Source organism: Hyperolius riggenbachi, chromosome 2, assembly GCF_040937935.1.
Source record: "Hyperolius riggenbachi isolate aHypRig1 chromosome 2, aHypRig1.pri, whole genome shotgun sequence".
Lineage (NCBI taxonomy): Eukaryota > Metazoa > Chordata > Amphibia > Anura > Hyperoliidae > Hyperolius > Hyperolius riggenbachi.
Window position 1 is genome coordinate 139978845 of NC_090647.1, and position 197574 is coordinate 140176418.

Genomic DNA, 197574 nt, shown 5'->3' on the forward strand with positions numbered 1-197574 from the left:
CGGACTGGAGCTCTCTGCCCTTTACCAATCCAGCCACAGGCCCATCCATCTGGCCCATCAAGACTCACTCTCATTTCATCAGTCCATAAAACCTTAGAAAAATCAGTCTTGAGATATTTCTTGGCCCAGTCTTGACGTTTCAGCTTGTGTGTCTTGTTCAGTGGTGGTAGTCTTTCAGCCTTTCTTACCTTGGCCATGTCTCTGAGTATTGCACACCTTGTGCTTTTGGGCACTCCAGTAATGTTGCAGCTCTAAAATATGGCCAAACTGGTGGCAAGTGGCATCTTGGCAGCTGCACGCTTGACTTTTCTCAGTTCATGGGCAGTTATTTTGCGCCTTGGTTTTTCCACACGCTTCTTGAGACCCTGTTGACTATTTTGAATGAAACACTTGATTGTTCGATGATCACGCTTCAGAAGCTTTGCAATTTTAAGAGTGCTGCATCCCTTTGCAAGATATCTCACTATTTTTGACTTTTCTGAGCCTGTCAAGTCCTTCTTTTGACCCATTTTGCCAAAGGAAAGGAAGTTGCCTAATAATTATGCACACCTGATATAGGGTGTTGATGTCATTAGACCACACCTGTTATATAATAGAAGCTTTTATGAATGTTTCCAAAAAATGTGTCTTTGTTCTCCAGACAAATAGGCGTTGAGCAAAAGTAACCTTTAAGTGAGGTTTATTGTATCAGATTATAAAAATACAAAGTCCATAGTACAATTCTTCTAAATAAAATAAAAATAGTTATCAAAGATTTCAAATAAAATAAGAATTAAATAACGTTTCTTTGTCTTGAAATGTCTGTAAAAGTATAAGGACTCAAGGGTGTGTGCATGAGTCCTCAGTCAATGAAAAGAATGTGCATCGAGTGTGAAACTCAACCCCCTCAAACTCATTTAAATAACAACTCAGTCACTGACGTCTCAGGTTCCAAGCTGCCTTATGATTGGTTAATTCAAATGATACTAACTCCTATCTGCTAACATATTTAAACTTATATACTAAACAAATTTACTTATTAATATTAAAAACTATCTACTCATTACTATACATATATATGTTCTCACATATAACTCACTATTCTAAAGATGCTATAATTGTTGTACAGATACAGTCCTGTTAAAATTCCTATATACCTCCTATTCAGTCGTTCAAAAGAGCATTTCACAAGCTGCTTTGTCCAGTCTTGGCTAAAGGAATTTCCCCTCCCCCCAACTCTCAATAATAGAAGCCAGATGGCTAGCTACCTCCTGGAGGGAAAGCTGGCTAATGTTTCAGCAAGGGGGATGGTGGCATGTACCAATCTCCACCAAGTAACTTTTTTTTTTCCAAATAAATTTTTATTGAAAGATTAAACAAAGATAGATAGACAGAGTAACTTGTCACAGGTATACTGTGTATAACATCGAATATTAGCTATGTCATTTAGTTAAGCTTGTGGTACATTTGTATAAATTATGATAGTCCAGAGTATTTGGTAGAGTTCAATTGTAGGTTGTTGCAAGAGAGTTATGCACTGGGTTGTCTGTATTGGTCTGTTCCGAATACTTCTGGACATAGGAGTCAGGATAATGGTGATAATGATGTAGTAATTCACTCAACACATAAGAGGAGTAGAGAATACATATCTTGTATGTACCTAAAGTAGCATAAAATTTGGTATACATCAGGACATGGTTATATTGAAGAACATATAGAAGTGAAGTGGACATAATAGGACATATAGATATATAGGAAGGAAAGAAGAGAAAGGAAAGAAAGAAAAGGGAGAATGGGGAGGGGGGGAGGAGGGGGAAGGGGACAGGAGGTGTAGGAAGTGTGTCTAATTCCCCAAGAAGAGCCTTTAGTGTTGTTTATAAAATTCCATCTCAAGGAATGCTGGGTGTAGAGAGAGAGCAGGGTCTCTGCGAAGAATAACCCCGGCTTTCTCTGAGTCTCTAAAATCCAACCATATAGCCCATTTAGCAACGAAAGATTCAGCATTATCTGAGGTCGGGGTAAAGAGGTCCTCCAAGCGCATAACTGCGTTTATCTCTTTGAATAGTTCTGCCATAGTAGGTACTAAGCTTGATTTCCAGTGCCGGGCGATTAGTAATCTCGCTGAGATAAGTAGAATAGGAGTTATTGATTTTTTGATACTGGAAGTTCTACCAGGAAGTAGAGATAAAAGAGCTGTTGAAGCTTTTAAGGGTAGAGATGCACAGTACAGTTGCTTGTGGACCTCAAACACTCCCACCCAGAATTCTTGTATCTTAGGGCATTCCCACCAAATGTGAATATAAGTTCCCGTGGATTGTAGACACCTCCAACATTGGTCTGAGCTGTCTTGATTAAATGTAGACACCTGCGATGGTACACGGTACCATCTGGCAAATATTTTGAAGTTTCTCTCTTGATAATTCAGAGATACTGAGGATTTGTGTGTTAATTCAAAGATTTTTTTCCCAGTCTTCCGCAGGAAGAACCTGTCCTAAGTCTCTATCCCAAGTGTCTGTTAACTTAAGAAGGTCTTTTTCACTGTTGGTGCACACTAATAATGAGTAGATTAGGGAGACCTTATGATTTAAGGAAGAGGTTGTGGCACACATTCGTTCAAATGGAGTTAAGTTTCTATGGATGTTGGTTTTATCTGTCAAGAATTTATAGAACCAGGAAAGCTGGGACCACATCAGCCAATTTACTGCAGGAGGGTTTTGGGGATTACCTATATTGTCCTTTGGTAGAAGCCTATTAGAGGTGATAATATGTCTCACTTGAGGCCAGAAGTCTCTGCCCCATCCCAGGATAGATGGTCGCTGAACCCCAATGGCCAGATTGGGGTTGTCGAGAAGCGGGGTCAGTGGGCTGTATAGAGTGGATAGTCTAAGACGTTCTGTAATATTACCCCATTTTCTTAAGACGATTTGGGCCCAGAAAGCAGTGTCAACAGGTCCTGGTTTCAGATCAGATGGTGTCCAGAGCAGTGCTCTGGGATCTAGTTTAGATGTGACTGTCTCCAGAATGACCCATTGCTTGCTATTTCTATCTTGGAACCAGTTGAGAACATGGGTTAGGAGGGAAGCATAGTAGTATGTTTTAATGTCAGGTAGACCCATGCCGCCTTCTGATTTGGGTCGTGTGAGGAGTTTGAATTTTGTCCTGTGCATTTTACAATGCCAGATAAAGTTTAAGATTATTGACTGTAGTTTTTTGAGGAAGGAGCAGGTTAACCCAATGGGAATGGCTTGTAGTGCATAGAGAATTTTAGGAAGGGTGTCCATTTTAATAATATTTATACGGCTGGACCAGGTGAGCTTAAGATTAGTCCAGTTATCCAATTCTTTTTGGATTTTGCTGAAGAGTGGTGGATAGTTGAGTTGAAATATTCTACTTGGATCATTGGGAATTGTAATTCCTAAATATTTAACATGGCTGGGCTGCCATCTAAAATTGAAGGAATTTTTAGGGAATTAATCACAGCTGTAGGGAGATTGATATTAAGTGCTTCAGTTTTAGTAATGTTAATTTTAAAATTGCTGACATCTCCGAATTTATTTAGGTCTGATAGGATATGTGGGAATGCTATGTGTGGATTAGAAATATATAGTAGTAGATCGTCTGCGAATAATGAAAGTTTGAAATGGTGTTCACCTATTTTTATCCCCTGTATTGAAGGGTTCTGCCTTAGTGCTATTGCTAGGTGTTCCATACAGATTACGTATAGTAATGGGGACAGTGGGCATCCCTGTCTGGTGCCGTTGGTGATTTTGAAGGCGTCCGACAGGGTCCCATTAACTCGAATTCTGGCATTAGGATTATGGTATAGTGACATTAGTTTATTCATGAAGGCTTCACCCAAGCCCAGTTGCCTAAGGGAGAGCTCCAAGAACAGCCAGTGGACCCTGTCGAACGCCTTCTCGGCATCCACAGACACAACACAAAGAGGTGAGTTGGATTTTCTAGCATAGTGTATCAGGGAGACTGTTTTCAGGGTGTTGTCTCTGGCCTCTCTTCCCGAGACAAAGCCCGCCTGTTCGGTATGTATGATCGAGGGAAGTAGAGGTTTGAGTCTTTCGGCTAACATTTTGGCAAAAAGTTTTAAGTCAATATTAATTAGAGAAATGGGCCTATAATTTATACAATAATTTGGGTCTTTTTCCGGTTTGGGAATGACAGTAATATGGGCCATAGTAGTTTGAGGCGTGAAAAAATGAGAGTCGTCAATCGAATTGAACGCTTGTAGCAGCATTGGCGATAACAAGTTAGAGAATTGTTTAAAGAACGCCCCGGAGAGACCATCAGGTCCAGGGCTTTTCCCTTTTTTGATGGATCTAGTTGTGATACAAGTCTGAAGAGTCTGTGTGAATGACTGGCTGTTAGGTAAGAAACACATTAGCAAGCTAGTCTGTAGGCAGATAGGACATATTTTGATCTTTTAGTAGTGATGCACCATTCTCCATAAGAAAACCATTGACAGAAGAACAAAAGGTTACTGCAAGTTATAAAAACATACGGCTGTGCGCTGTGTTCACGCGGTTATCACGAGGGATGAATCATACTTCCACGTTGTGGATAGGCTGAAGGACGAACCCACCCAGTCACAACAAGTACTGAGCATGCGTGGCACGTGATATGGTTATATAACATTGTGTTGCAATAAGCACGTAACCCTGAATTAACTGTTTCAGGGAATGCGCAACTTAACTAGAACTAGTTCTGTTTATGAAAATATTGACTATAAGTCATCCAACCATAGTGAAGCTCATGCCTGTGCATCCCCAGGATGCAATAGGGAAAATGGGTGGAGCTATGAGTATAAGAAAGAGAGATTTCCCTTGCTCTGATGGGACTCTCCACTACTGACGAGTTGTGTGATGTTGTGTATGCGCTGCCTCCTGACGATCGCTGGTCCCCCGATACGGAGTGATGATGCAATATCCGGTAATGTATTGATTCTTTACTCTATTACTTATCCATGATTCACTGCTATACCTGTAAATAATGTAAATAATTGAATAAATATCCTAATACAGTGTGAAGTTGTAAGCTATGTATTTACCTAGTCTGTGTGCTAGTGTGAGTCGAGTGTGAGGCCTTAGCAACGCCAAAAACATAGCATTACATAAATGGCGACGAGGATGACTTTTGACCTCTGAAATATATTGCCTATGATTCTGTGGGTCTCTGGGTGTAATTTTGCAAAATTTGGCATTTTGCCAGTTAGTGGGGCAATTAATCTAAATCTTTGTAAAATTGCCCCTGTATGGTATATTGACTTGATACTTGATATATATATATATCTTAGGACAGATTACAGGTGTGGGCAAAGTTTGGAGTCGATAGCTCCTCCCATTTAGTTTCAAGTCAAGATATCTTTTGAACTAAGCAAAATTTATCTGTGGGAAGTTCGACCATTGGTGTCTAGAAGTTGAGGGGCACCTCTGGTCAAAGCCACGCCCAGTTGGCAGTGTGCCAAAAGTAAGGCAATATGTTTAAGAAAAAGGCCAAATGCCTAAAAGAACCTGCGGAGATCCCCGGCTGGACCGAGTCTCCGTATAATATTATAGCAGTGGAATTAGCTAGCCATGGGTTGGCAGAATCATGGGATAAGCAGTTAAAAGAATCAGAACCGGTTGATTTAGTTCAAGTACTTGAAAAACTCCCTGCCAAGGTAGGTGATGCAGTTACCCTAGCTAGAAGGAGCTGGGTGTTGGCCTCTGCATATCGTGGTGTGCACAAGCGATTGCAGAAGGCGTTCCAGGATCAAGAAAAGGCGGAACAGGCTCAACTTGAGGTTGAGGGACGCTGCCTGATGCTGGAATATAGTGGTTCCCCGTTAAAGCGGGTGATGTTGTTGCTCTCTCTAGATGTAGATAAGACTCTAGGGGGGGTTCCCCGTTGAAGCGGGTGATGTTGTTGCTCTCTCTAGATGTAGATAAGACTCTAGGGGGGGTTCCCCGTTGAAGCGGGTGATGTTGTTGCTCTCTCTAGATGTAGATAAGACTCTAGAGGGGGGCCCTGTTAAGGCGGGGCATGATGTCGCTCTCAGGCGGCATAGTGGGATGTTGTTGACAGCTTATAGAAAGCTTCAACAAAGATTGTGTAGGTTGAAAGAATCAGAATCCCTCAATGTTGTTACTTTACTTGAGGGTATTCCTGTTGGAAAAAGGCTAGTCCTGTTAGAAAAAGGAACTAGAGTAGGATGACAGAGTGATAGTTGCACAAGTGTCATCACAGGCAGCTGCAGATAAATACCAACATGTAACAGAATCTGCAGCTGGTAAAATAAATGTACTGGAGGAAGTAGCTGGGGAAGAGGCTCCTGTGATGACACATTTTGGATTGTTATCAGTGGAGCAGGGAGCTTCTGTAAATAAAAGGAAGCCAAACTCTGCCACTGATCATTGCACAAGAAATAGGACAATGTGCATTGAACTGGAATTGGAAGTGTTTAGCACAAATGTATTTTGTTCCATTTGAAAAGATTAGGAATAGCTGGGAACTTTCTTTAGGTTGTTACTGCTGTTTTTGTCCCTCTTAAGGAAAACCCCATATTTTTAATGATAAAATATGGATGGGAAAAAGGGGCAGAGAGTAACCTGACAGTGAATCTCAGCTTTTACTACTACGGTTTTTAATACAGTCTGTGTCTTTGTTGGTAGATTTCGGAGTATAATCTTGGAGTGCTGTGTTTAAACTTGTAAAGCAAATTCCTTAAAGTGACAGTATCTGACTGCACTGGCAGAATTGAAATGGTAATATAATCTGGACAAGACAGGTGGGTTAACATTGTTGTTTCTAGTGAATGTTTTATATGGTGAATCCGTTATAGTGAGTCCTGATTAATCGTGTATTCATATGTCTGGTTTTTGTTTAATTGAATGCATAGAGGAATGTTTTTTAAAAAAATGCATTTGTGCACGGGAGGTGAGTTCTCCTAGGGAATGTGTGTGAGCCAGTGAGTGTTTGAGATGCTGCTCTCCTCAACTGGGGGTGCTTGGCAAGCATTATTTTTTTTCATTCAGGAGTACATGCTGTAAAAAAAAATATTGACCTTTAACTCTTACTTCATGGGATATGCGTCTTGTTTGATAAAATAAATGGTTAAAGAGGTGAGAAATAGTAAAGCAACTTTCCTGTGTGTGTGTGCGTTGTGTGTTTGGTGCAGCACTGTGCGTTGTGCTGGGTTTTGCTAGAACTTCCAAATCCCTGCAAATGCTCATTTTTTTTTTTTTTTTTATTTTTTTTTTTTTGGGTTACAGGGTTAAATGTGATTATGGTGTCACGGTGACATCTCTGCCAGCAATTTTTCCCCTGGTTTCTAGCTATAATTGTGCAGGAGTGAAATTGTTTACCTGTTGAGCTAAGAAAGCTAGATTAGATGAGACTGTGTGAAAGAAATAGAATGGTGAAGTCTATTATGGCAATGTAGAATGAAAATATTGCGTAATTAGACTGGAAAACCTTTTTATATAATATGCCTGTGTCTCTGCGTCTATTCAGAGTTTTGTTTTGTTTTTTTTAGCACTGCACATGTGCAGGGAGGGGCGCAGAAACACAGGGGAAAAGTTGAGGGAGGATAGGGCCAGAGGCGGCTAGCGTGTGCGCAACGGTGTATGAGGGCACGCGCGTGGCGGGTGCATGTGCACAGCGGGCACATGCATGCGCAGCGAAAGGCCTAGCTTGTTTTTTTTTTTAAACGGGCTAAGGTCATTAGTTACTAAATGAGATTTGTTTGTCTTGCAGAGAAATGTCTGGTTTCTCTAGGGTTGAATGTTGTACTGATTAGCTGAATGGCGTGAAGTGGCAGAATGTGTTGATGATGAAGTGTGAATTGAGTTGTTTCTAATGAATTGTATGAAGTTTGCTTTGAGACCTTACTGATATAGTGTATTATATGTTTAAGAATACCTCTGTTAAAGATGCTAGAATGTATGCATATGCTAGTTTAGAATAATACAAATAAACTGTGAAGATAACAGATTTTTGTTTATACCAGAAACTAGCTGGTGGGGTGGTTAAAGTAGAAACGATTTCTTATTGAAAAATGCATAAGGATGCGGTAGCTCCATATAGGGGAAAACCTGTATCAGCTGGGTTGGATTTGCATGCTTTAGAAGTTGTTATCATTAACCCCTCACAGGTTACAACCATTCCCACAGGTATAGGATGTAAAATACCTGACTAACATTATGGGCAAATAGCTACCCAATTCAGTTTTGCTCAGAAAGGAGCTATAGTAATAGGAGGAGTAATTGACTCCGACTATCAAGAATAAATTAAAGTGATCATGATTAACCTGGGAAATAGTGAGTTAATTATTGGAAGAGGAGAGAGGATGGGTTAAAGTTTTTAGGGGAGGACACTGTGTATACACAGGCCAAAGAGTTGTATAGCCCAGGTTCTCCTGAGGGCCCTTTTACACTTAATGCGCTGGTATGCATTAGTAGTAGTACGCATACAATTTTGTTGTTGTTTGTTTTTTCTTGTTTTTTGTTGTTGTTGTTTTTTCCCCAATGGCAATGCACTGTGAAAAGATTTCAATGTTTTTTCAGTGTATGGTGTGAAAGAGGCCATAGGGGGACACGGACGCTGGACTGTACATCAGTTGTTATTTTTTGATTACAGTTAACAGCAGCTGATTAAGTGTAAAGGGACCCTAATTCCTTTATTTGTAGAGAGGGAAGCCCATCAGTAAAGGGTGATGAATATTTTGGTTCTACTAATACAGTAAATGTTGGAGCTAAAATGTGGGTCAGAATCCCCAAGGACCGCCTCCTCCAGCAGATGTGATTGCAGTAAGCAAGGACCGAACTCTGCTGGTAATGAGGCCAGAACAGAAAAAGTGGGAATATATCCCACAGGAAAAATGTTATTTGCAAGAATAAGTCACACTTGTTTGGGTTTTTTTGCAGATTGATCTCCATGTCTATGGCATTGTCCTTGGAATCCTTGGTATCGTGTGGTTGGAAAGCTGTTGCGTTAATGCAAGGACTTCAGGTATTCGAGTAACCGATACAGGGGATCCACGGTGACTTTCGTGTGGGGAAATAAAACCAAGAGTTGTCTACAGAGAAACTTTACCGGTAATGCTAGGCAAGCATGTGACGTTCTCAATGTTACTTTCAATGGAACATGTCTCGGTGGGGCCTACTTTGATATTTGTGGATATGATGGATGCTAAAGTGGACCCTGGGCATATAAAGAGACTACCTTCCACTTGTGTAAAGGTGGGGCAACATGCCTAAAAGACTGTGATTCATGCTAAAATCACGTTTCCAGCTGCCATAAACTGTTCTAAACCACACCAAATACGGAGAGAGTGGTATGACACTTTGTTAGGAGGATATGGGACATTGACTGGAACTCTTAATAGTTTTGATATTGAAACATTAGCAAATAGATTGCATAACGTTGGAAGTAAAATAAATGATGTTTTAAAATTACAAGCTAAATGGATGCCAACTATATGGGCGCCATTTAAAATTACAAGCTAAAATAGATGATGATTTGCTTGGCTTAATTAACGCAAGTGCCTCTGTTATGTATGAAACAGATGTTAATATAACTAGAATTGTAAACTGGACTATCTGTTCCATGCAAACCTTACAACAGCAACAACAGAAAGAGTTATTTCAAACTATGTTGTTGACTGGAAATGAGGAGGTTTGGAGGACCGTGTTCAGTTCCATGATAAGAACTGATCACTGGATAGATATCAAAGCACCTAAAGTGATGTGCAATGATACATTTTGCATGGGACAATTGACACTTTACAATGTTACTAAAAGTAGTATAATGTGTAAGAATGTTATTTTGCCATTATTAATTGGGCCAGAAGGTGATCAGCACTTCTGGGTACCTACGTTTTATGGACAGGTTATTGATGACAGCAACAGAACAGATGATTTGACTTTTTGTGATAATACTTTAAACAGTAAAATATGTAAGTTACAGTCTACTGCATATGAACCTTGTTTGTTACAGAACACTGTAAACAAATGTGGGCGGACCATAATGCCTATAACATACCGCTGGATGGTGGAAATAACACCTCAAGTGGTATGTGTAGTGACAGATCGTCAGGTGGTCCCTAAAATGAGGGTGCCTTTTGCAGGATGTATACACAATATCACTGTATTCCAATGGGAAAATGAAACTTTTATGTTGATGCCTGATATAGCGTTAACTACAAAGGTTTCCTGGCAAGGCCAAGGTTTGGAAGTTCCCAATTGGAATCTAAACCTGACTAAACTAAAGCGGATTGTTGAAAAATCTAACGGAAGTGAAAAAGTGCTATTAAAAAGTTGAATAGAAGTATAATCGTACACCAGCTCAGTACTGCCGTGATTGCAAACAAAATTGTTAAAGTGGGCTCTGCCATAGCAGATGCCACCTCTCACCATTGGTGGGATGTATTTATGGGTTATTCGCCATCAGCAGAAACAATGATGAAGTGTATAGTTCATCCTATTTTTTGATTGTAATGATTGTTATAGTTATCCTATCCAGATGGAACTGGTATGTGGCATATGGGATCTGTTGTAAGAGGAAAAAAGTTGTCATGGTTTCATATGTTAATGGTCATCACTAAGGACCGAATGTGATACAAGTCTGAAGAGTCTGTGTGAATGACTGGCTGTTAGGTAAGAAACACATTAGCAAGCTAGTCTGTAGGCAGATAGGACATATTTTGATCTTTTAGTAGTGATGCACCATTCTCCATAAGAAAACCATTGGCAGAAGAACAAAAGGTTACTGCAAGTTATAAAAACATACGGCTGTGCGCTGTGTTCACGCGGTTATCACGAGGGATGAATCATACTTCCACGTTGTGGATAGGCTGAAGGACGAACCCACCCAGTCACAACAAGTACTGAGCATGCGTGGCACGTGATATGGTTATATAACATTGTGTTGCAATAAGCGCGTAACCCTGAATTAACTGTTTCAGGGAATGCGCAACTTAACTAGAACTAGTTCTGTTTATGAAAATATTGACTATAAGTCATCCAACCATAGTGAAGCTCATGCCTGTGCATCCCCAGGATGCAATAGGGAAAATGGGTGGAGCTATGAGTATAAGAAAGAGAGATTTCCCTTGCTCTGATGGGACTCTCCACTACTGACGAGTTGTGTGATGTTGTGTATGCGCTGCCTCCTGACGATCGCTGGTCCCCCGATACGGAGTGATGATGCAATATCCGGTAATGTATTGATTCTTTACTCTATTACTTATCCATGATTCACTGCTATACCTGTAAATAATGTAAATAATTGAATAAATATCCTAATACAGTGTGAAGTTGTAAGCTATGTATTTACCTAGTCTGTGTGCTAGTGTGAGTCGAGTGTGAGGCCTTAGCAACGCCAAAAACATAGCATTACACTAGTGCATGCCAGTAGTTCAATCTCTGTGAATGCTAGATCCAGCTCTTGGATGGCCTCAGGAGGTAATGTGGGTAAGGGAGTGGAATTGATATAAGAAGCTATTTTTTCCCTCAGCTTAGCTGGGTCTAAGTCATGGAATTTACCCTTAATATTATATAGGGAGGTGTAGTATGTATTGAATTCTTTGGCAATGTCTGATGATTTGAATTTGGTCTGGTTCTGTGCATTTTTAATGGAGAAAATGTTTGTGGAGGGAGAAATTGGGTGCAGGGATTTGGCCAGTAAGGTGCCACATTTACCCCCTCAATGGAAGAACATACTACGGGACTTTTCTCTGGCTATCAAAGTGGTTTGATCTATTAAGGATAAGAGGGTCTGTCTGGAGTTGGATAGTTTAAGGTCTATATCAGGTGAGTATCTATCTTTTAATTTACTCTCTAGGGCGTCCACCTCCAGGATTAGTTTGGAGATTTGCTCATTGCGATCCCTTTTAAGTCGAGAGCCATGAGAGATAAAGACCCCTCGCAGAACGCATTTTAGAGCTTCCCATTTAATGGCAGCTGAGGTTTCATCGTGAGCATGGTTGAGAGTGAAGTTTTCAATGTTTTTTTTGATATCTGCTGCACAGGTGGGGTCCCGGAGTAAGTTGTCATTTAATCTCCATTGGCTCTGGGCTCCCAGGGATTGATGTAGAGTGAATGAGCAGAAAATTGGGGCATGGTCTGACCATAATCTATTGCCTATGGATGCTTGGATGTCCCTGTCCAGGAGTTTTTGAGAAGTAAGAATATAGTCTATTCGGTGGTGTGTCTGATGGACAGGAGAGAAAAATGTATAGTCTCTGTTGTTTGGATGGAGGATTCTCCAGACGTCTACCAGACATCAGGACTGAAGTTTAGATTTAATTTTTGTAAGGGTAGTTTTGAGGAGGGATGTCCGTTGGGAAGAGGAATCAAGTAGTGGGTTGAAACATAAGTTAAAGTCCCCACCCCCCCCCCCCAGGATTATGCTGCCTTCTGCAAATTGTGTTAATTTAGAAAGGTATGAGAGTAAGGTATTGCCTTGATTTTGATTCGGGAGATATATGTGTGCCAGGGTGTACTTGGTGTCTAGAATCTGTACTACCATAAAGATATATCTTCCCTGTGTGTCTATTTGTGTCTTGAGGACGTTTAGGTTAATGTTTTTGTGGATTCCTATAGAAACTCCCTTAGACTTACCTGAAGCGTTTGGGCAGTGATACCATTTATTGTAATATCTAGATTTAAATAGGGGCACTTCCCCCTCTTTAAAATGAGTCTCTTGTAGGAATATGATGGAAGCTTTATGTTTATGGAGATGATAAAGGATCTGGGATCTTTTATTGGGGATATTAAATCCCTTGACGTTATAGGATGCTATGGAACATTTATCCATATTTTAAGATGTGGGTGAGCACGTATCGTATTGCATTCTTATCACAGGGCGTAATTGATATGGTTTTGCTGGGGGGTCCGCCACACCTCCTACAGGGAAGGAGCACATGGGGAGAGAACGGTACATGTGGGATAGAAGAGACAGGAAAGAAAGAAAACAGAACTAATAGTATAAACCTCAGGCCAGAGTAAAGCCTGAATAGAGAACCTGTAAGATTTGTCTCACATCCCGGATGAAACCATAGAATCGGTACCATCGGGATGAAGGATTTGGTGGGAGATGGAAGCCAAACACCGGTTCCGTCGGCTCCCAACAAGCCGGGACTCAATTGTATGAACTATAACACATCATGTTAAATACAGCGAACATATAATGGAAAACCTTTACCCATGGTCGTAGGGAATACTTGGGTTTACTAGCGCTAACTCAGCCTTTGACCCAAGCGAATCTAGCGGGGGTATCTGGGATATTATAACTCGCTAGGAGGGAGGGGGAGGGGAGTGGGAGGGGAAAAGGGGGGGAGCCAAGAAACCCCAGGACTTTAGGAGTTTAAGGTCAGGAATATTGTCTGGGGCAAAGCATGAACAGGTTATGAGATATTAGTGGGAGGGTCTTTTGGGATCCCATTTTTGTAATATTATAATGTTGTTGCCTTTCCGCGTTATTATGTAGTAAGGTTTCAGGATATACCCCTCCCCGCACCCCGTAAACCCACCCAAATGATCACTACAGTATAACAACTTTGTAGGTGTATAAAAGGAAGATAAAAACACTTTAACTGTATAAGGCAATATGCTATATTAGAGTTGTAAATGCATAACGAAAAACAGTAACACTTGACTAGAACAGGAATGAGATTGGCCTCAACAGAGTGCAACCAGGACCCACAGCGGTGGTACACTTAATAGGGTACACTCCCAGCCTTCAACTGGACAGCTGGATCGCCATCCACACAAGAGTGGGCTAGGTTAGCGTTTTCCCATGGCAAGGGGTGGTCACAAAGTCAAGTGGGTGCATCCGGAGTAGTGGAGTTATCTATCAATGTTGTTCCCAGGCCCGCCATCAGGGGGGGACAGCCAGCACTTCCGTGAGGGGCCCCATGCTCCCAGAGGGCCCGCCCGCCTCCCAGTGATGTCAACTATCCATATCTGTGGATTCTGTTTATGCACGCTCACAGAGCTGATTGCCGGGGACGGACGTGGTTGAGATTCAGTCCCGCCCCTCGGCTCAAACTGCCTGCAGCTACAGCCACTAGTAGTCTCAGAATGATCTTTGGGCATCCCACTCCCCTCCCTTTTTCGTTTCTATTGGCTGCAAAATCAGCCCTCTTCCTGTCACACTTCAGGCAGGCAGCCCACGTGGTGCGCAGCTCTGAGTCTCCTATGACTCAGAGGGGTCCTCTGACCAGAGGATGAGAGTTCAGGGAGGCAGCGAGCCCAGGAGGGGAAGAGAACAGCCAGACACCAGGTCAGATAACAATCTTACACAGGCTCAGTCTCGCTCCCTGCTGTGTGTGTAATCAGCTCCTGAGCCTGTGTATGGGATTTACTGTGCAGCAGGAGGAGTTGTACTTTCCGATCTCAGTGCTGTTTGTCAGGAATGGGGAACAATCAGTGGAGAGTGTTTGGGGAGAGAGCTGTCTGCCATGAACTGGACTTAAGGTGCCCATACACTCGTCAGATTGGCAGCAGATAGATAAGAAATGCATCTGATGATCTATCTGATGCGTTTTTAGAACATTTTTTACCAGGATAGAATTCCAATAGATTTCAGTTTGAAATCTATTGAAATTCGATCTGATGGCATTTTTTTGCCTTTAGATTTCCATTAAGGCCAATGCAAACTGATAAGCAATCTCATCAGATCGACCTAAATTTTCCACCCTGCAAGTTCGATGGAAATCCATTGAAATCCATCGAAATCGGCCGTCGATCGGTCGATTGGCCAACCGATTTGCAATCGATCGATCGGGATCGATCGGGATCGATCGGTCGGCCAGAAAATCGGCTGAGTGTATGGGCTGCTTTACTTTTGAGTGTCTCTCTTCATGGATGTGTTTCCCTGCATTCACTGTCCAATCTGTGAGACATGTCTGGTCTGCTGGGAGAAGCTGCTAAACACAGGACAGGAGGGGGAAGGGAGCCTTCTTATTGCTACAGATACTCTCTGAGCAGCCATGACCTGGGGTCAGCTTAGTTAGGCATCTCATCTCCTGCCACTTGTCTCTCTCCTTCATTTCTATTAACCCTAAAGGAACGTACCCACTATGTTTTTCCAGCGACCAGGATTTTTTTTGTTTCTGTGCATCGAGTGAGCATTTCTGACGAGGGTACATGTGTGTGATTAAACAAATGATGTTTTGTGGTACGGGTCGATTATGACCATCACAGCGGACTGAATCTTTAAAGGATACTGAGAGCTGAACTATTACATAAAAATGGGGGGAGCAGGCATGTATTATGATGCCCTCCTCCTGTCCACCACACCCACGCTTCTCCTCCATCCTCCTCCTATGCATGGTAAACCCTCTGCAGCTCTGCACAGGTCGCCAGAGTCAAGCGATAGTGCGGAGCCATGCGGCCAGGAGCGCCTGCACACTACCACCCGACTCCGGACTGAGCTGCAGCAGAGGATTTACAGTACGAAGGAGAGGGACAGAGGAGAATAGGGGGAGTGGTGGGCATGAGGATGGCATCTAATATATCCCTGCTTCCCCCCCCCCCCCCCCTTTTTATATAGTAGTTCAGCTCTGGTATCCTTTAAGATATCTAACGACTCCAGCACAAAGGGCCGCAATTGTATGTACTCTCATTCGGTCCCGTTGTGTGCCCTGGCATTTTCCCGCAGTAAGAAGATGGATCAAGGAATGCTCGTTCGTCAAGTCATGTTACCGTGGGTTTCCTGATCCATCTTCTGTAGAGTAAATAGCTTTACGTTTCCTTTAATTAGTGCCTGCTGAGATGACACCACGCAAGCTTATACACTTACCTGGGGCTTCCTCCAGCCCCCTGTAAGCCTCCCTCTGTGTTCTTCTGAGCCGCTCCGTTGTACCGCTGTCAGCTCCAGTAGTCGGATACTACAGCACATGCGTGGCCCTGGCCCTGCACCTGCTTGGTCACACTCCTGTGGCCAGCTGCGTACTGCATCTGCAAAGTTAGTTAAAACTACAAAGACGCAAACCGCTCTTGGCCACGAGAGCACAACCAAGAAGGTGCATGGTCAGGGCTGCACATGTGCAATAGTCCCTGGCTGGCTCAGTTGGGAGTTTTACCAGAGCTGACTGCAGGATATTGGACCAAACTAGATGGACACCAAGGGAGTATATGGTTTACAGGGGCCAGGAAGAAGCCCCAGGTATGTTAAAAAAACCACTTTTTTTTGGGCCAATTCAGTGGCACTTTAAGTACTACAGATTGTGTACAGAAACATAATCTGTATTAAAGTACCAATGAATTAGCACCAAAAAAGTGATTTTTTTTTTTTGATTTTTTTTTTTACTTACCTGGGGCTCCTTCCAGCTCCCTGTTGTCTGTCAGGCCACTCAATGTTCCCACGCCACTTGCTTGTGTCATAGCCTCCTCTGACAGTGCTGCGACTAGAGCTCTAGTTGCAGCTACTGGACATGCCCAGTCTTGGCGTCTGTGGGCCTTCTTGATTGTGCTCCCATCGCCAGGAACGCTCTTGCGTGTGCACACAGCACCATACAATTCTATTTTATCGAGTTTATTTGAGTTTATCTTGGCATTATTTGTTTGTAGGAGAGGTGCCTACAGCCAACTCTGGGCAGACCCACCACTTCTAAGTTCATCTACATTTGGTTCGGCGCACACAGGCAGGGGGGGGGGGCCCAGGCCTGCGGGCGCTTTCGGCTTAGTGTGGCCGCAGGCAAACTCCAAGGCGCCGTTCCGGCGCCTTGAAGGTGAGGCTTCCCACGCGTGCTCATAGCCATTGGGCCTCAAACCCAAAAAAACACCTGCAGCACCTGGGGTTCACAGCCGGTCTCCCATGCAGCTACTAACCAGGCCTGAAGCCACTTAGCTTCCGCGATCTGACGAGAGCGGGCGCTTTCAGCTTAGTGTGGCCGCAGGCAAACTCCAAGGCGCTGTTCCGGCGCCTTGAAGGTGAGGCTTCCCACGCGTGCTCATAGCCATTGGGCCTCAAACCCAAAAAAACGCCTGCAGCACCTGGGGTTCACAGCCGGTCTCCCATGCAGCTACTAACCAGGCCTGAAGCCACTTAGCTTCCGCGATCTGACGAGAGCGGGCGCTTTCGGCTTAGTGTGGCCGCAGGCAAACTCCAAGGCGCCGTTCCGGCGCCTTGAAGGTGAGGCTTCCCACGCGTGCTCATAGCCATTGGGCCTCAAACCCAAAAAAACACCTGCAGCACCTGGGGTTCACAGCCGGTCTCCCATGCAGCTACTAACCAGGCCTGAAGCCACTTAGCTTCCGCGATCTGACGAGAGCGGGCGCTTTCGGCTTAGTGTGGCCGCAGGCAAACTCCAAGGCGCTGTTCCGGCGCCTTGAAGGTGAGGCTTCCCACGCGTGCTCATAGCCATTGGGCCTCAAACCCAAAAAAAACGCCTGCAGCACCTGGGGGTTCACAGCCGGTCTCCCATGCAGCTACTAACCAGGCCTGAAGCCACTTAGCTTCCGCGATCTGACGAGAGCGGGCGCTTTCGGCTTAGTGTGGCCGCAGGCATACTCCAAGGCGCCGCTCCGGCGCCTTGAAGGTGAGGCTTCCCACGCGTGCTCATAGCCATTGGGCCTCAAACCCAAAAAAACGCCTGCAGCACCTGGGGTTCACAGCCGGTCTCCCATGCAGCTACTAACCAGGCCTGAAGCCACTTAGCTTCCGCGTTCTGACGAGAGCGGGCGCTTTCGGCTTAGTGTGGCCGCAGGCAAACTCCAAGGCGCCGTTCCGGCGCCTTGAAGGTGAGGCTTCCCACGCGTGCTCATAGCCATTGGGCCTCAAACCCAAAAAAACACCTGCAGCACCTGGGGTTCACAGCCGGTCTCCCATGCAGCTACTAACCAGGCCTGAAGCCACTTAGCTTCCGCGATCTGACGAGAGCGGGCGCTTTCGGCTTAGTGTGGCCGCAGGCAAACTCCAAGGCGCTGTTCCGGCGCCTTGAAGGTGAGGCTTCCCACGCGTGCTCATAGCCATTGGGCCTCAAACCCAAAAAAACGCCTGCAGCACCTGGGGGTTCACAGCCGGTCTCCCATGCAGCTACTAACCAGGCCTGAAGCCACTTAGCTTCCGCGATCTGACGAGAGCGGGCGCTTTCGGCTTAGTGTGGCCGCAGGCATACTCCAAGGCGCCGCTCCGGCGCCTTGAAGGTGAGGCTTCCCACGCGTGCTCATAGCCATTGGGCCTCAAACCCAAAAAAACGCCTGCAGCACCTGGGGTTCACAGCCGGTCTCCCATGCAGCTACTAACCAGGCCTGAAGCCACTTAGCTTCCGCGATCTGACGAGAGCGGGCGCTTTCGGCTTAGTGTGGCCGCAGGCAAACTCCAAGGCGCCGTTCTGGCGCCTTGAAGGTGAGGCTTCCCACGCGTGCTCATAGCCATTGGGCTTCAAACCCAAAAAAACGCCTGCAGCACCTGGGGTTCACAGCCGGTCTCCCATGCAGCTACTAACCAGGCCTGAAGCCACTTAGCTTCCGCGATCTGACGAGAGCGGGCGCTTTCGGCTTAGTGTGGCCGCAGGCAAACTCCAAGGCGCCGTTCCGGCGCCTTGAAGGTGAGGCTTCCCACGCGTGCTCATAGCCATTGGGCTTCAAACCCAAAAAAAACACCTGCAGCACCTGGGGTTCACAGCCGGTCTCCCATGCAGCTACTAACCAGGCCTGAAGCCACTTAGCTTCCGCGATCTGACGAGAGCGGGCGCTTTCGGCTTAGTGTGGCCGCAGGCAAACTCCAAGGCGCCGTTCCGGCGCCTTGAAGGTGAGGCTTCCCACGCGTGCTCATAGCCATTGGGCCTCAAACCCAAAAGAACGCCTGCAGCACCTGGGGTTCACAGCCGGTCTCCCATGCAGCTACTAACCAGGCCTGAAGCCACTTAGCTTCTGACGAGAGCGGGCGCTTTCGGCTTAGTGTGGCCACAGGCAAACTCCAAGGCGCTGTTCCGGCGCCTTGAAGGTGAGGCTTCCCACGCGTGCTCATAGCCATTGGGCCTCAAACCCAAAAAAAACGCCTGCAGCACCTGGGGTTCACAGCCGGTCTCCCATGCAGCTACTAACCAGGCCTGAAGCCACTTAGCTTCCGCGATCTGACGAGAGCGGGCGCTTTCGGCTTAGTGTGGCCGCAGGCAAACTCCAAGGCGCCGCTCCGGCGCCATGAAGGTGAGGCTTCCCACGCGTGCTCATAGCCATTGGGCCTCAAACCCAAAAAAACTCCTGCAGCACCTGGGGTTCACAGCCGGTCTCCCATGCAGCTACTAACCAGGCCTGAAGCCACTTAGCTTCCGCGATCTGACGAGAGCAGGCGCTTTCGGCTTAGTGTGTCCGCAGGCAAACTCCAAGGCGCCGCTCCGGCGCCTTGAAGGTGAGGCTTCCCACGCGTGCTCATAGCCATTGGGCCTCAAACCCAAAAAAACGCCTGCAGCACCTGGGGTTCACAGCCGGTCTCCCATGCAGCTACAAACCAGGCCTGAAGCCACTTAGCTTCCGTGATCTGACAAGAGCGGGCGCTTTCGGCTTAGTGTGGCCACAGGCAAACTCCAAGGCGCCGTTACGGCGCCTTGAAGGTGAGGCTTCCCACGCGTGCTCATAGCCATTTTGCCTCAAACCCAAAAAAACACCTGCAGCACCTGGGGTTCACAGCCGGTCTCCCATGCAGCTACTAACCAGGCCTGAAGCCACTTAGCTTCCGCGTTCTGACGAGAGCGGGCGCTTTCGGCTTAGTGTGGCCGCAGGCTAACTCCAAGGCGCCGTTCCGGCGCCTTGAAGGTGAGGCTTCCCACGCGTGCTCATAGCCATTGGGCCTCAAACCCAAAAAAAACGCCTGCAGCACCTGGGGTTCACAGCCGGTCTCCCATGCAGCTACTAACCAGGCCTGAAGCCACTTAGCTTCCGCCATCTGACGAGAGCGGGCGCTTTCGGCTCAGTGTGGCCGCAGGCAAACTCCAAGGCGCCGCTCCGGCGCCTTGAAGGTGAGGCTTCCCACGCGTGCTCATAGCCATTGGGCCTCAAACCCAAAAAAACACCTGCAGCACCTGGGGTTCACAGCCGGTCTCCCATGCAGCTACTAACCAGGCCTGAAGCCACTTAGCTTCCGCGATCTGACGAGAGCGGGCGCTTTCGGCTTAGTATGGCCGCAGGTAAACTCCAAGGCGCCGCTCCGGCGACTTGAAGGTGAGGCTTCCCACGCGTGCTCATAGCCATTGGGCCTCAAACCCAAAAAAACGCCTGCAGCACCTGGGGTTCACAGCCGGTCTCCCATGCAGCTGCCTCAAACCCAAAAAAACGCCTGCAGCACCTGGGGTTCACAGCCGGTCTCCCATGCAGCTACTAACCAGGCCTGAAGCCACTTAGCTTCCGCGATCTGACGAGAGCGGGCGCTTTCGGCTTAGTGTGGCCGCAGGCTAACTCCAAGGCGCCGTTCCGGCGCCTTGAAGGTGAGGCTTCCCACGCGTGCTCATAGCCATTGGGCCTCAAACCCAAAAAAACGCCAGCAGCACCTGGGGTTCACAGCCAGTCTCCCATGCAGCTACTAACCAGGCCTGAAGCCACTTAGCTTCCACGATCAGACGAGAGCTGGCGCTTTCGGCTTAGTGTGGCCACAGGCAAACTCCAAGGCGCCGCTCCGGCCCCTTGAAGGTGAGGCTTCCCACGCGTGCTCATAGCCATTGGGCCTCAAACCCAAAAAAATGCCTGCAGCACCTGGGGTTCACAGCCGGTCTCCCATGCAGCTACTAACCAGGCCTGAAGCCACTTAGCTTCCGCGATCTGACGAGAGCAGGCGCTTTCGGCTTAGTGTGGCCGCAGGCAAACTCCAAGGCGCCGTTCCGGCGCCTTGAAGGTGAGGCTTCCCACGCGTGCTCATAGCCATTGGGTCTCAAACCCAAAAAAACGCCTGCAGCACCTGCGGTTCACAGCCGGTCTCCCATGCAGCTACTAACCAGGCCTGAAGCCACTTAGCTTCCGCGATCTGACGAGAGCGGGCGCTTTCGGCTTAGTGTGGCCGCAGGCAAACTCCAAGGCGCCGTTCCGGCGCCTTGAAGGTGAGGCTTCCCACGCGTGCTCATAGCCATTGGGCCTCAAACCCAAAAAAACACCTGCAGCACCTGGGGTTCACAGCCGGTCTCCCATGCAGCTACTAACCAGGCCTGAAGCCACTTAGCTTCCGCAATCTGACGAGAGCGGGCGCTTTCGGCTTAGTGTGGCCGCAGGCAAGCTCCAAGGCGCCGTTCCGGCGCCTTGAAGGTGAGGCTTCCCACGCGTGCTCATAGCCATTGGGCCTCAAACCCAAAAAAACGCCTGCAGCACCTGGGGTTCACAGCCAGTCTCCCATGCAGCTACTAACCAGGCCTGAAGCCACTTAGCTTCCGCGATCTGACGAGAGCGGGCGCTTTCGGCTTAATGTGGCCGCAGGCAAACTCCAAGGTGCCGCTCCGGCGCCTTGAAGGTGAGGCTTCCCACGCGTGCTCACAGCCATTGGGCCTCAAACCCAAAAAAACGCCTGCAGCACCTGGGGTTCACAGCCGGTCTCCCATGCAGCTACTAACCAGGCCTGAAGCCACTTAGCTTCCGCGATCTGACGAGAGCGGGCGCTTTCGGCTTAGTGTGGCCGCAGGAAAACTCCAAGGCGCCGTTCCGGCGCCTTGAAGGTGAGGCTTCCCATGCGTGCTTATAGCCATTGGGTCTCAAACCCAAAAAAACGCCTGCAGCACCTGCGGTTCACAGCCGGTCTCCCATGCAGCTACTAACCAGGCCTGAAGCCACTTAGCTTCCGCGATCTGACGAGAGCGGGCGCTTTCGGCTTAGTGTGGCCGCAGGCAAACTCCAAGGCGCCGTTCCGGCGCCTTGAAGGTGAGGCTTCCCACGCGTGCTCATAGCCATTGGGCCTCAAACCCAAAAAAACACCTGCAGCACCTGGGGTTCACAGCCGGTCTCCCATGCAGCTACTAACCAGGCCTGAAGCCACTTAGCTTCCGCAATCTGACGAGAGCGGGCGCTTTCGGCTTAGTGTGGCAGCAGGCAAGCTCCAAGGCGCAGTTCCGGCGCCTTGAAGGTGAGGCTTCCCACGCGTGCTCATAGCCATTGGGCCTCAAACCCAAAAAAACGCCTGCAGCACCTGGGGTTCACAGCCAGTCTCCCATGCAGCTACTAACCAGGCCTGAAGCCACTTAGCTTCCGCGATCTGACGAGAGCGGGCGCTTTCGGCTTAGTGTGGCCGCAGGCAAACTCCAAGGTGCCGCTCCGGCGCCTTGAAGGTGAGGTTTCCCACGCGTGCTCACAGCCATTGGGCCTCAAACCCAAAAAAACGCCTGCAGCACCTGGGGTTCACAGCCGGTCTCCCATGCAGCTACTAACCAGGCCTGAAGCCACTTAGCTTCCGCGATCTGACGAGAGCGGGCGCTTTCGGCTTAGTGTGGCCGCAGGAAAACTCCAAGGCGCCGCTCCGGCGCCTTGAAGGTGAGGCTCCCCATGCGTGCTTATAGCCATTGGGCCTCAAACAAAAAAAAACGCCTGCAGCACCTGGGGTTCACAGCCGGTCTCCCATGCAGCTACTAACCAGGCCTGAAGCCACTTAGCTTCCACGATCTGACGAGAGCGGGCGCTTTCGGCTTAGTGTGGCCGCAGGCAAACTCCAAGGCGCCGGTCCGGCGCCTTGAAGGTGAGGCTTCCCACGCGTGCTCATAGCCATTGGGCCTCAAACCCAAAAAAACGCCTGCAGCACCTGGGGTTCACAGCCAGTCTCCCATGCAGCTACTAACCAGGCCTGAAGCCACTTAGCTTCCGCGATCTGACGAGAGCGGGCGCTTTTGGCTTAGTGTGGCCGCAGGCAAATTCCAATGCGCCGTTCCGGTGCCTTGAAGGTGAGGCTTCCCACGCGTGCTCATAGCCATTGGGCCTCAAACCCAACAAAACGCCTGCAGCACCTGGGGTTCACAGCCGGTCTCCCATGCAGCTACTAACCAGGCCTGAAGCCACTTAGCTTCCGCGATCTGACGAGAGCGGGCGCTTTCGGCTTAGTGTGGCCGCAGGTAAACTCCAAGGCGCCGCTCCGGCGCCTTGAAGGTGAGGCTTCCCACGCGTGCTCATAGCCATTGGGCCTCAAACCCAAAAAAACACCTGCAGCACCTGGGGTTCACAGCCGGTCTCCCATGCAGCTACTAACTAGGCCTGAAGCCACTTAGCTTCCGCGATCTGACGAGAGCGGGCGCTTTCGGCTTAGTGTGGCCGCAGGCAAACTCCAAGGCGCCGCTCCGGCGCCTTGAAGGTGAGGCTTCCCACGCGTGCTCATAGCCATTGGGCCTCAAACCCAAAAAAACACCTGCAGCACCTGGGGTTCACAGCCGGTCTCCCATGCAGCTACTAACCAGGCCTGAAACCACTTAGCTTCCGCGATCTGACGAGAGCGGGCGCTTTCGGCTTAGTGTGGCCGCAGGTAAACTCCAAGGCGCCGCTCCGGCGCCTTGAAGGTGAGGCTTCCCACGCGTGCTCACAGCCATTGGGCCTCAAACCCAAAAAAACACCTGCAGCACCTGGGGTTCACAGCCAGTCTCCCATGCAGCTACTAACCAGGCCTGAAGCCACTTAGCTTCCGCGATCTGACGAGAGCGGGCGCTTTCGGCTTAGTGTGGCCGCAGGTAAACTCCAAGGCGCCGCTCCGGCGCCTTGAAGGTGAGGCTTCCCACGCGTGCTCATAGCCATTGGGCCTCAAACCCAAAAAAACACCTGCAGCACCTGGGGTTCACAGCCGGTCTCCCATGCAGCTACTAACTAGGCCTGAAGCCACTTAGCTTCCGCGATCTGACGAGAGCGGGCGCTTTCGGCTTAGTGTGGCCGCAGGCAAACTCCAAGGCGCCGCTCCGGCGCCTTGAAGGTGAGGCTTCCCACGCGTGCTCATAGCCATTGGGCCTCAAACCCAAAAAAACACCTGCAGCACCTGGGGTTCACAGCCGGTCTCCCATGCAGCTACTAACCAGGCCTGAAACCACTTAACTTCCGCGATCTGACGAGAGCGGGCGCTTTCGGCTTAGTGTGGCCGCAGGCAAACTGCAAGGCGCCGCTCCGGCGCCTTGAAGGTGAGGCTTCCCACGCGTGCTCATAGCCATTGGGCCTCAAACCCAAAAAAACGCCTGCAGCACCTGGGGTTCACAGCCGGTCTCCCATGCAGCTACTAACCAGGCCTGAAGCCACTTAGCTTCCGCGATCTGACGAGAGCGGGCGCTTTCGGCTTAGTGTGGCCGCAGGCAAACTCCAAGGCGCCGCTCCGGCGCCTTGAAGGTGAGGCTTCCCACGCGTGCTCATAGCCATTGGGCCTCAAACCCAAAAAAACACCTGCAGCACCTGGGGTTCACAGCCGGTCTCCCATGCAGCTACTAACCAGGCCTGAAGCCACTTAGCTTCCGCGATCTGACGAGAGCGGGCGCTTTCGGCTTAGTGTGGCCGCAGACAAACTCCAAGGCGCCGTTCCGGCGCCTTGAAGGTGAGGCTTCCCACGCGTGCTCACAGCCATTGGGCCTCAAACCCAAAAAAACGCCTGCAGCACCTGGGGTTCACAGCCGGTCTCCCATGCAGCTACTAACTAGGCCTGAAGCCACTTAGCTTCCGCGATCTGACGAGAGCGGGCGCTTTCGGCTTAGTGTGGCCGCAGGTAAACTCCAAGGCGCCGCTCCGGCGCCTTGACGGTGAGGCTTCCCACGCGTGCTCATAGCCATTGGGCCTCAAACCCAAAAAAACACCTGCAGCACCTGGGGTTCACAGCCGGTCTCCCATGCAGCTACTAACTAGGCCTGAAGCCACTTAGCTTCCGCGATCTGACGAGAGCGGGCGCTTTCGGCTCAGTGTTGCCGCAGGCAAACTCCAAGGCGCCGCTCCGGCGCCTTGAAGGTGAGGCTTCCCACGCGTGCTCATAGCCATTGGGCCTCAAACCCAAAAAAACACCTGCAGCACCTGGGGTTCACAGCCGGTCTCCCATGCAGCTACTAACCAGGCCTGAAACCACTTAACTTCCGCGATCTGACGAGAGCGGGCGCTTTCGGCTTAGTGTGGCCGCAGGCAAACTGCAAGGCGCCGCTCCGGCGCCTTGAAGGTGAGGCTTCCCACGCGTGCTCATAGCCATTGGGCCTCAAACCCAAAAAAACGCCTGCAGCACCTGGGGTTCACAGCCGGTCTCCCATGCAGCTACTAACCAGGCCTGAAGCCACTTAGCTTCCGCGATCTGACGAGAACGGGCGCTTTCAGCTTAGGGTGGCCGCAGGCAAACTCCAAGGCGCCGCTCCGGCGCCTTGAAGGTGAGGCTTCCCACGCGTGCTCATAGCCATTGGGCCTCAAACCCAAAAAAACACCTGTAGCACCTGGGGTTCACAGCCGGTCTCCCATGCAGCTACTAACCAGGCCTGAAGCCACTTAGCTTCCGCGATCTGACGAGAGCGGGCGCTTTCGGCTTAGTGTGGCCGCAGGCAAACTGCAAGGCGCCGCTCCGGCGCCTTGAAGGTGAGGCTTCCCACGCGTGCTCATAGCCATTGGGCCTCAAACCCAAAAAAACGCCTGCAGCACCTGGGGTTCACAGCCGGTCTCCCATGCAGCTACTAACCAGGCCTGAAGCCACTTAGCTTCCGCGATCTGACGAGAGCGGACGCTTTCGGCTTAGTGTGGCCGCAGGTAAACTCCAAGGCGCCGCTCAGGCGCCTTGAAGGTGAGGCTTCCCACGCGTGCTCATAGCCATTGGGCCTCAAACCCAAAAAAACGCCTGCAGCACCTGGGGTTCACAGCCGGTCTCCCATGCAGCTACTAACCAGGCCTGAAGCCACTTAGCTTCCGCGATCTGACGAGAGCGGGCGCTTTCGGCTTAGTGTGGCCGCAGGCAAACTCCAAGGCGCCGTTCCGGCGCCTTGAAGGTGAGGCTTCCCACGCGTGCTCACAGCCATTGGGCCTCAAACCCAAAAAAACGCCTGCAGCACCTGGGGTTCACAGCCGGTCTCCCATGCAGCTACTAACCAGGCCTGAAGCCACTTAGCTTCCGCGATCTGACGAGAGCGGGCGCTTTCGGCTTAGTGTGGCCGCAGGCAAACTCCAAGGCGCCGTTCCGGCGCCTTGAAGGTGAGGCTTCCCACGCGTGCTCATAGCCATTGGGCCTCAAACCCAACAAAACGCCTGCAGCACCTGGGGTTCACAGCCGGTCTCCCATGCAGCTACTAACCAGGCCTGAAGCCACTTAGCTTCCGCGATCTGACGAAAGCGGGCGCTTTAGGCTTAGTGTGGCCGCAGGCAAACTCCAAGGCGCCGTTCCGGCGCCTTGAAGGTGAGGCTTCCCACGCGTGCTCATAGCCATTGGGCCTCAAACCCAACAAAACGCCTGCAGCACCTGGGGTTCACAGCCGGTCTCCCATGCAGCTACTAACCAGGCCTGAAGCCACTTAGCTTCCGCGATCTGACGAGAGCGGGCGCTTTCGGCTTAGTGTGGCCGCAGGTAAACTCCAAGTCGCCGCTCCGGCGCCTTGAAGGTGAGGCTTCCCACGCGTGCTCATAGCCATTGGGCCTCAAACCCAAAAAAACGCCTGCAGCACCTGGGGTTCACAGCCGGTCTCCCATGCAGCTACTAACCAGGCCTGAAGCCACTTAGCTTCCGCGATCTGACGAGAGCGGGCGCTTTCGGCTTAGTGTGGCCGCAGGCAAACTCCAAGGCGCCGCTCCGGCGCCTTGAAGGTGAGGCTTCCCACGCGTGCTCATAGCCATTGGGCCTCAAACCCAAAAAAACGCCTGCAGCACCTGGGGTTCACAGCCGGTCTCCCATGCAGCTACTAACCAGGCCTGAAGCCACTTAGCTTCCGCGATCTGACGAGAGCGGGCGCTTTCGGCTTAGTGTGGCCGCAGGCAAACTCCAAGGCGCCGTTCCGGCGCCTTGAAGGTGAGGCTTCCCACGCGTGCTCATAGCCATTGGGCCTCAAACCCAAAAAAAACGCCTGCAGCACCTGGGGTTCACAGCCGGTCTCCCGTGCAGCTACTAACCAGGCCTGAAGCCACTTAGCTTCCGCGATCTGACGAGAGCGGGCGCTTTCGGCTTAGTGTGGCCGCAGACAAACTACAAGGCGCCGTTCCGGCGCCTTGAAGGTGAGGCTTCCCACGCGTGCTCACAGCCATTGGGCCTCAAACCCAAAAAAACGCCTGCAGCACCTGGGGTTCACAGCCGGTCTCCCATGCAGCTACTAACCAGGCCTGAAGCCACTTAGCTTCCGCGATCTGACGAGAGCGGGCGCTTTCGACTTAGTGTGGCCGCAGGTAAACTCCAAGGCGCCGCTCCGGCGCCTTGAAGGTGAGGCTTCCCACGCGTGCTCATAGCCATTGGGCCTCAAACCCAAAAAAACACCTGCAGCACCTGGGGTTCACAGCCGGTCTCCCATGCAGCTACTAACTAGGCCTGAAGCCACTTAGCTTCCGCGATCTGACGAGAGCGGGCGCTTTCGGCTCAGTGTGGCCGCAGGCAAACTCCAAGGCGCCGCTCCGGCGCCTTGAAGGTGAGGCTTCCCACGCGTGCTCATAGCCATTGGGCCTCAAACCCAAAAAAACACCTGCAGCACCTGGGGTTCACAGCCGGTCTCCCATGCAGCTACTAACCAGGCCTGAAACCACTTAACTTCCGCGATCTGACGAGAGCGGGCGCTTTCGGCTTAGTGTGGCCGCAGGCAAACTGCAAGGCGCCGCTCCGGCGCCTTGAAGGTGAGGCTTCCCACGCGTGCTCATAGCCATTGGGCCTCAAACCCAAAAAAACGCCTGCAGCACCTGGGGTTCACAGCCGGTCTCCCATGCAGCTACTAACCAGGCCAGAAGCCACTTAGCTTCCGCGATCTGACGAGAACGGGCGCTTTCAGCTTAGGGTGGCCGCAGGCAAACTCCAAGGCGCCGCTCCGGCGCCTTGAAGGTGAGGCTTCCCACGCGTGCTCATAGCCATTGGGCCTCAAACCCAAAAAAACACCTGTAGCACCTGGGGTTCACAGCCGGTCTCCCATGCAGCTACTAACCAGGCCTGAAGCCACTTAGCTTCCGCGATCTGACGAGAGCGGGCGCTTTCGGCTTAGTGTGGCCGCAGGCAATCTCCAAGGCGCCGTTCCGGCGCCTTGAAGGTGAGGCTTCACATGCGTGCTCATAGCCATTGGGCCTCAAACCCAAAAAAACACCTGCAGCACCTGGGGTTCACAGCCGGTCTCCCATGCAGCTACTAACCAGGCCTGAAACCACTTAACTTCCGCGATCTGACGAGAGCGGGCGCTTTCGGCTTAGTGTGGCCGCAGGCAAACTGCAAGGCGCCGTTCCGGCGCCTTGAGGGTGAGGCTTCCCACGCGTGCTCATAGCCATTGGGCCTCAAACCCAAAAAAACGCCTGCAGCACCTGGGGTTCACAGCCGGTCTCCCATGCAGCTACTAACCAGGCCTGAAGCCACTTAGCTTCCGCGATCTGACGAGAGCGGGCGCTTTCGGCTTAGTGTGGCCGCAGGTAAACTCCAAGGCGCCGCTCAGGCGCCTTGAAGGTGAGGCTTCCCACGCGTGCTCATAGCCATTGGGCCTCAAACCCAAAAAAACACCTGCAGCACCTGGGGTTCACAGCCGGTCTCCCATGCAGCTACTAACCAGGCCTGAAGCCACTTAGCTTCCGCGATCTGACGAGAGCGGGCACTTTCGGCTTAGTGTGGCCGCAGGCAAACTCCAAGGCGCCGTTCCGGCGCCTTGAAGGTGAGGCTTCCCACGCGTGCTCACAGCCATTGGGCCTCAAACCCAAAAAAAACGCCTGCAGCACCTGGGGTTCACAGCCGGTCTCCCATGCAGCTACTAACCAGGCCTGAAGCCACTTAGCTTCCGCAATCTGACGAGAGCGGGCGCTTTCGGCTTAGTGTGGCCGCAGGCAAACTCCAAGGCGCCGTTCCGGCGCCTTGAAGGTGAGGCTTTCCACGCGTGCTCATAGCCATTGGGCCTCAAACCCAAAAAAACACCTGCAGCACCTGGGGTTCACAGCCGGTCTCCCATGCAGCTACTAACCAGGCCTGAAGCCACTTAGCTTCCACGATCTGACGAGAGCGGGCGCTTTCGGCTTAGTGTGGCCGCAGGCAAACTCCAAGGCGCCGCTCCGGCGCCTTGAAGGTGAGGCTTCCCACGCGTGCTCACAGCCATTGGGCCTCAAACCCAAAAAAACACCTGCAGCACCTGGGGTTCACAGCCGGTCTCCCATGCAGCTACTAACCAGGCCTGAAGCCACTTAGCTTCCGCGATCTGACGAGGGCGGGCGCTTTCGGCTTAGTATGGCCGCAGGCAAACTCCAAGGCGCCGCTCCGGCGCCTTGAAGGTGAGGCTTCCCACGCGTGCTCATAGCCATTGGGCCTCAAACCCAAAAAAACGCCTGTAGCACCTGGGGTTCACAGCCGGTCTCCCATGCAGCTACTAACCAGGCCTGAAGCCACTTAGCTTCCGCAATCTGACGAGAGCGGGCGCTTTCGGCTTAGTGTGGCCGCAGGCAAACTCCAAGGCGCCGTTCCGGGGCCTTGAAGGTGAGGCTTCCCACGCGTGCTCATAGCCATTGGGCCTCAAACCCAAAAAAACACCTGCAGCACCTGGGGTTCACAGCCGGTCTCCCATGCAGCTACTAACCAGGCCTGAAGCCACTTAGCTTCCGCGATCTGACGAGAGCGGGCGCTTTCGGCTTAGTGTGGCCGCAGGCAAACTCCGCGGCGCCGTTCCGGCGCCTTGAAGGTGAGGCTTCCCACGCGTGCTCATAGCCATTGGGCCTCAAACCCAAAAAAACACCTGCAGCACCTGGGGTTCACAGCCAGTCTCCCATGCAGCTACTAACCAGGCCTGAAGCCACTTAGCTTCCGCGATCTGACGAGAGCGGGCGCTTTCGGCTTAGTGTGGCCGCAGGCAAGCTCCAAGGCGCCGTTCCGGCGCCTTGAAGGTGAGGCTTCCCACGCGTGCTCATAGCCATTGGGCCTCAAACCCAAAAAAAACGCCTGCAGCACATGGGGTTCACAGCCGGTCTCCCATGCAGCTACTAACCAGGCCTGAAGCCACTTAGCTTCCGCGATCTGACGAGAGCGGGCGCTTTCGGCTTAGTGTGGCCGCAGGCAAACTCCAAGGCGCCGCTCCGGCGCCTTGAAGGTGAGGCTTCCCACGCGTGCTCATAGCCATTGGGCCTCAAACCCAAAAAAACGCCTGCAGCACATGGGGTTCACAGCCGGTCTCCCATGCAGCTACTAACCAGGCCTGAAGCCACTTAGCTTCCGCGATCTGACGAGAGCGGGCGCTTTCGGCTTAGTGTGGCCGCAGGCAAACTCCAAGGCGCCGTTCCGGCGCCTTGAAGGTGAGGCTTCCCACGCGTGCTCATAGCCATTGGGCCTCAAACCCAAAAAAAACGCCTGCAGCACATGGGGTTCACAGCCGGTCTCCCATGCAGCTACTAACCAGGCCTGAAGCCACTTAGCTTCCGCGATCTGACGAGAGCGGGCGCTTTCGGCTTAGTGTGGCCGCAGGCAAACTCCAAGGCGCCGCTCCGGCGCCTTGAAGGTGAGGCTTCCCACGCGTGCTCATAGCCATTGGGCCTCAAACCCAAAAAAACACCTGCAGCACCTGGGGTTCACAGCCGGTCTCCCATGCAGCTACTAACCAGGCCTGAAACCACTTAGCTTCCGCGATCAGACGAGAGAAGGCGCTTTCGGCTTAGTGTGGCCGCAGGCAAACTCCAAGGCGCCGTTCCGGCGCCTTGAAGGTGAGGCTTCCCTGGGCGTGCTCATAGCCATTGGGCCTCAAACCCAAAAAAACGCCTGCAGCACCTGGGGTTCACAGCCGGTCTCCCATGCAGCTACTAACCAGGCCTGAAGCCACTTAGCTTCCGCGATCTGACGAGAGCGGGCGCTTTCGGCTTAGTGTGGCCGCAGGCAAACTCCAAGGCGCCGTTCCGGCGCCTTGAAGGTGAGGCTTCCCACGCGTGCTCATAGCCATTGGGCCTCAAACCCAAAAAAACGCCTGCAGCACCTGGGGTTCACAGCCGGTCTCCCATGCAGCTACTAACCAGGCCTGAAGCCACTTAGCTTCCGCGATCTGACGAGAGCGGGTGCTTTCGGCTTTGTGTGGCCGCAGGGAAACTCCAAGGCGCCGTTCCGGCGCCTTGAAGGTGAGGCTTCCCACGCGTGCTCATAGCCACTGGGCCTCAAACCCAAAAAAACACCTGCAGCACCTGGGGTTCACAGCCGGTCTCCCACTCAGCTACTAATCAGGCCTGAAGCCACTTAGCTTCCGCGATCTGACGAGAGCGGGCGTTTTCGGCTTAGTGTGGCCGCAGGCAAACTCCAAGGCGCCGCTCCGGCGCCTTGAAGGTGAGGCTTCCCACGCGTGCTCATAGCCATTGGGCCTCAAACCCAAAAAAACACCTGCAGCACCTGGGGTTCACAGCCGGTCTCCCATGCAGCTACTAACCAGGCCTGAAGCCACTTAGCTTCCGCATTCTGACGAGAGCGGGCGCTTTCGGCTTAGTGTGGCCGCAGGCAAACTCCAAGGCGCCGCTCCGGCGCCTTGAAGGTGAGGCTTCCCACGCGTGCTCATAGCCATTGGGCCTCAAACCCAAAAAAACGCCTGCAGCACCTGGGGTTCACAGCCGGTCTCCCATGCAGCTACTAACCAGGCCTGAAGCCACTTAGCTTGCGCGATCTGATGAGAGCGGGCGCTTTCGGCTTAGTGTGGCCGCAGGCAAACTCCAAGGCGCCGTTCCGGCGCATTGAAGGTGAGGCTTCCCACGCGTGCTCATAGCCATTGGGCCTCAAACCCAAAAAAACACCAGCAGCACCTGGGGTTCACAGCCAGTCTCCCATGCAGCTACTAACCAGGCCTGAAGCCACTTAGCTTCCGCGATCTGACGAGAGCGGGCGCTTTCGGCTTAGTGTGGCCACAGGCAAACTCCAAGTCGCCGTTCCGGCGCCTTGAAGGTGAGGCTTCCCACGCGTGCTCATAGCCATTAGGCCTCAAACCCAAAAAAACGCCTGCAGCACCTGGGGTTCACAGCCGGTCTCCCATGCAGCTACTAACCAGGCCTGAAGCCACTTAGCTTCCGCGATCTGACGAGAGCGGGCACTTTCGGCTTAGTGTGGCCGCAGGCAAACTCCAAGGCGCCGCTCCGGCGCCTTGAAGGTGAGGCTTCCCACGCGTGCTCATAGCCATTGGGCCTCAAACCCAAATAAACGCCTGCAGCACCTGGGGTTCACAGCCGGTCTCCCATGCAGCTACTAACCAGGCCTGAAGCCACTTAGCTTCCGCGATCTGACGAGAGCGGGCACTTTCGGCTTAGTGTGGCCGCAGGCAAACTCCAAGGCGCCGTTCCGGCGCCTTGAAGGTGAGGCTTCCCACGCGTGCTCACAGCCATTGGGCCTCAAACCCAAAAAAACGCCTGCAGCACCTGGGGTTCACAGCCGGTCTCCCATGCAGCTACTAACCAGGCCTGAAGCCACTTAGCTTCCGCAATCTGACGAGAGCGGGCGCTTTCGGCTTAGTGTGGCCGCAGGTAAACTCCAAGGCGCCGCTCAGGCGCCTTGAAGGTGAGGCTTCCCACGCGTGCTCATAGCCATTGGGCCTCAAACCCAAAAAAACACCTGCAGCACCTGGGGTTCACAGCCGGTCTCTCATGCAGCTACTAACTAGGCCTGAAGCCACTTAGCTTCCGCGATCTAACGAGAACAGGCGCTTTCGGCTTAGTGTGGCTGCAGGCAAACTCCAAGGCGCCGTTCCGGCGCCTTGAAGGTGAGGCTTCCCACGCGTGCTCATAGCCATTGGGCCTCAAACCCAAAAAAACGCCTGCAGCACCTGGGGTTCACAGCCGGTCTCCCATGCAGCTACTAACCAGGCCTGAAGCCACTTAGCTTCCGCGATCTGACGAGAGCGGGCGCTTTCGGCTTAGTGTGGCCGCAGGCAAACTCCAAGGCGCCGTTCCGGCGCCTTGAAGGTGAGGCTTCCCACGCGTGCTCACAGCCATTGGGCCTCAAACCCAAAAAAACGCCTGCAGCACCTGGGGTTCACAGCCGGTCTCCCATGCAGCTACTAACCAGGCCTGAAGCCACTTAGCTTCCGCGATCTGACGAGAGCGGGCGCTTTCGGCTTAGTGTGGCCGCAGGCAAACTCCAAGGCGCCGCTCCGGCGCCTTGAAGGTGAGGCTTCCCACGCGTGCTCACAGCCATTGGGCCTCAAACCCAAAAAAACGCCTGCAGCACCTGGGGTTCACAGCCGGTCTCCCATGCAGCTACTAACCAGGCCTGAAGCCACTTAGCTTCCTCGATCTGACGAGAGCGGGCGCTTTCGGCTTAGTGTGGCAGCAGGTAAACTCCAAGGCGCCGTTCCGGCGCCTTGAAGGTGAGGCTTCCCACGCGTGCTCATAGCCATTGGGCCTCAAACCCAAAAAAACACCTGCAGCACCTGGGGTTCACAGCCGGTCTCCCATGCAGCTACTAACTAGGCCTGAAGCCACTTAGCTTCCGCGATCTGACGAGAGCGGGCGCTTTCGGCTTAGTGTGGCCGCAGGCAAACTCCAAGGCGCCGTTCCGGCGCCTTGAAGGTGAGGCTTCCCACGCGTGCTCATAGCCATTGGGCCTCAAACCCAAAAAAACACCTGCAGCACCTGGGGTTCACAGCCGGTCTCCCATGCAGCTACTAACCAGGCCTGAAGCCACTTAGCTTCCACGATCTGACGAGAGCGGGCGCTTTCGGCTTAGTGTGGCCGCAGGCAAGCTCCAAGGCACCGTTCCGGCGCCTTGAAGGTGAGGCTTTCCACGCGTGCTCATAGCCATTGGGCCTCAAACCCAAAAAAACACCTGCAGCACCTGGGGTTCACAGCCGGTCTCCCATGCAGCTACTAACCAGGCCTGAAGCCACTTAGCTTCCGCGATCTGACGAGAGCGGGCGCTTTCGGCTTAGTGTGGCCGCAGGCAAACTCCAAGGCGCCGCTCCGGCGCCTTGAAGGTGAGGCTTCCCACGCGTGCTCATAGCCATTGGGCCTCAAACCCAAAAAAACGCCTGCAGCACCTGGTCTTCACAGCCGGTCTCCCATGCAGCTACTAACCAGGCCTGAAGCCACTTAGCTTCCGCGATCTGACGAGAGCGGGCACTTTCGGCTTAGTGTGGCCGCAGGCAAACTCCAAGGCGCCGCTCCGGCGCCTTGAAGGTGAGGCTTCCCACGCGTGCTCATAGCCATTGGGCCTCAAACCCAAAAAAACGCCTGCAGCACCTGGGGTTCACAGCCGGTCTCCCATGCAGCTACTAACCAGGCCTGAAGCCACTTAGCTTCCGCGATCTGACGAGAGCAGGCACTTTCGGCTTAGTGTGGCCGCAGGCAAACTCCAAGGCGCCGTTCTGGCGCCTTGAAGGTGAGGCTTCCCACGCGTGCTCATAGCCATTGGGCCTCAAACCCAAAAAACCGCCTGCAGCACCTGGGGTTCACAGCCGGTCTCCCATGCAGCTACTAACCAGGCCTGAAGCCACTTAGCTTCCGCGATCTGACGAGAGCAGGCGCTTTCGGCTTAGTGTGGCCGCAGGCAAACTGCAAGGCGCCGCTCCGGCGCCTTGAAGGTGAGGCTTCCCACGCGTGCTCATAGCCATTGGGCCTCAAACCCAAAAAAACACCTGCAGCACCTGGGGTTCACAGCCGGTCTCCCATGCAGCTACTAACCAGGCCTGAAGCCACTTAGCTTCCGCGATCTGACGAGAGCGGGCGCTTTCGGCTTAGTGTGGCCGCAGGCAAACTCCAAGGCGCCGTTCCGGCGCCTTGAAGGTGAGGCTTCCCACGCGTGCTCATAGCCACTGGGCCTCAAACCCAAAAAAACACCTGCAGCACCTGGGGTTCACAGCCGGTCTCCCACTCAGCTACTAATCAGGCCTGAAGCCACTTAGCTTCCGCGATCTGACGAGAGCGGGCGTTTTCGGCTTAGTGTGGCCGCAGTCAAACTCCAAGGCGCCGCTCCGGCGCCTTGAAGGTGAGGCTTCCCACGCGTGCTCATAGCCATTGGGCCTCAAACCCAAAAAAACACCTGCAGCACCTGGGGTTCACAGCCGGTCTCCCATGCAGCTACTAACCAGGCCTGAAGCCACTTAGCTTCCGCATTCTGACGAGAGCGGGCGCTTTCGGCTTAGTGTGGCCGCAGGCAAACTCCAAGGCGCCGCTCCGGCGCCTTGAAGGTGAGGCTTCCCACGCGTGCTCATAGCCATTGGGCCTCAAACCCAAAAAAACGCCTGCAGCACCTGGGGTTCACAGCCGGTCTCCCATGCAGCTACTAACCAGGCCTGAAGCCACTTAGCTTGCGCGATCTGACGAGAGCGGGCGCTTTCGGCTTAGTGTGGCCGCAGGCAAACTCCAAGGCGCCGTTCCGGCGCATTGAAGGTGAGGCTTCCCACGCGTGCTCATAGCCATTGGGCCTCAAACCCAAAAAAACACCTGCAGCACCTGGGGTTCACAGCCAGTCTCCCATGCAGCTACTAACCAGGCCTGAAGCCACTTAGCTTCCGCGATCTGACGAGAGCGGGCGCTTTCGGCTTAGTGTGGCCACAGGCAAACTCCAAGGCGCCGTTCCGGCGCCTTGAAGGTGAGGCTTCCCACGCGTGCTCATAGCCATTGGGCCTCAAACCCAAAAAAACGCCTGCAGCACCTGGGGTTCACAGCCGGTCTCCCATGCAGCTACTAACCAGGCCTGAAGCCACTTAGCTTCCGCGATCTGACGAGAGCGGGCGTTTTCGGCTTAGTGTGGCCGCAGTCAAACTCCAAGGCGCCGCTCCGGCGCCTTGAAGGTGAGGCTTCCCACGCGTGCTCATAGCCATTGGGCCTCAAACCCAAAAAAACACCTGCAGCACCTGGGGTTCACAGCCGGTCTCCCATGCAGCTACTAACCAGGCCTGAAGCCACTTAGCTTCCGCATTCTGACGAGAGCGGGCGCTTTCGGCTTAGTGTGGCCGCAGGCAAACACCAAGGCGCCGCTCCGGCGCCTTGAAGGTGAGGCTTCCCACGCGTGCTCATAGCCATTGGGCCTCAAACCCAAAAAAACGCCTGCAGCACCTGGGGTTCACAGCCGGTCTCCCATGCAGCTACTAACCAGGCCTGAAGCCACTTAGCTTGCGCGATCTGACGAGAGCGGGCGCTTTCGGCTTAGTGTGGCCGCAGGCAAACTCCAAGGCGCCGTTCCGGCGCATTGAAGGTGAGGCTTCCCACGCGTGCTCATAGCCATTGGGCCTCAAACCCAAAAAAACACCTGCAGCACCTGGGGTTCACAGCCAGTCTCCCATGCAGCTACTAACCAGGCCTGAAGCCACTTAGCTTCCGCGATCTGACGAGAGCGGGCGCTTTCGGCTTAGTGTGGCCACAGGCAAACTCCAAGGCGCCGTTCCGGCGCCTTGAAGGTGAGGCTTCCCACGCGTGCTCATAGCCATTGGGCCTCAAACCCAAAAAAAACGCCTGCAGCACCTGGGGTTCACAGCCGGTCTCCCATGCAGCTACTAACCAGGCCTGAAGCCACTTAGCTTCCGCGATCTGACGAGAGCGGGCACTTTCGGCTTAGTGTGGCCGCAGGCAAACTCCAAGGCGCCGTTCCGGCGCCTTGAAGGTGAGGCTTCCGACGCGTGCTCATAGCCATTGGGCCTCAAACCCAAAAAAAACGCCTGCAGCACCTGGGGTTCACAGCCGGTCTCCCATGCAGCTACTAACCAGGCCTGAAGCCACTTAGCTTCCGCGATCTGACGAGAGCGGGCGCTTTCGGCTTAGTGTGGCCGCAGGCAAACTCCAAGGCGCCGCTCCGGCGCCTTGAAGGTGAGGCTTCTCACGCGTGCTCATAGCCATTGGGCCTCAAACCCAAAAATACCGCCTGCAGCACCTGGGGTTCACAGCCGGTCTCCCATGCAGCTACTAACCAGGCCTGAAGCCACTTAGCTTCCGCGATCTGACGAGAGCGGGCGCTTTCGGCTTAGTGTGGCCGCAGGCAAACTCCAAGGCGCCGTTCCGGCGCCTTGAAGGTGAGGCTTCCCACGCGTGCTCACAGCCATTGGGCCTCAAACCCAAAAAAACGCCTGCAGCACCTGGGGTTCACAGCCGGTCTCCCATGCAGCTACTAACCAGGCCTGAAGCCACTTAGCTTCCGCGATCTGACGAGAGCGGGCGCTTTCGGCTTAGTGTGGCCGCAGGTAAACTCCAAGGCGCCGCTCAGGCGCCTTGAAGGTGAGGCTTCCCACGCGTGCTCATAGCCATTGGGCCTCAAACCCAAAAAAACACCTGCAGCACCTGGGGTTCACAGCCGGTCTCTCATGCAGCTACTAACTAGGCCTGAAGCCACTTAGCTTCCGCGATCTAACGAGAACAGGCGCTTTCGGCTTAGTGTGGCCGCAGGCAAACTCCAAGGCGCCGTTCCGGCGCCTTGAAGGTGAGGCTTCCCACGCGTGCTCACAGCCATTGGGCCTCAAACCCAAAAAAAACGCCTGCAGCACCTGGGGTTCACAGCCGGTCTCCCATGCAGCTACTAACCAGGCCTGAAGCCACTTAGCTTCCTCGATCTGACGAGAGCGGGCGCTTTCGGCTTAGTGTGGCCGCAGGTAAACTCCAAGGCGCCGTTCCGGCGCCTTGAAGGTGAGGCTTCCCACGCGTGCTCATAGCCATTGGGCCTCAAACTCAAAAAAACACCTGCAGCACCTGGGGTTCACAGCCGGTCTCCCATGCAGCTACTAACTAGGCCTGAAGCCACTTAGCTTCCGCGATCTGACGAGAGCGGGCGCTTTCGGCTTAGTGTGGCCACAGGCAAACTCCAAGGCGCAGTTCCGGCGCCTTGAAGGTGAGGCTTCCCACGCGTGCTCATAGCCATTGGGCCTCAAACCCAAAAAAACACCTGCAGCACCTGGGGTTCACAGCCGGTCTCCCATGCAGCTACTAACCAGGCCTGAAGCCACTTAGCTTCCACGATCTGACGAGAGCGGGCGCTTTCGGCTTAGTGTGGCCGCAGGCAAGCTCCAAGGCACCGTTCCGGCGCCTTGAAGGTGAGGCTTTCCACGCGTGCTCATAGCCATTGGGCCTCAAACCCAAAAAAACACCTGCAGCACCTGGGGTTCACAGCCGGTCTCCCATGCAGCTACTAACCAGGCCTGAAGCCACTTAGCTTCCGCGATCTGACGAGAGCGGGCGCTTTCGGCTTAGTGTGGCCGCAGGCAAACTCCAAGGCGCCGCTCCGGCGCCTTGAAGGTGAGGCTTCCCACGCGTGCTCACAGCCATTGGGCCTCAAACCCAAAAAAACACCTGCAGCACCTGGGGTTCACAGCCGGTCTCCCATGCAGCTACTAACCAGGCCTGAAGCCACTTAGCTTCCGCGATCTGATGAGGGCGGGCGCTTTCGGCTTAGTATGGCCGCAGGCAAACTCCAAGGCGCCGCTCCGGCGCCTTGAAGGTGAGGCTTCCCACGCGTGCTCATAGCCATTGGGCCTCAAACCCAAAAAAACGCCTGTAGCACCTGGGGTTCACAGCCGGTCTCCCATGCAGCTACTAACCAGGCCTGAAGCCACTTAGCTTCCGCAATCTGACGAGAGCGGGCGCTTTCGGCTTAGTGTGGCCGCAGGCAAACTCCAAGGCGCCGTTCCGGGGCCTTGAAGGTGAGGCTTCCCACGCGTGCTCATAGCCATTGGGCCTCAAACCCAAAAATACACCTGCAGCACCTGGGGTTCACACACGGTCTCCCATGCAGCTACTAACCAGGCCTGAAGCCACTTAGCTTCCGCGATCTGACGAGAGCGGGCGCTTTCGGCTTAGTGTGGCCGCAGGCAAACTCCGAGGCGCCGCTCCGGCGCCTTGAAGGTGAGGCTTCCCACGCGTGCTCACAGCCATTGGGCCTCAAACCCAAAAAAACGCCTGCAGCACCTGGGGTTCACAGCCGGTCTCCCATGCAGCTACTAACCAGGCCTGAAGCCACTTAGCTTCCGCGATCTGACGAGAGCGGGCGCTTTCGGCTTAGTGTGGCCGCAGGCAAACTCCAAGGCGCCGCTCCGGCGCCTTGAAGGTGAGGCTTCCCACGCGTGCTCATAGCCATTGGGCCTCAAACCCAAAAAAACGCCTGTAGCACCTGGGGTTCACAGCCGGTCTCCCATGCAGCTACTAACCAGGCCTGAAGCCACTTAGCTTCCGCGATCTGACGAGAGCGGGCGCTTTCGGCTTAGTGTGGCCGCTGGCAAACTCCAAGGCGCCGTTCCGGCGCCTTGAAGGTGAGGCTTCCCACGCGTGCTCATAGCCATTGGGCCTCAAACCCAAAAATACACCTGCAGCACCTGGGGTTCACACACGGTCTCCCATGCAGCTACTAACCAGGCCTGAAGCCACTTAGCTTACGCGATCTGACGAGAGCGGGCGCTTTCGGCTTAGTGTGGCCGCAGGCAAACTCCGAGGCGCCGCTCCGGCGCCTTGAAGGTGAGGCTTCCCACGCGTGCTCACAGCCATTGGGCCTCAAACCCAAAAAAAACGCCTGCAGCACCTGGGGTTCACAGCCGGTCTCCCATGCAGCTACTAACCAGGCCTGAAGCCACTTAGCTTCCGCGATCTGACGAGAGCGGGCGCTTTCGGCTTAGTGTGGCCGCAGGCAAACTCCAAGGCGCCGCTCCAAGGCGCCGCTCCGGCGCCTTGAAGGTGAGGCTTCCCACGCGTGCTCATAGCCATTGGGCCTCAAACCCAAAAAAACGCCTGTAGCACCTGGGGTTCACAGCCGGTCTCCCATGCAGCTACTAACCAGGCCTGAAGCCACTTAGCTTCCGCGATCTGACGAGAGCGGGCGCTTTCGGCTTAGTGTGGCCGCTGGCAAACTCCAAGGCGCCGTTCCGGCGCCTTGAAGGTGAGGCTTCCCACGCGTGCTCATAGCCATTGGGCCTCAAACCCAAAAAAACACCTGCAGCACCTGGGGTTCACAGCCGGTCTCCCATGCAGCTACTAACCAGGCCTGAAGCCACTTAGCTTCCGCGATCTGACGAGAGTGGGCACTTTCGGCTTAGTGTGGCCGCAGGCAAACTTTAAGGCGCCGTTCCGGCGCCTTGAAGGTGAGGCTTCCCACGCGTGCTCATAGCCATTGGGCCTCAAACCCAAAAAAACACCTGCAGCACCTGGGGTTCACAGCCGGTCTCCCATGCAGCTACTAACCAGGCCTGAAACCACTTAGCTTCCGCGATCAGACGAGAGCAGGCGCTTTCGGCTTAGTGTGGCCGCAGACAAACTCCAAGGCGCCGTTCCGGCGCCTTGAAGGTGAGGCTTCCCTGGGCGTGCTCATAGCCATTGGGCCTCAAACCCAAAAAAAACGCCTGCAGCACCTGGGGTTCACAGCCGGTCTCCCATGCAGCTACTAACCAGGCCTGAAGCCACTTAGCTTCCGCGATCTGACGAGAGCGGGCGCTTTCGGCTTAGTGTGGCCGCAGGCAAACTCCAAGGCGCCGTTCCGGCGCCTTGAAGGTGAGGCTTCCCACGCGTGCTCATAGCCATTGGGCCTCAAACCCAAAAAAACGCCTGCAGCACCTGGGGTTCACAGCCGGTCTCCCATGCAGCTACTAACCAGGCCTGAAGCCACTTAGCTTCCGCGATCTGACGAGAGCAGGCGCTTTCGGCTTAGTGTGGCCACAGGCAAACTGCAAGGCGCCGCTACGGCGCCTTGAAGGTGAGGCTTCCCACGCGTGCTCATAGCCATTGGGCCTCAAACCCAAAAAAACACCTGCAGCACCTGGGGTTCACAGCCGGTCTCCCATGCAGCTACTAACCAGGCCTGAAGCCACTTAGCTTCCGCGATCTGACGAGAGCAAGCGCTTTCGGCTTAGTGTGGCCGCAGGCAAACTGCAAGGCGCCGCTCCGGCGCCTTGAAGGTGAGGCTTCCCACGCGTGCTCATAGCCATTGGGCCTCAAACCCAAAAAAACACCTGCAGCACCTGGGGTTCACAGCCGGTCTCCCATGCAGCTACTAACCAGGCCTGAAGCCACTTAGCTTCCGCGATCTGACGAGTGCGGGCGCTTTCGGCTTAGTGTGGCCGCAGGCAAACTCCAAGGCGCCGTTCCGGCGCCTTGAAGGTGAGGCTTCCCACGCGTGCTCATAGCCATTGGGCCTCAAACCCAAAAAAACACCTGCAGCACCTGGGGTTCACAGCCGGTCTCCCACTCAGCTACTAATCAGGCCTGAAGCCACTTAGCTTCCGCGATCTGACGAGAGCGGGTGCTTTCAGCTTTGTGTGGCCGCAGGCAAACTCCAAGGCGCCGCTCCGGCGCCTTGAAGGTGAGGCTTCCCACACGTGCTCATAGCCATTGGGCCTCAAACCCAAAAAAACACCTGCAGCACCTGGGGTTCACAGCCGGTCTCCCATGCAGCTACTAACCAGGCCTGAAGCCACTTAGCTTCCGCATTCTGACGAGAGCGGGCGCTTTCGGCTTAGTGTGGCCGCAGGAAAACTCCAAGGCGCCGTTCCGGCGTCTTGAAGGTGAGGCTTCCCACGCGTGCTCATAGCCATTGGGCCTCAAACCCAAAAAAACGCCTGCAGCACCTGGGGTTCACAGCCGGTCTCCCATGCAGCTACTAACCAGGCATGAAGCCACTTAGCTTGCGCGATCTGATGAGAGCGGGCGCTTTCGGCTTAGTGTGGCCGCAGGAAAACTCCAAGGCGCCGTTCCGGCGCATTGAAGGTGAGGCTTCCCACGCGTGCTCATAGCCATTGGGCCTCAAACCCAAAAAAACACCTGCAGCACCTGGGGTTCACAGCCAGTCTCCCATGCAGCTACTAACCAGGCCTGAAGCCACTTAGCTTCCGCGATCTGACGAGAGCGGGCGCTTTCGGCTTAGTGTGGCCGCAGGCAAACTCCAAGGCGCCGTTCCGGCGCCTTGAAGGTGAGGCATCCCACGCGTACTCATAGCCATTGGGCCTCAAACCCAAAAAAACACCTGCAGCACCTGGGGTTCACAGCCGGTCTCCCATGCAGCTACTAACCAGGCCTGAAGCCACTTAGCTTCCGCGATCTGACGAGAGCGGGCGCTTTCGGCTTAGTGTGGCCGCAGGCAAACTCTAAGGCACCGCTCCGGCGCCTTGAAGGTGAGGCTTCCCACGCGTGCTCATAGCCATTGGGCCTCAAACCCAAAAAAACACCTGCAGCACCTGGGGTTCACAGCCGGTCTCCCATGCAGCTACTAACCAGGCCTGAAGCCACTTAGCTTCCGCGATCTGACGAGAGCGGGCGCTTTCGGCTTAGTGTGGCCGCAGGCAAACTCCAAGGCGCCGTTCCGGCGCCTTGAAGGTGAGGCTTCCCACGCGTGCTCATAGCCATTGGGCCTCAAACCCCAAAAAACGCCTGCAGCACCTGGGGTTCACAGCCGGTCTCCCATGCAGCTACTAACCAGGCCTGAAGCCACTTAGCTTCCACGATCTGATGAGAGCGGGCGCTTTCGGCTTAGTGTGGCCGCTGGCAAACTTCAAGGCGCCGCTCCGGCGCCTTGAAGGTGAGGCTTCCCACGCGTGCTCATAGCCATTGGGCCTCAAACCCAAAAAAACGCCTGCAGCACCTGGGGTTCACAGCCGGTCTCCCATGCAGCTACTAACCAGGCCTGAAGCCACTTAGCTTCCGCGATCTGACAAGAGCGGGCGCTTTCGGCTTAGTGTGGCCGCAGGCAATTTCCAAGGCGCCGCTCCGGCGCCTTGAAGGTGAGGCTTCCCACGCGTGCTCATAGCCATTGGGCCTCAAGCCCAAAAAAACGCCTGCAGCACCTGGGGTTCACAGCCGGTCTCCCATGCAGCTACTAACCAGGCCTGAAGCCACTTAGCTTCCGCGATCTGTCGAGAGCGGGCGCTTTCGGCTTAGTGTGGCCACAGGCAAACTCCAAGGCGCCGTTCCGGCGCCTTGAAGGTGAGGCTTCCCACGCGTGCTCATAGCCATTGGGCCTCAAACCCAAAAATACGCCTGCAGCACCTGGGGTTCACAGCCGGTCTCCCATGCAGCTGCTAACCAGGCCTGAAGCCACTTAGCTTCCGCTATCTGACGAGAGCGGGCGCTTTCGGCTTAGTGTGGCCGCAGGCAAACTCCAAGGCGCCGTTACGGCGCCTTGAAGGTGAGGCTTCCCACGCGTGCTCATAGCCATTGGGCCTCAAACCCAAAAAAACGCCTGCAGCATCTGGGGTTCACAGCCAGTCTCCCATGCAGCTACTAACCAGGCCTGAAGCCACTTAGCTTCCGCGATCTGACGAGAGCGGGGGCTTTCGGCTTAGTGTGGCCTCAGGCAAACTCCAAAGCGCCGCTCCGGCGCCTTGAAGGTGAGGCTTCCCACGAGTGCTCATAGCCATTGGGCCTCAAACCCAAAAAAACGCCTGCAGCACCTGGGGTTCACAGCCAGTCTCCCATGCAGCTACTAACCAGGCCTGAAACCACTTAGCTTCCGCGATCTGACGAGAGAAGGAGCATTCGGCTTAGTGTGGCCGCAGGCAAACTCCAAGGCGCCGCTCCGGCGCCTTGAAGGTGAGGCTTCCCACGCGTGCTCATAGCCATTGGGCCTCAAACCCAAAAAAACGCCTGCAGCACCTGGGGTTCACAGCCGGTCTCCCATGCAGCTACTAACCAGGCCTGAAGCCACTTAGCTTCCGCGATCTGACGAGAGCGGGCGCTTTCGGCTTAGTGTGACCGCAGGCAAACTCCAAGGCGCCGTTTCGGCGCCTTGAAGGTGAGGCTTCCCACGCGTGCTCATAGCCATTGGGCCTCAAACCCAAAAAAACGCCTGCAGCACGTGGGGTTCACAGCCGGTCTCCCATGCAGCTACTAACCAGGCCTGAAGCCACTTAGCTTCCGCGATCTGACGAGAGCGGGCACTTTCGGCTTAGTGTGGCCGCAGGCAAACTCCAAGGCCCCGCTCCGGCGCCTTGAAGGTGAGGCTTCCCACGCGTGCTCATCGCCATTGGGCCTCAAACCCAAATAAACGCCTGCAGCACCTGGGGTTCACAGCCGGTCTCCCATGCAGCTACTAACCAGGCCTGAAGCCACTTAGCTTCCGCGATCTGACACGAGCGGGCGATTTCGGCTTAGTGTGGCCGCAGGCAAACTCCAAAGCGCCGTTCCGGCGCCTTGAAGGTGAGGCTTCCCACGCGTGCTCATAGCCATTGGACCTCAAACCCAAACAAATGCCTGCAGCACCTGGGGTTCACAGCCGGTCTCCCATGCAGCTACTAACCAGGCCTGAAGCCACTTAGCTTCCGCGATCTGACGAGAGCGGGCGCTTTCGGCTTAGTGTGTCCGCAGGCAAACTCAAAGGCGCCGCTCCGGCGCCTTGAAGGTGAGGCTTCCCACGCGTGCTCATAGCCATTGGGCCTCAAACCCAAAAAAACGCCTGCAGCACCTGGGGTTCACAGCCGGTCTCCCATGCAGCTACTAAACAGGCCTGAAGCCACTTAGCTTCCGCGATCTGACGAGAGCGGGCGCTTTCGGCTTAGTGTGGCCGCAGGAAAACTCCAAGGCGCCGTTCCGGCGCCTTGAAGGTGAGGCTTCCCACGCGTGCTCATAGCCATTGGGCCTCAAACCCAAAAAAACGCCTGCAGCACGTGGGGTTCACAGCCGGTCTCCCATGCAGTTACTAACCAGGCCTGAAGCCACTTAGCTTCCGCGATCTGACGAGAGCGGGCGCTTTCGGCTTAGTGTGGCCGCAGGCAAACTGCAAGGCGCCGTTCCGGCGCCTTGAAGGTGAGGCTTCCCACGCGTGCTCATAGCCATTGGGCCTCAAACCCAAAAAAACGCCTGCAGCACCTGGGGTTCACAGCCAGTCTCCCATGCAACTACTAACCAGGCCTGAAGCCACTTAGCTTCCGCGATCTGTCGAGAGCGGGCGCTTTCGGCTTAGTGTGGCCGCAGGCAAACTCCAAGGCGCCGCTCCGGCGCCTTGAAGGTGAGGCTTCCCACGCGTGCTCATAGCCATTGGGCCTCAAACCCAAAAAAACGCCTGCAGCACCTGGGGTTCACAGCCGGTCTCCCATGCAGCTACTAACCAGGCCTGAAGCCACTTAGCTTCCGCGATCTGACGAGAGCGGGCGCTTTCGGCTTAGTGTGGCCGCAGGCAAACTCCAAGGCGCCGTTCCGACGCCTTGAAGGTGAGGCTTCCCACGCGTGCTCATAGCCATTGGGCCTCAAACCCAAAAAAATGCCTGCAGCACCTGGGGTTCACAGCCGGTCTCCCATGCAGCTACTAACCAGGCCTGAAGCCACTTAGCTTCCGCGATCTGACGAGAGCAGGCGCTTTTGGCTTAGTGTGGCCGAAGGCAAACTCCAAGGCGCCGCTCCGGCGCCTTGAAGGTGAGGCTTCCCACGCGTGCTCATAGCCATTTGGCCTCAAACCCAAAAAAACACCTGCAGCACCTGGGGTTCACAGCCAGTCTCCCATGCAGCTACTAACCAGGCCTGAAGCCACTTAGCTTCCACGATCTGACGAGAGCGGGCGCTTTCAGCTTAGTGTGGCCACAGGCAAATTGCAAGGCGCCGTTCCGGCGCCTTGAAGGTGAGGCTTCCCACGCGTGCTCATAGCCATTGGGCCTCAAACCCAAAAAAACGCCTGCAGCACCTGGGGTTCACAGCCGGTCTCCCATGCAGCTACTAACCAGGCCTGAAGCCACTTAGCTTCCGCGATCTGACGAGAGCGGGCGCTTTCGGCTTAGTGTGGCCGCAGGCAAACTCCAAGGCGCCGCTCCGGCGCCTTGAAGGTGAGGCTTCCCACGCGTGCTCATAGCCATTGGGCCTCAAACCCAAAAAAACGCCTGCAGCACCTGGGGTTCACAGCCGGTCTCCCATGCAGCTACTAACCAGGCCTGAAGCCACTTAGCTTCCGCGATCTGACGAGAGCGGGCGCTTTCGGCTTAGTGTGGCCGCAGGCAAACTCCAAGGCGCCGCTCCGGCGCCTTGAAGGTGAGGCTGCCCACGCGTGCTCATAGCCATTGGGCCTCAAACCCAAAAAAACACCTGCAGCACCTGGGGTTCACAGCCAGTCTCCCATGCAGCTACTAACCAGGCCTGAAGCCACTTAGCTTCCGCGATCTGACGAGAGCGGGCGCTTTCGGCTTAGTGTGGCCGCAGGCAAACTCCAAGGCGCCGTTCCGGCGCCTTGAAGGTGAGGCTTCCCACGCGTGCTCATAGCCATTGGGCCTCAAACCCAAAAAAACACCTGCAGCACCTGGGGTTCACAGCTGGTCTCCCATGCAGCTACTAACCAGGCCTGAAGCCACTTAGCTTCCGCGATCTGACGAGAGCGGGCGCTTTCGGCTTAGTGTGGCCGCAGGGAAACTCCAAGGCGCCGCTCCAGCGCCTTGAAGGTGAGGCTTCCCACGCGTGCTCATAGCCATTGGGCCTCAAACCCAAAAAAACGCCTGCAGCACCTGGGGTTCACAGCCGGTCTCCCATGCAGCTACTAACCAGGCCTGAAGCCACTTAGCTTCCGCGATCTGACGAGAGCGGGCGCTTTCGGCTTAGTGTGGCCGCAGGCAAACTACAAGGCGCCGCTCCGGCGCCTTGAAGGTGAGGCTTACCACGCGTGCTCATAGCCATTGGGCCTCAAACCCAAAAAAACACCTGCAGCACCTGGGGTTCACAGCCGGTCTCCCATGCAGCTACTAACCAGGCCTGAAGCCACTTAGCTTCCACGATCTGACGAGAGCGGGCGCTTTCGGCTTAGTGTGGCCGCAGGAAAACTCCAAGTCGCCGTTCCGGCGCCTTGAAGGTGAGGCTTCCCACGAGTGCTCATAGCCATTGGGCCTCAAACCCAAAAAAACGCCTGCAGCACCTGGGGTTCACAGCCGGTCTCCCATGCAGCTACTAACCAGGCCTGAAGCCACTTAGCTTCCGCGATCTGACGAGAGCGGGCGCTTTTGGCTTAGTGTGGCCGCAGGCAAACTCCAAGGCGCCGCTCCGGCGCCTTGAAGGTGAGGCTTACCACGCGTGCTCATAGCCATTGGGCCTCAAACCCAAAAAAACACCTGCAGCACCTGGGGTTCACAGCCGGTCTCCCATGCAGCTACTAACCAGGCCTGAAGCCACTTAGCTTCCGCGATCCGACGAGAGCGGGCGCTTTCGGCTTAGTGTGGCCGCTTTCGGCTTAGTGTGGCCGCAGGCAACCTCCAAGTCGCCGTTCCGGCGCCTTGAAGGTGAGGCTTACCACGCGTGCTCATAGCCATTGGGCCTCAAACCCAAAAAAACGCCTGCAGCACCTGGGGTTCACAGCCGGTCTCCCATGCAGCTACTAACCAGGCCTGAAGCCACTTAGCTTCCACGATCTGACGAGAGTGGGCGCTTTCGGCTTAGTGTGGCCGCAGGCTAACTCCAAGGCGCCGTTCCGGCGCCTTGAAGGTGAGGCTTCCCACGCGTGCTCATAGCCATTGGGCCTCAAACCCAAAAAAACACCTGCAGCACCTGGGGTTCACAGCCAGTCTCCCATGCAGCTACTAACCAGGCCTGAAGCCACTTAGCTTCCGCAATCTGACGAGAGCGGGCGCTTTCGGCTTAGTGTGGCCGCAGGCAAACTCCAAGGCGCCGCTCCGGCGCCTTGAAGGTGAGGCTTCCCACGCGTGCTCATAGCCATTGGGCCTCAAACCCAAAAAAACGCCTGCAGCACCTGGGGTTCACAGCCGGTCTCCCATGCAGCTACTAACCAGGCCTGAAGCCACTTAGCTTCCGCGATCTGACGAGAGCGGGCGCTTTCGGCTTAGTGTGGCCGCAGGCAAACTCCAAGGCGCCGTTCCGGCGCCTTGAAGGTGAGGCTTCCCACGCGTGCTCATAGCCATTGGGTCTCAAACCCAAAAAAACGCCTGCAGCACCTGGGGTTCACAGCCGGTCTCCCATGCAGCTACTAACCAGGCCTGAAGCCACTTAGCTTCCGCGATCTGACGAGAGCGGGCGCTTTCGGCTTAGTGTGGCCGCAGGCAAACTCCAAGGCGCCGCTCCGACGTCTTGAAGGTGAGGCTTCCCACGCGTGCTCATAGCCATTGGGCCTCAAACCCAAAAAATCGCCTGCAGCACCTGGGGTTCACAGCCGGTCTCCCATGCAGCTACTAACCAGGCCTGAAGCCACTTAGCTTCCGCGATCTGACGAGAGCGGGCGCTTTCGGCTTAGTGTGGCCGCAGGCAAAGTCCAAGGCGCCATTCCGGCGCCTTGAAGGTGAGGCTTCCTACGCGTGCTCATAGCCATTGGGCCTCAAACCCAAAAAAACGCCTGCAGCACCTGGGGTTCACAGCCGGTCTCCCATGCAGCTACTAAACAGGCCTGAAGCCACTTAGCTTCCGCGATCTGACGAGAGCGGGCGCTTTCGGCTTAGTGTGGCCGCAGGCAAACTCCAAGGCGCCGTTCCGGCGCCTTGAAGGTGAGGCTTCCCACGCGTGCTCATAGCCATTGGGCCTCAAACCCAAAAAAACACCTGCAGCACCTGGGGTTCACAGCCGGTCTCCCATGCAGCTACTAACCAGGCCTGAAGCCACTTAGCTTCCGCGATCTGACGAGAGCGGGCGCATTTGGCTTAGTGTGGCCGCAGGCAAACTCCAAGGCGCCGCTCCGGCGCCTTGAAGGTGAGGCTTCCCACGCGTGCTCATAGCCATTGGGCCTCAAACCCAAAAAAACGCCTGCAGCACCTGGGGTTCACAGCCGGTCTCCCATGCAGCTACTAACCAGGCCTGAAGCCACTTAGCTTCCGCGATCTGACAAGAGCGGGCGCTTTCGGCTTAGTGTGGCCCCAGGCAAACTCCAAAGCGCCGCTCCGGCGCCTTGAAGGTGAGGCTGCCCACGCGTGCTCATAGCCATTGGGCCTCAAACCCAAAAAAACACCTGCAGCACCTGGGGTTCACAGCCAGTCTCCCATGCAGCTACTAACCAGGCCTGAAGCCACTTAGCTTCCGCGATCTGACGAGAGCGGGCGCTTTCGGCTTAGTGTGGCCGCAGGCAAACTCCAAGGCGCCGTTCCGGCGCCTTGAAGGTGAGGCTTCCCACGCGTGCTCATAGCCATTGGGCCTCAAACCCAAAAAAACACCTGCAGCACCTGGGGTTCACAGCTGGTCTCCCATGCAGCTACTAACCAGGCCTGAAGCCACTTAGCTTCCGCGATCTGACGAGAGCGGGCGCTTTCGGCTTAGTGTGGCCGCAGGGAAACTCCAAGGCGCCGCTCCAGCGCCTTGAAGGTGAGGCTTCCCACGCGTGCTCATAGCCATTGGGCCTCAAACCCAAAAAAACGCCTGCAGCACCTGGGGTTCACAGCCGGTCTCCCATGCAGCTACTAACCAGGCCTGAAGCCACTTAGCTTCCGCGATCTGACGAGAGCGGGCGCTTTCGGCTTAGTGTGGCCGCAGGCAAACTACAAGGCGCCGCTCCGGCGCCTTGAAGGTGAGGCTTACCACGCGTGCTCATAGCCATTGGGCCTCAAACCCAAAAAAACACCTGCAGCACCTGGGGTTCACAGCCGGTCTCCCATGCAGCTACTAACCAGGCCTGAAGCCACTTAGCTTCCACGATCTGACGAGAGCGGGCGCTTTCGGCTTAGTGTGGCCGCAGGAAAACTCCAAGTCGCCGTTCCGGCGCCTTGAAGGTGAGGCTTCCCACGAGTGCTCATAGCCATTGGGCCTCAAACCCAAAAAAACGCCTGCAGCACCTGGGGTTCACAGCCGGTCTCCCATGCAGCTACTAACCAGGCCTGAAGCCACTTAGCTTCCGCGATCTGACGAGAGCGGGCGCTTTTGGCTTAGTGTGGCCGCAGGCAAACTCCAAGGCGCCGCTCCGGCGCCTTGAAGGTGAGGCTTACCACGCGTGCTCATAGCCATTGGGCCTCAAACCCAAAAAAACACCTGCAGCACCTGGGGTTCACAGCCGGTCTCCCATGCAGCTACTAACCAGGCCTGAAGCCACTTAGCTTCCGCGATCCGACGAGAGCGGGCGCTTTCGGCTTAGTGTGGCCGCTTTCGGCTTAGTGTGGCCGCAGGCAACCTCCAAGTCGCCGTTCCGGCGCCTTGAAGGTGAGGCTTACCACGCGTGCTCATAGCCATTGGGCCTCAAACCCAAAAAAAACGCCTGCAGCACCTGGGGTTCACAGCCGGTCTCCCATGCAGCTACTAACCAGGCCTGAAGCCACTTAGCTTCCACGATCTGACGAGAGTGGGCGCTTTCGGCTTAGTGTGGCCGCAGGCTAACTCCAAGGCGCCGTTCCGGCGCCTTGAAGGTGAGGCTTCCCACGCGTGCTCATAGCCATTGGGCCTCAAACCCAAAAAAACACCTGCAGCACCTGGGGTTCACAGCCAGTCTCCCATGCAGCTACTAACCAGGCCTGAAGCCACTTAGCTTCCGCAATCTGACGAGAGCGGGCGCTTTCGGCTTAGTGTGGCCGCAGGCAAACTCCAAGGCGCCGCTCCGGCGCCTTGAAGGTGAGGCTTCCCACGCGTGCTCATAGCCATTGGGCCTCAAACCCAAAAAAACGCCTGCAGCACCTGGGGTTCACAGCCGGTCTCCCATGCAGCTACTAACCAGGCCTGAAGCCACTTAGCTTCCGCGATCTGACGAGAGCGGGCGCTTTCGGCTTAGTGTGGCCGCAGGCAAACTCCAAGGCGCCGTTCCGGCGCCTTGAAGGTGAGGCTTCCCACGCGTGCTCATAGCCATTGGGTCTCAAACCCAAAAAAACGCCTGCAGCACCTGGGGTTCACAGCCGGTCTCCCATGCAGCTACTAACCAGGCCTGAAGCCACTTAGCTTCCGCGATCTGACGAGAGCGGGCGCTTTCGGCTTAGTGTGGCCGCAGGCAAACTCCAAGGCGCCGCTCCGACGTCTTGAAGGTGAGGCTTCCCACGCGTGCTCATAGCCATTGGGCCTCAAACCCAAAAAATCGCCTGCAGCACCTGGGGTTCACAGCCGGTCTCCCATGCAGCTACTAACCAGGCCTGAAGCCACTTAGCTTCCGCGATCTGACGAGAGCGGGCGCTTTCGGCTTAGTGTGGCCGCAGGCAAAGTCCAAGGCGCCATTCCGGCGCCTTGAAGGTGAGGCTTCCTACGCGTGCTCATAGCCATTGGGCCTCAAACCCAAAAAAACGCCTGCAGCACCTGGGGTTCACAGCCGGTCTCCCATGCAGCTACTAAACAGGCCTGAAGCCACTTAGCTTCCGCGATCTGACGAGAGCGGGCGCTTTCGGCTTAGTGTGGCCGCAGGCAAACTCCAAGGCGCCGTTCCGGCGCCTTGAAGGTGAGGCTTCCCACGCGTGCTCATAGCCATTGGGCCTCAAACCCAAAAAAACACCTGCAGCACCTGGGGTTCACAGCCGGTCTCCCATGCAGCTACTAACCAGGCCTGAAGCCACTTAGCTTCCGCGATCTGACGAGAGCGGGCGCATTTGGCTTAGTGTGGCCGCAGGCAAACTCCAAGGCGCCGCTCCGGCGCCTTGAAGGTGAGGCTTCCCACGCGTGCTCATAGCCATTGGGCCTCAAACCCAAAAAAACGCCTGCAGCACCTGGGGTTCACAGCCGGTCTCCCATGCAGCTACTAACCAGGCCTGAAGCCACTTAGCTTCCGCGATCTGACAAGAGCGGGCGCTTTCGGCTTAGTGTGGCCCCAGGCAAACTCCAAAGCGCCGCTCCGGCGACTTGAAGGTGAGGCTTCCCACGCGTGCTCATAGCCATTGGGCCTCAAACCCAAAAAAACGCCTGCAGCACCTGGGGTTCACAGCCGGTTTCCCATGCAGCTACTAACCAGGCCTGAAGCCACTTAGCTTCCGCGATCTGACGAGAGCGGGCGCTTTCGGCTTAGTGTGGCCGCAGGCAAACTCTAATGCGCCGTTCCGGTGCCTTGAAGGTGAGGCTTCCCACGCGTGCTCATAGCCATTGGGCCTCAAACCCAAAAAAATGCCTGCAGCACCTGGGGTTCACAGCCGGTCTCCCATGCAGCTACTAACCAGGCCTGAAGCCACTTAGCTTCCGCGATCTGACGAGAGGGGGCACTTTCGGCTTAGTGTGGCCGCAGGCAAACTCCAAGGCGCCGCTCCGGCGCCTTGAAGGTGAGGCTTCCCACGCGTGCTCATAGTCATTGGGCCTCAAACCCAAACAAACGCCTGCAGCACCTGGGGTTCACAGCCGGTCTCCCATGCAGCTACTAACCAGGCCAGAAGCCACTTAGCTTTCGCGATCTGACGAGAGCGGGCGCTTTCGGCTTCGGGTGGCCGCAGGCAAACTCCTAGGCGCCGTTCCGGCGCCTTGAAGGTGAGGCTTCCCACGCGTGCTCATAGCCATTGGGCCTCAAACCCAAAAAAACACCTGCAGCACCTGGGGTTCACAGCCGGTCTCCCATGCAGCTACTAACAAGGCCTGAAGCCACTTAGCTTCCGCGATCTGACGAGAGCGGGCGCTTTCGGCTTAGTGTGGCCGCAGGCAAACTCCAAGGCGCCGCTCCGGCTCCTTGAAGGTGAGGCTTCCCACGTGTGATCATAGCCATTGGGCCTCAAACCCAAAAAAACGCCTGCAGCACCTGGGGTTCACAGCCGGTCTCCCATGCAGCTACTAACCAGGCCTGAAGCCACTTAGCTTCCGCGATCTGACGAGAGCGGGCGCTTTCAGCTTAGTGTGGCCGCAGGTAAACTCCAAGGCGCCGCTCCGACGCCTTGAAGGTGAGGCTTCCCACGCGTGCTCATAGCCATTGGGCCTCAAACCCAAAAAAACACCTGCAGCACCTGGGGTTCACAGCCGGTCTCCCATGCAGCTACTAACCAGGCCTGAAGCCACTTAGCTTCCGCGATCTGACGAGAGCGGGCGCTTTCGGCTTAGTGTGGCCGCAGGCAAACTCCAAGGCGCCGTTCCGGCGCCTTGAAGGTGAGGCTTCCCACGCGTGCTCATAGCCATTGGGTCTCAAACCCAAAAAAAACGCCTGCAGCACCTGGGGTTCACAGCCGGTCTCCCATGCAGCTACTAACCAGGCCTGAAGCCACTTAGCTTCCGCGATCTGACGAGAGCGGGCGCATTTGGCTTAGTGTGGCCGCAGGCAAATTCCAAGGCGCCGTTCCGGCGCCTTGAAGGTGAGGCTTCCCACGCGTGCTCATAGCCATTGGGCCTCAAACCCAAAAAAACGCCTGCAGCACCTGGGGTTCACAGCCGGTCTCCCATGCAGCTACTAACCAGGCCTGAAGCCACTTAGCTTCAGCGATCTGACGAAAGCGGGCGCTTTCGGCTTAGTGTGGCCGCAGGCAAACTCCAAGGCGCCGTTCCGGCGCCTTGAAGGTGAGGCTTCCCACGCGTGCTCATAGCCATTGGGCCTCAAACCCAAAAAAACACCTGCAGCACCTGGGGTTCACAGCCGGTCTCCCATGCAGCTACTAACCAAGCCTGAAGCCACTTAGCTTCAGCGATCTGACGAAAGCGGGTGCTTTCGGCTTAGTGTGGCCGCAGGCAAACTCCAAGCCGCCGTTCCGGCGCCTTGAAGGTGAGGCTTCCCACGCGTGCTCATAGCCATTGGGCCTCAAACCCAAAAAAACGCCTGCAGCACCTGGGGTTCACAGCCGGTCTCCCATGCAGCTACTAACCAGGCCTGAAGCCACTTAGCTTCCGCGATCTGACGAGAGCGGGCGCTTTCGGCTTAGTGTGGCCGCAGGCAAACTCCAAGGCGCCGCTCCGGCGCCTTGAAGGTGAGGCTTCCCACGCGTGCTCATAGCCATTGAGCCTCAAACACAAAAAAACACCTGCAGCACCTGGGGTTCACAGCCGGTCTCCCATGCAGCTACTAACCAGGCCTGAAGCCACTTAGCTTCCGCGATCTGACGAGAGCGGGCGCTTTCGGCTTAGTGTGGCCGCAGGCAAACTCCAAGGCGCCGTTCCGGCGCCTTGAAGGTGAGGCTTCCCACGCGTGCTCATAGCCATTGGGCCTCAAACCCAAAAAAACGCCTGCAGCACCTGGGGTTCACAGCCGGTCTCCCATGCAGCTACTAACCAGGCCTGAAGCCACTTAGCTTCCGCGATCTGACGAGAGCGGGCGCTTTCGGCTTAGTGTGGCCGCAGGCAAACTCCAAGGCGCCGTTACGGCGCCTTGAAGGTGAGGCTTCCCACGCGTGCTCATAGCCATTGGGCCTCAAACCCAAAAAAACACCTGCAGCACCTGGGGTTCACAGCCGGTCTCCCATGCAGCTACTAACCAGGCCTGAAGCCACTTAGCTTCCGCGATCTGACGAGAGCGGGCGCTTTCGGCTTAGTGTGGCCGCAGGCTAACTCCAAGGCGCCGTTCCGGCGCCTTGAAGGTGAGGCTTCCCACGCGTGCTCATAGCCATTGGGCCTCAAACCCAAAAAAACACCTGCAGCACCTGGGGTTCACAGCCAGTCTCCCATGCAGCTACTAACCAGGCCTGAAGCCACTTAGCTTCCGCGATCTGACGAGAGCGGGCGCTTTCGGCTTAGTGTGGCCACAGGCAAACTCCAAGGCGCCGTTCCGGCGCCTTGAAGGTGAGGCTTCCCATGCGTGCTCATAGCCATTGGGCCTCAAACCCAAAAAAACGCCTGCAGCATCTGGGGTTCACAGCCGGTCTCCCATGCAGCTACTAACCAGGCCTGAAGCCACTTAGCTTCCGCAATCTGACGAGAGCGGGCGCTTTCGGCTTAGTGTGGCCGCAGGCAAACTCCAAGGCGCCGCTCCGGCGCCTTGAAGGTGAGGCTTCCCACGCGTGCTCATAGCCATTGGGCCTCAAACCCAAAAAAACACCTGCAGCACATGGGGTTCACAGCCGGTCTCCCATGCAGCTACTAACCAGGCCTGAAGCCACTTAGCTTCCGCGATCTGACGAGAGCGGGCGCTTTCAGCTTAGTGTGGCCGCAGGAAAACTCCAAGGCGCCGTTCCGGCGCCTTGAAGGTGAGGCTTCCCACGCGTGCTCATAGCCATTGGGCCTCAAACCCAAAAAAACGCCTGCAGCACCTGGGGTTCACAGCCAGTCTCCCATGCAGCTACTAACCAGGCCTGAAGCCACTTAGCTTCCGTGATCTGACGAGAGCGGGCGCTTTCGGCTTAGTGTGGCCGCAGGCAAACTCCAAGGCGCCGCTCCGGCGCCTTGAAGGTGAGGCTTCCCACGCGTGCTCATAGCCATTGGGCCTCAAACCCAAAAAAACACCTGCAGCACCTGGGGTTCACAGCCGGTCTCCCATGCAGCTACTAACCAGGTCCTGAAGCCACTTAGCTTCCGCGATCTGACGAGAGCGGGCGCTTTCGGCTTAGTGTGGCCGCAGGCAAATTCCAAGGCGCCGTTCCGGCGCCTTGAAGGTGAGGCTTCCCACGCGTGCTCATAGCCATTGGGCCTCAAACCCAAAAAAACGCCTGCAGCACCTGGGGTTCACAGCCGGTCTCCCATGCAGCTACTAACCAGGCCTGAAGCCACTTAGCTTCAGCGATCTGACGAAAGCGGGCGCTTTCGGCTTAGTGTGGCCGCAGGCAAACTCCAAGGCGCCGTTCCGGCGCCTTGAAGGTGAGGCTTCCCACGCGTGCTCATAGCCATTGGGCCTCAAACCCAAAAAAACACCTGCAGCACCTGGGGTTCACAGCCGGTCTCCCATGCAGCTACTAACCAAGCCTGAAGCCACTTAGCTTCAGCGATCTGACGAAAGCGGGCGCTTTCGGCTTAGTGTGGCCGCAGGCAAACTCCAAGCCGCCGTTCCGGCGCCTTGAAGGTGAGGCTTCCCACGCGTGCTCATAGCCATTGGGCCTCAAACCCAAAAAAACGCCTGCAGCACCTGGGGTTCACAGCCGGTCTCCCATGCAGCTACTAACCAGGCCTGAAGCCACTTAGCTTCCGCGATCTGACGAGAGCGGGCGCTTTCGGCTTAGTGTGGCCGCAGGCAAACTCCAAGGCGCCGCTCCGGCGCCTTGAAGGTGAGGCTTCCCACGCGTGCTCATAGCCATTGAGCCTCAAACACAAAAAAACACCTGCAGCACCTGGGGTTCACAGCCGGTCTCCCATGCAGCTACTAACCAGGCCTGAAGCCACTTAGCTTCCGCGATCTGACGAGAGCGGGCGCTTTCGGCTTAGTGTGGCCGCAGGCAAACTCCAAGGCGCCGTTCCGGCGCCTTGAAGGTGAGGCTTCCCACGCGTGCTCATAGCCATTGGGCCTCAAACCCAAAAAAACACCTGCAGCACCTGGGGTTCACAGCCGGTCTCCCATGCAGCTACTAACCAGGCCTGAAGCCACTTAGCTTCCGCGATCTGACGAGAGCGGGCGCTTTCGGCTTAGTGTGGCCGCAGGCAAACTCCAAGGCGCCGTTACGGCGCCTTGAAGGTGAGGCTTCCCACGCGTGCTCATAGCCATTGGGCCTCAAACCCAAAAAAACGCCTGCAGCACCTGGGGTTCACAGCCAGTCTCCCATGCAGCTACTAACCAGGCCTGAAGCCACTTAGCTTCCGCGATCTGACGAGAGCGGGCGCTTTCGGCTTAGTGTGGCCACAGGAAAACTCCAAGGCGCCGCTCCGGCGCCTTGAAGGTGAGGCTTCCCACGCGTGCTCATAGCCATTGGGCCTCAAACCCAAAAAAATGGCTGCAGCACCTGGGGTTCACAGCCGGTCTCCCATGCAGCTACTAACCAGGCCTGAAGCCACTTAGCTTCTGCAATCTGACGAGAGCGGGCGCTTTCGGCTTAGTGTGGCCGCATGCAAACTCCAAGGCGCCGTTCCAGCGCCTTGAAGGTGAGGCTTCCCATGCGTGCTCATAGCCATTGGGCCTCAAACCCAAAAAAACGCCTGCAGCACCTGGGGTTCACAGCCGGTCTCCCATGCAGCTACTAACCAGGCCTGAAGCCACTTAGCTTCCGCGATCTGACGAGAGCGGGCGCTTTCGGCTTAGTGTGGCCGCAGGCAAACTCCAAGGCGCCGCTCCGGCGCCTTGAAGGTGAGGCTTCCCACGCGTGCTCATAGCCATTGGGCCTCAAACCCAAAAAAACGCCTGCAGCACATGGGGTTCACAGCCGGTCTCCCATGCAGCTACTAACCAGGCCTGAAGCCACTTAGCTTCCGCGATCTGACGAGAGCGGGCGCTTTCAGCTTAGTGTGGCCGCAGGCAAACTCCAAGGCGCCGTTCCGGCGCCTTGAAGGTGAGGCTTCCCACGCGTGCTCATAGCCATTGGGCCTCAAACCCAAAAAAACGCCTGCAGCACCTGGGGTTCACAGCCGGTCTCCCATGCAGCTACTAACCAGGCCTGAAGCCACTTAGCTTCCACGATCTGACGAGAGCGGGCGCTTTCAGCTTAGTGTGGCCGCAGGCTAACTCAAAGGCGCCGTTCCGGCGCCTTGAAGGTGAGGCTTCCCACGCGTGCTCATAGCCATTGGGCCTCAAACCCAAAAAAATGCCTGCAGCACCTGGGGTTCACAGCCGGTCTCCCATGCAGCTACTAACCAGGCCTGAAGCCACTTAGCTTCCGCGATCTGACGAGAGCGGGCGCTTTCGGCTTAGTGTGGCCGCAGGCAAACTCCAAGGTGCCGCTCCGGCGCCTTGAAGGTGAGGCTTCCCACGCGTGCTCACAGCCATTGGGCCTCAAACCCAAAAAAACGCCTGCAGCACCTGGGGTTCACAGCCGGTCTCCCATGCAGCTACTAACCAGGCCTGAAGCCACTTAGCTTCCGCGATCTGACGAGAGCGGGCGCTTTCGGCTTAGTGTGGCCGCAGGAAAACTCCAAGGCGCCGCTCCGGCGCCTTGAAGGTGAGGCTTCCCATGCGTGCTTATAGCCATTGGGCCTCAAACAAAAAAAAACGCCTGCAGCACCTGGGGTTCACAGCCGGTCTCCCATGCAGCTACTAACCAGGCCTGAAGCCACTTAGCTTCCGCGATCTGACGAGAGCGGGCGCTTTCGGCTTAGTGTGGCCGCAGGCAAACTCCAAGGCGCCGCTCCGGCGCCTTGAAGGTGAGGCTTCCCACGCGTGCTCATAGCCATTGGGCCTCAAACCCAAAAAAACGCCTGCAGCACCTGGGGTTCACAGCCGGTCTCCCATGCAGCTACTAACCAGGCCTGAAGCCACTTAGCTTCCGCGATCTGACGAGAGCGGGCGCTTTTGGCTTAGTGTGACCGCAGGCAAACTCCAATGCGCCGTTCCGGTGCCTTGAAGGTGAGGCTTCCCACGCGTGCTCATAGCCATTGGGCCTCAAACCCAAAAAAACACCTGCAGCACCTGGGGTGCACAGCCGGTCTCCCATGCAGCTACTAACCAGGCCTGAAACCACTTAACTTCCGCGATCTGACGAGAGCGGGCGCTTTCGGCTTAGTGTGGCTGCAGGCATACTGCAAGGCGCCGCTCCGGCGCCTTGAAGGTGAGGCTTCCCACGCGTGCTCATAGCCATTGGGCCTCAAACCCAACAAAACGCCTGCAGCACCTGGGGTTCACAGCCGGTCTCCCATGCAGCTACTAACCAGGCCTGAAGCCACTTAGCTTCCGCGATCTGACGAAAGCGGGCGCTTTAGGCTCAGTGTGGCCGCAGACAAACTCCAAGGCGCCGTTCCGGCGCCTTGAAGGTGAGGCTTCCCACGCGTGCTCACAGCCATTGGGCCTCAAACCCAAAAAAACGCCTGCAGCACCTGGGGTTCACAGCCGGTCTCCCATGCAGCTACTAACCAGGCCTGAAGCCACTTAGCTTCCGCGATCTGACGAGAGCGGGCGCTTTCGGCTTAGTGTGGCCGCAGGTAAACTCCAAGGCGCCGCTCCGGCGCCTTGAAGGTGAGGCTTCCCACGCGTGCTCATAGCCATTGGGCCTCAAACCCAAAAAAACACCTGCAGCACCTGGGGTTCACAGCCGGTCTCCCATGCAGCTACTAACTAGGCCTGAAGCCACTTAGCTTCCGCGATCTGACGAGAGCGGGCGCTTTCGGCTTAGTGTGGCCGCAGGCAAACTCCAAGGCGCCGCTCCGGCGCCTTGAAGGTGAGGCTTCCCACGCGTGCTCATAGCCATTGGGCCTCAAACCCAAAAAAACGCCTGCAGCACCTGGGGTTCACAGCCGGTCTCCCATGCAGCTACTAACCAGGCCTGAAGCCACTTAGCTTCCGCGATCTGACGAGAGCGGGCGCTTTCAGCTTAGTGTGGCCGCAGGCAAACTCCAAGGCGCCGTTCCGGCGCCTTGAAGGTGAGGCTTCCCACGCGTGCTCATAGCCATTGGGCCTCAAACCCAAAAAAACGCCTGCAGCACCTGGGGTTCACAGCCGGTCTCCCATGCAGCTACTAACCAGGCCTGAAGCCACTTAGCTTCCGCGCTCTGACGAGAGCGGGCGCTTTCGGCTTAGTGTGGCCGCAGGCAAACTCCAAGGCGCCGCTCCGGCGCCTTGAAGGTGAGGCTTCCCACGCGTGCTCATAGCCATTGGGCCTCAAACCCAAAAAAACGCCTGCAGCACCTGGGGTTCACAGCCGGTCTCCCATGCAGCTACTAACCAGGCCTGAAGCCACTTAGCTTCCGCGATCTGACGAGAGCGGGCGCTTTCGGCTTAGTGTGGCCGCAGGTAAACTCCAAGGCGCCGGAGGTGAGGCTTCCCACGCGTGCTCATAGCCATTGGGCCTCAAACCCAAAAAAACACCTGCAGCACCTGGGGTTCACAGCCGGTCTCCCATGCAGCTACTAACTAGGCCTGAAGCCACTTAGCTTCCGCGATCTGACGAGAGCGGGCGCTTTCGGCTCAGTGTGGCCGCAGGCAAACTCCAAGGCGCCGCTCCGGCGCCTTGAAGGTGAGGCTTCCCACGCGTGCTCATAGCCATTGGGCCTCAAACCCAAAAAAACACCTGCAGCACCTGGGGTTCACAGCCGGTCTCCCATGCAGCTACTAACCAGGCCTGAAGCCACTTAGCTTCCGCGATCTGACGAGAGCGGGCGCTTTCGGCTTAGTATGGCCGCAGGTAAACTCCAAGGCGCCGCTCCGGCGACTTGAAGGTGAGGCTTCCCACGCGTGCTCATAGCCATTGGGCCTCAAACCCAAAAAAACGCCTGCAGCACCTGGGGTTCACAGCCGGTCTCCCATGCAGCTGCCTCAAACCCAAAAAAACGCCTGCAGCACCTGGGGTTCACAGCCGGTCTCCCATGCAGCTACTAACCAGGCCTGAAGCCACTTAGCTTCCGCGATCTGACGAGAGCGGGCGCTTTCGGCTTAGTGTGGCCGCAGGCTAACTCCAAGGCGCCGTTCCGGCGCCTTGAAGGTGAGGCTTCCCACGCGTGCTCATAGCCATTGGGCCTCAAACCCAAAAAAACGCCAGCAGCACCTGGGGTTCACAGCCAGTCTCCCATGCAGCTACTAACCAGGCCTGAAGCCACTTAGCTTCCACGATCAGACGAGAGCTGGCGCTTTCGGCTTAGTGTGGCCACAGGCAAACTCCAAGGCGCCGCTCCGGCCCCTTGAAGGTGAGGCTTCCCACGCGTGCTCATAGCCATTGGGCCTCAAACCCAAAAAAATGCCTGCAGCACCTGGGGTTCACAGCCGGTCTCCCATGCAGCTACTAACCAGGCCTGAAGCCACTTAGCTTCCACGATCTGACGAGAGCAGGCGCTTTCGGCTTAGTGTGGCCGCAGGCAAACTCCAAGGCGCCGTTCCGGCGCCTTGAAGGTGAGGCTTCCCACGCGTGCTCATAGCCATTGGGTCTCAAACCCAAAAAAACGCCTGCAGCACCTGCGGTTCACAGCCGGTCTCCCATGCAGCTACTAACCAGGCCTGAAGCCACTTAGCTTCCGCGATCTGACGAGAGCGGGCGCTTTCGGCTTAGTGTGGCCGCAGGCAAACTCCAAGGCGCCGTTCCGGCGCCTTGAAGGTGAGGCTTCCCACGCGTGCTCATAGCCATTGGGCCTCAAACCCAAAAAAACACCTGCAGCACCTGGGGTTCACAGCCGGTCTCCCATGCAGCTACTAACCAGGCCTGAAGCCACTTAGCTTCCGCAATCTGACGAGAGCGGGCGCTTTCGGCTTAGTGTGGCCGCAGGCAAGCTCCAAGGCGCCGTTCCGGCGCCTTGAAGGTGAGGCTTCCCACGCGTGCTCATAGCCATTGGGCCTCAAACCCAAAAAAACGCCTGCAGCACCTGGGGTTCACAGCCAGTCTCCCATGCAGCTACTAACCAGGCCTGAAGCCACTTAGCTTCCGCGATCTGACGAGAGCGGGCGCTTTCGGCTTAGTGTGGCCGCAGGCAAACTCCAAGGTGCCGCTCCGGCGCCTTGAAGGTGAGGCTTCCCACGCGTGCTCACAGCCATTGGGCCTCAAACCCCAAAAAACGCCTGCAGCACCTGGGGTTCACAGCCGGTCTCCCATGCAGCTACTAACCAGGCCTGAAGCCACTTAGCTTCCGCGATCTGACGAGAGCGGGCGCTTTCGGCTTAGTGTGGCCGCAGGAAAACTCCAAGGCGCCGTTCCGGCGCCTTGAAGGTGAGGCTTCCCATGCGTGCTTATAGCCATTGGGTCTCAAACCCAAAAAAACGCCTGCAGCACCTGCGGTTCACAGCCGGTCTCCCATGCAGCTACTAACCAGGCCTGAAGCCACTTAGCTTCCGCGATCTGACGAGAGCGGGCGCTTTCGGCTTAGTGTGGCCGCAGGCAAACTCCAAGGCGCCGTTCCGGCGCCTTGAAGGTGAGGCTTCCCACGCGTGCTCATAGCCATTGGGCCTCAAACCCAAAAAAACACCTGCAGCACCTGGGGTTCACAGCCGGTCTCCCATGCAGCTACTAACCAGGCCTGAAGCCACTTAGCTTCCGCAATCTGACGAGAGCGGGCGCTTTCGGCTTAGTGTGGCAGCAGGCAAGCTCCAAGGCGCCGTTCCGGCGCCTTGAAGGTGAGGCTTCCCACGCGTGCTCACAGCCATTGGGCCTCAAACCCAAAAAAACGCCTGCAGCACCTGGGGTTCACAGCCAGTCTCCCATGCAGCTACTAACCAGGCCTGAAGCCACTTAGCTTCCGCGATCTGACGAGAGCGGGCGCTTTCGGCTTAGTGTGGCCGCAGGCAAACTCCAAGGTGCCGCTCCGGCGCCTTGAAGGTGAGGTTTCCCACGCGTGCTCACAGCCATTGGGCCTCAAACCCAAAAAAACGCCTGCAGCACCTGGGGTTCACAGCCGGTCTCCGATGCAGCTACTAACCAGGCCTGAAGCCACTTAGCTTCCGCGATCTGACGAGAGCGGGCGCTTTCGGCTTAGTGTGGCCGCAGGAAAACTCCAAGGCGCCGCTCCGGCGCCTTGAAGGTGAGGCTCCCCATGCGTGCTTATAGCCATTGGGCCTCAAACAAAAAAAAACACCTGCAGCACCTGGGGTTCACAGCCGGTCTCCCATGCAGCTACTAACCAGGCCTGAAGCCACTTAGCTTCCACGATCTGACGAGAGCGGGCGCTTTCGGCTTAGTGTGGCCGCAGGCAAACTCCAAGGCGCCGGTCCGGCGCCTTGAAGGTGAGGCTTCCCACGCGTGCTCATAGCCATTGGGCCTCAAACCCAAAAAAACACCTGCAGCACCTGGGGTTCACAGCCAGTCTCCCATGCAGCTACTAACCAGGCCTGAAGCCACTTAGCTTCCGCGATCTGACGAGAGCGGGCGCTTTTGGCTTAGTGTGGTCGCAGGCAAATTCCAATGCGCCGTTCCGGTGCCTTGAAGGTGAGGCTTCCCACGCGTGCTCATAGCCATTGGGCCTCAAACCCAAAAAAACACCTGCAGCACCTGGGGTTCACAGCCGGTCTCCCATGCAGCTACTAACCAGGCCTGAAACCACTTAACTTCCGCGATCTGACGAGAGCGGGCGCTTTCGGCTTAGTGTGGCTGCAGGCAAACTGCAAGGCGCCGCTCCGGCGCCTTGAAGGTGAGGCTTCCCACGCGTGCTCATAGCCATTGGGCCTCAAACCCAACAAAACGCCTGCAGCACCTGGGGTTCACAGCCGGTCTCCCATGCAGCTACTAACCAGGCCTGAAGCCACTTAGCTTCCGCGATCTGACGAAAGCGGGCGCTTTAGGCTTAGTGTGGCCGCAGGCAAACTCCAAGGCGCCGTTCCGGCGCCTTGAAGGTGAGGCTTCCCACGCGTGCTCATAGCCATTGGGCCTCAAACCCAACAAAACGCCTGCAGCACCTGGGGTTCACAGCCGGTCTCCCATGCAGCTACTAACCAGGCCTGAAGCCACTTAGCTTCCGCGATCTGACGAGAGCGGGCGCTTTCGGCTTAGTGTGGCCGCAGGAAAACTCCAAGGCGCCGTTCCGGCGCCTTGAAGGTGAGGCTTCCCACGCGTGCTCACAGCCATTGGGCCTCAAACCCAAAAAAACACCTGCAGCACCTGGGGTTCACAGCCAGTCTCCCATGCAGCTACTAACCAGGCCTGAAGCCACTTAGCTTCCGCGATCTGACGAGAGCGGGCGCTTTCGGCTTAGTGTGGCCGCAGGTAAACTCCAAGCCGCCGCTCCGGCGCCTTGAAGGTGAGGCTTCCCACGCGTGCTCATAGCCATTGGGCCTCAAACCCAAAAAAACACCTGCAGCACCTGGGGTTCACAGCCGGTCTCCCATGCAGCTACTAACTAGGCCTGAAGCCACTTAGCTTCCGCGATCTGACGAGAGCGGGCGCTTTCGGCTTAGTGTGGCCGCAGGCAAACTCCAAGGCGCCGCTCCGGCGCCTTGAAGGTGAGGCTTCCCACGCGTGCTCATAGCCATTGGGCCTCAAACCCAAAAAAACACCTGCAGCACCTGGGGTTCACAGCCGGTCTCCCATGCAGCTACTAACCAGGCCTGAAACCACTTAACTTCCGCGATCTGACGAGAGCGGGCGCTTTCGGCTTAGTGTGGCCGCAGGCAAACTGCAAGGCGCCGCTCCGGCGCCTTGAAGGTGAGGCTTCCCACGCGTGCTCATAGCCATTGGGCCTCAAACCCAAAAAAACGCCTGCAGCACCTGGGGTTCACAGCCGGTCTCCCATGCAGCTACTAACCAGGCCTGAAGCCACTTAGCTTCCGCAATCTGACGAGAGCGGGCGCTTTCGGCTTAGTGTGGCCGCAGGCAAACTCCAAGGCGCCGCTCCGGCGCCTTGAAGGTGAGGCTTCCCACGCGTGCTCATAGCCATTGGGCCTCAAACCCAAAAAAACACCTGCAGCACCTGGGGTTCACAGCCGGTCTCCCATGCAGCTACTAACCAGGCCTGAAGCCACTTAGCTTCCGCGATCTGACGAGAGCGGGCGCTTTCGGCTTAGTGTGGCCGCAGACAAACTCCAAGGCGCCGTTCCGGCGCCTTGAAGGTGAGGCTTCCCACGCGTGCTCACAGCCATTGGGCCTCAAACCCAAAAAAACGCCTGCAGCACCTGGGGTTCACAGCCGGTCTCCCATGCAGCTACTAACCAGGCCTGAAGCCACTTAGCTTCCGCGATCTGACGAGAGCGGGCGCTTTCGGCTTAGTGTGGCCGCAGGTAAACTCCAAGGCGCCGCTCCGGCGCCTTGAAGGTGAGGCTTCCCACGCGTGCTCATAGCCATTGGGCCTCAAACCCAAAAAAACACCTGCAGCACCTGGGGTTCACAGCCGGTCTCCCATGCAGCTACTAACTAGGCCTGAAGCCACTTAGCTTCCGCGATCTGACGAGAGCGGGCGCTTTCGGCTCAGTGTGGCCGCAGGCAAACTCCAAGGCGCCGCTCCGGCGCCTTGAAGGTGAGGCTTCCCACGCGTGCTCATAGCCATTGGGCCTCAAACCCAAAAAAACACCTGCAGCACCTGGGGTTCACAGCCGGTCTCCCATGCAGCTACTAACCAGGCCTGAAACCACTTAACTTCCGCGATCTGACGAGAGCGGGCGCTTTCGGCTTAGTGTGGCCGCAGGCAAACTGCAAGGCGCCGCTCCGGCGCCTTGAAGGTGAGGCTTCCCACGCGTGCTCATAGCCATTGGGCCTCAAACCCAAAAAAACGCCTGCAGCACCTGGGGTTCACAGCCGGTCTCCCATGCAGCTACTAACCAGGCCTGAAGCCACTTAGCTTCCGCAATCTGACGAGAGCGGGCGCTTTCGGCTTAGTGTGGCCGCAGACAAACTCCAAGGCGCCGTTCCGGCGCCTTGAAGGTGAGGCTTCCCACGCGTGCTCACAGCCATTGGGCCTCAAACCCAAAAAAACGCCTGCAGCACCTGGGGTTCACAGCCGGTCTCCCATGCAGCTACTAACCAGGCCTGAAGCCACTTAGCTTCCGCGATCTGACGAGAGCGGGCGCTTTCGGCTTAGTGTGGCCGCAGGTAAACTCCAAGGCGCCGCTCCGGCGCCTTGAAGGTGAGGCTTCCCACGCGTGCTCATAGCCATTGGGCCTCAAACCCAAAAAAACACCTGCAGCACCTGGGGTTCACAGCCGGTCTCCCATGCAGCTACTAACTAGGCCTGAAGCCACTTAGCTTCCGCAATCTGACGAGAGCGGGCGCTTTCGGCTCAGTGTTGCCGCAGGCAAACTCCAAGGCGCCGCTCCGGCGCCTTGAAGGTGAGGCTTCCCACGCGTGCTCATAGCCATTGGGCCTCAAACCCAAAAAAACACCTGCAGCACCTGGGGTTCACAGCCGGTCTCCCATGCAGCTACTAACCAGGCCTGAAACCACTTAACTTCCGCGATCTGACGAGAGCGGGCGCTTTCGGCTTAGTGTGGCCGCAGGCAAACTGCAAGGCGCCGCTCCGGCGCCTTGAAGGTGAGGCTTCCCACGCGTGCTCATAGCCATTGGGCCTCAAACCCAAAAAAACGCCTGCAGCACCTGGGGTTCACAGCCGGTCTCCCATGCAGCTACTAACCAGGCCTGAAGCCACTTAGCTTCCGCGATCTGACGAGAACGGGCGCTTTCAGCTTAGGGTGGCCGCAGGCAAACTCCAAGGCGCCGCTCCGGCGCCTTGAAGGTGAGGCTTCCCACGCGTGCTCATAGCCATTGGGCCTCAAACCCAAAAAAACACCTGTAGCACCTGGGGTTCACAGCCGGTCTCCCATGCAGCTACTAACCAGGCCTGAAGCCACTTAGCTTCCGCGATCTGACGAGAGCGGGCGCTTTCGGCTTAGTGTGGCCGCAGGCAATCTCCAAGGCGCCGTTCCGGCGCCTTGAAGGTGAGGCTTCACATGCGTGCTCATAGCCATTGGGCCTCAAACCCAAAAAAACACCTGCAGCACCTGGGGTTCACAGCCGGTCTCCCATGCAGCTACTAACCAGGCCTGAAACCACTTAACTTCCGCGATCTGACGAGAGCGGGCGCTTTCGGCTTAGTGTGGCCGCAGGCAAACTGCAAGGCGCCGCTCCGGCGCCTTGAAGGTGAGGCTTCCCACGCGTGCTCATAGCCATTGGGCCTCAAACCCAAAAAAACGCCTGCAGCACCTGGGGTTCACAGCCGGTCTCCCATGCAGCTACTAACCAGGCCTGAAGCCACTTAGCTTCCGCGATCTGACGAGAGCGGACGCTTTCGGCTTAGTGTGGCCGCAGGTAAACTCCAAGGCGCCGCTCAGGCGCCTTGAAGGTGAGGCTTCCCACGCGTGCTCATAGCCATTGGGCCTCAAACCCAAAAAAACACCTGCAGCACCTGGGGTTCACAGCCGGTCTCCCATGCAGCTACTAACCAGGCCTGAAACCACTTAACTTCCGCGATCTGACGAGAGCGGGCGCTTTCGGCTTAGTGTGGCCGCAGGCAAACTGCAAGGCGCCGCTCCGGCGCCTTGAAGGTGAGGCTTCCCACGCGTGCTCATAGCCATTGGGCCTCAAACCCAAAAAAACGCCTGCAGCACCTGGGGTTCACAGCCGGTCTCCCATGCAGCTACTAACCAGGCCTGAAGCCACTTAGCTTCCGCGATCTGACGAGAGCGGGCGCTTTCGGCTTAGTGTGGCCGCAGACAAACTCCAAGGCGCCGTTCCGGCGCCTTGAAGGTGAGGCTTCCCACGCGTGCTCACAGCCATTGGGCCTCAAACCCAAAAAAACGCCTGCAGCACCTGGGGTTCACAGCCGGTCTCCCATGCAGCTACTAACCAGGCCTGAAGCCACTTAGCTTCCGCGATCTGACGAGAGCGGGCGCTTTCGGCTTAGTGTGGCCGCAGGTAAACTCCAAGGCGCCGCTCCGGCGCCTTGAAGGTGAGGCTTCCCACGCGTGCTCATAGCCATTGGGCCTCAAACCCAAAAAAACACCTGCAGCACCTGGGGTTCACAGCCGGTCTCCCATGCAGCTACTAACTAGGCCTGAAGCCACTTAGCTTCCGCAATCTGACGAGAGCGGGCGCTTTCGGCTCAGTGTTGCCGCAGGCAAACTCCAAGGCGCCGCTCCGGCGCCTTGAAGGTGAGGCTTCCCACGCGTGCTCATAGCCATTGGGCCTCAAACCCAAAAAAACACCTGCAGCACCTGGGGTTCACAGCCGGTCTCCCATGCAGCTACTAACCAGGCCTGAAACCACTTAACTTCCGCGATCTGACGAGAGCGGGCGCTTTCGGCTTAGTGTGGCCGCAGGCAAACTCCAAGGCGCCGTTCCGGCGCCTTGAAGGTGAGGCTTCCCACGCGTGCTCACAGCCATTGGGCCTCAAACCCAAAAAAACGCCTGCAGCACTTGGGGTTCACAGCCGGTCTCCCATGCAGCTACTAACCAGGCCTGAAGCCACTTAGCTTCCGCGATCTGACGAGAGCGGGCGCTTTCGGCTTAGTGTGGCCGCAGGCAAACTCCAAGGCGCCGTTCCGGCGCCTTGAAGGTGAGGCTTCCCACGCGTGCTCATAGCCATTGGGCCTCAAACCCAACAAAACGCCTGCAGCACCTGGGGTTCACAGCCGGTCTCCCATGCAGCTACTAACCAGGCCTGAAGCCACTTAGCTTCCGCGATCTGACGAAAGCGGGCGCTTTAGGCTTAGTGTGGCCGCAGGCAAACTCCAAGGCGCCGTTCCGGCGCCTTGAAGGTGAGGCTTCCCACGCGTGCTCATAGCCATTGGGCCTCAAACCCAACAAAACGCCTGCAGCACCTGGGGTTCACAGCCGGTCTCCCATGCAGCTACTAACCAGGCCTGAAGCCACTTAGCTTCCGCGATCTGACGAGAGCGGGCGCTTTCGGCTTAGTGTGGCCGCAGGAAAACTCCAAGGCGCAGTTCCGGCGCCTTGAAGGTGAGGCTTCCCACGCGTGCTCACAGCCATTGGGCCTCAAACCCAAAAAAAACACCTGCAGCACCTGGGGTTCACAGCCAGTCTCCCATGCAGCTACTAACCAGGCCTGAAGCCACTTAGCTTCCGCGATCTGACGAGAGCGGGCGCTTTCGGCTTAGTGTGGCCGCAGGTAAACTCCAAGGCGCCGCTCCGGCGCCTTGAAGGTGAGGCTTCCCACGCGTGCTCATAGCCATTGGGCCTCAAACCCAAAAAAACACCTGCAGCACCTGGGGTTCACAGCCGGTCTCCCATGCAGCTACTAACTAGGCCTGAAGCCACTTAGCTTCCGCCATCTGACGAGAGCGGGCGCTTTCGGCTTAGTGTGGCCGCAGGCAAACTCCAAGGCGCCGCTCCGGCGCCTTGAAGGTGAGGCTTCCCACGCGTGCTCATAGCCATTGGGCCTCAAACCCAAAAAAACACCTGCAGCACCTGGGGTTCACAGCCGGTCTCCCATGCAGCTACTAACCAGGCCTGAAACCACTTAACTTCCACGATCTGACGAGAGCGGGCGCTTTCGGCTTAGTGTGGCCGCAGGCAAACTGCAAGGCGCCGCTCCGGCGCCTTGAAGGTGAGGCTTCCCACGCGTGCTCATAGCCATTGGGCCTCAAACCCAAAAAAACGCCTGCAGCACCTGGGGTTCACAGCCGGTCTCCCGTGCAGCTACTAACCAGGCCTGAAGCCACTTAGCTTCCGCGATCTGACGAGAGCGGGCGCTTTCGGCTTAGTGTGGCCGCAGACAAACTACAAGGCGCCGTTCCGGCGCCTTGAAGGTGAGGCTTCCCACGCGTGCTCACAGCCATTGGGCCTCAAACCCAAAAAAAACGCCTGCAGCACCTGGGGTTCACAGCCGGTCTCCCATGCAGCTACTAACCAGGCCTGAAGCCACTTAGCTTCCGCGATCTGACGAGAGCGGGCGCTTTCGACTTAGTGTGGCCGCAGGTAAACTCCAAGGCGCCGCTCCGGCGCCTTGAAGGTGAGGCTTCCCACGCGTGCTCATAGCCATTGGGCCTCAAACCCAAAAAAACACCTGCAGCACCTGGGGTTCACAGCCGGTCTCCCATGCAGCTACTAACTAGGCCTGAAGCCACTTAGCTTCCGCGATCTGACGAGAGCGGGCGCTTTCGGCTCAGTGTGGCCGCAGGCAAACTCCAAGGCGCCGCTCCGGCGCCTTGAAGGTGAGGCTTCCCACGCGTGCTCATAGCCATTGGGCCTCAAACCCAAAAAAACACCTGCAGCACCTGGGGTTCACAGCCGGTCTCCCATGCAGCTACTAACCAGGCCTGAAACCACTTAACTTCCGCGATCTGACGAGAGCGGGCGCTTTCGGCTTAGTGTGGCCGCAGGCAAACTGCAAGGCGCCGCTCCGGCGCCTTGAAGGTGAGGCTTCCCACGCGTGCTCATAGCCATTGGGCCTCAAACCCAAAAAAACGCCTGCAGCACCTGGGGTTCACAGCCGGTCTCCCATGCAGCTACTAACCAGGCCTGAAGCCACTTAGCTTCCGCGATCTGACGAGAACGGGCGCTTTCAGCTTAGGGTGGCCGCAGGCAAACTCCAAGGCGCCGCTCCGGCGCCTTGAAGGTGAGGCTTCCCACGCGTGCTCATAGCCATTGGGCCTCAAACCCAAAAAAACACCTGTAGCACCTGGGGTTCACAGCCGGTCTCCCATGCAGCTACTAACCAGGCCTGAAGCCACTTAGCTTCCGCGATCTGACAAGAGCGGGCGCTTTCGGCTTAGTGTGGCCGCAGGCAATCTCCAAGGCGCCGTTCCGGCGCCTTGAAGGTGAGGCTTCACATGCGTGCTCATAGCCATTGGGCCTCAAACCCAAAAAAACACCTGCAGCACCTGGGGTTCACAGCCGGTCTCCCATGCAGCTACTAACCAGGCCTGAAACCACTTAACTTCCGCGATCTGACGAGAGCGGGCGCTTTCGGCTTAGTGTGGCCGCAGGCAAACTGCAAGGCGCCGTTCCGGCGCCTTGAGGGTGAGGCTTCCCACGCGTGCTCATAGCCATTGGGCCTCAAACCCAAAAAAACGCCTGCAGCACCTGGGGTTCACAGACGGTCTCCCATGCAGCTACTAACCAGGCCTGAAGCCACTTAGCTTCCGCGATCTGACGAGAGCGGACGCTTTCGGCTTAGTGTGGCCGCAGGTAAACTCCAAGGCGCCGCTCAGGCGCCTTGAAGGTGAGGCTTCCCACGCGTGCTCATAGCCATTGGGCCTCAAACCCAAAAAAACACCTGCAGCACCTGGGGTTCACAGCCGGTCTCCCATGCAGCTACTAACCAGGCCTGAAGCCACTTAGCTTCCGCGATCTGACGAGAGCGGGCGCTTTCGGCTTAGTGTGGCCGCAGGCAAACTCCAAGGCGCCGTTCCGGCGCCTTGAAGGTGAGGCTTCCCACGCGTGCTCACAGCCATTGGGCCTCAAACCCAAAAAAACGCCTGCAGCACCTGGGGTTCACAGCCGGTCTCCCATGCAGCTACTAACCAGGCCTGAAGCCACTTAGCTTCCGCAATCTGACGAGAGCGGGCGCTTTCGGCTTAGTGTGGCCGCAGGCAAACTCCAAGGCGCCGTTCCGGCGCCTTGAAGGTGAGGCTTCCCACGCGTGCTCATAGCCATTGGGCCTCAAACCCAAAAAAACACCTGCAGCACCTGGGGTTCACAGCCGGTCTCCCATGCAGCTACTAACCAGGCCTGAAGCCACTTAGCTTCCGCAATCTGACGAGAGCGGGCGCTTTCGGCTTAGTGTGGCCGCAGGCAAGCTCCAAGGCACCGTTCCGGCGCCTTGAAGGTGAGGCTTTCCACGCGTGCTCATAGCCATTGGGCCTCAAACCCAAAAAAACACCTGCAGCACCTGGGGTTCACAGCCGGTCTCCCATGCAGCTACTAACCAGGCCTGAAGCCACTTAGCTTCCACGATCTGACGAGAGCGGGCGCTTTCGGCTTAGTGTGGCCGCAGGCAAACTCCAAGGCGCCGCTCCGGCGCCTTGAAGGTGAGGCTTCCCACGCGTGCTCACAGCCATTGGGCCTCAAACCCAAAAAAACACCTGCAGCACCTGGGGTTCACAGCCAGTCTCCCATGCAGCTACTAACCAGGCCTGAAGCCACTTAGCTTCCGCGATCTGACGAGGGCGGGCGCTTTCGGCTTAGTATGGCCGCAGGCAAACTCCAAGGCGCCGCTCCGGCGCCTTGAAGGTGAGGCTTCCCACGCGTGCTCATAGCCATTGGGCCTCAAACCCAAAAAAACACCTGTAGCACCTGGGGTTCACAGCCGGTCTCCCATGCAGCTACTAACCAGGCCTGAAGCCACTTAGCTTCCGCAATCTGACGAGAGCGGGCGCTTTCGGCTTAGTGTGGCCGCAGGCAAACTCCAAGGCGCCGTTCCGGGGCCTTGAAGGTGAGGCTTCCCACGCGTGCTCATAGCCATTGGGCCTCAAACCCAAAAAAACACCTGCAGCACCTGGGGTTCACAGCCGGTCTCCCATGCAGCTACTAACCAGGCCTGAAGCCACTTAGCTTCCGCGATCTGACGAGAGCGGGCGCTTTCGGCTTAGTGTGGCCGCAGGCAAACTCCGAGGCGCCGCTCCGGCGCCTTGAAGGTGAGGCTTCCCACGCGTGCTCACAGCCATTGGGCCTCAAACCCAAAAAAACGCCTGCAGCACCTGGGGTTCACAGCCGGTCTCCCATGCAGCTACTAACCAGGCCTGAAGCCACTTAGCTTCCGCGATCTGACGAGAGCGGGCGCTTTCGGCTTAGTGTGGCCGCAGGCAAACTCCAAGGCGCCGCTCCGGCGCCTTGAAGGTGAGGCTTCCCACGCGTGCTCATAGCCATTGGGCCTCAAACCCAAAAAAACGCCTGTAGCACCTGGGGTTCACAGCCGGTCTCCCATGCAGCTACTAACCAGGCCTGAAGCCACTTAGCTTCCGCGATCTGACGAGAGCGGGCGCTTTCGGCTTAGTGTGGCCGCAGGCAAACTCCAAGGCGCCGTTCCGGCGCCTTGAAGGTGAGGCTTCCCACGCGTGCTCATAGCCATTGGGCCTCAAACCCAAAAAAACACCTGCAGCACCTGGGGTTTACAGCCAGTCTCCCATGCAGCTACTAACCAGGCCTGAAGCCACTTAGCTTCCGCGATCTGACGAGAGCGGGCGCTTTCGGCTTAGTGTGGCCGCAGGCAAGCTCCAAGGCGCCGTTCCGGCGCCTTGAAGGTGAGGCTTCCCACGCGTGCTCATAGCCATTGGGCCTCAAACCCAAAAAAACGCCTGCAGCACATGGGGTTCACAGCCGGTCTCCCATGCAGCTACTAACCAGGCCTGAAGCCACTTAGCTTCCGCGATCTGACGAGAGCGGGCGCTTTCGGCTTAGTGTGGCCGCAGGCAAACTCCAAGGCGCCGCTCCGGCGCCTTGAAGGTGAGGCTTCCCACGCGTGCTCATAGCCATTGGGCCTCAAACCCAAAAAAACGCCTGCAGCACATGGGGTTCACAGCCGGTCTCCCATGCAGCTACTAACCAGACCTGAAGCCACTTAGCTTCCGCGATCTGACGAGAGCGGGCGCTTTCGGCTTAGTGTGGCCGCAGGCAAACTCCAAGGCGCCGTTCCGGCGCCTTGAAGGTGAGGCTTCCCACGCGTGCTCATAGCCATTGGGCCTCAAACCCAAAAAAACGCCTGCAGCACATGGGGTTCACAGCCGGTCTCCTATGCAGCTACTAACCAGGCCTGAAGCCACTTAGCTTCCGCGATCTGACGAGAGCGGGCGCTTTCGGCTTAGTGTGGCCGCAGGCAAACTCCAAGGCGCCGCTCCGGCGCCTTGAAGGTGAGGCTTCCCACGCGTGCTCATAGCCATTGGGCCTCAAACCCAAAAAAACACCTGCAGCACCTGGGGTTCACAGCCGGTCTCCCATGCAGCTACTAACCAGGCCTGAAACCACTTAGCTTCCGCGATCAGACGAGAGAAGGCGCTTTCGGCTTAGTGTGGCCGCAGGCAAACTCCAAGGCGCCGTTCCGGCGCCTTGAAGGTGAGGCTTCCCTGGGCGTGCTCATAGCCATTGGGCCTCAAACCCAAAAAAACGCCTGCAGCACCTGGGGTTCACAGCCGGTCTCCCATGCAGCTACTAACCAGGCCTGAAGCCACTTAGCTTCCGCGATCTGACGAGAGCGGGCACTTTCGGCTTAGTGTGGCCGCAGGCAAACTCCAAGGCGCCGTTCTGGCGCCTTGAAGGTGAGGTTTCCCACGCGTGCTCATAGCCATTGGGCCTCAAACCCAAAAAAACGCCTGCAGCACCTGGGGTTCACAGCCGGTCTCCCATGCAGCTACTAACCAGGCCTGAAGCCACTTAGCTTCCGCGATCTGACGAGAGCGGGCGCTTTCGGCTTAGTGTGGCCGCAGGCAAACTCCAAGGCGCCGTTCTGGCGCCTTGAAGGTGAGGTTTCCCACGCGTGCTCATAGCCATTGGGCCTCAAACCCAAAAAAACGCCTGCAGCACCTGGGGTTCACAGCCGGTCTCCCATGCAGCTACTAACCAGGCCTGAAGCCACTTAGCTTCCGCGATCTGACGAGAGCGGGCGCTTTCGGCTTAGTGTGGCCGCAGGCAAACTCCAAGGCGCCGTTCTGGCGCCTTGAAGGTGAGGCTTCCCACGCGTGCTCATAGCCATTGGGCCTCAAACCCAAAAAAACGCCTGCAGCACCTGGGGTTCACAGCCGGTCTCCCATGCAGCTACTAACCAGGCCTGAAGCCACTTAGCTTCCGCGATCTGACGAGAGCGGGTGCTTTCGGCTTAGTGTGGCCGCAGGCAAACTCCAAGGCGCCGTTCTGGCGCCTTGAAGGTGAGGCTTCCCACGCGTGCTCATAGCCACTGGGCCTCAAACCCAAAAAAAAACCTGCAGCACCTGGGGTTCACAGCCGGTCTCCCACTCAGCTACTAATCAGGCCTGAAGCCACTTAGCTTCCGCGATCTGACGAGAGCGGGCGTTTTCGGCTTAGTGTGGCCGCAGGCAAACTCCAAGGCGCCGCTCCGGCGCCTTGAAGGTGAGGCTTCCCACGCGTGCTCATAGCCATTGGGCCTCAAACCCAAAAAAACACCTGCAGCACCTGGGGTTCACAGCCGGTCTCCCATGCAGCTACTAACCAGGCCTGAAGCCACTTAGCTTCTGCATTCTGACGAGAGCGGGCGCTTTCGGCTTAGTGTGGCCGCAGGCAAACTCCAAGCCGCCGCTCCGGCGCCTTGAAGGTGAGGCTTCCCACGCGTGCTCATAGCCATTGGGCCTCAAACCCAAAAAAACGCCTGCAGCACCTGGGGTTCACAGCCGGTCTCCCATGCAGCTACTAACCAGGCCTGAAGCCACTTAGCTTGCGCGATCTGATGAGAGCGGGCGCTTTCGGCTTAGTGTGGCCGCAGGCAAACTCCAAGGCGCCGTTCCGGCGCATTGAAGGTGAGGCTTCCCACGCGTGCTCATAGCCATTGGGCCTCAAACCCAAAAAAACACCTGCAGCACCTGGGGTTCACAGCCAGTCTCCCATGCAGCTACTAACCAGGCCTGAAGCCACTTAGCTTCCGCGATCTGACGAGAGCGGGCGCTTTCGGCTTAGTGTGGCCACAAGCAAACTCCAAGTCGCCGTTCCGGCGCCTTGAAGGTGAGGCTTCCCACGCGTGCTCATAGCCATTGGGCCTCAAACCCAAAAAAACGCCTGCAGCACCTGGGGTTCACAGCCGGTCTCCCATGCAGCTACTAACCAGGCCTGAAGCCACTTAGCTTCCGCGATCTGACGAGAGCGGGCACTTTCGGCTTAGTGTGGCCGCAGGCAAACTCCAAGGCGCCGCTCCGGCGCCTTGAAGGTGAGGCTTCCCACGCGTGCTCATAGCCATTGGGCCTCAAACCCAAATAAACGCCTGCAGCACCTGGGGTTCACAGCCGGTCTCCCATGCAGCTACTAACCAGGCCTGAAGCCACTTAGCTTCCGCGATCTGACGAGAGCGGGCACTTTCGGCTTAGTGTGGCCGCAGGCAAACTCCAAGGCGCCGTTCCGGCGCCTTGAAGGTGAGGCTTCCCACGCGTGCTCACAGCCATTGGGCCTCAAACCCAAAAAAACGCCTGCAGCACCTGGGGTTCACAGCCGGTCTCCCATGCAGCTACTAACCAGGCCTGAAGCCACTTAGCTTCCGCAATCTGACGAGAGCGGGCGCTTTCGGCTTAGTGTGGCCGCAGGTAAACTCCAAGGCGCCGCTCAGGCGCCTTGAAGGTGAGGCTTCCCACGCGTGCTCATAGCCATTGGGCCTCAAACCCAAAAAAACACCTGCAGCACTTGGGGTTCACAGCCGGTCTCTCATGCAGCTACTAACTAGGCCTGAAGCCACTTAGCTTCCGCGATCTAACGAGAACAGGCGCTTTCGGCTTAGTGTGGCCGCAGGCAAACTCCAAGGCGCCGTTCCGGCGCCTTGAAGGTGAGGCTTCCCACGCGTGCTCATAGCCATTGGGCCTCAAACCCAAAAAAACGCCTGCAGCACCTGGGGTTCACAGCCGGTCTCCCATGCAGCTACTAACCAGGCCTGAAGCCACTTAGCTTCCGCGATCTGACGAGAGCGGGCGCTTTCGGCTTAGTGTGGCCGCAGGCAAACTCCAAGGCGCCGTTCCGGCGCCTTGAAGGTGAGGCTTCCCACGCGTGCTCACAGCCATTGGGCCTCAAACCCAAAAAAAACGCCTGCAGCACCTGGGGTTCACAGCCGGTCTCCCATGCAGCTACTGACCAGGCCTGAAGCCACTTAGCTTCCGCAATCTGACGAGAGCGGGCGCTTTCGGCTTAGTGTGGCCGCAGGCAAACTCCAAGGCGCCGTTCCGGCGCCTTGAAGGTGAGGCTTCCCACGCGTGCTCATAGCCATTGGGCCTCAAACCCAAAAAAACACCTGCAGCACCTGGGGTTCACAGCCGGTCTCCCATGCAGCTACTAACCAGGCCTGAAGCCACTTAGCTTCCACGATCTGACGAGAGCGGGCGCTTTCGGCTTAGTGTGGCCGCAGGCAAGCTCCAAGGCACCGTTCCGGCGCCTTGAAGGTGAGGCTTTCCACGCGTGCTCATAGCCATTGGGCCTCAAACCCAAAAAAACACCTGCAGCACCTGGGGTTCACAGCCGGTCTCCCATGCAGCTACTAACCAGGCCTGAAGCCACTTAGCTTCCGCGATCTGACGAGAGCGGGCGCTTTCGGCTTAGTGTGGCCGCAGGCAAACTCCAAGGCGCCGCTCCGGCGCCTTGAAGGTGAGGCTTCCCACGCGTGCTCATAGCCATTGGGCCTCAAACCCAAAAAAACGCCTGCAGCACCTGGTCTTCACAGCCGGTCTCCCATGCAGCTACTAACCAGGCCTGAAGCCACTTAGCTTCCGCGATCTGACGAGAGCGGGCACTTTCGGCTTAGTGTGGCCGCAGGCAAACTCCAAGGCGCCGCTCCGGCGCCTTGAAGGTGAGGCTTCCCACGCGTGCTCATAGCCATTGGGCCTCAAACCCAAAAAAACGCCTGCAGCACCTGGGGTTCACAGCCGGTCTCCCATGCAGCTACTAACCAGGCCTGAAGCCACTTAGCTTCCGCGATCTGACGAGAGCAGGCACTTTCGGCTTAGTGTGGCCGCAGCCAAACTCCAAGGCGCCGTTCCGGCGCCTTGAAGGTGAGGCTTCCCACGCGTGCTCATAGCCAATGGGCCTCAAACCCAAAAAAACGCCTGCAGCACCTGGGGTTCACAGCCGGTCTCCCATGCAGCTACTAATTAGGCCTGAAGCCACTTAGCTTCCGCGATCTGACGAGAGCGGGCGCTTTCGGCTTAGTGTGGCCGCAGGCAAACTCCAAGGCGCCGCTAGGGCGCCTTGAAGGTGAGGCTTCCCACGCGTGCTCATAGCCATTGGGCCTCAAACCCAAAAAAACGCCTGCAGCACCTGGGGTTCACAGCCGGTCTCCCATGCAGCTACTAACCAGGCCTGAAGCCACTTAGCTTCCGCGATCTGACGAGAGCGGGCGCTTTCGGCTTAGTGTGGCCGCAGGCAAACTCCAAGGCGCCGTTCTGGCGCCTTGAAGGTGAGGCTTCCCACGCGTGCTCATAGCCATTGGGCCTCAAACCCAAAAAAAACGCCTGCAGCACCTGGGGTTCACAGCCGGTCTCCCATGCAGCTACTAACCAGGCCTGAAGCCACTTAGCTTCCGCGATCTGACGAGAGCGGGTGCTTTCGGCTTAGTGTGGCCGCAGGCAAACTCCAAGGCGCCGTTCCGGCGCCTTGAAGGTGAGGCTTCCCACGCGTGCTCATAGCCATTGGGCCTCAAACCCAAAAAACCGCCTGCAGCACCTGGGGTTCACAGCCGGTCTCCCATGCAGCTACTAACCAGGCCTGAAGCCACTTAGCTTCCGCGATCTGACGAGAGCAGGCGCTTTCGGCTTAGTGTGGCCGCAGGCAAACTGCAAGGCGCCGCTCCGGCGCCTTGAAGGTGAGGCTTCCCACGCGTGCTCATAGCCATTGGGCCTCAAACCCAAAAAAACACCTGCAGCACCTGGGGTTCACAGCCGGTCTCCCATGCAGCTACTAACCAGGCCTGAAGCCACTTAGCTTCCGCGATCTGACGAGAGCGGGCGCTTTCGGCTTAGTGTGGCCGCAGGCAAACTCCAAGGCGCCGTTCCGGCGCCTTGAAGGTGAGGCTTCCCACGCGTGCTCATAGCCACTGGGCCTCAAACCCAAAAAAACACCTGCAGCACCTGGGGTTCACAGCCGGTCTCCCACTCAGCTACTAATCAGGCCTGAAGCCACTTAGCTTCCGCGATCTGACGAGAGCGGGCGTTTTCGGCTTAGTGTGGCCGCAGGCAAACTCCAAGGCGCCGCTCCGGCGCCTTGAAGGTGAGGCTTCCCACGCGTGCTCATAGCCATTGGGCCTCAAACCCAAAAAAACACCTGCAGCACCTGGGGTTCACAGCCGGTCTCCCATGCAGCTACTAACCAGGCCTGAAGCCACTTAGCTTCCGCATTCTGACGAGAGCGGGCGCTTTCGGCTTAGTGTGGCCGCAGGCAAACTCCAAGGCGCCGCTCCGGCGCCTTGAAGGTGAGGCTTCCCACGCGTGCTCATAGCCATTGGGCCTCAAACCCAAAAAAACGCCTGCAGCACCTGGGGTTCACAGCCGGTCTCCCATGCAGCTACTAACCAGGCCTGAAGCCACTTAGCTTGCGCGATCTGATGAGAGCGGGCGCTTTCGGCTTAGTGTGGCCGCAGGCAAACTCCAAGGCGCCGTTCCGGCGCATTGAAGGTGAGGCTTCCCACGCGTGCTCATAGCCATTGGGCCTCAAACCCAAAAAAACACCTGCAGCACCTGGGGTTCACAGCCAGTCTCCCATGCAGCTACTAACCAGGCCTGAAGCCACTTAGCTTCCGCGATCTGACGAGAGCGGGCGCTTTCGGCTTAGTGTGGCCACAGGCAAACTCCAAGGCGCCGTTCCGGCGCCTTGAAGGTGAGGCTTCCCACGCGTGCTCATAGCCATTGGGCCTCAAACCCAAAAAAACGCCTGCAGCACCTGGGGTTCACAGCCGGTCTCCCATGCAGCTACTAACCAGGCCTGAAGCCACTTAGCTTCCGCGATCTGACGAGAGCGGGCACTTTCGGCTTAGTGTGGCCGCAGGCAAACTCCAAGGCGCCGCTCCGGCGCCTTGAAGGTGAGGCTTCCCACGCGTGCTCATAGCCATTGGGCCTCAAACCCAAATAAACGCCTGCAGCACCTGGGGTTCACAGCCGGTCTCCCATGCAGCTACTAACCAGGCCTGAAGCCACTTAGCTTCCGCGATCTGACGAGAGCGGGCGCTTTCGGCTTAGTGTGGCCGCAGGCAAACTCCAAGGCGCCGTTCGGCGCCTTGAAGGTGAGGCTTCCCACGCGTGCTCATAGCCATTGGGCCTCAAACCCAAAAAAACGCCTGCAGCACCTGGGGTTCACAGCCGGTCTCCCATGGAGCTACTAACCAGGCCTGAAGCCACTTAGCTTCCGTGATCTGACGAGAGCGGGCGATTTCGGCTTAGTGTGGCCGCAGGTAAACTCCAAAGCGCCGCTCCGGCGCCTTGAAGGTGAGGCTTCCCACGCGTGCTCATAGCCATTGGGCCTCAAACCCAAAAAAACGCCTGCAGCACCTGGGGTTCACAGCCGGTCTCCCATGCAGCTACTAACCAGGCCTGAAGCCACTTAGCTTCCGCGATCTGACGAGAGCGGGCGCTTTCAGCTTAGTGTGGCCGCAGGCAAACTCCAAGGCGCCGTTCCGGCGCCTTGAAGGTGAGGCTTCCGACGCGTGCTCATAGCCATTGGGCCTCAAACCCAAAAAAACGCCTGCAGCACCTGGGGTTCACAGCCGGTCTCCCATGCAGCTACTAACCAGGCCTGAAGCCACTTAGCTTCCGCGATCTGACGAGAGCGGGCGCTTTCGGCTTAGTGTGGCCGCAGGCAAACTCAAAGGCGCCGCTCCGGCGCCTTGAAGGTGAGGCTTCTCACGCGTGCTCATAGCCATTGGGCCTCAAACCCAAAAATACCGCCTGCAGCACCTGGGGTTCACAGCCGGTCTCCCATGCAGCTACTAACCAGGCCTGAAGCCACTTAGCTTCCGCGATCTGACGAGAGCGGGCGCTTTCGGCTTAGTGTGGCCGCAGGCAAACTCCAAGGCGCCGTTCCGGCGCCTTGAAGGTGAGGCTTCCCACGCGTGCTCACAGCCATTGGGCCTCAAACCCAAAAAAACCCCTGCAGCACCTGGGGTTCACAGCCGGTCTCCCATGCAGCTACTAACCAGGCCTGAAGCCACTTAGCTTCCGCGATCTGACGAGAGCGGGCGCTTTCGGCTTAGTGTGGCCGCAGGTAAACTCCAAGGCGCCGCTCAGGCGCCTTGAAGGTGAGGCTTCCCACGCGTGCTCATAGCCATTGGGCCTCAAACCCAAAAAAACACCTGCAGCACCTGGGGTTCACAGCCGGTCTCTCATGCAGCTACTAACTAGGCCTGAAGCCACTTAGCTTCCGCGATTTAACGAGAACAGGCGCTTTCGGCTTAGTGTGGCCGCAGGCAAACTCCAAGGCGCCGTTCCGGCGCCTTGAAGGTGAGGCTTCCCACGCGTGCTCATAGCCATTGGGCCTCAAACCCAAAAAAACTCCTGCAGCACCTGGGGTTCACAGCCGGTCTCCCATGCAGCTACTAACCAGGCCTGAAGCCACTTAGCTTCCGCGATCTGACGAGAGCGGGCGCTTTCGGCTTAGTGTGGCCGCAGGCAAACTCCAAGGCGCCGTTCCGGCGCCTTGAAGGTGAGGCTTCCCACGCGTGCTCACAGCCATTGGGCCTCAAACCCAAAAAAACGCCTGCAGCACCTGGGGTTCACAGCCGGTCTCCCATGCAGCTACTAACCAGGCCTGAAGCCACTTAGCTTCCGCGATCTGACGAGAGCGGGCGCTTTCGGCTTAGTGTGGCCGCCGGCAAACTCCAAGGCGCCGCTCCGGCGCCTTGAAGGTGAGGCTTCCCACGCGTGCTCACAGCCATTGGGCCTCAAACCCAAAAAAACGCCTGCAGCACCTGGGGTTCACAGCCGGTCTCCCATGCAGCTACTAACCAGGCCTGAAGCCACTTAGCTTCCTCGATCTGACGAGAGCGGGCGCTTTCGGCTTAGTGTGGTCGCAGGTAAACTCCAAGGCGCCGTTCCGGCGCCTTGAAGGTGAGGCTTCCCACGCGTGCTCATAGCCATTGGGCCTCAAACCCAAAAAAACACCTGCAGCACCTGGGGTTCACAGCCGGTCTCCCATGCAGCTACTAACTAGGCCTGAAGCCACTTAGCTTCCGCGATCTGACGAGAGCGGGCGCTTTCGGCTTAGTGTGGCCGCAGGCAAACTCCAAGGCGCCGTTCCGGCGCCTTGAAGGTGAGGCTTCCCACGCGTGCTCATAGCCATTGGGCCTCAAACCCAAAAAAACACCTGCAGCACCTGGGGTTCACAGCCGGTCTCCCATGCAGCTACTAACCAGGCCTGAAGCCACTTAGCTTCCACGATCTGACGAGAGCGGGCGCTTTCGGCTTAGTGTGGCCTCAGGCAAGCTCCAAGGCACCGTTCCGGCGCCTTGAAGGTGAGGCTTTCCACGCGTGCTCATAGCCATAGGGCCTCAAACCCAAAAAAACACCTGCAGCACCTGGGGTTCACAGCCGGTCTCCCATGCAGCTACTAACCAGGCCTGAAGCCACTTAGCTTCCGCGATCTGACGAGAGCGGGCGCTTTCGGCTTAGTGTGGCCGCAGGCAAACTCCAAGGCGCCGCTCCGGCGCCTTGAAGGTGAGGCTTCCCACGCGTGCTCACAGCCATTGGGCCTCAAACCCAAAAAAACACCTGCAGCACCTGGGGTTCACAGCCGGTCTCCCATGCAGCTACTAACCAGGCCTGAAGCCACTTAGCTTCCGCGATCTGATGAGTGCGGGCGCTTTCGGCTTAGTATGGCCGCAGGCAAACTCCAAGGCGCCGCTCCGGCGCCTTGAAGGTGAGGCTTCCCACGCGTGCTCATAGCCATTGGGCCTCAAACCCAAAAAAACGCCTGTAGCACCTGGGGTTCACAGCCGGTCTCCCATGCAGCTACTAACCAGGCCTGAAGCCACTTAGCTTCCGCAATCTGACGAGAGCGGGCGCTTTCGGCTTAGTGTGGCCGCAGGCAAACTCCAAGGCGCCGTTCCGGGGCCTTGAAGGTGAGGCTTCCCACGCGTGCTCATAGCCATTGGGCCTCAAACCCAAAAATACACCTGCAGCACCTGGGGTTCACACACGGTCTCCCATGCAGCTACTAACCAGGCCTGAAGCCACTTAGCTTCCGCGATCTGACGAGAGCGGGCGCTTTCGGCTTAGTGTGGCCGCAGGCAAACTCCGAGGCGCCGCTCCGGCGCCTTGAAGGTGAGGCTTCCCACGCGTGCTCACAGCCATTGGGCCTCAAACCCAAAAAAACGCCTGCAGCACCTGGGGTTCACAGCCGGTCTCCCATGCAGCTACTAACCAGGCCTGAAGCCACTTAGCTTCCGCGATCTGACGAGAGCGGGCGCTTTCGGCTTAGTGTGGCCGCAGGCAAACTCCAAGGCGCCGCTCCGGCGCCTTGAAGGTGAGGCTTCCCACGCGTGCTCATAGCCATTGGGCCTCAAACCCAAAAAAACACCTGTAGCACCTGGGGTTCACAGCCGGTCTCCCATGCAGCTACTAACCAGGCCTGAAGCCACTTAGCTTCCGCGATCTGACGAGAGCGGGCGCTTTCGGCTTAGTGTGGCCGCAGGCAAACTCCAAGGCGCCGTTACGGCGCCTTGAAGGTGAGGCTTCCCACGCGTGCTCATAGCCATTGGGCCTCAAACCCAAAAAAACACCTGCAGCACCTGGGGTTCACAGCCGGTCTCCCATGCAGCTACTAACCAGGCCTGAAGCCACTTAGCTTCCGCGATCTGACGAGAGTGGGCGCTTTCGGCTTAGTGTGGCCGCAGGCAAGCTCCAAGGCGCCGTTCCGGCGCCTTGAAAGTGAGGCTTCCCACGCGTGCTCATAGCCATTGGGCCTCAAACCCAAAAAAACGCCTGCAGCACATGGGGTTCACAGCCGGTCTCCCATGCAGCTACTAACCAGGCCTGAAGCCACTTAGCTTCCGCGATCTGACGAGAGCGGGCGCTTTCGGCTTAGTGTGGCCGCAGGCAAACTCCAAGGCGCCGCTCCGGCGCCTTGAAGGTGAGGCTTCCCACGCGTGCTCATAGCCATTGGGCCTCAAACCCAAAAAAACTCCTGCAGCACCTGGGGTTCACAGCCAGTCTCCCATGCAGCTACTAACCAGGCCTGAAGCCACTTAGCTTCCGCGATCTGACGAGAGTGGGCGCTTTCGGCTTAGTGTGGCCGCAGGCAAACTCTAAGGCGCCGTTCCGGCGCCTTGAAGGTGAGGCTTCCCACGCGTGCTCATAGCCATTGGGCCTCAAACCCAAAAAAACGCCTGCAGCACCTGGGGTTCACAGCCGGTCTCCCATGCAGCTACTAACCAGGCCTGAAGCCACTTAGCTTCCGCGATCTGACGAGAGCGGGCACTTTCGGCTTAGTGTGGCCGCAGGCAAACTCCAAGGCGCCGCTCCGGCGCCTTGAAGGTGAGGCTTCCCACGCGTGCTCATAGCCATTGGGCCTCAAACCCAAAAAAACGCCTGCAGCACCTGGGGTTCACAGCCGGTCTCCCATGCAGCTACTAACCAGGCCTGAAGCCACTTAGCTTCCGCGATCTGACGAGAGCGGGCGCTTTCGACTTAGTGTGGCCACAGGCAAACTCCAAGGCGCCGCTCCGGCGCCTTGAAGGTGAGGCTTCCCACGCGTGCTCATAGCCATTGGGCCTCAAACCCAAAAAAACACCTGCAGCACCTGGGGTTCACAGCCGGTCTCCCATGCAGCTACTAACCAGGCCTGAAACCACTTAGCTTCCGCGATCAGACGAGAGCAGGCGCTTTCGGCTTAGTGTGGCCGCAGACAAACTCCAAGGCGCCGTTCCGGCGCCTTGAAGGTGAGGCTTCCCTGGGCGTGCTCATAGCCATTGGGCCTCAAACCCAAAAAAACGCCTGCAGCACCTGGGGTTCACAGCCGGTCTCCCATGCAGCTACTAACCAGGCCTGAAGCCACTTAGCTTCCGCGATCTGACGAGAGCGGGCGCTTTCGGCTTAGTGTGGCCGCAGGCAAACTCCAAGGCGCCGTTCCGGCGCCTTGAAGGTGAGGCTTCCCACGCGTGCTCATAGCCATTGGGCCTCAAACCCAAAAAAACGCCTGCAGCACCTGGGGTTCACAGCCGGTCTCCCATGCAGCTACTAACCAGGCCTGAAGCCACTTAGCTTCCGCGATCTGACGAGAGCAGGCGCTTTCGGCTTAGTGTGGCCACAGGCAAACTGCAAGGCGCCGCTCCGACACGCCTTGAAGGTGAGGCTTCCCACGCGTGCTCATAGCCATTGGGCCTCAAACCCAAAAAAACACCTGCAGCACCTGGGGTTCACAGCCGGTCTCCCATGCAGCTACTAACCAGGCCTGAAGCCACTTAGCTTCCGCGATCTGACGAGAGCAAGCGCTTTCGGCTTAGTGTGGCCGCAGGCAAACTGCAAGGCGCCGCTCCGGCGCCTTGAAGGTGAGGCTTCCCACGCGTGCTCATAGCCATTGGGCCTCAAACCCAAAAAAACACCTGCAGCACCTGGGGTTCACAGCCGGTCTCCCATGCAGCTACTAACCAGGCCTGAAGCCACTTAGCTTCCGCGATCTGACGAGTGCGGGCGCTTTCGGCTTAGTGTGGCCGCAGGTAAACTCCAAGGCGCCGTTCCGGCGCCTTGAAGGTGAGGCTTCCCACGCGTGCTCATAGCCATTGGGCCTCAAACCCAAAAAAACACCTGCAGCACCTGGGGTTCACAGCCGGTCTCCCACTCAGCTACTAATCAGGCCTGAAGCCACTTAGCTTCCGCGATCTGACGAGAGCGGGTGCTTTCAGCTTTGTGTGGCCGCAGGCAAACTCCAAGGCGCCGCTCCGGCGCCTTGAAGGTGAGGCTTCCCACACGTGCTCATAGCCATTGGGCCTCAAACCCAAAAAAACACCTGCAGCACCTGGGGTTCACAGCCGGTCTCCCATGCAGCTACTAACCAGGCCTGAAGCCACTTAGCGTCCGCATTCTGACGAGAGCGGGCGCTTTCGGCTTAGTGTGGCCGCAGGAAAACTCCAAGGCGCCGCTCCGGCGTCTTGAAGGTGAGGCTATCCCCCGCGTGCTCATAGCCATTGGGCCTCAAACCCAAAAAAACGCCTGCAGCACCTGGGGTTCACAGCCGGTCTCCCATGCAGCTACTAACCAGGCATGAAGCCACTTAGCTTGCGCGATCTGATGAGAGCGGGCGCTTTCGGCTTAGTGTGGCCGCAGGCAAACTCCAAGGCGCCGTTCCGGCGCATTGAAGGTGAGGCTTCCCACGCGTGCTCATAGCCATTGGGCCTCAAACCCAAAAAAACACCTGCAGCACCTGGGGTTCACAGCCAGTCTCCCATGCAGCTACTAACCAGGCCTGAAGCCACTTAGCTTCCGCGATCTGACGAGAGCGGGCGCTTTCGGCTTAGTGTGGCCGCAGGCAAACTCCAAGGCGCCGTTCCGGCGCCTTGAAGGTGAGGCATCCCACGCGTACTCATAGCCATTGGGCCTCAAACCCAAAAAAATGCCTGCAGCACCTGGGGTTCACAGCCGGTCTCCCATGCAGCTACTAACCAGGCCTGAAGCCACTTAGCTTCCGCGACCTGACGAGAGCGGGCGCTTTCGGCTTAGTGTGGCCACAGGCAAACTCCAAGGCGCCGTTCCGGCGCCTTGAAGGTGAGGCTTCCCACGCGTGCTCATAGCCATTGGGCCTCAAACCCAAAAAAACGCCTGCAGCACCTGGGGTTCACAGCCGGTCTCGAATGCAGCTACTAACCAGGCCTGAAGCCACTTAGCTTCCGCGATCTGACGAGAGCGGGCGCTTTCGTCTTAGTGTGGCCACAGGCAAACTCCAAGGCGCCGTTCCGGCGCCTTGAAGGTGAGGCTTCCCACGCGTGCTCATAGCCATTGGGCCTCAAACCCAAAAAAACACCTGCAGCACCTGGGGTTCACAGCCGGTCTCCCATGCAGCTACTAACCAGGCCTGAAGCCACTTAGCTTCCGTGATCTGACGAGAGCGGGCGCTTTCGGCTTAGTGTGGCCGCAGGCAAACTCTAAGGCACCGCTCCGGCGCCTTGAAGGTGAGGCTTCCCACGCGTGCTCATAGCCATTGGGCCTCAAACCCAAAAAAACACCTGCAGCACCTGGGGTTCACAGCCGGTCTCCCATGCAGCTACTAACCAGGCCTGAAGCCACTTAGCTTCCGCGATCTGACGAGAGCGGGCGCTTTCGGCTTAGTGTGGCCGCAGGCAAACTCCAAGGCGCCGTTCCGGCGCCTTGAAGGTGAGGCTTCCCACGCGTGCTCATAGCCATTGGGCCTCAAACCCCAAAAAACGCCTGCAGCACCTGGGGTTCACAGCCGGTCTCCCATGCAGCTACTAACCAGGCCTGAAGCCACTTAGCTTCCGCGATCTGACAAGAGCGGGCGCTTTCGGCTTAGTGTGGCCGCAGGCAATTTCCAAGGCGCCGCTCCGGCGCCTTGAAGGTGAGGCTTCCCACGCGTGCTCATAGCCATTGGGCCTCAAGCCCAAAAAAACGCCTGCAGCACCTGGGGTTCACAGCCGGTCTCCCATGCAGCTACTATCCAGGCCTGAAGCCACTTAGCTTCCACGATCTGTCGAGAGCGGGCGCTTTCGGCTTAGTGTGGCCACAGGCAAACTCCAAGGCGCCGTTCCGGCGCCTTGAAGGTGAGGCTTCCCACGCGTGCTCATAGCCATTGGGCCTCAAACCCAAAAATACGCCTGCAGCACCTGGGGTTCACAGCCGGTCTCCCATGCAGCTGCTAACCAGGCCTGAAGCCACTCAGCTTCCGCTATCTGACGAGAGCGGGCGCTTTCGGCTTAGTGTGGCCGCAGGCAAACTCCAAGGCGCCGTTACGGCGCCTTGAAGGTGAGGCTTCCCACGCGTGCTCATAGCCATTGGGCCTCAAACCCAAAAAAACGCCTGCAGCACCTGGGGTTCACAGCCGGTCTCCCATGCAGCTACTAACCAGGCCTGAAGCCACTTAGCTTCCGCGATCTGACGAGAGCGGGGGCTTTCGGCTTAGTGTGGCCTCAGGCAAACTCCAAAGCGCCGCTCCGGCGCCTTGAAGGTGAGGCTTCCCACGAGTGCTCATAGCCATTGGGCCTCAAACCCAAAAAAACGCCTGCAGCACCTGGGGTTCACAGCCAGTCTCCCATGCAGCTACTAACCAGGCCTGAAACCACTTAGCTTCCGCGATCTGACGAGAGCAGGCGCTTTCGGCTTAGTGTGGCCGCAGGCAAACTCTAAGGCGCCGTTCCGGCGCCTTGAAGGTGAGGCTTCCCACGCGTGCTCATAGCCATTGGGCCTCAAACCCAAAAAAACACCTGCAGCACCTGGGGTTCACAGCCGGTCTCCCATGCAGCTACTAACCAGGCCTGAAGCCACTTAGCTTCCGCGATCTGACGAGAGAAGGAGCATTCGGCTTAGTGTGGCCGCAGGCAAACTCCAAGGCGCCGCTCCGGCGCCTTGAAGGTGAGGCTTCCCACGCGTGCTCATAGCCATTGGGCCTCAAACCCAAAAAAACGCCTGCAGCACCTGGGGTTCACAGCCGGTCTCCCATGCAGCTACTAACCAGGCCTGAAGCCACTTAGCTTCCGCGATCTGACAAGAGCGGGCGCTTTCGGCTTAGTGTGACCGCAGGCAAACTCCAAGGCGCCGTTCCGGCGCCTTGAAGGTGAGGCTTCCCACGCGTGCTCATAGCCATTGGGCCTCAAACCCAAAAAAACGCCTGCAGCACGTGGGGTTCACAGCCGGTCTCCCATGCAGCTACTAACCAGGCCTGAAGCCACTTAGCTTCCGCGATCTGACGAGAGCGGGCACTTTCGGCTTAGTGTGGCCGCAGGCAAACTCCAATGCGCCGCTCCGGCGCCTTGAAGGTGAGGCTTCCCACGCGTGCTCATCGCCATTGGGCCTCAAACCCAAATAAACGCCTGCAGCACCTGGGGTTCACAGCCGGTCTCCCATGCAGCTACTAACCAGGCCTGAAGCCACTTAGCTTCCGCGATCTGACGAGAGCGGGCGCTTTCGGCTTAGTGTGTCCGCAGGCAAACTCAAAGGCGCCGCTCCGGCGCCTTGAAGGTGAGGCTTCCCACGCGTGCTCATAGCCATTGGGCCTCAAACCCAAAAAAACGCCTGCAGCACCTGGGGTTCACAGCCGGTCTCCCATGCAGCTACTAAACAGGCCTGAAGCCACTTAGCTTCCGCGATCTGACGAGAGCGGGCGCTTTCGGCTTAGTGTGGCCGCAGGAAAACTCCAAGGCGCCGTTCCGGCGCCTTGAAGGTGAGGCTTCCCACGCGTGCTCATAGCCATTGGGCCTCAAACCCAAAAAAACGCCTGCAGCACGTGGGGTTCACAGCCGGTCTCCCATGCAGTTACTAACCAGGCCTGAAGCCACTTAGCTTCCGCGATCTGACGAGAGCGGGCGCTTTCGGCTTAGTGTGACCGCAGGCAAACTCCAAGGCGCCGTTCCGGCGCCTTGAAGGTGAGGCTTCCCACGCGTGCTCATAGCCATTGGGCCTCAAACCCAAAAAAACGCCTGCAGCACCTGGGGTTCACAGCCGGTCTCCCATGCAGCTACTAACCAGGCCTGAAGCCACTTAGCTTCCGCGATCTGTCGAGAGCGGGCGCTTTCGGCTTAGTGTGGCCACAGGCAAACTCCAAGGCGCCGTTACGGCGCCTTGAAGGTGAGGCTTCCCACGCGTGCTCATAGCCATTGGGCCTCAAACCCAAAAATACGCCTGCAGCACCTGGGGTTCACAGCCGGTCTCCCATGCAGCTGCTAACCAGGCCTGAAGCCACTTAGCTTCCGCTATCTGACGAGAGCGGGCGCTTTCGGCTTAGTGTGGCCGCAGGGAAACTCCAAGGCGCCGTTACGGCGCCTTGAAGGTGAGGCTTCCCACGCGTGCTCATAGCCATTGGGCCTCAAACCCAAAAAAACGCCTGCAGCACCTGGGGTTCACAGCCAGTCTCCCATGCAGCTACTAACCAGGCCTGAAGCCACTTAGCTTCCGCGATCTGACGAGAGCGGGGGCTTTCGGCTTAGTGTGGCCTCAGGCAAACTGCAAGGCGCCGCTCCGGCGCCTTGAAGGTGAGGCTTCCCACGAGTGCTCATAGCCATTGGGCCTCAAACCCAAAAAAACGCCTGCAGCACCTGGGGTTCACAGCCAGTCTCCCATGCAGCTACTAACCAGGCCTGAAACCACTTAGCTTCCGCGATCTGACGAGAGCGGGCACTTTCGGCTTAGTGTGGCCGCAGGCAAACTCCAAGGCGCCGCTCCGGCGCCTTGAAGGTGAGGCTTCCCACGCGTGCTCAAAGCCATTGGGCCTCAAACCCAAAAAAACGCCTGCAGCACCTGGGGTTCACAGCCGGTCTCCCATGCAGCTACTAACCAGGCCTGAAGCCACTTAGCTTCCGCGATCTGACGAGAGCAGGCACTTTCGGCTTAGTGTGGCCGCAGCCAAACTCCAAGGCGCCGTTCTGGCGCCTTGAAGGTGAGGCTTCCCACGCGTGCTCATAGCCATTGGGCCTCAAACCCAAAAAAACGCCTGCAGCACCTGGGGTTCACAGCCGGTCTCCCATGCAGCTACTAACCAGGCCTGAAGCCACTTAGCTTCCGCGATCTGACGAGAGCGGGTGCTTTCGGCTTAGTGTGGCCGCAGGCAAACTCCAAAGCGCCGTTCTGGCGCCTTGAAGGTGAGGCTTCCCACGCGTGCTCATAGCCATTGGGCCTCAAACCCAAAAAAACGCCTGCAGCACCTGGGGTTCACAGCCGGTCTCCCATGCAGCTACTAACCAGGCCTGAAGCCACTTAGCTTCCGCGATCTGACGAGAGCGGGCGCTTTCGGCTTAGTGTGGCCGCAGGCAAACTCCAAGGCGCCGTTCTGGCGCCTTGAAGGTGAGGCTTCCCACGCGTGCTCATAGCCATTGGGCCTCAAACCCAAAAAAACGCCTGCAGCACCTGGGGTTCACAGCCGGTCTCCCATGCAGCTACTAACCAGGCCTGAAGCCACTTAGCTTCCGCGATCTGACGAGAGCGGGTGCTTTCGGCTTAGTGTGGCCGCAGGCAAACTCCAAGGCGCCGTTCCGGCGCCTTGAAGGTGAGGCTTCCCACGCGTGCTCATAGCCATTGGGCCTCAAACCCAAAAAACCGCCTGCAGCACCTGGGGTTCACAGCCGGTCTCCCATGCAGCTACTAACCAGGCCTGAAGCCACTTAGCTTCCACGATCTGACGAGAGCAGGCGCTTTCGGCTTAGTGTGGCCGCAGGCAAACTGCAAGGCGCCGCTCCGGCGCCTTGAAGGTGAGGCTTCCCACGCGTGCTCATAGCCATTGGGCCTCAAACCCAAAAAAACACCTGCAGCACCTGGGGTTCACAGCCGGTCTCCCATGCAGCTACTAACCAGGCCTGAAGCCACTTAGCTTCCGCGATCTGACGAGAGCGGGCGCTTTCGGCTTAGTGTGGCCGCAGGCAAACTCCAAGGCGCCGTTCCGGCGCCTTGAAGGTGAGGCTTCCCACGCGTGCTCATAGCCACTGGGCCTCAAACCCAAAAAAACACCTGCAGCACCTGGGGTTCACAGCCGGTCTCCCACTCAGCTACTAATCAGGCCTGAAGCCACTTAGCTTCCGCGATCTGACGAGAGCGGGCGTTTTCTGCTTAGTGTGGCCGCAGGCAAACTCCAAGGCGCCGCTCCGGCGCCTTGAAGGTGAGGCTTCCCACGCGTGCTCATAGCCATTGGGCCTCAAACCCAAAAAAACACCTGCAGCACCTGGGGTTCACAGCCGGTCTCCCATGCAGCTACTAACCAGGCCTGAAGCCACTTAGCTTCCGCATTCTGACGAGAGCGGGCGCTTTCGGCTTAGTGTGGCCGCAGGCAAACTACAAGGCGCCGCTCCGGCGCCTTGAAGGTGAGGCTTCCCACGCGTGCTCATAGCCATTGGGCCTCAAACCCAAAAAAACGCCTGCAGCACCTGGGGTTCACAGCCGGTCTCCCATGCAGCTACTAACCAGGCCTGAAGCCACTTAGCTTGCGCGATCTGATGAGAGCGGGCGCTTTCGGCTTAGTGTGGCCGCAGGCTAACTCCAAGGCGCCGTTCCGGCGCATTGAAGGTGAGGCTTCCCACGCGTGCTCATAGCCATTGGGCCTCAAACCCAAAAAAACACCTGCAGCACCTGGGGTTCACAGCCAGTCTCCCATGCAGCTACTAACCAGGCCTGAAGCCACTTAGCTTCCGCAATCTGACGAGAGCGGGCGCTTTCGGCTTAGTGTGGCCACAGGCAAACTCCAAGGCGCCGTTCCGGCGCCTTGAAGGTGAGGCTTCCCACGCGTGCTCATAGCCATTGGGCCTCAAACCCAAAAAAACGCCTGCAGCACCTGGGGTTCACAGCCGGTCTCCCATGCAGCTACTAACCAGGCCTGAAGCCACTTAGCTTCCGCGATCTGACGAGAGCGGGCACTTTCGACTTAGTGTGGCCGCAGGCAAACTCCAAGGCGCCGCTCCGGCGCCTTGAAGGTGAGGCTTCCCACGCGTGCTCATAGCCATTGGGCCTCAAACCCAAATAAACGCCTGCAGCACCTGGGGTTCACAGCCGGTCTCCCATGCAGCTACTAACCAGGCCTGAAGCCACTTAGCTTCCGCGATCTGACGAGAGCGGGCGCTTTCGGCTTAGTGTGGCCGCAGGCAAACTCCAAGGCGCCGTTCGGCGCCTTGAAGGTGAGGCTTCCCACGCGTGCTCATAGCCATTGGGCCTCAAACCCAAAAAAACGCCTGCAGCACCTGGGGTTCACAGCCGGTCTCCCATGGAGCTACTAACCAGGCCTGAAGCCACTTAGCTTCCGTGATCTGACGAGAGCGGGCGATTTCGGCTTAGTGTGGCCGCAGGTAAACTCCAAAGCGCCGCTCCGGCGCCTTGAAGGTGAGGCTTCCCACGCGTGCTCATAGCCATTGGGCCTCAAACCCAAAAAAACGCCTGCAGCACCTGGGGTTCACAGCCGGTCTCCCATGCAGCTACTAACCAGGCCTGAAGCCACTTAGCTTCCGCGATCTGACGAGAGCGGGCGCTTTCAGCTTAGTGTGGCCGCAGGCAAACTCCAAGGCGCCGTTCCGGCGCCTTGAAGGTGAGGCTTCCGACGCGTGCTCATAGCCATTGGGCCTCAAACCCAAAAAAAACGCCTGCAGCACCTGGGGTTCACAGCCGGTCTCCCATGCAGCTACTAACCAGGCCTGAAGCCACTTAGCTTCCGCGATCTGACGAGAGCGGGCGCTTTCGGCTTAGTGTGGCCGCAGGCAAACTCCAAGGCGCCGCTCCGGCGCCTTGAAGGTGAGGCTTCTCACGCGTGCTCATAGCCATTGGGCCTCAAACCCAAAAATACCGCCTGCAGCACCTGGGGTTCACAGCCGGTCTCCCATGCAGCTACTAACCAGGCCTGAAGCCACTTAGCTTCCGCGATCTGACGAGAGCGGGCGCTTTCGGCTTAGTGTGGCCGCAGGCAAACTCCAAGGCGCCGTTCCGGCGCCTTGAAGGTGAGGCTTCCCACGCGTGCTCACAGCCATTGGGCCTCAAACCCAAAAAAACACCTGCAGCACCTGGGGTTCACAGCCGGTCTCCCATGCAGCTACTAACCAGGCCTGAAGCCACTTAGCTTCCGCGATCTGACGAGAGCGGGCGCTTTCGGCTTAGTGTGGCCGCAGGTAAACTCCAAGGCGCCGCTCAGGCGCCTTGAAGGTGAGGCTTCCCACGCGTGCTCATAGCCATTGGGCCTCAAACCCAAAAAAACACCTGCAGCACCTGGGGTTCACAGCCGGTCTCTCATGCAGCTACTAACTAGGCCTGAAGCCACTTAGCTTCCGCGATCTAACGAGAACAGGCGCTTTCGGCTTAGTGTGGCCGCAGGCAAACTCCAAGGCGCCGTTCCGGCGCCTTGAAGGTGAGGCTTCCCACGCGTGCTCATAGCCATTGGGCCTCAAACCCAAAAAAACGCCTGCAGCACCTGGGGTTCACAGCCGGTCTCCCATGCAGCTACTAACCAGGCCTGAAGCCACTTAGCTTCCGCGATCTGACGAGAGCGGGCGCTTTCGGCTTAGTGTGGCCGCAGGCAAACTCCAAGGCGCCGTTCCGGCGCCTTGAAGGTGAGGCTTCCCACGCGTGCTCACAGCCATTGGGCCTCAAACCCAAAAAAACGCCTGCAGCACCTGGGGTTCACAGCAGGTCTCCCATGCAGCTACTAACCAGGCCTGAAGCCACTTAGCTTCCGCGATCTGACGAGAGCGGGCGCTTTCGGCTTAGTGTGGCCGCCGGCAAACTCCAAGGCGCCGCTCCGGCGCCTTGAAGGTGAGGCTTCCCACGCGTGCTCACAGCCATTGGGCCTCAAACCCAAAAAAACGCCTGCAGCACCTGGGGTTCACAGCCGGTCTCCCATGCAGCTACTAACCAGGCCTGAAGCCACTTAGCTTCCTCGATCTGACGAGAGCGGGCGCTTTCGGCTTAGTGTGGCCGCAGGTAAACTCCAAGGCGCCGTTCCGGCGCCTTGAAGGTGAGGCTTCCCACGCGTGCTCATAGCCATTGGGCCTCAAACCCAAAAAAACACCTGCAGCACCTGGGGTTCACAGCCGGTCTCCCATGCAGCTACTAACTAGGCCTGAAGCCACTTAGCTTCCGCGATCTGACGAGAGCGGGCGCTTTCGGCTTAGTGTGGCCGCAGGCAAACTCCAAGGCGCCGTTCCGGCGCCTTGAAGGTGAGGCTTCCCACGCGTGCTCATAGCCATTGGGCCTCAAACCCAAAAAAACACCTGCAGCACCTGGGGTTCACAGCCGGTCTCCCATGCAGCTACTAACCAGGCCTGAAGCCACTTAGCTTCCACGATCTGACGAGAGCGGGCGCTTTCGGCTTAGTGTGGCCGCAGGCAAGCTCCAAGGCACCGTTCCGGCGCCTTGAAGGTGAGGCTTCCCACGCGTGCTCACAGCCATTGGGCCTCAAACCCAAAAAAACACCTGCAGCACCTGGGGTTCACAGCCGGTCTCCCATGCAGCTACTAACCAGGCCTGAAGCCACTTAGCTTCCGCGATCTGACGAGAGCGGGCGCTTTCGGCTTAGTGTGGCCGCAGGTAAACTCCAAGGCGCCGCTCAGGCGCCTTGAAGGTGAGGCTTCCCACGCGTGCTCATAGCCATTGGGCCTCAAACCCAAAAAAACACCTGCAGCACCTGGGGTTCACAGCCGGTCTCTCATGCAGCTACTAACTAGGCCTGAAGCCACTTAGCTTCCGCGATCTAACGAGAACAGGCGCTTTAGGCTTAGTGTGGCCGCAGGCAAACTCCAAGGCGCCGTTCCGGCGCCTTGAAGGTGAGGCTTCCCACGCGTGCTCATAGCCATTGGGCCTCAAACCCAAAAAAACGCCTGCAGCACCTGGGGTTCACAGCCGGTCTCCCATGCAGCTACTAACCAGGCCTGAAGCCACTTAGCTTCCGCGATCTGACGAGAGCGGGCGCTTTCGGCTTAGTGTGGCCGCAGGCAAACTCCAAGGCGCCGTTCCGGCGCCTTGAAGGTGAGGCTTCCCACGCGTGCTCACAGCCATTGGGCCTCAAACCCAAAAAAACGCCTGCAGCACCTGGGGTTCACAGCCGGTCTCCCATGCAGCTACTAACCAGGCCTGAAGCCACTTAGCTTCCGCGATCTGACGAGAGCGGGCGCTTTCGGCTTAGTGTGGCCGCCGGCAAACTCCAAGGCGCCGCTCCGGCGCCTTGAAGGTGAGGCTTCCCACGCGTGCTCACAGCCATTGGGCCTCAAACCCAAAAAAACGCCTGCAGCACCTGGGGTTCACAGCCGGTCTCCCATGCAGCTACTAACCAGGCCTGAAGCCACTTAGCTTCCTCGATCTGACGAGAGCAAGCGCTTTCGGCTTAGTGTGGCCGCAGGTAAACTCCAAGGCGCCGTTCCGGCGCCTTGAAGGTGAGGCTTCCCACGCGTGCTCATAGCCATTGGGCCTCAAACCCAAAAAAACACCTGCAGCACCTGGGGTTCACAGCCGGTCTCCCATGCAGCTACTAACTAGGCCTGAAGCCACTTAGCTTCCGCGATCTGACGAGAGCGGGCGCTTTCGGCTTAGTGTGGCCGCAGGCAAACTCCAAGGCGCCGTTCCGGCGCCTTGAAGGTGAGGCTTCCCACGCGTGCTCATAGCCATTGGGCCTCAAACCCAAAAAAACACCTGCAGCACCTGGGGTTCACAGCCGGTCTCCCATGCAGCTACTAACCAGGCCTGAAGCCACTTAGCTTCCACGATCTGACGAGAGCGGGCGCTTTCGGCTTAGTGTGGCCGCAGGCAAGCTCCAAGGCACCGTTCCGGCGCCTTGAAGGTGAGGCTTTCCACGCGTGCTCATAGCCATTGGGCCTCAAACCCAAAAAAACACCTGCAGCACCTGGGGTTTACAGCCGGTCTCCCATGCAGCTACTAACCAGGCCTGAAGCCACTTAGCTTCCGCGATCTGACGAGAGCGGGCGCTTTCGGCTTAGTGTGGCCGCAGGCAAACTCCAAGGCGCCGCTCCGGCGCCTTGAAGGTGAGGCTTCCCACGCGTGCTCACAGCCATTGGGCCTCAAACCCAAAAAAACACCTGCAGCACCTGGGGTTCACAGCCGGTCTCCCATGCAGCTACTAACCAGGCCTGAAGCCACTTAGCTTCCGCGATCTGATGAGGGCGGGCGCTTTCGGCTTAGTATGGCCGCAGGCAAACTCCAAGGCGCCGCTCCGGCGCCTTGAAGGTGAGGCTTCCCACGCGTGCTCATAGCCATTGGGCCTCAAACCCAAAAAAACGCCTGTAGCACCTGGGGTTCACAGCCGGTCTCCCATGCAGCTACTAACCAGGCCTGAAGCCACTTAGCTTCCGCAATCTGACGAGAGCGGGCGCTTTCGGCTTAGTGTGGCCGCAGGCAAACTCCAAGGCGCCGTTCCGGGGCCTTGAAGGTGAGGCTTCCCACGCGTGCTCATAGCCATTGGGCCTCAAACCCAAAAATACACCTGCAGCACCTGGGGTTCACACACGGTCTCCCATGCAGCTACTAACCAGGCCTGAAGCCACTTAGCTTCCGCGATCTGACGAGAGCGGGCGCTTTCGGCTTAGTGTGGCCGCAGGCAAACTCCGAGGCGCCGCTCCGGCGCCTTGAAGGTGAGGCTTCCCACGCGTGCTCACAGCCATTGGGCCTCAAACCCAAAAAAACGCCTGCAGCACCTGGGGTTCACAGCCGGTCTCCCATGCAGCTACTAACCAGGCCTGAATCCACTTAGCTTCCGCGATCTGACGAGAGCGGGCGCTGTCGGCTTAGTGTGGCCGCAGGCAAACTCCAAGGCGCCGCTCCGGCGCCTTGAAGGTGAGGCTTCCCACGCGTGCTCATAGCCATTGGGCCTCAAACCCAAAAAAACGCCTGTAGCACCTGGGGTTCACAGCCGGTCTCCCATGCAGCTACTAACCAGGCCTGAAGCCACTTAGCTTCCGCGATCTGACGAGAGCGGGCGCTTTCGGCTTAGTGTGGCCGCAGGCAAACTCCAAGGCGCCGTTCCGGCGCCTTGAAGGTGAGGCTTCCCACGCGTGCTCATAGCCATTGGGCCTCAAACCCAAAAAAACACCTGCAGCACCTGGGGTTCACAGCCGGTCTCCCATGCAGCTACTAACCAGGCCTGAAGCCACTTAGCTTCCGCGATCTGACGAGAGTGGGCGCTTTCGGCTTAGTGTGGCCGCAGGCAAGCTCCAAGGCGCCGTTCCGGCGCCTTGAAAGTGAGGCTTCCCACGCGTGCTCATAGCCATTGGGCCTCAAACCCAAAAAAACGCCTGCAGCACATGGGGTTCACAGCAGGTCTCCCATGCAGCTACTAACCAGGCCTGAAGCCACTTAGCTTCCGCGATCTGACGAGAGCGGGCGCTTTCGGCTTAGTGTGGCCGCAGGCAAACTCCAAGGCGCCGCTCCGGCGCCTTGAAGGTGAGGCTTCCCACGCGTGCTCATAGCCATTGGGCCTCAAACCCAAAAAAACGCCTGCAGCACCTGGGGTTCACAGCCAGTCTCCCATGCAGCTACTAACCAGGCCTGAAGCCACTTAGCTTCCGCGATCTGACGAGAGTGGGCGCTTTCGGCTTAGTGTGGCCGCAGGCAAACTCTAAGGCGCCGTTCCGGCGCCTTGAAGGTGAGGCTTCCCACGCGTGCTCATAGCCATTGGGCCTCAAACCCAAAAAAAACGCCTGCAGCACCTGGGGTTCACAGCCGGTCTCCCATGCAGCTACTAACCAGGCCTGAAGCCACTTAGCTTCCGCGATCTGACGAGAGCGGGCACTTTCGGCTTAGTGTGGCCGCAGGCAAACTCCAAGGCGCCGCTCCGGCGCCTTGAAGGTGAGGCTTCCCACGCGTGCTCATAGCCATTGGGCCTCAAACCCAAAAAAACGCCTGCAGCACCTGGGGTTCACAGCCGGTCTCCCATGCAGCTACTAACCAGGCCTGAAGCCACTTAGCTTCCGCGATCTGACGAGAGCGGGCGCTTTCGACTTAGTGTGGCCACAGGCAAACTCCAAGGCGCCGCTCCGGCGCCTTGAAGGTGAGGCTTCCCACGCGTGCTCATAGCCATTGGGCCTCAAACCCAAAAAAACACCTGCAGCACCTGGGGTTCACAGCCGGTCTCCCATGCAGCTACTAACCAGGCCTGAAACCACTTAGCTTCCGCGATCAGACGAGAGCAGGCGCTTTCGGCTTAGTGTGGCCGCAGACAAACTCCAAGGCGCCGTTCCGGCGCCTTGAAGGTGAGGCTTCCCTGGGCGTGCTCATAGCCATTGGGCCTCAAACCCAAAAAAACGCCTGCAGCACCTGGGGTTCACAGCCGGTCTCCCATGCAGCTACTAACCAGGCCTGAAGCCACTTAGCTTCCGCGATCTGACGAGAGCGGGCGCTTTCGGCTTAGTGTAGCCGCAGGCAAACTCCAAGGCGCCGTTCCGGCGCCTTGAAGGTGAGGCTTCCCACGCGTGCTCATAGCCATTGGGCCTCAAACCCAAAAAAACGCCTGCAGCACCTGGGGTTCACAGCCGGTCTCCCATGCAGCTACTAACCAGGCCTGAAGCCACTTAGCTTCCGCGATCTGACGAGAGCAGGCGCTTTCGGCTTAGTGTGGCCACAGGCAAACTGCAAGGCGCCGCTCCGGCGCCTTGAAGGTGAGGCTTCCCACGCGTGCTCATAGCCATTGGGCCTCAAACCCAAAAAAACACCTGCAGCACCTGGGGTTCACAGCCGGTCTCCCATGCAGCTACTAACCAGGCCTGAAGCCACTTAGCTTCCGCGATCTGACGAGAGCAAGCGCTTTCGGCTTAGTGTGGCCGCAGGCAAACTGCAAGGCGCCGCTCCGGCGCCTTGAAGGTGAGGCTTCCCACGCGTGCTCATAGCCATTGGGCCTCAAACCCAAAAAAACACCTGCAGCACCTGGGGTTCACAGCCGGTCTCCCATGCAGCTACTAACCAGGCCTGAAGCCACTTAGCTTCCGCGATCTGACGAGTGCAGGCGCTTTCGGCTTAGTGTGGCCGCAGGCAAACTCCAAGGCGCCGTTCCGGCGCCTTGAAGGTGAGGCTTCCCACGCGTGCTCATAGCCATTGGGCCTCAAACCCAAAAAAACACCTGCAGCACCTGGGGTTCACAGCCGGTCTCCCACTCAGCTACTAATCAGGCCTGAAGCCACTTAGCTTCCGCGATCTGACGAGAGCGGGTGCTTTCAGCTTTGTGTGGCCGCAGGCAAACTCCAAGGCGCCGCTCCGGCGCCTTGAAGGTGAGGCTTCCCACACGTGCTCATAGCCATTGGGCCTCAAACCCAAAAAAACACCTGCAGCACCTGGGGTTCACAGCCGGTCTCCCATGCAGCTACTAACCAGGCCTGAAGCCACTTAGCTTCCGCATTCTGACGAGAGCGGGCGCTTTCGGCTTAGTGTGGCCGCAGGAAAACTCCAAGGCGCCGCTCCGGCGTCTTGAAGGTGAGGCTTCCCACGCGTGCTCATAGCCATTGGGCCTCAAACCCAAAAAAACGCCTGCAGCACCTGGGGTTCACAGCCGGTCTCCCATGCAGCTACTAACCAGGCATGAAGCCACTTAGCTTGCGCGATCTGATGAGAGCGGGCGCTTTCGGCTTAGTGTGGCCGCAGGCAAACTCCAAGGCGCCGTTCCGGCGCATTGAAGGTGAGGCTTCCCACGCGTGCTCATAGCCATTGGGCCTCAAACCCAAAAAAACACCTGCAGCACCTGGGGTTCACAGCCAGTCTCCCATGCAGCTACTAACCAGGCCTGAAGCCACTTAGCTTCCGCGATCTGACGAGAGCGGGCGCTTTCGGCTTAGTGTGGCCGCAGGCAAACTCCAAGGCGCCGTTCCGGCGCCTTGAAGGTGAGGCATCCCACGCGTACTCATAGCCATTGGGCCTCAAACCCAAAAAAATGCCTGCAGCACCTGGGGTTCACAGCCGGTCTCCCATGCAGCTACTAACCAGGCCTGAAGCCACTTAGCTTCCGCGACCTGACGAGAGCGGGCGCTTTCGGCTTAGTGTGGCCACAGGCAAACTCCAAGGCGCCGTTCCGGCGCCTTGAAGGTGAGGCTTCCCACGCGTGCTCATAGCCATTGGGCCTCAAACCCAAAAAAACGCCTGCAGCACCTGGGGTTCACAGCCGGTCTCGAATGCAGCTACTAACCAGGCCTGAAGCCACTTAGCTTCCGCGATCTGACGAGAGCGGGCGCTTTCGTCTTAGTGTGGCCACAGGCAAACTCCAAGGCGCCGTTCCGGCGCCTTGAAGGTGAGGCTTCCCACGCGTGCTCATAGCCATTGGGCCTCAAACCCAAAAAAACGCCTGCAGCACCTGGGGTTCACAGCCGGTCTCCCATGCAGCTACTAACCAGGCCTGAAGCCACTTAGCTTCCGTGATCTGACGAGAGCGGGCGCTTTCGGCTTAGTGTGGCCGCAGGCAAACTCTAAGGCACCGCTCCGGCGCCTTGAAGGTGAGGCTTCCCACGCGTGCTCATAGCCATTGGGCCTCAAACCCAAAAAAACACCTGCAGCACCTGGGGTTCACAGCCGGTCTCCCATGCAGCTACTAACCAGGCCTGAAGCCACTTAGCTTCCGCGATCTGACGAGAGCGGGCGCTTTCGGCTTAGTGTGGCCGCATGCAAACTCCAAGGCGCCGTTCCGGCGCCTTGAAGGTGAGGCTTCCCACGCGTGCTCATAGCCATTGGGCCTCAAACCCCAAAAAACGCCTGCAGCACCTGGGGTTCACAGCCGGTCTCCCATGCAGCTACTAACCAGGCCTGAAGCCACTTAGCTTCCACGATCTGATGAGAGCGGGCGCTTTCGGCTTAGTGTGGCCGCTGGCAAACTTCAAGGCGCCGCTCCGGCGCCTTGAAGGTGAGGCTTCCCACGCGTGCTCATAGCCATTGGGCCTCAAACCCAAAAAAACGCCTGCAGCACCTGGGGTTCACAGCCGGTCTCCCATGCAGCTACTAACCAGGCCTGAAGCCACTTAGCTTCCGCGATCTGACGAGAGCGGGCGCTTTCGGCTTAGTGTGGCCACAGGCAAACTCCAAGGCGCCGTTCCGGCGCCTTGAAGGTGAGGCTTCCCACGCGTGCTCATAGCCATTGGGCCTCAAGCCCAAAAAAACGCCTGCAGCACCTGGGGTTCACAGCCGGTCTCCCATGCAGCTACTAACCAGGCCTGAAGCCACTTAGCTTCCGCGATCTGTCGAGAGCGGGCGCTTTCGGCTTAGTGTGGCCACAGGCAAACTCCAAGGCGCCGTTCCGGCGCCTTGAAGGTGAGGCTTCCCACGCGTGCTCATAGCCATTGGGCCTCAAACCCAAAAATACGCCTGCAGCACCTGGGGTTCACAGCCGGTCTCCCATGCAGCTGCTAACCAGGCCTGAAGCCACTTAGCTTCCGCTATCTGACGAGAGCGGGCGCTTTCGGCTTAGTGTGGCCGCAAGCAAACTCCAAGGCGCCGTTACGGCGCCTTGAAGGTGAGGCTTCCCACGCGTGCTCATAGCCATTGGGCCTCAAACCCAAAAAAACGCCTGCAGCACCTGGGGTTCACAGCCAGTCTCCCATGCAGCTACTAACCAGGCCTGAAGCCACTTAGCTTCCGCGATCTGACGAGAGCGGGGGCTTTCGGCTTAGTGTGGCCTCAGGCAAACTCCAAAGCGCCGCTCCGGCGCCTTGAAGGTGAGGCTTCCCACGAGTGCTCATAGCCATTGGGCCTCAAACCCAAAAAAACGCCTGCAGCACCTGGGGTTCACAGCCAGTCTCCCATGCAGCTACTAACCAGGCCTGAAACCACTTAGCTTCCGCGATCTGACGAGAGCGGGCGCTTTCGGCTTAGTGTGGCCGCAGGCAAACTCTAAGGCGCCGTTCCGGCGCCTTGAAGGTGAGGCTTCCCACGCGTGCTCATAGCCATTGGGCCTCAAACCCAAAAAAACACCTGCAGCACCTGGGGTTCACAGCCGGTCTCCCATGCAGCTACTAACCAGGCCTGAAGCCACTTAGCTTCCGCGATCTGACGAGAGAAGGAGCATTCGGCTTAGTGTGGCCGCAGGCAAACTCCAAGGCGCCGCTCCGGCGCCTTGAAGGTGAGGCTTCCCACGCGTGCTCATAGCCATTGGGCCTCAAACCCAAAAAAACGCCTGCAGCACGTGGGGTTCACAGCCGGTCTCCCATGCAGCTACTAACCAGGCCTGAAGCCACTTAGCTTCCGCGATCTGACGAGAGCGGGCACTTTCGGCTTAGTGTGGCCGCAGGCAAACTCCAAGGCGCCGCTCCGGCGCCTTGAAGGTGAGGCTTCCCACGCGTGCTCATAGCCATTGGGTCTCAAACCCAAAAAAACGCCGGCAGCACCTGGGGTTCACAGCCGGTCTCCCATGCAGCTACTAACCAGGCCTGAAGCCACTTAGCTTCTGCGATCTGACAAGAGCGGGCGCTTTCGGCTTAGTGTGGCCGCAGGCAAACTCCAAGGCGCCGCTCCGGCGCCTTGAAGGTGAGGCTTCCCACGCGTGCTCATAGCCATTGGGCCTCAAACCCCAAAAAACGTCTGCAGCACCAGGAGTTCACAGCCGGTCTCCCATGCAGCTACTAACCAGGCCTGAAGCCACTTAGCTTCCGCAATCTGACGAGAGCGGGCGCTTTCGGCTTAGTGTGGCCGCAGGCAAACTCCAAGGCGCCGCTCCGGCGCCTTGAAGGTGAGGCTTCCCACGCGTGCTCATAGCCATTGGGCCTCAAACCCCAAAAAACACCTGCAGCACCTGGAGTTCACAGCCGGCCTCCCATGCAGCTACTAACCAGGCCTGTAGCCACTTAGCTTCCGCGATCTGACGAGAGCGGGCGCTTTCGGCTTTGTGTGGCCGCAGGCAAACCTCAAGGCGCCGCTCCGGCGCCTTGAAGGTGAGGCTTCCCACGCGTGCTCATAGCCATTGGGCCTCAAACCCAAAAAAACACCTGCAGCACCTGGGGTTCACAGCCGGTCTCCCATGCAGCTACTAACCAGGCCTGAAGCCACTTAGCTTCCGCGATCTGACGAGAGCAGGCGCATTCGGCTTAGTGTGGCCGCAGCCAAACTCCAAGTCGCCGTTCCGGCGCCTTGAAGGTGAGGCTTCCCACGCGTGCTCATAGCCATTGGGCCTCAAACCCCAAAAAACGCCTGCAGCACCTGGAGTTCACAGCCGGTCTCCCATGCAGCTACTAACCAGGCCTGAAGCCACTTAGCTTCCGCGATCTGACGAGAGCGGGCGCTTTCGGCTTAGTGTGGCCGCAGGCAAACTCCAAGGCGCCGCTCCGGCGCCTTGAAGGTGAGGCTTCCCACGCGTGCTCATAGCCATTGGGCCTCAAACCCCAAAAAACACCTGCAGCACCTGGAGTTCACAGCCGGTCTCCCATGCAGCTACTAACCAGGCCTGAAGCCACTTAGCTTCCGCGATCTGACGAGAGCGGGCGCTTTCGGCTTAGTGTGGCCGCAGGCAAACCCCAAGGCGCCGCTCCGGCGCCTTGAAGGTGAGGCTTCCCACGTGTGCTCATAGCCATTGGGCCTCAAACCCAAAAAAACACCTGCAGCACCTGGGGTTCACAGCCGGTCTCCCATGCAGCTACTAACCAGGCCTGAAGCCACTTAGCTTCCGCGATCTGACGAGAGCAGGCGCATTCGGCTTAGTGTGGCCGCAGCCAAACTCCAAGTCGCCGTTCCGGCGCCTTGAAGGTGAGGCTTCCCACGCGTGCTCATAGCCATTGGGCCTCAAACCCAAAAAAATGCCTGCAGCACCTGGGGTTTACAGCCGATCTCCCATGCAGCTACTAACCAGGCCTGAAGCCACTTAGCTTCCGCGATCTGACGAGAGCGGGCGCTTTCGGCTTAGTGTGGCCGCAGGCAAACTCCAAGGCGCCGCTCCGGCGCCTTGAAGGTGAGGCTTCCCACGCGTGCTCATAGCCATTGGGCCTCAAACCCAAACAAACGCCTGCAGCACCTGGGGTTCACAGCCGGTCTCCCATGCAGCTACTAACCAGGCCTGAAGCCACTTAGCTTCCGCGATCTGACGAGAGCGGGCGCTTTCGGCTTAGTGTGGCCGCAGGCAAACTCCAAGCCGCCGTTCCGGCGCCTTGAAGGTGAGGCTTCCCACGCGTGCTCATAGCCATTGGGCCTCAAACCCAAAAAAACACCTGCAGCACCTGGGGTTCACAGCCGGTCTCCCATGCTGCTACTAACCAGGCCTGAAGCCACTTAGCTTCCGCGATCTGACGAGAGCGGGCGCTTTCAGCTTAGTGTGGCCGCAGGCAAACTCCAAGGCGCCGCTCCGGCGCCTTGAAGGTGAGGCTTCCCACGCGTGCTCATAGCCATTGGGCCTTAACCCAAAAATACGCCTGCAGCACCTGGGGTTCACAGCCGGTCTCCCATGCAGCTACTAACCTGGCCTGAAGCCACTTAGCTTCTGTGATCTGACGAGAGCGGGCGCTTTCGGCTTAGTGTAGCCGCAGGCAAACTCCAAGGCGCCGCTCCGGCGCCTTGAAGGTGAGGCTTCCCACGCGTGCTCATAGCCATTGGGCCTCAAACCCAAAAAAACACCTGCAGCACCTGGGGTTCACAGCCGGTCTCCCATGCAGCTACTAACCAGGCCTGAAGCCACTTAACTTCCGCGATCTGACGAGAGCGGGCGCTTTCGGCTTAGTGTGGCCGCAGGCAAACTCCAAGGCGCCGTTTCGGCGCCTTGAAGGTGAAGCTTTCCATGCGTGCTCATAGCCATTGGGCCTCAAACCCAAAAAAATGCCTGCAGCACCTGGGGTTCACAGCCGGTCTCCCATGCAGCTACTAACCAGGCCTGAAGCCACTTAGCTTCCGCGATCTGACGAGAGCGGGCGCTTTCGGCTTAGTGTGGCCGCAGGCAAAATCCAAGGCGCCGCTCCGGCGCCTTGAAGGTGAGGCTTCCCACGCGTGCTCATAGCCATTGGGCCTCAAACCCAAAAAAACACCTGCAGCACCTGGGGTTCACAGCCGGTCTCCCATGCAGCTACTAACCAGGCCTGAAGCCACTTAGCTTCCGCGATCTGACGAGAGCGGGCGCTTTCGGCTTAGTGTGGCCGCAGGCAAACTCCAAGGCGCCGCTCCGGCGCCTTGAAGGTGAGGCTTCCCACGCGTGCTCATACCCATTGGGCCTCAAACCCAAAAAAACGCCTGCAGCACCTGGGGTTCACAGCCGGTCTCCCATGCAGCTACTAACCAGGCCTGAAGCCACTTAGCTTCCGCGATCTGACGAGAGCGGGCGCTTTCGGCTTAGTGTGGCCGCAGGAAAACTCCAAGGCGCCGCTCCGGCGCCTTGAAGGTGAGGCTTCCCACGCGTGCTCATAGCCATTGGGCCTCAAACCCAAAACAACACCTGCAGCACCTGGGGTTCACAGCCGGTTTCCCATGCAGCTACTAACCAGGCCTGAAGTCACTTAGCTTCCGCGATCTGATGAGAGCGGGCGCTTTCGGCTTAGTGTGGCCGCAGGCAAGCTCCAAGGCGCCGTTCTGGCGCCTTGAAGGTGAGGCTTCCCACGCGTGCTCATAGCCATTGAGCCTCAAACCCAAAAAAACGCCTGCAGCACCTGGGGTTCACAGCCGGTCTCCCATGCAGCTACTAACCAGGCAGGAAGCCACTTAGCTTCCGCAATCTGACGAGAGCAGGCGCTTTCGGCTTATTGTGGCCGCAGGCAATCTCCAATGCGCCGTTCCGGCGCCTTGAAGGTGAGGCTTCCCACGCGTGCTCATAGCCATTGGGCCTCAAACCCAAAAAAACACCTGCAGCACCAGAGGTTCACAGCCGGTCTCCCATGCAGCTACTAACCAGGTCTGAAGCCACTTAGCTTCCACGCTCTGACGAGAGCGGACGCTTTCGGCTTAGTGTGCCCGCAGGTAAACTCCAAGGCGCCGCTCCGACGCCTTGAAGGTGAGGCTTCCCACGCGTGCTCATAGCCATTGGGCCTCAAACCCAAAACAACACCTGCAGCACCTGGGGTTCACAGCCGGTTTCCCATGCAGCTACTAACCAGGCCTGAAGTCACTTAGCTTCCGCGATCTGATGAGAGCGGGCGCTTTCGGCTTAGTGTGGCCGCAGGCAAGCTCCAAGGCGCCGTTCTGGCGCCTTGAAGGTGAGGCTTCCCACGCGTGCTCATAGCCATTGAGCCTCAAACCCAAAAAAACGCCTGCAGCACCTGGGGTTCACAGCCGGTCTCCCATGCAGCTACTAACCAGGCAGGAAGCCACTTAGCTTCCGCAATCTGACGAGAGCAGGCGCTTTCGGCTTATTGTGGCCGCAGGCAATCTCCAATGCGCCGTTCCGGCGCCTTGAAGGTGAGGCTTCCCACGCGTGCTCATAGCCATTGGGCCTCAAACCCAAAAAAACACCTGCAGCACCAGAGGTTCACAGCCGGTCTCCCATGCAGCTACTAACCAGGTCTGAAGCCACTTAGCTTCCACGCTCTGACGAGAGCGGACGCTTTCGGCTTAGTGTGGCCGCAGGTAAACTCCAAGGCGCCGCTCCGACGCCTTGAAGGTGAGGCTTCCCACGCGTGCTCATAGCCATTGGGCCTCAAACCCAAAAAAACGCCTGCAGCACCTGGGGTTCACAGCCGGTCTCCCATGCAGCTACTAACCAGGCCTGAAGCCACTTAGCTTCCGCGATCTGACGAGAGCGGGCGCTTTCGGCTTAGTGTGGCCGCAGGTAAATTCCAAGGCGCCGCTCCGACTCCTTGAAGGTGAGGCTTCCCACGCATGCTCATAGCCATTGGGCCTCAAACCCAAAAAAACACCTGCAGCACCTGGGGTTCACAGCCGGTCTCCCATGCAGCTACTAACCAGGCCTGAAGCCACTTACCTTCCGCGATCTGACGAGAGCGGGCGCTTTCGGCTTAGTGTGGCCGCAGGTAAACTCCAAGGCGCCGCTCCGACGCCTTGAAGGTGAGGCTTCCCACGCGTGCTCATAGCCATTGGGCCTCAAACCCGAAAAAACACCTGCAGCACCTGGGGTTCACAGCCGGTCTCCCATGCAGCTACTAACCAGGCCTGAAGCCACTTAGCTTCCGCGATCTGACGAGAGCAGGCGCTTTCGGCTTAGTGTGGCCGCAGGCAAACTCCAAGGCGCCGCTCCGGCGCCTTGAAGGTGAGGCTTCCCACGCGTGCTCATAGCCATTGGGCCTCAAACCCAAAAAAACGCCTGCAGCACCTGGGGTTCACAGCCGGTCTCCCATGCAGCTACTAACCAGGCCTGAAGCCACTTAGCTTCCGCAATCTGACGAGCGCGGGCGCTTTCAGCTTATTGTGGCCGCAGGCAAACTCCAAGGCGCCGTTCCGGCGCCTTGAAGGTGAGGCTTCCCACGCGTGCTCATAGCCATTGGGCCTCAAACCCAAAAAAACACCTGCAGCACCAGAGGTTCACAGCCGGTCTCCCATGCAGCTACTAACCAGGCCTGATGCCACTTAGCTTCCACGCTTTGACGAGAGCGGACGCTTTCGGCTTAGTGTGGCCGCAGGCAAACTCCAAGGCGCCGCTCCGGCGCCTTGAAGGTGAGGCTTCCCACGCGTGCTCATAGCCATTGGGCCTCAAACCCAAAAAAACGCCTGCAGCACCTGGGGTTCACAGCCGGTCTCCCATGCAGCTACTAACCAGGCCTGAAGCCACTTAGCTTACGCAATCTGACGAGAGCAGGCGCTTTCCGCTTAGTGTGGCCACAGGCAAACTCCAAGGCGCCGTTCCGACGCCTTGAAGGTGAGGCTTCCCACGCGTGCTCATAGCCATTGGGCCTCAAACCCAAAAAAACGCCTGCAGCACCTGGGGTTCACAGCCGGTCTCCCATGCAGCTACTAACCAGGCCTGAAGCCACTTAGCTTCCGCGATCTGACGAGAGCGGGCGCTTTCGGCTTAGTGTGGCCGCAGGAAAACTCCAAGGCGCCGTTCCGGCGCCTTGAAGGTGAGGCTTCCCACGCGTGCTCATAGCCATTGGGCCTCAAACCCAAAAAAACACCTGCAGCACCTGGGGTTCACAGCCGGTCTCCCATGCAGCTACTAACCAGGCCTGAAGCCACTTAGCTTCCGCGATCTGACGAGAGCGGGCGCTTTCGGCTTAGTGTGGCCGCAAGCAAACTCCAAGGCGCCGCTCCGGCGCCTTGAAGGTGAGGCTTCCCACGCGTGCTCATAGCCATTGGGCCTCAAACCCCAAAAAATGCCTGCAGCACCTGGGGTTCACAGCCAGTCTCCCATGCAGCTACTAACCAGGCCTGAAGCCACTTAGCTTCAGCGATCTGACGAGAGCAGGCGCTTTCGGCTTAGTGTGGCCGCAGGCAAACTTCAAGGCGCCGCTCCGGCGCCTTGAAGGTGAGGCTTCCCACGCGTGCTCATAGCCATTGGGCCTCAAACCCAAAAAAACGCCTGCAGCACCTGGGGTTCACAGCCGGTCTCCCATGCAGCTACTAACCAGGCCTGAAGCCACTTAGCTTCAGCGATCTGACGAGAGCAGGCGCTTTCGGCTTAGTGTGGCCGCAGGCAAACTCCAAGGCGCCGCTCCGGCGCCTTGAAGGTGAGGCTTCCCACGCGTGCTCATAGCCATTGGGCCTCAAACCCAAAAAAACGCCTGCAGCACCTGGGGTTCACAGCCGGTCTCCCACGCAGCTACTAACCAGGCCTGAAGCCACTTAGCTTCCGCGATCTGACGAGAGCGGGCGCTTTCGGCTTAGTGTGGCCGCAGGCAAACTCCAAGGCGCCGTTCCGGCGCCTTGAAGGTGAGGCTTCCCACGCGTGCTCATAGCCATTGAGCCTCAAACCCAAAAAAACGCCTGCAGCACCTGGGGTTCACAGCCGGTCTCCCATGCAGCTACTAACCAGGCCTGAAGCCACTTACCTTCAGCGATCTGACGAGAGCGGGCGCTTTCGGCTTAGTGTGGCCGCAGGCAAACTCCAAGGCGCCGCTCCGGCGCCTTGAAGGTGAGGCTTCCCACGCGTGCTCATAGCCATTGGGCCTCAAACCCAAAAAAACGCCTGCAGCACCTGGGGTTCACAGCCGGTCTCCCATGCAGCTACTAACCAGGCCTGAAGCCACTTAGCTTCCAGGCTCTGACGAGAGCGGACGCTTTCGGCTTAGTGTGGCCGCAGGCAAACTCCAAGGCGCCGCTCCGGCGCCTTGAAGGTGAGGCTTCCCACGCGTGCTCATAGCCATTGGGCCTCAAACCCAAAAAAACGCCTGCAGCACCTCAGTTCTCAGCCGGTCTCCCATGCAGCTACTAACCAGGCCTGAAGCCACTTAGCTTCCGCGATCTGACGAGAGCGGGCGCTTTCGGCTTAGTGTGGCCGCAGGTAAACTCCAAGGCGCCGCTCCGACGCCTTGAAGGTGAGGCTTCCCACGCGTGCTCATAGCCATTGGGCCTCAAACCCAAAAAAACACCTGCAGCACCTGGGGTTCACAGCCGGTCTCCCATGCAGCTACTAACCAGGCCTGAAGCCACTTAGCTTCCGCGATCTGATGAGAGCAGGCGCTTTCGGCTTAGTGTGGCCGCAGGCAAACTCCAAGGCGCCGTTCCGACGCCTTGAAGGTGAGGCTTCCCACGCGTGCTCATAGCCATTGGGCCTCAAACCCAAAAAAACGCCTGCAGCACCTGGGGTTCACAGCCGGTCTCCCATGCAGCTACTAACCAGGCCTGAAGCCACTTAGCTTCCGCGATCTGACGAGAGCAGGCGCTTTCGGCTTAGTGTGGCCGCAGGCAAACTTCAAGGCGCCGCTCCGGCGCCTTGAAGGTGAGGCTTCCCACGCGTGCTCATAGCCATTGGGCCTCAAACCCAAAAAAACGCCTGCAGCACCTGGGGTTCACAGCCGGTCTCCCATGCAGCTACTAACCAGGCCTGAAGCCACTTAGCTTCAGCGATCTGACGAGAGCAGGCGCTTTCGGCTTAGTGTGGCCGCAGGCAAACTCCAAGGCGCCGCTCCGGCGCCTTGAAGGTGAGGCTTCCCACGCGTGCTCATAGCCATTGGGCCTCAAACCCAAAAAAACGCCTGCAGCACCTGGGGTTCACAGCCGGTCTCCCACGCAGCTACTAACCAGGCCTGAAGCCACTTAGCTTCCGCGATCTGACGAGAGCGGGCGCTTTCGGCTTAGTGTGGCCGCAGGCAAACTCCAAGGCGCCGTTCCGGCGCCTTGAAGGTGAGGCTTCCCACGCGTGCTCATAGCCATTGAGCCTCAAACCCAAAAAAACGCCTGCAGCACCTGGGGTTCACAGCCGGTCTCCCATGCAGCTACTAACCAGGCCTGAAGCCACTTACCTTCAGCGATCTGACGAGAGCGGGCGCTTTCGGCTTAGTGTGGCCGCAGGCAAACTCCAAGGCGCCGCTCCGGCGCCTTGAAGGTGAGGCTTCCCACGCGTGCTCATAGCCATTGGGCCTCAAACCCAAAAAAACGCCTGCAGCACCTGGGGTTCACAGCCGGTCTCCCATGCAGCTACTAACCAGGCCTGAAGCCACTTAGCTTCCAGGCTCTGACGAGAGCGGACGCTTTCGGCTTAGTGTGGCCGCAGGCAAACTCCAAGGCGCCGCTCCGGCGCCTTGAAGGTGAGGCTTCCCACGCGTGCTCATAGCCATTGGGCCTCAAACCCAAAAAAACGCCTGCAGCACCTCAGTTCTCAGCCGGTCTCCCATGCAGCTACTAACCAGGCCTGAAGCCACTTAGCTTCCGCGATCTGACGAGAGCGGGCGCTTTCGGCTTAGTGTGGCCGCAGGTAAACTCCAAGGCGCCGCTCCGACGCCTTGAAGGTGAGGCTTCCCACGCGTGCTCATAGCCATTGGGCCTCAAACCCAAAAAAACACCTGCAGCACCTGGGGTTCACAGCCGGTCTCCCATGCAGCTACTAACCAGGCCTGAAGCCACTTAGCTTCCGCGATCTGATGAGAGCAGGCGCTTTCGGCTTAGTGTGGCCGCAGGCAAACTCCAAGGCGCCGTTCCGACGCCTTGAAGGTGAGGCTTCCCACGCGTGCTCATAGCCATTGGGCCTCAAACCCAAAAAAACGCCTGCAGCACCTGGGGTTCACAGCCGGTCTCCCATGCAGCTACTAACCAGGCCTGAAGCCACTTAGCTTCCGCGATCTGACGAGAGCGGGCGCTTTCGGCTTCGTGTGGCCGCAGGCAAACTCCAAGCCGCCGTTCCGGCGCCTTGAAGGTGAGGCTTCCCACGCGTGCTCATAGCCATTGGGCCTCAAACCCAAAAAAACACCTGCAGCACCTGGGGTTCACAGCCGGTCTCCAATGCAGCTACTAAACAGGCCTGAAGCCACTTAGCTTCCGCGATCTGACGAGAGCGGGCGCTTTCGGCTTAGTGTGGCCGCAGGCAAACTCCAAGGCGCCGTTCCGGCGCCTTGAAGGTGAGGCTTCCCACGCGTGCTCATAGCCATTGGGCCTCAAACCCAAAAAAACACCTGCAGCACCTGGGGTTCACAGCCGGTCTCCCATGCAGCTACTAAGCAGGCCTGAAGCCACTTAGCTTCCGCGATCTGACGAGAGCGGGCGCTTTCGGCTTAGTGTGGCCGCAAGCAAACTCCAAGGCGCCGCTCCGGCGCCTTGAAGGTAAGGCTTCCCACGCGTGCTCATAGCCATTGGGCCTCAAACCCCAAAAAATGCCTGCAGCACCTGGGGTTCACAGCCGGTCTCCCATGCAGCTACTAACCAGGCCTGAAGCCACTTAGCTTCAGCGATCTGACGAGAGCAGGCGCTTTCAGCTTAGTGTGGCCGCAGGAAAACTTCAAGGCGCCGCTCCGGCGCCTTGAAGGTCAGGCTTCCCACGCGTGCTCATAGCCATTGGGCCTCAAACCCAAAAAAACGCCTGCAGCACCTGGGGTTCACAGCCGGTCTCCCATGCAGCTACTAACCAGGCCTGAAGCCACTTAGCTTCAGCGATCTGACGAAAGCAGGCGCTTTCGGCTTAGTGTGGCCGCAGGCAAACTCCAAGGCGCCGCTCCGGCGCCTTGAAGGTGAGGCTTCCCACGCGTGCTCATAGCCATTGGGCCTTAAACCCAAAAAATCGCCTGCAGCACCTGGGGTTCACAGCCGGTCTCCCATGCAGCTACTAACCAGGCCTGAAGCCACTTAGCTTCCGCGCTCTGACGAGAGCGGGCGCTTTCGGCTTAGTGTGGCCGCAGGTAAACTCCAAGGCGCCGCTCCGGCGCCTTGAAGGTGAGGCTTCCCACGCGTGCTCATAGCCATTGGGCCTTAACGCAAAAATACACCTGCAGCACCTGGGGTTCACAGCCGGTCTCCCATGCAGCTACTAACCTGGCCTGAAGCCACTTAGCTTCTGTGATCTGACGAGAGCGGGCGCTTTCGGCTTAGTGTGGCCGCAGGCAAACTCCAAGCCGCCGTTCCGGCGCCTTGAAGGTGAGGCTTCCCACGCGTGCTCATAGCCATTGGGCCTCAAACCCAAAAAAACACCTGCAGCACCTGGGGTTCACAGCCGGTCTCCCATGCAGCTACTAACCAGGCCTGAAGCCACTTAACTTCCGCGATCTGACGAGAGCGGGCGCTTTCGGCTTAGTGTGGCCGCAGGCAAACTCCAAGGCGCCGTTTCGGCGCCTTGAAGGTGAGGCTTCCCATGCGTGCTCATAGCCATTGGGCCTCAAACCCAAAAAAATGCCTGCAGCACCTGGGGTTCACAGCCGGTCTCCCATGCAGCTACTAACCAGACCTGAAGCCACTTAGCTTCCGCGATCTGACGAGAGCGGGCGCTTTCGGCTTAGTGTGGCCGCAGGCAAAATCCAAGGCGCCGCTCCGGCGCCTTGAAGGTGAGGCTTCCCACGCGTGCTCATAGCCATTGGGCCTCAAACCCAAAAAAACACCTGCAGCACCTGGGGTTCACAGCCGGTCTCCCATGCAGCTACTAACCAGGCCTGAAGCCACTTAGCTTCCGCGATCTGACGAGAGCGGGCGCTTTCGGCTTAGTGTGGCCGCAGGCAAACTCCAAGGCGCCGCTCCGGCGCCTTGAAGGTGAGGCTTCCCACGCGTGCTCATACCCATTGGGCCTCAAACCCAAAAAAACGCCTGCAGCTCCTGGGGTTCACAGCCGGTCTCCCATGCAGCTACTAACCAGGCCTGAAGCCACTTAGCTTCCGCGATCTGACGAGAGCGGGCGCTTTCGGCTTAGTGTGGCCGCAGGCAAACTCCATGGCGCCGCTCCGGCGCCTTGAAGGTGAGGCTTCCCACGCGTGCTCATAGCCATTGGGCCTCAAACCCAAAAAAACACCTGCAGCACCTGGGGTTCACAGCCGGTCTACCATGCAGCTACTAACCAGGCCTGAAGCCACTTAGCTTCCGCGATCTGACGAGAGCGGGCGCTTTCGGCTTAGTGTGGCCGCAGGCGAACTACAAGGCGCCGCTCCGGCGCCTTGAAGGTGAGGCTTCCCACGCGTGCTCATAGCCATTGGGCCTCAAACCCAAAAAAACGCCTGCAGCACCTGGGGTTCACAGCCGGTCTCCCATGCAGCTACTAACCAGGCCTGAAGCCACTTAGCTTCCGCGATCTGACGAGAGCGGGCGCTTTCGGCTTAGTGTGGCCGCAGGAAAACTCCAAAGCGCCGCTCCGGCGCCTTGAAGGTGAGGCTTCCCACGCGTGCTCATAGCCATTGGGCCTCAAACCCAAAAAAACGCCTGCAGCACCTGGGGTTCACAGCCAGTCTCCCATGCAGCTACTAACCAGGCCTGAAGCCACTTAGCTTCCGCGATCTGACGAGAGCGGGCGCTTTCGGCTTAGTGTGGCCGCAGGTAAACTCCAAGGCGCCGTTTCGGCGCCTTGAAGGTGAGGCTTCCCACGCGTGCTCATAGCCATTGGGCCTCAAACCCAAAAAAACACCTGCAGCACCTGGGGTTCACAGCCGGTCTCCCATGCAGCTACTAACCAGGCCTGAAGCCACTTAGCTTCCGCGAACTGACGAGAGCGGGCGCTTTCGGCTTAGTGTGGCCACAGGCAAACTCCAAGGCGCCGCTCCGGCGCCTTGAAGGTAAGGCTTCCCACGCGTGCTCATAGCCATTGGGCCTCAAACCCCAAAAAACGCCTGCAGCACCTGGGGTTCACAGCCGGTCTCCCATGCAGCTACTAACCAGGCCTGAAGCCACTTAGTTTCCGCGATCTGACGAGAGCGGGCGCTTTCGGCTTAGTGTGGCCGCAGGCAAACTCCAAGGCGCCACTCCGGCACCTTGAAGGTGAGGCTTCCCACGCGTGCTCATAGCCATTGGGCCTCAAACCCCAAAAAACACCTGCAGCACCTCGGGTTCACAGCCGGTCTCCCATGCAGCTACTAACCAGGCCTGAAGCCACTTAGCTTCCGCGATCTGACGAGAGCGGGCGCTTTCGGCTTAGTGTGGCCGCAGGCAAACTCTAAGGCGCCGTTCCGGCGCCTTGAAGGTGAGGCTTCCCACGCGTGCTCATAGCCATTGGGCCTCAAACCCAAAAAACGCCTGCAGCACCTGGGGTTCACAGCCGGTCTCCCATGCAGCTACTAACCAGACCTGAAGCCACTTAGCTTCCGCGATCTGACGAGAGCGGGCGCTTTCGGCTTAGTGTGGCAGCAGGCAAACTCCAAGGCGCCGCTCCGGCGCCTTGAAGGTGAGGCTTCCCACGCGTGCTCATAGCCATTGGGCCTCAAACCCAAAAAAACGCCTGCAGCACCTGGGGTTCACAGCCGGTCTCCCATGCAGCTACTAACCAGGCCTGAAGCCACTTAGTTTCCGCGATCTGACGAGAGCGGGCGCTTTAGGCTTAGCGTGGCCGCAGGCAAACTCCAAGGCGCCGCTCCGGCGCCTTGAAGGTGAGGCTTCCCACGCGTGCTCATAGCCATTGGGCCTCAAACCCCAAAAAACACCTGCAGCACCTCGGGTTCACAGCCGGTCTCCCATGCAGCTACTAACCAGGCCTGAAGCCACTTAGCTTCCGTGATCTGATGAGAGCGGGCGCTTTCGGCTTAGTGTGGCCGCAGGCAAACTCCAAGGCGCCGTTCCGGCGCCTTGAAGGTGAGGCTTCCCACGCGTGCTCATAGCCATTAAGCCTCAAACCCAAAAAAACGCCTGCAGCACCTGGGGTTCACAGCCGGTCTCCCATGCAGCTACTAACCAGGCCTGAAGCCACTTAGCTTCCGCGATCTGACGAGAGCGGGCGCTTTCGGCTTAGTGTGGCCGCAGGCAAACTCCAAGGCGCCGTTCCGGCGCCTTGAAGGTGAGGCTTCCCACGCGTGCTCATAGCCATTGGGCCTCAAACCCAAAAAAACGCCTGCAGCACCTGGGGTTCACAGCCGGTCTCCCATGCAGCTACTAACCAGGCCTGAAGCCACTTAGCTTCCGCGATCTGACGAGAGCAGGCGCTTTCGGCTTAGTGTGGCCGCAGCCAAACTACAAGGCGCCGTTCCGGCGCCTTGAAGGTGAGGCTTCCCACGCGTGCTCATAGCCATTGGGCCTCAAACCCAAAAAAACGCCTGCAGCACCTGGAGTTCACAGCCGGTCTCCCATGCAGCTACTAACCAGGCCTGAAGCCACTTAGCTTCCGCGATCTGACGAGAGCGGGCGCTTTCGGCTTAGTGTGGCCGCAGGCAAACTCCAAGGCGCCGCTCCGGCGCCTTGAAGGTGAGGCTTCCCACGCGTGCTCATAGCCATTGGGCCTCAAACCCAAAAAAACGCCTGCAGCACCTGGGGTTCACAGCCGGTCTCCCATGCAGCTACTAACCAGGCCTGAAGCCACTTAGCTTCCGCGATCTGACGAGAGCGGGCGCTTTTGGCTTAGTGTGGCCGCAGGCAAAACGCAAGGCGCCGCTCCGGCGCCTTGAAGGTGAGGCTTCCCACGCGTGCTCATAGCCATTGGGCCTCAAACCCAAAAAAACGCCTGCAGCACCTGGGGTTCACAGCCGGTCTCCCATGCAGCTACTAACCAGGCCTGAAGCCACTTAGCTTCCGCAATCTGACGAGAGCGGGCGCTTTCGGCTTAGTGTGGCCGCAGGCAGACTCCAAGGCGCCGCTCCGGCGCCTTGAAAGTGAGGCTTCCCACGCGTGCTCATAGCCATTGGGCCTCAAACCCAAAAAAATGCCTGCAGCACCTGGGGTTCACAGCCGGTCTCCCATGCAGCTACTAACCAGGCCTGAAGCCACTTAGCTTCTGCGATCTGACGAGAGCGGGCGCTTTCGGCTTAGTGTGGCCGCAGGCAAACACTAAGGCGCCGTTCCGGCGCCTTGAAGGTGAGGCTTCCCACGCGTGCTCATAGCCATTGGGCCTCAAACCCCAAAAAACACCTGCAGCACCTGGGGTTCACAGCCGGTCTCCCATGCAGCTACTAACCAGGCCTGAAGCCACTTAGCTTCCGCGATATGACGAAAGCGGGCGCTTTCGGCTTAGTGTGGCCGCAGGAAAACTCCAAGGCGCCGCTCCGGCGCCTTGAAGGTGAGGCTTCCCACGCGTGCTCATAGCCATTGGGCCTCAAACCCAAAAAAACGCCCGCAGCACCTGGGGTTCACAGCCGGTCTCCCATGCAGCTACTAACCAGGCCTGAAGCCACTTAGCTTCCGCGATCTGACGAGAGCGGGCGCTTTCGGCTTAGTGTGGCCGCAGGCAAACTCCAAGGCGCCGCTCCGGCGGCTTGAAGGTGAGGCTTCCCACGCGTGCTCATAGCCATTGGGCCTCAAACCCAAAAAAACGCCTGCAGCACCTGGGGTTCACAGCCGGTCTCCCATGCAGCTACTAACCAGGCCTGAAGCCACTTAGCTTCCGCAATCTGACGAGAGCGGGCGCTTTCGGCTTAGTGTGGCCGCAGGCAAACTCTAAGGCGCCGTTCCGGCGCCTTGAAGGTGAGGCTTCCCACGCGTGCTCATAGCCATTGGGCCTCAAACCCAAAAAAACGCCTGCAGCACCTGGGGTTCACAGCCGGTCTCCCATGCAGCTACTAACCAGGCCTGAAGCCACTTAGCTTCCGCGAACTGACGAGAGTGGGCGCTTTAGGCTTAGTGTGGCCGCAGGCAAACTCCAAGGCGCCGCTCCGGCGCCTTGAAGGTGAGGCTTCCCACGCGTGCTCATAGCCATTGGGCCTCAAACCCAAAAAAACGCCTGCAGCACCTGGGGTTCACAGCCGGTCTCCCATGCAGCTACTAACCAGGCCTGAAGCCACTTAGTTTCCGCGATCTGACGAGAGCGGGCGCTTTCGGCTTAGTGTGGCCGCAGGCAAACTCCAAGGCGCCGCTCCGGCGCCTTGAAGGTGAGGCTTCCCACGCGTGCTCATAGCCATTGGGCCTCAAACCCCAAAAAACACCTGCAGCACCTCGGGTTCACAGCCGGTCTCCCATGCAGCTACTAACCAGGCCTGAAGCCACTTAGCTTCCGTGATCTGATGAGAGCGGGCGCTTTCGGCTTAGTGTGGCCGCAGGCAAACTCCAAGGCGCCGTTCCGGCGCCTTGAAGGTGAGGCTTCCCACGCGTGCTCATAGCCATTGGGCCTCAAACCCAAAAAAACGCCTGCAGCACCTGGGGTTCACAGCCGGTCTCCCATGCAGCTACTAACCAGGCCTGAAGCCACTTAGCTTCCGCGATCTGACGAGAGCGGGCGCTTTCGGCTTAGTGTGGCCGCAGGCAAACTCCAAGGCGCCGCTTCGGCGCCTTGAAGGTGAGGCTTCTCACGCGTACTCATAGCCATTGGGCCTCAAACCCAAAAAAACGCCTGCAGCACCTGGGGTTCACATCCGGTCTCCCATGCAGCTACTAACCAGGCCTGAAGCCACTTAGTTTCCGCGATCTGACGAGAGCGGGCGCTTTCGGCTTAGCGTGGCCGCAGGCAAACTCCAAGGCGCCGCTCCGGCGCCTTGAAGGTGAGGCTTCCCACGCGTGCTCATAGCCATTGGGCCTCAAACCCCAAAAAACACCTGCAGCACCTCGGGTTCACAGCCGGTCTCCCATGCAGCTACTAACCAGGCCTGAAGCCACTTAGCTTCCGTGATCTGATGAGAGCGGGCGCTTTAGGCTTAGTGTGGCCGCAGGCAAACTCCAAGGCGCCGTTCCGGCGCCTTGAAGGTGAGGCTTCCCACGCGTGCTCATAGCCATTGGGCCTCAAACCCAAAAAAACGCCTGCAGCACCTGGGGTTCACAGCCGGTCTCCCATGCAGCTACTAACCAGGCCTGAAGTCACTTAGCTTCCGCGATCTGACGAGAGCGGGCGCTTTCGGCTTAGTGTGGCCGCAGGCAAACGCCAAGGCGCCGCTCCGGCGCCTTGAAGGTGAGGCTTCCCACGCGTGCTCATAGCCATTGGGCCTCAAACCCAAAAAAACACCTGCAGCACCTGGGGTTCACAGCCGGTATCCCATGCAGCAACTAACCAGGCCTGAAGCCACTTAGCTTCCGCGATCTGACGAGAACGGGCGCTTTCGGCTTAGTGTGGCCGCAGGCAAACTGCAAGGCGCCGCTCCGGCGCCTTGAAGGTGAGGCTTCCCACGCGTGCTCATAGCCATTGGGCCTCAAACCCAAAAAAACGCCTGCAGCACCTGGGGTTCACAGCCAGTCTCCCATGCAGCTACTAACCAGGCCTGAAGCCACTTAGCTTCCACGATCTGACGAGAGCGGGCGCTTTCGGCTTAGTGTGGCCGCAGGCAAAATCCAAGGCGTCGCTCCGGCGCCTTGAAGGTGAGGCTTCCCACGCGTGCTCATAGCCATTAACCCTCAAACCCAAAAAAACGCCTGCAGCACCTGGGGTTCACAGCCGGTCTCCCATGCAGCTACTAACCAGGCCTGAAGCCACTTAGCTTCCGCGATCTGACGAGAGCGGGCGCTTTCGGCTTAGTGTGGCCGCAGCCAAACTCCAAGGCGCCGTTCCGGCGCCTTGAAGGTGAGGCTTCCCACGCGTGCTCATAGCCATTGGGCCTCAAACCCAAAAAAACGCCTGCAGCACCTGGGGTTCACAGCCGGTCTCCCATGCAGCTACTAACCAGGCCTGAAGCCACTTAGCTTCCACGATATGACGAAAGCGGGCGCTTTCGGCTTAGTGTGGCCGCAGGAAAACTCCAAGGCGCCGCTCCGGCGCCTTGAAGGTGAGGCTTCCCACGCGTGCTCATAGCCATTGGGCCTCAAACCCAAAAAAACGCCCGCAGCACCTGGGGTTCACAGCCGGTCTCCCATGCAGCTACTAACCAGGCCTGAAGCCACTTAGCTTCCGCGATCTGACGAGAGCGGGCGCTTTCGGCTTAGTGTGGCCGCAGGCAAACTCCAAGGCGCCGCTCCGGCGGCTTGAAGGTGAGGCTTCCCACGCGTGCTCATAGCCATTGGGACTCAAACCCAAAAAAACGCCTGCAGCACCTGGGGTTCACAGCCGGTCTCCCATGCAGCTACTAACCAGGCCTGAAGCCACTTAGCTTCCGCGATCTGACGAGAGCGGGCGCTTTCGGCTTAGTGTGGCCGCAGGCAAACTCTAAGGCGCCGTTCCGGCGCCTTGAAGGTGAGGCTTCCCACGCGTGCTCATAGCCATTGGGCCTCAAACCCAAAAAAACGCCTGCAGCACCTGGGGTTCACAGCCGGTCTCCCATGCAGCTACTAACCAGGCCTGAAGCCACTTAGCTTCCGCGAACTGACGAGAGTGGGCGCTTTAGGCTTAGTGTGGCCGCAGGCAAACTCCAAGGCGCCGCTCCGGCGCCTTGAAGGTGAGGCTTCCCACGCGTGCTCATAGCCATTGGGCCTCAAACCCAAAAAAACGCCTGCAGCACCTGGGGTTCACAGCCGGTCTCCCATGCAGCTACTAACCAGGCCTGAAGCCACTTAGTTTCCGCGATCTGACGAGAGCGGGCGCTTTCGGCTTAGTGTGGCCGCAGGCAAACTCCAAGGCGCCGCTCCGGCGCCTTGAAGGTGAGGCTTCCCACGCGTGCTCATAGCCATTGGGCCTCAAACCCCAAAAAACACCTGCAGCACCTCGGGTTCACAGCCGGTCTCCCATGCAGCTACTAACCAGGCCTGAAGCCACTTAGCTTCCGTGATCTGATGAGAGCGGGCGCTTTAGGCTTAGTGTGGCCGCAGGCAAACTCCAAGGCGCCGTTCCGGCGCCTTGAAGGTGAGGCTTCCCACGCGTGCTCATAGCCATTGGGCCTCAAACCCAAAAAAACGCCTGCAGCACCTGGGGTTCACAGCCGGTCTCCCATGCAGCTACTAACCAGGCCTGAAGTCACTTAGCTTCCGCGATCTGACGAGAGCGGGCGCTTTCGGCTTAGTGCGGCCGCAGGCAAACGCCAAGGCGCCGCTCCGGCGCCTTGAAGGTGAGGCTTCCCACGCGTGCTCATAGCCATTGGGCCTCAAACCCAAAAAAACACCTGCAGCACCTGGGGTTCACAGCCGGTATCCCATGCAGCAACTAACCAGGCCTGAAGCCACTTAGCTTCCGCGATCTGACGAGAACGGGCGCTTTCGGCTTAGTGTGGCCGCAGGCAAACTGCAAGGCGCCGCTCCGGCGCCTTGAAGGTGAGGCTTCCCACGCGTGCTCATAGCCATTGGGCCTCAAACCCAAAAAAACGCCTGCAGCACCTGGGGTTCACAGCCAGTCTCCCATGCAGCTACTAACCAGGCCTGAAGCCACTTAGCTTCCACGATCTGACGAGAGCGGGCGCTTTCGGCTTAGTGTGGCCGCAGGCAAAATCCAAGGCGTCGCTCCGGCGCCTTGAAGGTGAGGCTTCCCACGCGTGCTCATAGCCATTAACCCTCAAACCCAAAAAAACGCCTGCAGCACCTGGGGTTCACAGCCGGTCTCCCATGCAGCTACTAACCAGGCCTGAAGCCACTTAGCTTCCGCGATCTGACGAGAGCGGGCGCTTTCGGCTTAGTGTGGCCGCAGCCAAACTCCAAGGCGCCGTTCCGGCGCCTTGAAGGTGAGGCTTCCCACGCGTGCTCATAGCCATTGGGCCTCAAACCCAAAAAAACGCCTGCAGCACCTGGGGTTCACAGCCGGTCTCCCATGCAGCTACTAACCAGGCCTGAAGCCACTTAGCTTCCGCGATCTGACGAGAGCGGGCGCTTTCGGCTTAGTGTAGCCGCAGGCAAACTCCATGGCGCCGCTCCGGCGCCTTGAAGGTGAGGCTTCCCACGCGTGCTCATAGCCATTGGGCCTCAAACCCAAAAAAACGCCTGCAGCACCTGGGGTTCACAGCCGGTCTCCCATGCAGCTACTAACCAGGCCTGAAGCCACTTAGCTTCCGCGATCTGACGAGAGCGGGCGCTTTCTGCTTAGTGTGGCCGCAGGCAAACTCCAAGGCGCCGTTCTGGCGTCTTGAAGGTGAGGCTTCCCACGCGTGCTCATAGCCATTGGGCCTCAAACCCAAAAAAACGCCTGCAGCACCTGGGGTTCACCGCCGGTCTCCCATGCAGCTACTAACCAGGCCTGAAGCCACTTAGCTTCCGCGATCTGACGAGAGCGGGCGCTTTTGGCTTAGTGTGGCCGCAGGCAAACTCCAAGGCGCCGCTCCGGCGCCTTGAAGGTGAGGCTTCCCACGCGTGCTCATAGCCATTGGGCCTCAAACCCAAAAAAACGCCTGCAGCACCTGGGGTTCACAGCCGGTCTCCCATGCAGCTACTAACCAGGCCTGAAGCCACTTAGCTTCCGCGATCTGATGAGAGCGGGCGCTTTCGGCTTAGTGTGGCCGCAGGCAAACTGCAAGGCGCCGCTCCGGCGCCTTGAAGGTGAGGCTTCCCACGCGTGCTCATAGCCATTGGGCCTCAAACCCAAAAAAACACCTGCAGCACCTGGGGTTCACAGCCGGTCTCCCATGCAGCTACTAACCAGGCCTGAAGCCACATAGCTTCCGCGATCTGACGAGAGCAGGCACTTTCGGCTTAGTGTGGCCGCAGGCAAACTCCTAGGCGCCGTTCCGGCGCCTTGAAGGTGAGGCTTCCCACGCGTGCTCATAGCCATTGGGCCTCAAACCCAAAAAAACGCCTGCAGCACCTGGGGTTCACAGCCGGTCTCCCATGCAGCTACTAACCAGGCCTGAAGCCACTTAGTTTCCGCGATCTGACGAGAGCGGGCGCTTTCGGCTTAGCGTGGCCGCAGGCAAACTCCAAGGCGCCGCTCCGGCGCCTTGAAGGTGAGGCTTCCCACGCGTGCTCATAGCCATTGGGCCTCAAACCCCAAAAAACACCTGCAGCACCTCGGGTTCACAGCCGGTCTCCCATGCAGCTACTAACCAGGCCTGAAGCCACTTAGCTTCCGTGATCTGATGAGAGCGGGCGCTTTAGGCTTAGTGTGGCCGCAGGCAAACTCCAAGGCGCCGTTCCGGCGCCTTGAAGGTGAGGCTTCCCACGCGTGCTCATAGCCATTGGGCCTCAAACCCAAAAAAACGCCTGCAGCACCTGGGGTTCACAGCCGGTCTCCCATGCAGCTACTAACCAGGCCTGAAGTCACTTAGCTTCCGCGATCTGACGAGAGCGGGCGCTTTCGGCTTAGTGTGGCCGCAGGCAAACGCCAAGGCGCCGCTCCGGCGCCTTGAAGGTGAGGCTTCCCACGCGTGCTCATAGCCATTGGGCCTCAAACCCAAAAAAACACCTGCAGCACCTGGGGTTCACAGCCGGTATCCCATGCAGCAACTAACCAGGCCTGAAGCCACTTAGCTTCCGCGATCTGACGAGAACGGGCGCTTTCGGCTTAGTGTGGCCGCAGGCAAACTGCAAGGCGCCGCTCCGGCGCCTTGAAGGTGAGGCTTCCCACGCGTGCTCATAGCCATTGGGCCTCAAACCCAAAAAAACGCCTGCAGCACCTGGGGTTCACAGCCAGTCTCCCATGCAGCTACTAACCAGGCCTGAAGCCACTTAGCTTCCACGATCTGACGAGAGCGGGCGCTTTCGGCTTAGTGTGGCCGCAGGCAAAATCCAAGGCGTCGCTCCGGCGCCTTGAAGGTGAGGCTTCCCACGCGTGCTCATAGCCATTAACCCTCAAACCCAAAAAAACGCCTGCAGCACCTGGGGTTCACAGCCGGTCTCCCATGCAGCTACTAACCAGGCCTGAAGCCACTTAGCTTCCGCGATCTGACGAGAGCGGGCGCTTTCGGCTTAGTGTGGCCGCAGCCAAACTCCAAGGCGCCGTTCCGGCGCCTTGAAGGTGAGGCTTCCCACGCGTGCTCATAGCCATTGGGCCTCAAACCCAAAAAAACGCCTGCAGCACCTGGGGTTCACAGCCGGTCTCCCATGCAGCTACTAACCAGGCCTGAAGCCACTTAGCTTCCGCGATCTGACGAGAGCGGGCGCTTTCTGCTTAGTGTGGCCGCAGGCAAACTCCAAGGCGCCGTTCTGGCGTCTTGAAGGTGAGGCTTCCCACGCGTGCTCATAGCCATTGGGCCTCAAACCCAAAAAAACGCCTGCAGCACCTGGGGTTCACCGCCGGTCTCCCATGCAGCTACTAACCAGGCCTGAAGCCACTTAGCTTCCGCGATCTGACGAGAGCGGGCGCTTTTGGCTTAGTGTGGCCGCAGGCAAACTCCAAGGCGCCGCTCCGGCGCCTTGAAGGTGAGGCTTCCCACGCGTGCTCATAGCCATTGGGCCTCAAACCCAAAAAAACGCCTGCAGCACCTGGGGTTCACAGCCGGTCTCCCATGCAGCTACTAACCAGGCCTGAAGCCACATAGCTTCCGCGATCTGACGAGAGCAGGCACTTTCGGCTTAGTGTGGCCGCAGGCAAACTCCTAGGCGCCGTTCCGGCGCCTTGAAGGTGAGGCTTCCCACGCGTGCTCATAGCCATTGGGCCTCAAACCCAAAAAAACGCCTGCAGCACCTGGGGTTCACAGCCGGTCTCCCATGCAGCTACTAACCAGGCCTGAAGCCACTTAGCTTCCGCGATCTGACGAGAGCGGGCGCTTTCGGCTTAGTGTGGCCGCAGGAAAACTCCAAAGCGCCGCTCCGGCGCCTTGAAGGTGAGGCTTCCCACGCATGCTCATAGCCATTGGGCCTCAAACCCAAAAAAAACGCCTGCAGCACCTGGGGTTCACAGCCGGTCTCCCATGCAGCTACTAACCAGGCCTGAAACCACTTAGCTTCCGCGATCTGACGAGAGCGGGCGCTTTCGGCTTAGTGTGGCCGCAGGCAAACTGCAAGGCGCCGCTCCGGCGCCTTGAAGGTGAGGCTTCACACGCGTGCTCATAGCCATTGGGCCTCAAACCCAAAAAAACGCCTGCAGCACCTGGGGTTCACAGCCGGTCTCCCATGCAGCTACTAACCAGGCCTGAAGCCACTTAGCTTCCGCGATCTGACGAGAGCGGGCACTTTCGGTTTAGTGTGGCCGCAGCGAAACTCCAAGGCGCCGTTCCGGCGCCTTGAAGGTGAGGCTTCCCACGCGTGCTCATAGCCATTGGGCCTCAAACCCAAAAAAACACCTGCAGCACCTGGGGTTCATAGCCAGTCTCCCATGCAGCTACTAACCAGGCCTGAAGCCACTTAGCTTCCGCGATCTGACGAGAGCGGGCGCTTTCGGCTTAGTGTGGCTGCAGGCAAACTCCATGGCGCCGTTCCGGCGCCTTGAAGGTGAGGCTTCCCACGCGTGCTCATAGCCATTGGGCCTCAAACCCAAAAAAACGCCTGCAGCACCTGGGGTTCACAGCCGGTCTCCCATGCAGCTACTAACCAGGCCTGAAGCCACTTAGCTTCCGCGATCTGACGAGAGCGGGCGCTTTCGGCTTAGTGTGGCCGCAGGCAAACTCCAAAGCGCCGCTCCGGCGCCTTGAAGGTGAGGCTTCCCACGCGTGCTCATAGCCATTGGGACTCAAACCCAAAAAAAACCTGCAGCACCTGGGGTTCACAGCCGGTCTCCCATGCAGCTACTAACCAGGCCTGAAGCCACTTAGCTTCCACGATCTAACGAGAGCGGGCGCTTTCGGCTTAGTGTGGCCGCAGGCAAACTCCAAGGCGCCGTTCCGGCGCCTTGAAGGTGAGGCTTCCCACGCGTGCTCATAGCCATTGGGCCTCAAACCCAAAAAAACACCTGCAGCACCTGGGGTTCACAGCCGGTCTCCCATTCAGCTACTAACCAGGCCTGAAGCCACTTAGCTTCCGTGATCTGACGAGAGCGGGCGCTTTCGGCTTAGTGTGGCCGCAGGCAAACTCCAAGGCGCCGCTCCGGCGCCTTGAAGGTGAGGCTTCCCACGCGTGCTCATAGCCATTGGGCCTCAAACCCAAAAAAACACCTGCAGCACCTGGGGTTCACAGCCGGTCTCCCATTCAGCTACTAACCAGGCCTGAAGCCACTTAGCTTCCGCGATCTGACGAGATCGGGCGCTTTCGGCTTAGTGTGGCCGCAGGCAAACTGCAAGGCGCCGCTTCGGCGCCTTGAAGGTGAGGCTTCCCACGCGTGCTCATAGCCATTGGGCCTCAAACCCAAAAAAACGCCTGCAGCACCTGGGGTTCACAGCCGGTCTCCCATGCAGCTACTAACCAGGCCTGAAGCCACTTAGCTTCCGCGAACTGACGAGAGCGGGCGCTTTCGGCTTAGTGTGGCCGCAGACAAACTCCAAGGCGCCGCTCCGGCGCCTTGAAGGTGAGGCTTCCCACGCGTGCTCATAGCCATTGGGCCTCAAACCCAAAAAAACGCCTGCAGTACCTGGGGTTCACAGCCGGTGTCCCATGCAGCTACTAACCAGGCCTGAAGCCACTTAGCTTGCGCGATCTGATGAGAGCGGGCGCCTTCGGCTTAGTGTGGCCGCAGGCAAACTCCAAGGCGCCGTTCCGGCGCCTTGAAGGTGAGGCTTCCCACGCGTGCTCATAGCCATTGGGCCTCAAACCCAAAAAAACGCCTGCAGCACCTGGGGTTCACAGCCGGTCTCCCATGCAGCTACTAACCAGGCCTGAAGCCACTTAGCTTCCGCGATCTGACGAGAGCGGGCGCTTTCGGCTTAGTGTAGCCGCAGGCAAACTCCATGGCGCCGCTCCGGCGCCTTGAAGGTGAGGCTTCCCACGCGTGCTCATAGCCATTGGGCCTCAAACCCAAAAAAAACGCCTGCAGCACCTGGGGTTCACAGCCGGTCTCCCATGCAGCTACTAACCAGGCCTGAAGCCACTTAGCTTCCGCGATCTGACGAGAGCGGGCGCTTTCGGCTTAGTGTGGCCGCAGGCAAACTCCAAGGCGCCGTTCTGGCGCCTTGAAGGTGAGGCTTCCCACGCGTGCTCATAGCCATTGGGCCTCAAACCCAAAAAAACACCTGCAGCACCTGGGGTTCACAGCCGGTCTCCCATGCAGCTACTAACCAGGCCTGAAGCCACTTAGCTTCCGCGATCTGACGAGAGCGGGCGCTTTCGGCTTAGTGTGGCCGCAGGCAAACTCCAAAGCGCCGCTCCGGCGCCTTGAAGGTGAGGCTTCCCACGCATGCTCATAGCCATTGGGCCTCAAACCCAAAAAAACACCTGCAGCACCTGGGGTTCACAGCCGGTCTCCCATGCAGCTACTAACCAGGCCTGAAACCACTTAGCTTCCGCGATCTGACGAGAGCGGGCGCTTTCGGCTTAGTGTGGCCGCAGGCAAACTCTAAGGCGCCGCTCCGGCGCCTTGAAGGTGAGGCTTCCCACGCGTGCTCATAGCCATTGGGCCTCAAACCCAAAAAAACGCCTGCAGCACCTGGGGTTCACAGCCGGTCTCCCATGCAGCTACTAACCAGGCCTGAAGCCACTTAGCTTCCGCGATCTGACGAGAGCGGGCGCTTTCGGCTTAGTGTGGCCGCAGACAAACTCCAAGGCGCCGCTCCGGCGCCTTGAAAGTGAGGCTTCCCACGCGTGCTCATAGCCATTGGGCCTCAAACCCAAAAAAACGCCTGCAGCACCTGGGGTTCACAGCCGATCTCCCATGCAGCTACTAACCAGGCCTGAAGCCACTTAGCTTCCGCGATCTGACGAGAGCGGGCGCTTTCGGCTTAGTGTGGCCGCAGGCAAACTCCAAAGCGCCGCTCCGGCGCCTTGAAGGTGAGGCTTCCCACGCATGCTCATAGCCATTGGGCCTCAAACCCAAAAAAACACCTGCAGCACCTGGGGTTCACAGCCGGTCTCCCATGCAGCTACTAACCAGGCCTGAAACCACTTAGCTTCCGCGATCTGACGAGAGCGGGCGCTTTCGGCTTAGTGTGGCCGCAGGCAAACTCTAAGGCGCCGCTCCGGCGCCTTGAAGGTGAGGCTTCACACGCGTGCTCATAGCCATTGGGCCTCAAACCCAAAAAACCGCCTGCAGCACCTGGGGTTCACAGCCGGTCTCCCATTCAGCTACTAACCAGGCCTGAAGCCACTTAGCTTCCGTGATCTGACGAGAGCGGGCGCTTTCGGCTTAGTGTGGCCGCAGGCAAACTCCAAGGCGCCGTTCCGGCGCCTTGAAGGTGAGGCTTCCCACGCGTGCTCATAGCCATTGGGCCTCAAACCCAAAAAAATCGCCTGCAGCACCTGGGGTTCACAGCCGGTATCCCTTGCAGCTACTAACCAGGCCTGAAGCCACTTAGCTTCCGCGATCTAACGAGAGCGGGCGCTTTCGGCTTAGTGTGGCCGCAGGCAAACTCCAAGGCGCTGTTCCGGCGCCTTGAAGGTGAGGCTTCCCACGCGTGCTCATAGCCATTGGGCCTCAAACCCAAAAAAACACCTGCAGCACCTGGGGTTCACAGCCGGTCTCCCATTCAGCTACTAACCAGGCCTGAAGCCACTTAGCTTCCGCGATCTGACGAGTGCGGGCGCTTTCGGCTTAGTGTGGCCGCAGGCAAACTCCAAGGCGCCGCTTCGGCGCCTTGAAGGTAAGGCTTCCCACGCGTGCTCATAGCCATTGGGCCTCAAACCCAAAAAAACGCCTGCAGCACCTGGGGTTCACAGCCGGTCTCCCATGCAGCTACTAACCAGGCCTGAAGCCACTTAGCTTCCGCGATCTGACGAGAGCGGGCGCTTTCGGCTTAGTGTGGCCGCAGACAAACTCCAAGGCGCCGCTCCGGCGCCTTGAAGGTGAGGCTTCCCACGCGTGCTCATAGCCATTGGGCCTCAAACCCAAAAAAACGCCTGCAGTACCTGGGGTTCACAGCCGGTGTCCCATGCAGCTACTAACCAGGCCTGAAGCCACTTAGCTTGCGCGATCTGATGAGAGCGGGCGCCTTCGGCTTAGTGTGGCCGCAGGCAAACTCCAAGGCGCCGTTCCGGCGCCTTGAAGGTGAGGCTTCCCACACGTGCTCATAGCCATTGGGCCTCAAACCCAAAAAAACACCTGCAGCACCTGGGGTTCACAGCCGGTCTCCCATGCCGCTACTAACCAGGCCTGAAGCCACTTAGCTTCCGCTATCTGACGAAAGCGGGCGCTTTCGGCTTAGTGTGGCCGCAGGCAAACTCCAAGGCGCCGTTCCGGCGCCTTGAAGGTGAGGCTTCCCACGCGTGCTCATAGCCATTGGGCCTCAAACCCAAAAAAACGCCTGCAGCACCTGGGGTTCACAGCCGGTCTCCCATGCAGCTACTAACCAGGCCTGAAGCCACTTAGCTTCCGCGATCTGACGAGAGCGGGCGCTTTCGGCTTAGTGTGGCCGCAGGCAAACTCCAAAGCGCCGCTCCGGCGCCTTGAAGGTGAGGCTTCCCACGCGTGCTCATAGCCATTGGGCCTCAAACCCAAAAAAACGCCTGCAGCACCTGGGGTTCACAGCCGGTCTCCCATGCAGCTACTAACCAGGCCTGAAGCCACTTAGCTTCCGCGATCTGACGCTTTCGGCTTAGTGTAGCCGCAGGCAAACTTCATGGCGCCGCTCCGGCGCCTTGAAGGTGAGGCTTCCCACGCGTGCTCATAGCCATTGGGCCTCAAACCCAAAAAAACGCCTGCAGCACCTGGGGTTCACAGCCGGTCTCCCATGCAGCTACTAACCAGGCCTGAAGCCACTTAGCTTCCGCGATCTGACGAGAGCGGGCGCTTTCGGCTTAGTGTGGCCGCAGGCAAACTCCAAGTCGCCGTTTCGGCGCCTTGAAGGTGAGGCTTCCCACGCGTGCTCATAGCCATTGGGCCTCAAACCCAAAAAAACGCCTGCAGCACCTGGAGTTCACAGCCAGTCTCCCATGCAGCAACTAACCAGGCCTGAAGCCACTTAGCTTCCGCGATCTGACGAGAGCAGGCGCTTTCGGCTTAGTGTGGCCGCAGGCAAACTCCAAAGCGCCGCTCCGGCGCCTTGAAGGTGAGGCTTCCCACGCGTGCTCATAGCCATTGGGCCTCAAACCCAAAAAAACGCCTGCAGCACCTGGGGTTCACAGCCGGTCTCCCATGCAGCTACTAACCAGGCCTGAAGCCACTTAGCTTCCGCGATCTGACGAGAGCGGGCGCTTTCGGCTTAGTGTAGCCGCAGGCAAACTCCATGGCGCCGCTCCGGCGCCTTGAAGGTGAGGCTTCCCACGCGTGCTCATAGCCATTGGGCCTCAAACCCAAATAAACGCCTGCAGCACCTGGAGTTCACAGCCGGTCTCCCATGCAGCTACTAACCAGGCCTGAAGCCACTTAGCTTCCACGATCTGATAAGAGGGGGCGCTTTCGGCTTAGTGTGGCCGCAGGCAAACTCTAAGGCGCCGTTCCGGCGCCTTGATGGTGAGGCTTCCCACGCGTGCTCATAGCCATTGGGCCTCAAACCCAAAAAACGCCTGCAGCACCTGGGGTTCACAGCCAGTCTCCCATGCAGCTACTAACCAGGCCTGAAGCCACTTAGCTTCCGCGATCTGACGAGAGCGGGCGCTTTCGGCTTAGTGTGGCCGCAGGCAAACTCCAAAGCGCCGTTCCGGCGCCTTGAAGGTGAGGCTTCCCACGCGTGCGCATAGCCATTGGGCCTCAAACCCAAAAAAACGCCTGCAGCACCTGGGGTTCACAGCCGGTCTCCCATGCAGCTACTAACCAGGCCTGAAACCACTTAGCTTCCGCGATCTGACGAGAGAGGGCACTTTCGGCTTAGTGTGGCCGCAGGCAAACTCTAAGGCGCCGTTCCGGCGCCTTGAAGGTGAGGCTTCCCACGCGTGCTCATAGCCATTGGGCCTCAAACCCAAAAAAACGCCTGCAGCACCTGGGGTTCACAGCCGGTCTCCCATACAGCTACTAACCAGACCTGAAGCCACTTAGCTTCCGCGATCTGACGAGAGCGGGCGCTTTCGGCTTAGTGTGGCCGCAGGCAAACACCAAGGCGCCGCTCCGGCGCCTTGAAGGTGAGGCTTCCCACGCGTGCTCATAGCCATTGGGCCTCAAACCCAAAAAAACGCCTGCAGCACCTGGGGTTCACAGCCGGTCTCCCATGCAGCTACTAACCAGGCCTGAAGCCACTTAGCTTCCGCGATCTGACGAGAGCGGGCGCTTTCGGCTTAGTGTGGCCGCAGGCAAATTCCAAGGCGCCGCTCCGGCGCCTTGAAGGTGAGGCTTCCCACGCGTGCTCATAGCCATTGGGCCTCAAACCCCAAAAAACGCCTGCTGCACCTGGGGTTCACAGCCGGTCTTCCATGCAGCTACTAACCAGGCCTGAAGCCACTTAGCTTCCGTGATCTGACGAGCGCGGGCGCTTTCAGCTTAGTGTGGCCGCAGGCAAACTCCAAGGCGCCGTTCCGGCGCCTTGAAGGTGAGGCTTCCCACGCGTGCTCATAGCCATTGGGCCTCAAACCCAAAAAAACGCCTGCAGCACCTGGGGTTCACAGCCGGTCTCCAATGCAGCTACTAACCAGGCCTGAAGCCACTTAGCTTCCGCGATCTGACGAGAGCGGGCGCTTTCGGCTTAGTGTGGCCGCAGGCAAACTCCAAGGTGCCGCTCCGGCGCCTTGAAGGTGAGGCTTCCCACGCGTGCTCATAGCCATTGGGCCTCAAACCCAAAAAAACACCTGCAGCACCTGGGGTTCACAGCCGGTCTCCCATGCAGCAACTAACCAGGCCTGAAGCCACTTAGCTTCCGCGATCTGACGAGAGCGGGCGCTTTCGGCTTAGTGTGGCCGCAGGTAAACTACAAGGCGCCGCTCCGGCGCCTTGAAGGTGAGGCTTCCCACGCGTGCTCATAGCCATTGGGCCTCAAACCCAAAAAAACACCTGCAGCACCTGGGGTTCACAGCCAGTCTCCCATGCAGCTACTAACCAGGCCTGAAGCCACTTAGCTTCCGCGATCTGACGAGAGCGGGCGCTTTCGGCTTAGTGTGGCCGCAGGTAAACTCCAAGGCGCCGTTTCGGCGCCTTGAAGGTGAGGCTTCCCACGCGTGCTCATAGCCATTGGGCCTCAAACCCAAAAAAACGCCTGCAGCACCTGGGGTTCACAGCCGGTCTCCCATGCAGCTACTAACCAGGCCTGAAGCCACTTAGCTTCCGCGATCTGACGAGAGCGGGCGCTTTCGGCTTAGTGTGGCCGCAGGAAAACTCCAAGGCGCCGCTCCGGCGCCTTGAAGGTGAGGCTTCCCACGCGTGCTCATAGCCATTGGGCCTCAAACCCAAAAAAACGCCTGCAGCACCTGGGGTTCACAGCCGGTCTCCCATGCAGCTACTAACCAGGCCTGAAGCCACTTAGCTTCCGCGATCTGACGAGAGCGGGCGCTTTCGGCTTAGTGTGGCCGCAGGCATACTCCAAGGCGCCGTTCCGGCGCCTTGAAGGTGAGGCTTCCCACGCGTGCTCATAGCCATTGGGCCTCAAACCCAAAAAAACGCTTGCAGCACCTGGAGTTCACAGCCGGTCTCCCATGCAGCAACTAACCAGGCCTTAAGCCACTTAGCTTCCGCGATCTGACGAGAGCGGGCGCTTTCGGCTTAGTGTGGCCGCAGGCAAACTCCAAGGCGCCGCTCCGGCGCCTTGAAGGTGAGGCTTCCCACGCGTGCTCATAGCCATTGGGCCTCAAACCCAAAAAAACGCCTGCAGCACCTGGGGTTCACAGCCGGTCTCCCATGCAGCTACTAACCAGGCCTGAAGCCACTTAGCTTCCGCGATCTGACGAGAGCGGGCGCTTTCGGCTTAGTGTAGCCGCAGGCAAACTCCATGGCGCCGCTCCGGCGCCTTGAAGGTGAGGCTTCCCACGCGTGCTCATAGCCATTGGGCCTCAAACCCAAAAAAACGCCTGCAGCACCTGGGGTTCACAGCCGGACTCCCATGCAGCTACTAACCAGGCCTGAAGCCACTTAGCTTCCGCGATCTGACGAGAGCGGGCGCTTTCGGCTTAGTGTGGCCGCAGGCAAACTCCAAGGCGCCGTTTCGGCGCCTTGAAGGTGAGGCTTCCCACGCGTGCTCATAGCCATTGGACCTCAAACCCAAAAAAACGCCTGCAGCACCTGGAGTTCACAGCCGGTCTCCCATGCAGCAACTAACCAGGCCTGAAGCCACTTAGCTTCCGCGATCTGACGAAAGCGGGCGCTTTCGGCTTAGTGTGGCCGCAGGCAAACTCCAAGGCGCCGCTCCGGCGCCTTGAAGGTGAGGCTTCCCACGCGTGCTCATAGCCATTGGGCCTCAAACCCAAAAAAACGCCTGCAGCACCTGGGGTTCACAGCCGGTCTCCCATGCAGCTACTAACCAGGCCTGAAGCCACTTAGCTTCCGCGATCTGACGAGAGCGGGCGCTTTCGGCTTAGTGTAGCCGCAGGCAAACTCCATGGCGCCGCTCCGGCGCCTTGAAGGTGAGGCTTCCCACGCGTGCTCATAGCCATTGGGCCTCAAACCCAAAAAAACGCCTGCAGCACCTGGGGTTCACAGCCGGTCTCCCATGCAGCTACTAACCAGGCCTGAAGCCACTTAGCTTACGCGATCTGACGAGAGCAGGCGCTTTCGGCTTAGTGTGGTCGCAGGCAAACTCCAAGGCGCCGTTCTGGTGCCTTGAAGGTGAGGCTTCCCACGCGTGCTCATAGCCATTGGGCCTCAAACCCAAAAAAACGCCTGCAGCACCTGGAGTTCACCGCCGGTCTCCCATGCAGCTACTAACCAGGCCTGAAGCCACTTAGCTTCCACGATCTGACGAGAGCAGGCGCTTTCGTCTTAGTGTGGCCGCAGGCAAACTCCAAGGCGCCGTTCTGGCGCCTTGAAGGTGAGGCTTCCCACGCGTGCTCATAGCCATTGGGCCTCAAACCCAAAAAAACGCCTGCAGCACCTGGGGTTCACCGCCGGTCTCCCATGCAGCTACTAACCAGGCCTGAAGCCACTTAGCTTCCGCGATCTGACGAGAGCGGGCGCTTTTGGCTTAGTGTGGCCGCAGGCAAACTCCAAGGCGCCGCTCCGGCGCCTTGAAGGTGAGGCTTCCCACGCGTGCTCATAGCCATTGGGCCTCAAACACAAAAAAACACCTGCAGCACCTGGGGTTCACAGCCGGTCTCCCATGCAGCTACTAACCAGGCCTGAAGCCACTTAGCTTCCGCGATCTGACGAGAGCAGGCACTTTCGGCTTAGTGTGGCCGCAGGCAAACTCCTAAGCGCCGTTCCGGCGCCTTGAAGGTGAGGCTTCCCACGCGTGCTCATAGCCATTGGGCCTCAAACCCAAAAAAACGCCTGCAGCACCTGGGGTTCACAGCCGGTCTCCCATGCAGCTACTAACCAGGCCTGAAGCCACTTAGCTTCCGCGATCTGACGAGAGCGGGCGCTTTCGGCTTAGTGTGGCCGCAGGCAAACTCCAATGCGCCGCTCCGGCGCCTTGAAGGTGAGGCTTCCCACGCGTGCTCATAGCCATTGGGCCTCAAACCCAAAAAAACGCCTGCAGCACCTGGGGTTCACAGCCGGTCTCCCATGCAGCTACTAACCAGGCCTGAAGCCACTTAGCTTCCGCGATCTGACGAGAGCGGGCACTTTCGGTTTAGTGTGGCCGCAGGGAAACTCCAAGGCGCCGTTGCGGCGCCTTGAAGGTGAGGCTTCCCACGCGTGCTCATAGCCATTGGGCCTCAAACCCAAAAAAACGCCTGCAGCACCTGGGGTTCACAGCCAGTCTCCCATGCAGCTACTAACCAGGCCTGAAGCCACTTAGCTTCCGCGATCTGACGAGAGCGGGCGCTTTCGGCTTAGTGTGGCCGCAGGCAAACTCCATGGCGCCGCTCCGGCGCCTTGAAGGTGAGGCTTCCCGCGCGTGCTCATAGCCATTGGCCCTCAAACCCAAAAAAACGCCTGCAGCACCTGGGGTTCACAGCCGGTCTCCCATGCAGCTACTAACCAGGCCTGAAGCCACTTAGCTTCCGCGATCTGACGAGAGCGGGCGCTTTCAGCTTAGTGTGGCCGCAGGCAAACTCCAAGGCGCCGCTCCGGCGCCTTGAAGGTGAGGCTTCCCACGCGTGCTCATAGCCATTGGGCCTCAAACCCAAAAAAACGCCTGCAGCACCTTGGGTTCACAGCCGGTCTCCCATGCAGCTACTAACCAGGCCTGAAGCCACTTAGCTTCCGCGATCTAACGAGAGCGGGCGCTTTCGGCTTAGTGTGGCCGCAGGCAAACTCCAAGGCGCCGTTCCGGCGCCTTGAAGGTGAGGCTTCCCACGCGTGCTCATAGCCATTGGGCCTCAAACCCAAAAAAACACCTGCACCACCTGGGGTTCACAGCCGGTCTCCCATTCAGCTACTAACCAGGCCTGAAGCCACTTAGCTTCCGCGATCTGACGAGAGCGGGCGCTTTCGGCTTAGTGTGGCCGCAGGCAAACTCCAAGGCGCCGCTCCGGCGCCTTGAAGGTGAGGCTTCCCACGCGTGCTCATAGCCATTGGGCCTCAAACCCAAAAAAACACCTGCAGCACCTGGGGTTCACAGCCGGTCTCCCATCCCGCTACTAACCAGGCCTGAAGCCACTTAGCTTCCGCGATCTGACGAGAGCGGGCGCTTTCGGCTTAGTGTGGCCGCAGGAAAACTCCAAGGCGCCGTTCCGGCGCCTTGAAGGTGAGGCTTCCCACGCGTGCTCATAGCCATTGGGCCTCAAACCCAAAAAAACACCTGCAGCACCTGGGGTTCACAGCCGGTCTCCCATGCAGCTACTAACCAGGCCTGAAGCCACTTAGCTTCCGCGATCTGACGAGAGCGGGCGCTTTCGGCTTAGTGTGGCCGCAGGAAAACTCCAAGGCGCCGCTCCGGCGCCTTGAAGGTGAGGCTTCCCACGCGTGCTCATAGCCATTGGGCCTCAAACCCAAAAAAGCGCCTGCAGCACCTGGGGTTCACAGCCGGTCTCCCATGCAGCTACTAACCAGGCCTGAAGCCACTTAGCTTCCGCGATCTGACGAGAGCGGGCGCTTTCGGCTTAGTGTGGCCGCAGGCATACTCCAAGGCGCCGTTCCAGCGCCTTGAAGGTGAGGCTTCCCACGCGTGCTCATAGCCATTGGGCCTCAAACCCAAAAAAACGCCTGCAGCACCTGGAGTTCACAGCCGGTCTCCCACGCAGCAAATTACCAGGCCTTAAGCCACTTAGCTTCCGCGATCTGACGAGAGCGGGCGCTTTCGGCTTAGTGTGGCCGCAGGCAAACTCCAAGGCGCCGCTCCGGCGCCTTGAAGGTGAGGCTTCCCACGCGTGCTCATAGCCATTGGGCCTCAAACCCAAAAAAACGCCTGCAGCACCTGGGGTTCACAGCCGGTCTCCCATGCAGCTACTAACCAGGCCTGAAGCCACTTAGCTTCCGCGATCTGACGAGAGCGGGCGCTTTCGGCTTAGTGTAGCCGCAGGCGAACTCCATGGCGCCGCTCCGGCGCCTTGAAGGTGAGGCTTCCCACGCGTGCTCATAGCCATTGGGCCTCAAACCCAAAAAAACACCTGCAGCACCTGGGGTTCACAGCCGGTCTCCCATGCAGCTACTAACCAGGCCTGAAGCCACTTAGCTTACGCGATCTGACGAGAGCGGGCGCTTTCGGCTTAGTGTGGCCGCAGGCAAACTCTTAAAGCGCCGTTTCGGCGCCTTGAAGGTGAGGCTTCCCAAGCGTGCTCATAGCCATTGGGCCTCAAACCCAAAAAAACGCCTGCAGCACCTGGAGTTCACAGCCGGTCTCCCATGCAGCAACTAACCAGGCCTGAAGCCACTTAGCTTCCGCGATCTGACGAGAGCGGGCGCTTTCGGCTTAGTGTGGCCGCAGGCAAACTCCAAGGCGCCGCTCCGGCGCCTTGAAGGTGAGGCTTCCCACGCGTGCTCATAGCCATTGGGCCTCAAACCCAAAAAAACGCCTGCAGCACCTGGGGTTCACAGCCGGTCTCCCATGCAGCTACTAACCAGGCCTGAAGCCACTTAGCTTCCGCGATCTGACGAGAGCGGGCGCTTTTGGCTTAGTGTAGCCGCAGGCAAACTCCATGGCGCCGCTCCGGCGCCTTGAAGGTGAGGCTTCCCACGCGTGCTCATAGCCATTGGGCCTCAAACCCAAAAAAACGCCTGCAGCACCTGGGGTTCACAGCCGGTCTCCCATGCAGCTACTAACCAGGCCTGAAGCCACTTAGCTTCCGCGATCTGATGAGAGCGGGCGCTTTCGGCTTAGTGTGGCCGCAGGCAAACTGCAAGGCGCCGCTCCGGCGCCTTGAAGGTGAGGCTTCCCACGCGTGCTCATAGCCATTGGGCCTCAAACCCAAAAAAACACCTGCAGCACCTGGGGTTCACAGCCGGTCTCCCATGCAGCTACTAACCAGGCCTGAAGCCACATAGCTTCCGCGATCTGACGAGAGCAGGCACTTTCGGCTTAGTGTGGCCGCAGGCAAACTCCTAGGCGCCGTTCCGGCGCCTTGAAGGTGAGGCTTCCCACGCGTGCTCATAGCCATTGGGCCTCAAACCCAAAAAAACGCCTGCAGCACCTGGGGTTCACAGCCGGTCTCCCATGCAGCTACTAACCAGGCCTGAAGCCACTTAGCTTCCGCGATCTGACGAGAGCGGGCGCTTTCGGCTTAGTGTGGCCGCAGGAAAACTCCAAAGCGCCGCTCCGGCGCCTTGAAGGTGAGGCTTCCCACGCATGCTCATAGCCATTGGGCCTCAAACCCAAAAAAACGCCTGCAGCACCTGGGGTTCACAGCCGGTCTCCCATGCAGCTACTAACCAGGCCTGAAACCACTTAGCTTCCGCGATCTGACGAGAGCGGGCGCTTTCGGCTTAGTGTGGCCGCAGGCAAACTGCAAGGCGCCGCTCCGGCGCCTTGAAGGTGAGGCTTCACACGCGTGCTCATAGCCATTGGGCCTCAAACCCAAAAAAACGCCTGCAGCACCTGGGGTTCACAGCCGGTCTCCCATGCAGCTACTAACCAGGCCTGAAGCCACTTAGCTTCCGCGATCTGACGAGAGCGGGCACTTTCGGTTTAGTGTGGCCGCAGCGAAACTCCAAGGCGCCGTTCCGGCGCCTTGAAGGTGAGGCTTCCCACGCGTGCTCATAGCCATTGGGCCTCAAACCCAAAAAAACACCTGCAGCACCTGGGGTTCATAGCCAGTCTCCCATGCAGCTACTAACCAGGCCTGAAGCCACTTAGCTTCCGCGATCTGACGAGAGCGGGCGCTTTCGGCTTAGTGTGGCTGCAGGCAAACTCCATGGCGCCGTTCCGGCGCCTTGAAGGTGAGGCTTCCCACGCGTGCTCATAGCCATTGGGCCTCAAACCCAAAAAAACGCCTGCAGCACCTGGGGTTCACAGCCGGTCTCCCATGCAGCTACTAACCAGGCCTGAAGCCACTTAGCTTCCGCGATCTGACGAGAGCGGGCGCTTTCGGCTTAGTGTGGCCGCAGGCAAACTCCAAAGCGCCGCTCCGGCGCCTTGAAGGTGAGGCTTCCCACGCGTGCTCATAGCCATTGGGACTCAAACCCAAAAAAAACCTGCAGCACCTGGGGTTCACAGCCGGTCTCCCATGCAGCTACTAACCAGGCCTGAAGCCACTTAGCTTCCACGATCTAACGAGAGCGGGCGCTTTCGGCTTAGTGTGGCCGCAGGCAAACTCCAAGGCGCCGTTCCGGCGCCTTGAAGGTGAGGCTTCCCACGCGTGCTCATAGCCATTGGGCCTCAAACCCAAAAAAACACCTGCAGCACCTGGGGTTCACAGCCGGTGTCCCATGCAGCTACTAACCAGGCCTGAAGCCACTTAGCTTGCGCGATCTGATGAGAGCGGGCGCCTTCGGCTTAGTGTGGCCGCAGGCAAACTCCAAGGCGCCGTTCCGGCGCCTTGAAGGTGAGGCTTCCCACGCGTGCTCATAGCCATTGGGCCTCAAACCCAAAAAAACGCCTGCAGCACCTGGGGTTCACAGCCGGTCTCCCATGCAGCTACTAACCAGGCCTGAAGCCACTTAGCTTCCGCGATCTGACGAGAGCGGGCGCTTTCGGCTTAGTGTAGCCGCAGGCAAACTCCATGGCGCCGCTCCGGCGCCTTGAAGGTGAGGCTTCCCACGCGTGCTCATAGCCATTGGGCCTCAAACCCAAAAAAACGCCTGCAGCACCTGGGGTTCACAGCCGGTCTCCCATGCAGCTACTAACCAGGCCTGAAGCCACTTAGCTTCCGCGATCTGACGAGAGCGGGCGCTTTCGGCTTAGTGTGGCCGCAGGCAAACTCCAAGGCGCCGTTCTGGCGCCTTGAAGGTGAGGCTTCCCACGCGTGCTCATAGCCATTGGGCCTCAAACCCAAAAAAACACCTGCAGCACCTGGGGTTCACAGCCGGTCTCCCATGCAGCTACTAACCAGGCCTGAAGCCACTTAGCTTCCGCGATCTGACGAGAGCGGGCGCTTTCGGCTTAGTGTGGCCGCAGGCAAACTCCAAAGCGCCGCTCCGGCGCCTTGAAGGTGAGGCTTCCCACGCATGCTCATAGCCATTGGGCCTCAAACCCAAAAAAACACCTGCAGCACCTGGGGTTCACAGCCGGTCTCCCATGCAGCTACTAACCAGGCCTGAAACCACTTAGCTTCCGCGATCTGACGAGAGCGGGCGCTTTCGGCTTAGTGTGGCCGCAGGCAAACTCTAAGGCGCCGCTCCGGCGCCTTGAAGGTGAGGCTTCCCACGCGTGCTCATAGCCATTGGGCCTCAAACCCAAAAAAACGCCTGCAGCACCTGGGGTTCACAGCCGGTCTCCCATGCAGCTACTAACCAGGCCTGAAGCCACTTAGCTTCCGCGATCTGACGAGAGCGGGCGCTTTCGGCTTAGTGTGGCCGCAGACAAACTCCAAGGCGCCGCTCCGGCGCCTTGAAGGTGAGGCTTCCCACGCGTGCTCATAGCCATTGGGCCTCAAACCCAAAAAAACGCCTGCAGCACCTGGGGTTCACAGCCGGTCTCCCATGCAGCTACTAACCAGGCCTGAAGCCACTTAGCTTCCGCGATCTGACGAGAGCGGGCGCTTTCGGCTTAGTGTGGCCGCAGGCAAACTCCAAAGCGCCGCTCCGGCGCCTTGAAGGTGAGGCTTCCCACGCATGCTCATAGCCATTGGGCCTCAAACCCAAAAAAACGCCTGCAGCACCTGGGGTTCACAGCCGGTCTCCCATGCAGCTACTAACCAGGCCTGAAACCACTTAGCTTCCGCGATCTGACGAGAGCGGGCGCTTTCGGCTTAGTGTGGCCGCAGGCAAACTCTAAGGCGCCGCTCCGGCGCCTTGAAGGTGAGGCTTCACACGCGTGCTCATAGCCATTGGGCCTCAAACCCAAAAAACCGCCTGCAGCACCTGGGGTTCACAGCCGGTCTCCCATTCAGCTACTAACCAGGCCTGAAGCCACTTAGCTTCCGTGATCTGACGAGAGCGGGCGCTTTCGGCTTAGTGTGGCCGCAGGCAAACTCCAAGGCGCCGTTCCGGCGCCTTGAAGGTGAGGCTTCCCACGCGTGCTCATAGCCATTGGGCCTCAAACCCAAAAAAATCGCCTGCAGCACCTGGGGTTCACAGCCGGTATCCCTTGCAGCTACTAACCAGGCCTGAAGCCACTTAGCTTCCGCGATCTAACGAGAGCGGGCGCTTTCGGCTTAGTGTGGCCGCAGGCAAACTCCAAGGCGCTGTTCCGGCGCCTTGAAGGTGAGGCTTCCCACGCGTGCTCATAGCCATTGGGCCTCAAACCCAAAAAAACACCTGCAGCACCTGGGGTTCACAGCCGGTCTCCCATTCAGCTACTAACCAGGCCTGAAGCCACTTAGCTTCCGCGATCTGACGAGTGCGGGCGCTTTCGGCTTAGTGTGGCCGCAGGCAAACTCCAAGGCGCCGCTTCGGCGCCTTGAAGGTGAGGCTTCCCACGCGTGCTCATAGCCATTGGGCCTCAAACCCAAAAAAAACGCCTGCAGCACCTGGGGTTCACAGCCGGTCTCCCATGCAGCTACTAACCAGGCCTGAAGCCACTTAGCTTCCGCGATCTGACGAGAGCGGGCGCTTTCGGCTTAGTGTGGCCGCAGACAAACTCCAAGGCGCCGCTCCGGCGCCTTGAAGGTGAGGCTTCCCACGCGTGCTCATAGCCATTGGGCCTCAAACCCAAAAAAACGCCTGCAGTACCTGGGGTTCACAGCCGGTGTCCCATGCAGCTACTAACCAGGCCTGAAGCCACTTAGCTTGCGCGATCTGATGAGAGCGGGCGCCTTCGGCTTAGTGTGGCCGCAGGCAAACTCCAAGGCGCCGTTCCGGCGCCTTGAAGGTGAGGCTTCCCACACGTGCTCATAGCCATTGGGCCTCAAACCCAAAAAAACACCTGCAGCACCTGGGGTTCACAGCCGGTCTCCCATGCCGCTACTAACCAGGCCTGAAGCCACTTAGCTTCCGCTATCTAACGAAAGCAGGCGCTTTCGGCTTAGTGTGGCCGCAGGCAAACTCCAAGGCGCCGTTCCGGCGCCTTGAAGGTGAGGCTTCCCACGCGTGCTCATAGCCATTGGGCCTCAAACCCAAAAAAACGCCTGCAGCACCTGGGGTTCACAGCCGGTCTCCCATGCAGCTACTAACCAGGCCTGAAGCCACTTAGCTTCCGCGATCTGACGAGAGCGGGCGCTTTCGGCTTAGTGTGGCCGCAGGCAAACTCCAAAGCGCCGCTCCGGCGCCTTGAAGGTGAGGCTTCCCACGCGTGCTCATAGCCATTGGGCCTCAAACCCAAAAAAACGCCTGCAGCACCTGGGGTTCACAGCCGGTCTCCCATGCAGCTACTAACCAGGCCTGAAGCCACTTAGCTTCCGCGATCTGACGCTTTCGGCTTAGTGTAGCCGCAGGCAAACTTCATGGCGCCGCTCCGGCGCCTTGAAGGTGAGGCTTCCCACGCGTGCTCATAGCCATTGGGCCTCAAACCCAAAAAAACGCCTGCAGCACCTGGGGTTCACAGCCAGTCTCCCATGCAGCTACTAACCAGGCCTGAAGCCACTTAGCTTCCGCGATCTGACGAGAGCGGGCGCTTTCGGCTCAGTGTGGCCGCAGGCAAACTCCATGGCGCCGCTCCGGCGCCTTGAAGGTGAGGCTTCCCGCGCGTGCTCATAGCCATTGGCCCTCAAACCCAAAAAAACGCCTGCAGCACCTGGGGTTCACAGCCGGTCTCCCATGCAGCTACTAACCAGGCCTGAAGCCACTTAGCTTCCGCGATCTGACGAGAGCGGGCGCTTTCAGCTTAGTGTGGCCGCAGGCAAACTCCAAGGCGCCGCTCCGGCGCCTTGAAGGTGAGGCTTCCCACGCGTGCTCATAGCCATTGGGCCTCAAACCCAAAAAAACGCCTGCAGCACCTGGGGTTCACAGCCGGTCTCCCATGCAGCTACTAACCAGGCCTGAAGCCACTTAGCTTCCGCGATCTAACGAGAGCGGGCGCTTTCGGCTTAGTGTGGCCGCAGGCAAACTCCAAGGCGCCGTTCCGGCGCCTTGAAGGTGAGGCTTCCCACGCGTGCTCATAGCCATTGGGCCTCAAACCCAAAAAAACACCTGCACCACCTGGGGTTCACAGCCGGTCTCCCATTCAGCTACTAACCAGGCCTGAAGCCACTTAGCTTCCGCGATCTGACGAGAGCGGGCGCTTTCGGCTTAGTGTGGCCGCAGGCAAACTCCAAGGCGCCGCTCCGGCGCCTTGAAGGTGAGGCTTCCCACGCGTGCTCATAGCCATTGGGCCTCAAACCCAAAAAAACACCTGCAGCACCTGGGGTTCACAGCCGGTCTCCCATGCCGCTACTAACCAGGCCTGAAGCCACTTAGCTTCCGCGATCTGACGAGAGCGGGCGCTTTCGGCTTAGTGTGGCCGCAGGAAAACTCCAAGGCGCCGTTCCGGCGCCTTGAAGGTGAGGCTTCCCACGCGTGCTCATAGCCATTGGGCCTCAAACCCAAAAAAACACCTGCAGCACCTGGGGTTCACAGCCGGTCTCCCATGCAGCTACTAACCAGGCCTGAAGCCACTTAGCTTCCGCGATCTGACGAGAGCGGGCGCTTTCGGCTTAGTGTGGCCGCAGGAAAACTCCAAGGCGCCGCTCCGGCGCCTTGAAGGTGAGGCTTCCCACGCGTGCTCATAGCCATTGGGCCTCAAACCCAAAAAAGCGCCTGCAGCACCTGGGGTTCACAGCCGGTCTCCCATGCAGCTACTAACCAGGCCTGAAGCCACTTAGCTTCCGCGATCTGACGAGAGCGGGCGCTTTCGGCTTAGTGTGGCCGCAGGCATACTCCAAGGCGCCGTTCCAGCGCCTTGAAGGTGAGGCTTCCCACGCGTGCTCATAGCCATTGGGCCTCAAACCCAAAAAAACGCCTGCAGCACCTGGAGTTCACAGCCGGTCTCCCATGCAGCAAATTACCAGGCCTTAAGCCACTTAGCTTCCGCGATCTGACGAGAGCGGGCGCTTTCGGCTTATTGTGGCTGCAGGCAAACTCCAAGGCGCCGCTCCGGCGCCTTGAAGGTGAGGCTTCCCACGCGTGCTCATAGCCATTGGGCCTCAAACCCAAAAAAAACGCCTGCAGCACCTGGGGTTCACAGCCGGTCTCCCATGCAGCTACTAACCAGGCCTGAAGCCACTTAGCTTCCGCGATCTGACGAGAGCGGGCGCTTTCGGCTTAGTGTAGCCGCAGGCGAACTCCATGGCGCCGCTCCGGCGCCTTGAAGGTGAGGCTTCCCACGCGTGCTCATAGCCATTGGGCCTCAAACCCAAAAAAACACCTGCAGCACCTGGGGTTCACAGCCGGTCTCCCATGCAGCTACTAACCAGGCCTGAAGCCACTTAGCTTACGCGATCTGACGAGAGCGGGCGCTTTCGGCTTAGTGTGGCCGCAGGCAAACTCTTAAAGCGCCGTTTCGGCGCCTTGAAGGTGAGGCTTCCCAAGCGTGCTCATAGCCATTGGGCCTCAAACCCAAAAAAACGCCTGCAGCACCTGGAGTTCACAGCCGGTCTCCCATGCAGCAACTAACCAGGCCTGAAGCCACTTAGCTTCCGCGATCTGACGAGAGCGGGCGCTTTCGGCTTAGTGTGGCCGCAGGCAAACTCCAAGGCGCCGCTCCGGCGCCTTGAAGGTGAGGCTTCCCACGCGTGCTCATAGCCATTGGGCCTCAAACCCAAAAAAAACGCCTGCAGCACCTGGGGTTCACAGCCGGTCTCCCATGCAGCTACTAACCAGGCCTGAAGCCACTTAGCTTCCGCGATCTGACGAGAGCGGGCGCTTTTGGCTTAGTGTAGCCGCAGGCAAACTCCATGGCGCCGCTCCGGCGCCTTGAAGGTGAGGCTTCCCACGCGTGCTCATAGCCATTGGGCCTCAAACCCAAAAAAAACGCCTGCAGCACCTGGGGTTCACAGCCGGTCTCCCATGCAGCTACTAACCAGGCCTGAAGCCACTTAGCTTCCGCGATCTGACAAGAGCGGGCGCTTTCGGCTTAGTGTGGCCGCAGGCAAACTCCAAGGCGCCGTTCTGGTGCCTTGAAGGTGAGGCTTCCCACGCGTGCTCATAGCCATTGGGCCTCAAACCCAAAAAAACGCCTGCAGCACCTGGGGTTCACCGCCGGTCTCCCATGCAGCTACTAACCAGGCCTGAAGCCACTTAGCTTCCGCGATCTGACGAGAGCGGGCGCTTTTGGTTTAGTGTGGCCGCAGGCAAACTCCAAGGCGCCGCTCCGGCGCCTTGAAGGTGAGGCTTCCCACGCGTGCTCATAGCCATTGGGCCTCAAACCCAAAAAAACGCCTGCAGCACCTGGGGTTCACAGCCGGTCTCCCATGCAGCTACTAACCAGGCCTGAAGCCACTCAGCTTCCGCGATCTGACGAGAGCGGGCGCTTTCGGCTTAGTGTGGCCGCAGGCAAACTGCAAGGCGCCGCTCCGGCGCCTTGAAGGTGAGGCTTTCCACGCGTGCTCATAGCCATTGGGCCTCAAACCCAAAAAAACGCCTGCAGCACCTGGGGTTCACAGCCGGTCTCCCATGCAGCTACTAACCAGGCCTGAAGCCACTTAGCTTCCGCGATCTGACGAGAGCGGGCGCTTTCGGCTTAGTGTGGTCGCAGGCAAACTCCAAGGCGCCGTTCTGGTGCCTTGAAGGTGAGGCTTCCCACGCGTGCTCATAGCCATTGGGCCTCAAACCCAAAAAAACGCCTGCAGCACCTGGAGTTCACCGCCGGTCTCCCATGCAGCTACTAACCAGGCCTGAAGCCACTTAGCTTCCACGATCTGACGAGAGCAGGCGCTTTCGTCTTAGTGTGGCCACAGGCAAACTCCAAGGCGCCGTTCTGGCGCCTTGAAGGTGAGGCTTCCCACGCGTGCTCATAGCCATTGGGCCTCAAACCCAAAAAAAACGCCTGCAGCACCTGGGGTTCACCGCCGGTCTCCCATGCAGCTACTAACCAGGCCTGAAGCCACTTACCTTCCGTGATCTGACGAGAGCGGGCGCTTTTGGCTTAGTGTGGCCGCAGGCAAACTCCAAGGCGCCGCTCCGGCGCCTTGAAGGTGAGGCTTCCCACGCGTGCTCATAGCCATTGGGCCTCAAACACAAAAAAACACCTGCAGCACCTGGGGTTCACAGCCGGTCTCCCACGCAGCTACTAACCAGGCCTGAAGCCACTTAGCTTCCGCGATCTGACGAGAGCAGGCACTTTCGGCTTAGTGTGGCCGCAGGCAAACTCCTAAGCGCCGTTCCGGCGCCTTGAAGGTGAGGCTTCCCACGCGTGCTCATAGCCATTGGGCCTCAAACCCAAAAAAACGCCTGTAGCACCTGGGGTTCACAGCCGGTCTCCCATGCAGCTACTAACCAGGCCTGAAGCCACTTAGCTTCCGCGATCTGACGAGAGCGGGCGCTTTCGGCTTAGTGTGGCCGCAGGCAAACTCCAATGCGCCGCTCCGGCGCCTTGAAGGTGAGGCTTCCCACGCGTGCTCATAGCCATTGGGCCTCAAACCCAAAAAAACGCCTGCAGCACCTGGGGTTCACAGCCGGTCTCCCATGCAGCTACTAACCAGGCCTGAAACCACTTAGCTTCCGCGATCTGACGAGAGCGGGCGCTTTCGGCTTAGTGTGGCCGCAGGCAAACTCCAAGGCGCCGCTCCGGCGCCTTGAAGGTGAGGCTTCACACGCGTGCTCATAGCCATTGGGCCTCAAACCCAAAAAAAACGCCTGCAGCACCTGGGGTTCACAGCCGGTCTCCCATGCAGCTACTAACCAGGCCTGAAGCCACTTAGCTTCCGCGATCTGACGAGAGCGGGCACTTTCGGTTTAGTGTGGCCGCAGGGAAACTCTAAGGCGCCGTTGCGGCGCCTTGAAGGTGAGGCTTCCCACGCGTGCTCATAGCCATTGGGCCTCAAACCCAAAAAAACGCCTGCAGCACCTGGGGTTCACAGCCAGTCTCCCATGCAGCTACTAACCAGGCCTGAAGCCACTTAGCTTCCGCGATCTGACGAGAGCGGGCGCTTTCGGCTTAGTGTGGCCGCAGGAAAGCTCCATGGCGCCGCTCCGGCGCCTTGAAGGTGAGGCTTCCCGCGCGTGCTCATAGCCATTGGCCCTCAAACCCAAAAAAACGCCTGCAGCACCTGGGGTTCACAGCTGGTCTCCCATGCAGCTACTTACCAGGCCTGAAGCCACTTAGCTTCCGCGATCTGACGAGAGCGGGCGCTTTCAGCTTAGTGTGGCCGCAGGCAAACTCCAAGGCGCCGCTCCGGCGCCTTGAAGGTGAGGCTTCCCACGCGTGCTCATAGCCATTGGGCCTCAAACTCAAAAAATCGCCTGCAGCACCTGGGGTTCACAGCCAGTCTCCCATGCAGCTACTAACCAGGCCTGAAGCCACTTAGCTTCCGCGATCTAACGAGAGCGGGCGCTTTCGGCTTAGTGTGGCCGCAGGCAAACTCCAAGGCGCCGCTCCGGCGCCTTGAAGGTGAGGCTTCCCACGCGTGCTCATAGCCATTGGGCCTCAAACCCAAAAAAACGCCTGCAGCACCTGGGGTTCACAGCCGGTCTCCCATGCAGCTACTAACCAGGCCTGAAGCCACTTAACTTGCGCGATCTGATGAGAGCGGGCGCTTTCGGCTTAGTGTGGCCGCAGGCAAGCTCCAAGGCGCCGTTCCGGCGCCTTGAAGGTGAGGCTTCCCACGCGTGCTCATAGCCATTGGGCCTCAAACCCAAAAAAACACCTGCAGCACCTGGGGTTCACAGCCGGTCTCCCATTCAGCTACTAACCAGGCCTGAAGCCACTTAGCTTCCGCGATCTGACGAGAGCGGGCGCTTTCGGCTTAGTGTGGCCGCAGGCAAACTCCAAGGCGCCGCTCCGGCGCCTTGAAGGTGAGGCTTCCCACGCGTGCTCATAGCCATTGGGCCTCAAACCCAAAAAAACGCCTGCAGCACCTGGGGTTCACAGCCGGTCTCCCATGCAGCTACTAACCAGGCCTGAAGCCACTTAGCTTGCGCGATCTGATGAGAGCGGGCGCTTTCGGCTTAGTGTGGCCGCAGGCAAGCTCCAAGGCGCCGTTCCGGCGCCTTGAAGGTGAGGCTTCCCACGCGTGCTCATAGCCATTGGGCCTCAAACCCAAAAAAACACCTGCAGCACCTGGGGTTCACAGCCGGTCTCCCATGCAGCTACTAACCAGGCCTGAAGCCACTTAGCTTCCGCGATCTGACGAGAGCGGGCGCTTTCGGCTTAGTGTGGCCGCAGGAAAACTCCAAGGCGCCGCTCCGGCGCCTTGAAGGTGAGGCTTCCCACGCGTGCTCATAGCCATTGGGCCTCAAATCCAAAAAAAACGCCTGCAGCACCTGGGGTTCACAGCCGGTCTCCCATGCAGCTACTAACCAGGCCTGAAGCCACTTAGCTTCCGCGCTCTGACGAGAGCGGGCGCTTTCGGCTTAGTGTGGCCGCAGGCAAACTCCAAGGCGCCGTTCCGGCGCCTTGAAGGTGAGGCTCCCCACGCGTGCTCATAGCCATTGGGCCTCAAACCCAAAAAAGCGCCTGCAGCACCTGGGGTTCACAGCCGGTCTCCCATGCAGCTACTAACCAGGCCTGAAGCCACTTAGCTTCCGCGATCTGACGAGAGCGGGCGCTTTCGGCTTAGTGTGGCCGCAGGCAAACTCCAAGGCGCCGCTCCGGCGCCTTGAAGGTGAGGCTTCCCACGCGTGCTCATAGCCATTGGGCCTCAAACCCAAAAAAAACGCCTGCAGCACCTGGAGTTCACAGCCGGTCTCCCATGCAGCAACTTACCAGGCCTTAAGCCACTTAGCTTCCGCGATCTGACGAGAGCGGGCGCTTTCGGCTTAGTGTGGCCGCAGGCAAACTCCAAGGCGCCGCTCCGGCGCCTTGAAGGTGAGGCTTCCCACGCGTGCTCATAGCCATTGGGCCTCAAACCCAAAAAAACGCCTGCAGCACCTGGGGTTCACAGCCGGTCTCCCATGCAGCTACTAACCAGGCCTGAAGCTACTTAGCTTCCGCGATCTGACGAGAGCGGGCGCTTTCGGCTTAGTGTAGCCGCAGGCAAACTCCATGGCGCCGCTCCGGCGCCTTGAAGGTGAGGCTTCCCACGCGTGCTCATAGCCATTGGGCCTCAAACCCAAAAAAACACCTGCAGCACCTGGGGTTCACAGCCGGTCTCCCATGCAGCTACTAACCAGGCCTGAAGCCACTTAGCTTACGCGATCTGACGAGAGCGGGCGCTTTCGGCTTAGTGTGGCCGCAGGCAAACTCCAAAGCGCCGTTTCGGCGCCTTGAAGGTGAGGCTTCCCACGCGTGCTCATAGCCATTGGGCCTCAAACCCAAAAAAAACGCCTGCAGCACCTGGGGTTCACAGCCGGTCTCCCATGCAGCTACTAACCAGGCCTGAAGCCACTTAGCTTCCGCGATCTGACGAGAGCGGGCGCTTCCGGCTTAGTGTAGCCGCAGGCAAACTCCATGGCGCCGCTCCGGCGCCTTGAAGGTGAGGCTTCCCACGCGTGCTCATAGCCATTGGGCCTCAAACCCAAAAAAACGCCTGCAGCACCTGGGGTTCACAGCCGGTCTCCCATGCAGCTACTAACCAGGCCTGAAGCCACTTAGCTTCCGCGATCTGACGAGAGCGGGCGCTTTCGGCTTAGTGTGGCCGCAGGCAAACTCCTAGGCGCCGTTCTGGAGCCTTGAAGGTGAGGCTTCCCACGCGTGCTCATAGCCATTGGGCCTCAAACCCAAAAAAACGCCTGCAGCACCTGGGGTTCACCGCCGGTCTCCCATGCAGCTACTAACCAGGCCTAAAGCCACTTAGCTTCCGCGATCTGACGAGAGCGGGCGCTTTTGGTTTAGTGTGGCCGCAGGCAAACTCCAAGGCGCCGCTCCGGCGCCTTGAAGGTGAGGCTTCCCACGCGTGCTCATAGCCATTGGGCCTCAAACCCAAAAAAACGCCTGCAGCACCTGGGGTTCACAGCCGGTCTCCCATGCAGCTACTAACCAGGCCTGAAGCCACTTAGCTTCCGCGATCTGACGAGAGCAGGCACTTTCAGCTTAGTGTGGCCGCAGGCAATCTCCTAGGCGCCGTTCCGGCGCCTTGAAGGTGAGGCTTCCCACGCGTGCTCATAGCCATTGGGCCTCAAACCCAAAAAAACGCCTGCAGCACCTGGGGTTCAAAGCCGGTCTCCCATGCAGCTACTAACCAGGCCTGAAGCCACTTAGCTTCCGTGATCTGACGAGAGCGGGCGCTTTCGGCTTAGTGTGGCCGCAGGCAAACTCCAAAGCGCCGCTCCGGCGCCTTGAAGGTGAGGCTTCCCACGCGTGCTCATAGCCATTGGGCCTCAAACCCAAAAAAAACGCCTGCAGCACCTGGGGTTCACAGCCGGTCTCCAATGCAGCTACTAACCAGGCCTGAAGCCACTTAGCTTCCGCGATCTGACGAGAGCGGGCGCTTTCGGCTTAGTGTGGCCGCAGGCAAACTCCAAGGTGCCGCTCCGGCGCCTTGAAGGTGAGGCTTCCCACGCGTGCTCATAGCCATTGGGCCTCAAACCCAAAAAAACACCTGCAGCACCTGGGGTTCACAGCCGGTCTCCCATGCAGCAACTAACCAGGCCTGAAGCCACTTAGCTTCCGCGATCTGACGAGAGCGGGCGCTTTCGGCTTAGTGTGGCCGCAGGCAAACTACAAGGCGCCGCTCCGGCGCCTTGAAGGTGAGGCTTCCCACGCGTGCTCACAGCCATTGGGCCTCAAACCCAAAAAAACACCTGCAGCACCTGGGGTTCACAGCCAGTCTCCCATGCAGCTACTAACCAGGCCTGAAGCCACTTAACTTCCGCGATCTGACGAGAGCGGGCGCTTTCGGCTTAGTGTGGCCGCAGGTAAACTCCAAGCCGCCGTTTCGGCGCCTTGAAGGTGAGGCTTCCCACGCGTGCTCATAGCCATTGGGCCTCAAACCCAAAAAAACGCCTGCAGCACCTGGGGTTCACAGCCGGTCTCCCATGCAGCTACTAACCAGGCCTGAAGCCACTTAGCTTCCGCGATCTGACGAGAGCGGGCGCTTTCGGCTTAGTGTGGCCGCAGGAAAACTCCAAGGCGCCGCTCCGGCGCCTTGAAGGTGAGGCTTCCCACGCGTGCTCATAGCCATTGGGCCTCAAACCCAAAAAAACGCCTGCAGCACCTGGGGTTCACAGCCGGTCTCCCATGCAGCTACTAACCAGGCCTGAAGCCACTTAGCTTCCGCGATCTGACGAGAGCGGGCGCTTTCGGCTTAGTGTGGCCGCAGGCATACTCCAAGGCGCCGTTCCGGCGCCTTGAAGGTGAGGCTTCCCACGCGTGCTCATAGCCATTGGGCCTCAAACCCAAAAAAACGCTTGCAGCACCTGGAGTTCACAGCCAGTCTCCCACGCAGCAACTAACCAGGCCTTAAGCCACTTAGCTTCCGCGATCTGACGAGAGCGGGCGCTTTCGGCTTAGTGTGGCCGCAGGCAAACTCCAAGGCGCCGCTCCGGCGCCTTGAAGGTGAGGCTTCCCACGCGTGCTCATAGCCATTGGGCCTCAAACCCAAAAAAACGCCTGCAGCACCTGGGGTTCACAGCCGGTCTCCCATGCAGCTACTAACCAGGCCTGAAGCCACTTAGCTTCCGCGATCTGACGAGAGCGGGCGCTTTCGGCTTAGTGTAGCCGCAGGCAAACTCCATGGCGCCGCTCCGGCGCCTTGAAGGTGAGGCTTCCCACGCGTGCTCATAGCCATTGGGCCTCAAACCCAAAAAAAACGCCTGCAGCACCTGGGGTTCACAGCCGGACTCCCATGCAGCTACTAACCAGGCCTGAAGCCACTTAGCTTCCGCGATCTGACGAGAGCGGGCGCTTTCGGCTTAGTGTGGCCGCAGGCAAACTCCAAGGCGCCGTTTCGGCGCCTTGAAGGTGAGGCTTCCCACGCGTGCTCATAGCCATTGGGCCTCAAACCCAAAAAAACGCCTGCAGCACCTGGAGTTCACAGCCGGTCTCCCATGCAGCAACTAACCAGGCCTGAAGCCACTTAGCTTCCGCGATCTGACGAAAGCGGGCGCTTTCGGCTTAGTGTGGCCGCAGGCAAACTCCAAGTCGCCGCTCCGGCGCCTTGAAGGTGAGGCTTCCCACGCGTGCTCATAGCCATTGGGCCTCAAACCCAAAAAAACGCCTGCAGCACCTGGGGTTCACCGCCGGTCTCCCATGCAGCTACTAACCAGGCCTGAAGCCACTTAGCTTCCGCGATCTGACGAGAGCGGGCGCTTTTGGCTTAGTGTGGCCGCAGGCAAACTCCAAGGCGCCGCTCCGGCGCCTTGAAGGTGAGGCTTCCCACGCGTGCTCATAGCCATTGGGCCTCAAACACAAAAAAACACCTGCAGCACCTGGGGTTCACAGCCGGTCTCCCATGCAGCTACTAACCAGGCCTGAAGCCACTTAGCTTCCGCGATCTGACGAGAGCAGGCACTTTCGGCTTAGTGTGGCCGCAGGCAAACTCCTAAGCGCCGTTCCGGCGCCTTGAAGGTGAGGCTTCCCACGCGTGCTCATAGCCATTGGGCCTCAAACCCAAAAAAACGCCTGCAGCACCTGGGGTTCACAGCCGGTCTCCCATGCAGCTACTAACCAGGCCTGAAGCCACTTAGCTTCCGCGATCTGACGAGAGCGGGCGCTTTCGGCTTAGTGTGGCCGCAGGCAAACTCCAATGCGCCGCTCCGGCGCCTTGAAGGTGAGGCTTCTCACGCGTGCTCATAGCCATTGGGCCTCAAACCCAAAAAAACGCCTGCAGCACCTGGGGTTCACAGCCGGTCTCCCATGCAGCTACTAACCAGGCCTGAAGCCACTTAGCTTCCGCGATCTGACGAGAGCGGGCGCTTTCGGCTTAGTGTGGCCGCAGGCAAACTCCAATGCGCCGCTCCGGCGCCTTGAAGGTGAGGCTTCCCACGCGTGCTCATAGCCATTGGGCCTCAAACCCAAAAAAACGCCTGCAGCACCTGGGGTTCACAGCCGGTCTCCCATGCAGCTACTAACCAGGCCTGAAGCCACTTAGCTTCCGCGATCTGACGAGAGCGGGCACTTTCGGTTTAGTGTGGCCGCAGGGAAACTCCAAGGCGCCGTTGCGGCGCCTTGAAGGTGAGGCTTCCCACGCGTGCTCATAGCCATTGGGCCTCAAACCCAGAAAAACGCCTGCAGCACCTGGGGTTCACAGCCAGTCTACCATGCAGCTACTAACCAGGCCTGAAGCCACTTAGCTTCCGCGATCTGACGAGAGCGGGCGCTTTCGGCTTAGTGTGGCCGCAGGCAAACTCCATGGCGCCGCTCCGGCGCCTTGAAGGTGAGGCTTCCCGCGCGTGCTCATGGCCATTGGCCCTCAAACCCAAAAAAACGCCTGCAGCACCTGGGGTTCACAGCCGGTCTCCCATGCAGCTACTAACCAGGCCTGAAGCCACTTAGCTTCCGCGATCTGACGAGAGCGGGCGCTTTCAGCTTAGTGTGGCCGCAGGCAAACTCCAAGGCGCCGCTCCGGCGCCTTGAAGGTGAGGCTTCCCACGCGTGCTCATAGCCATTGGGCCTCAAACCCAAAAAAAACGCCTGCAGCACCTGGGGTTCACAGCCGGTCTCCCATGCAGCTACTAACCAGGCCTGAAGCCACTTAGCTTCCGCGATCTAACGAGAGCGGGCGCTTTCGGCTTAGTGTGGCCGCAGGCAAACTCCAAGGCGCCGTTCCGGCGCCTTGAAGGTGAGGCTTCCCACGCGTGCTCATAGCCATTGGGCCTCAAACCCAAAAAAACACCTGCAGCACCTGGGGTTCACAGCCGGTCTCCCATTCAGCTACTAACCAGGCCTGAAGCCACTTAGCTTCCGCGATCTGACGAGAGCGGGCGCTTTCGGCTTAGTGTGGCCGCAGGCAAACTCCAAGGCGCCGCTCCGGCGCCTTGAAGGTGAGGCTTCCCACGCGTGCTCATAGCCATTGGGCCTCAAACCCAAAAAAACACCTGCAGCACCTGGGGTTCACAGCCGGTCTCCCATGCCGCTACTAACCAGGCCTGAAGCCACTTAGCTTCCGCGATCTGACGAGAGCGGCCGCTTTCGGCTTAGTGTGGCCGCAGGAAAACTCCAAGGCGCCGCTCCGGCGCCTTGAAGGTGAGGCTTCCCACGCGTGCTCATAGCCATTGGGCCTCAAATCCAAAAAAACGCCTGCAGCACCTGGGGTTCACAGCCGGTCTCCCATGCAGCTACTAACCAGGCCTGAAGACACTTAGCTTCCGCGCTCTGACGAGAGCGGGCGCTTTCGGCTTAGTGTGGCCGCAGGCAAACTCCAAGGCGCCGTTCCGGCGCCTTGAAGGTGAGGCTTCCCACGCGTGCTCATAGCCATTGGGCCTCAAACCCAAAAAAGCGCCTGCAGCACCTGGGGTTCACAGCCGGTCTCCCATCCAGCTACTAACCAGGCCTGAAGCCACTTAGCTTCCGCGATCTGACGAGAGCGGGCGCTTTCGGCTTAGTGTGGCCGCAGGCATACTCCAAGGCGCCGTTCCAGCGCCTTGAAGGTGAGGCTTCCCACGCGTGCTCATAGCCATTGGGCCTCAAACCCAAAAAAACGCCTGCAGCACCTGGAGTTCACAGCCGGTCTCCCATGCAGCAAATTACCAGGCCTTAAGCCACTTAGCTTCCGCGATCTGACGAGAGCGGGCGTTTTCGGCTTAGTGTGGCCGCAGGCAAACTCCAAGGCGCCGCTCCGGCGCCTTGAAGGTGAGGCTTCCCACGCGTGCTCATAGCCATTGGGCCTCAAACCCAAAAAAACGCCTGCAGCACCTGGGGTTCACAGGCGGTCTCCCATGCAGCTACTAACCAGGCCTGAAGCCACTTAGCTTCCGCGATCTGACGAGAGCGGGCGCTTTCGGCTTAGTGTAGCCGCAGGCAAACTCCATGGCGCCGCTCCGGCGCCTTGAAGGTGAGGCTTCCCACGCGTGCTCATAGCCATTGGGCCTCAAACCCAAAAAAACACCTGCAGCACCTGGGGTTCACAGCCGGTCTCCCATGCAGCTACTAACCAGGCCTGAAGCCACTTAGCTTACGCGATCTGACGAGAGCGGGCGCTTTCGGCTTAGTGTGGCCGCAGGCAAACTCTTAAAGCGCCGTTTCGGCGCCTTGAAGGTGAGGCTTCCCACGCGTGCTCATAGCCATTGGGCCTCAAACCCAAAAAAACGCCTGCAGCACCTGGAGTTCACAGCCGGTCTCCCATGCAGCAACTAACCAGGCCTGAAGCCACTTAGCTTCCGCGATCTGACGAGAGCGGGCGCTTTCGGCTTAGTGTGGCCGCAGGCAAACTCCAAGGCGCCGCTCCGGCGCCTTGAAGGTGAGGCTTCCCACGCGTGCTCATAGCCATTGGGCCTCAAACCCAAAAAAACGCCTGCAGCACCTGGGGTTCACCGCCGGTCTCCCATGCAGCTACTAACCAGGCCTAAAGCCACTTAGCTTCCGCGATCTGACGAGAGCGGGCGCTTTTGGTTTAGTGTGGCCGCAGGCAAACTCCAAGGCGCCGCTCCGGCGCCTTGAAGGTGAGGCTTCCCACGCGTGCTCATAGCCATTGGGCCTCAAACCCAAAAAAACGCCTGCAGCACCTGGGGTTCACAGCCGGTCTCCCATGCAGCTACTAACCAGGCCTGAAGCCACTTAGCTTCCGCGATCTGACGAGAGCAGGCACTTTCAGCTTAGTGTGGCCGCAGGCAATCTCCTAGGCGCCGTTCCGGCGCCTTGAAGGTGAGGCTTCCCACGCGTGCTCATAGCCATTGGGCCTCAAACCCAAAAAAACGCCTGCAGCACCTGGGGTTCAAAGCCGGTCTCCCATGCAGCTACTAACCAGGCCTGAAGCCACTTAGCTTCCGCGATCTGACGAGAGCGGGCGCTTTCGGCTTAGTGTGGCCGCAGGCAAACTCCAAAGCGCCGCTCCGGCGCCTTGAAGGTGAGGCTTCCCACGCGTGCTCATAGCCATTGGGCCTCAAACCCAAAAAAACGCCTGCAGCACCTGGGGTTCACAGCCGGTCTCCAATGCAGCTACTAACCAGGCCTGAAGCCACTTAGCTTCCGCGATCTGACGAGAGCGGGCGCTTTCGGCTTAGTGTGGCCGCAGGCAAACTCCAAGGTGCCGCTCCGGCGCCTTGAAGGTGAGGCTTCCCACGCGTGCTCATAGCCATTGGGCCTCAAACCCAAAAAAACACCTGCAGCACCTGGGGTTCACAGCCGGTCTCCCATGCAGCAACTAACCAGGCCTGAAGCCACTTAGCTTCCGCGATCTGACGAGAGCGGGCGCTTTCGGCTTAGTGTGGCCGCAGGCAAACTACAAGGCGCCGCTCCGGCGCCTTGAAGGTGAGGCTTCCCACGCGTGCTCATAGCCATTGGGCCTCAAACCCAAAAAAACACCTGCAGCACCTGGGGTTCACAGCCAGTCTCCCATGCAGCTACTAACCAGGCCTGAAGCCACTTAACTTCCGCGATCTGACGAGAGCGGGCGCTTTCGGCTTAGTGTGGCCGCAGGTAAACTCCAAGCCGCCGTTTCGGCGCCTTGAAGGTGAGGCTTCCCACGCGTGCTCATAGCCATTGGGCCTCAAACCCAAAAAAACGCCTGCAGCACCTGGGGTTCACAGCCGGTCTCCCATGCAGCTACTAACCAGGCCTGAAGCCACTTAGCTTCCGCGATCTGACGAGAGCGGGCGCTTTCGGCTTAGTGTGGCCGCAGGAAAACTCCAAGGCGCCGCTCCGGCGCCTTGAAGGTGAGGCTTCCCACGCGTGCTCATAGCCATTGGGCCTCAAACCCAAAAAAACGCCTGCAGCACCTGGGGTTCACAGCCGGTCTCCCATGCAGCTACTAACCAGGCCTGAAGCCACTTAGCTTCCGCGATCTGACGAGAGCGGGCGCTTTCGGCTTAGTGTGGCCGCAGGCATACTCCAAGGCGCCGTTCCGGCGCCTTGAAGGTGAGGCTTCCCACGCGTGCTCATAGCCATTGGGCCTCAAACCCAAAAAAACGCTTGCAGCACCTGGAGTTCACAGCCAGTCTCCCACGCAGCAACTAACCAGGCCTTAAGCCACTTAGCTTCCGCGATCTGACGAGAGCGGGAGCTTTCGGCTTAGTGTGGCCGCAGGCAAACTCCAAGGCGCCGCTCCGGCGCCTTGAAGGTGAGGCTTCCCACGCGTGCTCATAGCCATTGGGCCTCAAACCCAAAAAAACGCCTGCAGCACCTGGGGTTCACAGCCGGTCTCCCATGCAGCTACTAACCAGGCCTGAAGCCACTTAGCTTCCGCGATCTGACGAGAGCGGGCGCTTTCGGCTTAGTGTAGCCGCAGGCAAACTCCATGGCGCCGCTCCGGCGCCTTGAAGGTGAGGCTTCCCACGCGTGCTCATAGCCATTGGGCCTCAAACCCAAAAAAACGCCTGCAGCACCTGGGGTTCACAGCCGGACTCCCATGCAGCTACTAACCAGGCCTGAAGCCACTTAGCTTCCGCGATCTGACGAGAGCGGGCGCTTTCGGCTTAGTGTGGCCGCAGGCAAACTCCAAGGCGCCGTTTCGGCGCCTTGAAGGTGAGGCTTCCCACGCGTGCTCATAGCCATTGGGCCTCAAACCCAAAAAAACGCCTGCAGCACCTGGAGTTCACAGCCGGTCTCCCATGCAGCAACTAACCAGGCCTGAAGCCACTTAGCTTCCGCGATCTGACGAAAGCAGGCGCTTTCGGCTTAGTGTGGCCGCAGGCAAACTCCAAGTCGCCGCTCCGGCGCCTTGAAGGTGAGGCTTCCCACGCGTGCTCATAGCCATTGGGCCTCAAACCCAAAAAAACACCTGCAGCACCTGGGGTTCACCGCCGGTCTCCCATGCAGCTACTAACCAGGCCTGAAGCCACTTAGCTTCCGCGATCTGACGAGAGCGGGCGCTTTTGGCTTAGTGTGGCCGCAGGCAAACTCCAAGGCGCCGCTCCGGCGCCTTGAAGGTGAGGCTTCCCACGCGTGCTCATAGCCATTGGGCCTCAAACACAAAAAAACACCTGCAGCACCTGGGGTTCACAGCCGGTCTCCCATGCAGCTACTAACCAGGCCTGAAGCCACTTAGCTTCCGCGATCTGACGAGAGCAGGCACTTTCGGCTTAGTGTGGCCGCAGGCAAACTCCTAAGCGCCGTTCCGGCGCCTTGAAGGTGAGGCTTCCCACGCGTGCTCATAGCCATTGGGCCTCAAACCCAAAAAAACGCCTGCAGCACCTGGGGTTCACAGCCGGTCTCCCATGCAGCTACTAACCAGGCCTGAAGCCACTTAGCTTCCGCGATCTGACGAGAGCGGGCGCTTTCGGCTTAGTGTGGCCGCAGGCAAACTCCAATGCGCCGCTCCGGCGCCTTGAAGGTGAGGCTTCTCACGCGTGCTCATAGCCATTGGGCCTCAAACCCAAAAAAACGCCTGCAGCACCTGGGGTTCACAGCCGGTCTCCCATGCAGCTACTAACCAGGCCTGAAGCCACTTAGCTTCCGCGATCTGACGAGAGCGGGCGCTTTCGGCTTAGTGTGGCCGCAGGCAAACTCCAATGCGCCGCTCCGGCGCCTTGAAGGTGAGGCTTCCCACGCGTGCTCATAGCCATTGGGCCTCAAACCCAAAAAAAACGCCTGCAGCACCTGGGGTTCACAGCCGGTCTCCCATGCAGCTACTAACCAGGCCTGAAGCCACTTAGCTTCCGCGATCTGACGAGAGCGGGCACTTTCGGTTTAGTGTGGCCGCAGGGAAACTCCAAGGCGCCGTTGCGGCGCCTTGAAGGTGAGGCTTCCCACGCGTGCTCATAGCCATTGGGCCTCAAACCCAGAAAAACGCCTGCAGCACCTGGGGTTCACAGCCAGTCTACCATGCAGCTACTAACCAGGCCTGAAGCCACTTAGCTTCCGCGATCTGACGAGAGCGGGCGCTTTCGGCTTAGTGTGGCCGCAGGCAAACTCCATGGCGCCGCTCCGGCGCCTTGAAGGTGAGGCTTCCCGCGCGTGCTCATGGCCATTGGCCCTCAAACCCAAAAAAACGCCTGCAGCACCTGGGGTTCACAGCCGGTCTCCCATGCAGCTACTAACCAGGCCTGAAGCCACTTAGCTTCCGCGATCTGACGAGAGCGGGCGCTTTCAGCTTAGTGTGGCCGCAGGCAAACTCCAAGGCGCCGCTCCGGCGCCTTGAAGGTGAGGCTTCCCACGCGTGCTCATAGCCATTGGGCCTCAAACCCAAAAAAACGCCTGCAGCACCTGGGGTTCACAGCCGGTCTCCCATGCAGCTACTAACCAGGCCTGAAGCCACTTAGCTTCCGCGATCTAACGAGAGCGGGCGCTTTCGGCTTAGTGTGGCCGCAGGCAAACTCCAAGGCGCCGTTCCGGCGCCTTGAAGGTGAGGCTTCCCACGCGTGCTCATAGCCATTGGGCCTCAAACCCAAAAAAACACCTGCAGCACCTGGGGTTCACAGCCGGTCTCCCATTCAGCTACTAACCAGGCCTGAAGCCACTTAGCTTCCGCGATCTGACGAGAGCGGGCGCTTTCGGCTTAGTGTGGCCGCAGGCAAACTCCAAGGCGCCGCTCCGGCGCCTTGAAGGTGAGGCTTCCCACGCGTGCTCATAGCCATTGGGCCTCAAACCCAAAAAAACACCTGCAGCACCTGGGGTTCACAGCCGGTCTCCCATGCCGCTACTAACCAGGCCTGAAGCCACTTAGCTTCCGCGATCTGACGAGAGCGGCCGCTTTCGGCTTAGTGTGGCCGCAGGAAAACTCCAAGGCGCCGCTCCGGCGCCTTGAAGGTGAGGCTTCCCACGCGTGCTCATAGCCATTGGGCCTCAAATCCAAAAAAACGCCTGCAGCACCTGGGGTTCACAGCCGGTCTCCCATGCAGCTACTAACCAGGCCTGAAGCCACTTAGCTTCCGCGCTCTGACGAGAGCGGGCGCTTTCGGCTTAGTGTGGCCGCAGGCAAACTCCAAGGCGCCGTTCCGGCGCCTTGAAGGTGAGGCTTCCCACGCGTGCTCATAGCCATTGGGCCTCAAACCCAAAAAAGCGCCTGCAGCACCTGGGGTTCACAGCCGGTCTCCCATCCAGCTACTAACCAGGCCTGAAGCCACTTAGCTTCCGCGATCTGACGAGAGCGGGCGCTTTCGGCTTAGTGTGGCCGCAGGCATACTCCAAGGCGCCGTTCCAGCGCCTTGAAGGTGAGGCTTCCCACGCGTGCTCATAGCCATTGGGCCTCAAACCCAAAAAAAACGCCTGCAGCACCTGGAGTTCACAGCCGGTCTCCCATGCAGCAAATTACCAGGCCTTAAGCCACTTAGCTTCCGCGATCTGACGAGAGCGGGCGTTTTCGGCTTAGTGTGGCCGCAGGCAAACTCCAAGGCGCCGCTCCGGCGCCTTGAAGGTGAGGCTTCCCACGCGTGCTCATAGCCATTGGGCCTCAAACCCAAAAAAACGCCTGCAGCACCTGGGGTTCACAGGCGGTCTCCCATGCAGCTACTAACCAGGCCTGAAGCCACTTAGCTTCCGCGATCTGACGAGAGCGGGCGCTTTCGGCTTAGTGTTGCCGCAGGCAAACTCCATGGCGCCGCTCCGGCGCCTTGAAGGTGAGGCTTCCCACGCGTGCTCATAGCCATTGGGCCTCAAACCCAAAAAAACACCTGCAGCACCTGGGGTTCACAGCCGGTCTCCCATGCAGCTACTAACCAGGCCTGAAGCCACTTAGCTTACGCGATCTGACGAGAGCGGGCGCTTTCGGCTTAGTGTGGCCGCAGGCAAACTCTTAAAGCGCCGTTTCGGCGCCTTGAAGGTGAGGCTTCCCACGCGTGCTCATAGCCATTGGGCCTCAAACCCAAAAAAACGCCTGCAGCACCTGGAGTTCACAGCCGGTCTCCCATGCAGCAACTAACCAGGCCTGAAGCCACTTAGCTTCCGCGATCTGACGAGAGCGGGCGCTTTCGGCTTAGTGTGGCCGCAGGCAAACTCCAAGGCGCCGCTCCGGCGCCTTGAAGGTGAGGCTTCCCACGCGTGCTCATAGCCATTGGGCCTCAAACCCAAAAAAACGCCTGCAGCACCTGGGGTTCACAGCCGGTCTCCCATGCAGCTACTAACCAGGCCTGAAGCCACTTAGCTTCCGCGATCTGACGAGAGCGGGCGCTTTTGGCTTAGTGTAGCCGCAGGCAAACTCCATGGCGCCGCTCCGGCGCCTTGAAGGTGAGGCTTCCCACGCGTGCTCATAGCCATTGGGCCTCAAACCCAAAAAAACGCCTGCAGCACCTGGGGTTCACAGCCGGTCTCCCATGCAGCTACTAACCAGGCCTGAAGCCACTTAGCTTCCGCGATCTGACGAGAGCGGGCGCTTTCGGCTTAGTGTGGCCGCAGGCAAACTCCAAGGCGCCGTTCTGGTGCCTTGAAGGTGAGGCTTCCCACGCGTGCTCATAGCCATTGGGCCTCAAACCCAAAAAAACGCCTGCAGCACCTGGGGTTCACCGCCGGTCTCCCATGCAGCTACTAACCAGGCCTGAAGCCACTTAGCTTCCGCGATCTGACGAGAGCGGGCGCTTTTGGTTTAGTGTGGCCGCAGGCAAACTCCAAGGCGCCGCTCCGGCGCCTTGAAGGTGAGGCTTCCCACGCGTGCTCATAGCCATTGGGCCTCAAACCCAAAAAAACGCCTGCAGCACCTGGGGTTCACAGCCGGTCTCCCATGCAGCTACTAACCAGGCCTGAAGCCACTCAGCTTCCGCGATCTGACGAGAGCGGGCGCTTTCAGCTTAGTGTGGCCGCAGGCAAACTGCAAGGCGCCGCTCCGGCGCCTTGAAGGTGAGGCTTTCCACGCGTGCTCATAGCCATTGGGCCTCAAACCCAAAAAAACGCCTGCAGCACCTGGGGTTCACAGCCGGTCTCCCATGCAGCTACTAACCAGGCCTGAAGCCACTTAGCTTCCGCGATCTGACAAGAGCGGGCGCTTTCGGCTTAGTGTGGTCGCAGGCAAACTCCAAGGCGCCGTTCTGGTGCCTTGAAGGTGAGGCTTCCCACGCGTGCTCATAGCCATTGGGCCTCAAACCCAAAAAAACGCCTGCAGCACCTGGAGTTCACCGCCGGTCTCCCATGCAGCTACTAACCAGGCCTGAAGCCACTTAGCTTCCACGATCTGACGAGAGCAGGCGCTTTCGTCTTAGTGTGGCCACAGGCAAACTCCAAAGCGCCGTTCTGGCGCCTTGAAGGTGAGGCTTCCCACGCGTGCTCATAGCCATTGGGCCTCAAACCCAAAAAAACGCCTGCAGCACCTGGGGTTCACAGCCGGTCTCCCATGCAGCTACTAACCAGGCCTGAAGCCACTTAGCTTCCGCGATCTGACGAGAGCGGGCGCTTTCAGCTTAGTGTGGCCGCAGGCAAACTCCAAGGCGCCGCTCCGGCGCCTTGAAGGTGAGGCTTCCCACGCGTGCTCATAGCCATTGGGCCTCAAACCCAAAAAAAACGCCTGCAGCACCTGGGGTTCACAGCCGGTCTCCCATGCAGCTACTAACCAGGCCTGAAGCCACTTAGCTTCCGCGATCTAACGAGAGCGGGCGCTTTCGGCTTAGTGTGGCCGCAGGCAAACTCCAAGGCGCCGTTCCGGCGCCTTGAAGGTGAGGCTTCCCACGCGTGCTCATAGCCATTGGGCCTCAAACCCAAAAAAACACCTGCAGCACCTGGGGTTCACAGCCGGTCTCCCATTCAGCTACTAACCAGGCCTGAAGCCACTTAGCTTCCGCGATCTGACGAGAGCGGGCGCTTTCGGCTTAGTGTGGCCGCAGGCAAACTCCAAGGCGCCGCTCCGGCGCCTTGAAGGTGAGGCTTCCCACGCGTGCTCATAGCCATTGGGCCTCAAACCCAAAAAAACACCTGCAGCACCTGGGGTTCACAGCCGGTCTCCCATGCCGCTACTAACCAGGCCTGAAGCCACTTAGCTTCCGCGATCTGACGAGAGCGGGCGCTTTCGGCTTAGTGTGGCCGCAGGAAAACTCCAAGGCGCCGCTCCGGCGCCTTGAAGGTGAGGCTTCCCACGCGTGCTCATAGCCATTGGGCCTCAAATCCAAAAAAACGCCTGCAGCACCTGGGGTTCACAGCCGGTCTCCCATGCAGCTACTAACCAGGCCTGAAGCCACTTAGCTTCCGCGCTCTGACGAGAGCGGGCGCTTTCGGCTTAGTGTGGCCGCAGGTAAACTCCAAGGCGCCGTTCCGGCGCCTTGAAGGTGAGGCTTCCCACGCGTGCTCATAGCCATTGGGCCTCAAACCCAAAAAAGCGCCTGCAGCACCTGGGGTTCACAGCCGGTCTCCCATCCAGCTACTAACCAGGCCTGAAGCCACTTAGCTTCCGCGATCTGACGAGAGCGGGCGCTTTCGGCTTAGTGTGGCCGCAGGCATACTCCAAGGCGCCGTTCCAGCGCCTTGAAGGTGAGGCTTCCCACGCGTGCTCATAGCCATTGGGCCTCAAACCCAAAAAAACGCCTGCAGCACCTGGAGTTCACAGCCGGTCTCCCATGCAGCAAATTACCAGGCCTTAAGCCACTTAGCTTCCGCGATCTGACGAGAGCGGGCGCTTTCGGCTTAGTGTGGCCGCAGGCAAACTCAAAGGCGCCGCTCCGGCGCCTTGAAGGTGAGGCTTCCCACGCGTGCTCATAGCCATTGGGCCTCAAACCCAAAAAAACGCCTGCAGCACCTGGGGTTCACAGCCGGTCTCCCATGCAGCTACTAACCAGGCCTGAAGCCACTTAGCTTCCGCGATCTGACGAGAGCGGGCGCTTTCGGCTTAGTGTAGCCGCAGGCAAACTCCATGGCGCCGCTCCGGCGCCTTGAAGGTGAGGCTTCCCACGCGTGCTCATAGCCATTGGGCCTCAAACCCAAAAAAACACCTGCAGCACCTGGGGTTCACAGCCGGTCTCCCATGCAGCTACTAACCAGGCCTGAAGCCACTTAGCTTACGCGATCTGACGAGAGCGGGCGCTTTCGGCTTAGTGTGGCCGCAGGCAAACTCTTAAAGCGCCGTTTCGGCGCCTTGAAGGTGAGGCTTCCCACGCGTGCTCATAGCCATTGGGCCTCAAACCCAAAAAAACGCCTGCAGCACCTGGAGTTCACAGCCGGTCTCCCATGCAGCAACTAACCAGGCCTGAAGCCACTTAGCTTCCGCGATCTGACGAGAGCGGGCGCTTTCGGCTTAGTGTGGCCGCAGGCAAACTCCAAGGCGCCGCTCCGGCGCCTTGAAGGTGAGGCTTCCCACGCGTGCTCATAGCCATTGGGCCTCAAACCCAAAAAAACGCCTGCAGCACCTGGGGTTCACAGCCGGTCTCCCATGCAGCTACTAACCAGGCCTGAAGCCACTTAGCTTCCGCGATCTGACGAGAGCGGGCGCTTTCGGCTTAGTGTAGCCGCAGGCAAACTCCATGGCGCCGCTCCGGCGCCTTGAAGGTGAGGCTTCCCACGCGTGCTCATAGCCATTGGGCCTCAAACCCAAAAAAACGCCTGCAGCACCTGGGGTTCACAGCCGGTCTCCCATGCAGCTACTAACCAGGCCTGAAGCCACTTAGCTTCCGCGATCTGACGAGAGCGGGCGCTTTCGGCTTAGTGTGGCCGCAGGCAAACTCCAAGGCGCCGTTCTGGTGCCTTGAAGGTGAGGCTTCCCACGCGTGCTCATAGCCATTGGGCCTCAAACCCAAAAAAACGCCTGCAGCACCTGGGGTTCACCGCCGGTCTCCCATGCAGCTACTAACCAGGCCTGAAGCCACTTAGCTTCCGCGATCTGACGAGAGCGGGCGCTTTTGGATTAGTGTGGCCGCAGGCAAACTCCAAGGCGCCGCTCCGGCGCCTTGAAGGTGAGGCTTCCCACGCGTGCTCATAGCCATTGGGCCTCAAACCCAAAAAAACGCCTGCAGCACCTGGGGTTCACAGCCGGTCTCCCATGCAGCTACTAACCAGGCCTGAAGCCACTCAGCTTCCGCAATCTGACGAGAGCGGGCGCTTTCGGCTTAGTGTGGCCGCAGGCAAACTGCAAGGCGCCGCTCCGGCGCCTTGAAGGTGAGGCTTTCCACGCGTGCTCATAGCCATTGGGCCTCAAACCCAAAAAAACGCCTGCAGCACCTGGGGTTCACAGCCGGTCTCCCATGCAGCTACTAACCAGGCCTGAAGCCACTTAGCTTCCGCGATCTGACGAGAGCGGGCGCTTTCGGCTTAGTGTGGTCGCAGGCAAACTCCAAGGCGCCGTTCTGGTGCCTTGAAGGTGAGGCTTCCCACGCGTGCTCATAGCCATTGGGCCTCAAACCCAAAAAAACGCCTGCAGCACCTGGAGTTCACCGCCGGTCTCCCATGCAGCTACTAACCAGGCCTGAAGCCACTTAGCTTCCACGATCTGACGAGAGCAGGCGCTTTCGTCTTAGTGTGGCCACAGGCAAACTCCAAGGCGCCGTTCTGGCGCCTTGAAGGTGAGGCTTCCCACGCGTGCTCATAGCCATTGGGCCTCAAACCCAAAAAAACGCCTGCAGCACCTGGGGTTCACCGCCGGTCTCCCATGCAGCTACTAACCAGGCCTGAAGCCACTTAGCTTCCGTGATCTGACGAGAGCGGGCGCTTTTGGCTTAGTGTGGCCGCAGGCAAACTCCAAGGCGCCGCTCCGGCGCCTTGAAGGTGAGGCTTCCCACGCGTGCTCATAGCCATTGGGCCTCAAACACAAAAAAACACCTGCAGCACCTGGGGTTCACAGCCGGTCTCCCATGCAGCTACTAACCAGGCCTGAAGCCACTTAGCTTCCGCGATCTAACGAGAGCAGGCACTTTCGGCTTAGTGTGGCCGCAGGCAAACTCCTAAGCGCCGTTCCGGCGCCTTGAAGGTGAGGCTTCCCACGCGTGCTCATAGCCATTGGGCCTCAAACCCAAAAAAACGCCTGCAGCACCTGGGGTTCACAGCCGGTCTCCCATGCAGCTACTAACCAGGCCTGAAGCCACTTAGCTTCCGCGATCTGACGAGAGCGGGCGCTTTCGGCTTAGTGTGGCCGCAGGCAAACTCCAATGCGCCGCTCCGGCGCCTTGAAGGTGAGGCTTCCCACGCGTGCTCATAGCCATTGGGCCTCAAACCCAAAAAAACGCCTGCAGCACCTGGGGTTCACAGCCGGTCTCCCATGCAGCTACTAACCAGGCCTGAAACCACTTAGCTTCCGCGATCTGACGAGAGCGGGCGCTTTCGGCTTAGTGTGGCCGCAGGCAAACTCCAAGGCGCCGCTCCGGCGCCTTGAAGGTGAGGCTTCACACGCGTGCTCATAGCCATTGGGCCTCAAACCCAAAAAAACGCCAGCAGCACCTGGGGTTCACAGCCGGTCTCCCATGCAGCTACTAACCAGGCCTGAAGCCACTTAGCTTCCGCGATCTGACGAGAGCGGGCACTTTCGGTTTAGTGTGGCCGCAGGGAAACTCCAAGGCGCCGTTGCGGCGCCTTGAAGGTGAGGCTTCCCACGCGTGCTCATAGCCATTGGGCCTCAAACCCAAAAAAACGCCTGCAGCACCTGGGGTTCACAGCCAGTCTCCCATGCAGCTACTAACCAGGCCTGAAGCCACTTAGCTTCCGCGATCTGACGAGAGCGGGCGCTTTCGGCTTAGTGTGGCCGCAGGCAAGCTCCATGGCGCCGCTCCGGCGCCTTGAAGGTGAGGCTTCCCGCGCGTGCTCATAGCCATTGGCCCTCAAACCCAAAAAAACGCCTGCAGCACCTGGGGTTCACAGCCGGTCTCCCATGCAGCTACTAACCAGGCCTGAAGCCACTTAGCTTCCGCGATCTGACGAGAGCGGGCGCTTTCAGCTTAGTGTGGCCGCAGGCAAACTCCAAGGCGCCGCTCCGGCGCCTTGAAGGTGAGGCTTCCCACGCGTGCTCATAGCCATTGGGCCTCAAACTCAAAAAATCGCCTGCAGCACCTGGGGTTCACAGCCAGTCTCCCATGCAGCTACTAACCAGGCCTGAAGCCACTTAGCTTCCGCGATCTAACGAGAGCGGGCGCTTTCGGCTTAGTGTGGCCGCAGGCAAACTCCAAGGCGCCGTTCCGGCGCCTTGAAGGTGAGGCTTCCCACGCGTGCTCATAGCCATTGGGCCTCAAACCCAAAAAAACACCTGCAGCTCCTGGGGTTCACAGCCGGTCTCCCATTCAGCTACTAACCAGGCCTGAAGCCACTTAGCTTCCGCGATCTGACGAGAGCGGGCGCTTTCGGCTTAGTGTGGCCGCAGGCAAACTCCAAGGCGCCGCTCCGGCGCCTTGAAGGTGAGGCTTCCCACGCGTGCTCATAGCCATTGGGCCTCAAACCCAAAAAAACACCTGCAGCACCTGGGGTTCACAGCCGGTCTCCCATGCCGCTACTAACCAGGCCTGAAGCCACTTAGCTTCCGCGATCTGACGAGAGCGGGCGCTTTCGGCTTAGTGTGGCCGCAGGCAAACTCCAAAGCGCCGTTCCGGCGCCTTGAAGGTGAGGCTTTACACGCGTACTCATAGCCATTGGGCCTCAAACCCAAAAAAGTGCCTGCAGCACCTGGGGTTCACAGCCGGTCTCCCATGCAGCTACTAACCAGGCCTGAAGCCACTTAGCTTCCGCGATCTGACGAGAGCGGGCGCTTTCGGCTTAGTGTGGCCGCAGGAAAACTCCAAGGCGCCGTTCCGGCGCCTTGAAGGTGAGGCTTCCCACGCGTGCTCATAGCCATTGGGCCTCAAACCCAAAAAAACACCTGCAGCACCTGGGGTTCACAGCCGGTCTCCCATGCAGCTACTAACCAGGCCTGAAGCCACTTAGCTTCCGCGATCTGACGAGAGCGGGCGCTTTCGGCTTAGTGTGGCCACAGGCAAACTCCAGGGCGCCGTTCCGGCGCCTTGAAGGTGAGGCTTCCCACGCGTGCTCATAGCCATTGGGCCTCAAACCCAAAAAAACACCTGCAGCACCTGGGGTTCACAGCCGGTCTCCCATGCAGCTACTAACCAGGCCTGAAGCCACTTAGCTTCCGCGATCTGACGAGAGCGGGCGCTTTCGGCTTAGTGTGGCCGCAGGAAAACTCCAAGGCGCCGCTCCGGCGCCTTGAAGGTGAGGCTTCCCACGCGTGCTCATAGCCATTGGGCCTCAAATCCAAAAAAACGCCTGCAGCACCTGGGGTTCACAGCCGGTCTCCCATGCAGCTACTAACCATGCCTGAAGCCACTTAGCTTCCGCGCTCTGACGAGAGCGGGCGCTTTCGGCTTAGTGTGTCCGCAGGCAAACTCCAAGGCGCCGTTCCGGCGCCTTGAAGGTGAGGCTCCCCACGCGTGCTCATAGCCATTGGGCCTCAAACCCAAAAAAGCGCCTGCAGCACCTGTGGTTCACAGCCGGTCTCCCATGCAGCTACTAACCAGGCCTGAAGCCACTTAGCTTCCGCGATCTGACGAGAGCGGGCGCTTTCGGCTTAGTGTGGCCGCAGGCATTCTCCAAGGCGCCGTTCCGGCGCCTTGAAGGTGAGGCTTCCCACGCGTGCTCATAGCCATTGGGCCTCAAACCCAAAAAAAACGCCTGCAGCACCTGGAGTTCACAGCCGGTCTCCCATGCAGCAACTTACCAGGCCTTAAGCCACTTAGCTTCCGCGATCTGACGAGAGCGGGCGCTTTCGGCTTTGTGTGGCCGCAGGCAAACTCCAAGGCGCCGCTCCGGCGCCTTGAAGGTGAGGCTTCCCACGCGTGCTCATAGCCATTGGGCCTCAAACCCAAAAAAACACCTGCAGCACCTGGGGTTCACAGCCGGTCTCCCATGCAGCTACTAACCAGGCCTGAAGCCACTTAGCTTCCGCGATCTGACGAGAGCGGGCGGTTTCGGCTTAGTGTGGCCGCAGGCAAACTCCAAGGCGCCGCTCCGGCGCCTTGAAGGTGAGGCTTCCCACGCGTGCTCATAGCCATTGGGCCTCAAACCCAAAAAAACGCCTGCAGCACCTGGGGTTCACAGCCGGTCTCCCATGCAGCTACTAACCAGGCCTGAAGCCACTTAGCTTCCGCGATCTGACGAGAGCGGGCGCTTTCGGCTTAGTGTAGCCGCAGGCAAACTCCATGGCGCCGCTCCGGCGCCTTGAAGGTGAGGCTTCCCACGCGTGCTCATAGCCATTGGGCCTCAAACCCAAAAAAACGCCTGCAGCACCTGGGGTTCACAGCCGGTCTCCCATGCAGCTACTAACCAGGCCTGAAGCCACTTAGCTTCCGCGATCTGACGAGAGCGGGCGCTTTCGGCTTAGTGTGGCCGCAGGCAAACTCCAAGGCGCCGTTCTGGTGCCTTGAAGGTGAGGCTTCCCACGCGTGCTCATAGCCATTGGGCCTCAAACCCAAAAAAAACGCCTGCAGCACCTGGGGTTCACCGCCGGTCTCCCATGCAGCTACTAACCAGGCCTGAAGCCACTTAGCTTCCGCGATCTGACGAGAGCGGGCGCTTTTGGTTTAGTGTGGCCGCAGGCAAACTCCAAGGCGCCGCTCCGGCGCCTTGAAGGTGAGGCTTCCCACGCGTGCTCATAGCCATTGGGCCTCAAACCCAAAAAAACGCCTGCAGCACCTGGGGTTCACAGCCGGTCTCCCATGCAGCTACTAACCAGGCCTGAAGCCACTCAGCTTCCGCGATCTGACGAGAGCGGGCGCTTTCGGCTTAGTGTGGCCGCAGGCAAACTGCAAGGCGCCGCTCCGGCGCCTTGAAGGTGAGGCTTTCCACGCGTGCTCATAGCCATTGGGCCTCAAACCCAAAAAAACGCCTGCAGCACCTGGGGTTCACAGCCGGTCTCCCATGCAGCTACTAACCAGGCCTGAAGCCACTTAGCTTCCGCGATCTGACGAGAGCAGGCACTTTCAGCTTAGTGTGGCCGCAGGCAATCTCCTAGGCGCCGTTCTGGCGCCTTGAAGGTGAGGCTTCCCACGCGTGCTCATAGCCATTGGGCCTCAAACCCAAAAAAACGCCTGCAGCACCTGGGGTTCAAAGCCGGTCTCCCATGCAGCTACTAACCAGGCCTGAAGCCACTTAGCTTCCGTGATCTGACGAGAGCGGGCGCTTTCGGCTTAGTGTGGCCGCAGGCAAACTCCAAAGCGCCGCTCCGGCGCCTTGAAGGTGAGGCTTCCCACGCGTGCTCATAGCCATTGGGCCTCAAACCCAAAAAAAACGCCTGCAGCACCTGGGGTTCACAGCCGGTCTCCCATGCAGCTACTAACCAGGCCTGAAACCACTTAGCTTCCGCGATCTGACGAGAGCGGGAGCTTTCGGCTTAGTGTGGCCGCAGGTAAACTCCAAGGCGCCGTTCCGGCGCCTTGAAGGTGAGGCTTCCCACGCGTGCTCATAGCCATTGGGCCTCAAACCCAAAAAAACACCTGCAGCACCTGGGGTTCACAGCCAGTCTCCCAAGCAGCTACTAACCAGGCCTGAAGCCACTTAGCTTCCGCGATCTGACGAGAGCGGGCGCTTTCGGCTTAGTGTGGCCGCAGGCAAACTCCATGGCGCCGTTCCGGCGTCTTGAAGGTGAGGCTTCCCACGCGTGCTCATAGCCATTGGGCCTCAAACCCAAAAAAACGCCTGCAGCACCTGGGGTTCACAGCCGGTCTCCCATGCAGCTACTAACCAGGCCTGAAGCCACTTAGCTTCTGCGATCTGACGAGAGCGGGCGCTTTCGGCTTAGTGTGGCCGCAGGCAAACTCCAAGGCGCCGCTCCGGCGCCTTGAAGGTGAGGCTTCCCACGCGTGCTCATAGCCATTGGGCCTCAAACCCAAAAAAACACCTGCAGCACCTTGGGTTCACAGCCGGTCTCCCATGCAGCTACTAACCAGGCCTGAAGCCACTTAGCTTCCGCGATCTAACGAGAGCGGGCGCTTTCCGCTTAGTGTGGCCGCAGGCAAACTCCAAGGCGCCGTTCCGGCGCCTTGAAGGTGAGGCTTCCCACGCGTGCTCATAGCCATTGGGCCTCAAACCCAAAAAAACACCTGCAGCACCTGGGGTTCACAGCCGGTCTCCCATTCAGCTACTAACCAGGCCTAAAGCCGCTTAGCTTCCGCGATCTGACGAGAGCGGGCGCTTTCGGCTTAGTGGGGCCGCAGGCAAACTCCTAGGCGCCGTTCCGGCGCCTTGAAGGTGAGGCTTCCCACGCGTGCTCATAGCCATTGGGCCTCAAACCCAAAAAAACACCTGCAGCACCTGGGGTTCACAGCCGGTCTCCCATGCAGCTACTAACCAGGCCTGAAGCCACTTAGCTTCCGCGATCTAACGAGAGCGGGCGCTTTCGGCTTAGTGTGGCCGCAGGCAAACTCCAAGGCGCCGTTCCGGCGCCTTGAAGGTGAGGCTTCCCACGCGTGCTCATAGCCATTGGGCCTCAAACCCAAAAAAACACCTGCAGCACCTGGGGTCCACAGCCGGTCTCCCATTCAGCTACTAACCAGGCCTGAAGCCACTTAGCTTCCGCGATCTGACGAGAGCGGGCGCTTTCTGCTTAGTGTGGCCGCAGGTAAACTCCAAGGCGCCGCTTCGGCGCCTTGAAGGTGAGGCTTCCCACGCGTGCTCATAGCCATTGAGCCTCAAACCCAAAAAAACGCCTGCAGCACCTGGGGTTCACAGCCGGTCTCCCATGCAGCTACTAACCAGGCCTGAAGCCACTTAGCTTCCGCGATCTGACGAGAGCGGGCGCTTTCGGCTTAGTGTGGCCGCAGGCAAACTCCAAGGCGCCGCTCCGGCGCCTTGAAGGTGAGGCTTCCCACGCGTGCTCATAGCCATTGGGCCTCAAACCCAAAAAAAAGCCTGCAGCACCTGGGGTTCACAGCCGGTCTCCCATGCAGCTACTAACCAGGCCTGAAGCCACTTAGCTTCCGCGATCTGACGAGAGCGGGCGCTTTCGGCTTAGTGTGTCCACAGGCAAACTCCAAGGCGCCGTTCCGGCGCCTTGAAGGTGAGGCTTCCCACGCGTGCTCATAGCCATTGGGCCTCAAACCCAAAAAAACGCCTGCAGCACCTGGGGTTCACAGCCGGTCTCCCATGCAGCTACTAACCAGGCCTGAAGCCACTTAGCTTCCGCGATCTGACGAGAGCGGGCGCTTTCGGCTTACTGTGGCCGCAGGCAAACTCCAAGGCGCCGCTCCGGCGCCTTGATGGTGAGGCTTCCCACGCGTGCTCATAGCCATTGGGCCTCAAACCCAAAAAAACGCCTGCAGCACCTGGGGTTCACAGCCAGTCTCCCATGCAGCTACTAACCAGGCCTGAAGCCACTTAGCTTCCGCGATCTGACGAGAGCGGGCGCTTTCGGCTTAGAGTGGCCGCAGGCAAACTCCAAGGCGCCGCTACGGCGCCTTGAAGGTGAGGCTTCCCATGCGTGCTCATAGCCATTGGGCCTCAAACCCAAAAAAATGCCTGCAGCACCTGGGGTTCACAGCCGGTCTCCCATTCAGCTGCTAACCAGGCCTGAAGCCACTTAGCTTCCGCGATCTGACGAGAGCGGGCGCTTTCGGCTTAGTGTGGCCGCAGGCAAACTCCAAGGTGCCGCTCCGGCGCCTTGAAGGTGAGGCTTCCCACGCGTGCTCATAGCCATTGGGCCTCAAACCCAAAAAAACGCCTGCAGCACCTGGGGTTCACAGCCGGTCTCCCATGCAGCTACTAACCAGGTCTGAAGCCACTTAGCTTGCGCGATCTGATGAGAGCGGGCGCTTTCGGCTTAGTGTGGCCGCAGGCAAACTCCAAGGCGCCGTTCCGGCGCCTTGAAGGTGAGGCTTCCCACGCGTGCTCATAGCCATTGGGCCTCAAACCCAAAAAAACACCTGCAGCACCTGGGGTTCACAGCCGGTGTCCCATGCAGCTACTAACCAGGCCTGAAGCCACTTAGCTTCCGCGATCTGACGAGTGCGGGCGCTTTCGGCTTAGTGTGGCCGCAGGCAAACTGCAAGGCGCCGTTCCGGCGCCTTGAAGGTGAGGCTTCCCACGCGTACTCATAGCCATTGGGCCTCAAACCCAAAAAAATGCCTGCAGCACCTGGGGTTCACAGCCGGTCTCCAATGCAGCTACTAACCAGGCCTGAAGCCACTTAGCTTCCGCGATCTGACGAGAGCGGGCGCTTTCGGCTTAGTGTGGCCGCAGGCAAACTCCAAGGCGCCGCTCCGGCGCCTTGAAGGTGAGGCTTCCCACGCGTGTTCATAGCCATTGGGCCTCAAACCCAAAAAAACGCCTGCAGCACCTGGTGTTCACAGCCGGTCTCCCATGCAGCTACTAACCAGGCCTGAAGCAACTTAGCTTCCGCGATCTGACGAGAGCGGGCGCTTTCGGCTTACTGTGGCCACAGGCAAACTCCAAGGCGCCGCTCCGGCGCCTTGAAGGTGAGGCTTCCCACGCGTGCTCATAGCCATTGGGCCTCAAACCCAAAAAAACGCCTGCAGCACCTGGGGTTCACAGCCGGTCTCCCATGCAGCTACTAACCAGGCCTGAAGCCACTTAGCTTCCGCGATCTGACGAGAGTGGGCGCTTTCGGCTTAGTGTGGCCACAGGCAAACTCCAAGGCGCCGTTCCGGCGCCTTGGAGGTGAGGCTTCCCACGCGTGCTCATAGCCATTGGGCCTCAAACCCAAAAAAACACCTGCAGCACCTGGGGTTCAAAGCCGGTCTCCCATGCAGCTACTAACCAGGCCTGAAGCCACTTAGCTTCCGCGATCTGACGAGAGCGGGCGCTTTCGGCTTAGTGTGGCCGCAGGCAATCTCCAAGGCGCCGCTCCGGCGTTTTGAAGGTGAGGCTTCCCACGCGTGCTCATAGCCATTGGGCCTCAAACCCAAAAAAACGCCTGCAGCACCTGGGGTTCACAGCCGGTCTCCCATGCAGCTACTAACCAGGCCTGAAGCCACTTAGCTTCCGCGATCTGACGAGAGCGGGCGCTTTCGGCTTAGTGTGGCCGCAGGCAAATTCCAAGGCGCCGCTCCGGCGCCTTGAAGGTGAGGCTTCCCACGCGTGCTCATAGCCATTGGGCCTCAAACCCAAAAAAACACCTGCAGCACCTGGGGTTCACAGCCGGTGTCCCATGCAGCTACTAACCAGGCCTGAAGCCACTTAGCTTCCGCGATCTGACGAGAGCGGGCGCTTTCGGCTTTGTGTGGCCGCAGGCAAACTGCAAGGCGCCGTTCCGGCGCCTTGAAGGTGAGACTTCCCACGCGTACTCATAGCCATTGGGCCTCAAACTCAAAAAAATGCCTGCAGCACCTGGGGTTCACAGCCGGTCTCCAATGCAGCTACTAACCAGGCCTGAAGCCACTTAGCTTCCGCGATCTGACGAGAGCGGGCGCTTTCGGCTTAGTGTGGCCGCAGGCAAACTCCAAGGCGCCGCTCCGGCGCCTTGAAGGTGAGGCTTCCCACGCGTGCTCATAGCCATTGGGCCTCAAACCCAAAAAAACGCCTGCAGCACCTGGTGTTCACAGCCGGTCTTCCATGCAGCTACTAACCAGGCCTGAAGCCACTTAGCTTGCGCGATCTGATGAGAGCGGGCACTTTCGGCTTAGTGTGGCCGCAGGCAAACTCCAAGGCGCCGTTCCGGCGCCTTGAAGGTGAGACTTCCCACGTGTGCTCATAGCCATTGGGCCTCAAACCCAAAAAAACGCCTGCAGCACCTGGGGTTCACAGCCGGTCTCCTATGCAGCTACTAACCAGGCCTGAAGCCACTTAGCTTCCGCGATCTGACAAGAGCGGGCGCTTTCGGCTTAGTGTGGCCGCAGGCAAACTCCAAGGCGCCGTTCCGGCGCCTTGAAGGTGAGGCTTCCCACGCGTACTCATAGCCATTGGGCCTCAAACCCAAAAAAATGCCTGCAGCACCTGGGGTTCACAGCCGGTCTCCCATGCAGCTACTAACCAGGCCTGAAGCCACTTAGCTTCCGCGATCTGACGAGAGCGGGCGCTTTCGGCTTAGTGTGGCCGCAGGCAAACTCCAAGGCGCCGTTACGGCGCCTTGAAGGTGAGGCTTCCCACGCGTGCTCATAGCCATTGGGCCTCAAACCCAAAAAAACGCCTGCAGCACCTGGGGTTCACAGCCGGTCTCCCATGCAGCTACTAACCAGGCCTGAAGCCACTTAGCTTCCGCGATCTGACGAGAGCGGACGCTTTCGGCTTAGTGTGGCCGCAGGCAAACTCCAAGGCGCCGCTCCGGCGCCTTGAAGGTGAGGCTTCCCACGCGTGCTCATAGCCATTGGGCCTCAAACCCAAAAAAACACCTGCAGCACCTGGGGTTCACAGCCGGTCTCCCATGCAGCTACTAACCAGGCCTGAAGCCACTTAGCTTCCGCGATCTGAAGAGAGCGGGCGCTTTCGGCTTAGTGTGGCCGCAGGCAAACTCCAAGGCGCCGTTCCGGCGCCTTGAAGGTGAGGCTTCCCACGCGTGCTCATAGCCATTGGACCTCAAACCCAAAAAAACACCTGCAGCATCTGGGGTTCACAGCCGGTCTCCCATGCAGCTACTAACCAGGCCTGAATCCACTTATCTTCCGCGATCTGACGAGAGCGGGCGCTTTCGGCTTAGTGTGGCCGCAGGCAAACTGCAAGGCGCCGTTCCGGCGCCTTGAAGGTGAGGCTTCCCACGCGTACTCATAGCCATTGGGCCTCAAACCCAAAAAAATGCCTGCAGCACTTGGGGTTCACAGCCGGTCTCCAATGCAGCTACTAACCAGGCCTGAAGCCACTTAGCTTCCGCGATCTGACGAGAGCGGGCGCTTTCGGCTTAGTGTGGACGCAGGCAAACTCCAAGGCGCCGCTCCGGCGCCTTGAAGGTGAGGATTCCCACGCGTGCTCATAGCCATTGGGCCTCAAACCCAAAAAAACACCTGCAGCACCTGGGGTTCACAGCCGGTCTCCCATGCAGCTACTAACCAGGCCTGAAGCCACTTAGCTTGCGCGATCTGATGAGAGCGGGCGCTTTCGGCTTAGTGTGGCCGCAGGCAAACTCCAAGCCGCCGTTCCGGCGCCTTGAAGGTGAGGCTTCCCACGCGTGCTCATAGCCATTGGGCCTCAAACCCAAAAAAACGCCTGCAGCACCTGGGGTTCAAAGCCGGTCTCCCATGCAGCTACTAACCAGGCCTGAAGCCACTTAGCTTCCGCGATCTGATGAGAGCGGGCGCTTTCGGCTTAGTGTGGCCGCAGGCAAACTCCAAGGCGCCGCTCCGGCGCCTTGAAGGTGAGGCTTCCCACGCGTGCTCATAGCCATTGGGCCTCAAACCCAAAAAAACGCCTGCAGCACCTGGGGTTCACAGCCGGTCTCCCATGCAGCTACTAACCAGGCCTGAAGCCACTTAGCTTCCGCGATCTGACGAGAGGGGGCGCTTTCGGCTTAGTGTGGCCACAGGCAAACTCCAAGGCGCCGCTCCGGCGCCTTGAAGGTGAGGCTTCCCACGCGTGCTCATAGCCATTGGGCCTCAAACCCAAAAAAACGCCTGCAGCACCTGGGGTTCACAGCCGGTCCCCCATGCAGCTACTAACCAGGCCTGAAGCCACTTAGCTTGCGCGATCTGACAAGAGCAGGCGCTTTCGGCTTAGTGTGGACGCAGGTAAACTCCAAGGCGCCGTTCCGGCGTCTTGAAGGTGAGGCTTCCCACGCGTACTCATAGCCATTGGACCTCAAACCCAAAAAAATGCCTGCAGCACCTGGGGTTCACAGCCGGTCTCCCATGCAGCTACTAACCAGGCCTGAGGCCACTTAGCTTCCGCGATCTGACAAGAGCGGGCGCTTTCGGCTTAGTGTGGCCGCAGGCAAACTCCAAGGCGCCGTTCCGGCGCCTTGAAGGTGAGGCTTCCCACGCGTGCTCATAGCCATTGGGCCTCAAACCCAAAAAAACGCCTGCAGCACCTGGGGTTCACAGCCGGTCTCCAATGCAGCTACTAACCAGGCCTGAAGCCAATTAGCTTCCGCGATCTGACGAGAGCGGGTGCTTTCGGCTTAGTGTGGCCACAGGCAAACTCCAAGGCGCCGTTCCGGCGCCTTGAAGGTGAGGCTTCCCACGCGTGCTCATAGCCATTGGGCCTCAAACCCAAAAAAACGCCTGCAGCACCTGGGGTTCAAAGCCGGTCTCCCATGCAGCTACTAACCAGGCCTGAAGCCACTTAGCTTCCGTGATCTGACGAGAGCGGGCGCTTTCAGCTTAGTGTGGCCGCAGGCAAACTCCAAGGCGCCGCTCCGGCGCCTTGAAGGTGAGGCTTCCCACGCGTGCTCATAGCCATTGGGCCTCAAACCCAAAAAAACGCCTGCAGCACCTGGGGTTCACAGCCAGTCTCCCATGCAGCTACTAACCAGGCCTGAAGCCACTTAGCTTCCGCGATCTGACGAGAGTGGGCGCTTTCGGCTTAGTGTGGCCGCAGGCAAACTCCAAGGCGCCGCTCCGGCGCCTTGAAGGTGAGGCTTCCCACGCGTGCTCATAGCCATTGGGCTTCAAACCCAAAAAAACACCTGCAGCACCTGGGGTTCACAGCCGGTCTCCCATGCAGCTACTAACCAGGCCTGAAGCCACTTAGCTTGCGCGATCTGATGAGAGCGGGCGCTTTCGGCTTAGTGTGGCAGCAGGCAAACTACAAGGCGCCGTTCCGGCGACTTGAAGGTGAGGCTTCCCACGCGTGCTCATAGCCATTGGGCCTCAAACCCAAAAAAACACCTGCAGCACCTGGGGTTCACAGCCGGTCTCCCATGCAGCTATTAACCAGGCCTGAAGCCACTTAGCTTCCGCGATCTGACGAGAGCGGGCGCTTTCGGCTTAGTGTGGCCGCAGACCAACTGCAAGGCGCCGTTCCGGCGCCTTGAAGGTGAGGCTTCCCACGCGTGCTCATAGCCATTGGGCCTCAAACCCAAAAAAACACCTGCAGCACCTGGGGTTCACAGCCGGTCTCCCATTCAGCTACTAACCAGGCCTAAAGCCGCTTAGCTTCCGCGATCTGACGAGAGCGGGCGCTTTCGGCTTAGTGGGGCCGCAGGCAAACTCCAAGGCGCCGTTCCGGCGCCTTGAAGGTGAGGCTTCCCACGCGTGCTCATAGCCATTGGGCCTCAAACCCAAAAAAACACCTGCAGCACCTGGGGTTCACAGCCGGTCTCCCATGCAGCTACTAACCAGGCCTGAAGCCACTTAGCTTCCGCGATCTAACGAGAGCGGGCGCTTTCGGCTTAGTGTGGCCGCAGGCAAACTCCAAGGCGCCGTTCCGGCGCCTTGAAGGTGAGGCTTCCCACGCGTGCTCATAGCCATTGGGCCTCAAACCCAAAAAAACACCTGCAGCACCTGGGGTCCACAGCCGGTCTCCCATTCAGCTACTAACCAGGCCTGAAGCCACTTAGCTTCCGCGATCTGACGAGAGCGGGCGCTTTCTGCTTAGTGTGGCCGCAGGTAAACTCCAAGGCGCCGCTTCGGCGCCTTGAAGGTGAGGCTTCCCACGCGTGCTCATAGCCATTGAGCCTCAAACCCAAAAAAACGCCTGCAGCACCTGGGGTTCACAGCCGGTCTCCCATGCAGCTACTAACCAGGCCTGAAGCCACTTAGCTTCCGCGATCTGACGAGAGCGGGCGCTTTCGGCTTAGTGTGGCCGCAGGCAAACTCCAAGGCGCCGCTCCGGCGCCTTGAAGGTGAGGCTTCCCACGCGTGCTCATAGCCATTGGGCCTCAAACCCAAAAAAAAGCCTGCAGCACCTGGGGTTCACAGCCGGTCTCCCATGCAGCTACTAACCAGGCCTGAAGCCACTTAGCTTCCGCGATCTGACGAGAGCGGGCGCTTTCGGCTTAGTGTGTCCACAGGCAAACTCCAAGGCGCCGTTCCGGCGCCTTGAAGGTGAGGCTTCCCACGCGTGCTCATAGCCATTGGGCCTCAAACCCAAAAAAATGCCTGCAGCACCTGGGGTTCACAGCCGGTCTCCCATGCAGCTACTAACCAGGCCTGAAGCCACTTAGCTTCCGCGATCTGACGAGAGCGGGCGCTTTCGGCTTACTGTGGCCGCAGGCAAACTCCAAGGCGCCGCTCCGGCGCCTTGATGGTGAGGCTTCCCACGCGTGCTCATAGCCATTGGGCCTCAAACCCAAAAAAACGCCTGCAGCACCTGGGGTTCACAGCCAGTCTCCCATGCAGCTACTAACCAGGCCTGAAGCCACTTAGCTTCCGCGATCTGACGAGAGCGGGCGCTTTCGGCTTAGAGTGGCCGCAGGCAAACTCCAAGGCGCCGCTACGGCGCCTTGAAGGTGAGGCTTCCCATGCGTGCTCATAGCCATTGGGCCTCAAACCCAAAAAAATGCCTGCAGCACCTGGGGTTCACAGCCGGTCTCCCATTCAGCTGCTAACCAGGCCTGAAGCCACTTAGCTTCCGCGATCTGACGAGAGCGGGCGCTTTCGGCTTAGTGTGGCCGCAGGCAAACTCCAAGGTGCCGCTCCGGCGCCTTGAAGGTGAGGCTTCCCACGCGTGCTCATAGCCATTGGGCCTCAAACCCAAAAAAACGCCTGCAGCACCTGGGGTTCACAGCCGGTCTCCCATGCAGCTACTAACCAGGTCTGAAGCCACTTAGCTTGCGCGATCTGATGAGAGCGGGCGCTTTCGGCTTAGTGTGGCCGCAGGCAAACTCCAAGGCGCCGTTCCGGCGCCTTGAAGGTGAGGCTTCCCACGCGTGCTCATAGCCATTGGGCCTCAAACCCAAAAAAACACCTGCAGCACCTGGGGTTCACAGCCGGTGTCCCATGCAGCTACTAACCAGGCCTGAAGCCACTTAGCTTCCGCGATCTGACGAGTGCGGGCGCTTTCGGCTTAGTGTGGCCGCAGGCAAACTGCAAGGCGCCGTTCCGGCGCCTTGAAGGTGAGGCTTCCCACGCGTACTCATAGCCATTGGGCCTCAAACCCAAAAAAATGCCTGCAGCACCTGGGGTTCACAGCCGGTCTCCAATGCAGCTACTAACCAGGCCTGAAGCCACTTAGCTTCCGCGATCTGACGAGAGCGGGCGCTTTCGGCTTAGTGTGGCCGCAGGCAAACTCCAAGGCGCCGCTCCGGCGCCTTGAAGGTGAGGCTTCCCACGCGTGTTCATAGCCATTGGGCCTCAAACCCAAAAAAACGCCTGCAGCACCTGGTGTTCACAGCCGGTCTCCCATGCAGCTACTAACCAGGCCTGAAGCAACTTAGCTTCCGCGATCTGACGAGAGCGGGCGCTTTCGGCTTACTGTGGCCACAGGCAAACTCCAAGGCGCCGCTCCGGCGCCTTGAAGGTGAGGCTTCCCACGCGTGCTCATAGCCATTGGGCCTCAAACCCAAAAAAACGCCTGCAGCACCTGGGGTTCACAGCCGGTCTCCCATGCAGCTACTAACCAGGCCTGAAGCCACTTAGCTTCCGCGATCTGACGAGAGTGGGCGCTTTCGGCTTAGTGTGGCCACAGGCAAACTCCAAGGCGCCGTTCCGGCGCCTTGGAGGTGAGGCTTCCCACGCGTGCTCATAGCCATTGGGCCTCAAACCCAAAAAAACACCTGCAGCACCTGGGGTTCAAAGCCGGTCTCCCATGCAGCTACTAACCAGGCCTGAAGCCACTTAGCTTCCGCGATCTGACGAGAGCGGGCGCTTTCGGCTTAGTGTGGCCGCAGGCAATCTCCAAGGCGCCGCTCCGGCGTTTTGAAGGTGAGGCTTCCCACGCGTGCTCATAGCCATTGGGCCTCAAACCCAAAAAAACGCCTGCAGCACCTGGGGTTCACAGCCGGTCTCCCATGCAGCTACTAACCAGGCCTGAAGCCACTTAGCTTCCGCGATCTGACGAGAGCGGGCGCTTTCGGCTTAGTGTGGCCGCAGGCAAATTCCAAGGCGCCGCTCCGGCGCCTTGAAGGTGAGGCTTCCCACGCGTGCTCATAGCCATTGGGCCTCAAACCCAAAAAAACACCTGCAGCACCTGGGGTTCACAGCCGGTGTCCCATGCAGCTACTAACCAGGCCTGAAGCCACTTAGCTTCCGCGATCTGACGAGAGCGGGCGCTTTCGGCTTTGTGTGGCCGCAGGCAAACTGCAAGGCGCCGTTCCGGCGCCTTGAAGGTGAGACTTCCCACGCGTACTCATAGCCATTGGGCCTCAAACTCAAAAAAATGCCTGCAGCACCTGGGGTTCACAGCCGGTCTCCAATGCAGCTACTAACCAGGCCTGAAGCCACTTAGCTTCCGCGATCTGACGAGGGCGGGCGCTTTCGGCTTAGTGTGGCCGCAGGCAAACTCCAAGGCGCCGCTCCGGCGCCTTGAAGGTGAGGCTTCCCACGCGTGCTCATAGCCATTGGGCCTCAAACCCAAAAAAACGCCTGCAGCACCTGGTGTTCACAGCCGGTCTTCCATGCAGCTACTAACCAGGCCTGAAGCCACTTAGCTTGCGCGATCTGATGAGAGCGGGCACTTTCGGCTTAGTGTGGCCGCAGGCAAACTCCAAGGCGCCGTTCCGGCGCCTTGAAGGTGAGACTTCCCACGTGTGCTCATAGCCATTGGGCCTCAAACCCAAAAAAACGCCTGCAGCACCTGGGGTTCACAGCCGGTCTCCTATGCAGCTACTAACCAGGCCTGAAGCCACTTAGCTTCCGCGATCTGACAAGAGCGGGCGCTTTCGGCTTAGTGTGGCCGCAGGCAAACTCCAAGGCGCCGTTCCGGCGCCTTGAAGGTGAGGCTTCCCACGCGTACTCATAGCCATTGGGCCTCAAACCCAAAAAAATGCCTGCAGCACCTGGGGTTCACAGCCGGTCTCCCATGCAGCTACTAACCAGGCCTGAAGCCACTTAGCTTCCGCGATCTGACGAGAGCGGGCGCTTTCGGCTTAGTGTGGCCGCAGGCAAACTCCAAGGCGCCGTTACGGCGCCTTGAAGGTGAGGCTTCCCACGCGTGCTCATAGCCATTGGGCCTCAAACCCAAAAAAAACGCCTGCAGCACCTGGGGTTCAAAGCCGGTCTCCCATGCAGCTACTAACCAGGCCTGAAGCCACTTAGCTTCCGCGATCTGACGAAAGCGGACGCTTTCGGCTTAGTGTGGCCGCAGGCAAACTCCAAGGCGCCGCTCCGGCGCCTTGAAGGTGAGGCTTCCCACGCGTGCTCATAGCCATTGGGCCTCAAACCCAAAAAAACACCTGCAGCACCTGGGGTTCACAGCCGGTCTCCCATGCAGCTACTAACCAGGCCTGAAGCCACTTAGCTTCCGCGATCTGAAGAGAGCGGGCGCTTTCGGCTTAGTGTGGCCGCAGGCAAACTCCAAGGCGCCGTTCCGGCGCCTTGAAGGTGAGGCTTCCCACGCGTGCTCATAGCCATTGGACCTCAAACCCAAAAAAACACCTGCAGCATCTGGGGTTCACAGCCGGTCTCCCATGCAGCTACTAACCAGGCCTGAATCCACTTATCTTCCGCGATCTGACGAGAGCGGGCGCTTTCGGCTTAGTGTGGCCGCAGGCAAACTGCAAGGCGCCGTTCCGGCGCCTTGAAGGTGAGGCTTCCCACGCGTACTCATAGCCATTGGGCCTCAAACCCAAAAAAATGCCTGCAGCACTTGGGGTTCACAGCCGGTCTCCAATGCAGCTACTAACCAGGCCTGAAGCCACTTAGCTTCCGCGATCTGACGAGAGCGGGCGCTTTCGGCTTAGTGTGGACGCAGGCAAACTCCAAGGCGCCGCTCCGGCGCCTTGAAGGTGAGGATTCCCACGCGTGCTCATAGCCATTGGGCCTCAAACCCAAAAAAACACCTGCAGCACCTGGGGTTCACAGCCGGTCTCCCATGCAGCTACTAACCAGGCCTGAAGCCACTTAGCTTGCGCGATCTGATGAGAGCGGGCGCTTTCGGCTTAGTGTGGCCGCAGGCAAACTCCAAGCCGCCGTTCCGGCGCCTTGAAGGTGAGGCTTCCCACGCGTGCTCATAGCCATTGGGCCTCAAACCCAAAAAAACGCCTGCAGCACCTGGGGTTCAAAGCCGGTCTCCCATGCAGCTACTAACCAGGCCTGAAGCCACTTAGCTTCCGCGATCTGATGAGAGCGGGCGCTTTCGGCTTAGTGTGGCCGCAGGCAAACTCCAAGGCGCCGCTCCGGCGCCTTGAAGGTGAGGCTTCCCACGCGTGCTCATAGCCATTGGGCCTCAAACCCAAAAAAACGCCTGCAGCACCTGGGGTTCACAGCCGGTCTCCCATGCAGCTACTAACCAGGCCTGAAGCCACTTAGCTTCCGCGATCTGACGAGAGGGGGCGCTTTCGGCTTAGTGTGGCCACAGGCAAACTCCAAGGCGCCGCTCCGGCGCCTTGAAGGTGAGGCTTCCCACGCGTGCTCATAGCCATTGGGCCTCAAACCCAAAAAAACGCCTGCAGCACCTGGGGTTCACAGCCGGTCCCCCATGCAGCTACTAACCAGGCCTGAAGCCACTTAGCTTGCGCGATCTGACAAGAGCAGGCGCTTTCGGCTTAGTGTGGACGCAGGTAAACTCCAAGGCGCCGTTCCGGCGTCTTGAAGGTGAGGCTTCCCACGCGTACTCATAGCCATTGGACCTCAAACCCAAAAAAATGCCTGCAGCACCTGGGGTTCACAGCCGGTCTCCCATGCAGCTACTAACCAGGCCTGAGGACACTTAGCTTCCGCGATCTGACAAGAGCGGGCGCTTTCGGCTTAGTGTGGCCGCAGGCAAACTCCAAGGCGCCGTTCCGGCGCCTTGAAGGTGAGGCTTCCCACGCGTGCTCATAGCCATTGGGCCTCAAACCCAAAAAAACGCCTGCAGCACCTGGGGTTCACAGCCGGTCTCCAATGCAGCTACTAACCAGGCCTGAAGCCAATTAGCTTCCGCGATCTGACGAGAGCGGGCGCTTTCGGCTTAGTGTGGCCACAGGCAAACTCCAAGGCGCCGTTCCGGCGCCTTGAAGGTGAGGCTTCCCACGCGTGCTCATAGCCATTGGGCCTCAAACCCAAAAAAAACGCCTGCAGCACCTGGGGTTCAAAGCCGGTCTCCCATGCAGCTACTAACCAGGCCTGAAGCCACTTAGCTTCCGTGATCTGACGAGAGCGGGCGCTTTCAGCTTAGTGTGGCCGCAGGCAAACTCCAAGGCGCCGCTCCGGCGCCTTGAAGGTGAGGCTTCCCACGCGTGCTCATAGCCATTGGGCCTCAAACCCAAAAAAACGCCTGCAGCACCTGGGGTTCACAGCCAGTCTCCCATGCAGCTACTAACCAGGCCTGAAGCCACTTAGCTTCCGCGATCTGACGAGAGCGGGCGCTTTCGGCTTAGTGTGGCCGCAGGCAAACTCCAAGGCGCCGCTCCGGCGCCTTGAAGGTGAGGCTTCCCACGCGTGCTCATAGCCATTGGGCTTCAAACCCAAAAAAACACCTGCAGCACCTGGGGTTCACAGCCGGTCTCCCATGCAGCTACTAACCAGGCCTGAAGCCACTTAGCTTGCGCGATCTGATGAGAGCGGGCGCTTTCGGCTTAGTGTGGCAGCAGGCAAACTACAAGGCGCCGTTCCGGCGACTTGAAGGTGAGGCTTCCCACGCGTGCTCATAGCCATTGGGCCTCAAACCCAAAAAAACACCTGCAGCACCTGGGGTTCACAGCCGGTCTCCCATGCAGCTATTAACCAGGCCTGAAGCCACTTAGCTTCCGCGATCTGACGAGAGCGGGCGCTTTCGGCTTAGTGTGGCCGCAGACCAACTGCAAGGCGCCGTTCCGGCGCCTTGAAGGTGAGGCTTCCCACGCGTACTCATAGCCATTGGGCCTCAAACCCAAAAAAACGCCTGCAGCACCTGGGGTTCACAGCCGGTCTCCCATGCAGCTACTAACCAGGCCTGAAGCCACTTAGCTTCCGCGATCTGACGAGAGCGGGCGCTTTCGGCTTAGTGTGGCCGCAGGTAAACTGCAAGGCGCCGCTCCGGCGCCTTGAAGGTGAGGCTTCCCACGCGTGCTCATAGCCATTGGGCCTCAAACCCAAAAAAACGCCTGCAGCACCTGGGGTTCACAGCCGGTCTCCCATGCAGCTACTAACCAGGCCTGAAGCCACTTAGCTTCCGCGATCTGACGAGAGCGGGCGCTTTCGGCTTAGTGTGGCCGCAGACCAACTGCAAGGCGCCGTTCCGGCGCCTTGAAGGTGAGGCTTCCCACGCGTACTCATAGCCATTGGGCCTCAAACCCAAAAAAACGCCTGCAGCACCTGGGGTTCACAGCCGGTCTCCCATGCAGCTACTAACCAGGCCTGAAGCCACTTAGCTTCCGCGATCTGACGAGAGCGGGCGCTTTCGGCTTAGTGTGGCCGCAGGCAAACTCCAAGGCGCCGTTCCGGCGCCTTGAAGGTGAGGCTTCCCACGCGTGCTCATAGCCATTGGGCCTCAAACCCAAAAAAACGCCTGCAGCACCTGGGGTTCACAGCCGGTCTCCCATGCAGCTACTAACCAGGCCTGAAGCCACTTAGCTTCCGCGATCTGACGAGAGCGGGCGCTTTCGGCTTAGTGTGGCCACAGGCAAACTCCAAGGCGCCGTTCCGGCGACTTGAAGGTGAGGCTTCCCACGCGTGCTCATAGCCATTGGGCCTCAAACCCAAAAAAACGCCTGCAGCACCTGGGGTTCACAGCCGGTCTCCCATGCAGCTACTAACCAGGCCTGAAGCCACTTAGCTTCCGCGATCTAACGAGAGCGGGCGCTTTCGGCTTAGTGTGGCCGCAGGCAAACTCCAAGGCGCCGCTCCGGCGCCTTGAAGGTGAGGCTTCCCACACGTGCTCATAGCCATTGGGCCTCAAACCCAAAAAAACACCTGCAGCACCTGTGGTTCACAGCCGGTCTCCCATGCAGCTACTAACCAGGCCTGAAGCCACTTAGCTTCCGCGATCTGACAAGAGCGGGCGCTTTCGGCTTAGTGTGGCCGCAGGCAAACTCCAAGCCGCCGTTCCGGCGACTTGAAGGTGAGGCTTCCCACGCGTGCTCATAGCCATTGGGCCTCAAACCCAAAAAAACACCTGCAGCACCTGGGGTTCACAGCCGGTCTCCCATTCAGCTACTAACCAGGCCTGAAGCCACTTAGCTTCCGCGATCTGACGAGAGCGGGCGCTTTCGACTTAGTGTGGCCGCAGGCAAACTCCAAAGCGCCGCTCCGGCGCCTTGAAGGTGAGGCTTCCCACGCGTGCTCATAGCCATTGGACCTCAAACCCAAAAAAACGCCTGCAGCACCTGGGGTTCACAGCCGGTCTCCCATGCAGCTACTAACCAGGCCTAAAGCCACTTAGCTTCCGCAATCTGACGAGAGCGGGCGCTTTCGGCTTAGTGTGGCCGCAGGCAAACTCCAAGGCGCCGTTCCGGCGACTTGAAGGTGAGGCTTCCCACGCGTGCTCATAGCCATTGGGCCTCAAACCCCAAAAAACGCCTGCAGCACCTGGGGTTCACAGCCGGTCTCCCATTCAGCTACTAACCAGGCCTGAAGCCACTTAGCTTACGCGATCTGACGAGAGCGGGCGCTTTCGGCTTAGTGTGGCCGCAGGCGAACTCCAAGGCGCCACTACGGCGCCTTGAAGGTGAGGCTTCCCACACGTGCTCATAGCCATTGGGCCTCAAACCCAAAAAAACACCTGCAGCACCTGGGGTTCACAGCCGGTCTCCCATGCAGCTACTAACCAGGCCTGAAGCCACTTAGCTTCTGCAATCTGATGAGAGCGGGCGCTTTCGGCTTAGTGTGGCCGCAGGCAAACTCCAAGGCGCCGTTCCGGCGCCTTGAAGGTGAGGCTTCCCACGCTTACTCATAGCCATTGGGCCTCAAACCCAAAAAAAACGCCGGCTGCACCTGGGGTTCACAGCCGGTCTCCCATGCAGCTACTAACCAGGCATGAAGCCACTTAGCTTCCGCGATCTGATGAGAGCGGGCGCTTTCGGCTTAGTGTGGCCGCAGGCAAACTCCAAGCCGCCGTTCCGGCGCCTTGAAGGTGAGGCTTCCCACGCGTGCTCATAGCCATTGGACCTCAAACCCAAAAAAACGCCTGCAGCACCTGGGGTTCACAGCCGGTCTCCCATGCAGCTACTAACCAGGCCTAAAGCCACTTAGCTTCCGCAATCTGACGAGAGCGGGCGCTTTCGGCTTAGTGTGGCCGCAGGCAAACTCCAAGGCGCCGTTCCGGCGACTTGAAGGTGAGGCTTCCCACGCGTGCTCATAGCCATTGGGCCTCAAACCCCAAAAAACGCCTGCAGCACCTGGGGTTCACAGCCGGTCTCCCATTCAGCTACTAACCAGGCCTGAAGCCACTTAGCTTACGCGATCTGACGAGAGCGGGCGCTTTCGGCTTAGTGTGGCCGCAGGCGAACTCCAAGGCGCCACTACGGCGCCTTGAAGGTGAGGCTTCCCACACGTGCTCATAGCCATTGGGCCTCAAACCCAAAAAAACACCTGCAGCACCTGGGGTTCACAGCCGGTCTCCCATGCAGCTACTAACCAGGCCTGAAGCCACTTAGCTTCTGCAATCTGATGAGAGCGGGCGCTTTCGGCTTAGTGTGGCCGCAGGCAAACTCCAAGGCGCCGTTCCGGCGCCTTGAAGGTGAGGCTTCCCACGCTTACTCATAGCCATTGGGCCTCAAACCCAAAAAAAACGCCGGCTGCACCTGGGGTTCACAGCCGGTCTCCCATGCAGCTACTAACCAGGCCTGAAGCCACTTAGCTTGCGCGATCTGATGAGAGCGGGCGCTTTCGGCTTAGTGTGGCCGCAGGCAAACTCCAAGCCGCCGTTCCGGCGCCTTGAAGGTGAGGCTTCCCACGCGTGCTCATAGCCATTGGGCCTCAAACCCAAAAAAACGCCTGCAGCACCTGGGGTTCAAAGCCGGTCTCCCATGCAGCTACTAACCAGGCCTGAAGCCACTTAGCTTCCGCGATCTGATGAGAGCGGGCGCTTTCGGCTTAGTGTGGCCGCAGGCAAACTCCAAGGCGCCGCTCCGGCGCCTTGAAGGTGAGGCTTCCCACGCGTGCTCATAGCCATTGGGCCTCAAACCCAAAAAAACGCCTGCAGCACCTGGGGTTCACAGCCGGTCTCCCATGCAGCTACTAACCAGGCCTGAAGCCACTTAGCTTCCGCGATCTGACGAGAGGGGGCGCTTTCGGCTTAGTGTGGCCACAGGCAAACTCCAAGGCGCCGCTCCGGCGCCTTGAAGGTGAGGCTTCCCACGCGTGCTCATAGCCATTGGGCCTCAAACCCAAAAAAAACGCCTGCAGCACCTGGGGTTCACAGCCGGTCCCCCATGCAGCTACTAACCAGGCCTGAAGCCACTTAGCTTGCGCGATCTGACAAGAGCAGGCGCTTTCGGCTTAGTGTGGACGCAGGTAAACTCCAAGGCGCCGTTCCGGCGTCTTGAAGGTGAGGCTTCCCACGCGTACTCATAGCCATTGGACCTCAAACCCAAAAAAATGCCTGCAGCACCTGGGGTTCACAGCCGGTCTCCCATGCAGCTACTAACCAGGCCTGAGGCCACTTAGCTTCCGCGATCTGACAAGAGCGGGCGCTTTCGGCTTAGTGTGGCCGCAGGCAAACTCCAAGGCGCCGTTCCGGCGCCTTGAAGGTGAGGCTTCCCACGCGTGCTCATAGCCATTGGGCCTCAAACCCAAAAAAACGCCTGCAGCACCTGGGGTTCACAGCCGGTCTCCAATGCAGCTACTAACCAGGCCTGAAGCCACTTAGCTTCCGCGATCTGACGAGAGCGGGCACTTTCGGCTTAGTGGGGCCGCAGGCAAACTCCAAGGCGCCGTTCCGGCGCCTTGAAGGTGAGGCTTCCCACGCGTGCTCATAGCCATTGGGCCTCAAACCCAAAAAAACGCCTGCAGCACCTGGGGTTCAAAGCCGGTCTCCCATGCAGCTACTAACCAGGCCTGAAGCCACTTAGCTTCCGTGATCTGACGAGAGCGGGCGCTTTCAGCTTAGTGTGGCCGCAGGCAAACTCCAAGGCGCCGCTCCGGCGCCTTGAAGGTGAGGCTTCCCACGCGTGCTCATAGCCATTGGGCCTCAAACCCAAAAAAACGCCTGCAGCACCTGGGGTTCACAGCCAGTCTCCCATGCAGCTACTAACCAGGCCTGAAGCCACTTAGCTTCCGCGATCTGACGAGAGCGGGCGCTTTCGGCTTAGTGTGGCCGCAGGCAAACTCTAAGGCGCCGCTCCGGCGCCTTGAAGGTGAGGCTTCCCACGCGTGCTCATAGCCATTGGGCTTCAAACCCAAAAAAACACCTGCAGCACCTGGGGTTCACAGCCGGTCTCCCATGCAGCTACTAACCAGGCCTGAAGCCACTTAGCTTGCGCGATCTGATGAGAGCGGGCGCTTTCGGCTTAGTGTGGCAGCAGGCAAACTACAAGGCGCCGTTCCGGCGACTTGAAGGTGAGGCTTCCCACGCGTGCTCATAGCCATTGGGCCTCAAACCCAAAAAAACACCTGCAGCACCTGGGGTTCACAGCCGGTCTCCCATGCAGCTATTAACCAGGCCTGAAGCCACTTAGCTTCCGCGATCTGACGAGAGCGGGCGCTTTCGGCTTAGTGTGGCCGCAGACCAACTGCAAGGCGCCGTTCCGGCGCCTTGAAGGTGAGGCTTCCCACGCGTACTCATAGCCATTGGGCCTCAAACCCAAAAAAACGCCTGCAGCACCTGGGGTTCACAGCCGGTCTCCCATGCAGCTACTAACCAGGCCTGAAGCCACTTAGCTTCCGCGATCTGACGAGAGCGGGCGCTTTCGACTTAGTGTGGCCGCAGGTAAACTGCAAGGCGCCGCTCCGGCGCCTTGAAGGTGAGGCTTCCCACGCGTGCTCATAGCCATTGGGCCTCAAACCCAAAAAAACACCTGCAGCACCTGGGGTTCACAGCCGGTCTCCCATGCAGCTACTAACCAGGCCTGAAGCCACTTAGCTTCCGCGATCTGACGAGAGCGGGCGCTTTCGGCTTAGTGTGGCCGCAGACCAACTGCAAGGCGCCGTTCCGGCGCCTTGAAGGTGAGGCTTCCCACGCGTACTCATAGCCATTGGGCCTCAAACCCAAAAAAACGCCTGCAGCACCTGGGGTTCACAGCCGGTCTCCCATGCAGCTACTAACCAGGCCTGAAGCCACTTAGCTTCCGCGATCTGACGAGAGCGGGCGCTTTCGGCTTAGTGTGGCCGCAGGCAAACTCCAAGGCGCCGTTCCGGCGCCTTGAAGGTGAGGCTTCCCACGCGTGCTCATAGCCATTGGGCCTCAAACCCAAAAAAACGCCTGCAGCACCTGGGGTTCACAGCCGGTCTCCCATGCAGCTACTAACCAGGCCTGAAGCCACTTAGCTTCCGCGATCTGACGAGAGCGGGCGCTTTCGGCTTAGTGTGGCCACAGGCAAACTCCAAGGCGCCGTTCCGGCGACTTGAAGGTGAGGCTTCCCACGCGTGCTCATAGCCATTGGGCCTCAAACCCAAAAAAAACGCCTGCAGCACCTGGGGTTCACAGCCGGTCTCCCATGCAGCTACTAACCAGGCCTGAAGCCACTTAGCTTCCGCGATCTAACGAGAGCGGGCGCTTTCGGCTTAGTGTGGCCGCAGGCAAACTCCAAGGCGCCGCTCCGGCGCCTTGAAGGTGAGGCTTCCCACACGTGCTCATAGCCATTGGGCCTCAAACCCAAAAAAACACCTGCAGCACCTGGGGTTCACAGCCGGTCTCCCATGCAGCTACTAACCAGGCCTGAAGCCACTTAGCTTCCGCGATCTGACAAGAGCGGGCGCTTTCGGCTTAGTGTGGCCGCAGGCAAACTCCAAGCCGCCGTTCCGGCGACTTGAAGGTGAGGCTTCCCACGCGTGCTCATAGCCATTGGGCCTCAAACCCAAAAAAACACCTGCAGCACCTGGGGTTCACAGCCGGTCTCCCATTCAGCTACTAACCAGGCCTGAAGCCACTTAGCTTCCGCGATCTGACGAGAGCGGGCGCTTTCGACTTAGTGTGGCCGCAGGCAAACTCCAAAGCGCCGCTCCGGCGCCTTGAAGGTGAGGCTTCCCACGCGTGCTCATAGCCATTGGACCTCAAACCCAAAAAAACGCCTGCAGCACCTGGGGTTCACAGCCGGTCTCCCATGCAGCTACTAACCAGGCCTAAAGCCACTTAGCTTCCGCAATCTGACGAGAGCGGGCGCTTTCGGCTTAGTGTGGCCGCAGGCAAACTCCAAGGCGCCGTTCCGGCGACTTGAAGGTGAGGCTTCCCACGCGTGCTCATAGCCATTGGGCCTCAAACCCCAAAAAACGCCTGCAGCACCTGGGGTTCACAGCCGGTCTCCCATTCAGCTACTAACCAGGCCTGAAGCCACTTAGCTTACGCGATCTGACGAGAGCGGGCGCTTTCGGCTTAGTGTGGCCACAGGCGAACTCCAAGGCGCCACTACGGCGCCTTGAAGGTGAGGCTTCCCACACGTGCTCATAGCCATTGGGCCTCAAACCCAAAAAAACACCTGCAGCACCTGGGGTTCACAGCCGGTCTCCCATGCAGCTACTAACCAGGCCTGAAGCCACTTAGCTTCTGCAATCTGATGAGAGCGGGCGCTTTCGGCTTAGTGTGGCCGCAGGCAAACTCCAAGGCGCCGTTCCGGCGCCTTGAAGGTGAGGCTTCCCACGCTTACTCATAGCCATTGGGCCTCAAACCCAAAAAAAACGCCGGCTGCACCTGGGGTTCACAGCCGGTCTCCCATGCAGCTACTAACCAGGCATGAAGCCACTTAGCTTCCGCGATCTGACGAGAGCGGGCGCTTTCGGCTTAGTGTGGCCGCAGGCAAGCTCCAAGGCGCCGTTCCGGCGCCTTGAAGGTGAGGCTTCCCACGCGTGCTCATAGCCATTGGGCTTCAAACCCAAAAAAACGCCAGCAGCACCTGGGGTTCACAGCCGGTCTCCCATGCAGCTACTAACCAGGCCTGAAGCCACTTAGCTTCCACGATCTGACGAGAGCGGGCGCTTTCGGCTTAGTGTGGCCGCAGGCAAACTCCAAGGCGCCGTTCCGGCGCCTTGAAGGTGAGGCTTCCCACGCGTGCTCATAGCCATTGGGCCTCAAACCCAAAAAAACGCCTGCAGCACCTGGGGTTCACAGCCAGTCTCCCATGCAGCTACTAAACAGGCCTGAAGCCACTTAGCTTCCGCGATCTGACGAGAGCGGGCGCTTTCGGCTTAGTGTGGCCGCAGGCAAACTCCAAGGTGCCGCTCCGGCGCCTTGAAGGTGAGGCTTCCCACGCATGCTCATAGCCATTGGGCCTCAAACCCAAAAAAACACCTGCAGCACCTGGGGTTCACAGCCGGTCCCCCATGCAGCTACTAACCAGGCCTGAAGCCACTTAGCTTCCGCGATCTGACGAGAGCGGGCGCTTTCGGCTTAGTGTGGCCGCAGGCAAACTCCAAGGCGCCGTTCCGGCGCCTTGAAGGTGAGGCTTCCCACGCGTGCTCATAGCCATTGGGCCTCAAACCCAAAAAAACGCCTGCAGCACCTGGGGTTCACAGCCGGTCTCCCATGCAGCTACTAACCAGGCCTGAAGCCACTTAGCTTCCGCGATCTGACGAGAGCGGGCGCTTTCGGCTTAGTGTGGCCGCAGGCAAACTCCAAGGCGCCGTTCCGGCGCCTTGAAGGTGAGGCTTCCCACGCGTGCTCATAGCCATTGGGCCTCAAACCCAAAAAAACGCCTGCAGCACCTGGGGTTCACAGCCGGTCTCCCATGCAGCTACTAACCAGGCCTGAAGCCACTTAGCTTCCGCGATCTAACGAGAGCGGGCGCTTTCGGCTTAGTGTGGCCGCAGGCAAACTCCAAGGCGCCGCTCCGGCGCCTTGAAGGTGAGGCTTCCCACACGTGCTCATAGCCATTGGGCCTCAAACCCAAAAAAACACCTGCAGCACCTGGGGTTCACAGCCGGTCTCCCATGCAGCTACTAACCAGGCCTGAAGCCACTTAGCTTCCGCGATCTGACGAGAGCGGGCGCTTTCGGCTTAGTGTGGCCGCAGGTAAACTCCAAGCCGCCGTTCCGGCGACTTGAAGGTGAGGCTTCCCACGCGTGCTCATAGCCATTGGGCCTCAAACCCAAAAAAACACCTGCAGCACCTGGGGTTCACAGCCGGTCTCCCATGCAGCTACTAACCAGGCCTAAAGCCACTTAGCTTCCGCGATCTGACGAGAGCGGGCGCTTTCGGCTTAGTGTGGCCGCAGGCAAACTCCAAGGCGCCGTTCCGGCGCCTTGAAGGTGAGGCTTCCCACGCGTGCTCATAGCCATTGGGCCTCAAACCCAAAAAAACGCCTGCAGCACCTGGGGTTCACAGCCGGTCTCCCATGCAGCTACTAACCAGGCCTGAAGCCACTTACCTTCCGCGATCTGACAAGAGCGGGCGCTTTCGGCTTAGTGTGGCCGCAGGCAAACTCCAAGGCGCCGTTCCGGCGCCTTGAAGGTGAGGCTTCCCACGCGTGCTCATAGCCATTGGGCCTCAAACCCAAAAAAACGCCTGCAGCACCTGGGGTTCACAGCCGGTCTCCCATGCAGCTACTAACCAGGCCTGAAGCCACTTAGCTTCCGCGATCTGACGAGAGCGGGCGCTTTCGTCTTAGTGTGGCCGCAGGCAAACTCCAAGGCGCCGTTCCGGCGACTTGAAGGTGAGGCTTCCCACGCGTGCTCATAGCCATTGGGCCTCAAACCCAAAAAAACGCCTGCAGCACCTGGGGTTCACAGCCGGTCTCCCATGCAGCTACTAACCAGGCCTGAAGCCACTTAGCTTCCGCGATCTAACGAGAGCGGGCGCTTTCGGCTTAGTGTGGCCGCAGGCAAACTCCAAGGCGCCGCTCCGGCGCCTTGAAGGTGAGGCTTCCCACACGTGCTCATAGCCATTGGGCCTCAAACCCAAAAAAACACCTGCAGCACCTGGGGTTCACAGCCGGTCTCCCATGCAGCTACTAACCAGGCCTGAAGCCACTTAGCTTCTGCGATCTGACGAGAGCGGGCGCTTTCGGCTTAGTGTGGCCGCAGGCAAACTCCAAGCCGCCGTTCCGGCGACTTGAAGGTGAGGCTTCCCACGCGTGCTCATAGCCATTGGGCCTCAAACCCAAAAAAACACCTGCAGCACCTGGGGTTCACAGCCGGTCTCCCATTCAGCTACTAACCAGGCCTGAAGCCACTTAGCTTCCGCAATCTGACGAGAGCGGGCGCTTTCGACTTAGTGTGGCCGCAGGCAAACTCCAAAGCGCCGCTCCGGCGCCTTGAAGGTGAGGCTTCCCACGCGTGCTCATAGCCATTGGACCTCAAACCCAAAAAAACGCCTGCAGCACCTGGGGTTCACAGCCGGTCTCCCATGCAGCTACTAACCAGGCCTAAAGCCACTTAGCTTCCGCAATCTGACGAGAGCGGGCGCTTTCGGCTTAGTGTGGCCGCAGGCAAACTCCAAGGCGCCGTTCCGGCGACTTGAAGGTGAGGCTTCCCACGCGTGCTCATAGCCATTGGGCCTCAAACCCCAAAAAACGCCTGCAGCACCTGGGGTTCACAGCCGGTCTCCCATTCAGCTACTAACCAGGCCTGAAGCCACTTAGCTTACGCGATCTGACGAGAGCGGGCGCTTTCGGCTTAGTGTGGCCGCAGGCGAACTCCAAGGCGCCGCTCCGGCGCCTTGAAGGTGAGGCTTCCCACACGTGCTCATAGCCATTGGGCCTCAAACCCAAAAAAACACCTGCAGCACCTGGGGTTCACAGCCGGTCTCCCATGCAGCTACTAACCAGGCCTGAAGCCACTTAGCTTCTGCAATCTGATGAGAGCGGGCGCTTTCGGCTTAGTGTGGCCGCAGGCAAACTCCAAGGCGCCGTTCCGGCGCCTTGAAGGTGAGGCTTCCCACGCTTACTCATAGCCATTGGGCCTCAAACCCAAAAAAAACGCCAGCTGCACCTGGGGTTTACAGCCGGTCTCCCATGCAGCTACTAACCAGGCATGAAGCCACTTAGCTTCCGCGATCTGACGAGAGCGGGCGCTTTCGGCTTAGTGTGGCCGCAGGCAAGCTCCAAGGCGCCGTTCCGGCGCCTTGAAGGTGAGGCTTCCCACGCGTGCTCATAGCCATTGGGCTTCAAACCCAAAAAAACGCCAGCAGCACCTGGGGTTCACAGCCGGTCTCCCATGCAGCTACTAACCAGGCCTGAAGCCACTTAGCTTCCACAATCTGACGAGAGCGGGCGCTGTCGGCTTAGTGTGGCCGCAGGCAAACTCCAAGGCGCCGCTCCGGCGCCTTGAAGGTGAGGCTTCCCACGCGTGCTCATAGCCATTGGGCCTCAAACCCAAAAAAACGCCTGCAGCACCTGGGGTTCACAGCCAGTCTCCCATGCAGCTACTAAACAGGCCTGAAGCCACTTAGCTTCCGCGATCTGACGAGAGCGGGCGCTTTCGGCTTAGTGTGGCCGCAGGCAAACTCCAAGGTGCTGCTCCGGCGCCTTGAAGGTGAGGCTTCCCACGCATGCTCATAGCCATTGGGCCTCAAACCCAAAAAAACGCCTGCAGCACCTGGGGTTCACAGCCGGTCCCCCATGCAGCTACTAACCAGGCCTGAAGCCACTTAGCTTCCGCAATCTGACGAGAGCGGGCGCTTTCGGCTTAGTGTGGCCGCAGGCGAACTTCAAGGCGCCGTTCCGGCGCCTTGAAGGTGAGGCTTCCCACGCGTGCTCATAGCCATTGGGCCTCAAACCCAAGAAAACGCCTGCAGCACCTGGGGTTCACAGCCGGTCTCCCATGCAGCTACTAACCAGGCCTGAAGCCACTTACCTTCCGCGATCTGACGAGAGCGGGCGCTTTCGGCTTAGTGTGGCCGCAGGCAAACTCCAAGGCGCCGTTCCGGCGCCTTGAAGGTGAGGCTTCCCACGCGTGCTCATAGCCATTGGGCCTCAAACCCAAAAAAACGCCTGCAGCACCTGGGGTTCACAGCCGGTCTCCCATGCAGCTACTAACCAGGCCTGAAGCCACTTAGCTTCCGCGATCTGACGAGAGCGGGCGCTTTCGGCTTAGTGTGGCCACAGGCAAACTCCAAGGCGCCGTTCCGGCGCCTTGAAGGTGAGGCTTCCCACGCGTGCTCATAGCCATTGGGCCTCAAACCCAAAAAAAACGCCTGCAGCACCTGGGGTTCACAGCCGGTCTCCCATGCAGCTACTAACCAGGCCTGAAGCCACTTAGCTTCCGTGATCTAACGAGAGCGGGCGCTTTCGGCTTAGTGTGGCCGCAGGCAAACTCCAAGGCGCCGCTCCGGCACCTTGAAGGTGAGGCTTCCCACGCATGCTCATAGCCATTGGGCCTCAAACCCAAAAAAACACCTGCAGCACCTGGGGTTCACAGCCGGTCCCCCATGCAGCTACTAACCAGGCCTGAAGCCACTTAGCTTCAGCGATCTGACGAGAGCGGGCGCTTTCGGCTTAGTGTGGCCGCAGGCGAACTTCAAGGCGCCGTTCCGGCGCCTTGAAGGTGAGGCTTCCCACGCGTGCTCATAGCCATTGGGCCTCAAACCCAAGAAAACGCCTGCAGCACCTGGGGTTCACAGCCGGTCTCCCATGCAGCTACTAACCAGGCCTGAAGCCACTTAGCTTCCGCGATCTGATGAGAGCAGGCGCTTTCGGCTTAGTGTGGCCGCAGGCAAACTCCAAGGCGCCGCTCCGGCGCCTTGAAGGTGAGGCTTCCCACGCGTGCTCATAGCCATTGGGCCTCAAACCCAAAAAAACGCCTGCAGCACCTGGGGTTCACAGCCGGTCTCCCATGCAGCTACTAACCAGGCCTGAAGCCACTTAGCTTCCGCGATCTGACGAGAGCGGGCACTTTCGGCTTAGTGGGGCCGCAGGCAAACTCCAAGGCGCCGTTCCGGTGCCTTGAAGGTGAGGCTTCCCACGCGTGCTCATAGCCATTGGGCCTCAAACCCAAAAAAACGCCTGCAGCACCTGGGGTTCACAGCCGGTCTCCCATGCAGCTACTAAACAGGCCTGAAGCCACTTAGCTTCCGCGATCTGACGAGAGCGGGCGCTTTCGGCTTAGTGTGGCCGCAGGCAAACTCCAAGGCGCCCTTCCGGCGCCTTGAAGGTGAGGCTTCCCACGCGTGCTCATAGCCATTGGGCCTCAAACCCAAAAAAACACCTGCAGCACCTGTGGTTCACAGCCAGTCTCCCATGCAGCTACTAACCAGGCCTGAAGCCACTTAGCTTCCGCGATCTGACGAGAGCGGGCGCTTTCGGCTTAGTGTGGCCGCAGGCAAACTCCAAGGCGCCCTTCCGGCGCCTTGAAGGTGAGGCTTCCCACGCGTGCTCATAGCCATTGGGCCTCAAACCCAAAAAAACACCTGCAGCACCTGGGGTTCACAGCCGGTCTCCCATGCAGCTACTAACCAGGCCTGAAGCCACTTAGCTTCCGCTATCTGACGAGAGCGGGCGCTTTCGGCTTAGTGTGGCCGCAGGCAAACTCCAAAGCGCCGCTCCGGCGCCTTGAAGGTGAGGCTTCCCACGCGTGCTCATAGCCATTGGGCCTCAAACCCAAAAAAACGCCTGCAGCACCTGGGGTTCACAGCCGGTCTCCCATGCAGCTACTAACCAGGCCTGAAGCCACTTAGCTTCCGCGATCTGACGAGAGCAGGCGCTTTCGGCTTAGTGTGGCCACAGGCAAACTCCAAGGCGCCGTTCCGGCGCCTTGAAGGTGAGGCTTCCCACGCGTGCTCATAGCCATTGGGCCTCAAACCCAAAAAAACGCCTGCAGCACCTGGGGTTCACAGCCGGTCTCCCATGCAGCTACTAACCAGGCCTGAAGCCACTTAGCTTCCACGATCTGACAAGAGCGGGCGCTTTCGGCTTAGTGTGACCGCAGGCAAACTCCAAGGCGCCGTTCCGGCGCCTTGAAGGTGAGGCTTCCCACGCGTGCTCATAGCCATTGGGCCTCAAACCCAAAAAAACGCCTGCAGCACCTGGGGTTCACAGCCGGTCTCCCATGCAGCTACTAACCAGGCCTGAAGCCACTTAGCTTCCACGATCTGACGAGAGCGGGCGCTTTCGGCTTAGTGTGGCCGCAGGCAAACTCCAAGGCGCCGTTCCGGCGCCTTGAAGGTGAGGCTTCCCACGCGTGCTCATAGCCATTGGGCCTCAAACCCAAAAAAATGCCTGCAGCACCTGGGGTTCACAGCCGGTCTCCCATGCAGCTACTAACCAGGCCTGAAGCCACTTAGCTTCCGCGATCTGACGAGAGCAGGCGCTTTCGGCTTAGTGTGGCCGCAGGCAAACTCCAAGGCGCCGTTCCGGCGCCTTGAAGGTGAGGCTTCCCACGCGTGCTCATAGCCATTGGGCCTCAAACCCAAAAAAACGCCTGCAGCACCTGGGGTTCACAGCCGGTCTCCCATGCAGCTACTAACCAGGCCTGAAGCCACTTAGCTTCCGCGATCTGACGAGAGCGGGCGCTTTCGGCTTAGTGTGGCCGCAGGCAAACTCCAAGGCGCCGTTCCGGCGCCTTGAAGGTGAGGCTTCCCACGCGTGCTCATAGCCATTGGGCCTCAAACCCAAAAAAACACCTGCAGCACCTGGGGTTCACAGCCGGTCTCCCATGCAGCTACTAACCAGGCCTGAAGCCACTTAGCTTCCGCGATCTGACGAGAGCAGGCGCTTTCGGCTTAGTGTGGCCGCAGGTAAACTCCAAGGCGCCGTTCCGGCGCCTTGAAGGTGAGGCTTCCCACGCGTGCTCATAGCCATTGGGCCTCAAACCCAAAAAAACACCTGCAGCACCTGGGGTTCACAGCCGGTCTCCCATGCAGCTACTAACCAGGCCTGAAGCCACTTACCTTCCGAGATCTAACGAGAGCGGGCGCTTTCGGCTTAGTGTGGCCGCAGGCAAACTCCAATGCGCCGTTCCGGCGCCTTGAAGGTGAGGCTTCCCACGCGTGCTCATAGCCATTGGGCCTCAAACCCAAAAAAACGCCTGCAGCACCTGGGGTTCACAGCCGGTCTCCCATGCAGCTACTAACCAGGCCTGAAGCCACTTAGCTTCCGCGATCTGACGAGAGCGGGCGCTTTCGGCTTAGTGTGGCCTCAGGCAAACTCCAAGGCGCCGTTCCGGCGCCTTGAAGGTGAGGCTTCCCACGCGTGCTCATAGCCATTGGGCCTCAAACCCAAAAAAACGCCTGCAGCACCTGGGGTTCACAGCCGGTCTCCCATGCAGCTACTAACCAGGCCTGAAGCCACTTAGCTTCCGCGATCTAACGAGAGCGGGCGCTTTCGGCTTAGTGTGGCCGCAGGCAAACTCCAAGGCGCCGCTCCGGCGCCTTGAAGGTGAGGCTTCCCACGCGTGCTCATAGCCATTGGGCCTCAAACCCAAAAAAACACCTGCAGCACCTGGGGTTCACAGCCGGTCTCCCATGCAGCTACTAACCAGGCCTGAAGCCACTTAGCTTCTGCGATCTGATGAGAGCGGGCGCTTTCGGCTTAGTGTGGCCGCAGGCAAACTCCAAGGCGCCGTTCCGGCGCCTTGAAGGTGAGGCTTCCCACGCTTACTCATAGCCATTGGGCCTCAAACCCAAAAAAAACGCCGGCTGCACCTGGGGTTCGCAGCCGGTCTCCCATGCAGCTACTAACCAGGCATGAAGCCACTTAGCTTCCGCGATCTGACGAGAGCGGGCGCTTTCGGCTTAGTGTGGCCGCAGGCAAACTCCAAGGCGCCGTTCCGGCGCCTTGAAGGTGAGGCTTCCCACGCGTGCTCATAGCCATTGGGCCTCAAACCCAAAAAAACGCCAGCAGCACCTGGGGTTCACAGCCGGTCTC

The 197574-nt window shown here is 58.6% G+C and overlaps 1 long non-coding RNA gene, 4 other non-coding genes and 879 pseudogenes across 5 annotated transcripts; 1 reads left to right on the top strand and 883 right to left on the bottom strand.

Annotated features, from left to right (window-relative positions):
* The first annotated feature begins 5397 nt into the window (after positions 1-5397).
* LOC137545839 (uncharacterized) lies at positions 5398-11280 on the top strand. Its single transcript, XR_011026109.1, has 2 exons — positions 5398-6757; positions 8895-11280. It is a non-coding gene; the product is annotated as an uncharacterized lncRNA (long non-coding RNA).
* A 5476-nt stretch (positions 11281-16756) lies between these two features.
* Positions 16757-16875, bottom strand: LOC137548885 (5S ribosomal RNA; annotated as a pseudogene).
* An 83-nt stretch (positions 16876-16958) lies between these two features.
* Positions 16959-17077, bottom strand: LOC137557966 (5S ribosomal RNA; annotated as a pseudogene).
* Positions 17078-17160: 83 nt separating this feature from the next.
* Positions 17161-17279, bottom strand: LOC137547696 (5S ribosomal RNA; annotated as a pseudogene).
* An 84-nt stretch (positions 17280-17363) lies between these two features.
* Positions 17364-17483, bottom strand: LOC137549012 (5S ribosomal RNA; annotated as a pseudogene).
* Positions 17484-17566: 83 nt separating this feature from the next.
* On the bottom strand, positions 17567-17685 carry LOC137556881 (5S ribosomal RNA; annotated as a pseudogene).
* An 83-nt stretch (positions 17686-17768) lies between these two features.
* On the bottom strand, positions 17769-17887 carry LOC137547697 (5S ribosomal RNA; annotated as a pseudogene).
* An 83-nt stretch (positions 17888-17970) lies between these two features.
* Positions 17971-18090, bottom strand: LOC137549013 (5S ribosomal RNA; annotated as a pseudogene).
* An 83-nt stretch (positions 18091-18173) lies between these two features.
* Positions 18174-18292, bottom strand: LOC137557967 (5S ribosomal RNA; annotated as a pseudogene).
* An 83-nt stretch (positions 18293-18375) lies between these two features.
* On the bottom strand, positions 18376-18494 carry LOC137557968 (5S ribosomal RNA; annotated as a pseudogene).
* Positions 18495-18578: 84 nt separating this feature from the next.
* On the bottom strand, positions 18579-18697 carry LOC137547698 (5S ribosomal RNA; annotated as a pseudogene).
* A 279-nt stretch (positions 18698-18976) lies between these two features.
* Positions 18977-19095, bottom strand: LOC137557969 (5S ribosomal RNA; annotated as a pseudogene).
* Positions 19096-19178: 83 nt separating this feature from the next.
* LOC137552847 (5S ribosomal RNA) lies at positions 19179-19297 on the bottom strand (annotated as a pseudogene).
* Positions 19298-19380: 83 nt separating this feature from the next.
* Positions 19381-19499, bottom strand: LOC137553233 (5S ribosomal RNA; annotated as a pseudogene).
* Positions 19500-19582: 83 nt separating this feature from the next.
* LOC137558771 (5S ribosomal RNA) lies at positions 19583-19701 on the bottom strand (annotated as a pseudogene).
* Positions 19702-19785: 84 nt separating this feature from the next.
* On the bottom strand, positions 19786-19904 carry LOC137549999 (5S ribosomal RNA; annotated as a pseudogene).
* An 83-nt stretch (positions 19905-19987) lies between these two features.
* Positions 19988-20106, bottom strand: LOC137556638 (5S ribosomal RNA). The gene has a single exon (XR_011029279.1). It is a non-coding gene; the product is annotated as a 5S ribosomal RNA (ribosomal RNA).
* Positions 20107-20250: 144 nt separating this feature from the next.
* LOC137557971 (5S ribosomal RNA) lies at positions 20251-20369 on the bottom strand (annotated as a pseudogene).
* An 83-nt stretch (positions 20370-20452) lies between these two features.
* LOC137554089 (5S ribosomal RNA) lies at positions 20453-20571 on the bottom strand (annotated as a pseudogene).
* Positions 20572-20654: 83 nt separating this feature from the next.
* On the bottom strand, positions 20655-20773 carry LOC137547522 (5S ribosomal RNA; annotated as a pseudogene).
* An 83-nt stretch (positions 20774-20856) lies between these two features.
* Positions 20857-20975, bottom strand: LOC137548721 (5S ribosomal RNA; annotated as a pseudogene).
* Positions 20976-21058: 83 nt separating this feature from the next.
* On the bottom strand, positions 21059-21177 carry LOC137549950 (5S ribosomal RNA; annotated as a pseudogene).
* Positions 21178-21260: 83 nt separating this feature from the next.
* Positions 21261-21379, bottom strand: LOC137550632 (5S ribosomal RNA; annotated as a pseudogene).
* An 83-nt stretch (positions 21380-21462) lies between these two features.
* Positions 21463-21581, bottom strand: LOC137548075 (5S ribosomal RNA; annotated as a pseudogene).
* An 83-nt stretch (positions 21582-21664) lies between these two features.
* Positions 21665-21783, bottom strand: LOC137548722 (5S ribosomal RNA; annotated as a pseudogene).
* An 83-nt stretch (positions 21784-21866) lies between these two features.
* On the bottom strand, positions 21867-21985 carry LOC137552109 (5S ribosomal RNA; annotated as a pseudogene).
* An 83-nt stretch (positions 21986-22068) lies between these two features.
* Positions 22069-22187, bottom strand: LOC137548429 (5S ribosomal RNA; annotated as a pseudogene).
* An 83-nt stretch (positions 22188-22270) lies between these two features.
* LOC137548077 (5S ribosomal RNA) lies at positions 22271-22389 on the bottom strand (annotated as a pseudogene).
* An 83-nt stretch (positions 22390-22472) lies between these two features.
* Positions 22473-22591, bottom strand: LOC137548634 (5S ribosomal RNA; annotated as a pseudogene).
* An 83-nt stretch (positions 22592-22674) lies between these two features.
* Positions 22675-22793, bottom strand: LOC137547579 (5S ribosomal RNA; annotated as a pseudogene).
* An 83-nt stretch (positions 22794-22876) lies between these two features.
* LOC137548261 (5S ribosomal RNA) lies at positions 22877-22995 on the bottom strand (annotated as a pseudogene).
* An 83-nt stretch (positions 22996-23078) lies between these two features.
* On the bottom strand, positions 23079-23197 carry LOC137550650 (5S ribosomal RNA; annotated as a pseudogene).
* An 83-nt stretch (positions 23198-23280) lies between these two features.
* Positions 23281-23399, bottom strand: LOC137547898 (5S ribosomal RNA; annotated as a pseudogene).
* Positions 23400-23482: 83 nt separating this feature from the next.
* LOC137548769 (5S ribosomal RNA) lies at positions 23483-23601 on the bottom strand (annotated as a pseudogene).
* An 83-nt stretch (positions 23602-23684) lies between these two features.
* On the bottom strand, positions 23685-23803 carry LOC137550651 (5S ribosomal RNA; annotated as a pseudogene).
* Positions 23804-23886: 83 nt separating this feature from the next.
* Positions 23887-24005, bottom strand: LOC137548382 (5S ribosomal RNA; annotated as a pseudogene).
* Positions 24006-24088: 83 nt separating this feature from the next.
* LOC137557972 (5S ribosomal RNA) lies at positions 24089-24207 on the bottom strand (annotated as a pseudogene).
* Positions 24208-24290: 83 nt separating this feature from the next.
* LOC137548755 (5S ribosomal RNA) lies at positions 24291-24409 on the bottom strand (annotated as a pseudogene).
* Positions 24410-24492: 83 nt separating this feature from the next.
* LOC137551096 (5S ribosomal RNA) lies at positions 24493-24611 on the bottom strand (annotated as a pseudogene).
* An 83-nt stretch (positions 24612-24694) lies between these two features.
* LOC137551934 (5S ribosomal RNA) lies at positions 24695-24813 on the bottom strand (annotated as a pseudogene).
* Positions 24814-24896: 83 nt separating this feature from the next.
* Positions 24897-25015, bottom strand: LOC137548383 (5S ribosomal RNA; annotated as a pseudogene).
* An 83-nt stretch (positions 25016-25098) lies between these two features.
* Positions 25099-25217, bottom strand: LOC137551102 (5S ribosomal RNA; annotated as a pseudogene).
* Positions 25218-25300: 83 nt separating this feature from the next.
* Positions 25301-25419, bottom strand: LOC137550594 (5S ribosomal RNA; annotated as a pseudogene).
* Positions 25420-25502: 83 nt separating this feature from the next.
* On the bottom strand, positions 25503-25621 carry LOC137550714 (5S ribosomal RNA; annotated as a pseudogene).
* Positions 25622-25704: 83 nt separating this feature from the next.
* LOC137557973 (5S ribosomal RNA) lies at positions 25705-25823 on the bottom strand (annotated as a pseudogene).
* Positions 25824-25906: 83 nt separating this feature from the next.
* On the bottom strand, positions 25907-26025 carry LOC137557974 (5S ribosomal RNA; annotated as a pseudogene).
* An 83-nt stretch (positions 26026-26108) lies between these two features.
* LOC137548918 (5S ribosomal RNA) lies at positions 26109-26227 on the bottom strand (annotated as a pseudogene).
* Positions 26228-26310: 83 nt separating this feature from the next.
* LOC137548262 (5S ribosomal RNA) lies at positions 26311-26429 on the bottom strand (annotated as a pseudogene).
* An 83-nt stretch (positions 26430-26512) lies between these two features.
* On the bottom strand, positions 26513-26631 carry LOC137557975 (5S ribosomal RNA; annotated as a pseudogene).
* An 83-nt stretch (positions 26632-26714) lies between these two features.
* Positions 26715-26833, bottom strand: LOC137557977 (5S ribosomal RNA; annotated as a pseudogene).
* An 84-nt stretch (positions 26834-26917) lies between these two features.
* On the bottom strand, positions 26918-27036 carry LOC137549423 (5S ribosomal RNA; annotated as a pseudogene).
* An 83-nt stretch (positions 27037-27119) lies between these two features.
* Positions 27120-27238, bottom strand: LOC137549324 (5S ribosomal RNA; annotated as a pseudogene).
* Positions 27239-27321: 83 nt separating this feature from the next.
* Positions 27322-27440, bottom strand: LOC137550793 (5S ribosomal RNA; annotated as a pseudogene).
* Positions 27441-27523: 83 nt separating this feature from the next.
* On the bottom strand, positions 27524-27642 carry LOC137548384 (5S ribosomal RNA; annotated as a pseudogene).
* Positions 27643-27725: 83 nt separating this feature from the next.
* LOC137552719 (5S ribosomal RNA) lies at positions 27726-27844 on the bottom strand (annotated as a pseudogene).
* An 83-nt stretch (positions 27845-27927) lies between these two features.
* LOC137550595 (5S ribosomal RNA) lies at positions 27928-28046 on the bottom strand (annotated as a pseudogene).
* Positions 28047-28129: 83 nt separating this feature from the next.
* Positions 28130-28248, bottom strand: LOC137548385 (5S ribosomal RNA; annotated as a pseudogene).
* An 83-nt stretch (positions 28249-28331) lies between these two features.
* On the bottom strand, positions 28332-28450 carry LOC137548263 (5S ribosomal RNA; annotated as a pseudogene).
* An 83-nt stretch (positions 28451-28533) lies between these two features.
* On the bottom strand, positions 28534-28652 carry LOC137549130 (5S ribosomal RNA; annotated as a pseudogene).
* Positions 28653-28736: 84 nt separating this feature from the next.
* Positions 28737-28855, bottom strand: LOC137548730 (5S ribosomal RNA; annotated as a pseudogene).
* Positions 28856-28938: 83 nt separating this feature from the next.
* On the bottom strand, positions 28939-29057 carry LOC137549889 (5S ribosomal RNA; annotated as a pseudogene).
* Positions 29058-29140: 83 nt separating this feature from the next.
* LOC137548587 (5S ribosomal RNA) lies at positions 29141-29259 on the bottom strand (annotated as a pseudogene).
* An 83-nt stretch (positions 29260-29342) lies between these two features.
* Positions 29343-29461, bottom strand: LOC137551380 (5S ribosomal RNA; annotated as a pseudogene).
* Positions 29462-29544: 83 nt separating this feature from the next.
* Positions 29545-29663, bottom strand: LOC137547699 (5S ribosomal RNA; annotated as a pseudogene).
* An 83-nt stretch (positions 29664-29746) lies between these two features.
* On the bottom strand, positions 29747-29865 carry LOC137549688 (5S ribosomal RNA; annotated as a pseudogene).
* An 84-nt stretch (positions 29866-29949) lies between these two features.
* LOC137549553 (5S ribosomal RNA) lies at positions 29950-30068 on the bottom strand (annotated as a pseudogene).
* Positions 30069-30151: 83 nt separating this feature from the next.
* Positions 30152-30270, bottom strand: LOC137549554 (5S ribosomal RNA; annotated as a pseudogene).
* Positions 30271-30354: 84 nt separating this feature from the next.
* LOC137549555 (5S ribosomal RNA) lies at positions 30355-30473 on the bottom strand (annotated as a pseudogene).
* Positions 30474-30556: 83 nt separating this feature from the next.
* LOC137553624 (5S ribosomal RNA) lies at positions 30557-30675 on the bottom strand (annotated as a pseudogene).
* Positions 30676-30759: 84 nt separating this feature from the next.
* Positions 30760-30878, bottom strand: LOC137557978 (5S ribosomal RNA; annotated as a pseudogene).
* An 83-nt stretch (positions 30879-30961) lies between these two features.
* Positions 30962-31080, bottom strand: LOC137550867 (5S ribosomal RNA; annotated as a pseudogene).
* Positions 31081-31163: 83 nt separating this feature from the next.
* On the bottom strand, positions 31164-31282 carry LOC137548508 (5S ribosomal RNA; annotated as a pseudogene).
* Positions 31283-31365: 83 nt separating this feature from the next.
* Positions 31366-31484, bottom strand: LOC137549235 (5S ribosomal RNA; annotated as a pseudogene).
* An 83-nt stretch (positions 31485-31567) lies between these two features.
* LOC137549045 (5S ribosomal RNA) lies at positions 31568-31686 on the bottom strand (annotated as a pseudogene).
* Positions 31687-31769: 83 nt separating this feature from the next.
* On the bottom strand, positions 31770-31888 carry LOC137552519 (5S ribosomal RNA; annotated as a pseudogene).
* An 83-nt stretch (positions 31889-31971) lies between these two features.
* Positions 31972-32090, bottom strand: LOC137547746 (5S ribosomal RNA; annotated as a pseudogene).
* An 83-nt stretch (positions 32091-32173) lies between these two features.
* Positions 32174-32292, bottom strand: LOC137547748 (5S ribosomal RNA; annotated as a pseudogene).
* Positions 32293-32375: 83 nt separating this feature from the next.
* LOC137550866 (5S ribosomal RNA) lies at positions 32376-32494 on the bottom strand (annotated as a pseudogene).
* An 83-nt stretch (positions 32495-32577) lies between these two features.
* Positions 32578-32696, bottom strand: LOC137554249 (5S ribosomal RNA; annotated as a pseudogene).
* Positions 32697-32779: 83 nt separating this feature from the next.
* Positions 32780-32898, bottom strand: LOC137557979 (5S ribosomal RNA; annotated as a pseudogene).
* An 83-nt stretch (positions 32899-32981) lies between these two features.
* LOC137557980 (5S ribosomal RNA) lies at positions 32982-33100 on the bottom strand (annotated as a pseudogene).
* An 83-nt stretch (positions 33101-33183) lies between these two features.
* On the bottom strand, positions 33184-33302 carry LOC137553396 (5S ribosomal RNA; annotated as a pseudogene).
* An 83-nt stretch (positions 33303-33385) lies between these two features.
* On the bottom strand, positions 33386-33504 carry LOC137550652 (5S ribosomal RNA; annotated as a pseudogene).
* An 83-nt stretch (positions 33505-33587) lies between these two features.
* LOC137549890 (5S ribosomal RNA) lies at positions 33588-33706 on the bottom strand (annotated as a pseudogene).
* An 83-nt stretch (positions 33707-33789) lies between these two features.
* LOC137547700 (5S ribosomal RNA) lies at positions 33790-33908 on the bottom strand (annotated as a pseudogene).
* An 83-nt stretch (positions 33909-33991) lies between these two features.
* On the bottom strand, positions 33992-34110 carry LOC137558447 (5S ribosomal RNA; annotated as a pseudogene).
* Positions 34111-34193: 83 nt separating this feature from the next.
* LOC137549414 (5S ribosomal RNA) lies at positions 34194-34312 on the bottom strand (annotated as a pseudogene).
* Positions 34313-34395: 83 nt separating this feature from the next.
* LOC137548026 (5S ribosomal RNA) lies at positions 34396-34514 on the bottom strand (annotated as a pseudogene).
* An 83-nt stretch (positions 34515-34597) lies between these two features.
* LOC137547702 (5S ribosomal RNA) lies at positions 34598-34716 on the bottom strand (annotated as a pseudogene).
* Positions 34717-34799: 83 nt separating this feature from the next.
* LOC137550745 (5S ribosomal RNA) lies at positions 34800-34918 on the bottom strand (annotated as a pseudogene).
* Positions 34919-35001: 83 nt separating this feature from the next.
* LOC137549236 (5S ribosomal RNA) lies at positions 35002-35120 on the bottom strand (annotated as a pseudogene).
* Positions 35121-35203: 83 nt separating this feature from the next.
* LOC137549776 (5S ribosomal RNA) lies at positions 35204-35322 on the bottom strand (annotated as a pseudogene).
* Positions 35323-35405: 83 nt separating this feature from the next.
* LOC137551047 (5S ribosomal RNA) lies at positions 35406-35524 on the bottom strand (annotated as a pseudogene).
* Positions 35525-35607: 83 nt separating this feature from the next.
* On the bottom strand, positions 35608-35726 carry LOC137548859 (5S ribosomal RNA; annotated as a pseudogene).
* Positions 35727-35809: 83 nt separating this feature from the next.
* LOC137549238 (5S ribosomal RNA) lies at positions 35810-35928 on the bottom strand (annotated as a pseudogene).
* Positions 35929-36011: 83 nt separating this feature from the next.
* LOC137549777 (5S ribosomal RNA) lies at positions 36012-36130 on the bottom strand (annotated as a pseudogene).
* An 83-nt stretch (positions 36131-36213) lies between these two features.
* Positions 36214-36332, bottom strand: LOC137551048 (5S ribosomal RNA; annotated as a pseudogene).
* Positions 36333-36416: 84 nt separating this feature from the next.
* LOC137547750 (5S ribosomal RNA) lies at positions 36417-36535 on the bottom strand (annotated as a pseudogene).
* An 84-nt stretch (positions 36536-36619) lies between these two features.
* LOC137557981 (5S ribosomal RNA) lies at positions 36620-36738 on the bottom strand (annotated as a pseudogene).
* Positions 36739-36822: 84 nt separating this feature from the next.
* Positions 36823-36941, bottom strand: LOC137557983 (5S ribosomal RNA; annotated as a pseudogene).
* An 83-nt stretch (positions 36942-37024) lies between these two features.
* LOC137548264 (5S ribosomal RNA) lies at positions 37025-37143 on the bottom strand (annotated as a pseudogene).
* Positions 37144-37226: 83 nt separating this feature from the next.
* Positions 37227-37345, bottom strand: LOC137554205 (5S ribosomal RNA; annotated as a pseudogene).
* Positions 37346-37429: 84 nt separating this feature from the next.
* LOC137552225 (5S ribosomal RNA) lies at positions 37430-37548 on the bottom strand (annotated as a pseudogene).
* An 83-nt stretch (positions 37549-37631) lies between these two features.
* Positions 37632-37750, bottom strand: LOC137551452 (5S ribosomal RNA; annotated as a pseudogene).
* An 83-nt stretch (positions 37751-37833) lies between these two features.
* LOC137549891 (5S ribosomal RNA) lies at positions 37834-37952 on the bottom strand (annotated as a pseudogene).
* An 83-nt stretch (positions 37953-38035) lies between these two features.
* Positions 38036-38154, bottom strand: LOC137547703 (5S ribosomal RNA; annotated as a pseudogene).
* Positions 38155-38237: 83 nt separating this feature from the next.
* LOC137547755 (5S ribosomal RNA) lies at positions 38238-38356 on the bottom strand (annotated as a pseudogene).
* An 83-nt stretch (positions 38357-38439) lies between these two features.
* Positions 38440-38558, bottom strand: LOC137551381 (5S ribosomal RNA; annotated as a pseudogene).
* An 83-nt stretch (positions 38559-38641) lies between these two features.
* Positions 38642-38760, bottom strand: LOC137559243 (5S ribosomal RNA; annotated as a pseudogene).
* An 83-nt stretch (positions 38761-38843) lies between these two features.
* Positions 38844-38962, bottom strand: LOC137557984 (5S ribosomal RNA; annotated as a pseudogene).
* Positions 38963-39045: 83 nt separating this feature from the next.
* On the bottom strand, positions 39046-39164 carry LOC137550870 (5S ribosomal RNA; annotated as a pseudogene).
* An 83-nt stretch (positions 39165-39247) lies between these two features.
* Positions 39248-39366, bottom strand: LOC137550686 (5S ribosomal RNA; annotated as a pseudogene).
* An 84-nt stretch (positions 39367-39450) lies between these two features.
* On the bottom strand, positions 39451-39569 carry LOC137557985 (5S ribosomal RNA; annotated as a pseudogene).
* A 96-nt stretch (positions 39570-39665) lies between these two features.
* LOC137550871 (5S ribosomal RNA) lies at positions 39666-39784 on the bottom strand (annotated as a pseudogene).
* An 83-nt stretch (positions 39785-39867) lies between these two features.
* On the bottom strand, positions 39868-39986 carry LOC137552424 (5S ribosomal RNA; annotated as a pseudogene).
* An 83-nt stretch (positions 39987-40069) lies between these two features.
* Positions 40070-40188, bottom strand: LOC137551718 (5S ribosomal RNA; annotated as a pseudogene).
* An 85-nt stretch (positions 40189-40273) lies between these two features.
* LOC137557986 (5S ribosomal RNA) lies at positions 40274-40392 on the bottom strand (annotated as a pseudogene).
* An 84-nt stretch (positions 40393-40476) lies between these two features.
* On the bottom strand, positions 40477-40594 carry LOC137553424 (5S ribosomal RNA; annotated as a pseudogene).
* An 84-nt stretch (positions 40595-40678) lies between these two features.
* On the bottom strand, positions 40679-40796 carry LOC137553744 (5S ribosomal RNA; annotated as a pseudogene).
* An 84-nt stretch (positions 40797-40880) lies between these two features.
* Positions 40881-40998, bottom strand: LOC137553305 (5S ribosomal RNA; annotated as a pseudogene).
* An 84-nt stretch (positions 40999-41082) lies between these two features.
* On the bottom strand, positions 41083-41200 carry LOC137553709 (5S ribosomal RNA; annotated as a pseudogene).
* Positions 41201-41284: 84 nt separating this feature from the next.
* On the bottom strand, positions 41285-41402 carry LOC137552912 (5S ribosomal RNA; annotated as a pseudogene).
* An 84-nt stretch (positions 41403-41486) lies between these two features.
* LOC137554345 (5S ribosomal RNA) lies at positions 41487-41604 on the bottom strand (annotated as a pseudogene).
* An 84-nt stretch (positions 41605-41688) lies between these two features.
* Positions 41689-41806, bottom strand: LOC137553319 (5S ribosomal RNA; annotated as a pseudogene).
* An 84-nt stretch (positions 41807-41890) lies between these two features.
* Positions 41891-42008, bottom strand: LOC137552153 (5S ribosomal RNA; annotated as a pseudogene).
* An 84-nt stretch (positions 42009-42092) lies between these two features.
* LOC137552154 (5S ribosomal RNA) lies at positions 42093-42210 on the bottom strand (annotated as a pseudogene).
* Positions 42211-42294: 84 nt separating this feature from the next.
* On the bottom strand, positions 42295-42412 carry LOC137553586 (5S ribosomal RNA; annotated as a pseudogene).
* An 84-nt stretch (positions 42413-42496) lies between these two features.
* LOC137553405 (5S ribosomal RNA) lies at positions 42497-42614 on the bottom strand (annotated as a pseudogene).
* An 84-nt stretch (positions 42615-42698) lies between these two features.
* On the bottom strand, positions 42699-42816 carry LOC137553753 (5S ribosomal RNA; annotated as a pseudogene).
* Positions 42817-42900: 84 nt separating this feature from the next.
* On the bottom strand, positions 42901-43018 carry LOC137554477 (5S ribosomal RNA; annotated as a pseudogene).
* A 488-nt stretch (positions 43019-43506) lies between these two features.
* Positions 43507-43624, bottom strand: LOC137552487 (5S ribosomal RNA; annotated as a pseudogene).
* An 84-nt stretch (positions 43625-43708) lies between these two features.
* LOC137554185 (5S ribosomal RNA) lies at positions 43709-43826 on the bottom strand (annotated as a pseudogene).
* An 84-nt stretch (positions 43827-43910) lies between these two features.
* LOC137554294 (5S ribosomal RNA) lies at positions 43911-44028 on the bottom strand (annotated as a pseudogene).
* An 83-nt stretch (positions 44029-44111) lies between these two features.
* Positions 44112-44230, bottom strand: LOC137548821 (5S ribosomal RNA; annotated as a pseudogene).
* Positions 44231-44314: 84 nt separating this feature from the next.
* LOC137552796 (5S ribosomal RNA) lies at positions 44315-44432 on the bottom strand (annotated as a pseudogene).
* Positions 44433-44516: 84 nt separating this feature from the next.
* Positions 44517-44634, bottom strand: LOC137554116 (5S ribosomal RNA; annotated as a pseudogene).
* Positions 44635-44718: 84 nt separating this feature from the next.
* Positions 44719-44836, bottom strand: LOC137553701 (5S ribosomal RNA; annotated as a pseudogene).
* Positions 44837-44920: 84 nt separating this feature from the next.
* On the bottom strand, positions 44921-45038 carry LOC137551865 (5S ribosomal RNA; annotated as a pseudogene).
* Positions 45039-45121: 83 nt separating this feature from the next.
* On the bottom strand, positions 45122-45240 carry LOC137551050 (5S ribosomal RNA; annotated as a pseudogene).
* Positions 45241-45324: 84 nt separating this feature from the next.
* LOC137554466 (5S ribosomal RNA) lies at positions 45325-45442 on the bottom strand (annotated as a pseudogene).
* Positions 45443-45526: 84 nt separating this feature from the next.
* Positions 45527-45644, bottom strand: LOC137551866 (5S ribosomal RNA; annotated as a pseudogene).
* Positions 45645-45728: 84 nt separating this feature from the next.
* On the bottom strand, positions 45729-45846 carry LOC137551867 (5S ribosomal RNA; annotated as a pseudogene).
* An 84-nt stretch (positions 45847-45930) lies between these two features.
* Positions 45931-46048, bottom strand: LOC137553320 (5S ribosomal RNA; annotated as a pseudogene).
* An 84-nt stretch (positions 46049-46132) lies between these two features.
* On the bottom strand, positions 46133-46250 carry LOC137551521 (5S ribosomal RNA; annotated as a pseudogene).
* An 84-nt stretch (positions 46251-46334) lies between these two features.
* LOC137551868 (5S ribosomal RNA) lies at positions 46335-46452 on the bottom strand (annotated as a pseudogene).
* An 84-nt stretch (positions 46453-46536) lies between these two features.
* LOC137553240 (5S ribosomal RNA) lies at positions 46537-46654 on the bottom strand (annotated as a pseudogene).
* Positions 46655-46738: 84 nt separating this feature from the next.
* Positions 46739-46856, bottom strand: LOC137551331 (5S ribosomal RNA; annotated as a pseudogene).
* An 88-nt stretch (positions 46857-46944) lies between these two features.
* Positions 46945-47054, bottom strand: LOC137554314 (5S ribosomal RNA; annotated as a pseudogene).
* Positions 47055-47162: 108 nt separating this feature from the next.
* On the bottom strand, positions 47163-47280 carry LOC137552905 (5S ribosomal RNA; annotated as a pseudogene).
* An 84-nt stretch (positions 47281-47364) lies between these two features.
* LOC137554096 (5S ribosomal RNA) lies at positions 47365-47482 on the bottom strand (annotated as a pseudogene).
* An 84-nt stretch (positions 47483-47566) lies between these two features.
* On the bottom strand, positions 47567-47684 carry LOC137551869 (5S ribosomal RNA; annotated as a pseudogene).
* An 84-nt stretch (positions 47685-47768) lies between these two features.
* LOC137551870 (5S ribosomal RNA) lies at positions 47769-47886 on the bottom strand (annotated as a pseudogene).
* An 84-nt stretch (positions 47887-47970) lies between these two features.
* LOC137551871 (5S ribosomal RNA) lies at positions 47971-48088 on the bottom strand (annotated as a pseudogene).
* An 84-nt stretch (positions 48089-48172) lies between these two features.
* Positions 48173-48290, bottom strand: LOC137552992 (5S ribosomal RNA; annotated as a pseudogene).
* An 84-nt stretch (positions 48291-48374) lies between these two features.
* LOC137551994 (5S ribosomal RNA) lies at positions 48375-48492 on the bottom strand (annotated as a pseudogene).
* An 84-nt stretch (positions 48493-48576) lies between these two features.
* Positions 48577-48694, bottom strand: LOC137554157 (5S ribosomal RNA; annotated as a pseudogene).
* An 84-nt stretch (positions 48695-48778) lies between these two features.
* On the bottom strand, positions 48779-48896 carry LOC137553321 (5S ribosomal RNA; annotated as a pseudogene).
* An 84-nt stretch (positions 48897-48980) lies between these two features.
* On the bottom strand, positions 48981-49098 carry LOC137551522 (5S ribosomal RNA; annotated as a pseudogene).
* An 84-nt stretch (positions 49099-49182) lies between these two features.
* LOC137551872 (5S ribosomal RNA) lies at positions 49183-49300 on the bottom strand (annotated as a pseudogene).
* Positions 49301-49384: 84 nt separating this feature from the next.
* LOC137553241 (5S ribosomal RNA) lies at positions 49385-49502 on the bottom strand (annotated as a pseudogene).
* An 84-nt stretch (positions 49503-49586) lies between these two features.
* On the bottom strand, positions 49587-49704 carry LOC137551332 (5S ribosomal RNA; annotated as a pseudogene).
* An 88-nt stretch (positions 49705-49792) lies between these two features.
* Positions 49793-49902, bottom strand: LOC137554315 (5S ribosomal RNA; annotated as a pseudogene).
* Positions 49903-50011: 109 nt separating this feature from the next.
* Positions 50012-50129, bottom strand: LOC137552906 (5S ribosomal RNA; annotated as a pseudogene).
* An 84-nt stretch (positions 50130-50213) lies between these two features.
* Positions 50214-50331, bottom strand: LOC137554097 (5S ribosomal RNA; annotated as a pseudogene).
* Positions 50332-50415: 84 nt separating this feature from the next.
* Positions 50416-50533, bottom strand: LOC137551874 (5S ribosomal RNA; annotated as a pseudogene).
* An 84-nt stretch (positions 50534-50617) lies between these two features.
* LOC137551875 (5S ribosomal RNA) lies at positions 50618-50735 on the bottom strand (annotated as a pseudogene).
* Positions 50736-50819: 84 nt separating this feature from the next.
* LOC137551876 (5S ribosomal RNA) lies at positions 50820-50937 on the bottom strand (annotated as a pseudogene).
* An 84-nt stretch (positions 50938-51021) lies between these two features.
* On the bottom strand, positions 51022-51139 carry LOC137552993 (5S ribosomal RNA; annotated as a pseudogene).
* An 84-nt stretch (positions 51140-51223) lies between these two features.
* Positions 51224-51341, bottom strand: LOC137551995 (5S ribosomal RNA; annotated as a pseudogene).
* An 84-nt stretch (positions 51342-51425) lies between these two features.
* LOC137554158 (5S ribosomal RNA) lies at positions 51426-51543 on the bottom strand (annotated as a pseudogene).
* Positions 51544-51627: 84 nt separating this feature from the next.
* Positions 51628-51745, bottom strand: LOC137552820 (5S ribosomal RNA; annotated as a pseudogene).
* Positions 51746-51829: 84 nt separating this feature from the next.
* On the bottom strand, positions 51830-51947 carry LOC137554386 (5S ribosomal RNA; annotated as a pseudogene).
* An 84-nt stretch (positions 51948-52031) lies between these two features.
* LOC137554330 (5S ribosomal RNA) lies at positions 52032-52149 on the bottom strand (annotated as a pseudogene).
* Positions 52150-52233: 84 nt separating this feature from the next.
* On the bottom strand, positions 52234-52351 carry LOC137553929 (5S ribosomal RNA; annotated as a pseudogene).
* Positions 52352-52435: 84 nt separating this feature from the next.
* Positions 52436-52553, bottom strand: LOC137552336 (5S ribosomal RNA; annotated as a pseudogene).
* An 84-nt stretch (positions 52554-52637) lies between these two features.
* LOC137552155 (5S ribosomal RNA) lies at positions 52638-52755 on the bottom strand (annotated as a pseudogene).
* An 85-nt stretch (positions 52756-52840) lies between these two features.
* On the bottom strand, positions 52841-52958 carry LOC137551715 (5S ribosomal RNA; annotated as a pseudogene).
* Positions 52959-53042: 84 nt separating this feature from the next.
* On the bottom strand, positions 53043-53160 carry LOC137554164 (5S ribosomal RNA; annotated as a pseudogene).
* Positions 53161-53244: 84 nt separating this feature from the next.
* On the bottom strand, positions 53245-53362 carry LOC137554283 (5S ribosomal RNA; annotated as a pseudogene).
* An 84-nt stretch (positions 53363-53446) lies between these two features.
* LOC137551877 (5S ribosomal RNA) lies at positions 53447-53564 on the bottom strand (annotated as a pseudogene).
* An 84-nt stretch (positions 53565-53648) lies between these two features.
* On the bottom strand, positions 53649-53766 carry LOC137552156 (5S ribosomal RNA; annotated as a pseudogene).
* An 84-nt stretch (positions 53767-53850) lies between these two features.
* LOC137551878 (5S ribosomal RNA) lies at positions 53851-53968 on the bottom strand (annotated as a pseudogene).
* Positions 53969-54052: 84 nt separating this feature from the next.
* Positions 54053-54170, bottom strand: LOC137552157 (5S ribosomal RNA; annotated as a pseudogene).
* Positions 54171-54254: 84 nt separating this feature from the next.
* Positions 54255-54372, bottom strand: LOC137553727 (5S ribosomal RNA; annotated as a pseudogene).
* An 84-nt stretch (positions 54373-54456) lies between these two features.
* LOC137554284 (5S ribosomal RNA) lies at positions 54457-54574 on the bottom strand (annotated as a pseudogene).
* Positions 54575-54658: 84 nt separating this feature from the next.
* On the bottom strand, positions 54659-54776 carry LOC137553996 (5S ribosomal RNA; annotated as a pseudogene).
* Positions 54777-54860: 84 nt separating this feature from the next.
* LOC137554067 (5S ribosomal RNA) lies at positions 54861-54978 on the bottom strand (annotated as a pseudogene).
* An 84-nt stretch (positions 54979-55062) lies between these two features.
* Positions 55063-55181, bottom strand: LOC137553995 (5S ribosomal RNA; annotated as a pseudogene).
* Positions 55182-55265: 84 nt separating this feature from the next.
* Positions 55266-55383, bottom strand: LOC137554165 (5S ribosomal RNA; annotated as a pseudogene).
* An 84-nt stretch (positions 55384-55467) lies between these two features.
* LOC137554465 (5S ribosomal RNA) lies at positions 55468-55585 on the bottom strand (annotated as a pseudogene).
* Positions 55586-55669: 84 nt separating this feature from the next.
* LOC137551879 (5S ribosomal RNA) lies at positions 55670-55787 on the bottom strand (annotated as a pseudogene).
* Positions 55788-55871: 84 nt separating this feature from the next.
* Positions 55872-55989, bottom strand: LOC137552158 (5S ribosomal RNA; annotated as a pseudogene).
* An 84-nt stretch (positions 55990-56073) lies between these two features.
* LOC137552159 (5S ribosomal RNA) lies at positions 56074-56191 on the bottom strand (annotated as a pseudogene).
* An 84-nt stretch (positions 56192-56275) lies between these two features.
* On the bottom strand, positions 56276-56393 carry LOC137553417 (5S ribosomal RNA; annotated as a pseudogene).
* An 84-nt stretch (positions 56394-56477) lies between these two features.
* On the bottom strand, positions 56478-56595 carry LOC137554161 (5S ribosomal RNA; annotated as a pseudogene).
* An 84-nt stretch (positions 56596-56679) lies between these two features.
* LOC137551880 (5S ribosomal RNA) lies at positions 56680-56797 on the bottom strand (annotated as a pseudogene).
* An 84-nt stretch (positions 56798-56881) lies between these two features.
* On the bottom strand, positions 56882-56999 carry LOC137554004 (5S ribosomal RNA; annotated as a pseudogene).
* An 84-nt stretch (positions 57000-57083) lies between these two features.
* Positions 57084-57201, bottom strand: LOC137553724 (5S ribosomal RNA; annotated as a pseudogene).
* An 84-nt stretch (positions 57202-57285) lies between these two features.
* On the bottom strand, positions 57286-57403 carry LOC137551881 (5S ribosomal RNA; annotated as a pseudogene).
* An 84-nt stretch (positions 57404-57487) lies between these two features.
* Positions 57488-57605, bottom strand: LOC137551629 (5S ribosomal RNA; annotated as a pseudogene).
* An 84-nt stretch (positions 57606-57689) lies between these two features.
* On the bottom strand, positions 57690-57807 carry LOC137551882 (5S ribosomal RNA; annotated as a pseudogene).
* An 84-nt stretch (positions 57808-57891) lies between these two features.
* LOC137551807 (5S ribosomal RNA) lies at positions 57892-58009 on the bottom strand (annotated as a pseudogene).
* Positions 58010-58093: 84 nt separating this feature from the next.
* Positions 58094-58211, bottom strand: LOC137553958 (5S ribosomal RNA; annotated as a pseudogene).
* An 84-nt stretch (positions 58212-58295) lies between these two features.
* Positions 58296-58413, bottom strand: LOC137553803 (5S ribosomal RNA; annotated as a pseudogene).
* Positions 58414-58497: 84 nt separating this feature from the next.
* LOC137551441 (5S ribosomal RNA) lies at positions 58498-58615 on the bottom strand (annotated as a pseudogene).
* Positions 58616-58699: 84 nt separating this feature from the next.
* Positions 58700-58817, bottom strand: LOC137553538 (5S ribosomal RNA; annotated as a pseudogene).
* Positions 58818-58901: 84 nt separating this feature from the next.
* LOC137552770 (5S ribosomal RNA) lies at positions 58902-59019 on the bottom strand (annotated as a pseudogene).
* Positions 59020-59103: 84 nt separating this feature from the next.
* LOC137552733 (5S ribosomal RNA) lies at positions 59104-59221 on the bottom strand (annotated as a pseudogene).
* An 84-nt stretch (positions 59222-59305) lies between these two features.
* LOC137551442 (5S ribosomal RNA) lies at positions 59306-59423 on the bottom strand (annotated as a pseudogene).
* Positions 59424-59494: 71 nt separating this feature from the next.
* Positions 59495-59612, bottom strand: LOC137553615 (5S ribosomal RNA; annotated as a pseudogene).
* Positions 59613-59696: 84 nt separating this feature from the next.
* LOC137549898 (5S ribosomal RNA) lies at positions 59697-59814 on the bottom strand (annotated as a pseudogene).
* A 145-nt stretch (positions 59815-59959) lies between these two features.
* Positions 59960-60077, bottom strand: LOC137551884 (5S ribosomal RNA; annotated as a pseudogene).
* A 286-nt stretch (positions 60078-60363) lies between these two features.
* On the bottom strand, positions 60364-60481 carry LOC137553899 (5S ribosomal RNA; annotated as a pseudogene).
* An 84-nt stretch (positions 60482-60565) lies between these two features.
* On the bottom strand, positions 60566-60683 carry LOC137553288 (5S ribosomal RNA; annotated as a pseudogene).
* Positions 60684-60767: 84 nt separating this feature from the next.
* Positions 60768-60885, bottom strand: LOC137553428 (5S ribosomal RNA; annotated as a pseudogene).
* Positions 60886-60969: 84 nt separating this feature from the next.
* Positions 60970-61087, bottom strand: LOC137553146 (5S ribosomal RNA; annotated as a pseudogene).
* Positions 61088-61171: 84 nt separating this feature from the next.
* LOC137551630 (5S ribosomal RNA) lies at positions 61172-61289 on the bottom strand (annotated as a pseudogene).
* Positions 61290-61373: 84 nt separating this feature from the next.
* Positions 61374-61491, bottom strand: LOC137553289 (5S ribosomal RNA; annotated as a pseudogene).
* Positions 61492-61575: 84 nt separating this feature from the next.
* On the bottom strand, positions 61576-61693 carry LOC137554144 (5S ribosomal RNA; annotated as a pseudogene).
* An 84-nt stretch (positions 61694-61777) lies between these two features.
* LOC137553147 (5S ribosomal RNA) lies at positions 61778-61895 on the bottom strand (annotated as a pseudogene).
* Positions 61896-61979: 84 nt separating this feature from the next.
* On the bottom strand, positions 61980-62097 carry LOC137553952 (5S ribosomal RNA; annotated as a pseudogene).
* Positions 62098-62181: 84 nt separating this feature from the next.
* On the bottom strand, positions 62182-62299 carry LOC137553384 (5S ribosomal RNA; annotated as a pseudogene).
* An 84-nt stretch (positions 62300-62383) lies between these two features.
* Positions 62384-62501, bottom strand: LOC137553898 (5S ribosomal RNA; annotated as a pseudogene).
* Positions 62502-62585: 84 nt separating this feature from the next.
* LOC137552786 (5S ribosomal RNA) lies at positions 62586-62703 on the bottom strand (annotated as a pseudogene).
* Positions 62704-62787: 84 nt separating this feature from the next.
* On the bottom strand, positions 62788-62905 carry LOC137553356 (5S ribosomal RNA; annotated as a pseudogene).
* An 84-nt stretch (positions 62906-62989) lies between these two features.
* Positions 62990-63107, bottom strand: LOC137551631 (5S ribosomal RNA; annotated as a pseudogene).
* An 84-nt stretch (positions 63108-63191) lies between these two features.
* LOC137553044 (5S ribosomal RNA) lies at positions 63192-63309 on the bottom strand (annotated as a pseudogene).
* An 84-nt stretch (positions 63310-63393) lies between these two features.
* Positions 63394-63511, bottom strand: LOC137553540 (5S ribosomal RNA; annotated as a pseudogene).
* An 84-nt stretch (positions 63512-63595) lies between these two features.
* LOC137552655 (5S ribosomal RNA) lies at positions 63596-63713 on the bottom strand (annotated as a pseudogene).
* Positions 63714-63797: 84 nt separating this feature from the next.
* Positions 63798-63915, bottom strand: LOC137553297 (5S ribosomal RNA; annotated as a pseudogene).
* Positions 63916-63999: 84 nt separating this feature from the next.
* Positions 64000-64117, bottom strand: LOC137552784 (5S ribosomal RNA; annotated as a pseudogene).
* Positions 64118-64201: 84 nt separating this feature from the next.
* Positions 64202-64319, bottom strand: LOC137551443 (5S ribosomal RNA; annotated as a pseudogene).
* An 84-nt stretch (positions 64320-64403) lies between these two features.
* On the bottom strand, positions 64404-64521 carry LOC137553616 (5S ribosomal RNA; annotated as a pseudogene).
* An 84-nt stretch (positions 64522-64605) lies between these two features.
* On the bottom strand, positions 64606-64723 carry LOC137552656 (5S ribosomal RNA; annotated as a pseudogene).
* Positions 64724-64807: 84 nt separating this feature from the next.
* On the bottom strand, positions 64808-64925 carry LOC137553644 (5S ribosomal RNA; annotated as a pseudogene).
* Positions 64926-65009: 84 nt separating this feature from the next.
* Positions 65010-65127, bottom strand: LOC137551445 (5S ribosomal RNA; annotated as a pseudogene).
* Positions 65128-65211: 84 nt separating this feature from the next.
* Positions 65212-65329, bottom strand: LOC137554491 (5S ribosomal RNA; annotated as a pseudogene).
* Positions 65330-65413: 84 nt separating this feature from the next.
* LOC137552657 (5S ribosomal RNA) lies at positions 65414-65531 on the bottom strand (annotated as a pseudogene).
* An 84-nt stretch (positions 65532-65615) lies between these two features.
* LOC137554034 (5S ribosomal RNA) lies at positions 65616-65733 on the bottom strand (annotated as a pseudogene).
* An 84-nt stretch (positions 65734-65817) lies between these two features.
* Positions 65818-65935, bottom strand: LOC137553500 (5S ribosomal RNA; annotated as a pseudogene).
* Positions 65936-66019: 84 nt separating this feature from the next.
* LOC137552658 (5S ribosomal RNA) lies at positions 66020-66137 on the bottom strand (annotated as a pseudogene).
* Positions 66138-66221: 84 nt separating this feature from the next.
* LOC137552969 (5S ribosomal RNA) lies at positions 66222-66339 on the bottom strand (annotated as a pseudogene).
* An 84-nt stretch (positions 66340-66423) lies between these two features.
* LOC137552659 (5S ribosomal RNA) lies at positions 66424-66541 on the bottom strand (annotated as a pseudogene).
* Positions 66542-66625: 84 nt separating this feature from the next.
* Positions 66626-66743, bottom strand: LOC137552572 (5S ribosomal RNA; annotated as a pseudogene).
* An 84-nt stretch (positions 66744-66827) lies between these two features.
* On the bottom strand, positions 66828-66945 carry LOC137551446 (5S ribosomal RNA; annotated as a pseudogene).
* An 84-nt stretch (positions 66946-67029) lies between these two features.
* On the bottom strand, positions 67030-67147 carry LOC137554492 (5S ribosomal RNA; annotated as a pseudogene).
* An 84-nt stretch (positions 67148-67231) lies between these two features.
* On the bottom strand, positions 67232-67349 carry LOC137552661 (5S ribosomal RNA; annotated as a pseudogene).
* An 84-nt stretch (positions 67350-67433) lies between these two features.
* On the bottom strand, positions 67434-67551 carry LOC137553533 (5S ribosomal RNA; annotated as a pseudogene).
* An 84-nt stretch (positions 67552-67635) lies between these two features.
* Positions 67636-67753, bottom strand: LOC137553357 (5S ribosomal RNA; annotated as a pseudogene).
* An 84-nt stretch (positions 67754-67837) lies between these two features.
* On the bottom strand, positions 67838-67955 carry LOC137551632 (5S ribosomal RNA; annotated as a pseudogene).
* An 85-nt stretch (positions 67956-68040) lies between these two features.
* On the bottom strand, positions 68041-68158 carry LOC137553045 (5S ribosomal RNA; annotated as a pseudogene).
* Positions 68159-68242: 84 nt separating this feature from the next.
* Positions 68243-68360, bottom strand: LOC137554425 (5S ribosomal RNA; annotated as a pseudogene).
* An 84-nt stretch (positions 68361-68444) lies between these two features.
* On the bottom strand, positions 68445-68562 carry LOC137553654 (5S ribosomal RNA; annotated as a pseudogene).
* Positions 68563-68646: 84 nt separating this feature from the next.
* On the bottom strand, positions 68647-68764 carry LOC137553511 (5S ribosomal RNA; annotated as a pseudogene).
* An 85-nt stretch (positions 68765-68849) lies between these two features.
* Positions 68850-68967, bottom strand: LOC137552321 (5S ribosomal RNA; annotated as a pseudogene).
* An 84-nt stretch (positions 68968-69051) lies between these two features.
* LOC137553617 (5S ribosomal RNA) lies at positions 69052-69169 on the bottom strand (annotated as a pseudogene).
* Positions 69170-69253: 84 nt separating this feature from the next.
* On the bottom strand, positions 69254-69371 carry LOC137552662 (5S ribosomal RNA; annotated as a pseudogene).
* Positions 69372-69455: 84 nt separating this feature from the next.
* Positions 69456-69573, bottom strand: LOC137554035 (5S ribosomal RNA; annotated as a pseudogene).
* An 84-nt stretch (positions 69574-69657) lies between these two features.
* LOC137554267 (5S ribosomal RNA) lies at positions 69658-69775 on the bottom strand (annotated as a pseudogene).
* An 84-nt stretch (positions 69776-69859) lies between these two features.
* LOC137552663 (5S ribosomal RNA) lies at positions 69860-69977 on the bottom strand (annotated as a pseudogene).
* An 84-nt stretch (positions 69978-70061) lies between these two features.
* Positions 70062-70179, bottom strand: LOC137552390 (5S ribosomal RNA; annotated as a pseudogene).
* An 84-nt stretch (positions 70180-70263) lies between these two features.
* Positions 70264-70381, bottom strand: LOC137552160 (5S ribosomal RNA; annotated as a pseudogene).
* An 84-nt stretch (positions 70382-70465) lies between these two features.
* LOC137553298 (5S ribosomal RNA) lies at positions 70466-70583 on the bottom strand (annotated as a pseudogene).
* An 84-nt stretch (positions 70584-70667) lies between these two features.
* LOC137553430 (5S ribosomal RNA) lies at positions 70668-70785 on the bottom strand (annotated as a pseudogene).
* Positions 70786-70869: 84 nt separating this feature from the next.
* Positions 70870-70987, bottom strand: LOC137553385 (5S ribosomal RNA; annotated as a pseudogene).
* Positions 70988-71071: 84 nt separating this feature from the next.
* On the bottom strand, positions 71072-71189 carry LOC137553667 (5S ribosomal RNA; annotated as a pseudogene).
* An 84-nt stretch (positions 71190-71273) lies between these two features.
* LOC137554211 (5S ribosomal RNA) lies at positions 71274-71391 on the bottom strand (annotated as a pseudogene).
* An 84-nt stretch (positions 71392-71475) lies between these two features.
* On the bottom strand, positions 71476-71593 carry LOC137552161 (5S ribosomal RNA; annotated as a pseudogene).
* An 84-nt stretch (positions 71594-71677) lies between these two features.
* On the bottom strand, positions 71678-71795 carry LOC137551886 (5S ribosomal RNA; annotated as a pseudogene).
* An 84-nt stretch (positions 71796-71879) lies between these two features.
* LOC137553361 (5S ribosomal RNA) lies at positions 71880-71997 on the bottom strand (annotated as a pseudogene).
* Positions 71998-72081: 84 nt separating this feature from the next.
* Positions 72082-72199, bottom strand: LOC137553846 (5S ribosomal RNA; annotated as a pseudogene).
* Positions 72200-72283: 84 nt separating this feature from the next.
* Positions 72284-72401, bottom strand: LOC137553662 (5S ribosomal RNA; annotated as a pseudogene).
* An 84-nt stretch (positions 72402-72485) lies between these two features.
* LOC137554242 (5S ribosomal RNA) lies at positions 72486-72603 on the bottom strand (annotated as a pseudogene).
* An 84-nt stretch (positions 72604-72687) lies between these two features.
* On the bottom strand, positions 72688-72805 carry LOC137554337 (5S ribosomal RNA; annotated as a pseudogene).
* An 84-nt stretch (positions 72806-72889) lies between these two features.
* On the bottom strand, positions 72890-73007 carry LOC137554559 (5S ribosomal RNA; annotated as a pseudogene).
* An 85-nt stretch (positions 73008-73092) lies between these two features.
* On the bottom strand, positions 73093-73210 carry LOC137552855 (5S ribosomal RNA; annotated as a pseudogene).
* An 84-nt stretch (positions 73211-73294) lies between these two features.
* On the bottom strand, positions 73295-73412 carry LOC137551887 (5S ribosomal RNA; annotated as a pseudogene).
* Positions 73413-73496: 84 nt separating this feature from the next.
* On the bottom strand, positions 73497-73614 carry LOC137551888 (5S ribosomal RNA; annotated as a pseudogene).
* Positions 73615-73698: 84 nt separating this feature from the next.
* LOC137551087 (5S ribosomal RNA) lies at positions 73699-73816 on the bottom strand (annotated as a pseudogene).
* Positions 73817-73899: 83 nt separating this feature from the next.
* Positions 73900-74018, bottom strand: LOC137559500 (5S ribosomal RNA; annotated as a pseudogene).
* An 84-nt stretch (positions 74019-74102) lies between these two features.
* Positions 74103-74220, bottom strand: LOC137554109 (5S ribosomal RNA; annotated as a pseudogene).
* Positions 74221-74304: 84 nt separating this feature from the next.
* On the bottom strand, positions 74305-74422 carry LOC137553409 (5S ribosomal RNA; annotated as a pseudogene).
* Positions 74423-74506: 84 nt separating this feature from the next.
* LOC137553983 (5S ribosomal RNA) lies at positions 74507-74624 on the bottom strand (annotated as a pseudogene).
* Positions 74625-74708: 84 nt separating this feature from the next.
* Positions 74709-74826, bottom strand: LOC137552856 (5S ribosomal RNA; annotated as a pseudogene).
* An 84-nt stretch (positions 74827-74910) lies between these two features.
* On the bottom strand, positions 74911-75028 carry LOC137552857 (5S ribosomal RNA; annotated as a pseudogene).
* An 84-nt stretch (positions 75029-75112) lies between these two features.
* LOC137553017 (5S ribosomal RNA) lies at positions 75113-75230 on the bottom strand (annotated as a pseudogene).
* A 286-nt stretch (positions 75231-75516) lies between these two features.
* LOC137551889 (5S ribosomal RNA) lies at positions 75517-75634 on the bottom strand (annotated as a pseudogene).
* An 85-nt stretch (positions 75635-75719) lies between these two features.
* Positions 75720-75837, bottom strand: LOC137553811 (5S ribosomal RNA; annotated as a pseudogene).
* Positions 75838-75921: 84 nt separating this feature from the next.
* Positions 75922-76039, bottom strand: LOC137553386 (5S ribosomal RNA; annotated as a pseudogene).
* Positions 76040-76123: 84 nt separating this feature from the next.
* LOC137552163 (5S ribosomal RNA) lies at positions 76124-76241 on the bottom strand (annotated as a pseudogene).
* Positions 76242-76325: 84 nt separating this feature from the next.
* On the bottom strand, positions 76326-76443 carry LOC137552106 (5S ribosomal RNA; annotated as a pseudogene).
* An 84-nt stretch (positions 76444-76527) lies between these two features.
* On the bottom strand, positions 76528-76645 carry LOC137554145 (5S ribosomal RNA; annotated as a pseudogene).
* An 84-nt stretch (positions 76646-76729) lies between these two features.
* Positions 76730-76847, bottom strand: LOC137553645 (5S ribosomal RNA; annotated as a pseudogene).
* An 84-nt stretch (positions 76848-76931) lies between these two features.
* On the bottom strand, positions 76932-77049 carry LOC137551890 (5S ribosomal RNA; annotated as a pseudogene).
* Positions 77050-77134: 85 nt separating this feature from the next.
* On the bottom strand, positions 77135-77252 carry LOC137551088 (5S ribosomal RNA; annotated as a pseudogene).
* Positions 77253-77336: 84 nt separating this feature from the next.
* LOC137553001 (5S ribosomal RNA) lies at positions 77337-77454 on the bottom strand (annotated as a pseudogene).
* An 84-nt stretch (positions 77455-77538) lies between these two features.
* Positions 77539-77656, bottom strand: LOC137552164 (5S ribosomal RNA; annotated as a pseudogene).
* An 84-nt stretch (positions 77657-77740) lies between these two features.
* Positions 77741-77858, bottom strand: LOC137552727 (5S ribosomal RNA; annotated as a pseudogene).
* Positions 77859-77942: 84 nt separating this feature from the next.
* LOC137553083 (5S ribosomal RNA) lies at positions 77943-78060 on the bottom strand (annotated as a pseudogene).
* An 84-nt stretch (positions 78061-78144) lies between these two features.
* Positions 78145-78262, bottom strand: LOC137553411 (5S ribosomal RNA; annotated as a pseudogene).
* An 84-nt stretch (positions 78263-78346) lies between these two features.
* On the bottom strand, positions 78347-78464 carry LOC137553728 (5S ribosomal RNA; annotated as a pseudogene).
* An 84-nt stretch (positions 78465-78548) lies between these two features.
* On the bottom strand, positions 78549-78666 carry LOC137552858 (5S ribosomal RNA; annotated as a pseudogene).
* An 84-nt stretch (positions 78667-78750) lies between these two features.
* On the bottom strand, positions 78751-78868 carry LOC137551892 (5S ribosomal RNA; annotated as a pseudogene).
* Positions 78869-78951: 83 nt separating this feature from the next.
* Positions 78952-79069, bottom strand: LOC137554000 (5S ribosomal RNA; annotated as a pseudogene).
* An 84-nt stretch (positions 79070-79153) lies between these two features.
* Positions 79154-79271, bottom strand: LOC137552771 (5S ribosomal RNA; annotated as a pseudogene).
* An 84-nt stretch (positions 79272-79355) lies between these two features.
* Positions 79356-79473, bottom strand: LOC137551893 (5S ribosomal RNA; annotated as a pseudogene).
* Positions 79474-79558: 85 nt separating this feature from the next.
* On the bottom strand, positions 79559-79676 carry LOC137551894 (5S ribosomal RNA; annotated as a pseudogene).
* Positions 79677-79760: 84 nt separating this feature from the next.
* On the bottom strand, positions 79761-79878 carry LOC137552488 (5S ribosomal RNA; annotated as a pseudogene).
* Positions 79879-80164: 286 nt separating this feature from the next.
* LOC137552550 (5S ribosomal RNA) lies at positions 80165-80282 on the bottom strand (annotated as a pseudogene).
* Positions 80283-80366: 84 nt separating this feature from the next.
* Positions 80367-80484, bottom strand: LOC137553210 (5S ribosomal RNA; annotated as a pseudogene).
* Positions 80485-80568: 84 nt separating this feature from the next.
* Positions 80569-80686, bottom strand: LOC137554338 (5S ribosomal RNA; annotated as a pseudogene).
* Positions 80687-80770: 84 nt separating this feature from the next.
* Positions 80771-80888, bottom strand: LOC137553541 (5S ribosomal RNA; annotated as a pseudogene).
* Positions 80889-80972: 84 nt separating this feature from the next.
* Positions 80973-81090, bottom strand: LOC137554393 (5S ribosomal RNA; annotated as a pseudogene).
* An 84-nt stretch (positions 81091-81174) lies between these two features.
* LOC137552165 (5S ribosomal RNA) lies at positions 81175-81292 on the bottom strand (annotated as a pseudogene).
* An 84-nt stretch (positions 81293-81376) lies between these two features.
* Positions 81377-81494, bottom strand: LOC137551727 (5S ribosomal RNA; annotated as a pseudogene).
* Positions 81495-81578: 84 nt separating this feature from the next.
* LOC137554139 (5S ribosomal RNA) lies at positions 81579-81696 on the bottom strand (annotated as a pseudogene).
* Positions 81697-81780: 84 nt separating this feature from the next.
* On the bottom strand, positions 81781-81898 carry LOC137551740 (5S ribosomal RNA; annotated as a pseudogene).
* An 84-nt stretch (positions 81899-81982) lies between these two features.
* LOC137551895 (5S ribosomal RNA) lies at positions 81983-82100 on the bottom strand (annotated as a pseudogene).
* Positions 82101-82184: 84 nt separating this feature from the next.
* On the bottom strand, positions 82185-82302 carry LOC137553501 (5S ribosomal RNA; annotated as a pseudogene).
* Positions 82303-82386: 84 nt separating this feature from the next.
* On the bottom strand, positions 82387-82504 carry LOC137553876 (5S ribosomal RNA; annotated as a pseudogene).
* Positions 82505-82588: 84 nt separating this feature from the next.
* On the bottom strand, positions 82589-82706 carry LOC137553663 (5S ribosomal RNA; annotated as a pseudogene).
* Positions 82707-82790: 84 nt separating this feature from the next.
* Positions 82791-82908, bottom strand: LOC137554401 (5S ribosomal RNA; annotated as a pseudogene).
* Positions 82909-82992: 84 nt separating this feature from the next.
* Positions 82993-83110, bottom strand: LOC137552861 (5S ribosomal RNA; annotated as a pseudogene).
* An 84-nt stretch (positions 83111-83194) lies between these two features.
* Positions 83195-83312, bottom strand: LOC137553206 (5S ribosomal RNA; annotated as a pseudogene).
* An 84-nt stretch (positions 83313-83396) lies between these two features.
* LOC137553979 (5S ribosomal RNA) lies at positions 83397-83514 on the bottom strand (annotated as a pseudogene).
* An 85-nt stretch (positions 83515-83599) lies between these two features.
* Positions 83600-83717, bottom strand: LOC137551896 (5S ribosomal RNA; annotated as a pseudogene).
* An 84-nt stretch (positions 83718-83801) lies between these two features.
* On the bottom strand, positions 83802-83919 carry LOC137553425 (5S ribosomal RNA; annotated as a pseudogene).
* An 86-nt stretch (positions 83920-84005) lies between these two features.
* On the bottom strand, positions 84006-84123 carry LOC137553745 (5S ribosomal RNA; annotated as a pseudogene).
* Positions 84124-84207: 84 nt separating this feature from the next.
* LOC137553028 (5S ribosomal RNA) lies at positions 84208-84325 on the bottom strand (annotated as a pseudogene).
* Positions 84326-84409: 84 nt separating this feature from the next.
* On the bottom strand, positions 84410-84527 carry LOC137553710 (5S ribosomal RNA; annotated as a pseudogene).
* Positions 84528-84611: 84 nt separating this feature from the next.
* Positions 84612-84729, bottom strand: LOC137553711 (5S ribosomal RNA; annotated as a pseudogene).
* An 85-nt stretch (positions 84730-84814) lies between these two features.
* LOC137554405 (5S ribosomal RNA) lies at positions 84815-84932 on the bottom strand (annotated as a pseudogene).
* Positions 84933-85016: 84 nt separating this feature from the next.
* On the bottom strand, positions 85017-85134 carry LOC137553322 (5S ribosomal RNA; annotated as a pseudogene).
* An 83-nt stretch (positions 85135-85217) lies between these two features.
* LOC137548767 (5S ribosomal RNA) lies at positions 85218-85336 on the bottom strand (annotated as a pseudogene).
* Positions 85337-85622: 286 nt separating this feature from the next.
* LOC137553502 (5S ribosomal RNA) lies at positions 85623-85740 on the bottom strand (annotated as a pseudogene).
* Positions 85741-85824: 84 nt separating this feature from the next.
* On the bottom strand, positions 85825-85942 carry LOC137552166 (5S ribosomal RNA; annotated as a pseudogene).
* An 84-nt stretch (positions 85943-86026) lies between these two features.
* LOC137553406 (5S ribosomal RNA) lies at positions 86027-86144 on the bottom strand (annotated as a pseudogene).
* Positions 86145-86228: 84 nt separating this feature from the next.
* Positions 86229-86346, bottom strand: LOC137554361 (5S ribosomal RNA; annotated as a pseudogene).
* A 286-nt stretch (positions 86347-86632) lies between these two features.
* Positions 86633-86750, bottom strand: LOC137554024 (5S ribosomal RNA; annotated as a pseudogene).
* An 84-nt stretch (positions 86751-86834) lies between these two features.
* On the bottom strand, positions 86835-86952 carry LOC137554151 (5S ribosomal RNA; annotated as a pseudogene).
* Positions 86953-87036: 84 nt separating this feature from the next.
* LOC137554500 (5S ribosomal RNA) lies at positions 87037-87154 on the bottom strand (annotated as a pseudogene).
* Positions 87155-87238: 84 nt separating this feature from the next.
* LOC137553705 (5S ribosomal RNA) lies at positions 87239-87356 on the bottom strand (annotated as a pseudogene).
* An 84-nt stretch (positions 87357-87440) lies between these two features.
* LOC137554186 (5S ribosomal RNA) lies at positions 87441-87558 on the bottom strand (annotated as a pseudogene).
* An 84-nt stretch (positions 87559-87642) lies between these two features.
* LOC137553537 (5S ribosomal RNA) lies at positions 87643-87760 on the bottom strand (annotated as a pseudogene).
* An 84-nt stretch (positions 87761-87844) lies between these two features.
* On the bottom strand, positions 87845-87962 carry LOC137552797 (5S ribosomal RNA; annotated as a pseudogene).
* An 84-nt stretch (positions 87963-88046) lies between these two features.
* LOC137554261 (5S ribosomal RNA) lies at positions 88047-88164 on the bottom strand (annotated as a pseudogene).
* An 84-nt stretch (positions 88165-88248) lies between these two features.
* Positions 88249-88366, bottom strand: LOC137553755 (5S ribosomal RNA; annotated as a pseudogene).
* An 84-nt stretch (positions 88367-88450) lies between these two features.
* Positions 88451-88568, bottom strand: LOC137554388 (5S ribosomal RNA; annotated as a pseudogene).
* Positions 88569-88652: 84 nt separating this feature from the next.
* On the bottom strand, positions 88653-88770 carry LOC137554421 (5S ribosomal RNA; annotated as a pseudogene).
* Positions 88771-88854: 84 nt separating this feature from the next.
* LOC137554082 (5S ribosomal RNA) lies at positions 88855-88972 on the bottom strand (annotated as a pseudogene).
* An 84-nt stretch (positions 88973-89056) lies between these two features.
* On the bottom strand, positions 89057-89174 carry LOC137554146 (5S ribosomal RNA; annotated as a pseudogene).
* Positions 89175-89258: 84 nt separating this feature from the next.
* On the bottom strand, positions 89259-89376 carry LOC137551090 (5S ribosomal RNA; annotated as a pseudogene).
* An 84-nt stretch (positions 89377-89460) lies between these two features.
* On the bottom strand, positions 89461-89578 carry LOC137551898 (5S ribosomal RNA; annotated as a pseudogene).
* Positions 89579-89662: 84 nt separating this feature from the next.
* On the bottom strand, positions 89663-89780 carry LOC137551091 (5S ribosomal RNA; annotated as a pseudogene).
* Positions 89781-89864: 84 nt separating this feature from the next.
* Positions 89865-89982, bottom strand: LOC137553900 (5S ribosomal RNA; annotated as a pseudogene).
* Positions 89983-90066: 84 nt separating this feature from the next.
* Positions 90067-90184, bottom strand: LOC137552167 (5S ribosomal RNA; annotated as a pseudogene).
* Positions 90185-90268: 84 nt separating this feature from the next.
* LOC137553890 (5S ribosomal RNA) lies at positions 90269-90386 on the bottom strand (annotated as a pseudogene).
* Positions 90387-90470: 84 nt separating this feature from the next.
* Positions 90471-90588, bottom strand: LOC137553084 (5S ribosomal RNA; annotated as a pseudogene).
* Positions 90589-90672: 84 nt separating this feature from the next.
* On the bottom strand, positions 90673-90790 carry LOC137553412 (5S ribosomal RNA; annotated as a pseudogene).
* An 84-nt stretch (positions 90791-90874) lies between these two features.
* LOC137554313 (5S ribosomal RNA) lies at positions 90875-90992 on the bottom strand (annotated as a pseudogene).
* Positions 90993-91076: 84 nt separating this feature from the next.
* LOC137553349 (5S ribosomal RNA) lies at positions 91077-91194 on the bottom strand (annotated as a pseudogene).
* Positions 91195-91278: 84 nt separating this feature from the next.
* LOC137551900 (5S ribosomal RNA) lies at positions 91279-91396 on the bottom strand (annotated as a pseudogene).
* An 83-nt stretch (positions 91397-91479) lies between these two features.
* LOC137554001 (5S ribosomal RNA) lies at positions 91480-91597 on the bottom strand (annotated as a pseudogene).
* An 84-nt stretch (positions 91598-91681) lies between these two features.
* Positions 91682-91799, bottom strand: LOC137552772 (5S ribosomal RNA; annotated as a pseudogene).
* An 85-nt stretch (positions 91800-91884) lies between these two features.
* LOC137551901 (5S ribosomal RNA) lies at positions 91885-92002 on the bottom strand (annotated as a pseudogene).
* An 85-nt stretch (positions 92003-92087) lies between these two features.
* On the bottom strand, positions 92088-92205 carry LOC137551902 (5S ribosomal RNA; annotated as a pseudogene).
* Positions 92206-92289: 84 nt separating this feature from the next.
* LOC137551681 (5S ribosomal RNA) lies at positions 92290-92407 on the bottom strand (annotated as a pseudogene).
* A 286-nt stretch (positions 92408-92693) lies between these two features.
* Positions 92694-92811, bottom strand: LOC137551903 (5S ribosomal RNA; annotated as a pseudogene).
* An 84-nt stretch (positions 92812-92895) lies between these two features.
* LOC137553024 (5S ribosomal RNA) lies at positions 92896-93013 on the bottom strand (annotated as a pseudogene).
* An 84-nt stretch (positions 93014-93097) lies between these two features.
* Positions 93098-93215, bottom strand: LOC137553793 (5S ribosomal RNA; annotated as a pseudogene).
* An 84-nt stretch (positions 93216-93299) lies between these two features.
* Positions 93300-93417, bottom strand: LOC137553542 (5S ribosomal RNA; annotated as a pseudogene).
* Positions 93418-93501: 84 nt separating this feature from the next.
* Positions 93502-93619, bottom strand: LOC137553388 (5S ribosomal RNA; annotated as a pseudogene).
* Positions 93620-93703: 84 nt separating this feature from the next.
* On the bottom strand, positions 93704-93821 carry LOC137551682 (5S ribosomal RNA; annotated as a pseudogene).
* Positions 93822-94107: 286 nt separating this feature from the next.
* Positions 94108-94225, bottom strand: LOC137551904 (5S ribosomal RNA; annotated as a pseudogene).
* Positions 94226-94309: 84 nt separating this feature from the next.
* On the bottom strand, positions 94310-94427 carry LOC137553211 (5S ribosomal RNA; annotated as a pseudogene).
* Positions 94428-94511: 84 nt separating this feature from the next.
* Positions 94512-94629, bottom strand: LOC137554445 (5S ribosomal RNA; annotated as a pseudogene).
* Positions 94630-94713: 84 nt separating this feature from the next.
* LOC137553543 (5S ribosomal RNA) lies at positions 94714-94831 on the bottom strand (annotated as a pseudogene).
* Positions 94832-94915: 84 nt separating this feature from the next.
* Positions 94916-95033, bottom strand: LOC137553389 (5S ribosomal RNA; annotated as a pseudogene).
* Positions 95034-95117: 84 nt separating this feature from the next.
* Positions 95118-95235, bottom strand: LOC137553018 (5S ribosomal RNA; annotated as a pseudogene).
* An 84-nt stretch (positions 95236-95319) lies between these two features.
* LOC137552185 (5S ribosomal RNA) lies at positions 95320-95437 on the bottom strand (annotated as a pseudogene).
* An 84-nt stretch (positions 95438-95521) lies between these two features.
* Positions 95522-95639, bottom strand: LOC137554140 (5S ribosomal RNA; annotated as a pseudogene).
* Positions 95640-95723: 84 nt separating this feature from the next.
* LOC137551741 (5S ribosomal RNA) lies at positions 95724-95841 on the bottom strand (annotated as a pseudogene).
* An 84-nt stretch (positions 95842-95925) lies between these two features.
* LOC137553805 (5S ribosomal RNA) lies at positions 95926-96043 on the bottom strand (annotated as a pseudogene).
* An 84-nt stretch (positions 96044-96127) lies between these two features.
* Positions 96128-96245, bottom strand: LOC137553362 (5S ribosomal RNA; annotated as a pseudogene).
* An 84-nt stretch (positions 96246-96329) lies between these two features.
* LOC137553877 (5S ribosomal RNA) lies at positions 96330-96447 on the bottom strand (annotated as a pseudogene).
* An 84-nt stretch (positions 96448-96531) lies between these two features.
* On the bottom strand, positions 96532-96649 carry LOC137553475 (5S ribosomal RNA; annotated as a pseudogene).
* An 83-nt stretch (positions 96650-96732) lies between these two features.
* On the bottom strand, positions 96733-96851 carry LOC137551808 (5S ribosomal RNA; annotated as a pseudogene).
* An 84-nt stretch (positions 96852-96935) lies between these two features.
* Positions 96936-97054, bottom strand: LOC137547751 (5S ribosomal RNA; annotated as a pseudogene).
* Positions 97055-97137: 83 nt separating this feature from the next.
* LOC137548525 (5S ribosomal RNA) lies at positions 97138-97256 on the bottom strand (annotated as a pseudogene).
* Positions 97257-97339: 83 nt separating this feature from the next.
* On the bottom strand, positions 97340-97458 carry LOC137551720 (5S ribosomal RNA; annotated as a pseudogene).
* An 84-nt stretch (positions 97459-97542) lies between these two features.
* LOC137559525 (5S ribosomal RNA) lies at positions 97543-97661 on the bottom strand (annotated as a pseudogene).
* An 83-nt stretch (positions 97662-97744) lies between these two features.
* LOC137549082 (5S ribosomal RNA) lies at positions 97745-97863 on the bottom strand (annotated as a pseudogene).
* An 83-nt stretch (positions 97864-97946) lies between these two features.
* Positions 97947-98065, bottom strand: LOC137551086 (5S ribosomal RNA; annotated as a pseudogene).
* Positions 98066-98148: 83 nt separating this feature from the next.
* Positions 98149-98267, bottom strand: LOC137551470 (5S ribosomal RNA; annotated as a pseudogene).
* Positions 98268-98350: 83 nt separating this feature from the next.
* On the bottom strand, positions 98351-98469 carry LOC137551017 (5S ribosomal RNA; annotated as a pseudogene).
* An 83-nt stretch (positions 98470-98552) lies between these two features.
* Positions 98553-98671, bottom strand: LOC137549629 (5S ribosomal RNA; annotated as a pseudogene).
* An 83-nt stretch (positions 98672-98754) lies between these two features.
* On the bottom strand, positions 98755-98873 carry LOC137552505 (5S ribosomal RNA; annotated as a pseudogene).
* An 83-nt stretch (positions 98874-98956) lies between these two features.
* LOC137549689 (5S ribosomal RNA) lies at positions 98957-99075 on the bottom strand (annotated as a pseudogene).
* Positions 99076-99158: 83 nt separating this feature from the next.
* On the bottom strand, positions 99159-99277 carry LOC137548768 (5S ribosomal RNA; annotated as a pseudogene).
* Positions 99278-99360: 83 nt separating this feature from the next.
* LOC137554356 (5S ribosomal RNA) lies at positions 99361-99479 on the bottom strand (annotated as a pseudogene).
* An 83-nt stretch (positions 99480-99562) lies between these two features.
* Positions 99563-99681, bottom strand: LOC137548926 (5S ribosomal RNA; annotated as a pseudogene).
* Positions 99682-99764: 83 nt separating this feature from the next.
* Positions 99765-99883, bottom strand: LOC137549875 (5S ribosomal RNA; annotated as a pseudogene).
* An 83-nt stretch (positions 99884-99966) lies between these two features.
* Positions 99967-100085, bottom strand: LOC137549438 (5S ribosomal RNA; annotated as a pseudogene).
* An 83-nt stretch (positions 100086-100168) lies between these two features.
* Positions 100169-100287, bottom strand: LOC137559411 (5S ribosomal RNA; annotated as a pseudogene).
* An 83-nt stretch (positions 100288-100370) lies between these two features.
* Positions 100371-100489, bottom strand: LOC137549786 (5S ribosomal RNA; annotated as a pseudogene).
* An 83-nt stretch (positions 100490-100572) lies between these two features.
* Positions 100573-100691, bottom strand: LOC137553299 (5S ribosomal RNA; annotated as a pseudogene).
* Positions 100692-100774: 83 nt separating this feature from the next.
* LOC137552595 (5S ribosomal RNA) lies at positions 100775-100893 on the bottom strand (annotated as a pseudogene).
* Positions 100894-100976: 83 nt separating this feature from the next.
* Positions 100977-101095, bottom strand: LOC137549578 (5S ribosomal RNA; annotated as a pseudogene).
* Positions 101096-101178: 83 nt separating this feature from the next.
* LOC137553328 (5S ribosomal RNA) lies at positions 101179-101297 on the bottom strand (annotated as a pseudogene).
* An 83-nt stretch (positions 101298-101380) lies between these two features.
* LOC137551504 (5S ribosomal RNA) lies at positions 101381-101499 on the bottom strand (annotated as a pseudogene).
* Positions 101500-101582: 83 nt separating this feature from the next.
* Positions 101583-101701, bottom strand: LOC137553185 (5S ribosomal RNA; annotated as a pseudogene).
* Positions 101702-101784: 83 nt separating this feature from the next.
* LOC137550781 (5S ribosomal RNA) lies at positions 101785-101903 on the bottom strand (annotated as a pseudogene).
* An 83-nt stretch (positions 101904-101986) lies between these two features.
* Positions 101987-102105, bottom strand: LOC137552694 (5S ribosomal RNA; annotated as a pseudogene).
* An 83-nt stretch (positions 102106-102188) lies between these two features.
* On the bottom strand, positions 102189-102307 carry LOC137552188 (5S ribosomal RNA; annotated as a pseudogene).
* Positions 102308-102390: 83 nt separating this feature from the next.
* Positions 102391-102509, bottom strand: LOC137557596 (5S ribosomal RNA; annotated as a pseudogene).
* Positions 102510-102592: 83 nt separating this feature from the next.
* LOC137559422 (5S ribosomal RNA) lies at positions 102593-102711 on the bottom strand (annotated as a pseudogene).
* Positions 102712-102794: 83 nt separating this feature from the next.
* On the bottom strand, positions 102795-102913 carry LOC137552189 (5S ribosomal RNA; annotated as a pseudogene).
* An 83-nt stretch (positions 102914-102996) lies between these two features.
* LOC137549220 (5S ribosomal RNA) lies at positions 102997-103115 on the bottom strand (annotated as a pseudogene).
* Positions 103116-103198: 83 nt separating this feature from the next.
* LOC137557988 (5S ribosomal RNA) lies at positions 103199-103317 on the bottom strand (annotated as a pseudogene).
* An 83-nt stretch (positions 103318-103400) lies between these two features.
* On the bottom strand, positions 103401-103519 carry LOC137548465 (5S ribosomal RNA; annotated as a pseudogene).
* An 82-nt stretch (positions 103520-103601) lies between these two features.
* LOC137552443 (5S ribosomal RNA) lies at positions 103602-103720 on the bottom strand (annotated as a pseudogene).
* An 83-nt stretch (positions 103721-103803) lies between these two features.
* Positions 103804-103922, bottom strand: LOC137559083 (5S ribosomal RNA; annotated as a pseudogene).
* Positions 103923-104005: 83 nt separating this feature from the next.
* LOC137557211 (5S ribosomal RNA) lies at positions 104006-104124 on the bottom strand (annotated as a pseudogene).
* Positions 104125-104207: 83 nt separating this feature from the next.
* On the bottom strand, positions 104208-104326 carry LOC137547704 (5S ribosomal RNA; annotated as a pseudogene).
* Positions 104327-104409: 83 nt separating this feature from the next.
* LOC137548078 (5S ribosomal RNA) lies at positions 104410-104528 on the bottom strand (annotated as a pseudogene).
* Positions 104529-104611: 83 nt separating this feature from the next.
* On the bottom strand, positions 104612-104730 carry LOC137550909 (5S ribosomal RNA; annotated as a pseudogene).
* Positions 104731-104813: 83 nt separating this feature from the next.
* On the bottom strand, positions 104814-104932 carry LOC137553333 (5S ribosomal RNA; annotated as a pseudogene).
* An 83-nt stretch (positions 104933-105015) lies between these two features.
* LOC137554329 (5S ribosomal RNA) lies at positions 105016-105134 on the bottom strand (annotated as a pseudogene).
* Positions 105135-105217: 83 nt separating this feature from the next.
* Positions 105218-105336, bottom strand: LOC137550910 (5S ribosomal RNA; annotated as a pseudogene).
* Positions 105337-105419: 83 nt separating this feature from the next.
* LOC137553335 (5S ribosomal RNA) lies at positions 105420-105538 on the bottom strand (annotated as a pseudogene).
* Positions 105539-105621: 83 nt separating this feature from the next.
* LOC137553554 (5S ribosomal RNA) lies at positions 105622-105740 on the bottom strand (annotated as a pseudogene).
* An 83-nt stretch (positions 105741-105823) lies between these two features.
* Positions 105824-105942, bottom strand: LOC137548265 (5S ribosomal RNA; annotated as a pseudogene).
* An 83-nt stretch (positions 105943-106025) lies between these two features.
* On the bottom strand, positions 106026-106144 carry LOC137548339 (5S ribosomal RNA; annotated as a pseudogene).
* An 83-nt stretch (positions 106145-106227) lies between these two features.
* LOC137549370 (5S ribosomal RNA) lies at positions 106228-106346 on the bottom strand (annotated as a pseudogene).
* An 83-nt stretch (positions 106347-106429) lies between these two features.
* Positions 106430-106548, bottom strand: LOC137554048 (5S ribosomal RNA; annotated as a pseudogene).
* Positions 106549-106631: 83 nt separating this feature from the next.
* LOC137554613 (5S ribosomal RNA) lies at positions 106632-106750 on the bottom strand (annotated as a pseudogene).
* Positions 106751-106833: 83 nt separating this feature from the next.
* Positions 106834-106952, bottom strand: LOC137554256 (5S ribosomal RNA; annotated as a pseudogene).
* Positions 106953-107035: 83 nt separating this feature from the next.
* Positions 107036-107154, bottom strand: LOC137548079 (5S ribosomal RNA; annotated as a pseudogene).
* Positions 107155-107237: 83 nt separating this feature from the next.
* Positions 107238-107356, bottom strand: LOC137548836 (5S ribosomal RNA; annotated as a pseudogene).
* An 83-nt stretch (positions 107357-107439) lies between these two features.
* Positions 107440-107558, bottom strand: LOC137550671 (5S ribosomal RNA; annotated as a pseudogene).
* Positions 107559-107641: 83 nt separating this feature from the next.
* Positions 107642-107760, bottom strand: LOC137548840 (5S ribosomal RNA; annotated as a pseudogene).
* An 83-nt stretch (positions 107761-107843) lies between these two features.
* LOC137558542 (5S ribosomal RNA) lies at positions 107844-107962 on the bottom strand (annotated as a pseudogene).
* An 83-nt stretch (positions 107963-108045) lies between these two features.
* Positions 108046-108164, bottom strand: LOC137551274 (5S ribosomal RNA; annotated as a pseudogene).
* An 83-nt stretch (positions 108165-108247) lies between these two features.
* LOC137553535 (5S ribosomal RNA) lies at positions 108248-108366 on the bottom strand (annotated as a pseudogene).
* Positions 108367-108449: 83 nt separating this feature from the next.
* LOC137552511 (5S ribosomal RNA) lies at positions 108450-108567 on the bottom strand (annotated as a pseudogene).
* An 83-nt stretch (positions 108568-108650) lies between these two features.
* LOC137548561 (5S ribosomal RNA) lies at positions 108651-108769 on the bottom strand (annotated as a pseudogene).
* An 83-nt stretch (positions 108770-108852) lies between these two features.
* Positions 108853-108971, bottom strand: LOC137548027 (5S ribosomal RNA; annotated as a pseudogene).
* Positions 108972-109054: 83 nt separating this feature from the next.
* On the bottom strand, positions 109055-109173 carry LOC137548842 (5S ribosomal RNA; annotated as a pseudogene).
* An 83-nt stretch (positions 109174-109256) lies between these two features.
* Positions 109257-109375, bottom strand: LOC137558544 (5S ribosomal RNA; annotated as a pseudogene).
* Positions 109376-109458: 83 nt separating this feature from the next.
* On the bottom strand, positions 109459-109577 carry LOC137551276 (5S ribosomal RNA; annotated as a pseudogene).
* Positions 109578-109660: 83 nt separating this feature from the next.
* On the bottom strand, positions 109661-109779 carry LOC137553536 (5S ribosomal RNA; annotated as a pseudogene).
* Positions 109780-109862: 83 nt separating this feature from the next.
* LOC137552512 (5S ribosomal RNA) lies at positions 109863-109980 on the bottom strand (annotated as a pseudogene).
* An 83-nt stretch (positions 109981-110063) lies between these two features.
* On the bottom strand, positions 110064-110182 carry LOC137548563 (5S ribosomal RNA; annotated as a pseudogene).
* An 83-nt stretch (positions 110183-110265) lies between these two features.
* Positions 110266-110384, bottom strand: LOC137549194 (5S ribosomal RNA; annotated as a pseudogene).
* Positions 110385-110467: 83 nt separating this feature from the next.
* Positions 110468-110586, bottom strand: LOC137552874 (5S ribosomal RNA; annotated as a pseudogene).
* An 83-nt stretch (positions 110587-110669) lies between these two features.
* On the bottom strand, positions 110670-110788 carry LOC137551474 (5S ribosomal RNA; annotated as a pseudogene).
* An 83-nt stretch (positions 110789-110871) lies between these two features.
* Positions 110872-110990, bottom strand: LOC137551335 (5S ribosomal RNA; annotated as a pseudogene).
* An 83-nt stretch (positions 110991-111073) lies between these two features.
* On the bottom strand, positions 111074-111192 carry LOC137550997 (5S ribosomal RNA; annotated as a pseudogene).
* An 83-nt stretch (positions 111193-111275) lies between these two features.
* On the bottom strand, positions 111276-111394 carry LOC137549330 (5S ribosomal RNA; annotated as a pseudogene).
* An 82-nt stretch (positions 111395-111476) lies between these two features.
* LOC137552575 (5S ribosomal RNA) lies at positions 111477-111595 on the bottom strand (annotated as a pseudogene).
* Positions 111596-111678: 83 nt separating this feature from the next.
* Positions 111679-111797, bottom strand: LOC137559084 (5S ribosomal RNA; annotated as a pseudogene).
* Positions 111798-111880: 83 nt separating this feature from the next.
* LOC137548035 (5S ribosomal RNA) lies at positions 111881-111999 on the bottom strand (annotated as a pseudogene).
* Positions 112000-112082: 83 nt separating this feature from the next.
* Positions 112083-112201, bottom strand: LOC137547705 (5S ribosomal RNA; annotated as a pseudogene).
* Positions 112202-112284: 83 nt separating this feature from the next.
* LOC137548392 (5S ribosomal RNA) lies at positions 112285-112403 on the bottom strand (annotated as a pseudogene).
* An 83-nt stretch (positions 112404-112486) lies between these two features.
* LOC137549663 (5S ribosomal RNA) lies at positions 112487-112605 on the bottom strand (annotated as a pseudogene).
* Positions 112606-112688: 83 nt separating this feature from the next.
* On the bottom strand, positions 112689-112807 carry LOC137548080 (5S ribosomal RNA; annotated as a pseudogene).
* An 83-nt stretch (positions 112808-112890) lies between these two features.
* Positions 112891-113009, bottom strand: LOC137550579 (5S ribosomal RNA; annotated as a pseudogene).
* Positions 113010-113092: 83 nt separating this feature from the next.
* LOC137551341 (5S ribosomal RNA) lies at positions 113093-113211 on the bottom strand (annotated as a pseudogene).
* Positions 113212-113294: 83 nt separating this feature from the next.
* LOC137549304 (5S ribosomal RNA) lies at positions 113295-113413 on the bottom strand (annotated as a pseudogene).
* Positions 113414-113496: 83 nt separating this feature from the next.
* LOC137551015 (5S ribosomal RNA) lies at positions 113497-113615 on the bottom strand (annotated as a pseudogene).
* Positions 113616-113697: 82 nt separating this feature from the next.
* On the bottom strand, positions 113698-113816 carry LOC137551019 (5S ribosomal RNA; annotated as a pseudogene).
* Positions 113817-113899: 83 nt separating this feature from the next.
* Positions 113900-114018, bottom strand: LOC137551608 (5S ribosomal RNA; annotated as a pseudogene).
* Positions 114019-114101: 83 nt separating this feature from the next.
* Positions 114102-114220, bottom strand: LOC137552322 (5S ribosomal RNA; annotated as a pseudogene).
* Positions 114221-114303: 83 nt separating this feature from the next.
* On the bottom strand, positions 114304-114422 carry LOC137557989 (5S ribosomal RNA; annotated as a pseudogene).
* Positions 114423-114505: 83 nt separating this feature from the next.
* LOC137550705 (5S ribosomal RNA) lies at positions 114506-114624 on the bottom strand (annotated as a pseudogene).
* Positions 114625-114707: 83 nt separating this feature from the next.
* LOC137557597 (5S ribosomal RNA) lies at positions 114708-114826 on the bottom strand (annotated as a pseudogene).
* Positions 114827-114909: 83 nt separating this feature from the next.
* LOC137556882 (5S ribosomal RNA) lies at positions 114910-115028 on the bottom strand (annotated as a pseudogene).
* Positions 115029-115111: 83 nt separating this feature from the next.
* LOC137548731 (5S ribosomal RNA) lies at positions 115112-115230 on the bottom strand (annotated as a pseudogene).
* Positions 115231-115313: 83 nt separating this feature from the next.
* Positions 115314-115432, bottom strand: LOC137548806 (5S ribosomal RNA; annotated as a pseudogene).
* Positions 115433-115515: 83 nt separating this feature from the next.
* On the bottom strand, positions 115516-115634 carry LOC137552387 (5S ribosomal RNA; annotated as a pseudogene).
* An 83-nt stretch (positions 115635-115717) lies between these two features.
* On the bottom strand, positions 115718-115836 carry LOC137547624 (5S ribosomal RNA; annotated as a pseudogene).
* An 83-nt stretch (positions 115837-115919) lies between these two features.
* Positions 115920-116038, bottom strand: LOC137548732 (5S ribosomal RNA; annotated as a pseudogene).
* An 83-nt stretch (positions 116039-116121) lies between these two features.
* LOC137552643 (5S ribosomal RNA) lies at positions 116122-116240 on the bottom strand (annotated as a pseudogene).
* An 83-nt stretch (positions 116241-116323) lies between these two features.
* LOC137549305 (5S ribosomal RNA) lies at positions 116324-116442 on the bottom strand (annotated as a pseudogene).
* Positions 116443-116525: 83 nt separating this feature from the next.
* LOC137552323 (5S ribosomal RNA) lies at positions 116526-116644 on the bottom strand (annotated as a pseudogene).
* An 83-nt stretch (positions 116645-116727) lies between these two features.
* Positions 116728-116846, bottom strand: LOC137557990 (5S ribosomal RNA; annotated as a pseudogene).
* Positions 116847-116929: 83 nt separating this feature from the next.
* Positions 116930-117048, bottom strand: LOC137551457 (5S ribosomal RNA; annotated as a pseudogene).
* Positions 117049-117131: 83 nt separating this feature from the next.
* Positions 117132-117250, bottom strand: LOC137552764 (5S ribosomal RNA; annotated as a pseudogene).
* Positions 117251-117333: 83 nt separating this feature from the next.
* Positions 117334-117452, bottom strand: LOC137548795 (5S ribosomal RNA; annotated as a pseudogene).
* An 83-nt stretch (positions 117453-117535) lies between these two features.
* LOC137552814 (5S ribosomal RNA) lies at positions 117536-117654 on the bottom strand (annotated as a pseudogene).
* Positions 117655-117737: 83 nt separating this feature from the next.
* Positions 117738-117856, bottom strand: LOC137550954 (5S ribosomal RNA; annotated as a pseudogene).
* An 83-nt stretch (positions 117857-117939) lies between these two features.
* Positions 117940-118058, bottom strand: LOC137548777 (5S ribosomal RNA; annotated as a pseudogene).
* Positions 118059-118141: 83 nt separating this feature from the next.
* LOC137553434 (5S ribosomal RNA) lies at positions 118142-118260 on the bottom strand (annotated as a pseudogene).
* Positions 118261-118343: 83 nt separating this feature from the next.
* LOC137547625 (5S ribosomal RNA) lies at positions 118344-118462 on the bottom strand (annotated as a pseudogene).
* An 83-nt stretch (positions 118463-118545) lies between these two features.
* LOC137557991 (5S ribosomal RNA) lies at positions 118546-118664 on the bottom strand (annotated as a pseudogene).
* An 83-nt stretch (positions 118665-118747) lies between these two features.
* LOC137552644 (5S ribosomal RNA) lies at positions 118748-118866 on the bottom strand (annotated as a pseudogene).
* Positions 118867-118949: 83 nt separating this feature from the next.
* LOC137549306 (5S ribosomal RNA) lies at positions 118950-119068 on the bottom strand (annotated as a pseudogene).
* An 83-nt stretch (positions 119069-119151) lies between these two features.
* Positions 119152-119270, bottom strand: LOC137552766 (5S ribosomal RNA; annotated as a pseudogene).
* An 83-nt stretch (positions 119271-119353) lies between these two features.
* Positions 119354-119472, bottom strand: LOC137551003 (5S ribosomal RNA; annotated as a pseudogene).
* Positions 119473-119555: 83 nt separating this feature from the next.
* On the bottom strand, positions 119556-119674 carry LOC137552815 (5S ribosomal RNA; annotated as a pseudogene).
* Positions 119675-119757: 83 nt separating this feature from the next.
* LOC137550955 (5S ribosomal RNA) lies at positions 119758-119876 on the bottom strand (annotated as a pseudogene).
* An 83-nt stretch (positions 119877-119959) lies between these two features.
* On the bottom strand, positions 119960-120078 carry LOC137548778 (5S ribosomal RNA; annotated as a pseudogene).
* An 83-nt stretch (positions 120079-120161) lies between these two features.
* Positions 120162-120280, bottom strand: LOC137559526 (5S ribosomal RNA; annotated as a pseudogene).
* Positions 120281-120363: 83 nt separating this feature from the next.
* LOC137549149 (5S ribosomal RNA) lies at positions 120364-120482 on the bottom strand (annotated as a pseudogene).
* Positions 120483-120565: 83 nt separating this feature from the next.
* LOC137559473 (5S ribosomal RNA) lies at positions 120566-120684 on the bottom strand (annotated as a pseudogene).
* An 83-nt stretch (positions 120685-120767) lies between these two features.
* Positions 120768-120886, bottom strand: LOC137556905 (5S ribosomal RNA; annotated as a pseudogene).
* Positions 120887-120969: 83 nt separating this feature from the next.
* Positions 120970-121088, bottom strand: LOC137553208 (5S ribosomal RNA; annotated as a pseudogene).
* An 83-nt stretch (positions 121089-121171) lies between these two features.
* On the bottom strand, positions 121172-121290 carry LOC137551167 (5S ribosomal RNA; annotated as a pseudogene).
* An 83-nt stretch (positions 121291-121373) lies between these two features.
* LOC137552768 (5S ribosomal RNA) lies at positions 121374-121492 on the bottom strand (annotated as a pseudogene).
* An 83-nt stretch (positions 121493-121575) lies between these two features.
* On the bottom strand, positions 121576-121694 carry LOC137548797 (5S ribosomal RNA; annotated as a pseudogene).
* An 83-nt stretch (positions 121695-121777) lies between these two features.
* LOC137552816 (5S ribosomal RNA) lies at positions 121778-121896 on the bottom strand (annotated as a pseudogene).
* An 83-nt stretch (positions 121897-121979) lies between these two features.
* Positions 121980-122098, bottom strand: LOC137550956 (5S ribosomal RNA; annotated as a pseudogene).
* An 83-nt stretch (positions 122099-122181) lies between these two features.
* On the bottom strand, positions 122182-122300 carry LOC137548779 (5S ribosomal RNA; annotated as a pseudogene).
* Positions 122301-122383: 83 nt separating this feature from the next.
* On the bottom strand, positions 122384-122502 carry LOC137549150 (5S ribosomal RNA; annotated as a pseudogene).
* An 83-nt stretch (positions 122503-122585) lies between these two features.
* On the bottom strand, positions 122586-122704 carry LOC137559474 (5S ribosomal RNA; annotated as a pseudogene).
* Positions 122705-122787: 83 nt separating this feature from the next.
* On the bottom strand, positions 122788-122906 carry LOC137552529 (5S ribosomal RNA; annotated as a pseudogene).
* Positions 122907-122989: 83 nt separating this feature from the next.
* LOC137548082 (5S ribosomal RNA) lies at positions 122990-123108 on the bottom strand (annotated as a pseudogene).
* Positions 123109-123192: 84 nt separating this feature from the next.
* On the bottom strand, positions 123193-123311 carry LOC137547602 (5S ribosomal RNA; annotated as a pseudogene).
* Positions 123312-123394: 83 nt separating this feature from the next.
* LOC137553529 (5S ribosomal RNA) lies at positions 123395-123513 on the bottom strand (annotated as a pseudogene).
* Positions 123514-123596: 83 nt separating this feature from the next.
* LOC137551644 (5S ribosomal RNA) lies at positions 123597-123715 on the bottom strand (annotated as a pseudogene).
* Positions 123716-123798: 83 nt separating this feature from the next.
* LOC137557992 (5S ribosomal RNA) lies at positions 123799-123917 on the bottom strand (annotated as a pseudogene).
* An 82-nt stretch (positions 123918-123999) lies between these two features.
* On the bottom strand, positions 124000-124118 carry LOC137549605 (5S ribosomal RNA; annotated as a pseudogene).
* Positions 124119-124201: 83 nt separating this feature from the next.
* On the bottom strand, positions 124202-124320 carry LOC137549535 (5S ribosomal RNA; annotated as a pseudogene).
* Positions 124321-124403: 83 nt separating this feature from the next.
* LOC137549313 (5S ribosomal RNA) lies at positions 124404-124522 on the bottom strand (annotated as a pseudogene).
* An 83-nt stretch (positions 124523-124605) lies between these two features.
* On the bottom strand, positions 124606-124724 carry LOC137549760 (5S ribosomal RNA; annotated as a pseudogene).
* Positions 124725-124807: 83 nt separating this feature from the next.
* LOC137553177 (5S ribosomal RNA) lies at positions 124808-124926 on the bottom strand (annotated as a pseudogene).
* An 83-nt stretch (positions 124927-125009) lies between these two features.
* LOC137559527 (5S ribosomal RNA) lies at positions 125010-125128 on the bottom strand (annotated as a pseudogene).
* An 84-nt stretch (positions 125129-125212) lies between these two features.
* On the bottom strand, positions 125213-125331 carry LOC137557993 (5S ribosomal RNA; annotated as a pseudogene).
* An 83-nt stretch (positions 125332-125414) lies between these two features.
* On the bottom strand, positions 125415-125533 carry LOC137547706 (5S ribosomal RNA; annotated as a pseudogene).
* Positions 125534-125616: 83 nt separating this feature from the next.
* Positions 125617-125735, bottom strand: LOC137548989 (5S ribosomal RNA; annotated as a pseudogene).
* An 83-nt stretch (positions 125736-125818) lies between these two features.
* Positions 125819-125937, bottom strand: LOC137559389 (5S ribosomal RNA; annotated as a pseudogene).
* An 83-nt stretch (positions 125938-126020) lies between these two features.
* On the bottom strand, positions 126021-126139 carry LOC137548420 (5S ribosomal RNA; annotated as a pseudogene).
* Positions 126140-126222: 83 nt separating this feature from the next.
* Positions 126223-126341, bottom strand: LOC137548990 (5S ribosomal RNA; annotated as a pseudogene).
* An 83-nt stretch (positions 126342-126424) lies between these two features.
* On the bottom strand, positions 126425-126543 carry LOC137548241 (5S ribosomal RNA; annotated as a pseudogene).
* Positions 126544-126627: 84 nt separating this feature from the next.
* LOC137550736 (5S ribosomal RNA) lies at positions 126628-126746 on the bottom strand (annotated as a pseudogene).
* An 83-nt stretch (positions 126747-126829) lies between these two features.
* On the bottom strand, positions 126830-126948 carry LOC137549047 (5S ribosomal RNA; annotated as a pseudogene).
* An 83-nt stretch (positions 126949-127031) lies between these two features.
* Positions 127032-127150, bottom strand: LOC137559390 (5S ribosomal RNA; annotated as a pseudogene).
* Positions 127151-127233: 83 nt separating this feature from the next.
* Positions 127234-127352, bottom strand: LOC137553178 (5S ribosomal RNA; annotated as a pseudogene).
* Positions 127353-127435: 83 nt separating this feature from the next.
* LOC137552107 (5S ribosomal RNA) lies at positions 127436-127554 on the bottom strand (annotated as a pseudogene).
* Positions 127555-127637: 83 nt separating this feature from the next.
* Positions 127638-127756, bottom strand: LOC137557995 (5S ribosomal RNA; annotated as a pseudogene).
* A 275-nt stretch (positions 127757-128031) lies between these two features.
* On the bottom strand, positions 128032-128150 carry LOC137557996 (5S ribosomal RNA; annotated as a pseudogene).
* Positions 128151-128233: 83 nt separating this feature from the next.
* On the bottom strand, positions 128234-128352 carry LOC137552481 (5S ribosomal RNA; annotated as a pseudogene).
* Positions 128353-128435: 83 nt separating this feature from the next.
* On the bottom strand, positions 128436-128554 carry LOC137559528 (5S ribosomal RNA; annotated as a pseudogene).
* Positions 128555-128637: 83 nt separating this feature from the next.
* LOC137552472 (5S ribosomal RNA) lies at positions 128638-128756 on the bottom strand (annotated as a pseudogene).
* Positions 128757-128838: 82 nt separating this feature from the next.
* LOC137548430 (5S ribosomal RNA) lies at positions 128839-128957 on the bottom strand (annotated as a pseudogene).
* Positions 128958-129040: 83 nt separating this feature from the next.
* LOC137552845 (5S ribosomal RNA) lies at positions 129041-129159 on the bottom strand (annotated as a pseudogene).
* Positions 129160-129242: 83 nt separating this feature from the next.
* LOC137548532 (5S ribosomal RNA) lies at positions 129243-129361 on the bottom strand (annotated as a pseudogene).
* Positions 129362-129444: 83 nt separating this feature from the next.
* Positions 129445-129563, bottom strand: LOC137557997 (5S ribosomal RNA; annotated as a pseudogene).
* An 83-nt stretch (positions 129564-129646) lies between these two features.
* Positions 129647-129765, bottom strand: LOC137554317 (5S ribosomal RNA; annotated as a pseudogene).
* An 83-nt stretch (positions 129766-129848) lies between these two features.
* On the bottom strand, positions 129849-129967 carry LOC137550699 (5S ribosomal RNA; annotated as a pseudogene).
* An 83-nt stretch (positions 129968-130050) lies between these two features.
* LOC137549585 (5S ribosomal RNA) lies at positions 130051-130169 on the bottom strand (annotated as a pseudogene).
* Positions 130170-130252: 83 nt separating this feature from the next.
* LOC137548770 (5S ribosomal RNA) lies at positions 130253-130371 on the bottom strand (annotated as a pseudogene).
* An 83-nt stretch (positions 130372-130454) lies between these two features.
* Positions 130455-130573, bottom strand: LOC137548083 (5S ribosomal RNA; annotated as a pseudogene).
* Positions 130574-130656: 83 nt separating this feature from the next.
* LOC137557999 (5S ribosomal RNA) lies at positions 130657-130775 on the bottom strand (annotated as a pseudogene).
* An 83-nt stretch (positions 130776-130858) lies between these two features.
* On the bottom strand, positions 130859-130977 carry LOC137551057 (5S ribosomal RNA; annotated as a pseudogene).
* An 83-nt stretch (positions 130978-131060) lies between these two features.
* On the bottom strand, positions 131061-131179 carry LOC137559529 (5S ribosomal RNA; annotated as a pseudogene).
* An 83-nt stretch (positions 131180-131262) lies between these two features.
* Positions 131263-131381, bottom strand: LOC137547892 (5S ribosomal RNA; annotated as a pseudogene).
* An 83-nt stretch (positions 131382-131464) lies between these two features.
* LOC137551133 (5S ribosomal RNA) lies at positions 131465-131583 on the bottom strand (annotated as a pseudogene).
* An 83-nt stretch (positions 131584-131666) lies between these two features.
* Positions 131667-131785, bottom strand: LOC137559530 (5S ribosomal RNA; annotated as a pseudogene).
* An 83-nt stretch (positions 131786-131868) lies between these two features.
* On the bottom strand, positions 131869-131987 carry LOC137552960 (5S ribosomal RNA; annotated as a pseudogene).
* Positions 131988-132070: 83 nt separating this feature from the next.
* On the bottom strand, positions 132071-132189 carry LOC137553274 (5S ribosomal RNA; annotated as a pseudogene).
* Positions 132190-132272: 83 nt separating this feature from the next.
* On the bottom strand, positions 132273-132391 carry LOC137559476 (5S ribosomal RNA; annotated as a pseudogene).
* Positions 132392-132474: 83 nt separating this feature from the next.
* On the bottom strand, positions 132475-132593 carry LOC137551039 (5S ribosomal RNA; annotated as a pseudogene).
* An 83-nt stretch (positions 132594-132676) lies between these two features.
* Positions 132677-132795, bottom strand: LOC137558000 (5S ribosomal RNA; annotated as a pseudogene).
* An 83-nt stretch (positions 132796-132878) lies between these two features.
* LOC137552393 (5S ribosomal RNA) lies at positions 132879-132997 on the bottom strand (annotated as a pseudogene).
* An 83-nt stretch (positions 132998-133080) lies between these two features.
* On the bottom strand, positions 133081-133199 carry LOC137548431 (5S ribosomal RNA; annotated as a pseudogene).
* Positions 133200-133282: 83 nt separating this feature from the next.
* LOC137559544 (5S ribosomal RNA) lies at positions 133283-133401 on the bottom strand (annotated as a pseudogene).
* Positions 133402-133484: 83 nt separating this feature from the next.
* Positions 133485-133603, bottom strand: LOC137550624 (5S ribosomal RNA; annotated as a pseudogene).
* An 83-nt stretch (positions 133604-133686) lies between these two features.
* Positions 133687-133805, bottom strand: LOC137550628 (5S ribosomal RNA; annotated as a pseudogene).
* Positions 133806-133888: 83 nt separating this feature from the next.
* Positions 133889-134007, bottom strand: LOC137557704 (5S ribosomal RNA; annotated as a pseudogene).
* Positions 134008-134090: 83 nt separating this feature from the next.
* On the bottom strand, positions 134091-134209 carry LOC137548170 (5S ribosomal RNA; annotated as a pseudogene).
* Positions 134210-134292: 83 nt separating this feature from the next.
* LOC137558001 (5S ribosomal RNA) lies at positions 134293-134411 on the bottom strand (annotated as a pseudogene).
* Positions 134412-134494: 83 nt separating this feature from the next.
* LOC137552316 (5S ribosomal RNA) lies at positions 134495-134613 on the bottom strand (annotated as a pseudogene).
* Positions 134614-134696: 83 nt separating this feature from the next.
* On the bottom strand, positions 134697-134815 carry LOC137559531 (5S ribosomal RNA; annotated as a pseudogene).
* An 83-nt stretch (positions 134816-134898) lies between these two features.
* Positions 134899-135017, bottom strand: LOC137551150 (5S ribosomal RNA; annotated as a pseudogene).
* An 84-nt stretch (positions 135018-135101) lies between these two features.
* Positions 135102-135220, bottom strand: LOC137549014 (5S ribosomal RNA; annotated as a pseudogene).
* Positions 135221-135303: 83 nt separating this feature from the next.
* LOC137558491 (5S ribosomal RNA) lies at positions 135304-135422 on the bottom strand (annotated as a pseudogene).
* An 83-nt stretch (positions 135423-135505) lies between these two features.
* Positions 135506-135624, bottom strand: LOC137556906 (5S ribosomal RNA; annotated as a pseudogene).
* An 83-nt stretch (positions 135625-135707) lies between these two features.
* Positions 135708-135826, bottom strand: LOC137553209 (5S ribosomal RNA; annotated as a pseudogene).
* An 83-nt stretch (positions 135827-135909) lies between these two features.
* LOC137548084 (5S ribosomal RNA) lies at positions 135910-136028 on the bottom strand (annotated as a pseudogene).
* An 83-nt stretch (positions 136029-136111) lies between these two features.
* Positions 136112-136230, bottom strand: LOC137547603 (5S ribosomal RNA; annotated as a pseudogene).
* Positions 136231-136313: 83 nt separating this feature from the next.
* Positions 136314-136432, bottom strand: LOC137553530 (5S ribosomal RNA; annotated as a pseudogene).
* Positions 136433-136515: 83 nt separating this feature from the next.
* LOC137551645 (5S ribosomal RNA) lies at positions 136516-136634 on the bottom strand (annotated as a pseudogene).
* An 83-nt stretch (positions 136635-136717) lies between these two features.
* Positions 136718-136836, bottom strand: LOC137558002 (5S ribosomal RNA; annotated as a pseudogene).
* An 82-nt stretch (positions 136837-136918) lies between these two features.
* On the bottom strand, positions 136919-137037 carry LOC137549606 (5S ribosomal RNA; annotated as a pseudogene).
* Positions 137038-137120: 83 nt separating this feature from the next.
* On the bottom strand, positions 137121-137239 carry LOC137553004 (5S ribosomal RNA; annotated as a pseudogene).
* An 83-nt stretch (positions 137240-137322) lies between these two features.
* On the bottom strand, positions 137323-137441 carry LOC137559532 (5S ribosomal RNA; annotated as a pseudogene).
* Positions 137442-137524: 83 nt separating this feature from the next.
* Positions 137525-137643, bottom strand: LOC137558003 (5S ribosomal RNA; annotated as a pseudogene).
* An 83-nt stretch (positions 137644-137726) lies between these two features.
* On the bottom strand, positions 137727-137845 carry LOC137547707 (5S ribosomal RNA; annotated as a pseudogene).
* Positions 137846-137928: 83 nt separating this feature from the next.
* Positions 137929-138047, bottom strand: LOC137548991 (5S ribosomal RNA; annotated as a pseudogene).
* Positions 138048-138130: 83 nt separating this feature from the next.
* Positions 138131-138249, bottom strand: LOC137559391 (5S ribosomal RNA; annotated as a pseudogene).
* An 83-nt stretch (positions 138250-138332) lies between these two features.
* LOC137558004 (5S ribosomal RNA) lies at positions 138333-138451 on the bottom strand (annotated as a pseudogene).
* An 83-nt stretch (positions 138452-138534) lies between these two features.
* LOC137547604 (5S ribosomal RNA) lies at positions 138535-138653 on the bottom strand (annotated as a pseudogene).
* Positions 138654-138736: 83 nt separating this feature from the next.
* LOC137548242 (5S ribosomal RNA) lies at positions 138737-138855 on the bottom strand (annotated as a pseudogene).
* An 84-nt stretch (positions 138856-138939) lies between these two features.
* On the bottom strand, positions 138940-139058 carry LOC137550737 (5S ribosomal RNA; annotated as a pseudogene).
* Positions 139059-139141: 83 nt separating this feature from the next.
* LOC137549048 (5S ribosomal RNA) lies at positions 139142-139260 on the bottom strand (annotated as a pseudogene).
* An 84-nt stretch (positions 139261-139344) lies between these two features.
* LOC137559392 (5S ribosomal RNA) lies at positions 139345-139463 on the bottom strand (annotated as a pseudogene).
* Positions 139464-139546: 83 nt separating this feature from the next.
* LOC137553179 (5S ribosomal RNA) lies at positions 139547-139665 on the bottom strand (annotated as a pseudogene).
* Positions 139666-139748: 83 nt separating this feature from the next.
* On the bottom strand, positions 139749-139867 carry LOC137553394 (5S ribosomal RNA; annotated as a pseudogene).
* An 83-nt stretch (positions 139868-139950) lies between these two features.
* LOC137558005 (5S ribosomal RNA) lies at positions 139951-140069 on the bottom strand (annotated as a pseudogene).
* Positions 140070-140344: 275 nt separating this feature from the next.
* Positions 140345-140463, bottom strand: LOC137548620 (5S ribosomal RNA; annotated as a pseudogene).
* An 83-nt stretch (positions 140464-140546) lies between these two features.
* LOC137559545 (5S ribosomal RNA) lies at positions 140547-140665 on the bottom strand (annotated as a pseudogene).
* Positions 140666-140748: 83 nt separating this feature from the next.
* Positions 140749-140867, bottom strand: LOC137559035 (5S ribosomal RNA; annotated as a pseudogene).
* Positions 140868-140950: 83 nt separating this feature from the next.
* On the bottom strand, positions 140951-141069 carry LOC137550629 (5S ribosomal RNA; annotated as a pseudogene).
* An 83-nt stretch (positions 141070-141152) lies between these two features.
* On the bottom strand, positions 141153-141271 carry LOC137547989 (5S ribosomal RNA; annotated as a pseudogene).
* Positions 141272-141354: 83 nt separating this feature from the next.
* On the bottom strand, positions 141355-141473 carry LOC137548171 (5S ribosomal RNA; annotated as a pseudogene).
* An 83-nt stretch (positions 141474-141556) lies between these two features.
* LOC137558007 (5S ribosomal RNA) lies at positions 141557-141675 on the bottom strand (annotated as a pseudogene).
* Positions 141676-141758: 83 nt separating this feature from the next.
* On the bottom strand, positions 141759-141877 carry LOC137553976 (5S ribosomal RNA; annotated as a pseudogene).
* An 84-nt stretch (positions 141878-141961) lies between these two features.
* LOC137559533 (5S ribosomal RNA) lies at positions 141962-142080 on the bottom strand (annotated as a pseudogene).
* An 83-nt stretch (positions 142081-142163) lies between these two features.
* Positions 142164-142282, bottom strand: LOC137551151 (5S ribosomal RNA; annotated as a pseudogene).
* Positions 142283-142366: 84 nt separating this feature from the next.
* On the bottom strand, positions 142367-142485 carry LOC137549015 (5S ribosomal RNA; annotated as a pseudogene).
* An 84-nt stretch (positions 142486-142569) lies between these two features.
* Positions 142570-142688, bottom strand: LOC137558492 (5S ribosomal RNA; annotated as a pseudogene).
* An 84-nt stretch (positions 142689-142772) lies between these two features.
* Positions 142773-142891, bottom strand: LOC137549035 (5S ribosomal RNA; annotated as a pseudogene).
* An 83-nt stretch (positions 142892-142974) lies between these two features.
* On the bottom strand, positions 142975-143093 carry LOC137549608 (5S ribosomal RNA; annotated as a pseudogene).
* Positions 143094-143176: 83 nt separating this feature from the next.
* On the bottom strand, positions 143177-143295 carry LOC137549582 (5S ribosomal RNA; annotated as a pseudogene).
* An 83-nt stretch (positions 143296-143378) lies between these two features.
* On the bottom strand, positions 143379-143497 carry LOC137548728 (5S ribosomal RNA; annotated as a pseudogene).
* Positions 143498-143580: 83 nt separating this feature from the next.
* LOC137553683 (5S ribosomal RNA) lies at positions 143581-143699 on the bottom strand (annotated as a pseudogene).
* An 84-nt stretch (positions 143700-143783) lies between these two features.
* Positions 143784-143902, bottom strand: LOC137551634 (5S ribosomal RNA; annotated as a pseudogene).
* An 83-nt stretch (positions 143903-143985) lies between these two features.
* On the bottom strand, positions 143986-144104 carry LOC137551340 (5S ribosomal RNA; annotated as a pseudogene).
* Positions 144105-144187: 83 nt separating this feature from the next.
* Positions 144188-144306, bottom strand: LOC137548925 (5S ribosomal RNA; annotated as a pseudogene).
* Positions 144307-144389: 83 nt separating this feature from the next.
* Positions 144390-144508, bottom strand: LOC137547605 (5S ribosomal RNA; annotated as a pseudogene).
* Positions 144509-144592: 84 nt separating this feature from the next.
* LOC137552395 (5S ribosomal RNA) lies at positions 144593-144711 on the bottom strand (annotated as a pseudogene).
* Positions 144712-144794: 83 nt separating this feature from the next.
* LOC137549998 (5S ribosomal RNA) lies at positions 144795-144913 on the bottom strand (annotated as a pseudogene).
* Positions 144914-144996: 83 nt separating this feature from the next.
* Positions 144997-145115, bottom strand: LOC137548135 (5S ribosomal RNA; annotated as a pseudogene).
* Positions 145116-145198: 83 nt separating this feature from the next.
* LOC137549116 (5S ribosomal RNA) lies at positions 145199-145317 on the bottom strand (annotated as a pseudogene).
* Positions 145318-145400: 83 nt separating this feature from the next.
* On the bottom strand, positions 145401-145519 carry LOC137548446 (5S ribosomal RNA; annotated as a pseudogene).
* Positions 145520-145602: 83 nt separating this feature from the next.
* LOC137558977 (5S ribosomal RNA) lies at positions 145603-145721 on the bottom strand (annotated as a pseudogene).
* Positions 145722-145804: 83 nt separating this feature from the next.
* Positions 145805-145923, bottom strand: LOC137549046 (5S ribosomal RNA; annotated as a pseudogene).
* Positions 145924-146006: 83 nt separating this feature from the next.
* LOC137548172 (5S ribosomal RNA) lies at positions 146007-146125 on the bottom strand (annotated as a pseudogene).
* Positions 146126-146209: 84 nt separating this feature from the next.
* LOC137559497 (5S ribosomal RNA) lies at positions 146210-146328 on the bottom strand (annotated as a pseudogene).
* An 83-nt stretch (positions 146329-146411) lies between these two features.
* LOC137558008 (5S ribosomal RNA) lies at positions 146412-146530 on the bottom strand (annotated as a pseudogene).
* An 84-nt stretch (positions 146531-146614) lies between these two features.
* On the bottom strand, positions 146615-146733 carry LOC137549329 (5S ribosomal RNA; annotated as a pseudogene).
* Positions 146734-146816: 83 nt separating this feature from the next.
* LOC137549879 (5S ribosomal RNA) lies at positions 146817-146935 on the bottom strand (annotated as a pseudogene).
* An 83-nt stretch (positions 146936-147018) lies between these two features.
* LOC137551152 (5S ribosomal RNA) lies at positions 147019-147137 on the bottom strand (annotated as a pseudogene).
* An 84-nt stretch (positions 147138-147221) lies between these two features.
* Positions 147222-147340, bottom strand: LOC137547520 (5S ribosomal RNA; annotated as a pseudogene).
* Positions 147341-147423: 83 nt separating this feature from the next.
* Positions 147424-147542, bottom strand: LOC137558009 (5S ribosomal RNA; annotated as a pseudogene).
* Positions 147543-147625: 83 nt separating this feature from the next.
* LOC137549023 (5S ribosomal RNA) lies at positions 147626-147744 on the bottom strand (annotated as a pseudogene).
* An 83-nt stretch (positions 147745-147827) lies between these two features.
* LOC137550872 (5S ribosomal RNA) lies at positions 147828-147946 on the bottom strand (annotated as a pseudogene).
* An 83-nt stretch (positions 147947-148029) lies between these two features.
* LOC137551111 (5S ribosomal RNA) lies at positions 148030-148148 on the bottom strand (annotated as a pseudogene).
* Positions 148149-148232: 84 nt separating this feature from the next.
* Positions 148233-148351, bottom strand: LOC137550700 (5S ribosomal RNA; annotated as a pseudogene).
* An 83-nt stretch (positions 148352-148434) lies between these two features.
* Positions 148435-148553, bottom strand: LOC137550968 (5S ribosomal RNA; annotated as a pseudogene).
* An 83-nt stretch (positions 148554-148636) lies between these two features.
* On the bottom strand, positions 148637-148755 carry LOC137548124 (5S ribosomal RNA; annotated as a pseudogene).
* Positions 148756-148838: 83 nt separating this feature from the next.
* Positions 148839-148957, bottom strand: LOC137548085 (5S ribosomal RNA; annotated as a pseudogene).
* Positions 148958-149040: 83 nt separating this feature from the next.
* On the bottom strand, positions 149041-149159 carry LOC137558010 (5S ribosomal RNA; annotated as a pseudogene).
* An 83-nt stretch (positions 149160-149242) lies between these two features.
* LOC137552791 (5S ribosomal RNA) lies at positions 149243-149361 on the bottom strand (annotated as a pseudogene).
* Positions 149362-149444: 83 nt separating this feature from the next.
* LOC137559535 (5S ribosomal RNA) lies at positions 149445-149563 on the bottom strand (annotated as a pseudogene).
* Positions 149564-149647: 84 nt separating this feature from the next.
* On the bottom strand, positions 149648-149766 carry LOC137547893 (5S ribosomal RNA; annotated as a pseudogene).
* Positions 149767-149849: 83 nt separating this feature from the next.
* LOC137551134 (5S ribosomal RNA) lies at positions 149850-149968 on the bottom strand (annotated as a pseudogene).
* An 83-nt stretch (positions 149969-150051) lies between these two features.
* Positions 150052-150170, bottom strand: LOC137559477 (5S ribosomal RNA; annotated as a pseudogene).
* An 83-nt stretch (positions 150171-150253) lies between these two features.
* On the bottom strand, positions 150254-150372 carry LOC137551040 (5S ribosomal RNA; annotated as a pseudogene).
* Positions 150373-150455: 83 nt separating this feature from the next.
* Positions 150456-150574, bottom strand: LOC137558011 (5S ribosomal RNA; annotated as a pseudogene).
* An 83-nt stretch (positions 150575-150657) lies between these two features.
* On the bottom strand, positions 150658-150776 carry LOC137558012 (5S ribosomal RNA; annotated as a pseudogene).
* An 83-nt stretch (positions 150777-150859) lies between these two features.
* LOC137552396 (5S ribosomal RNA) lies at positions 150860-150978 on the bottom strand (annotated as a pseudogene).
* Positions 150979-151061: 83 nt separating this feature from the next.
* LOC137550702 (5S ribosomal RNA) lies at positions 151062-151180 on the bottom strand (annotated as a pseudogene).
* An 83-nt stretch (positions 151181-151263) lies between these two features.
* Positions 151264-151382, bottom strand: LOC137559547 (5S ribosomal RNA; annotated as a pseudogene).
* An 84-nt stretch (positions 151383-151466) lies between these two features.
* On the bottom strand, positions 151467-151585 carry LOC137559036 (5S ribosomal RNA; annotated as a pseudogene).
* Positions 151586-151668: 83 nt separating this feature from the next.
* On the bottom strand, positions 151669-151787 carry LOC137558978 (5S ribosomal RNA; annotated as a pseudogene).
* Positions 151788-151870: 83 nt separating this feature from the next.
* LOC137551223 (5S ribosomal RNA) lies at positions 151871-151989 on the bottom strand (annotated as a pseudogene).
* An 83-nt stretch (positions 151990-152072) lies between these two features.
* Positions 152073-152191, bottom strand: LOC137549948 (5S ribosomal RNA; annotated as a pseudogene).
* An 83-nt stretch (positions 152192-152274) lies between these two features.
* On the bottom strand, positions 152275-152393 carry LOC137550265 (5S ribosomal RNA). Its single transcript, XR_011026903.1, has one exon. It is a non-coding gene; the product is annotated as a 5S ribosomal RNA (ribosomal RNA).
* Positions 152394-152476: 83 nt separating this feature from the next.
* Positions 152477-152595, bottom strand: LOC137552537 (5S ribosomal RNA; annotated as a pseudogene).
* Positions 152596-152678: 83 nt separating this feature from the next.
* Positions 152679-152797, bottom strand: LOC137557135 (5S ribosomal RNA; annotated as a pseudogene).
* Positions 152798-152880: 83 nt separating this feature from the next.
* Positions 152881-152999, bottom strand: LOC137551153 (5S ribosomal RNA; annotated as a pseudogene).
* An 84-nt stretch (positions 153000-153083) lies between these two features.
* LOC137549017 (5S ribosomal RNA) lies at positions 153084-153202 on the bottom strand (annotated as a pseudogene).
* An 83-nt stretch (positions 153203-153285) lies between these two features.
* Positions 153286-153404, bottom strand: LOC137549024 (5S ribosomal RNA; annotated as a pseudogene).
* Positions 153405-153487: 83 nt separating this feature from the next.
* LOC137550873 (5S ribosomal RNA) lies at positions 153488-153606 on the bottom strand (annotated as a pseudogene).
* Positions 153607-153689: 83 nt separating this feature from the next.
* LOC137548360 (5S ribosomal RNA) lies at positions 153690-153808 on the bottom strand (annotated as a pseudogene).
* Positions 153809-153891: 83 nt separating this feature from the next.
* Positions 153892-154010, bottom strand: LOC137550701 (5S ribosomal RNA; annotated as a pseudogene).
* An 83-nt stretch (positions 154011-154093) lies between these two features.
* Positions 154094-154212, bottom strand: LOC137550969 (5S ribosomal RNA; annotated as a pseudogene).
* Positions 154213-154295: 83 nt separating this feature from the next.
* On the bottom strand, positions 154296-154414 carry LOC137548126 (5S ribosomal RNA; annotated as a pseudogene).
* Positions 154415-154497: 83 nt separating this feature from the next.
* LOC137548086 (5S ribosomal RNA) lies at positions 154498-154616 on the bottom strand (annotated as a pseudogene).
* An 83-nt stretch (positions 154617-154699) lies between these two features.
* On the bottom strand, positions 154700-154818 carry LOC137558013 (5S ribosomal RNA; annotated as a pseudogene).
* Positions 154819-154901: 83 nt separating this feature from the next.
* Positions 154902-155020, bottom strand: LOC137552826 (5S ribosomal RNA; annotated as a pseudogene).
* Positions 155021-155103: 83 nt separating this feature from the next.
* On the bottom strand, positions 155104-155222 carry LOC137559536 (5S ribosomal RNA; annotated as a pseudogene).
* An 83-nt stretch (positions 155223-155305) lies between these two features.
* LOC137547894 (5S ribosomal RNA) lies at positions 155306-155424 on the bottom strand (annotated as a pseudogene).
* An 83-nt stretch (positions 155425-155507) lies between these two features.
* On the bottom strand, positions 155508-155626 carry LOC137552348 (5S ribosomal RNA; annotated as a pseudogene).
* Positions 155627-155709: 83 nt separating this feature from the next.
* LOC137548826 (5S ribosomal RNA) lies at positions 155710-155828 on the bottom strand (annotated as a pseudogene).
* Positions 155829-155911: 83 nt separating this feature from the next.
* On the bottom strand, positions 155912-156030 carry LOC137551042 (5S ribosomal RNA; annotated as a pseudogene).
* An 83-nt stretch (positions 156031-156113) lies between these two features.
* LOC137558015 (5S ribosomal RNA) lies at positions 156114-156232 on the bottom strand (annotated as a pseudogene).
* Positions 156233-156315: 83 nt separating this feature from the next.
* Positions 156316-156434, bottom strand: LOC137558016 (5S ribosomal RNA; annotated as a pseudogene).
* Positions 156435-156518: 84 nt separating this feature from the next.
* LOC137552397 (5S ribosomal RNA) lies at positions 156519-156637 on the bottom strand (annotated as a pseudogene).
* Positions 156638-156720: 83 nt separating this feature from the next.
* LOC137550703 (5S ribosomal RNA) lies at positions 156721-156839 on the bottom strand (annotated as a pseudogene).
* Positions 156840-156922: 83 nt separating this feature from the next.
* LOC137559548 (5S ribosomal RNA) lies at positions 156923-157041 on the bottom strand (annotated as a pseudogene).
* Positions 157042-157124: 83 nt separating this feature from the next.
* Positions 157125-157243, bottom strand: LOC137559037 (5S ribosomal RNA; annotated as a pseudogene).
* Positions 157244-157326: 83 nt separating this feature from the next.
* Positions 157327-157445, bottom strand: LOC137558979 (5S ribosomal RNA; annotated as a pseudogene).
* An 83-nt stretch (positions 157446-157528) lies between these two features.
* On the bottom strand, positions 157529-157647 carry LOC137551224 (5S ribosomal RNA; annotated as a pseudogene).
* An 83-nt stretch (positions 157648-157730) lies between these two features.
* On the bottom strand, positions 157731-157849 carry LOC137559498 (5S ribosomal RNA; annotated as a pseudogene).
* Positions 157850-157932: 83 nt separating this feature from the next.
* On the bottom strand, positions 157933-158051 carry LOC137550277 (5S ribosomal RNA). Its single transcript, XR_011026904.1, has one exon. It is a non-coding gene; the product is annotated as a 5S ribosomal RNA (ribosomal RNA).
* An 84-nt stretch (positions 158052-158135) lies between these two features.
* On the bottom strand, positions 158136-158254 carry LOC137552538 (5S ribosomal RNA; annotated as a pseudogene).
* An 83-nt stretch (positions 158255-158337) lies between these two features.
* LOC137557646 (5S ribosomal RNA) lies at positions 158338-158456 on the bottom strand (annotated as a pseudogene).
* An 83-nt stretch (positions 158457-158539) lies between these two features.
* LOC137551154 (5S ribosomal RNA) lies at positions 158540-158658 on the bottom strand (annotated as a pseudogene).
* Positions 158659-158742: 84 nt separating this feature from the next.
* LOC137549018 (5S ribosomal RNA) lies at positions 158743-158861 on the bottom strand (annotated as a pseudogene).
* An 83-nt stretch (positions 158862-158944) lies between these two features.
* Positions 158945-159063, bottom strand: LOC137558494 (5S ribosomal RNA; annotated as a pseudogene).
* An 83-nt stretch (positions 159064-159146) lies between these two features.
* On the bottom strand, positions 159147-159265 carry LOC137558017 (5S ribosomal RNA; annotated as a pseudogene).
* Positions 159266-159348: 83 nt separating this feature from the next.
* Positions 159349-159467, bottom strand: LOC137549609 (5S ribosomal RNA; annotated as a pseudogene).
* Positions 159468-159550: 83 nt separating this feature from the next.
* LOC137551052 (5S ribosomal RNA) lies at positions 159551-159669 on the bottom strand (annotated as a pseudogene).
* An 83-nt stretch (positions 159670-159752) lies between these two features.
* On the bottom strand, positions 159753-159871 carry LOC137551440 (5S ribosomal RNA; annotated as a pseudogene).
* An 83-nt stretch (positions 159872-159954) lies between these two features.
* Positions 159955-160073, bottom strand: LOC137553685 (5S ribosomal RNA; annotated as a pseudogene).
* An 83-nt stretch (positions 160074-160156) lies between these two features.
* Positions 160157-160275, bottom strand: LOC137559549 (5S ribosomal RNA; annotated as a pseudogene).
* Positions 160276-160359: 84 nt separating this feature from the next.
* Positions 160360-160478, bottom strand: LOC137559038 (5S ribosomal RNA; annotated as a pseudogene).
* An 83-nt stretch (positions 160479-160561) lies between these two features.
* On the bottom strand, positions 160562-160680 carry LOC137558980 (5S ribosomal RNA; annotated as a pseudogene).
* Positions 160681-160763: 83 nt separating this feature from the next.
* Positions 160764-160882, bottom strand: LOC137547990 (5S ribosomal RNA; annotated as a pseudogene).
* An 83-nt stretch (positions 160883-160965) lies between these two features.
* Positions 160966-161084, bottom strand: LOC137549331 (5S ribosomal RNA; annotated as a pseudogene).
* Positions 161085-161167: 83 nt separating this feature from the next.
* LOC137550288 (5S ribosomal RNA) lies at positions 161168-161286 on the bottom strand. Its single transcript, XR_011026905.1, has one exon. It is a non-coding gene; the product is annotated as a 5S ribosomal RNA (ribosomal RNA).
* Positions 161287-161369: 83 nt separating this feature from the next.
* LOC137552136 (5S ribosomal RNA) lies at positions 161370-161488 on the bottom strand (annotated as a pseudogene).
* Positions 161489-161571: 83 nt separating this feature from the next.
* LOC137559538 (5S ribosomal RNA) lies at positions 161572-161690 on the bottom strand (annotated as a pseudogene).
* An 83-nt stretch (positions 161691-161773) lies between these two features.
* Positions 161774-161892, bottom strand: LOC137551155 (5S ribosomal RNA; annotated as a pseudogene).
* Positions 161893-161976: 84 nt separating this feature from the next.
* On the bottom strand, positions 161977-162095 carry LOC137549019 (5S ribosomal RNA; annotated as a pseudogene).
* Positions 162096-162178: 83 nt separating this feature from the next.
* On the bottom strand, positions 162179-162297 carry LOC137559539 (5S ribosomal RNA; annotated as a pseudogene).
* Positions 162298-162380: 83 nt separating this feature from the next.
* LOC137558019 (5S ribosomal RNA) lies at positions 162381-162499 on the bottom strand (annotated as a pseudogene).
* Positions 162500-162582: 83 nt separating this feature from the next.
* On the bottom strand, positions 162583-162701 carry LOC137549607 (5S ribosomal RNA; annotated as a pseudogene).
* An 83-nt stretch (positions 162702-162784) lies between these two features.
* On the bottom strand, positions 162785-162903 carry LOC137551859 (5S ribosomal RNA; annotated as a pseudogene).
* Positions 162904-162986: 83 nt separating this feature from the next.
* Positions 162987-163105, bottom strand: LOC137548729 (5S ribosomal RNA; annotated as a pseudogene).
* Positions 163106-163188: 83 nt separating this feature from the next.
* Positions 163189-163307, bottom strand: LOC137553686 (5S ribosomal RNA; annotated as a pseudogene).
* Positions 163308-163390: 83 nt separating this feature from the next.
* On the bottom strand, positions 163391-163509 carry LOC137549914 (5S ribosomal RNA; annotated as a pseudogene).
* An 83-nt stretch (positions 163510-163592) lies between these two features.
* On the bottom strand, positions 163593-163711 carry LOC137551517 (5S ribosomal RNA; annotated as a pseudogene).
* Positions 163712-163794: 83 nt separating this feature from the next.
* LOC137558020 (5S ribosomal RNA) lies at positions 163795-163913 on the bottom strand (annotated as a pseudogene).
* An 83-nt stretch (positions 163914-163996) lies between these two features.
* Positions 163997-164115, bottom strand: LOC137547606 (5S ribosomal RNA; annotated as a pseudogene).
* Positions 164116-164198: 83 nt separating this feature from the next.
* Positions 164199-164317, bottom strand: LOC137553354 (5S ribosomal RNA; annotated as a pseudogene).
* Positions 164318-164400: 83 nt separating this feature from the next.
* On the bottom strand, positions 164401-164519 carry LOC137548432 (5S ribosomal RNA; annotated as a pseudogene).
* An 83-nt stretch (positions 164520-164602) lies between these two features.
* On the bottom strand, positions 164603-164721 carry LOC137559550 (5S ribosomal RNA; annotated as a pseudogene).
* An 83-nt stretch (positions 164722-164804) lies between these two features.
* LOC137549118 (5S ribosomal RNA) lies at positions 164805-164923 on the bottom strand (annotated as a pseudogene).
* An 83-nt stretch (positions 164924-165006) lies between these two features.
* On the bottom strand, positions 165007-165125 carry LOC137549028 (5S ribosomal RNA; annotated as a pseudogene).
* Positions 165126-165208: 83 nt separating this feature from the next.
* Positions 165209-165327, bottom strand: LOC137547521 (5S ribosomal RNA; annotated as a pseudogene).
* An 83-nt stretch (positions 165328-165410) lies between these two features.
* On the bottom strand, positions 165411-165529 carry LOC137547550 (5S ribosomal RNA; annotated as a pseudogene).
* An 83-nt stretch (positions 165530-165612) lies between these two features.
* LOC137548774 (5S ribosomal RNA) lies at positions 165613-165731 on the bottom strand (annotated as a pseudogene).
* Positions 165732-165814: 83 nt separating this feature from the next.
* LOC137548173 (5S ribosomal RNA) lies at positions 165815-165933 on the bottom strand (annotated as a pseudogene).
* Positions 165934-166016: 83 nt separating this feature from the next.
* On the bottom strand, positions 166017-166135 carry LOC137552981 (5S ribosomal RNA; annotated as a pseudogene).
* Positions 166136-166218: 83 nt separating this feature from the next.
* LOC137548183 (5S ribosomal RNA) lies at positions 166219-166337 on the bottom strand (annotated as a pseudogene).
* An 84-nt stretch (positions 166338-166421) lies between these two features.
* On the bottom strand, positions 166422-166540 carry LOC137551983 (5S ribosomal RNA; annotated as a pseudogene).
* Positions 166541-166623: 83 nt separating this feature from the next.
* On the bottom strand, positions 166624-166742 carry LOC137549471 (5S ribosomal RNA; annotated as a pseudogene).
* Positions 166743-166825: 83 nt separating this feature from the next.
* LOC137559540 (5S ribosomal RNA) lies at positions 166826-166944 on the bottom strand (annotated as a pseudogene).
* Positions 166945-167027: 83 nt separating this feature from the next.
* LOC137558021 (5S ribosomal RNA) lies at positions 167028-167146 on the bottom strand (annotated as a pseudogene).
* Positions 167147-167230: 84 nt separating this feature from the next.
* Positions 167231-167349, bottom strand: LOC137549610 (5S ribosomal RNA; annotated as a pseudogene).
* An 83-nt stretch (positions 167350-167432) lies between these two features.
* On the bottom strand, positions 167433-167551 carry LOC137549583 (5S ribosomal RNA; annotated as a pseudogene).
* Positions 167552-167634: 83 nt separating this feature from the next.
* LOC137550874 (5S ribosomal RNA) lies at positions 167635-167753 on the bottom strand (annotated as a pseudogene).
* An 83-nt stretch (positions 167754-167836) lies between these two features.
* On the bottom strand, positions 167837-167955 carry LOC137551113 (5S ribosomal RNA; annotated as a pseudogene).
* An 84-nt stretch (positions 167956-168039) lies between these two features.
* LOC137549491 (5S ribosomal RNA) lies at positions 168040-168158 on the bottom strand (annotated as a pseudogene).
* Positions 168159-168241: 83 nt separating this feature from the next.
* Positions 168242-168360, bottom strand: LOC137551083 (5S ribosomal RNA; annotated as a pseudogene).
* An 83-nt stretch (positions 168361-168443) lies between these two features.
* LOC137549298 (5S ribosomal RNA) lies at positions 168444-168562 on the bottom strand (annotated as a pseudogene).
* An 83-nt stretch (positions 168563-168645) lies between these two features.
* On the bottom strand, positions 168646-168764 carry LOC137553365 (5S ribosomal RNA; annotated as a pseudogene).
* An 83-nt stretch (positions 168765-168847) lies between these two features.
* On the bottom strand, positions 168848-168966 carry LOC137558557 (5S ribosomal RNA; annotated as a pseudogene).
* Positions 168967-169049: 83 nt separating this feature from the next.
* On the bottom strand, positions 169050-169168 carry LOC137548440 (5S ribosomal RNA; annotated as a pseudogene).
* Positions 169169-169251: 83 nt separating this feature from the next.
* On the bottom strand, positions 169252-169370 carry LOC137551725 (5S ribosomal RNA; annotated as a pseudogene).
* An 83-nt stretch (positions 169371-169453) lies between these two features.
* Positions 169454-169572, bottom strand: LOC137558022 (5S ribosomal RNA; annotated as a pseudogene).
* An 83-nt stretch (positions 169573-169655) lies between these two features.
* LOC137549342 (5S ribosomal RNA) lies at positions 169656-169774 on the bottom strand (annotated as a pseudogene).
* An 83-nt stretch (positions 169775-169857) lies between these two features.
* LOC137549774 (5S ribosomal RNA) lies at positions 169858-169976 on the bottom strand (annotated as a pseudogene).
* Positions 169977-170059: 83 nt separating this feature from the next.
* LOC137549984 (5S ribosomal RNA) lies at positions 170060-170178 on the bottom strand (annotated as a pseudogene).
* Positions 170179-170261: 83 nt separating this feature from the next.
* LOC137549156 (5S ribosomal RNA) lies at positions 170262-170380 on the bottom strand (annotated as a pseudogene).
* Positions 170381-170463: 83 nt separating this feature from the next.
* On the bottom strand, positions 170464-170582 carry LOC137550795 (5S ribosomal RNA; annotated as a pseudogene).
* Positions 170583-170665: 83 nt separating this feature from the next.
* On the bottom strand, positions 170666-170784 carry LOC137551526 (5S ribosomal RNA; annotated as a pseudogene).
* An 83-nt stretch (positions 170785-170867) lies between these two features.
* LOC137549823 (5S ribosomal RNA) lies at positions 170868-170986 on the bottom strand (annotated as a pseudogene).
* Positions 170987-171069: 83 nt separating this feature from the next.
* Positions 171070-171188, bottom strand: LOC137552840 (5S ribosomal RNA; annotated as a pseudogene).
* Positions 171189-171271: 83 nt separating this feature from the next.
* LOC137551120 (5S ribosomal RNA) lies at positions 171272-171390 on the bottom strand (annotated as a pseudogene).
* Positions 171391-171473: 83 nt separating this feature from the next.
* On the bottom strand, positions 171474-171592 carry LOC137549594 (5S ribosomal RNA; annotated as a pseudogene).
* Positions 171593-171675: 83 nt separating this feature from the next.
* LOC137558023 (5S ribosomal RNA) lies at positions 171676-171794 on the bottom strand (annotated as a pseudogene).
* An 83-nt stretch (positions 171795-171877) lies between these two features.
* On the bottom strand, positions 171878-171996 carry LOC137552067 (5S ribosomal RNA; annotated as a pseudogene).
* An 83-nt stretch (positions 171997-172079) lies between these two features.
* LOC137549824 (5S ribosomal RNA) lies at positions 172080-172198 on the bottom strand (annotated as a pseudogene).
* Positions 172199-172281: 83 nt separating this feature from the next.
* Positions 172282-172400, bottom strand: LOC137551768 (5S ribosomal RNA; annotated as a pseudogene).
* An 83-nt stretch (positions 172401-172483) lies between these two features.
* On the bottom strand, positions 172484-172602 carry LOC137551668 (5S ribosomal RNA; annotated as a pseudogene).
* Positions 172603-172685: 83 nt separating this feature from the next.
* LOC137557212 (5S ribosomal RNA) lies at positions 172686-172804 on the bottom strand (annotated as a pseudogene).
* An 83-nt stretch (positions 172805-172887) lies between these two features.
* On the bottom strand, positions 172888-173006 carry LOC137548565 (5S ribosomal RNA; annotated as a pseudogene).
* An 83-nt stretch (positions 173007-173089) lies between these two features.
* On the bottom strand, positions 173090-173208 carry LOC137548816 (5S ribosomal RNA; annotated as a pseudogene).
* An 83-nt stretch (positions 173209-173291) lies between these two features.
* LOC137553458 (5S ribosomal RNA) lies at positions 173292-173410 on the bottom strand (annotated as a pseudogene).
* Positions 173411-173493: 83 nt separating this feature from the next.
* LOC137553860 (5S ribosomal RNA) lies at positions 173494-173612 on the bottom strand (annotated as a pseudogene).
* An 83-nt stretch (positions 173613-173695) lies between these two features.
* Positions 173696-173814, bottom strand: LOC137550683 (5S ribosomal RNA; annotated as a pseudogene).
* Positions 173815-173897: 83 nt separating this feature from the next.
* LOC137559502 (5S ribosomal RNA) lies at positions 173898-174016 on the bottom strand (annotated as a pseudogene).
* An 83-nt stretch (positions 174017-174099) lies between these two features.
* On the bottom strand, positions 174100-174218 carry LOC137552038 (5S ribosomal RNA; annotated as a pseudogene).
* An 83-nt stretch (positions 174219-174301) lies between these two features.
* LOC137554515 (5S ribosomal RNA) lies at positions 174302-174420 on the bottom strand (annotated as a pseudogene).
* Positions 174421-174503: 83 nt separating this feature from the next.
* LOC137551124 (5S ribosomal RNA) lies at positions 174504-174622 on the bottom strand (annotated as a pseudogene).
* Positions 174623-174705: 83 nt separating this feature from the next.
* Positions 174706-174824, bottom strand: LOC137552139 (5S ribosomal RNA; annotated as a pseudogene).
* Positions 174825-174907: 83 nt separating this feature from the next.
* On the bottom strand, positions 174908-175026 carry LOC137551923 (5S ribosomal RNA; annotated as a pseudogene).
* An 83-nt stretch (positions 175027-175109) lies between these two features.
* On the bottom strand, positions 175110-175228 carry LOC137551809 (5S ribosomal RNA; annotated as a pseudogene).
* An 83-nt stretch (positions 175229-175311) lies between these two features.
* LOC137552419 (5S ribosomal RNA) lies at positions 175312-175430 on the bottom strand (annotated as a pseudogene).
* An 83-nt stretch (positions 175431-175513) lies between these two features.
* On the bottom strand, positions 175514-175632 carry LOC137551453 (5S ribosomal RNA; annotated as a pseudogene).
* Positions 175633-175715: 83 nt separating this feature from the next.
* Positions 175716-175834, bottom strand: LOC137558558 (5S ribosomal RNA; annotated as a pseudogene).
* Positions 175835-175917: 83 nt separating this feature from the next.
* Positions 175918-176036, bottom strand: LOC137548441 (5S ribosomal RNA; annotated as a pseudogene).
* An 83-nt stretch (positions 176037-176119) lies between these two features.
* LOC137551726 (5S ribosomal RNA) lies at positions 176120-176238 on the bottom strand (annotated as a pseudogene).
* An 83-nt stretch (positions 176239-176321) lies between these two features.
* On the bottom strand, positions 176322-176440 carry LOC137558024 (5S ribosomal RNA; annotated as a pseudogene).
* An 83-nt stretch (positions 176441-176523) lies between these two features.
* Positions 176524-176642, bottom strand: LOC137549343 (5S ribosomal RNA; annotated as a pseudogene).
* Positions 176643-176725: 83 nt separating this feature from the next.
* LOC137549322 (5S ribosomal RNA) lies at positions 176726-176844 on the bottom strand (annotated as a pseudogene).
* An 83-nt stretch (positions 176845-176927) lies between these two features.
* Positions 176928-177046, bottom strand: LOC137549986 (5S ribosomal RNA; annotated as a pseudogene).
* Positions 177047-177129: 83 nt separating this feature from the next.
* On the bottom strand, positions 177130-177248 carry LOC137549158 (5S ribosomal RNA; annotated as a pseudogene).
* An 83-nt stretch (positions 177249-177331) lies between these two features.
* LOC137550796 (5S ribosomal RNA) lies at positions 177332-177450 on the bottom strand (annotated as a pseudogene).
* An 83-nt stretch (positions 177451-177533) lies between these two features.
* Positions 177534-177652, bottom strand: LOC137551527 (5S ribosomal RNA; annotated as a pseudogene).
* Positions 177653-177735: 83 nt separating this feature from the next.
* Positions 177736-177854, bottom strand: LOC137549826 (5S ribosomal RNA; annotated as a pseudogene).
* Positions 177855-177937: 83 nt separating this feature from the next.
* LOC137552841 (5S ribosomal RNA) lies at positions 177938-178056 on the bottom strand (annotated as a pseudogene).
* Positions 178057-178139: 83 nt separating this feature from the next.
* LOC137551121 (5S ribosomal RNA) lies at positions 178140-178258 on the bottom strand (annotated as a pseudogene).
* An 83-nt stretch (positions 178259-178341) lies between these two features.
* LOC137549595 (5S ribosomal RNA) lies at positions 178342-178460 on the bottom strand (annotated as a pseudogene).
* An 83-nt stretch (positions 178461-178543) lies between these two features.
* LOC137558025 (5S ribosomal RNA) lies at positions 178544-178662 on the bottom strand (annotated as a pseudogene).
* Positions 178663-178745: 83 nt separating this feature from the next.
* On the bottom strand, positions 178746-178864 carry LOC137552068 (5S ribosomal RNA; annotated as a pseudogene).
* An 83-nt stretch (positions 178865-178947) lies between these two features.
* On the bottom strand, positions 178948-179066 carry LOC137552315 (5S ribosomal RNA; annotated as a pseudogene).
* Positions 179067-179149: 83 nt separating this feature from the next.
* On the bottom strand, positions 179150-179268 carry LOC137551769 (5S ribosomal RNA; annotated as a pseudogene).
* An 83-nt stretch (positions 179269-179351) lies between these two features.
* Positions 179352-179470, bottom strand: LOC137551669 (5S ribosomal RNA; annotated as a pseudogene).
* Positions 179471-179553: 83 nt separating this feature from the next.
* On the bottom strand, positions 179554-179672 carry LOC137557213 (5S ribosomal RNA; annotated as a pseudogene).
* Positions 179673-179756: 84 nt separating this feature from the next.
* LOC137552211 (5S ribosomal RNA) lies at positions 179757-179875 on the bottom strand (annotated as a pseudogene).
* Positions 179876-179958: 83 nt separating this feature from the next.
* LOC137548817 (5S ribosomal RNA) lies at positions 179959-180077 on the bottom strand (annotated as a pseudogene).
* An 83-nt stretch (positions 180078-180160) lies between these two features.
* On the bottom strand, positions 180161-180279 carry LOC137553459 (5S ribosomal RNA; annotated as a pseudogene).
* Positions 180280-180362: 83 nt separating this feature from the next.
* LOC137553862 (5S ribosomal RNA) lies at positions 180363-180481 on the bottom strand (annotated as a pseudogene).
* Positions 180482-180564: 83 nt separating this feature from the next.
* LOC137550685 (5S ribosomal RNA) lies at positions 180565-180683 on the bottom strand (annotated as a pseudogene).
* An 83-nt stretch (positions 180684-180766) lies between these two features.
* On the bottom strand, positions 180767-180885 carry LOC137559503 (5S ribosomal RNA; annotated as a pseudogene).
* Positions 180886-180968: 83 nt separating this feature from the next.
* Positions 180969-181087, bottom strand: LOC137552039 (5S ribosomal RNA; annotated as a pseudogene).
* An 83-nt stretch (positions 181088-181170) lies between these two features.
* On the bottom strand, positions 181171-181289 carry LOC137554516 (5S ribosomal RNA; annotated as a pseudogene).
* An 83-nt stretch (positions 181290-181372) lies between these two features.
* On the bottom strand, positions 181373-181491 carry LOC137552890 (5S ribosomal RNA; annotated as a pseudogene).
* An 83-nt stretch (positions 181492-181574) lies between these two features.
* On the bottom strand, positions 181575-181693 carry LOC137552925 (5S ribosomal RNA; annotated as a pseudogene).
* An 84-nt stretch (positions 181694-181777) lies between these two features.
* LOC137551924 (5S ribosomal RNA) lies at positions 181778-181896 on the bottom strand (annotated as a pseudogene).
* Positions 181897-181979: 83 nt separating this feature from the next.
* On the bottom strand, positions 181980-182098 carry LOC137548433 (5S ribosomal RNA; annotated as a pseudogene).
* Positions 182099-182181: 83 nt separating this feature from the next.
* Positions 182182-182300, bottom strand: LOC137552420 (5S ribosomal RNA; annotated as a pseudogene).
* Positions 182301-182383: 83 nt separating this feature from the next.
* LOC137551454 (5S ribosomal RNA) lies at positions 182384-182502 on the bottom strand (annotated as a pseudogene).
* An 83-nt stretch (positions 182503-182585) lies between these two features.
* On the bottom strand, positions 182586-182704 carry LOC137548266 (5S ribosomal RNA; annotated as a pseudogene).
* Positions 182705-182787: 83 nt separating this feature from the next.
* LOC137559394 (5S ribosomal RNA) lies at positions 182788-182906 on the bottom strand (annotated as a pseudogene).
* An 83-nt stretch (positions 182907-182989) lies between these two features.
* Positions 182990-183108, bottom strand: LOC137558026 (5S ribosomal RNA; annotated as a pseudogene).
* Positions 183109-183191: 83 nt separating this feature from the next.
* Positions 183192-183310, bottom strand: LOC137559412 (5S ribosomal RNA; annotated as a pseudogene).
* An 83-nt stretch (positions 183311-183393) lies between these two features.
* Positions 183394-183512, bottom strand: LOC137559039 (5S ribosomal RNA; annotated as a pseudogene).
* Positions 183513-183595: 83 nt separating this feature from the next.
* LOC137552044 (5S ribosomal RNA) lies at positions 183596-183714 on the bottom strand (annotated as a pseudogene).
* An 83-nt stretch (positions 183715-183797) lies between these two features.
* Positions 183798-183916, bottom strand: LOC137548131 (5S ribosomal RNA; annotated as a pseudogene).
* An 83-nt stretch (positions 183917-183999) lies between these two features.
* LOC137548013 (5S ribosomal RNA) lies at positions 184000-184118 on the bottom strand (annotated as a pseudogene).
* Positions 184119-184201: 83 nt separating this feature from the next.
* LOC137548844 (5S ribosomal RNA) lies at positions 184202-184320 on the bottom strand (annotated as a pseudogene).
* Positions 184321-184403: 83 nt separating this feature from the next.
* LOC137552026 (5S ribosomal RNA) lies at positions 184404-184522 on the bottom strand (annotated as a pseudogene).
* An 84-nt stretch (positions 184523-184606) lies between these two features.
* LOC137553225 (5S ribosomal RNA) lies at positions 184607-184725 on the bottom strand (annotated as a pseudogene).
* An 83-nt stretch (positions 184726-184808) lies between these two features.
* LOC137548014 (5S ribosomal RNA) lies at positions 184809-184927 on the bottom strand (annotated as a pseudogene).
* An 83-nt stretch (positions 184928-185010) lies between these two features.
* Positions 185011-185129, bottom strand: LOC137548845 (5S ribosomal RNA; annotated as a pseudogene).
* An 83-nt stretch (positions 185130-185212) lies between these two features.
* LOC137552027 (5S ribosomal RNA) lies at positions 185213-185331 on the bottom strand (annotated as a pseudogene).
* An 84-nt stretch (positions 185332-185415) lies between these two features.
* LOC137553105 (5S ribosomal RNA) lies at positions 185416-185534 on the bottom strand (annotated as a pseudogene).
* Positions 185535-185617: 83 nt separating this feature from the next.
* On the bottom strand, positions 185618-185736 carry LOC137559504 (5S ribosomal RNA; annotated as a pseudogene).
* Positions 185737-185819: 83 nt separating this feature from the next.
* Positions 185820-185938, bottom strand: LOC137552041 (5S ribosomal RNA; annotated as a pseudogene).
* An 84-nt stretch (positions 185939-186022) lies between these two features.
* LOC137554517 (5S ribosomal RNA) lies at positions 186023-186141 on the bottom strand (annotated as a pseudogene).
* An 83-nt stretch (positions 186142-186224) lies between these two features.
* On the bottom strand, positions 186225-186343 carry LOC137551125 (5S ribosomal RNA; annotated as a pseudogene).
* An 83-nt stretch (positions 186344-186426) lies between these two features.
* On the bottom strand, positions 186427-186545 carry LOC137553152 (5S ribosomal RNA; annotated as a pseudogene).
* An 83-nt stretch (positions 186546-186628) lies between these two features.
* LOC137551925 (5S ribosomal RNA) lies at positions 186629-186747 on the bottom strand (annotated as a pseudogene).
* An 83-nt stretch (positions 186748-186830) lies between these two features.
* On the bottom strand, positions 186831-186949 carry LOC137548434 (5S ribosomal RNA; annotated as a pseudogene).
* Positions 186950-187032: 83 nt separating this feature from the next.
* Positions 187033-187151, bottom strand: LOC137552421 (5S ribosomal RNA; annotated as a pseudogene).
* An 83-nt stretch (positions 187152-187234) lies between these two features.
* On the bottom strand, positions 187235-187353 carry LOC137551455 (5S ribosomal RNA; annotated as a pseudogene).
* An 83-nt stretch (positions 187354-187436) lies between these two features.
* On the bottom strand, positions 187437-187555 carry LOC137549325 (5S ribosomal RNA; annotated as a pseudogene).
* An 83-nt stretch (positions 187556-187638) lies between these two features.
* Positions 187639-187757, bottom strand: LOC137548756 (5S ribosomal RNA; annotated as a pseudogene).
* An 83-nt stretch (positions 187758-187840) lies between these two features.
* On the bottom strand, positions 187841-187959 carry LOC137558027 (5S ribosomal RNA; annotated as a pseudogene).
* Positions 187960-188042: 83 nt separating this feature from the next.
* On the bottom strand, positions 188043-188161 carry LOC137559413 (5S ribosomal RNA; annotated as a pseudogene).
* An 84-nt stretch (positions 188162-188245) lies between these two features.
* On the bottom strand, positions 188246-188364 carry LOC137559040 (5S ribosomal RNA; annotated as a pseudogene).
* Positions 188365-188447: 83 nt separating this feature from the next.
* On the bottom strand, positions 188448-188566 carry LOC137550677 (5S ribosomal RNA; annotated as a pseudogene).
* Positions 188567-188649: 83 nt separating this feature from the next.
* LOC137548132 (5S ribosomal RNA) lies at positions 188650-188768 on the bottom strand (annotated as a pseudogene).
* Positions 188769-188851: 83 nt separating this feature from the next.
* Positions 188852-188970, bottom strand: LOC137548015 (5S ribosomal RNA; annotated as a pseudogene).
* Positions 188971-189053: 83 nt separating this feature from the next.
* Positions 189054-189172, bottom strand: LOC137549804 (5S ribosomal RNA; annotated as a pseudogene).
* Positions 189173-189255: 83 nt separating this feature from the next.
* Positions 189256-189374, bottom strand: LOC137552028 (5S ribosomal RNA; annotated as a pseudogene).
* An 84-nt stretch (positions 189375-189458) lies between these two features.
* On the bottom strand, positions 189459-189577 carry LOC137553551 (5S ribosomal RNA; annotated as a pseudogene).
* An 83-nt stretch (positions 189578-189660) lies between these two features.
* Positions 189661-189779, bottom strand: LOC137550901 (5S ribosomal RNA; annotated as a pseudogene).
* Positions 189780-189862: 83 nt separating this feature from the next.
* LOC137549930 (5S ribosomal RNA) lies at positions 189863-189981 on the bottom strand (annotated as a pseudogene).
* An 83-nt stretch (positions 189982-190064) lies between these two features.
* LOC137548068 (5S ribosomal RNA) lies at positions 190065-190183 on the bottom strand (annotated as a pseudogene).
* An 83-nt stretch (positions 190184-190266) lies between these two features.
* On the bottom strand, positions 190267-190385 carry LOC137558028 (5S ribosomal RNA; annotated as a pseudogene).
* An 83-nt stretch (positions 190386-190468) lies between these two features.
* Positions 190469-190587, bottom strand: LOC137559041 (5S ribosomal RNA; annotated as a pseudogene).
* An 83-nt stretch (positions 190588-190670) lies between these two features.
* LOC137558505 (5S ribosomal RNA) lies at positions 190671-190789 on the bottom strand (annotated as a pseudogene).
* Positions 190790-190872: 83 nt separating this feature from the next.
* LOC137559032 (5S ribosomal RNA) lies at positions 190873-190991 on the bottom strand (annotated as a pseudogene).
* An 83-nt stretch (positions 190992-191074) lies between these two features.
* LOC137550919 (5S ribosomal RNA) lies at positions 191075-191193 on the bottom strand (annotated as a pseudogene).
* An 83-nt stretch (positions 191194-191276) lies between these two features.
* LOC137548799 (5S ribosomal RNA) lies at positions 191277-191395 on the bottom strand (annotated as a pseudogene).
* An 83-nt stretch (positions 191396-191478) lies between these two features.
* LOC137559042 (5S ribosomal RNA) lies at positions 191479-191597 on the bottom strand (annotated as a pseudogene).
* Positions 191598-191680: 83 nt separating this feature from the next.
* On the bottom strand, positions 191681-191799 carry LOC137550950 (5S ribosomal RNA; annotated as a pseudogene).
* Positions 191800-191882: 83 nt separating this feature from the next.
* Positions 191883-192001, bottom strand: LOC137550740 (5S ribosomal RNA; annotated as a pseudogene).
* Positions 192002-192084: 83 nt separating this feature from the next.
* On the bottom strand, positions 192085-192203 carry LOC137548016 (5S ribosomal RNA; annotated as a pseudogene).
* An 83-nt stretch (positions 192204-192286) lies between these two features.
* LOC137548846 (5S ribosomal RNA) lies at positions 192287-192405 on the bottom strand (annotated as a pseudogene).
* An 83-nt stretch (positions 192406-192488) lies between these two features.
* LOC137552029 (5S ribosomal RNA) lies at positions 192489-192607 on the bottom strand (annotated as a pseudogene).
* Positions 192608-192691: 84 nt separating this feature from the next.
* LOC137553961 (5S ribosomal RNA) lies at positions 192692-192810 on the bottom strand (annotated as a pseudogene).
* Positions 192811-192893: 83 nt separating this feature from the next.
* On the bottom strand, positions 192894-193012 carry LOC137553252 (5S ribosomal RNA; annotated as a pseudogene).
* An 83-nt stretch (positions 193013-193095) lies between these two features.
* Positions 193096-193214, bottom strand: LOC137549931 (5S ribosomal RNA; annotated as a pseudogene).
* Positions 193215-193297: 83 nt separating this feature from the next.
* LOC137549059 (5S ribosomal RNA) lies at positions 193298-193416 on the bottom strand (annotated as a pseudogene).
* Positions 193417-193499: 83 nt separating this feature from the next.
* On the bottom strand, positions 193500-193618 carry LOC137547942 (5S ribosomal RNA; annotated as a pseudogene).
* Positions 193619-193701: 83 nt separating this feature from the next.
* Positions 193702-193820, bottom strand: LOC137559414 (5S ribosomal RNA; annotated as a pseudogene).
* Positions 193821-193904: 84 nt separating this feature from the next.
* On the bottom strand, positions 193905-194023 carry LOC137549549 (5S ribosomal RNA; annotated as a pseudogene).
* Positions 194024-194106: 83 nt separating this feature from the next.
* On the bottom strand, positions 194107-194225 carry LOC137551330 (5S ribosomal RNA; annotated as a pseudogene).
* An 83-nt stretch (positions 194226-194308) lies between these two features.
* Positions 194309-194427, bottom strand: LOC137559244 (5S ribosomal RNA; annotated as a pseudogene).
* Positions 194428-194510: 83 nt separating this feature from the next.
* On the bottom strand, positions 194511-194629 carry LOC137549899 (5S ribosomal RNA; annotated as a pseudogene).
* Positions 194630-194712: 83 nt separating this feature from the next.
* LOC137547997 (5S ribosomal RNA) lies at positions 194713-194831 on the bottom strand (annotated as a pseudogene).
* Positions 194832-194914: 83 nt separating this feature from the next.
* On the bottom strand, positions 194915-195033 carry LOC137551609 (5S ribosomal RNA; annotated as a pseudogene).
* Positions 195034-195116: 83 nt separating this feature from the next.
* On the bottom strand, positions 195117-195235 carry LOC137550894 (5S ribosomal RNA; annotated as a pseudogene).
* An 83-nt stretch (positions 195236-195318) lies between these two features.
* Positions 195319-195437, bottom strand: LOC137549083 (5S ribosomal RNA; annotated as a pseudogene).
* An 83-nt stretch (positions 195438-195520) lies between these two features.
* LOC137551855 (5S ribosomal RNA) lies at positions 195521-195639 on the bottom strand (annotated as a pseudogene).
* Positions 195640-195722: 83 nt separating this feature from the next.
* Positions 195723-195841, bottom strand: LOC137548636 (5S ribosomal RNA; annotated as a pseudogene).
* Positions 195842-195924: 83 nt separating this feature from the next.
* On the bottom strand, positions 195925-196043 carry LOC137547523 (5S ribosomal RNA; annotated as a pseudogene).
* Positions 196044-196126: 83 nt separating this feature from the next.
* LOC137558031 (5S ribosomal RNA) lies at positions 196127-196245 on the bottom strand (annotated as a pseudogene).
* Positions 196246-196328: 83 nt separating this feature from the next.
* LOC137548399 (5S ribosomal RNA) lies at positions 196329-196447 on the bottom strand (annotated as a pseudogene).
* An 83-nt stretch (positions 196448-196530) lies between these two features.
* Positions 196531-196649, bottom strand: LOC137552247 (5S ribosomal RNA; annotated as a pseudogene).
* Positions 196650-196732: 83 nt separating this feature from the next.
* On the bottom strand, positions 196733-196851 carry LOC137549900 (5S ribosomal RNA; annotated as a pseudogene).
* An 83-nt stretch (positions 196852-196934) lies between these two features.
* LOC137559043 (5S ribosomal RNA) lies at positions 196935-197053 on the bottom strand (annotated as a pseudogene).
* An 83-nt stretch (positions 197054-197136) lies between these two features.
* On the bottom strand, positions 197137-197255 carry LOC137549771 (5S ribosomal RNA; annotated as a pseudogene).
* Positions 197256-197339: 84 nt separating this feature from the next.
* Positions 197340-197458, bottom strand: LOC137553702 (5S ribosomal RNA; annotated as a pseudogene).
* An 83-nt stretch (positions 197459-197541) lies between these two features.
* Positions 197542-197574, bottom strand: part of LOC137549176 (5S ribosomal RNA) — a 119-nt pseudogene continuing 86 nt past the window's right edge.